The sequence below is a fragment of the Fusarium musae genome, chromosome 3 (assembly GCF_019915245.1).
Source record: "Fusarium musae strain F31 chromosome 3, whole genome shotgun sequence".
Classification (NCBI taxonomy): Eukaryota; Fungi; Ascomycota; class Sordariomycetes; order Hypocreales; family Nectriaceae; genus Fusarium; species Fusarium musae.
Genome location: NC_058389.1, coordinates 2610284 through 2852242, shown reverse-complemented (window position 1 = coordinate 2852242; position 241959 = coordinate 2610284). Strand labels below are relative to the sequence as shown.

Below are 241959 nucleotides of genomic sequence, written 5' to 3'. Positions count from 1 at the left end.
GCAGTATCACCATCACACGCTGCGCTTGTGATAGCATTGACGTTTTTCGGGCTTGAATGGGGATAAGAATCACACCAAGAAAGTGGAACCAATCAGCCACAAATGTAAGTAGCCGTACTAAGGACAGCAAGCAAGGTCGAGTATTGGGACAAAGGGTTGGAGGTTTCACTCGACGGTCAGCGACAAAAGGAAGTTGAACAGCTGATCCTGAAAAGCCTCAAAATCCAAGCGGGGTGATTCTCTGCGTACCTATTACCGCTCAACTCCATGGTTATTCCCGTACCTAACCCTTTGAACCCTTCCTTTGTGATTTACCTACGACGGGACGATATAACAATCACTTCTCCATAGTGGCATGCATAGGTAGAGCGATAAAGGGGGCTTGATGAGCATACAAAGTCTTGAAGAACAGAGAATCAAGGCGTCGCGACAGAGTGCAATGTAACATTGAGATCGAAGAAAACACGCTAAAGGTCAAAGTAAAGATCCTGAATTTAATTAAGCCCACTTGGGGAGGCTTCACTGAATACGATCCATATTTTGCACATGCTCCTGATCGACTGTCCTGTCGGTTTTAAATCCCCTTCGTTTCTCTGGGGCTGATGCGCGCGTACTTGCTCCGGAAAAGTGGAACCTGGAGCTCTGAGTATCTAAGGTAAGTTAGATGTGTCCGCCAGGCTACTGCTGCTGCATCATCCATCACCATATACGGTCGCCCAGCCCGCTTCTTAATCCTCCAACTCCTCCCACTTTAACTTTTGTCTTTGCATATATTACTTGATTCTGAAAGTATCCTCAGTTCCAGGTCGCCACGTCCTGCATATTGATTGCAAATATCGACGTCGACTTCAGAATCAGCTCAATGCCCACCACCTGTTCTTCGCCGCCCCGCCTTGCGATTCAATAAACGTCCCGCCTGAGCTGTTGCGCTGAGCCCAGCTAAGCTGAGCCGCCCGCTCTCGGCTGCCCGACGGTGTTCGAGTGAATCGCATCATTTATCGATCACTTCATTACTTACCCTCGCACCCATCTGCCCGTCATGGATGAGAACATTGGTCCTCGCCCCTCGGGTTCTCATGGTTCTATGCCGCCTACAACTGCATCTAACCTACTAGCAAACTTCCTCCCATACGAACCCATCTCACGATCCACGTCCCCGGGTATTCCTTACCTCAAGACCGATGAAGACGACAAGAAACGATATCGGCCTCGAACCTTTGCATACTTCTCGCAGCTCCCATTCGAAGTCGAAGAAGAAGCTCAACGCGATGCTGCTCTGCAGGGTATCCTTAAGCAACTATACATTGCCATTAAAGCCGAAGACTTCTCCCCCGGAGCTCTCCATTGGACGAAAGAACTCCAGGGATGGCTCAATCTCAAGTTTGAGATGACGAGAGAGCAGAGAGCAAAGCTAACTAAACTTTATTATTCCCTTGCATTGGCTCCCGGCTTAGATGCAACCGCCTCGGACCGCTTCTTGCGCATGGTCCTCACTCTGACGAGGTACGTGTGCTGACAACATTCCGATGACATCAATTCACATCTTGTAGGAAGAATCATTATTTGAAGCCAGGAGAAGATCTCGTTCTTGAATGGAGGCCATTGTGGAACGAAATCAAAGCATGGCTTCTTCCCTCGGAAGTAGCAGCGCACCAGAGCAACCGCAAGCGTTCCGCTAAACAGTTGATGAAGCTGTGCACACATGTCCACACGTATTTCGATCCTTCCGAACGCCGAGCGATGCTGGAAGAGTTCTTGCCATTCTTCAGTGTTAATGAGCTGCCGAACGCCTACATCGTAGTAGGAGTTCTGAACGCCTTGCTGCCAAGCCACCCCGCTCCCATCAACGAACCTCAGTCTCAACCAGCCGATGTCTTCCCCACGCTCTTCCACTTGTGGTCTATCATCAATCGGTCTAAGGCATTCGATATCTTTTTCGTTGACCTGCTGTCTCGAATTTCTCGAGACCATATAGCTTGCTCCTATGTCCCATTTGGAAGCCATGGCATCTTTTCAAAGGATCAATCCGACCTCATTTTCACAGCCATTCTCAGACTCACACAAATTCCTGTGGGTCAAGCCAATTCTCCGTATACTCCTCTAGACTATCTTTCAGGGGCAGGTATTTATGTTGAGAAAGACAAGAAGAAGTATCCAGTGGCCTATATGATATCCCGCTTGATCGTGAGCTCTTTGTCCCCGGCTTGCATGAAGGAAGATGATTCTATCATCTCACACTTGGAAGGCCTTATGGAGTCGATTGATACCTTCTTTCACCCGTCCAACCAAGGCTCATGGACCACCATGCTTGGTCAGTTGACCCTCTATCTCACTGAGGCGTTCGTCTCCCGATGGAATCGCGAGCAGAGCGGTGAGCTGGATCTCCCCGAAGATCGCAAAATCAACGATGCGTTGAAAAAGCGGTTTGTGATGGCACTCAAAGAAGTGACATTCATGGGTCTTTTCTCCAAAAGCAGCCGTGTGTCGTACTATTACTACAGCGCCTTGCAAGGGCTTGCATATCTCGAACCGGACCTGGTTCTGCCCGGTGCATTGCAGCGTTTCTACCCTAGTCTTCAAGGACTTGTGGAGGTACACAGAACCACCTCCAGTCTGAATGGATTACAGATGATTGCCAACATCATGTCCAAGCATAAGGGTTATAGATGTCACATCACCGCTCTTTTGGCTTTGGCTCTCCCCGGCATCGACGCCAATGATCTCAACAAGACCCAATACACGCTCAACTTCATTCAAAGTGTCGCGTATAGCATTCCTATGGTACCATTGGTCAAGGAAGGGGAAGGCCATATCCAACTAGCCATGGAGTGGGTCCAAGGCCAAATGGATCGCATGGAGCGCGAAGGCCAGAATGTGAAGTTTGACTATAAAAACGAGCTCAGCGACGAAGACGAGGCCAGTATTTTGAGATCGTCGACCACTGGCTTTGGCGAGTTCATCTTGACACTTCTTGGGAAAGTGTTCACTCTCCTTGAGAATTTGCCTGACGCAAACCAAGTTCGTGGCGGAACTCCGGAAGACAATGTTATCAACGCTCTACCAGCTGCGTTATCGCCCCTGTTTGCATCTTTGTCGCCAGAACTTTTCGACATGGCTCTGGAGAAGGTGGCAACGTTTGTTTCAAGCCACGTGGTCCATCAAGCACGAGATGCAATGGCATGGATCTTGAATGCGCTCTGCAAGGTCAACCCAGAGAAAACTCTCAAGGTCTTCATTCCCATGCTTGTTGTAAATATCCGCAACGAGATTGACTATAACAACGCCGCGTCCGATCGAAGTAGCGGAACGGATTATTTGCCTCGAGATCGAGCATTGGTGTGGTATGTCAGCATGCTTGCGATGGCGGTTGTTCATGTCGGAAGTGAGGTCTTAAAATACAAAGATGAGCTCCTGGGCATAGCGGAATACATGCAAGAGAAATGTCGTGGTCTGCCCACCATTCTGGTCTCCAATTACATCCATCATCTCTTGCTCAACTTGACGCACACCTATCCCATCGACCACGCTCTATATGAGCCCGAGGTTATCGAACGTGGTCTCGATGTCGATGATTGGGGAAAGACAACTGCCCCAGCCGATCTCAGTATTCGGTGGCACCAGCCATCTCCTGCCGAGATCGAATTCGCCGTTGAACTCTTTGCTTCTCAAACAAAGTCTGCAAAAGATCAGTTGGAATCACTCATGAGCGACAACCCACCAGTGAGTCGTACTGGCAAGAACAAGGAGTGGTCAGACGAGGTTTCTCGGCTCATGCAGCAAATCCGCCTGGTCACGTCAGGCATGGCCACCATGTTCGACCCTGAGCGTGCCGCGGGTATCATGACCGGAAATACAGAGGAAGACCACGACGTTGCGCGTGAAGATGATGACGAAATGATGATTGATGAAGACCCTCTTGCTGAGGTTGCCGAGGACGAGGAACTCCGACCTCAGTTCCGCTACAAGGCAGGCTATGCCCTCAAATCCAGTGACCCTGCTTATAGCAGAATCCACGATCTACGAGATGAGCTAGGTCATCTGCTGACCAAAACGCACTCTTTCCTGAACGAGAATCAGGAAGATGATGTGAATTCATTCACTGCCCTGTACGCCGCCTATCGTACCTGGATTACTGATGTTGGCATTGAGCGCTCCGCTCATCCCCTGGAGAGGCACGTTCGACTATACAAATCTGACATTGCCGCCTTCAAGATCAAGGGCTTGAGGAAGGTTTATCCTCGACCTCTTCTCATCAAGCGTGCTGAGGCGTATCAGCTTTTGCGACGAAAACATAACGCCTCATCGCGGCAGAAGAGCGAGCTTGACAAACAGCTGCTGCTTGATCTTGCTGAATCGAGTCTTTCGCTTTATGCTGATGTACGACGGGTTGCACAGAGCGCTCAGGACTCATCTTTGAAGTCACTTATTGGCGGTAAGCCGTTGGTGATTCCTGTTATTCTTGAGCGCCTCAGAAAAGCACTTGAAACGAACGACCATGACCGAATCAAGGGAGGCATGTACACTCTATTGTTCACGTCTCTTTTGAGAACTCTCCTCAGGGATTGGCGCTTCGCCCCTGAAGCTATGCGATTGTATATCGAGACTGCGGGTATTGACAAGCCTTCCATTCAAAACCTGGGCTCGTCAGCGTTATACACTCTAATTGACTTTGGCAAGCCCTTTGAGCGCATGATCATCGTCAATGATGAAATTGTGGATTCAATCAAACCTGCTGCTGATGTCGCTGCAGCTATTGATAGTCGCCATCAATTTATTCTGCAACGTAGAGAGAGAGTCGAGACGTCCAAGTCTTCACTGGGTTTGGAATTGACGGAGCGTGCCAAGGGCGCCCATTGGAAGATCGCAACTCGATGTGCAATCTTTGCCACGAACCTGTGTCTGCGATTCCACAGCTTAGCGCCCCCCGAGTTTATCGATCTCGTTGCTCAGGGTACCAATGACCCTCATCCCGGGCTTCGTGGCTACTATCTAAGCGCTTTTACATCGCTCTTCACAGCTGTCGATATGCGAGCCGTTTATGGCCATGACTACCGCAATTATCTCGTTGAGAAGGAAGTTGGGGACCGAAATCGCATCCAAGTTGCTGTCGAAAAAGGTGACGCTGAATTTACTCACAATTTCCTTGAGGCTTTCAAGCAGCCCGAAGGGGCTGAGTATATGGTGGACGCTGATCACCCTGGCTGGCTAGTATGGGGCAAGAAGTTTACAGCTTACCGAGCGAAGCCTCTCCCTTTCAATGCATACGATGATGTCGAAACTGCCGTGCGAGATCAGATGGGCCGCATCTTGAATCGCGAGTGGCTATCCCAATGCTTTGACTATCTGAAGCAAGAACCGCGAGATGCGTCGACCGATAGATTCCGCATGAGCAATGTCTACCTATTGATGCACGTTTTTGACCTGATGCACTATGGCAAAACATTAGTCACACTGGATGACGTCAAGGAGCTGGTAAAGGAGGTCTTTGGTGATGGCAACGACAAGCATCAGCATCGAGCGACCTCGGAAATCATGGGCGCTTTGCTCGCGGGCTCGAGTGATGACCCCCCAGAAATCCGAAATCGCGTTTGGGAGTATGCTGCGCCGTTCATGCTCAATATTTTTGCGGATGACCTGACACCTGACAACTTGCAATACTGGCTCACTTGCCTTCACCTCGTTCTTGACTCCAAAGACCCACGTCGATCGCACGAGATTGTAGATACTCTCAGAGCGTTCCGACTTGACATGACATCAAACGCCGCTTTCAAAGAATCATCCAAAGTTCAACTTCTGGAGTTCATTGTTGCGGACGGTGGTTGGCACTTCCGACATGACCAAGCAATTCTTGATGACTTCCTCGCCCACATCGATCACCCCTACAAGGCAGTACGTGAGGCTATGGGTCGCGTGTTATCAGTCATCTATAAGACTCGATACCACGAGTCATTCGAGAATGTCAGCAAGCTGTTAGAACAAAATAAGGCTGCCTCGCCAACAGGCATCAGGCCCTATCAACCAACGGAAGAGTTTTCAGCCACCATCAAAGACGTCTTCCAGCGACTCGAGAAATGGCGACACGAGAGAACACCCGGTCAGCAGACCCCGAGTTCTTATACCTCGGGCTCCAAAACCGTTCTTATGTGGCTCGATTGTACACTATCATCTCACGAGTGTACTCAGCTCGTGCCTTTCTTCCCCACCCCCTTTATGGAAGAACTACTACACATGATGGATGTCAAGGAAGACCCGGAGCTCATGAGGCTTGCCTATCACGTATACCGCCATTTGCCCAATATTCCTTTCCGGGATGGTGAGGACACAGAATTCATCGATGCACTCATCCGCATCGGAAAGACGTCGAGCAGCTGGCACCAGCGGCTTCGAGCCCTGGTCAACATGCAGGTCATCTACTTTAGACGTATTTTCCTCACGCGAGGCGCCCAAAGAGAAGCGCTTTTTACAGCTGTGTCTGACATGCTGTGCGATACACAGCTCGAGGTGCGTTCCTGTGCATCTACCACGCTAGCAGGCATGATACGCTGCTCCCCTCGCCGTATCCGTGACCCTACAATTGCACGTCTCAAGGCCCGCTTTGAAGATGAATTGGAACGCAACCCCATGCCGAAGCGAAACCGCCATCTTGCTGGAACAGATACCCCAGTTGATATCCACAAGCAAATCACCAGACGTCATGCTGCAATCCTTGGGCTGGGAGCATTAATCGAGGCGTTTCCTTATGCAACCCCTCCACCAGAATGGATGCCTGAAGTACTAGCAATGCTAGCACGCAAGGCTGCTGCTGACCCTGGAGTTGTCGGCAAAGCGACAAAGACAATTCTTAGCGAATTCAAGAAGACGCGACAGGATAGTTGGACAGTTGATCAAAAGGTAGACCCCCTTCTGATGATATAGAAGAAATTATTACTAACAACTGCCCAGTACTTCACTTCAGAACAATTAGAGGACCTTGAGGGAGTACTCTGGAAGAGCTACTTTGCCTGAGGGCACTATCTTCTTTATGGGATGAGACTGGGCTCAGACTCCACGGATGACGAAAGAAAAAGCTGAACAAGTACCAGCCCATGTGGGCTGCTGTGTACTTTTACTATGGCCGCAGGGGAGCGAGAAAACTTGAGACCCTCTAAGCTTGAGCTAGAGTTGCCTAGATATTTTCAGCACTTAGGATAGAGGTCCTAAGTTATCTTGCTTCCCTTACTATGGGTAGGAATTGAATGATAAAAGGCGAAATGGATAGAGCTTGTATATGATGCAACAGGTTCGGGAGTGCGGGAAAGACTTGCAAGCCCCTTGATTCAGGTATTGATACCATCTCTGGCATCGGCGATAGAAGATTCCCTTGACTGTAGGCCAGAGGATGTGCATCGAAACGGATACATCATACCAGAGTCTTTTAGCCGCAGTACCCTTCAAGGGGTTTTTGGCCTTGTTGCGAGAAAACAGTGAAAGATACAAACACTCTTGTAACAAATTGAAGTGTATAAATGACGTGGCTGAAGCAAAGGTGCAAAGTTATGCTCAAGTAAGACCTAACACCGTGCCATAGTACTGAGGCCCAGGACCCTGGGTGACACTGGTATCTCGTGCTATGATCTTTTCGTAGAAGCCCGATGAGGCGTTTCTGATCTTATTCATTGTTTTGGCCTAATAATTGAACAATACCTATATTGGGCTTGCCTTAAAAGGTGATGTGAGATGAAGGTGGACAGGGATCATTATTGAGGTTCCATTGGCTAAGCGCTTAGGCCTGTGACATGGAGCCGAAGTGAGACTAGCGCGTTTGCCAGTCGCTGCAGTCACTCAAATGCAGCGAACCAGCGCTTGCGCAGGCTGACTCTGTGCCTGATCTTCCCTTACTGCCTATAGCGAGTTCGGGGACTTTGGGGTCAGCCTTCATTCAGCCTTGATTTAGGCAAGGGCACTGCCCCCCCAGACTTTGTAACTTGTAACAAACAAGCAACAACAAATTTCATGTTGGTTGGTTGATCTATTACATGAAACTGCCGACTGTTGTTTCCAAGTAGCAGAAGTCTAAGCTGAGTGAGAGCTGAGCGTTTGTCTAGGAATATCTATCTACTTGATTCCCCGTCAACCAACAGCTCCCTCACGAGACAAAGACGGACGGACGCAAGCCATCCATCCATAGCACCTTGGCGAAACCACATTACTGACTGACACTGGCCATTGTCCCCGCCCACTGTTGGCTACCTAATGACCATCACCTGGCTCTGGCTTGTGAGCCGCGCTTTATCGAGTTTGGAGTCATTCACCGCAAACAGCCACGGCTCTCTTACTCTTAGACGAGCCGTGAATGACTGCGCCTCTGCTGCCTCTGGCGCTTCCTTTGTTACCTCCCAACTTGGCCAATCTTACAGGCTTTGGCTATTCGCTTCTCCAACATAAATGGGCGCGCTCTGCTCAAGAACAGAGCCGGTGGAAGGAGCTCAGGACGATTACGACCAGCACCATAGGAAACATCATTCACATACAGATTTTATGACTCGTCTGTCAAAACGCGCAAAGATTTCTCGGATGGGAGAGCCAGCCCTGGATGATGCCGCGGCTGCGCGGAATCACATCCAGGCCCATGATGCTGAGATCTTGGCACGAGGTGTTCTTATCGAAAAAACAGACGTCACTAATGCCGTGACGCAAGAGCCTGGAGTGGTTGGGGAGTACTTCAAGTTGCGACAACAGATGGTAGCGCGAGAGAAGGCTCTGGATTTTGACCATAGTTGTCGCATGCGCAGCACACCCGAAGAGAGGCGAGCAGAAGCCATCGTCCAGAGATTGAGGAGTGAGGATGAGGAAAATGTATATGCTCAGGCCGCCCCACGAACAGGCTATGGTGGCCAGCAGCACCCTCGTTTCCCCGGAGATCATTTTCTGTCGAACAAGCATCTCATCGATCAAACGTCCTTGTTCCGCGTAGCGCAACATATGCCCAAGGGCGGCCACTTGCACATTCATTTCAACGCCTGTCTTGCTCCCCAAGTCCTGCTCAATCTTGCAAAGGAGATGGACCGGATGTTTATCACCAGCGATATACCCCTTGTTTCGGACAATGATTTTATTAATTTCGATCGATGTGAAATCCAATTTTCTCTATTGAGCCCAGAGAAGGAAACACCTGGCGACTTGTTTTCAGAGACATATCAACCTCGGCAGACGATGCGGTTTAGAGATTTTCTTGACAGGTTCCCTGGATATTATGCAAAAGATTCCACCAATGTTGATGAGTGGCTATTCGAGAAACTCATGTTTCACGAAGAGGAGGCGCATAATCATTTGCAGACAGCATCTGGGTACGTTCACGATCGACAACTTTTGTATGCAGACACTAACGTAGCATAGGGCCTGGGAAAAGTTCAACGGGCGGACACGTATGATGAAGGGCCTCTTCAACTATGCGACAGCATACCGAAGTTACACTCGGTTATGTCTGGAGGATTTCATGAAGGACAAAATCAGCTACGCTGAAATTCGGCCCAACTTCATGACCAGCAACCAACTTTGGACCGATGACGGCACTCAACTCATCGACAATAAGGGCATCATGGAACTGATAATCGAAGAGGTCAAAAACTTCCAGACCGATATGAAAAAGCAAGGAAAGTTCTTTGGTGGTCTGAAAGTGATTTACTGTACACCTCGATCATTTGCGCCAGCGCAGATCGATGCCGCCCTCAAAGAGTGTCTGAAATTTAAACAGATGTGGCCCGAGTGGATTGCAGGTAAGAGAACGCATTTCCCACAAAGTTGTATCCTAACAACAAAGTAGGGTTCGACCTCGTCGGTGAAGAGTCCAAAGGGCGCCCCATCAAGGACTTCATCCCCGAGCTACTGAAGTTCCAGGAGGATTGCGATAGAGATGGCGTTGAAATTCCATTTCTGTTTCACTGTGGCGAGACATTAGATATGGGAACCGATACAGACGGCAACCTTGTTGACGCGCTCCTGTTGAAATCGAAGAGAATCGGGCATGGTTTTGCGCTGGCTAAGCACCCCTACGTGATGCAGCATATGAAGGAGCGCGGTGTTTGCCTCGAGTTGTGTCCCATATCAAATGAGATCTTGGGACTCACGCCTCGTGTCAGCGGTCACACGATGTATCAGCTTCTTGCCAACAATGTGCATTGCACGGTCAGCTCGGACAACGGCACACTATTTAGGTAACGTGCTTCCCACAGAACATGAAACGAATACTGCTAACGTAGCTCGACAGATCCTCCCTGTCTCATGATTTTTACCAAGTACTGGTTGGTAAGGCTGACATGGGCCTTTTTGGTTGGAAGCAATTGGCGTTGTGGAGTTTGGAGCACGCTTGTCTATCAGAGTCTGAATACAACCGCGTATTCAGCGACTGGGAGCAGAAGTGGAAAGAGTTCATCAAGTGGATGGTCGAAGAATATGACGAGGAGCCGAAGGCTGTGTGATGATACGGATCGACGGGGCAGTGTTTTGTTACGAAGCGAGTGAGCTACTGATGATTAACGTGGCGGTTGATTTGTTGACAAGTTCGGAGTTTGGTGAATGGCAAGAAGGCGACGGCCACTATGCTTTACTTACCTCCTGGAACGGCGTTTAGGATGGCTTTTTGAGATTACCGACGATAGATGATTGGTTTGGAGGACCATAGAGACAGCTTTGAGAGCCAGCAGAGGAGGATGAGGAAACGTTATGACCCTAATTATGTAATTCTTTTGCATAATTCGTCAGCCCTTTTCGATGTAGAGGTCGTACGGCACAGGACGCCTACGAGACATTGGTCAGTGCACCCCCTGGATGAACCGTAATCGCACAGCCCTGTTACACAGAGCTAGCTATTCGGCCTGAACTGCTGGTTGTTGGGACATTCTTGGCGGCGGCTGTAGGGTACTTGATGAGGCTCAGCACAGAAAGAATTGCTGAAAGTATGTCGGGAACCCAACCTACAAACGGAGCCAATCTGAGTTCAATCATAAATGATATTTATCCAAAATGTATACTGATTAAATGCGCACATTTATTATATGCTTGGTTCAGCTGAGACGTGGGGAGGGAAAGCTTGGGAGCGGGTGCAGCCGCCGTGGCGCAGCGGTTTAGAGATCGATCCACTCGTTAACCGTTTATGTCAAGAGGGCTGAAACTCCCTACCAAACCACATGTGATTTAACTGACAAGCCCCGAGTTTCAATTCTTATTTCTCTTCACTTTGCCATCATGTTGCTCTGAATTTTGTATCTCACGTTTTGTCCTCTTTTGGAGCTGTTCTCCCTTCATCGTCCCTCGATATCGTTTGTTATACGCACACCTCTTGATAGCTAAACCTCGATACCTCTCCTCCTCCCATATTGAAATACCGCCAGGATGGCTGAACCAGGCAGCCCAGGCTGGAAATGGTTTCCCAATGTCAAGGCCAATTGGTCACTTGATGTCGTGACGCTTCTTGCGGTCATTGGAGAATCTTCTATGGCTGAACAGACTCAGACTATCACGGCATCGTTGCTGTGTCTGCTACCTCGACTGATCCCAGCCCCTCAGGCTCTGCTCAAGCCTTCACGTCCAAGTCGAATGCCTGAGACACTGGCAAAGATGACGGGTGTGTATAGTGGAACCACGCTCGACTCCGTGGGCTTCTTTGCCACGATAATTACTCCTTTGGATGCCCTGCAACCTTTCAGCTTCCGCGTGCTTGAGATCACTCATACGGACCCTTCTTTTGGCGACGTCGATATGAATCCTCCTTCTGCCCAAGAAAGCTGGTCTACTCGAAGTCTGAACTGGGTCAGATCTCGTCGCTCAAGTTCTCACACCGCAGAGAAACTGCCAAATGAAAAAGAATCCCAAAGCAACAGAATCCCCCGAGCCCCTCATATAGAAGAGGGTGGGCTTCCTCTACCAAACACAGCGCGAACAACGATATTTCGTCCTCCCGGTGACTGTTCTCCAAGCAATGCGGATGCCCCCAAACCGCTCGCGCGCCGTCCTACGGCTAAGCAGAAAGTCCAAGATATGCTTGCCAACCCGACATTTGCCAACACGAAGAGACGCCCTGCGGTCCCAGCCAAGCTCTTCTCGCCTATCCACATTCTCTCAGTCTTTTCATGCCTTCTAAGCATAGCAATCATCACCTGTGCTGTAGTATGGCAAGATGGAAATGCCATCCTGGCTGTTTCCCTGATATCCTTTGCGTCGACTGTGGTGGGCTATGCTTCATTCTGGCATCCTATTCTCATGAATCGCAAACATACCAATGAGGTCCCTAGAGGCGATGTCATGATAAGAACACGAGAAGGCGCGTTTCTACTCATCAAGTGCACAGAAGAGGTTGCCCGAGAGTTGTACTCAGGGACCGAAGAGTGTCACTATCATGTTGGTGGCCGCACATATCGGCTTCTCATGGCTCTTGGAACTACTCTTCTGATGCTAAGCGTCGTGCTTCTCGGAAACTGCACATGGAACTCTCAGATATTCATTGGTGGGAGTTACATCGTTCTCAACGGACTATATTGGGGTTTAGGCATGATCCCTCGATCATATTTTTGGGATCTCTCGCGGTACCAATGGCAGGACGTAACCCCTGAAGATGCGAAGAATGCAAACGAGATCACAGACGTGAATGACCAACGAGAGGGTTACCCAAGCTTCACACGTACCTTGTGGTTCGCTATTCGCGAGACTCAACTTACTGGCTGGGTTGGCCGCAGTGGAGCGGCTCCAGGTACGAAACAATGGAACAAGTGGCTCAAGGAAGCACTACAGAATGCCAAGGATGGCAACAGGTCATGGGACTCAGTGGCCAGAAAGGATGCTATCATGAAGGAGAGCCTCAGTGCAGATGAGATTCCCGATGAAGCGGCGCAACATGCGCCTGCGGTCGAAGTTCAGAATTCTCCTACGGAAAAGGACCGCACGACATTTTAGTATCAAGATTGCAGCGAGTTTGTAGCTGGGAAATGAGTCAGACGAGGTTTTTGGAGTATCCATGTGATGGATATTAAAACCATTGGATTAATTACGTACGCTGGATATTGACGAGACGCGCCCTTCTTTGAGGCATGATGTATAACGACTCATTTGAGTGTAGACTGAAGTTGGACATATAGATACCCCGAAACTTTTGAAATTAAGCATGTCTTGGAATAAAAAGTCTAATAAACATGGATAGTGCCCCTAGGACTGCAGTAGAATGAATCTATGGATCTTTGGCGGTGACCATGTCACGTTCCAAACGCCGGCTATTCTAAACAAATGATACTTCATCCTGCCCCGATTTTGGCCTTGTCAAACAATAATTTTTCAAAAGCGGTATTTAATCATCGAAGTAGATGCCCTTCTTATCGTGGATGTCGATGGCACCACCGCGGTAGCTGCCCCTCTTCTTCTTGTTCTTCTCCTTTGTAAAGCCCTTGCCCTTGGTAACAATCAGATCCTCGTGAGCTTTTTGGGAATAGGCGATAGAGACGTATTCGTTGGAAGCGAACTTGGGGTCAACCTTGATGTTCTTGGGAATGCGGGAGAAGGGCTCATTCTGCTTCTTGCGTCCGTTACCGTTCATAACGGGGTCCGGGGGAAGAGGTGGGTAAGTAGAGTTTGACTGGAACTCGGGCGAAGTCTTGTCTAGCGTGACAGAAGAGTCGGAAGAGTCCTTAACTTCTTTCTCCTTCTTGATCTTCTTGTCCTTCTTAGTCTCCTTTGCATCAGACTCAGAGTCGCTGGAGTCGGAGTCGGAGTCCGAAGAGGAGCTGTCGGAGTCGGGAAGTGGCACCTTGGCAGCAGCCTCGTCGTCTGAGTCGCTGGAGTCGGAATCTGAACTCGAATCTGAGCTTGAATCGGAGCTAGAAGAGCCAGAGTCCGATTTGGCGCTCTCGTCGTCCGAGTCGCTGCTCGAATCACTGTCGCTAGAATCGGAGGAGTCGCTTGAGTCGGAAGATTCGCTGGACGAGGAAGAAGAGTCGCTGGAGGAGCTCGAGGAAGCAGCGCGCTTCTGCTTCTTGGCCTTGGGCTTATCCGATTCCGAATCTGAATCGGAGGAGCTCGAGTCAGAATCAGAGTCTGAAGATGAATCAGAGGAGCTGTCGTCGACGGGAGCTTTTCGCTTCAGAGTGTTAGAGGCCTTGGGCTTAGCAGCATCCTCGTCGCTGTCGCTATCGGAGCTGCTGTCGCTGTCGCTGTCGCTGTCCGAGGACGACTCGGCGTCCTTCATATCCACATCTTCTTCCTGGGCGTCGCTTGAACCAGAGCTAGAGTCGCTGCCAGCAGAGCTGCTGGAATCTTTCTTAGAGGACTTTTTCTTGCTAGATTTGCTACCATCATCGCCCTGGGTAGCCTCCCAAGTCTGGTAAACACTGACAAGGGAAGGATTACCCTCTTCGTCGGTGGCAGCAGCCGCCTTCCAGCCCTTCTTCTCTCTCTGCTTCTTGAAGGCATCGGCAGCGCCCTTGAAAGAATGGTCAGAGAGGAAATTCTCTACCAAGTCCATTAGCTGACCCGGGGGAGGCGTGGATGCGGCATCGTTCTTGGGCGCAGGGGCCTTTGTGCTCTTCTTGCCCATGGTGTCGGTCAAAGGTTTGATTGGATTCAGGGGGTTGTTGGAGAATAGCCACGAGGGAGGGCTTTGGTTGGAGCCAGACATACGCCAATGCAAAAAAGTGAAGCCTGGGCAATTGCAAACAGCAAGAAATTGTTTGAGTATCGGGGGCTGATACAAATATTTCTTGGACTTCGCGCTGAACAAAGACTGGCTACAGAAAAATTTCTGTGGACGGTGGATCGATGGTGGGGGGGCCTGTCCCGTTATTGACGTTCTAATTCTTATCGATAGGCTCCTGAATAAGGTAGGTAGGCAAAGACTACTAGCAAGTTGCATCTAGAGCCGCCGTTGACACAGAGGTAAACCCGTTAAGAACGACAGGGGTTGCTGTGGAAGCACACTACTATGGCCGCTCTCACCACTAACTCAGCTACTTTGATACACGCTAGCCAGGGGTAGGCTACTTGCCCTGCTGGTACCATAGCGACCAGAGGGAAGCTGCTGAAGCTACAACATCATCACCTCTTGTCGACTTGTTGTTGTAACAATACAAACCTTAACCAGAATTCCGTCTTTATTGAGCCAAATATACATGTAGACCGCGTTCTTCAGCCGAAACCCGTGGACCGAAACAAAGAGCCTTGCCACGTTCGCAATATGTCGACGAACGCAACGAAACGCAAATTCAATACCTTATTGCAGGGCTTAGGATCATCAAGCTCGAAAGCCGCCAACGACACATCGACGCACGAGACCGGCTCGCCATCAAATCGCTCAACTGCTTCTCCTGGCTCAGAAACTCGTCTATCCGGCGCAGATGCCGAATTACTTCAAAAGCGTCGAAGGCTAGGCTTTCCGGACTCAACGGCACCCAGAGCTGGCAAAAAAACAAACCTATCTGCGACCCTCTCTGCTATCGTTTCCCGACCTACACAAGCACAAGACTCGTCCAAGAGATCTACAGGGGGACCCGCGCGATATGCACCAACCGATCGAGGAGACCTTTTGAAAAGGCTCGGCACGTTCCAAGAAATAACAGACTGGACTCCAAAGCCGGATAAAGTGAACGAGATAGAATGGGCAAAGCGTGGATGGGTTTGTTATGGCAAGGAAACTGTTCGATGCCTTCTCTGCCATCGAGAATTGGTCGTCAAACTCAATCGCAAGGTTGTGGATGGAAAGGAGGTTCCTGTTCTTGTGGCATCTGAGATAGGTAGGCTCTCCTCCCTTGGCCTTTTATCATCGCGCTGACCTTCAGTAGAGGATGCATTGGTAGACAAGTATGCCGATCTCATTGTTACTTCACACCAGGACGATTGTCTCTGGCGTAAGCGGGGCTGTGATGGTAGGTTGTCCCGTCGGAAGCGCATATCGTCTTTGTTTTCTGACCTTGTTTGCAGATTCCCTTCTCCGGCTGTCCTTAACCAATGCAACTACGAGTCTTGCGGCTTTACGTGAGCGCTATGATGAGCTGCTAGCGCGAAAATCATTCTTGCCCTATGAGTTCAACCTTCGACTGCCAGAGGAGTTAAACTTGGACGACGTTCTTTCGCATCTACCGAACGACTTCTTCACCAAGCCCCCACCAGCAAAGGAGGTTGAGGCCCAGCCAAACCGGGTCGCACTATCGCTTGCCTTGATGGGATGGCAAGGCCTCAATAACGCTCGTATCGGTGCGGTGCCAAACTCGGCATCATGCCATACCTGTCTCAGGCGACTAGGATTGTGGATGTTTAAGAGCAAGGAAGTGGGTGGGAATAATGAGGTTCTGGTACCGGCCCCTATGGACTTCTTGGACCCAGCTCGAGAGCATCGCTTCTTCTGCCCGTGGGCGAACTCTGAGACCCAGAAGCAGGCACATTCCCAGAAGGCTTCTGGGCAGGTTTTGCCAGGCTGGAAGGTGCTGTTGCGAACCATCGCAAATGAAGCACATCTTCGCAGTGTTTATGAGGGACGTTCGCCTGCGAGACCGCGAACCGAACGATCAATGGGAGCACCATCTACACCTCAGAGGCCTGGAACGGCCGCATCCATCAACACACCAGTTCAGACCCCTGGTTCCGTTGGGGCAGGTCTTGACAATGTTGAAGAAGATGAGAAAGAGAGAGACGTAAAAGATAAGGAGAGATGGGCGAGGTTGAAGAGAGTCAAGAGTTTGTTTGATACGAAAGGGAGCAGGAAGCTGAGGCACTCGATAAGCAAGTCCATTAGTAGACCCGGAACTGCGACTTCGACAAAATCGGCCAAATCAAATGGAGGCCAGGCGGAATGATGAGTAGAGTCTCTGCATTTGTTTGTAATACTTTTGATGATACCAGAATTGTGATATTAGCATAGGTAGTGGCAAGACACAGACGGGTAACTACCCCCTTCAGGGCTGTATTAATACATTATTAAAGCCGGGGCTGGCTCTCGCACCAACTTGCTTCTTTACATATGAAGTATTTTGATCCTGTCGAACCAAATATTGCACAATGAGCAAGAGCAAGATATTACATATATGAGTCGACTGGGTTTTGACACCCAAGCTCATGTTCTCCAAACGATATTATCAAACGACACGACCTTCCCGGTATAAGCCTTTGTCTCGGCTTGCTTTTCTATCTTGTCCCCCAGAGAAAAGCCAGCCATCTCCAGTATCGCAAGTCTTACGCCCCCAATGCCACCTCCATCACCAAGCCGGCGGGATACGGACGCAATTTTGGAGGCTGTGGCATAAACATCCAGCACACGCCCAGACCCTTCCCTCCAAGAGGCAGCTGATTGGGCCTCTAGACCGTGCATGATGGCATCGATCTGAGTATGAAGCCTGTGACATGCATCTTGCCACTCCTTTCCAGGCTTATCCGCTTTGGTGATGACAACCAACGTTCGAGTGTTAGACTGAGCAAGTGTTCTGAGCATCCACCTATCTGTTTCCTGGAGCTTCTTGTCGGCCGGTATCAAGATAACAGCGCCACGAAGCATGTTCCTGACGTTGAGATACTTCAGGATAGTCTGTCCCCAGGCCTGTTGACTTCTATATCCGTAGCCTGGGGTGTCCATAAGCACCAGACTGTGTTTTGGCGGGGCATCGCCTTTGCGAATGAGCTCCTTGGCAATCTTGGGACGTGGCCCAACACCATACGCATTCATCGTCGTAGTCTTGCCTGGTTTGTGGCTCACCTTGGCTATTTCCCGATCACCAAGAAGAGCATTGAGGAAAGATGATTTTCCAGCATTGGAGGCACCCAGTACAACAATTTCCGGGATGTGGTCGTTTTGGGGGTGGTCATGAAGGTTTTCGGCAGAGTAGAGTATCTGATAGCGTTCTTCAAAGAACTTTCCTGCTGCTGCCAGAGCAGGCTTGTCTTCTTTCGGTACGTCTACTGGCAAAGTTGAGCCCTGTTTGAAGCAGATCGACTCACTCTCCATTAATACCTGCTGATGAGGCTTGATTCCCTTAGGCAATGGTCCTCTCGGTTTTGCCTTTCTTGGTTTCGAGGTACTCTCATGGAGAGAAAAGCCTGGCACGACAATCTCCTGAGCAGATGACTGGCTTCTTGGTTCCTCAGCCTTCACGTTGGAACTTAAGTTCGGCGTGACTGCAACTGGTGAAGTTGCCTGACTGTCTTGATGTGCTTGTTTGGAAATACGACTTGTAGCTCGGCGTAGTGGTCGTTGACGCAGGTTCATCTGACCTGACGTACTGAAGTGAGTTTTCTGCCCGGTAACCTTGGAGCATGATGATAAATAAGATAGCCGATTTGCTGAAAAGACTCGCAGTAGTGTCATGGTGACCTCTATTAAATGGGCAATGTATAGTGTGGGAGCTAGGTAGGTAACTTAGAAATGAGAATTTTCGTCAAACGGGTTTCTCGTCCCAGTTGAGCGCACTCAAAACAACAGGGTCATTTCCATAAGACAGCAGCGTAAAATGGTAGAGTACATAAAAAAACAAGAGAATCGAGAAGAAAATGTCAATAACTGCATACCAAAGAGAAATGTGAGGTTTGCGATGAGCTTGAAGATGTCACGTGCTTCTTCAAGTGGTCCACCAGATTTCTAGATCATGACTGTGAGAACAAGTAGAATACCCTCGACTCTGGAGCAGGCTAAGGAAAAGCCTAGGTACCTACAAGAGGCCCCAACCTCGTGAGTCTTTTCCAACGGAATCTATTCAAAGGGATGACGTACTAAAAGTCCAAGCTTTTAGTTTCCATCATCATCGTCAGAATGGTATCAGCAAATCTTACTGAGATCGACGCCCACGAGCAGCCATCTGATGAGATGCGCGCTGAGTGGAAGAGCTACATGCGTCAAGATCACAAAAGTCTGCTTAACGATCCTCGAATCGATGACCCTCGTGCTCCCTTAGAAGAGTCTGGTTTTCGTCAAGTTTCGAGTCTTTCGAAAGAGCAGGTTGCAAAAAGTTTCGCTCACCTCAACCCTGACTTTGCTTTACAGGTCGAGAAGGATGTTCCAGTTATACATCACCCATTGATACCAGGTACATAGAACTCCTTGTACTTGATATGTTAAAAACCTAACACAACTATAGGCCTGTTGATTCTTCCTTCACTTGTGCCCGAGAATGTGCAACAGGATCTACTGGATCGTCTGATCCATCGTGATCTCAGTGTCCAGAACCATCAGACCAATCTACATCTACACTACAACCTTCCATACCCAGAAGGGAAGGACGACGACGAACGGTCATTCTTCTCTATCAGTCCAGAAACACCGGCATCATTTCTCCCAAAGGACCCCAGCGTTCATAAGCCACTGTCAATCAAGCAGGTTATGCAGCGAAAACTGCACTGGGTAACGCTTGGAGGCCAGTACGACTGGACCAATCGTGTTTACCCCGAGGAATTACCTCCTCAGTTTCCAGATGATATCTCACACATGCTTGAGGAGCTGTTTCCCGAAACTGTCGCCCAAGCCGCCATTCTCAACTTCTACACGCCAGGCGATACAATGATGATGCACCGAGATGTCAGCGAGGAGACAGATAAAGGACTTATCAGTTTGAGTTTCGGTTGTGATGGACTCTTTATGATTGCACCGAATGACTTCAAACAAGGGTCTCAAAACGAAACACCAGGCGAGAAACAGTATCTGCTCTTGAGGCTCAGATCTGGGGATGCCATCTATATGACACAGGAGTCGAGATATGCCTGGCATGGAGTGCCTAAAGTGCTGAAGGATACATGCCCAAGTTATCTTGAAGATTGGCCAGCCCGTGGCGATGAGAAGTTTGCGGATTGGCGAGGATGGATGAATAATAAGAGAATCAACCTAAATGTTAGGCAAATGCGAGATTAGCAGACGAAGATCCATCTATTCGATGCTGTTGTTTAAAGCATACTGCTTCACATGGCAAGTTCTACTGCATTGCTTGAAACTGAGCATTATCATTAGACGCTTTCATATGCTATGTTGAAAGTCACTCATACTTTCTCTCCGCTTGCCTACTAAGCGTGCAGAACCAGGTCGCTACCAATGCAAAGCTTCACAGAACTGATTCCATACGCTACTCCATGAAAAACGCCTCATTAAGCAAAGCCAAACCCTTGAGCATTCTCAAGTGCCATCCCAAGCCGCTCTCTTAACACCTCTTTATCCCTATACTCTGGTAGAAGAAGTGTGCCATAACAGGTATATGCTGTTGGCAAGTGTCCACCCGCGCCATCTTCTTCACCATTCTTTTGTATTACAAATTGCAGATTCTTCATGCCGCCAACAGGAACGCGGTCGGACGATGTCACAAATTCCAGGAGGCGTTGTTTCATTCTCTCGTCGTACCTCTTGACGATGGACCAAAAGTCTTTAATGGTACGATGGGAAGCATCCCAGCCCACATAGCGCGCGTACCGCTTCAATTCGATGATGTCAATTTCTTGGACACCCTCAACGAGCGATTGCAAGGTGGATGGACTTAGGAGCGAGAGTGACTTTCTATCGAGGCAAGAGTTGAACCCTTGCTCGAAAGCGAGATACTGTCGTCGAATGGAAACATCCGTAAGGTGACGGATGTAATCGATGATATAGTCGTCCCGATTTTCGTTGGTAACAAGGGGAGCGTCATCTGGGTTATCCATGTGTGGTGGTGCAATATCACACGAACTTGAGGCTGCCTTGGGCCAGCCCGCTTGTTCGCTCATCCTCATATCTCGTGTCACAATGGTACCGAGAGACTCAACTGAAAATTCATACGTGCGGGCAAAAATGTCCTCGACGAGCCCATCTTTTTCGTCCCACTCCAGTAATGTTGTCAGCCCGCTTGCCAAATCTGGCCAACCATCGGCGATGTGGTGAAGCTCTTCAACCGGTTTGCCCAGCAGCTTCCGGTAAAGGGCCTTCGGAAAAGTGATAGGCAGCGTCAGGCCATTGTACAAGGCGAGCGACATCAAAAGGCCCACGAGTTCGTACTTCCAATCTTCGGTCAATGACCCAGGGGTGAACCAGGCCATGCGTGTCCGTTCGTCAATAGTGAAAGCACCATATTGGGGATCTAGGCACTCGGCGATTGCCAATCGGAAAAATTCTTGTTGGACACCTCCAGAATCAAAACCCTCTTCGCCACTGTTCTCCCCCAAGTGCACCTTCAGCGGGCGAAGAAGTTCCCGTTTCTCCCGTCTCCATAGCTGGTCGAAGGCATCTCGGGCGACATTACTCCTGCCGATTTCGAGGACTAGGTATTTCGATGAAGCTGTTCTCAAAAGATCTTGTAAAACCATCTTGTGGTGGGGGTTAGTAATGAGACTACCGGGATCGACAATAGCACTCATGCGAGTTTTTAATGAACTAGACTCTTCGAACATACGACTCATCCGGGCAAAATTGATGGAACGAAAGAAAGAAACAAGTGTGTCGGGGCTGAAGATGTAAGGATAGTCTAGGATATGTCGTCGCCAGCGTGTCGAATTGAACGTCAACCAGTCTACAGGCATCTCGATCGAATCTAAGCGCTCTGAAAGGTAATCGACCCGGAATTGGATATCCCCAAGAAGGAGAATATTTCGGTTGGCATCTTGGAGAAGTTAGCAAGGTCAAATTCCTATTGATTGGCTAACCGGAGCATGCACATACGTAGGGTCTCGATGAACGATAAAGCTCCCCCAAATGGTCCATCCATGGTAAAATCGGCTCGACCGTCCCATTCGTTGAGCAATATGGTGCGTGCCCAATCTAGGAGAACTGTTGGCACACGGGTCTCATGCAAGAGACGCTCTGATTGTGGGAACTCCAGAATCGTCGCTGAGCCTGTGCTGAGAAAATCGAGCTGGTCAACCAAAGGTTGCAAAATATCAACCTTGTTGTTTTCGATCTCATTCAAGGGGCCAGCAGTGTCCATCTTGTTAGAAAAGTGCCGTCTGGCTGTAATGGCGCAAAATAGCCTACGCGCAAGTCTGATAGCCAAGTCGTTTGAGAATGCATCATCATAATCTAAACATCGAGAGGAAGATTGCCGAGCCATGGCACTTCGGCCAGCGAGGGTCAAACCATTTGAGCGGATGCGGGACATCTCATATAGTGTTCTCGAGTCTTGGACAGCTGGAGCTGCGGCTACCAATGCATGCATGCAGATCGACATCAGATAGCCGGCGTCAACATCGGATAGAGACCCCTGGTGCTTCTGTAATCTTGAGTCATTGTCCTTGATGGAACTATGCGACCTCGAAACTTGAGGAGGAACGAACAAACGTCCGGCAGCCAGCCAGAGACTGTGAAATACAAGATTACATGCGACGCGGCTTAATCGGTGAAAACAGTACCATAGTGTCTGAGAATCGTAGAGTTTTCTGTCGTGAGTGAAGGATTGAACAACAACCTGCGGATCCATGAGAACGTTGAAAAGCGTCTGGTCATTGAAATGGTGCCAATGCTTTCTAGACCTAATTGTGCGCGACATAGATCGACGTTGTAGAGGCTTCCGCTGGTTCATGGGTCGTGGGTATGAATGGGTTGCGTCGGAGGCGGAGACTATAACAGACTGTGCTGTTCCGTCTTCTTCGTAAATGTCACAAATGAAGTCAATAAGATCGACATCGAGCTGTGAGAGAGCTTGAGGCAGGATATTTTCCAGACTATGGGATGAGATGTCCGGTAGTGTTTTGTCAAGGTTTCCCGTCTGTTGAGAGTTATTATTTCTGATATGGCCACAATTTGTATCGTCTTTGGACCTGATTTCGCCGAAAGGCTCGACATGTGCCAAAGCTGATGGGCTTGTAGGCGAAATTGGCTGCGCCGATGGTTTTGTAACATTTTCAAAAAATCCTGGTTTCAAAGGCATTTCTGGGATACCCCTTCCAGACAAACTCTTATTGTGTCTAGGTCGTACAGATTTCTCGTGCAATGTGCCGTTTACCTGAGATGGTTTGGCTGACTTTACTTTATCCCCGGACTTGGCGGTATTATTGGAGTTAGTAGAACGTCGCCTGTGCTTTGGCGCAGAATTCTTTCGTGGCTTTGACAGTGACCCGTTACTGGGTTTCGGCGGTTTTGGCATGAATGAAGTCTCATTCATATTAGTTGCATGTGGTTGTACAGCTACGGTCGTCGAAGCTGTTGTATCTGACTCGTCAGGAGCAGTACTTTGAACATCCGAACCTGCGGTGGTTCCGGCTGAATTAGCTGGGTCTTGAGTAGGGTCAAAATCCATCGCCGAATCGAGATTATTGATTTTGGTCGCCATTGCAGCGACACTTCGCGGTGTCAACCATTCGAGCATCTTAAAAGTGACAGTCCCAAAGAGATTCGCGGCAAATGAGCGGTGATCTTTACTCATGGGCGCCTCGATTACACGGATCTGAGAGACCAAATCGCGGTGTTTTGAGTGTGGTGTGCATGCTGCGGCTGGTCTACTTGCGTTCTGGATCGGAGAGACTGGGTCGCTTAGGTAGTTTGTTGGGGAAGCAACGCACTCTTGGGATGATGACGAGAGTGCTTGTGGTCTAGAGTTCCGTTCCTTGCGTGCACTTGGCGAGGTGGCAACGCTGGCTCTGTTATGGTCGGGATGGGAAGACGAGGATGACCGCGCGGAGAATATTAAGTTGCCAAAAGCCGCCGGCGGTTCGCGAGATTTACGGAGGAACGGACATAATCCTTTCTCCGGGTCGTCCTGACTTGCTAAATATATCGCCAATGTCCTGGCACTTGTCGTGTTGTATCTTCGGACAGGCGCTCGGCCTGCCAAGCGGCGCCTGCATGTGAAGCAACTGGGAGTTGCACAATTGACATTTTCACAACCTGATCGAAGTTGCAAGATGTATCTGCTTTGATAATCAGAACAAGAAGGATGGCAAGTGAATGGATTTAGCTATCGGACGAACCTCTCCACGAGAAGTTGAAAACCATGGCGGCGACTTGCTTGATGGATCGCATAGACTCGCGCTGGGTTCTCAACGTTCTGAACATAGGTCTTGAGGTCAGGGGGCGCGTCGGCCGGCAGACGTGCAAATGGCGCTTCTTGCCATAGCCCGGCGAGAAGATCTTGGTCTGCCGTGAGTTCGATGGAATTGTCCCGGGGACGAACGGCATCGGGCGTCATGACATGGGAGGATGGGGTCGCGCCTCGATGGGCACCTGGAGGAGACGTAAGAGGTGGGGGATTTGATAAAGAAATGTCAAGATTTAGAGAAGTATTGCATGAGGAGAGGTGTCGAAATAGTGTGTGCCGATATTCTACACAAAGTTGATGATACAAGTTGGTTCTATGAAGCTGAGTAGGTTCTGCCGGTCGTGGAAGATGCCGTCTAATCTGAGGGGAGTCTGCGCTCTCAGGAGCTGTTTGGTCAGCCTCACGAAAGAGGCGATGATGCGCCCCAAGCTAACTGTCCCTAACAGACGCCACATGTAGTCCGTACTGCCAGGTCCTCTTTGACACCACGCTGCTTGCCAGTCTGGGACTAGAGAGTGGGTTGGCTCCACCTCGTGGTGGCCAATGGCCCAGCCGTAATAGGTGGGCCAAGGCAGGCAAGAGAAATGGGGACGTCTGCTTAGGTGACAAAAATAACACATGAGGCTAAGTGGATAATTAGTAATGCTTCGACCGGTCATTTACTGCATATCGCCTCAAGGTCACTTGCACCGTGAGAACGGCGTTGAAGGGGCCCAGTACCCTTGCGTGGCGGGGTTTGGTGCAAAAAAAAAAGTCAGTCATCCAACTCACTGATAACCTTTTCTGTGTGACGTTATCTACAGAGCCCCGCCATATCCCACCAATTCGACTCCGAATTTCCTTCCCAAACACAACCGCCTTTCGAAGACCAGGGCACAACAAGCAACAAGAAAATAAGCCTCATAACTCGGATCTGGACACATAAACCGCATACTCTTCACTTCCTATCATGGCGAGTGCCCAGGCGTCCGGTGCAGCCTCGCACCCATACACCTGCAACACCTGCCAAGTTGCGTATCGCAACATCGATCTGCAGAAGGGGCACATGAAAAGTGATTGGCAGTAAGTACATTTGTTGGATCTTGAGTTAAAGCTGAGGCTAATTACTGCAAGTCGATACAATCTTAAACGCCGAGTTGCCTCGCTGCCTCCCATTTCTTCCGACGTCTTCACTGAGAAGGTTCTGCAGGCAAGGGCGGTGTCAAGCGCTGAAGCAGACAAAGCCTATTTCGAACGAGTATGTGACATCTGCGAAAAGACATACTACAGCGAGAATGCATTCCAGAACCACTTGTCAAGTCAGAAGCACAAGGCGAAGGAAGCCAGTAGTGGGCAAACTGTTTCTGGTCGAGCTGACGACGAAACGACCTCGATCGTCAGCTCTACGTTCTCCCTCGGCGAACCTATTGCACCCAGCCAAGCAGAGGTTGATTCCGACGCCGAGGAAGAATTCAGCCATGTTGTTGAAGGCCTCCAGAAGGCGAGCATCACTGAACAAAGGCCATCTCCTGTCAAGCGTCCCTCACACCCCCAGCCTTCCGTCCCAGACGCTGCACAAGGCGATAATGACGACAACAGGGCCTCCGACTCAGCCACGCCTGTTCCTGCTACCCAGGGTCCCAACTTGACACTGGAATCATGCTTGTTCTGCAACTATACCTCTCCAACCATTCCTCTCAACACCCATCATATGGAACGCTTTCATGGCATGTTCATCCCCGAGAAGAAGTATCTTGTTGATATCGACGGCTTGCTCAAGCAACTCCAAGATAAAATCCGAGAGCACCATCAGTGCCTGTACTGTGACAAGATCAAATCGTCCATGTTTGGAATTCAGACACATATGCGCGATACAGGCCACTGCAAGATCCCCTACGAGACTGAGCGTGACCAGCTTGACATTGGGGATTTCTATGATTTCAGGAGTACCTACTCTGACGATGGGGAGATGAGTGACGATGGCTCGGTTGCGAACGAGACAAGTGGAGGAGCGAAGCTAGGGGCACGACGTCCTTCCAAGCTCACTGGGGAGGATGGAGCTGAGGTTGAGGAGGGCGAAGGGGCAGACGGTTGGGAGACGGATAGTTCAGAGTCGTCTTTGGACTCAGCTGATCTTACTGCCGTACCGGCTGAAGGCCATATTCACCAGTTCGAGCGCCTCGAAAAGCACCCACATCACTCACGACAAGATCCAAGACAAAGACACCAAGCCGATGGCTGGCATTCTCACGCCCACAAACCTACCCGTGCCGTCTTTTATGACGATTACGAGCTTCACCTCCCTACCGGCAAGTCAGTTGGTCATCGTTCGTTGAACAAGTACTTCCGACAGAATTTGCACAACCACCCCTCGGCCGAGGAGAGAGCAGAGAGATTGGCTATCGAAAGCGCTGAGACCGAGCAACAGGGTTCGACTTCCGATGGCCAGCTCGTGGAGAGGGAGACGGGATCTGGATCCCGTGAAATGGTACCGCGCGGAATGGCAGGCATGATTGGCGCGCCTGAACAACAAAAGAGGCGAGCTCGCCGTGCAGAAGAACGAGGAAGAACCTTAGAACAAGTTCACACAAAGCAAAGGGACTTGGCCTACGGAAAGAAACACAATAACCATAAGAACTACTACTACCGTGAGATGGGTGGAGGTTGATTAGGTAGTTTAATTATAGTTAGAGTATTAAAGAAAGAATTATTAAAAGCAATTATTATTTTTTTTTAAAGAAAAAGATTTTACTAATTAATATAAATTAAAAGTTTTTTTTTTAAATTAATTATAGCTTTATTTCTTTAATTTAATTACTATTTTATTATTAATTTTACTTTATTTATTTAAATATAAAAGTAATTAATTATATATTTAAATATCTTAAGTATTTATTAGCTATATTTACTTTTAATTTATATTTCTTAAATTACTTTATATTACTTTATAATTTAATTTAATTTATTATTAATTTATTAAGCTAGCTTTAGCTTATTAATATTTATAGTTTTTCTTTTAATATTAAAACTTTTATTTTTTAATTTATTTTTTTACTTTTTTTTTTATTTTCTTTTTTTTATATTATAATAGCTTTTAATTTTTATAATATAATATTTATAATTATAATTTAATTATTATATTTATATATTTTAATTTTATAAACTATAGCTAATATTAACTATTACTATTACTTAATATAATATTATTAATAAAAGCTTATTATTACTTTAATAAGTATTAACTTTATTTTAAGTAATTTATTAAGTCTTTTAATATAAATATTTAATTTATAATATAATTATTAAAGGCTTTATTTTTAGCTTTATTTTTATTAATATTAAATAGTTATATTTAATAATTAAAAATTATAAGATTAATTTATTATATTATTAATAGTTTTTTTTTTTTTTTTTTTAATTACTATTAGCTTTATTTAAAGCTATTAAGCTTTTAGCTTTTTATATAATAACTTAAATAATAAAGCCTTTATAATAAGCTAGAATTATAGGAATTAATATTAATTAAGGTTTATTTACTTTAAATAATATAATTACTACTTTAATTAAGTAATATAAGAATTACTTACCTTTTAGTAATTATATTAACCTTTTTCCTTTACTTTTATTAAAAGAATACTAAGCTTAATATACTTATTATACTTTTAAAGTATATTTACTAACTTAAATACTTATTAATTATAATTACTAATATTAATTATAGCTATTAATAAAATACTTATATATAAAAGCCTAAAGCCTAATTAAGGCTATTATATAATTAACTATAACTTTATTACTATAATTAAATTAATATTAAGTTAAGCTAATAATAAAGATTACTATAAGCTTTATATAATAATTATAGCTATTAAAAAGAACTTTTTATTTAAAAGCCTATTTAGTTAAATTAAAATAGCTATTTTTAATTATACTTTAATTAACTTAATTAATTATATAAATCTAGCTTACTTAAGTTATTTTATTTATTTAATTTAGCTAGCTAAAGAGCTAGCTAGATTAAATAAATTAAAAAAAGCTATAAAAAAAAGCCTGCTTTTTAATATAAAAAAAATAGCTTTTTTTATTATATTAATAAGTTTAGCCTTATATAAAAAGTAACTTAAAAATATAATTATTAAGGCTAATTATCTATATTATATTCTTTTAATTATATAAAATTAAAGGTAAAGGCAGAGTAATAGCAGGGTTCTAGGACTAAAGGTTTAAAGGAAAAAGGTTAACTTTTATATAAGTTAGTTAGTAAAAGCTAAATTAACTTAAAGTTAATAATAACTAGCTTTATTAATTAAAAATATATATTTAAGTATATAACTAACTGCCCTTATATTTAAATAAATAAAGTAAAATTAATAATAAAATAATAATTAAACTAGGGATTATTAATAGTTTATTAATATATAATAAGTATTTTTTTATAATTTTATAATACTTTAAGAAAGATTAAAGAATTAATATAATATTAAGCTTAAAGCTATAGATTTTAATTAAAAGGCTAAATATATAAGTATTAATTACTTTAATTAAATAGTTATTTTTTTTTAATTATTATTAACTTTATTTAAGGCTATTAAGCTTTTAACTTTTTATATAATAGCTTAAATAATAAAGCCCTTATAATAAGCTGGAATTATAAAACTTAAAATTAATTAAAGTTTATTTACTTTAAGTAATATACTTATTACTTTAATTAAATAATATAAATATTAATTCTTAATAACTATATTATCTTTCTTTTTTTACTTTAATTAAAAAAATACTAGGCCTAGTATATTTATTATAAAGTATATTTATTAACTTAACTATTAATTATTAAAAAAAATAAAATATCTTTATAATAATATATAAAATATAGCTAATAAGGTCTTATAATAAAAATAATATAATATAATACTTATATTTTAATATATTATATATAAAGTATTATATCTTAAGTATTTATTAGTTATATTTACCTTTAATTTATATTCTTTATATTACTTTATATTATCTTATAACTTAATCTAATCTATTATTAACCTACTAAACTAGCTTTAGCCTGCTAATATTTATAGTTTTTTTTTTAATATTAAAACCTTTATTTCCTAATTTACCTTTTTACCTTTTTTTTTTTCTTTACTTTCTCTTTTTTATATTATAATAGCCTTTAATTCTTATAATATAATATTTATATCTATAATTTAATTACTATAACTATATATTTTAATTTTATAAATTATAACTAATATTAATTATTATTATTACTTAATATAATACTATTAATAAAAGCTTATTATTACTTTAATAAATATTAACTTTATTTTAAGTAATTTATTAAGTCCTTTAATATATATATTTAATCTATAATATAATTACTAAAGGCTTTATTTTTAGCTTTATTTCTATTAATATTAAGTAATTATACTTAATAATTAAAGATTATAAGATTAATTTACTATATTATTAATAGTTTATTAATATATAATAAGTATTTTTTTATAATTTTATAATACTTTAAGAAAAATTAAAAAATTAATATAATATTAAACTTAAAGCTATAGATTTTAATTAAAAGGCTAGATATATAAGTATTAATTACTTTAATTAAATAGTTATAACTATTATTAATATTAATTATATAATATTATATTTTATATTAGTTTTTATAATCTTTAACTTATTTAAAATTAGGCTTTTAAAGTTAAAGTTTTAATATTAATTACTTTAATTAAGTAATAATAAAAAAGGTATTTAATTTATTAAAGTTAAAAAAAATATCTTTTTATATTTATAAATTAAAGCTACTTATTTAATTAAATTATTTTTTTTTTTTTTTTAATTACTATTAGCCTTATTTAGGGCTATTAAGCTTTTAACTTTTTATATAATAGCTTAAATAATAAAGCCCCTATAGTAAGCTAAAATTATAAGAGTTAATATTAGTTAAGGTTTATTTACCTTAAGTAATATAATTATTACCTTAACTAAGTAATATAAGTACTACTTACAGGTCTTTTAGTAGCTATATTAACTTTCTTCTTTTACCTCTACTAAAAGATCTTTAATTAACCCTTATAACCAGGCCTAATATACCTATTATAAAGTATATTTACTAACCTGACTTTCCCTATACCTATTAGTTATAGTTACTAACATTAATTATAGCCACTAATAGGATACCTATATATAAGAGCCTAGAGCCTAATTAGGGCTATTATATAACTAACTATAACTTTATTACTATAATTAAATTAGTACTAGGCTAGGCTAATAATAAAGATTACTATAAGCTTTATATAATAGCTATAGCTATTAAAAAGAACTTCTTATCTAGAAGTTTATCTAGTTTAATTAAAATAGCTATTTTTAACTATACTTTAATTAACTTAATTAATTATATAAATCTAGCTTACCTAGGTTATCTTATTTATCTAGTTTAGCTAGCTAAAGAGCTAGCTAGATTAAATAAGCTAGAAAGGGCTATAAGAAAAGGCCTGCTTTTTAATATAAAGGAGGTAGCTTTCCTTACTATATTAATAGGTAACTTAGCTTTATATTAAAAGTAGCTTAAAAATATAATTATTAAGGCTAATTATTTATACTATATTTTCCTAATTATATAAAATTAAAGATAGTATATCTATAAATAGAGTTAAGTAAAGGTAGGGTAATAGTAAGGTTTAAAGGTTTAAAGGAAAAAGGTTAACTCTATTTATATAAGTTAGTTAATAAAAGCTAAATTAACTTCTATTAATTAAATATATATGCCTAGGCATATAACTAACTGCCCTTATATCTAAATAGATAAAGTAAAATTAATAATAAAATAGTAGTTAAACTAGGGATTAATTAAATTATAAAGTTAAAAGTAATAGTATTATATAACTTTAAAACTTACTTTTAAAGTTATTATATTTTTTTTAATATTATATATAATACCTTATATATAATATATTAAAAAATAAGTATTATATTATATTATTTTTATTATAAGACTTTATTAGCTATACTTTATATATTACTATAAAGATATTTTTACTTTTTAATAAAGTATTATATATAATATTAAAAAATATAATAATTTTAATTTAAGTATTTATTAATTATATTTTTTCTTAATTTATATTTCTTATATTACTTTATATTACTTTATAACTTAATTTAATTTATTACTAACTTATTAAGCTAGCTTTAGCTTATTAATATTTATAGTTTTTTCTTTAATATTAAAACTTTTATTTCTTAAATTACTTTTTTATTTTTTATTTCCTTTTTTTTATATTATAATAGCCTTTAATAATTATAATATAATATTTATATTTATAATTTAATTATTATTTTATAGCTTTAACTTAGTAATAACTATTAAATAGGACCTAGATATTCTAATAATAGCTATAAAAGTATTAATTATAAAGTCTTTAACTAAATTAAAATCTTAATAAACTTAATTAATAAGGTTACTTTTAGGCTATAGTATCTTAAGTAACTTTAATTAAAATAAATATATTACTTAACTAGCTAAAAAGCTATAAAAAAGCTTAATTAATAGGATCTATAACTCCCCTATAACCTTAACCTTTCTTAATCTATCTATTACTTAATAAAGTAATTATAATAATTATAAAATTATTAAAGAACTAACTAAGCCTAGGTTATTTATAAGTTCTTTACCTTAATTACTTTATTAAATTAATACTATTAACCTTAATTATAATTAAGATATTAAACTTAAATAGCCTATAACTTTAAACTATTAATTAATTAAGTATATAATCCTTACTTTTACCTAACTATAGCTAAAAGATTAGTAATAATAATATTATAAACTTTATTTAAAATATAACTTTAAAAGCTAGAATATAAGTATAAAAGCTAGTAAAAAAGGTATTTATAATTAGCTATAATAGTTAAATAGATAAGTAATTACTTAGCTTAATTAGATTTAAATATAAAATACTTTATTATTTAAACCTTAATTTTAATACTATTTAAAGTTAATACTAAAGTAAGATATTACTTTTAAGTATTAAGTAATAATATACTAATACTTTAAGTTTAATAATAAATTATTAAATTAATAAACTAAAGACTTATTATAACCTTTAGATTATAATAATTATTAATTTTATAAGTATAATTTTTATAAATTTAAAAGTATACTTTCTATAAGTAATATTTAAAGTTTATATATAATAAAATTGCCTAGAAAATTCTATTAAAGTTAATTATATAAAATAAAAAATTTAATATATAAAAAAGAGTTTTATCTAAAAGTTAAAAGAGCCCTTTAGTAGGTAAATAAAGCTATAATTAATTAAATAGAATTTACCTAACTAAGTATATTTACTCTATAAAATAATAATACTAAGGTAATAAATAATAGTATTAATAGTAATTTAATAAAGAATTTAATTATTATAACTATATATCTTAATTTTATAAACTATAGCTAATATTAACTATTATTATTACTTAATATAATACTATTAATAAAAGCTTGCTATTACTTTAATAAGTATTAATCCTATTTTAAGTAATTTATTAAGTCCTTTAATATATATATTTAATCTATAATATAATTACTAAAGGCTTTATTTTTAGCTTTATTTTCATTAATATTAAATAGTTATATTTAATAATTAAAGATTATAAGATTTATTTACTATATTATTAATAGTTTATTAATATATAATAAGTATTTTTTTTATAATTTTATAATATCTTAAAAAAAATTAAAAAATTAATATAATATTAAGCTTAAGGCTATAAATTTTAATTAAAAAGCTAAATATATAGATATTAACTATTTTACTTAAATAATTATAGCTATTATTAATATTAATTATATAATATTATATTTTATATTAATTTTTATAATTTTTAATTTATTTAAAATTAAGCTTTTAAAATTAAAGCTTTAATATTAATTACTTTAATTAGGTAATAATAAAAAAGGTATTTAGTTTACTAAAGTTAAAGGAAATATCTTTTTATATTTATAAATTAAAGTTACTTATTTAATTAAATTATAAAATTAAAGGTAATAATATTATATAACCTTAAAACTTACTTTTAAAGTTATTATATTTTTTAGTATTATATATAATACCTTATATATAATATATTAAAAAATAAGTATTATATTATATTATTTTTATTATAAGACCTTATTAGCTATATCTTATATATTACTATAAAGATATTTTAACTTTTTAATAATAACTTTAAAAGTAAATCTTAAAGTTATATAATACTACCTTTAACTTTATAATTTAATTAAATAAGTAGCTTTAATTTATAAATATAAAAAGATATTTTTTTTAACTTTAATAAGCTAAAGGCCTTTTTTATTATTATTTAATTAAAGTAATTAATACTAAAGCTTAATTTTAAAAGCTTAATTTTAAATAAATTAAAAACTATAAAAACTATTTAAAAATATTATATTATATAATTAATATTAATAGCTATAACTATTTTATTATAGTAATTAATATTTATATAAATAGTAATTTAATTAATATTAATAATTTTAATATTAATAATATTTTAAATTTATATATTTTCTTTTAATATTTAAATATTATAAATAAAAACCTATTATATATTAATAAATTAATATTAATATAATAAGTTAATCTTATAATCTTTAATTATATTATAAGGCTTTTAAATATATAAAATATATTTATTATTTTAACTATTATAAGTAAATTAAAAGCTTTAAAAAACCTAATTAATTACTTAAAATAAGATAAAGATTTATTAATAAAATAATAGGCTTTTATTATAGCTATTAAATTAAATAGTAATAATAGCTAATATTAAGTATAATTTATAAAGTTAAAATATATAATTAAAGTAATTAAATTAATAATATAAATATTATATTATAAAAATTAAAAGCTATTATAAAGTAAAAGAAAAGAAATAAAAAAAAAAAGAAAAGTAAAAAAGTAAATTATAAAATAAAGGTTTTAATATTAAGGAAAAAACTATAAATATTAAAAAGCTAAAGTTAGTTTAATAAGTTAGTAATAAATTAAATTAAGTTATAAGGTAATATAAAGTAATATAAGGAATATAAATTAAAAGTAAATATAGCTAATTAATACTTAAAAGCTAGCTTTTATAAAAACCTTTTAGTTATTTTTAATTACTTTATTATTATTTAATTTATATATTTTTAATATTAATTAATTTCTTTAATTAATTTTCTTTATAATCTTTTTTATATAATTACTTTTTTATAGCCTATTATTAATAAATTATTTAAAATACTTTTTATAAAAAGACTTTATAAGCTCTTTTAAGATATCTATAGTCTTTACTTATTAATTATATTTAAAACCCTATTTTTTTTAATATATAAAAAACCTTTTAAATAAAATAGTATTTTTTCTAAAGTATTATACTTATCTTTTAATAATAAAATTAACTTTATAAAAATTCTTATTAATAGACTTTTCTTTTACTAACTTAAGCTATTTATTAATAGAATTATTAATATATATTAAAAGAAAATACTACTAAAATAATTAAATAAATCTTTTATTAATTTAAAAGCTTTAATTTATAAGCTAGATTATTAATAACTTATTTAATATAAAAAAGGCTAATTTATTATTATAATTACTTTTTTAATAGCTTTTTTAAGAAATTATAGCTTTTATAAAGTTATAAATAGATATAATTACCTTCTTTTAATAAAATAAAATAATACTTTTTATTATATTAATATTTTCTTTTTATTATAGTAAAATCTATAGCTAGTTAAGTTTTTTTATAAATAACTTTTTAAAAATTAAAAAGATTTATAATATTTTTTATAAAAATAATAAAATTAAAAGTATTTTTTTTTTTAATTACTATTAGCCTTATTTAAGGCTATTAAGCTTTTAACTTTTTATATAATAGCTTAAATAATAAGGCCTTTATAATAGGCCAGAATTATAGAGCTTAAAATTAGTTAAGGTTTATTTACTTTAAGTAGTGTAATTACTACTTTAATTAAGTAATATAAGTACTGCCTATAGGTTTACCCCTTAGTAGCTATATTAACCTTTTTCCTTTACTTTAGTTAAAAGAATACTAGGCTTAATATACCTATTATAAAGTATATTCCCTAACTTAACTTTCCTTATATTTATTAATTACAGTTACTAATATTTATTATAGCTACTAATATAATACCTATATAAAATAGCCTATAGCTATATAATTAGGCTTACTATATAACTTACTATAACCTTAATATAGCTATTAGGCCTGCTATAAAGGTAGCTAATAAGAAAAAATATAAAGAGTTATATATAATAATAGCTACTATTAAGAAAAACTTTTTATTAAAGTACTAATTTAACTTTATTAAAATAGCTATTTTTAATTATAATTTAATTAAGTTAATTTATTATATAAGCCTTTTTAATTTAATTAATATAACTTAAGTTAATAATAAGCTATTAGCTCTTAAAGACTTAAAAAAAGACTTAAAGGAAGGTTATTTTTTTTAATTAAATTAGGTAGCTTTTTTTACTATTTTTATAAGTAACTTAAATATATATAAAAAGTGGCTTTTTAATATAGCTAAAAGGGTTATTATAGTAAAAGAGGAGCTGCTTCTAAATTAGTAAGGGTAGTATATCTATATATAGAGTTCTAGGATAAAGGCAGGGTAATAGTATAGTTAGATTAAAGGTTTAAAGGAATAAGGTTAACTTTTATATAAGTTAGTTAGTGAAAGTTAAATTAACTTCTATTAATTAAATATATATACCTAGGCATATGACTAACTGCCTTTATATCTAAACTGCAGATATAGTGAAATTAATAATAAAATAGTAGTTAAACTAGGGTTTTAATAGCTATATTAACCTTTTTCCTTTACTTTTATTAAAAGATTTTTAAATAACCCTTATATTATACTAGGCCTAGTATACTTATTATATTTTAATATATTTATTAACTTATTAATTATAGTTACTAATATTAATTATAGCTATTAATAAGATAGTATATAAAAGCCTAAAGCTTAATTAAAGCTATTATATAACTAACTATAACTTTATTATTATAATTAAATTAGTACTAGGTTAAGCTAATAATAAAGATTACTATATACTTTATATAATAGCTATAGCTATTAAAAAGAACTTTTTATTTAAAAGCCTATTTAGCTTAATTAAAATAGCTATTTTTAATTATACTTTAATTAACTTAATTAATTATATAAATCTAGCTTATTTAGGTTATTTTATTTATCTAGTTTAGCTAGCTAGGAAGCTAGCTAGATTAAATAAATTAAAAAAGGCTATAAAAAAAAGCCTACTTTTTAATATAAAAAAAGTAGCTTTCTTTACTATATTAATAAGTAACTTAGCTTTATATAAAAAGTAGCTTAAAAATATAATTATTAAAGCTAATTATTTATATTATATTTTCTTAATTATATAAAATTAAAGGTAAAAATAAAGTAATAGTAAGGTTTTATAAAGGTTTAAAGGAAAAAGGTTAACTCTATTACTTTATATAAGTTAGTTAATAAAAGCTAAATTAACTTAAAGTTAATAATAACTCTATTAATTAAATATATATACCTAGGTATATAATTAACTGCCTTTATATTTAAACTATAAATAAAGTAAAATTAATAATAAAATAGTAATTAAATTAGAAAAAAGTATTTATAGGCTTAAAATTATAAAGAAATTTATATATATTTATTTTTATTTTTATATTATATATTTTATTTAAATTTTATTAAAAGACTAAAAAAATATAAGATTAATTTATTAAAAGATTTTTAATATAATAAAAATATAAAGTAATTTTAATAATTTAGTTTTTTTTTTTAAATAAATTATTAGCTTTTAAATAGTATATTATAATTATAATAAGCTTATATTTAAATTTACTTTAATTTTTTTTTAAATTATTATTAGCCTTATTTAAGGCTATTAAGCTTTTAATTTTTTATATAATAGCTTAAATAATAAAGCCTTTATAGTAAGCTAGAATTATAAGAGTTAATATTAATTAAGGTTTATTTATTTTAAGTAATATAATTACTGCTTTAATTAAGTAATATAAGTATTACTTAGCTTTTAGTAGCTATATTAACCTAAGCTTAATATATTTATTATAAAGTATATTTACTAACTTAACTTTCTTTATATCTATTAATTATAGTTATTAATAATAATTATAGTTATTAATAAAATACTTATATATAAAAGCCTAAAGCCTAATTAAAGTTATTATATAATTAACTATAACTTTATTACTATAATTAAATTAACTCTAGTTTTTTTTTTTTTTTTAATTACTATTAGCCTTATTTAGGGCTATTAAGCTTTTAACTTTATATATAATAGCTTAAATAGTAAGGCCTCTATAGTAAGCCAGAATCACAAAGCTTAAAATCAGTTAAGGTTTATCTGCCTTAAGTAGCGCAATTGCTGCCTTAACTAAGCAGCATAAGTACCGCTTACTTAACTCTAGTTTAATTACTATTTTATTATTAATTTTACTTTATCTATTTAAATATAAAGGCAGTTAGTTATATACTTAAGTATATATATTTAATTAATAAAGTTATTATTAACTTTAAGTTAATTTAGCTTTTATTAACTAACTTATATTAAGTAATAAAGTTAACTTTTTTCTTTTAATTTTAACTTTTATAAAACCTTTAAACCCTACTATTACCCTACTTTTACCTTTAATTTTATATAATTAAAAGGATATAGTATAAATAATTAGCCTTAATAATTATATTTTTAAGCTACTTTTTATATAAAGCTAAATTACCTATTAATATAATAAAAAAAGCTATTTTTTTTATATTAAAAAGTAGGCCTTTTTTTATAGCCTTTTCTAGCTTATTTAATCTAGCTAGCTTTCTAGCTAGCTAAATTAAAAAAATAAAATAACTTAAGTAAACTAGATCTATATAATTAATTAAAAATAGCTATTTTAATTAAATTAAATAGGCTTTTAAATAAAAAGTTCTTTTTAATAGCTATAGCTATTATATAAAGCTTATAATAATCTTTACTATTAGCCTAACTTAATATTAATTTAATTATTTTTTTTTTTTTTTTTTTAGTTACTATTAGCCTTATTTAGGGCTATTAAGCTTTTAACTTTTTATATAATAGCTTAAATAGTAAGGCCCCTATAGTAAGCTAGAATTATAAAGCTTAAAATCAGTTAAAGTTTATCTACCTTAAGTAATATAACTATTACCTTAACTAAGTAATATAAGTACTGCCTATAGGTCCCTTAGCAGCTATATTAACCTTTTTCCTTTACCCTAGTTAAAAGATCTTTAATTAACCCTTATAATATACCAGGCCTAGTATACCTATTATACTTAAGTATATTCCTTAACCTAACTTTCCCTCTATTAGTTATAGTTATTAATATTTATTATAGCTACTAATATAATACTTACTATATAAAATAGCCTATAGCTATATAATTAGGCCTATTATATAACTTACTATAACCTTAATATAGCTATTAGGCCTACTATAAAGGTAGCTAATAAAAAGGAATATAAAAAATTATATATAATAATAGCTACTATTAAGAAAAACTTCTTATTAAAGTACTAATTTAACTTTATTAAAATAGCTATTTTTAATTATAGCTTAATTAAATTAATCTATTATATAGATCTTTATAGCCTAATTAATATAACTTAAGTTAATAATAAGCTATTAGCTTTTAAAGACTTAAAGAGATACTTAAAGAAAAGTCTTTTTTTTTAATTAGATTAAGTAGCTTTTTTTACTGCTTTTATAAGTAATTTAAATATATATAAAAAGTGGCTTCTTAATATAGCTAAAAGGGTTATTATAGTAAAGGGGGAGCTGCTTTTAAATTAGTAATAGGCTAGTTATAGTCTAAGACTATAATAGTAAAATAAAGGAATAAGGTTAACTCTGTTTATATAAGTTAGTTGGCGAAAGTTAAATTAACCTGAAGTTAATAACGATTCCATTAATTAAATGCATGTGCCTAGGCACGTGACTAACTGCCCTTACGTCTGAATAGATAAAGTGAAATTAATAATAAAACAGTAGTTAAACTGGGGCTAATTTAATTATAGTAATAAGGTTATAGTTAATTATATAATAGCCCTAATTAGGCTCTAGGCTCTTATATATAATAAGTATCTTATTAATAGCTATAATTAATATTAATAACTATAATTAATAGAATCTAATTAACCTTTAAGTAGAAGTGTAATAAGTATACTAGGCCTAGTTATAAGGGTTAATTAAAGATCTTTTAATAAAAGTAAAGGAAAAAGGTTAATATAGCTACTAAAAGGCAGTACTTATACTATTTAATTAAAGCAGTAATTATATTATTTAAGGTAAATAAACCTTAATTAATATTAACTTTTATAATTCTAGCTTATTATAAAGCTCTTATTATTTAAATTATTATATAAAAAGCTAAAAGCTTAATAGCCTTAAATAAGGCTAATAGTAATTAAAAAAAATAAAATAAAATAAAATAAAATAATTAAATTAATATTAAGTTAAGCTAATAGTAAAGATTATTATAAGCTTTATATAATAATTATAATTATTAAAAAGAACTTTTTATTTAAAAGCTTATTTAATTTAATCAAAATAGCTATTTTTAATTATACTTTAATTAACTTAATTAGTTATATAAATCTAGCTTATTTAAATTATTTTATTTACTTAGTTTAGCTAGTTAAGAAACTAGTTAAATTTAATAAGCTAGAAAAGGCTATAAAAAAAACCCTGCTTTTTAATATAAAAAAAGTAGCTTTTTTTATTATATTAATAGGTTTAGCTTTATATAAAGAGTAACTTAAAAATATAATTATTAAGGCTAATTATTTATATTATATCTTTTTAATTATATAAAATAAAAATAATATATCTATAAATAGAGTTTTAAAGTAAAAGTAAAGTAATAATAAGGTTTAAAGGTTTAAAGAAAAAAGGTTAACTTTATTTATATAAATTAGTTAGTAAAAGCTAAATTAACTTTAAGTTAATAATAACTAGCTTTATTAATTAACTATATATTTTTTTATAGCCTTAACCTAGTAATAACTAATAAATAGGACTTAAATATTTTAATAATAGCTATAAAAGTATTAATTATAAAATCTTTAGCTAAACTAAAATCTTAATAAACTTAATTAATAAGGTTACTTTTAAGCTATAGTATCTTAAGTAACTTTAATTAAAATAAATATATTACTTAATTAATTAAAAAGCTATAAAACTTAATTAATAAGGTTTATAACTCCCTTATAACTTTAATCTTTCTTAATCTATTTATTACTTAATAAAGTTATTATAATAATTATAAAATTATTAAAAAATTAATTAAACTTAAGTTATTTATAAATTCTTTATTTTAATTATTTTATTAAATTAATACTATTAACCTTAATTATAATTAAGATATTAAACTTAAATAACCTATAACCTTAAACTATTAATTAATTAAATATATAATCTTTACTTTTACTTAATTATAGCTAAAAGATTAATAATAATAATATTATAGATTTTATTTAAAATATAACCTTAAAAGCTAAAATATAAATATAAAAACTAGTAAAAAAAGTATTTATAATTAGCTATAATAATTAAATAGATAAGTAATTATTAAATTTAATTAAATTTAAGTATAAAATACTCTATTACTTAAACCCTAATTCTAATACTATTTAAAGTTAATACTAAAATAAGATATTACTTTTAAGTATTAAGTAATAATATATTAATACTTTAAGCTTAATAATAAATTATTAAATTAATATATTAAAAACTTATTATAGATTTTAAATTATAATAATTATTAATCTTATAAGTATAATCCTTATAAACTTAAAAATATACTTTTTATAAGTAATATTTCTAAGTATTAATTAGCTATATTTACCTTTAATTTATATTCCTTATACTGCTCTATATTACCTTATAGCCTAATCTAATTTATTACTAATTTACTAAACTAGCTTTAGCTTATTAATATTTATAGTTTTTCTTTTAATACTAAAACCTTTATTTCTTAATTTACCTTTTTACTTTTTATTTCCTTTTTTTTATATTATAATAGCTTTTAATTCCTATAATATAATATTTATATTTATAATTTAATTACTATAATTATATATTTTAACTCTATAAACTATAATTAATATTAACTATTATTATAACCTAATATAATACTATTAATAAAAGCTTATTATTACTTTAATAAGCATTAACTTTATTTTAGGTAATTTATTAAGTCCTTTAATATATATATTTAATCTATAATATAATTATTAAAGGCTTTATTTTTAGCTTTATTTCTATTAATATTAAATAATTATATTTAATAGCTAAAGATTATAAAATTAATTTATTATATTATTAATAGTTTATTAATATATAATAAGTATTTTCTTATAATTTTATAATACCTTAAAAAAGATTAAAAGATTAATATAATATTAAGCTTAAAGCTATAGATTTTAGTTAAAAGGCTAAATATATAAATATTAACTACTTTAATTAGATAGTTATAGTTATTATTAATATTAATTATATAATATTATATTTTATATTAGTTTTTATAATCTTTAGTTTATTTAAAATTAGGCTTTTAGGGTTAAAGTTTTAGTATTAATTACTTTAATTAAATAATAATAAAAAAAATATTTAATTTACTAAAGTTAAAGGAAATATCTTTTTATACTTATAAATTAAGGCTACTTATTTAATTAAATTATAAAATTAAAGGCAGTAGTGCTATATAACTTTAAAACTTGCTTTTAAAGTTATTATATTTTTTTAATATTATATATAATACCTTATATATAATATATTAAAAAATAAGTATTATATTATATTATTTTTATTATAAGACCTTATTAGCTATACCTTATATATTACTATAGAGATATTTTTACTTTTTAATAATTAAATTAATATTAAGTTAGGCTAATAGTAAAGATTATTATAAGCTTTATATAATAGCTATAACTATTAAGAAAAACTTCTTATCTAAAAGCCTATTTAATTTAATTAAAATAGCTATTTTTAATTATATTTTAATTAATTTAATTAGTTATATAAATTTAACTTATTTAAGTTATTTTATTTATTTAGTTTAGCTAGTTAAAAAGCTAGTTAAATTAAATAAGCTAAAAAAAGCTATAAAAAAAAGGCCTACTTTTAATATAAAAAAAGTAGCTTTTTTTATTATATTAATAGGTTTAGCTTTATATAAAGAATAATTTAAAAATATAATTATTAAAGCTAATTATTTATATTATATCTTTTTAATTATATAAAATTAATAAGCTAGTTATAGTTTAAGATTATATATATAAAGCTAGAGTAAAGGCAGGGTAATAGTAAGGTTAAACTAAAGGTTAAAAAAAAAATTAACTTTTATATAAGTTAATTAATAAAAGCTAAATTAACTTAAAATTAATAATAACTCTATTAAGTAAATATATATACCTAGGTATATAATTAACTACCTTTATATTTAAATAAATAAAGTAAAATTAATAATAAAATAGTAGTTAAATTAGAGTTAACTTCTTTATATTAATCTTAATTTTTTACTACTATTTATTCTTTATATAATTAACCTAGCTAAGCTTTAAAATAGAAGGCAATTATTATAATATTTTAGATAGTATTTTATTAATTAAGGCTTATTAACTTAATAAGTATAAAACTAGCTTAAATCTTAAAAATTAAAAAGTAAGGGTATTTAAGGATTTTTTAAATAAGTAAGTATTATATTTTTAATTCTTTAATTATTTTATAAATATAAACCTTTAGATCTTTAATTATCCTTTTTATAGCTTTTTTATTTTTATTTATTATTTTATAATAAGCTATATATAAAGTATCTTTAATAGCTATAGGCTTATTAATTATAACTATACTAGTAACTTAACTTAATATTAGGCTTAAGTAAACTATTAGCTTTTAGCTTTTTAATTATAAGCTTAGCTATATAATTAGCTTTAAAGTATATTTAATATTAGGTAATAAAAATAAAAAAAAAAGGATTAAAGCTTTAATACTTTAGCTAATTTATAAATAACTTAAAATTTATATAATTATTTAATTTTAATAGTAAAGTAAAGCTTATAAGTATTAATTACTTTATTAAAGTAACTTTAACTAATTATTAATTAATAATAAAGTTATTTAAAGTTTAAGGGTACTAAATAGGTTTTTTATTATCCTTATTAAAAGTAATTTAAAGATATTAAATAAGTTTTAGATTAACTTAAAGAGATAGGCTTATTATAGGGAATTATAAAGCTAGCTTTATAATTATTATATAGGCTAAGTAAATTTAAGCCTTTAAAAGTATAAGAGATTTTAAAAGTAAAAGAATTTTTAAAAGTAAAAAAGTTAAATATATTAGTTTTATTAAGCTATAGTCCTAGCTATAAATAGAAATTAATAATAACTTTTATAAAAAGGAGTTTAATTAATTAAATAAATTAATTACTTACTAAAGCCTAGATTAAAAGGGAATATTATTAAAATCTAATATATTTTTATAAATATTTACTTTAAGTTTTATAAGTCTAGTAATTTAAAGGCCTTTTATTTAAATTAACTTTATTATAGTAATAGGCTTATAAAACTCCTTTTCCCTTAAGTAAGTATATTATTATAAGACTTAAACTTGATTTATTAAAGTATATATTTACTTTAATTTAGCTTTATTTCTAGGCCTAGCCTTTTAATATAAATATAATTATCTTAAGTATTAATTAGCTATATTTACCTTTAATTTATATTCCTTATATTACTTTATATTACTTTATAACTTAATCTAATCTATTACTAACTTATTAAACTAGCTTTAGCTTACTAATATTTATAGTTTTTTCCTTAATACTAAAACCTTTATTTTATAATTTACTTTTTTATTTTTCTTTTTTCTTTTACTTTTTTTTTTTTATTTTATAATAGCCTTTAATTTTTATAATATAATATTTATATTATTAATTTAATTACTTTAATTATATATTTTAATTTTATAAATTATATTTAATATTAGCTATTACTATTATTTAATCTAATAGCTATAATAAAGGCTTATTATTTTATTAATAAATCTTAATCTTATTTTAAGTAATTAGCTAGGTTTTTTAAAGCTTTTAATTTACTTATTTTTTTTTTTTTAATTACTATTAGCCTTATTTAGGGCTATTAAGCTTTTAGCTTTTTATATAATAGCTTAAATAGTAAGGCCCCTATAGTAAGCTAGAATTATAGGAGTTAATATTAGTTAAGGTTTATTTACCTTAAATAATATAATTACTGCCTTAATTAAGTAGTATAAATACTACCTACAGGTCTACCTTTAGCAGCTATATTAACCTTTTTCCTTTACCCCTATCTTTAATTAACCCTTATAATATACCAGGCCTAGTATACCTATTATAAAGTATATTCACTGACCTAACTATTAATTACAGTTACTAATATTAATTATAGCTACTAGCAGGATACCTGCTATATATAAGAGCCTAAAGCCTAATTAAGGCTATTATATAACTAACTATAACCTTATTATTATAATTAAATTAGTACTAAGCTAGGCTAATAGTAAAAATTACTATAAACTCTATATAATAGTTATAGCTATTAAAAAGAACTTTTTATTTAAAAGCCTATCTAGCTTAATTAAAATAGCTATTTTTAACTATACTTTAATTAACTTAATTAGTTATATAGATCTAGCTTACTTAGGTTATCTTATCTATTTAGTTTAGCTAGCTAAGGAGCTAGCTAAATTAAATAAGCTAAAAAGGGCTATAAAAAAAAGCCTACCTCTTAATATAAAGAAAGTAGCTTTTTTTACTATATTAATAGGTAATTTAGCTTTATATAAAAAGTAGCTTAAAAATATAATTATTAAGGCTAATTATCTATACTATATCCTCCTAATTATATAAAATTAAGAGTAAAAGTAAGGTAATAGCAGGGTTCTAAGACTAAAGGTTTAAAGGAATAAGGTTAACTTTTAGGTAGGTTAGTTAGCGGAAGTTAAATTAACTTAAAGTTAATAATAACTAGCTCTATTAATTAAATATATATACCTAGGTATATAACTAACTGCCCTTATATTTAAATAGATAAAGTAAAATTAATAATAAAACAGTAGTTAAACTAGGGTTAATTTACTTATAATAGTTAATATAATAAATATATTTTATATATTTAAAAGCCTTATAATATAATTAAAGATTATAAAATTAACTTATTATATTAATATTAATTTATTAATATATAATAAGTTTTTATTTATAATATTTAAATACTAAAAGAAAATATATAAATTAAAAATATTATTAATATTAAGATTATTAATATTAATTAAATTATTAGTATTAATTATTATAATAAGATAGTTATAGCTATTAATATTAATTATATAATATAGTATTTTTAAATAGTTTTTTATAGTTTCTAGCTTATTTAGAATTAAGTTTTTAAAGTTAAAACTTTAATATTAATTACTTTAATTAAGTAATAATAAAAAAAGCCTTTAGCTTATTAAGGCTAAGGAAAATATCTTTTTATATTTATAAATTAAGGCTACTTATTTAATTAAATTATAAAGTTAAAGGTAATATTATATAACTTTAAGATTTACTTTTAAAGTTATTATATTTTTTAATATTATATATAATACTTTATATATAATATATTAAAAAATAAGTATTATATTATATTATTCTTATTATAAGACCTTATTAATTATACTTTATATATTACTATAAAGATATTTTATCTTTTTTTAATAAATATAATTATATTTTTTAAAGTAATTAAATAGCTATAATTTATTTAAGTTTTAAAAGATACTTTACTTTTATTTTAGTAATTTAGTTTACTTAAATATTTTTCTTTAAAGTATTTTTTTTTTTTAGTTATTATTAGCCTTATTTAAGGCTATTAAGCTTTTAACTTTTTATATAATAGCTTAAATAGTAAGGCCCTTATAATAAGCTAGAATTATAAAACTTAAGATTAGTTAAGGTTTATTTACCTTAAGTAATATAATTACTACTTTAATTAAATAATATAAGTACTGCCTATAGGTCCTTTAGTATCTATATTAACCTTCTTTTTTTACCCTAATTAAAAGACTAAGATAATACTAGGCCTAATATACCTATTATAAAGTATATTCCCTAACTTAACTTTCCTTATACTTATTAGTTATAGTTACTAATATTTATTAAAGCTATTAATATAATACTTACTATATAAAATAGCTTATAGCTATATAATTAAGCCTACTATATAACTAGCTATAACCTTAATATAGCTATTAGGCCTGCCTTATAAGCAGCTAATAAAAAAGATCTAAAAGATATTTATATAATAGTAGCTACTATTAAAAAGAACTTATTAAAGTATTAATAAATAGCTATCTTTAACTACAGGTTAATTAGGTTAATTAGTTATATAGATTATTTAGCCTATTTTAGTATAATTAACCTAGGCTAGGTCTATAATAAGCTTATAAGCCTTTTAAACCTAGAAAGGGTCTTAAAGGAAGGTTATTCCTTTTAATTAAACTAGGTAGCCTTCTTTACTGCTTTTATAAGCTTAAACTTAAATATATATAAAAAGTGGCTTTATAATATAGCTAAAAGGGTTATTATTATAGAGGGGATCCTATTATTAATATAAGGATAAAGGCAGGATAATAGCAGGGTTCTAGGATTAAAGATTTAAAGGAAGAAGGTTAATTCTATTTATATAAATTAATTAATAAAAGCTAAATTAGCCTAAAATTAATAATAACTCTATTAATTAAATATATATACCTAGGTATATAATTAACTACCTTTATATCTAAATAGATAAAGTAAAATTAATAATAAAATAGTAATTAAACTAGGCTTTTTTAAAATATAGCTTTAATTAGCTTATTATTTTTTCCTTTTTTTTAATAAAAATACTTTTTAAATATTACTTTAAGCTTTTTAAGAATTACTATTTAGGTTAAGGAGTATATTAAATCCTTTAATATATAATAAAACTAGGCTTTATAGTCTCTTAAAGGATTAGTATTTAATTTCTATATTATAAGTAAGTATTTTATTAAAAAGGCTTTCTTTTACTATTAATATTTAATATAGTAATTAATTTAAATTTTCTTATAATTATATACTTAAGACTAATATAAGATTATATTATTATATTAAGTAATTAAATAAATAGCAGTTTATAGCTATTAAAGTTAAGCTAATATATTAATAAAGGTATAAAATAATTAAAGTTATATAAAATACTATATATTACTAGCTATTCTTTTTAAGCTAAAACTATAGCCTTAATATAAGATATTTAGCTTACTTTATAGGTATTAAAGATATAAAGTTAGCCTTTTACTTAGTCTTATAAAATAAAAACTCTTTATTAAATTACTATTAATACTACTATTTATTACCTTAGTATTAGTTATTATTTTATAGGGTAAATATACTTAATTAAGTAAATTCTATTTAATTAACTATAGCTTTATTTGCTTACTAAAAGGCTCTTTTAACTTTTAAATAAAACTCTTTTTTATATATAAAATCTTTTTTATCTTATAAAATTAACTTTAATAGAATTTTCTAGGTAATTTTATTATATATAAACTCTAAATATTACTTATAAAAAGTATACCTCTAGGTTTATAAAGATTATAATTATAAGATTAATAATTATTATAATCTAAGGGCTATAATAGGCTTTTAATTTAATAATCTAAGTATTTATTAAGCTTAAAGTATTAATATATTATTATTTAATATTTAAAAATAGTATCTTATTTTAATACTAACTTTAAATAGTATTAGAATTAGGGTTTAAATAATAAAATATTTTATACTTAAATCTAATTAAATTAAGTAATTACTTATCTATTTAACTATTATAGCTAATTATAAATACCTTTTTTACTAGCTTTTATACTTATATTTTAGCTTTTAAAGTTATACTTTAAATAAAGTCTATAATATTATTATTATTAATCTTTTAATTATAGTTAGGTAAAGGTAAAAATTATATATTTAATTAATTAATAATTTAAAGTTATAGGTTATTTAAGTTTAATATCTTAACTATAATTAAGGTTAATAGTATTAATTTAATAAAATAATTAAAATAAAGAACTTATAAATAATTTAAGTTTAATTAGTTTTTTAATAATTTTATAATTATTATAATAACTTTATTAAGTAATAAATAGATTAAAAAAGGTTAAGGTTATAAGGAAGTTATAAACCTTATTAGTTAAGTTTTATAGCTTTTTAGCTAGTTAAGTAATATATTTATTTTAATTAAAGTTATTTAAGATACTATAGCTTAAAAGTAACTTTATTAATTAAATTTATTAAGATTTTAGTTTAATTAAAGACTTTATAGTTAATACTTTTATAGCTATTATTAAAATATTTAGGTCCTATTTATTAGTTATTACTAGGTTAAGGCTATAAAAAAATAAAATAAAAACTTAATATTTAATATTATTAAAGTAAATTATTAAGCTAATAAATCTCCTTTTAGTAACTATAAGTCTTTAATTAATAAAAAAAGTATAGAAGCTAAAGTCTATTTTAACTTTTAATACTTTATTTAAAAGCTTCTTTTTATAATATTATCTATTTAATTATTTAATATTAGTTAAGAAAAGTAAGTTAATAAAGCTTTTATTACTTTAAATAGTAAAAGCTTATTTATAAATATAATAGATATTAATTATTTTATATAAAGTTATTATTAAAAGCTATATTAAAGCCTTATTATTAATATATTAGCTTTATTTTATTTACTTTTTAATTATTTAATTATAAATTTAGCACTTTTAACTATTATTATACTATCTAGTTTACTATTTTATAGTATTTTAAGCTATTAATAAGTAATTTATAAAAGAAAACTAAAGGTTTAATTAATTTATAAATACTTAATAAGGTCTTTTAACTTATAAAAAAGAACTTACTTTAATAATACTATCTTTTCCTAGTAAAATAGCCTTAAAAAAGCTAAATTGAAAGTTATCCCCAGTTTAACTACTGTTTTATTATTAATTTCACTTTATCTATTTAAACGCAAGGGCAGTTAGTCATATGCCTAGGCATATATATTTAATTAATAGAGGTCAATTTAGCTTTCGCTAACTAACTTATATAAATAGAGTTAACCTTCTTCCTTTATAGAACCTTACTATTACCCTGCCTTTACCCTAGAACTCTATTTATAAATATACTATTTCCTTATACTTATAGTCTTAAACTATAATTAGCTTATTAATTTTATATAATTAGGAGGATAAAGTATAAATAATTAGCCTTAATAATTATATTTTTAAGCTACTTTTTATATAAAGCTAAACCTATTAATATAATAAAAAAAGCTACTTTTTTTATATTAAAAGGCAGGCCTTTTTTTATAGCCTTTTCTAGCTTATTTAATTTAGCTAGTTCTTTAACTAGCTAAACTAAATAAATAAAATAACTTAAATAAGCTAGATTTATATAATTAATTAAATTAATTAAAATATAATTAAAAATAGCTATTTTAATTAAATTAAATAGGCTTTTAAATAAAAAGTTCTTTTTAATAGCTATAGCTATTATATAAAGCTTATAATAGTCTTTACTATTAACTTAACTTAATACTAATTTAATTATAGTAATAAGGTTATAGTTAATTATATAATAGCCTTAATTAGACTCTAGGCTTTTATATATAGGTATCTTATTAATAGCTATAATTAATATTAGTAACTATAACTAAAAGTTAAGTTAGTAAATATACTTTAAAAATATAATAAGTATACTAGGCCTAGTATATTATAAGGGTTAACTAAAGATCTTTTAGTAAAGGTAAAGTAAGAAAGTTAATATAACTACTAAAAGGTAATAGACCTATAGGTAGTACTTATATTACTTAATTAAGGTAGTAATTATATTACTTAAAGTAAATAAACCTTAATTTATATTAATTCTTATAATTCTAGCCTATTATAAGGGCCTTATCATTTAAGCTATTATATAAAAAGTTAAAAGCTTAATAGCCTTAAATAAAACTAATAGTAATTAAAAAAAAAAAAAAAAAAAAAAGTTATTAGCTTAATAAATAAATAAAAAGTATTAATTATAATTAGCCTTTATATTTTAAATATAATTAAAATATTAATTACTTTAAAAACCTTTAATTAAAATATAATAATAAAAAAGCTAAAGGAAATATTTATTATTTTAATTAGTAATAAAAAGGTAAAAATTAATATAGTTTTAGTATATTTTAAGATTATAAAGGCTAAAAGAACTAATTAAAAAGGCTTTAAAGTAAGGCTTACTTTTTATAAACTTAAAAAAAAACTAGCCTTAATAATAAGTAAACTTAATTAAGATATATATAAGCTAAAGTAATTAATAATTATACTTAATAAACTATATAATAAAAGTAATATTACTTTAGCTAGTAAATATAAGTATTTTTTTTTTAAAAAGTAAAAGCTAATTTAATAATTAATATTAAAAAGTTAAAAAGAGGAAAATATAAAAGCTTAATATATAAGGGATATTATATATAATTAAGAGCTATATTAATATAAATCTAAATATTAAAGAAATTAAAAATATAAAGGATTAGTTAATATAAAAAGTAATATAAAAAGTAATAATATATATAAATATATAAAAAGTAAAGTTCTTAAAATTTTCTATATTAATTTAAATACTATTATATAACTACTAATAATAATTAATTTTATAAAAGAACTTAGATTTATAAATATAATAATTAGTAATTATAATAGGATTTAAAATAGCTTTTTTTCTTTTTTTTAAGAGGTTAAGGCTATTAAAAGCTTTAATAAATATAATAATAGATATTAGTATTAAAAAGTTAAAGTAATAGAAAAGATTAATTAAATAAGAAAAGTTAAAGTAAAAATTAAAGAAATAAAAGAAAAAGAAATAAAATAAAAGGTAATAAAAAAAGGAAAGAGCTTAAGTTTAAGATAAAAGCTTTAAATACTTATATATAATAGATTACTAATATAGCTATATAAAGGGTTTTTATAAATATAAAAAGCTCTTTTTCCTTTTTTTTAATTCCTTTTTCCTTTTTTTAATTAATATATTACTTACTTTTTACTTTATTAGCTAACTTATTTTCTTACTTTTATACTTTAAGGCTACTTAAAGCTATTCCTAATTTTTATTAATAATTACTTTTATTTCCTTCTTTTTATATTAACTTATACTCTTACTATTATAAATCTTATATTTATATATATATTTCTTTTATTATATTAAAATTAAAAGTATTTAATTAATTAGTTTTATACCCTTTAAGTCTTATAAAAGCCTTATTATATTAATAACTTACCTTACCTTTTAAATAATTACTACTTTTTACCTTTAATTACTTATAATAATATTTAATAATAGCTACTAGATTAGTAAGTCTTTATATATATATAGTAAAAAACCTAGCCCTTTTACTTAAAGAACTTAAACCTTTTTACCTTTACTTAAAGAAAATAATAAGTATTATCTCTTTTACTTTATTAATTAAATTATATAATATCTAATTATTTATAGTAAATACTATATTAAAAATAATAAAAAAGATTTTTATAATATTAAAAAATATAATAATATTAATAACTTTTACCTTAATATAGCTTTTATAATATAACTAGCTATAATTTACTTATAAAAAAACTAAAAGAACCTTAAATTATTTAATTTCTTAATATATAATATTATATATACTTTTAAATAATATAACTTAATTACTAAAAAAGTATTAGTATTAAATAGCTTTAAAAAATAGTTAAAAAATAATAAAGCTAATATAACCTAGCTTAGTTACTATTTCTTACTAATTTAATTACTTAAGTAAAAAATAAAATATCTTTAAGTAATAAAGATTAGGTCTTTAATATAGGATTTATAGAATTAGGTAATTAGTTAATATCCTAGCTTTTAAAAACTATATTCTTTTTATAATAGATCTTACTTTATTTAAATTCTTTAAAGTCTATATCTTAAAAATTTATAATTTTAGTACTATATTTAAGGAATTTAAGATATATTTAATACTTATTTAAAATATTAAAAGTATATTTTTAATATATCTTTTATATTATTTAAGTATTTAAGTAGTATTTAATTTAAATCTTAAGTTTTTAAGATATATTAAGGCTAATCTATTTTTCTTAAGTCTAGATTTTATATTTCTTATTTTAGTAAAATACTTACTATTTAAAGGCTTATCTTCTTTATATATTTAAGTAATTATTTACTTTTAGTCTTTTATTTATATTTCTTAAGGTATTTTTACTTAATATTTTCTTTTTATTTTAGCTAAATCTTATATTCTTCTTTTAAGCTTTTATAATTCTTTTTATAATAGTCTATAATCTATAATTCTACTCTCTCTCTCTTTTAATATAATTAAATAACTACTTATAGAGATTATAAGTCTTTATAAAAGTAATTATTTTTATCTTTTCTTTTTATATTATTACTTACTTTTTCCTTTTTTATTAAAAATATAATTAATATTAAATACTTTTAATATTATTACTTTTACTTTTTATATTTTAGCTATTATAAAGCTAAAGGATTTTAATCTTTATGCTTTTTAATTAATCTTAAGATTAATTAATTAATTTATAAGTATTTTTTTTAGCTTTTAAAAGCTTTTTTAATTATACTTTAAAATATATTAGTAGTCCTTTATATAGGTTTAGTATTAGGTTTAATATACTTAAATCCTCCTTTTTATTATTACTATTACTAGTTTTATTTTTAAAGTTAGAAATTACTTTAATTTATAGTTTTAATTAAATTACTTTTAATTTCAGCTAATTATTTAATTTAATACTTTTAGTATTAGGGATTAAGCCTTATAAAGATATTATACTTTTTACTTTCTTATCTAGCTTTAGGTCTTTTTTATAAGTTTATTACTTATTTTTATTTTTAATAAACTTTTAAAGCTAGTCTTTATAAACTAACTTACTTAAAAGTAATATTATATTTAGCTCTTAAAATATGTAAAAGTTAGCTTTTAAATAGTATTTAATAATATAAAATAAGCTATCTTATTTTTTAATTAACTTATATTTAATTAATATACTATTTACTTTTAATATTTAGTAACTTTTATTTTAGCTTTTTTTTATATTTAATCTTTTTATTTTTAGAATATAGATTTATACTTTAAGCCTTTTTTTTAATATATTAACTATATTTTAATTAATTAATTACTATATAAAATACTTAACTTTTAAAAGATATATAGGCTTTTAACTATATATAAAATAGAAAGGTAAAAATCTATATAATTTCTTTAAAGCTATTTATTTAATAAATAAAGTATATTTAAGATTATTTACTTAAGTATATTTTCTTTTATATTTATGCTTTTTTAATACTTTCTAAAATATATAATACTTATACTTATTTAAACCTAAGTATTTATTAGCTATATTTTTTCTTAATTTATATTCCTTATATTACTTTATATTACTTTATAACCTAATCTAATCTATTACTAACTTATTAAGCTAGCTTTAGCTTATTAATATTTATATTTTTTCCCTTAATATTAAAGCCTTTATTTTCTAATTTACTTTTTTACTTTTCTTTTTTTTTTTTCCTTTTTTTTATATTATAATAGCCTTTAATTTTTATAATATAATATTTATATTTATAATTTAATTACTATAATTATATATTTTAATTTTATAAACTATAGTTAATATTAATTATTACTATTACTTAATATAATACTATTAATAAAAGCCTCTTATTATTTTAATAAATATTAATTTTATTTTAGGTAATTTATTAAGTCTTTTAATATATATTAAAAAAGATAAAATGTCTCTATAGCAATATATAAAGTATAGCTAATAAGGTCTTATAATAAGAATAATATAATATAATACTTATTTTTTAATATATTATATATAAGGCATTATATATAATATTAAAAAATATAATAACTTTAAAAGTAAGTCTTAAAGTTATATAATACTGCCTTTAACCTTATAATCTAATTAAATAAGTAGCTTTAATCTATAAATATAAAAAGATATTTTCTTTAGCTTTAGTAAGCTAAAGGCTTTTTTTATTATTACTTAATTAAAGTAATTAATACTAAGGCTTTAACCTTAAAGGCTTAATTTTAAATAAGCTAGAAACTATAAAAACTATCTAAAGATATTATATTATATAATTAGCCCTAGTTTAACTACTATTTTATTATTAATTTCACTTTATTTATTTAAATATAAAGGCAGTTAATTATATACCTAAGTATATATATTTATAAGTATAAAAAGATATTTTCCTTAGCTTTAGCAGGCTAAAGGCCTTCTTTATTATTACCTAATTAAGGTAATTAATATTAAGGCTCTAACCTTAAAAGCCTAATTCTAAATAAACTAGAAACTATAAAAACTATCTAAAGATACTATATTATATAATTAATATTAATAGCTATAACTATCTTATTATAGTAATTAATACCTATATAAATAGTAATTTAATTAATATTAATAATCTTAATATTAATAATATCTTTAATTTATATACTTTCCTTTAATATTTAAATATTATAAATAAAGACTTACTATATATTAATAAATTAATACTAATATAATAAGTTAATTTTATAATCTTTAATTATATTATAAAGCTTTTAAATATATAAAATATATTTATTATATTAACTATTATAAGTAAATTAAAGGCTTTAAAAAACCTAGCTAATTACTTAAAGTAAGATTAAGATTTATTAATAGAGTAATAGGCTTTTATTATAGCTATTAAATTAAGTAGTAGTAATAGCTAATATTAGGTATAATTTATAGAGTTAAAATATATAATTAAAGTAATTAAATTAATAGTATAAATATTATATTATAGGAATTAAGGGCTATTATAAGGTAAAGGAAAGGAAGTAAAAGGGAAAAGAAAGGTAAAAAGGTAAATTATAAAATAAAGGTTTTAGTATTAGGGGAAAAACTGTAAATATTAATAGGCTAAAGCTAGCTTAGTAGGTTAGTAATAGATTAGATTAGGTTATAAGGTAATATAAAGTAGTATAAGGAATATAAATTAAGGGTAAATATAGCTAATTAATACTTAGGTTTTAATATATATATTTAATTTATAATATAATTATTAAAGGCTTTATTTTTAGCTTTATTTTTATTAATATTAAGTAATTATATTTAATAATTAAAAATTATAAAATTAACTTATTATATTATTAATAGCTTAAGTATTAATTAGCTATATTTACTTTTAATTTATATTCTTTATATTATTTTATATTACTTTATAATTTAATTTAATTTATTATTAACTTACTAAATAAGCTTTAATTTATTAATATTTATAGTTTTTTTTTAATATTAAAACCTTTATTTATAATTTACTTTTTTATTTCTTTTTTTTTTTTTACTTTTTTTTTTATTTTATAATAGCCTTTAATTCTTATAATATAATATTTATATTATTAATTTAATTAGTTTAATTATATATTTTAACTTTATAAACTATACTTAATATTAACTATTATTACTACTTAATTTAATAGCTATAATAAAGGCTTATTATTTTATTAATAAATCCTAATCTTATTTTAAGTAATTAATTAGGTTTTTTAAAGCCTTTAATTTACTTATAATAGTTAATATAATAAATATATTTTATATATTTAAAAGCCTTATAATATAAGTAAAGATTATAAGATTAACTTATTATATTAATATTAATTTATTAATATATAGTAAGTTTTTACTTATAATATTTAAATATTAAAGGAAAATATATAAATTAGGGATATTATTAATATTAAAATTATTAATATTAATTAAATTACTATTTATATAAGTATTAATTACTATAATAAAATAGTTATAGCTATTAATATTAATTATATTTTTTTTATAGCCTTAACCTAGTAATAACTAATAAATAGGACTTAAATATTCTAATAATAACTATAAAAGTATTAACTATAAAGTCTTTAGCTAGATTAAAATCTTAATAAACTTAATTAATAAGGTTACCTTTAGGCTATAGTATCTTAAGTAACTTTAATTAAAATAAATATATTACTTAATTAGCTAAAAAGCTATAAAAAAGCTTAATTAATAAAGTCTATAACTCCCTTATAACCTTAACCTTTCTTAATTTATTTATTATTTAATAAAGTTATTATAATAATTATAAAATTATTAAAGAATTAACTAAACTTAAGTTATTTATAAGTTTTTTATTTTAACTACTTTATTAAATTAATACTATTAACCTTAATTATAATTAAAGTATTAAATTTAAATAGCCTATAACTTTAAACTATTAATTAACTAAATATATAGTCTTTACTTTTACTTAACTATAGCTAAAAGATTAGTAATAATAATAATATTTTTTTTTTTAGTTACTATTAGCCTTATTTAAGGCTATTAAGCTTTTAACTTTCTATATAATAACTTAAATAATAAGGCCCTTATAGTAAGCTAGAATTATAAAGCTTAAAATTAGTTAAAGTTTATTTACTTTAAGTAATATAATTACTACCTTAATTAAGTAATATAAGTACTGCCTATAGGTTTACCCCTTAGTAGCTATACTAACCTTTTTCCTTTACTTTAGTTAAAAGAATACTAGGCTTAATATACTTATTATAAAGTATATTCCCTAACCTAACTTTCCTTATACCTATTAGTTATAGTTACTAATATTTATTAAAGCTACTAATATAATACTTATATAAAATAGCCTATAGCTATATAATTAAGCTTACTATATAACTAGCTATAACTTTAATATAGCTATTAGGCCTGCCTTATAAGTAGCTAATAAAAAAGATTTAAAAGATATTTATATAATAGTAACTACTATTAGGAAGAACTTCTTATTAAAGTACTAATTTAACCTTATTAAAATAGCTATCTTTAACTATAAGTTAATTAAGTTAATTAATTATATAGATTATTTAGCCTATTTTAGTATAATTAATTTAAGCTAGGTTTATAATAAGCTTATAAGCCTTTTAAACCTAAAGAGGGTTTTAAGAGAAGGTTATCCCTTTTAATTAGACTAGGTAGTTTTCCTTATTACCTTTATAAGCTTAAATATATATAAAAAGTAGCTTTATAATATAGCTAAAAGGGTTATTACTATAAAAAGGATTCTATTATTAATATAATAAGCTAGTTATAGTTTAAGATTATAATAATAAAAAGATAAAAGTAAGATAATAGTAAGGTTTAAAGGTTTAAAAGAAGAAAGTTAACTCTATTTATATAAGTTAGTTAATAAAAGCTAAATTAACCTAAAGTTAATAATAATTAGCTCTATTAATTAAATATATATACCTAGGTATATAACTAACACCCTTATATTTAAATAAATAAAGTAAAATTAATAATAAAATAGTAGTTAAACTAGGGATAATAATATTATAAACTTTATTTAAAGTATAATTTTAAAGGCTAAAATATAAAGATAAAAGCTAATAAAAAAAGTATTTATAATTAGCTATAATAATTAAACCCTAGTTTAATTACTATTTTATTATTAATTTTACTTTATCTATTTAAATAAAAGGGTAGTTAGTTATATACCTAGGTATATATATTTAATTAATAAAGCTAGTTATTATTAACTTTAGGTTAATTTAACTTTTATTAACTAACTTATATAAAAGTTAACCTTATTTCTTTAAACCTTTAGTCTAACTTTACTATTACCCTGCTTTTATCCTTTTATTATTATAGTTTTAGACTATAACTAGCCTATTACTAATTTAAAAGTAGCTTTTCTTTTACTATAATAACCCTTTTAGCTATATTAAGAAGCTACTTTTTATATATATTTAAGTTTAGGCCTATAAAAGTAATAAAGAAAGCTACCTAGTTTAATTAAAAGGAAAGACCTTTCTTTAAGTATCTTTTTAAGTCTTTAAAAGCTAATAACTTATTATTAACTTAAGTTATATTAATTAAGCTATAAAGATCTATATAATAAATTAACTTAATTAAGCTATAATTAAAAATAGCTATTTTAATAAAATTAAATTAGTACTTTAATAAAAAGTTCTTTTTAATAGTAGTTACTATTATATATAACTTTTTATATTTATTTCTATTAATTACCTTTATAGTAGGCCTAATAGCTATATTAAGGTTATAGTAAGTTATATAGTAAGCCTAATTATATAGCTATAGGCTATTTTATATAGTAGGTATTATATTAGTAGCTATAATAGATATTAGTAACTATAACTAATAGTTAAGTCAGGGAATATACTTAATAGAAGTATAATAAGTATACTAGGCCTAGTATTCTTTTAATTAAGGTAAAGGAAGAAGGTTAATATAGCTACTAAAGGGTAAGCAATACTTATATTACTTAATTAAGGTAGTAATTATATTACTTAAAGCAGATAAACTTTAACTAATTTTAAGCTTTATAATTCTAGCTTATTATAAGGGCCTTACTATTTAAGTTATTATATAAAAAGTTAAAAGCTTAATAGCCTTAAATAAGGCTAATAGTAACTAAAAAAAAAAAAGGAAAAAATAATAATTAAATAAATAAGTAATTACTTAATTTAATTAAATTTAAATATAAAATACTTTATTACTTAAATCTTAATTTTAATACTATTTAAAGTTAGTACTAAAATAAAATACTATTTTTAAATATTAAGTAGCAGTATACTAATATTTTAAGCCTAATAAATACTTAGATTATTAAATTAAGGGCTTATTATAGCCTTTAGATTATAATAATTATTAATTTTATAAGTATAATCTTTATAAACTTAAAAATATACTTTTTATAAGTAATATTTAAAGTTTATATATAATAGAATTACTTAGAAAATTCTATTAAAGTTAATTATATAAAATAAAAAATTTAATATATAAAAAAAGGTTTTATTTAAAAGTTAAAAAAGCCCTTTAATAGGTAAATAAAGCTATAGTTAATTAAATAGAATTTACTTAATTAAGTATATTTACCTTATAAAATAATAACTAATACTAAAGTAATAAATAGTAATATTAATAGTAATATTAATTATATAATATAGTATTTTTAAATAGTTTTTATAGTTTTTAATTTATTTAAAATTAGGCTTTTAAAGTTAAAGCCTTAATATTAATTACTTTAATTAAGTAATAATAAAAAAGGCTTTTAGCTTATTAAAGCTAAAGAAAATATCTTTTTATATTTATAAATTAAAGTTACTTATTTAATTAAATTATAAAATTAAAAGTAGTATTATATAATCTTAAGACTTACTTTTAAAGTTATTATATTTTTTAATATTATATATAATACTTTATATATAATATATTAAAAAATAAATATTATATTATAGTATTTTTATTATAAAACCTTATTAGCTATACTTTATTAAAAAGATAAAATATCTTTATAGTAATATATAAAGTATAGCTAATAAGGTCTTATAATAAGAATAATATAATATAATATTTATTTTTTAGTATATTATATATAAAGTATTATATATAATACTAAAAAATATAATAACTTTAAAAGTAAGTCTTAAGGTTATATAGTATTACCTTTAACTTTATAATCTAATTAAATAAGTAGCCTTAATCTATAAATATAAAAAGATATTTTCCTTAGCTTTAGTAAGCTAAAGGCCTTTTTTATTATTACTTAGTTAAAGTAATTAATACTAAAGCTTTAACTTTAAAAGCCTAATTCTAAATAAGCTAGAAACTATAAAAACTATTTAAAAATACTATATTATATAATTAATATTAATAACTATAACTATCTTATTATAGTAATTAATACTTATATAAATAATAATCTAATTAATATTAATAATCTTAATATTAATAATATCTTTAATTTATATACTTTCTTTTAATATTTAAATATTATAAATAAAGACTTATTATATATTAATAAATTAATATTAATATAATAAGTTAATCTTATAATCTTTAATTATATTATAAGGCTTCTAGATATATAGAATATATTTATTATATTAACTATTATAAGTAAATTAAAGGCTTTAAAAAACCTAGCTAATTACTTAAAGTAAGATTAGGACTTATTAATAAAGTAATAAGCCTTTATTATAGCTATTAAATTAGGTAATAGTAATAGCTAATATTAGGTATAATTTATAAAGTTAAAATATATAATTAAAGTAATTAAATTAATAATATAAATATTATATTATAGGAATTAAGAGCTATTATAAGGTAAAGGAAAGGAAGTAAAGGGGAAAAAAGAGGTAAAAAGGTAAATTATAAAATAAAGGTTTTAGTATTAAGAGAAAAACTATAAATATTAATAAGCTAAAGCTAGCTTAATAAGTTAGTAATAGATTAAATTAGGTTATAAGGTAATATAAAGTAATATAAGGAATATAAATTAAAGGTAAATATAGCTAATTAATACTTAAAAGCTATACTTTATATATTACTATAAAGATATTTTATCTTTTTAATATTATTAATAGTTTATTAATATATAATAAGTATTTTTTTATAATTTTATAATCTTAAGTATTAATTAGCTATATTTACCTTTAATATATATTCTTTATATTACTTTATATTACCTTATAACTTAATCTAATCTATTATTAACTTACTAAGCTAGCTTTAGTTTACTAATATTTATAGTTTTTCTTTTAATACTAAAACCTTTATTTTATAATTTACTTTTTTATTTCTTTTTTCCCTTTTATTTCCTTTCTTTTACCTTATAATAGCCTTTAATTCTTATAATATAATATTTATATTATTAATTTAATTACTTTAATTATATATTTTAATTCTATAAATTATATTTAGTATTAGCTATTACTATTACTTAATTTAATAGCTATAATAAAAGCTTATTACTTTATTAATAAGTCTTAATCTTACTTTAAGTAATTAGCTAGGTTTTTTAAGGCCTTTAATTTACTTATAATAATTAATATAATAAATATATTTATATATTTAAAAGCTTTATAATATAATTAAAAATTATAAGATTAACTTATTATATTAATATTAATTTATTAATATATAATAAGTCTTTACTTATAATCCCTAGTTTAACTACTATTTTATTATTAATTTTACTTTATCTATTTAAATATAAAGGTAGTTAGTTATATACCTAGGTATATATATTTAATTAATAGAGTTATTATTAACTTCAGGTTAATTTAGCTTTTACTAACTAACCTATATAAATAGAGTTAACCTTCTTTCTTTAATTTTAACTTTTATAAAACCTTTAAACCCTGCTATTACCCTGCCTTTACCTAACTTTATTTATAAATATACTATCCTTAATTTTATATAATTAGGAAAATATAATATAAATAATTAGCCTTAATAATTATATTTTTAAGCTACTTTTTATATAAAGTTAAGTTACTTATTAATATAATAAAGAAAGCTACTTCCCTTATATTAAGAAATAGGCCTTTTTTTATAGCTTTTTTTAATTTATTTAATCTAGCTAGCTTTTTAGCTAGCTAAACTAGATAAATAAAATAACTTAAATAAGCTAAATCTATATAATTAATTAAGTTAATTAAAGTATAGTTAAAAATAGCTATTTTAATTAAATTAGATAGGCTTTTAAATAAGAAGTTCTTCTTAATAGCTATAGCTATTATATAAAGCTTATAGTAATCTTTACTATTAGCCTAGCTTAGTATTAATTTAATTATAGTAATAAGGTTATAGTTAGTTATATAATAGCTTTAATTAGGCTTTAGGCTTTTATATAGTATTCTATTAATAGCTATAATTAATATTAGTAACTATAACTAATAGGGAAAGTTAAGTTAGTAAATATACTTTATAATAAGTATATTAAGCTTAGTATATTTTTAGTAGGGGTAAAGGAAAAAGGTTAATATAGCTATTAAAAGGCAGTACTTATATTACTTAATTAAGGCAGTAATTATATTACTTAAAGTAAATAAACTTTAATTAATATTAATTCTTATAATTCTAGCTTACTATAGAGGCCTTATTACTTAAGTTATTATATAAAAAGTTAAAAGCTTAATAGCCTTAAATAAGGCTAATAGTAATTAAAAAAAAAAAAAAATTACTTATAATATTTAAATACTATTTAAGCTATTATATAAAAAGTTAAAAGCTTAGTAGCCCTAAATAAGGCTAATAGTAATTAAAAAAAAAAAAAAAAAAAAAAATATTTAAATACTAAAAAAAAGTATATAAATTAAAGATATTATTAATATTAAGATTATTAATATTAGTTAAATTACTATTTATATAAGTATTAATTACTATAATAAAGTAGTTATAGCTATTAATACTAATTATATAATTTTTTTTTTTTTTTTTTTTAGTTAGTTATTATTAGCTTTATTTAAGGCTATTAAGCTTTTAACTTTTTATATAATAGCTTAAATAGTAAGGCCCTTATAATAAGCTAGAATTATAAAGCTTAAAATCAGTTAAGGTTTATCTGCCTTAAGTAATATAATTACTGCTTTAATTAAGTAATATAAGTACTGCCCCTTAGCAGCTATATTGACCTTCTTCCTTTACCCTAGTTAAAAGACTAAGATATCTTTAATTAACCTTTATAATATACTAGGCCTAGTATACTTATTATAAAGTATATTCCTTAACCTAACTTTCCCTATACCTATTAGTTATAGTTACTAATATCTATTATAGCTATTAATATAATACCTATATAAAATAGCCTGTAGCTATATAATTAGGCCTATTATATAACTTACTATAACCTTAATATAACTATTAGGCCTGCTATAAAGGTAGCTAATAAAAAAAAATATAAAAAGTTATATTTAATAGTAATTACTATTAAGAAGAACTTCTTATTAAAGTATTAATTTAACTTTATTAAAATAACTATTTTTAATTATAACTTAATTAAGTTAATCTATTATATAGATCTTTATAGCCTAATTAATATAACCTAGGTTAATAATAAGCTATTAGCTTTTAAAGACCTAGAGAGATACTTAAAAGAAAGTTTTTTTTTTAATTAAATTAAGTAGCTTTTTTTACTGCTTTTATAAGTTTATTAAATATATATAAAAAGTGGCTTCTTAATATAGCTAAAAGGGTTATTATAGTAAAGGGGGAGCTACTTTTAAATTAATAAGGGCAGTATATCTATATATAGAGTTCTAAAATAAAGGTAAGGTAATAGTAAGGTTTAAAGGTTTAAAGGAATAAGGTTAACTTTTATATAAGTTAGTTAGTAAAAGTTAAATTAACCTAAAGTTAATAATAACTAGTTTTATTAATTAAATATATATACTTAGGTATATAATTAACTGCCTTTATATTTAAATAAATAAAGTGAAATTAATAATAAAATAGTAGTTAAACTAGGGCTAATTATATAATATAATATCTTTAGATAGTTTTTATAGTTTCTAGCTTATTTAAAATTAAGCCTTTAAGGTTAAAGCCTTAGTATTAATTACTTTAATTAAGTAATAATAAAAAAAGCCTTTAGCTTACTAAAGCTAAAGAAAATATCTTTTTATATTTATAGATTAAAGCTACTTATTTAATTAGATTATAAGGTTAAAGGCAGTATTATATAACTTTAAGACTTACTTTTAAAGTTATTATATTTTTTAATATTATATATAATACTTTATATATAATATATTAAAAAATAAGTATTATATTATATTATTTTTATTATAAGACCTTATTAGCTATACTTTATATATTACTATAAAGATATTTTATTTTTTTAATAATTTTATAATATTTTAAAAAAGATTAAAAAATTAATATAATATTAAGCTTAAAGCTATAGATTTTAATTAAAAGACTAGATATATAAATATTAATTATTTTAATTAAATAATTATAGCTATTATTAATATTAATTATATAATATTATATTTTATATTAGTTTTTATAATTTTTAACTTATTTAAAATTAAGCTTTTAAAATTAAAGCTTTAATATTAATTATTTTAATTAAATAATAATTAAAAAGGTATTTAATTTACTAAAGCTAAAAGAAATATCTTTTTATATTTATAAATTAAGGCTACTTATTTAATTAAATTATAAAATTAAAAGTAATAATATTATATAACTTTAAGACTTATTTTTAAAGTTATTATATTTTTTTAATATTATATATAATACTTTATATATAATATATTAAATTAAATATTAATTAGCTATATTTACTTTTAATTTATATTTTTTATATTATTCTATATTACCTTATAACCTAATTTAATCTATTATTAACTTACTAAGCTAGCTTTAGCCTACTAATATTTATAGTTTTTCCCTTAATACTAAAACCTTTATTTTATAATTTACCTTTTTACCTCTCTTTTCCTTTTTACTTCCTTTCCTTTACCTTATAATAGCCTTTAATTCCTATAATATAATATTTATACTATTAATTTAATTACTTTAACTATATATTTTAATTTTATAAACTATACCTAATATTAGCTATTATTACTACCTAATCTAATAGCTATAATAAAAGCTTATTATTTTATTAATAAGTCTTAATCTTACTTTAAGTAATTAGCTAGGTCTTTTAAGGCCTTTAATTTACTTATAATAATTAATATAATAAATATATTTTATATATTTAAAAGCCTTATAATATAATTAAAGATTATAAGATTAATTTATTATATTAATATTAATTTATTAATATATAGTAAGTCTTTACTTATAATATTTAAATACTAAAGGAAAATATATAAATTAAAGATATTATTAATATTAAAATTATTAATATTAATTAAATTACTATTTATATAAGTATTAACTGCTATAATAGGATAATTATAGCTATTAATACTAATTATATAATATAATATCTTTAGATAGTTTTTATAGTTTCTAGCTTATTTAAAATTAGGCTTTTAAAGTTAAAGCTTTAGTATTAATTACTTTAATTAGGTAATAATAAAGAAGGCCTTTAATCTATTAAAGCTAAAAAAAATATCTTTTTATACTTATAAATTAAGGCTACTTATTTAATTAGATTATAAGGTTAAAGGTAGTACTATATAACCTTAAGACTTACTTTTAAAGTTATTATATTTTTTAATATTATATATAATACTTTATATATAATATACTAAAAAATAAGTATTATATTATATTATTCTTATTATAAGACCTTATTAGCTATACCTTATATATTACTATAGAGATATTTTATCTTTTTAATAATATATTAAAAAATAAATATTATATTATATTATTTTTATTATAAGACCTTATTAGCTATACTTTATATATTATTATAAAGATATTTTAACTTTTTAATATTTATTTAAATTATTAGCCTTAAGATTATATAGTAATATCTTAATAGTCTTTATATTATATTATTAAAATACTTTTAATAGTTTTTTTTTTATTTTAAGTCCTTTATTTACTATAGCTATTATAATTATTTTAAAGTATAAAATAAGGCTTTTAATAAATTATATTATTACTTTTATTAATAATACTTTTAGTACCTTAACTTTAATCTAGCTTATTAAACTATAATATACTTTAAATAAATACTTATATCTTTAATTATTTAGTATATATTAAGTATTAAAATAGATTTTAATAAAAGGATTATCTAGTATTATATATTAGATTTTTTCCTTTAAGTACTATAAGTAATATTTCTAATAGGTTTTATAAGACTTAATAATAGCTATTATATTTCTTTAGAGGTTCTTCTAGTAATACTTTCTTTTAATAAGGTTTATAATTATATTCTACTTTTTATAATTACTAGCTTTATAGTATTATTTAATTACTTATTTCTAGATTATTAAGTCCTTTTTAATTAATAAAGGCTACTTTTATTACCTTTATAGGCACTTTTAGAGTTAATAACTTTAAATAAAAAATGCTTTATTTTATTTTTAAAAGGTATAGTATTAAAAATCTATTATTTTTAGTAGCCTTTTTAATATTAATAAGTATTAAATTAAGTATTTTAACTTAAATATATAATTCCTATTTAAAATCTTAAAAGAAATATTAATTTTAATTATATTAAAATAAAAGTTAATAAAATCGTTTATATCTTTTTTAACTTTTATAATTAGTAAATTAAATAGTCTTACTAGCTTATATAATAGCCTATTAATAACTTTATTTTTTAAGCTTAATATATACCTTACTATAAAGCTAAAGAAAAGTAAATAACTAATCTATTAAAAAATAAAATACTTTAATATATTATTTATTTTATTATTTAATTAATATATTAAGACTTATATATTAGTTTTTAAAGTAAACTTAATATTATATATTATTCTTTTAAGTCTTTTAAATATATATAAAGCTACTTAATATTCTTTTTTTATTATATTATATATTAATTTAGCTTTATTCTATAACCTTAATTTAAAATATATTAAATAATATTTTCTTTTAATAACTTATATTAATATTACTCCTTAACTAATTAGGCTTATATTAACTATAAAGATAACTTCCTTTACTTTTTTAATATAATTAAAAGTAATTAAAAGAGAGAATTAAATTATTTTAGCTTTTAAGGTATTTATTATTTCTTATTTTAGTTAGCCTTAATAGAACTTAATATCCTTTTAAAGTAGCTTTATAAAAGGTTTAATAACTTAAGTAAAGTAATAAATCTATTATTTATAATATTTAATTATCTTAAAAAAGGATTATATCTTTTTAATATTAATATAACTTTTTTATTTTATAATTTTAATTACTTTAGTATTATTAAAGGCTTTTTTATATAAATTATAAAAATACCTTATTATTATTATTATCTTTTAGTATAATTAAGACTTTCTTTTAATAATAATATATTTTAATAACTTTATATTAAAAAATACTTTATTAATATTAATTAAGTACTTAAAGATATACCTTTTTACCTTTAAAGTAACTTATTTATTTTTATAAATAATAATTAGTCTTTTAATATAAATATTATTAAAAAAAGCCTTATAAACTTTTAAAATAAAGTCTTTAAAAATATAAATAATATTTCTTATAAACTATATTATTAAATTTATTACTTTTTAAAGTAAACTATATATTTTTAATAATCTTATTAATATATTAAATATAGTTATATCCTTACTTTTCTTATTTAAAAGGAATTAATTATATCTTAAAAAGAAATCTAGTAATAAGATAACCTTATATATAGTAAAATTAGCTAGAAACTTATTTATATATAGTAAAAATAAGCTATTTTTTATAGTTACTTTATTTATTAAAGTTATAAAATTCCTAGTTTAACTACTGTTTTATTATTAATTTCACTTTATTTACAGTTTAGATATAAGGGCAGTTAGTCATATGCCTAGGTATATATATTTAATTAATAGAGTTATTATTAACTTCAGGTCAATTTAACTTCTACTAACTAACCTACCTAAAAGTTAACCTTATTCCTTTAAACCCTGCCATTACCCTGCCTTTACTCTAGAACTCTATTTATAGATATACTATCCCTTTACTTTTATAATCTTAAACTATAACTAGCTTATTAATTTTATATAATTAGAAAGATATAGTATAAATAATTAGCTTTAATAATTATATTTTTAAATTACTTTTTATATAAAGTTAAGTTACTTTTTATATAAAGTTAAATTACTTATTAATATAATAAAAAAAGCTACTTCCTTTATATTAAAAGGTAGGCTTTTTCTTATAGCCCTTTCTAGCTTATTTAATCTAGCTAGCTCCTTAGCTAGCTAAACTAGATAAATAAAATAACCTAGATAAACTAGATCTATATAACTAATTAAGTTAATTAAAATATAATTAAAAATAGCTATTTTAACTAAACTAGATAGGCTTTTAGATAAGAAGTTTTTCTTAATAGCTATAGCTATTATATAAAGCTTATAGTAATCTTTACTATTAGCCTAGCTTAGTACTAATTTAATTATAATAATAAGGTTATAGTTAATTATATAATAGCCTTAATTAGGCTTTAGGCTTTTATATATAATAGGTATCCTGCTAGTAGCTATAATTAATATTAGTAACTATAACTAATAAGGAAAGTTAGGTTAGTAAATATACTTTATAATAGGTATACTAGGCCTAGTATTAGGGGTAAAAGAAGAAGGTTAATATAGCTGCTAAAGGGCAGTACTTATACTACTTAGTTAAGGTAGTAATTATATTACTTAAAGTAAATAAACCTTAACTAATATTAATTCCTATAATTCTAGCTTATTATAGGGGCCTTATTATTTAAGCTATTATATAAAAAGCTAAAAGCTTAATAGCCTTAAATAAGGCTAATAGTAATTAAAAAAAAAAAAAAAAATAATAAGTTTTTATTTATAATATTTAAATATTAAAAAAAAGTATATAAATTAAAAATATTATTAATATTAAAATTATTAATATTAATTAAATTACTATTTATATAATTATTAATTACTATAATAAAATAGTTATAGTTATTAATAATAATTATATAATAATATATTTTATAATAATATTAAAAAGATAAAATATCTTTATAGTAATATATAAGGTATAGCTAATAAGGTCTTATAATAAGAATAATATAATATAATACTTATTTTTTAATATATTATATATAAAGCATTATATATAATACTAAAAAATATAATAACTTTAAAAGTAAGTCTTAAGGTTATATAATACTACCTTTAACTTTATAATCTAATTAAATAAGTAGCCTTAATCTATAAGTATAAAAAGATATTTTCCCTAGCTTTAGTAAGCTAAAGGCCTTTTTTATTATTACCTAGTTAAAGTAATTAATATTAAAGCTCTAACCCTAAAGGCCTAATTCTAAATAAGCTAGAAACTATAAAGACTATCTAAAGATACTATACTATATAATTAGTATTAATAGCTATAACTATCCTATTATAGCAATTAATACCTATATAAATAGTAATTTAACTAATATTAATAATCTTAATATTAATAATATCCTTAATTTATATACTTTCTTTTAGTATTTAAATATTATAAGTAAAGACTTACTATATATTAATAAATTAATACTAATATAATAAGTTAATCTTATAATCTTTAATTATATTATAAGGCTTTTAGATATATAAAATATATCTATTATATTAACTATTATAAGTAAATTAAAGGCTTTAAAAGACCTAGCTAATTACTTAAAGTAAGATTAAGATTTATTAATAGAGTAATAAGCCTTTATTATAGCTATTAGATTAGGTAGTAATAATAGCTAATACTAGGTGTAGTTTATAGAGTTAAAATATATAGTTAAAGTAGTTAAATTAATAGTATAAATATTATATTATAGGAATTAAGGGCTATTATAAGGTAAAGAAAAGGAAGTAAGGGGGAAAAAAGGGGTAAAAAGGCAAATTATAAAATAAAGGTTTTAGTATTAGGGGAAAAACTGTAAATATTAGCAGGCTAAAGCTAGCTTAGGGTTAGTAATAGATTAGATTAGGTTATAAGGCAATGCAGAGCAGTATAAGGAATATAAATTAAAGGTAAATATAGTTAATAAATATTTAAGTTTATAATAATATATTTAGTTTTTAATTTATTTTAAAATAATTTATTTAAATTAAAGCCTTAATATTAATTACTTTAATTAAGTAATAATAAAAAAGGTATTTAATTTATTAAAGTTAAAAAAAATATCTTTTTATATTTATAAATTAAAGCTATTTATTTAATTAAATTATAAAGTTAAAGGCTATAATATTATATAATTTTAAAACTTATTTTTAAAGTTATTATTTTTTTAATATTATATATAATACTTTATATATAATATATTAAAAAATAAGTATTATATTATATTATTTTAATTATATAAGACCTAATTAGCTATATTTTATATATTATTATAAAGATATTTTAATATTTTAATAAATTATTATTATAGCCTTAACTTTAATTACCTTTAGCTTATAAGCTTTTATAATATTTTTATTAAAGTTATTAAGCTTAATTATAATCTTTAGTAATTCTTACTTTTATATTAGTAATTTATTTTTACTTTAAAAGTAAGTATTTATATTAAGGTTATTAATTACTATATCTTTTAGATCTTTATTATAAAAAGCTATTATATTTTAATAAGTAATCTTATTTCTTTTTTATAAATTAATTAACTAAAGTATTATATATTAATTTATAATTTAAATAATTATTCTTATTTTATAAAAAGTGCTTTTATTTTTTATAATTATATACTTTCCTTTTTTTAATTTAAGCTTTTTATAATTCTAAATATATTTATTTAATTAATTAGTTATATCTTTACTATTAATTTTAAATTAAATAATATAAATCTTAATTATTATATTTATTTACTTTTAGTAATTATTACTATAATCCTGCTTAGTAAACTAGATTATATCTATAAAGGTTAAATTATATTAATTAAATTATATACCTTTAATTATTTAATATAAGATTTTAGTAATACTATTTATTATATTTTTAAGTTTTTTTATAACCTTTTTACTAAGCTAAAGCTTAAGTATTATTATATTTTAAATAATTATATTAATCTTTTTAATATATAGATCTATTTTAATTTTATTATAAATTTAAAGTTAATAAGATTTAAGATTATTTAATCCTTTAAGTCTTTTTCTTTACTTTAAAAGGCTAAGACTCTTTAAGTCTTTTACTATTATTTTTTATTTTAAGATGTTAGTAGCTTTAATTTCTTTTTTATTATTAATATATACCTATTTCTTTATATTTATATTAATATTTATATTAAAGATTTATACTTTAAAAAGTAATAAAGGCTTTTAATATTTTAAATTTATATTTAAGTTATTATTAAATATAATAAAATTTATTTATATTAACTTTAAAGCTTTAAGTTAAGTTTTATTATATTAAAAAGATAAAATATCTCTATAGTAATATATAAAGTATAGCTAATAAGGTCTTATAATAAGAATAATATAATATAATACTTATTTTTTAATATATTATATATAAAGTATTATATATAATACTTAAAGATATAATAACTTTAAATATAAATCTTAAGGTTATATAATATTACTTTTAATTTTATAATTTAATTAAATAAGTAGCCTTACTTTATAAATATAAAAAGATATTTTCTTTAGTTTTAGTAAATTAAAGGCTTTTTTTATTATTACCTAATTAAAATAATTAATATTAAAGCTTTAACTTTAAAAGCCTAATTTTAAATAAGCTAGAAACTATAAAGATTATCTAAAAATACTATATTATATAATTAATATTAATAGTTATAACTATCTTATTATAATAATTAATACTTATATAAATAATAATCTAATTAATATTAATAATTTTAATATTAATAATATCTTTAATTTATATACCTTTTTTTAATATTTAAATATTATAAATAAAAACTTATTATATATTAATAAATTAATATTAATATAATAAATTACTTAAGTATTTATTAGCTATATTTACTTTTAATTTATATTTTTTATATTATTTTATATTATTTTATAATTTAATTTAATCTATTACTAACTTATTAAGCTAGTTTTAGCTTATTAATATTTATAGTTTTTATTTTAATATTAAAACCTTTATTTTTTAATTTATTTTTTTATTTTTTTTTCTTTTTAATTTCTTCTTTTTTATATTATAATAGCCTTTAATTTTTATAATATAATATTTATATTTTTTTTTTTTTAATTACTATTAGCTATTTAAGGCTATTAAGCTTTTAACTTTTTATATAATAGCTTAAATAATAAGGCCCCTATAGTAAGCTAGAATTATAGGAATTAATATTAGTTAAGGTTTATTTACCTTAAGTAATATAATTACTACTTTAACTAAGTAATATAAATACTGCCTTTTAGTAGTTATATTAACTTTCTTCTTTTACCCCTATTAAAAGATCTTTAATTAACCCTTATAATATACTAGGCCTAATATACTTATTATACTTAAATATATTTACTAACTTAACTTTCTTTTTATTAGTTATAGTTATTAATATTAATTATAGCTATTAATAAAATACTATATAAGAGCCTAAAGCTTTATTAAAGTTATTATATAATTAATTATAATTTTATTACTATAATTAAATTAGTATTAAATTAAGCTAATAGTAAAGACTACTATAAGCTTTATATAATAGCTATAACTATTAAAAAGAACTTCTTATTTAAAAGCCTATCTAATTTAATTAAAATAGCTATTTTTAATTATACTTTAATTAACTTAATTAGTTATATAAATCTAGCTTACTTAAGTTATTTTATTTATTTAATTTAGCTAGCTAAGAGACTAGCTAGATTAAATAAGCTAGAAAAGGCTATAAATAAAGGCTTACTTTTTAATATAAAAAAAGTAGCTTTTTTTATTATATTAATAAGTAATTTAGCTTTATATAAAAAGTAGTTTAAAAATATAATTATTAAAGCTAATTATTTATATTATATCCTCTTAATTAAATAAAATTAAAGGTAAAGGTAGGGTAATAGTAGGGTTCTAGGACTAAAGGTTCTATAAAAGTTAGAATTAAAAGAAGAAGGTTAACTCTATTTATATAAGTTAGTTAATAAAAGTTAAATTAACTTTTATTAATTAAATATATATACCTAGGTATATAATTAATTACCTTTATATTTAAACTGTAAATAAAGTAAAATTAATAATTAAATAGTAATTAAATTAAGGATTTATATTTATAATTTAATTACTATAATTATATATTTTAACTTTATAAATTATAGCTAATATTAACTATTATTATTATTTAATCCCTAATTTAAACTACTATTTTATTATTAATTTTATATTATCTGTTCTTAGATATAAAGGCGATTGGTCACGTGCCTAGGCACGTGTAATTAATTAATAGAGGTTAATTTAACTTCTGCTAACTAACTTATATAAATAGAGTTAACCTTTTTCCTTTAATTCTGACTTTTATAGAACCTTTAGTTTAACCCTGCTATTACCTTGCCTTTATCCTAGAACTCTATTTATAGATATGCTATCTTAGCTTTATACTTATAGTCTTAGATTATAACTAGCCTAGTCTATATATTAATTTTATATAATTAGGAGGATATAGTATAGATAATTAGCCTTAATAATTACATTCTTAAGCTACTCTTTATATAAGGCTAAACCTATTAATATAGTAAGGAAAGCTACTTTTTCTATATTAAGAGGTAGGCTTTTTTTTATAGCTTTTTCTAGTTTATTTAATCTAGCTAGCTCCTTAACTAGCTAAACTAGATAAATAAAATAACTTAGGTAAGCTAGATCTATATAATTAATTAAGTTAATTAAAGTATAGTTAAAAATAGCTATTTTAACTAAACTAAATAGGCTTTTAAATAAGAAGTTCTTTTTAATAGCTATAGCTATTATATAGAGCTTATAGTAATCTTTACTATTAGCCTAGCTTAGTACTAATTTAATTATAGTAATAAGGTTATAATTAGTTATATAATAGCCTTAATTAAGCTCTAGGCTTTTATATATAGGTATCTTACTAGTAGCTATAATTAATATTAGTAACTGTAACTAATAGAGGGAAAGTTAGGTTAGTAAATGTACTTTATAATAGGTATACTAGGCCTAGTATATTATAAGGGTTAATTAAAGATAGGGGTAAAAGAAGAAGGTTAATATAGCTGCTAAAGGACCTATAGGCAGTACTTATATTACTTAGTTAAGGCAGTAATTATACTACTTAAGGCAGATAAACTTTAACTAATATTAATTCCTATAATTCTAGCCTACTATAGGGGCCTTATTATTTAAGTTATTATATAAAAAGCTAAAAGCTTAATAGCCCTAAATAAGGCTAATAGTAATTAAAAAAAAAAAAAAAAAAAATTATTATTTAATATAATATTATTAATAAAAGTATATTATTATTTTAATAAGTATTAACTTTATTTTAAGTAATTTATTAAATTTTTTAATATATATATTTAATTTATAATATAATTACTAAAAGCTTTATTTTTAGCTTTATTTTTATTAATATTAAATAATTATATTTAATAATTAAAGATTATAAAATTAATTTATTATATTATTAATAATTTATTAATATATAATAAGTTTTTTTTTATAATTTTATAATACTTTAAAAAAAATTAAAAGATTAATATAATATTAAACTTAAACTTATAAATTTTAATTAAAAAGCTAAATATATAAGTATTAATTACTTTAATTAAATAGTTATAGTTATTATTAATATTAATTATATAATATATCTCTAGTTTAAATTACTATTTTATTATTAATTTTATATTATCTGTTCTTAAATATAAGGGTAATTAATTATATGCCTAGGTATATATAATTAATTAATAGAAGTTAATTTAACTTCTACTAACTAATTTATATAAATAGAGTTAACCTTTTTCTTTTAAATCTTTAAACCTTACTATTACTTTACCTCTATCCTTTTACTATTATAATTTTAAACTATAACTAGCTTATTATATTAATAATAAGACCCTTTTAATAATAATAACCCTTTTAATTATATAATAAAGTTACTTTTTATATATATTTAAACTTATAAAGGTAATAAAGAAAGCTACTTAATTTAATTAAAAGAAATAACTTTCTTTTAAAACCCTTTTTAAATTTAAAAGGCTTATAAGCTTATTATTAACCTAACTTAAGTTAATTATATTAAAATAAGCTAAATAATCTATATAATTAATTAACCTTATTAACTTATAGTTAAAGATAGCTATTTTAATAAAGTTAAATTAATACCTTAATAAGAAGTTCTTCTTAATAGTAGCTATTATTATATAAATATCTTCTAGATCTTCTTTATTAGCTACTTATAAGATAGGCCTAATAGCTATATTAAGGTTATAGCTAGTTATATAGTAGGCCTAATTATATAGCTATAAGCTATTTTATATAGTAAGTATTATACTAGTAGCTATAATTAATATTAATAACTATAATTAATAAAAAGAAAGTTAAGTTAAGGAATATACTTAAGTATAATAGGTATACTAGGCCTGTTTTTTAGCTAAGGTAAAGGAAAAAGGTTAATAGCTTTAAGTAAGGCTAATAATAATTTAAAAAAAAAAAAAAAATATAATATTATATTTTATATTAGTTTTTATAATCTTTAATTTATTTAAAATTAACCTTTAAAAGTTAAAGATTTAATATTAATTACTTTAATTAAGTGATAATAAAAAAGTATTTAACTTATTAAAATTAAAAAAAATATCTTTTTATATTTATAAATTAAGACTATTTATTTAATTAAATTATAAAGTTAAAAGTAATAATATTATATAATTTTAAAACTTATTTTTAAAGTTATTATATTTTTCTTAATATTATATATAATACTTTATATATAATATATTAAAAAATAAGTATTATATTATATTATTTTTATTATAAGACTTTATTAGCTATATTTTATATATTATTATAAAGATATTTTAACTTTTTAATATACTAAATTAATCTTATAATATTTAATTATATTATAAGGCTTTTAACTCTAGTTTAACTACTATTTTATTATTAATTTTACTTTATTTATTTAGATATAAAGGCAGTTAGTTATATGCCTAGGCATATATATTTAATTAATAGAAGTTAATTTAACTTTTACTAACTAACTTATATAAAAGTTAACCTTATTCCTTTATAGAACCCTGCTATTACTTTGATTTTATTTAACTCTATATATAAATATACTGCTTTTTTATTATTATAATCTTAAACTATAACTAGCCTATTACTAATTTAAAAGTAGCTCCCCTTTTACTATAATAACCCTTTTAGCTATATTAAAAAGCTACTTTTTATATATATTTAAGCCTATAAAGGTAATAAAGAAAACTACTTAATTTAATTAAAAAAGAAAACCTTTTTTTAAATATTTCTTTAAGTCTTTAAAAGCTAATAGCTTATTATTAACTTAAATTATATTAATTAGGCTATAAAGATTTATATAATAAATTAACTTAATTAAGTTATAATTAAAAATAGCTATTTTAATAAAATTAAATTAATACTTTAATAAGAAGTTTTTTTTAATAATAGCTACTATTATATATAACTTTTTATATTTTTTCTTATTAGCTACCCTTATAGTAAGCCTAATAGCTATATTAAGGTTATAGTAAGTTATATAGTAAGCTTAATTATATAGCTATAAGCTATTTTATATAGGTATTATATTAATAGCTATAATAAATATTAATAACTATAATTAATAGTTAAGTTAAGGAATATACTTTATAATAAGTATATTAAGCCTAGTATATTATAAAAGTTAATTTAAGATCTTTTAATTAAAGTAAAGGAAAAAGGTTAGTATAGCTATTAAAGGGTAAGTAATACTTATATTACTTAATTAAAGTAGTAATTATATTACTTAAGGTAAATAAACCTTAACTAATTTTAAGCTTTATAATTCTAGCTTACTATAAGGGCCTTACTATTTAAGCTATTATATAAAAAGTTAAAAGCTTAATAGCTTTATATAAAGCTAATAATAACTAAAAAAAAAAAAAAAAATAAGGCTTTTAAATATATAAAATATATTTATTATTTTAACTATTATAATTAAATTAAAGGCCTTAAAAAGCCTAATTAATTACTTAAAGTAAAATTAAAACTTATTAATAAAATAATAAGCCTTTATTATAGCTATTAAATTAAGTAATAGTAATAGCTAATACTAAATATAGTTTATAAAAATAAGATATATAATTAAAGTAATTAAATTAATAGTATAAATATTATATTATAAGAATTAAAAGCTATTATAAAGTAAAAAAATAAAAATAAAAAAAAAAAAAGATAAAAAGATAATTTATAAAATAAAAGTTTTAATATTTAAAAAAAAACTATAAATATTAATAAATTAAAGCTAGCTTAATAAACTAATAATAAATTAAGTTAAGTTATAAGATAATATAAAATAATATAAAGAATATAAATTAAAAAACAATATAGCTAATAAATTTTTTTTTTTTTTTTTAATTACTATTAGCCTTATTTAAGGCTATTAAGCTTTTAGCTTTTTATATAATAGCTTAAATAGTAAGGCCCCTATAGTAAGCTAAAATTATAGAAATTAATATTAATTAAAGTTTATCTGCTTTAAGTAATATAATTACTACTTTAACTAAGTAATATAAGTACTGCCCTTTAATAGCTATATTAACCTTTTTTTTTTACTTTTATTAAAAGAATACTAAGCTTAATATACCTATTATAAAATATATTTACTAACTTAATTTTCCTTATTAGTTATAGTTACTAATATTAATTATAACTATTAATAAAATACTTACTATATATAAAAGCCTAAAGCCTAATTAAAGCTATTATATAACTAACTATAACCTTATTATTATAATTAAATTAATACTAAGCTAGGTTAATAATAAAGATTATTATAAGCTTTATATAATAACTATAGCTATTAAAAAGAACTTCTTATTTAAAAGCCTATTTAATTTAATTAATATAGCTATTTTTAACTATACTTTAATTAACTTAATTAATTATATAGATCTAGCTTACTTAAGTTATTTTATTTATTTAATTTAGTATTAAGGCTTAAATAAAATAGCTAATAAATTTACTATAAGTAGTAGGATATACTATAGTAACTAATAAGGAGGTTAAGGAGGAATTAAGTAAATAAAAGGTTATAACTACTAAATAATAAGGTATAAGGTAGGATTTATAAAATAAAAGTAAGTCTATTAAATAGAATAAATTTTTCTGAATTTAATAATATATATTATATAATAGAAAAGTTAATTAATTTATATAAAAAAAAGAGTTTTTAAAATAGGAAATCTAAAGTCTTATATAAACTTTATAAAAAAGCAGGTATTATAATTCTTAAAAAGGGATAGCTTTAATAATAATAAAAAGACTATTATAAAAACTGCTAAAATTTAAAGAAAAATATAATATACTTTTTACTTAATTTAAAAGGTATTAAGCTTAAATAGATTTATAAAGCTAAAATAAAAAAGTAAGGTTTCTTATAATATATTATAAATTATTAACTAAAAAGTAAAAATTTAATATATATAATCCTTATTTCTATAATTATTATATAACTTAAGTTATATAACTTTCTAATTTATATTTCTTTAGTAAGAAATATTTAAAGTTTATAAAAAAACTTTAATATATAAAACTTACTTAATTTTCTATATTTTACTTAAGTAAGTATATTAATTAAAAGCCTTAAATTTTCTTATTATTTTAGTATATAATATATCTTAATTAGTTATTAAGATTATAATATATTCCTTAATTATATAATAAGACCTTTATATAAAGTTAGGTCTTAATAGCCTCCCTTAAAGAAATAACCTTAATTATTTCTTAAAGTTATAATAAAGGATATAGTTATATCTTTATTTAAAAGAAAAAATAACTTTTATTATTTTTATTATAATTATTTTTATTTAAAGAATTTTAATTTTTTTATATTAAAAGAAAAATAACTCTTTTTATATATATATATAAGAGAAAATATATTATAATTTAAAAACTCTTATTATTATAAATATAAAAACTTCTTAAAAAGATAGTATTTATAATAAGAAAAAAATATCTTTTATATAAAGAGAAAAGCTTAATATTTATTAAATTAAAAAACTCTTTTATATAGGATTTTAAGCTAAAGATAGCTAGTTTTTAATTTTATTAAATTTTATATTATTTAGGCTTTTAGTAAAAAAGTTTACTATATTATCTTCCCTTTTTATAAAAAATATTTTAATATTTTCTTTTTTAATTTTATCTCTAGTAAAATAATAAGCTATATCTATATACTTAAATCTCTTATAATTACTAGAATTTTCAGCTAACTATTTAGTAACTAAGTTATTTATTAAAATAGGGGGTATAGACTTATTATAAGCTATAGATAAATTATTTAATAAATATTTATATAAATAATTTAAAGATTTAGCTTTTTTAATAGCCTCCTTTAAGGCTATATACTCTACTTTATAGGTACTAACTGCTATATAGGTTTATTTATTAGTTTTTTAATTAATTAAATTATTATATAAATAGAAGTAAAATCTACTATTAGATTTTCTATTTCTTATATTACTAGCCTAATTAGTATTAGTATAGCCTTTAATAACTAAATTTAAACTATTAAAGTCTATATTATAGTTATATTTTATTTTTAAATTAGGATATTTATTTAAATATTTCTAAATATTATTTAAGGTATTAAAATAGCTTTTATTAGGCTTATTAGTAAGTCTAGAGCTAATATTAACTATAAAAGCTATATTAGGCCTAGTTTTTATAGCTAGATATAATAAAAAGCCTATTTCTTTTTAAAATTATAATATATCTTCTTTTAATATAAGTTTAGTAGATTTTACTAATTTTTTTATATTTTTTATAGGTATTTTAGAAAATCTTATATTATCTTTATTATATTCTTTTATTTTATTATAAATATATTTAATTTAAAATAAATATATTTCTTTATTCTCTTTATTTATAGTTATATATATACTTAAAAAGTCTTTAACTTTTTTTAAAGCCTAAATAGCTATATCTTTAAAGAGTTTTTTAGCTATATTATTTATATTTTTTATACTTAGGCCTATAAAAATTAGGTTATCTATATAGTATAAAATAGCTATTTTAGCTAATTTATTTATAAATACCTTACTATTAAAGGGTAATACTTTAAAACTTAAATTTTTAAATAATTTAAAAAGTAATAAATACTAAAGTCTAGGACTTTATTTTAGACTATATAAAGCTTTATTTAATTTTAAAGCTATTTTATTTATATCTAGATTTTTATTAAAATATAACTTTTTATAATTCTTTATAAAGTCTTTAAGAATATAATTTTTAAAGCCTATAAGAATAGTTATATATATTTCTTTATCTATTTTTTTTTTTAATTATTATTAGCCTTATTTAAGGCTATTAAGCTTTTAACTTTTTATATAATAGCTTAAATAGTAAGGCCCCTATAGTAAGCTAGAATTATAAAGCTTAAAATTAGTTAAGGTTTATCTACTTTAAGTAATATAATTATTACCTTAACTAAGTAATATAAATACTGCTTACCCCTTAATAACTATACTAACCTTTTTCCTTTACTTTAGTTAAAAGATCTTTAATTAACCTTTATAATATACTAGGCCTAGTATACTTATTATATTTCTATTAAGTATATTCCCTAACCTAAATACCTATTAATTACAGTTACTAATATCTATTATAGCTATTAATATAATACTTATATAAAATAGCCTATAGCTATATAATTAGGCTTATTATATAACTTACTATAACCTTAATATAGCTATTAGGCTTACTATAAAGGTAATTAATAAAAAAGAATATAAAGAATTATATATAATAATAGCTACTATTAAAAAGAACTTTTTATTAAAGTATTAATTTAATTTTATTAAGATAGCTATTTTTAATTATAGCTTAATTAAGTTAATTTATTATATAAATCTTTATAACTTAATTAATATAACTTAAGTTAATAATAAGCTATTAGCTTTTAAAGACTTAAAGAAATACTTAAAGGAAGGTCTTTTTTTTTAATTAAATTAAATAGCTTTCTTTATTACCTTTATAGGCCTAAACTTAAATATATATAAAAAGTAGCTTCTTAATATAACTAAAAGGGTTATTATAGTAAAGGGGAAGCTGCTTTTAAATTAATAATAAGCTAGTTATAGTCTAAAACTATAATAGTAAAAGGGCAGTATATCTATATATAGAGTTAGATAAAGGCAGGGTAATAGCAGGGTTTAAAGGTTTAAAGGAATAAGGTTAACTCTATTTATATAAGTTAGTTAGTAAAAGTTAAATTAACTTTTATTAATTAAATATATATACCTAGGCATATAACTAACTACTTTTATATTTAAATAAATAAAGTAAAATTAATAATAAAATAGTAGTTTAACTAGGGGTTTTTTTATTTATATTAGCATTAGTAAAAGCATTTTTTATATTATATTACTATAAATAATAGTTATTAGCTATAGCTATTATAAATAAAATTCTTATAGTTTTAGGCCTAGCTATTATAATATAGGTTTTAGTATAATTTAATAAATATATTTAATTAAATCCCTAAACTATATATCTAGATTTATATTTTATAATATTATTATTATTATCTGTTTTTATTTTATATACCTAGTAGCTTTTTATAGGTATTCTTCTTTCTAGAAAAAATACTATATTTTAGGTTTTTTACTTAATTAATTTTAATATTTCTATTTTTATAAATTTAACCTATTTATTAACTAAAGTACAGCTTATAGCTTCTTTATAATTATTAAGTTTTATTATATTATTATTTTTTACTATATTTAATATAATAGGGAATTTTATATAGTCTTTATAAAAATCAGTAGGCTTTTTAAGTATTTTTACTATTATTTTAGGCTTATCTTTATATATTATATTAAGTTAAATTTCCTTATTTATAGGTTTATTAATTTAAGGTAGATTATTAAAAGTTATTTTATTATTAATATTCTTTTCTAGAAAACTATTTTCTATAATAGTTATATCTCTAGATATAATAACCTTTTTTTTATTAAAATCCTAAATTTTATAACTATTAAGTAAATAACTTATAATAACTCCTTTATAAGCTTTAGTATTTAATTTAAATATAAAGTTATTATTTTTATAATATACTATAAAGCTAAAAGTCTTAATATTATATAAATCTTTTAAATTTAATATAATATTATTTTTAGCTTTTAAGGGACTTAAATTATTTTTTAAAGTAAAATATAGGCTTTTACTATATATATATATAGCAGCTTTTAGAGCTTCTCCTTATAAATAATTAAGTAAATTAGCTATAAATAATAAAGCCCTAATTATAGCTAATATAGTCTTATTTATTCTTTTTATAGTACTATTAAGTTCTTTAATATAAAGAGAACTTATATTATAAATAATTCCTTTATAAATATAATAAGGCTTTATTTTATATATATATTCTTTAATATTATTAAAGAAAAATTCCTTTATAATTATATTATAAGGATTATTTTCTATTTTTACTTTAAAAATCTTAAATTTATTTAAAATCTTAGATTTATTTTTTATTAAATAAACTTTTAAATATCTAGTTACCTTATCTATAAAGGTAATAAAATAGGTATAGTTATTATAAATTAGTACTTTAGAAGGTCCCTATATATTACTAACTATTTTATTTAAATATTTATATTTAGTCTTATTAAATAGTTTATTTATTTTATTAATAGCTTTAGCTTTAAAGTATATTTTATATTCTTCTATTTTCTTTATATCTTTAGTCTTATAATAATATTTATAATTATTATTATTATTATTATTTTTATAAATAATCTTTTTTAAAGTCTTAAGATAGAAATGTCCTAGTTTTAAGTATAATATATATATACTTATATAAATATTACTTTTATTTATTAATAAAGTAATAGGTATTTTATTATTATAGTTATTATTTTTATATATTTTTAAAGGTATATTATATAGCTTATCTTTTAAATATCCTATAGCTAGAAGATTATTATCTTTTAAAAGATATAAATTATTATCTTTAATAATAGAAGTTATTTTATATAAAAAAGAGTAACTAATAATATTTACTCCTATTTTAGGTATATAATAGCAGTTTTATAAAATAAATTTATTATTATTATTATTAAAATTTATTAATAAATCTCCTTTTCTTTTAATTACTATAAAAGTAGCTTTTTTTTAATTAACCCTTATATTTATATTTTTATAATTTATAAGGAAATTCTTATTAAATATAATATACTTAAAAGCACCTATATCCTAGATAAAATTAGTAATATTTTTATTATAATTATAAATAGGACTTTTTACCTTATATCTTAATAGACTTTCTTTTAAATTTTTAAATAAAGAATTTATTAAAGTTTCTATTTTATTATTATTAGTATTTTACTTTTTTAGAAATAATATAAGATTATATACCTTTAAAGAGCTATTTTTAAAAGGATATTTAATATTTAAATTAATATTAGATAAATCTTCTTTTCTTTTTCCTTTTTTTTTTTAGCTATTTTAGCTATAAGGAGTTTTTTTTTTTTTTTTCTTATTTCCCTTTTAGGCTTAGAATTTTTAAGATTTTTATTAGTTTTTATAACTTTATTAAAATCCTTAATTTTAAAATTCTTAAAAGCCTTATTAAGATATAAAAAATAACAGTCTTTATTTAAATATCTTATAATTTTATAATAAAAGCATTTATTAGCTATTTTCTTCTTTTTTTAGGGTTTTTTACCTTTATAAGTATTTTTATTAAATAAATATACTTTAGAATCTCTACTATATAGCCTTTTAGACTTATCTATAAGGCTAAAAGAAAGATTTTCTATAGTATAAGAATTAAAGTCTTTTCTTAAAGCTTAAAAGATATTAGTTATATAAAAAGAGTAATCATTATCTAGATTATTTAAAATCTAGGTTATAATTACTTTTCTAGGTATAATAATATCTCTAGATTTTAATTTATTTATTACTTCTTTTACTTTATTTAAATATTCTTCTATAGAAATAAAATTATTTAAATTAAAGTTAAAAAATTCTTTTATAATTAAAAATTTAAAAGTAAATCTAGAAGAATTATATAGATTTTTTAAAGAATCCTAAGCCTCTTTAGTAATAATATAGTATTTTATCTATAATAAAAGGCTATCTTTTAAATATAATCTTATATTAGCTAAAGCTTTTTTACTTTTATTAGCAGGAATATTATTTAATAAAATAGTATTAAATAGTTTTTCTTTAGCTAAAAAAGCTTAAAGTTTTAAAACTTAAGTTATATAATTTTTACTCTTTTTTAAAAGAAATATATTATATTTAGTTATTTTTCTAAATATATATTAGCTTTTTAAGAAATATAAAATATATAAAGAAAGAGAAAATATAATACTTAAAGATTTAACTTATATATTTATTTATTTCTTTTTTAAACTAATTAACTCTTTACTTTTTAAAGTATTAGTTAAAGTTTTTATAAGAAAAGGGGTTTATATAAAATACCTCTTTTTAAAGTATATATAAATATATAATATCTTAAAGTAATTCTAAAATTTAATCTAGAATATTATTAATTATAAGTTATAAATAAAGATATTTTTAAATACCTTTAGAAAAAGAAAACTCTTTAATTTTAATAAAAGATTTTTTAGACTATTTAGCCTTATAATATATATTCTAGATAGTAAAAAAACTTATAAAAATAGGTTCTTTTATATCTAGATTTAAAAAAAGTAGCTTATTTTCTAAATAGAAGTTATAAAGAATTAAAGCTATATTTTCTTTTTTTTTTAAAATAGGTCTAACTTTAATAAGTATAGTAATAGAAGTATAAGATATAATAGGAATATATAAAAAAATAAAAAAAGATTCTTTATTTTCTATTTTTTCCTTTATAATAGTAAGAATACTGCTAAGCTTATAACTTATTAAGGCTTAAATAAAATAGCTAATAAATTTACTATAAGTAATAAGATATACTATAATAACTAATAGAAAGGTTAAAAAGGAATTAAGTAAATAAAAGGTTATAATTATTAAATAATAAAGTATAAGGTAAAATTTATAAAATAAAAGTAAGTATATTAAATAAAATAAATTTTTTTAAATTTAATAATATATATTATATAATAAAAAAGTTAATTAATCTATAAAAAAGAAGGAGTTTTTAAAATAAGAAATCTAAAGTTTTATATAGATTTTATAAAAAAGTAAGTATTATAATTCCTAAAAAGAGGTAGCTTTAATAATAATAAAAAGACTATTATAAAAACTATTAAAATTTAAAGAAAAATATAATATACTTTTTACTTAATTTAAAAGGTATTAGGCTTAAATAGACTTATAAAGCTAAAATAAGAAAGTAAGGTTTCTTATAGTATATTATAAATTATTAACTAAAAGGTAAAAATTTAATATATATAATCCTTATTATATAATTATTATATAACCTAAATTATATAACTTTCTAACTTATATTTCTTTAGTAAGAAATATTTAAAGTTTATAGAAAAACTTTAATATATAGAACTTACTTAATTCTTTATATTTTACTTAAGTAAGTATATTAATTAAAAGCCCTGAATTTTCTTATTATTTTAATATATAATATACTTTAATTAGTTATTAGGATTATAATATATTTCTTAATTATATAATAAGACCTTTATATAAAGTCAGGTCTTAATATTTAGTTAGTTAAAAAGCTAGCTAGATTAAATAAGTTAAAAAAAGCTATAAAAAAAAGCCTGCCTTTTAATATAAAAAAGGTAGCTATCTTTATTATATTAATAAGTAATTTAACTTTATATAAAAAGTAACTTAAAAATATAATTATTAAAGCTAATTATCTATATTATATTCTTTTAATTATATAAAATTAAAATATATCTATAAATAAAGTTTTAAGGTAAAGGCAAGGTAATAGTAAAGTTCTATAAAAAAAGAAAGTTAACTTTTATATAAGTTAGTTAATAAAAGCTAAATTAACTTCTATTAATTAAATATATATACCTAGGTATATAACTAATTGCCCTTATATTTAAATTATAAATAAAGTAAAATTAATAATTAAATAGTAATTAAACTAAAGATTACTTTTAATTTAATATATAAAAGATCTATTACTTTTTATTACTTTTATAAATAAATTAGTATTATTATTATTATTATAGTTTTTATTTTTTATTTTCTTATTTTAATACCTTTTTCTTTTAATAAAGTTTATAACTTTAAGTAATATAAAAGTACTTTCCTTTTTAATTAATTAATTAATTTTAAAATCCTTTTAGCTAGTAATTATTAATAAATTAAATTATTTAAGTTTTAAAGATTAATTTAAAAGTAAAAAATAATAATAAAGAAAAAGACTATAAAAAATAATAATTCTTAATAGATCTTTAATTATAAGCTTTATATAACTAGCTATAAAGGTTTAATTAAAATAAGGTCTTTATTATTAAATAAAGAATTAAGTAATTAGTTTAATAATATTAAATATAAAGATAAAATATATAAAATTAAGTCTAAAAAAGCATAAAGAAGCTAAAATCCTCCTTAAGGCCCTATCTTTTTTTATTTATTAAAATAGATAGTCTTCTATTTTTATTAATAAGGCTAGACCTCTTACCTTAAGCTATATACCTTAACTGTTATAGTATTATAAATCTTTAGTAATTATTACTATTTAATATTAAATTATAAGTTTATATATATATAAAAGTATTTAAAAAAGTTATATAAGTTAATTTTAAAAGTAAGCCTTAGTATTATAAGATAAATATTAAGACCTAGATTAACTATAACTTGCTATTTAAAAGGGCTATAATTATTATATATTAGTATTATATATAATACTTTATATATAATATATTAAAAAATAAATAATATATTATTTTATAGCCTTAACTTAATAGTAATTAATAAATAAGACTTAGATATTTTAATAATAGCTATAAAAGTATTAGCTATAAAGTCTCTAGCTAGATTAAAATCTTAATAAACTTAATTAATAAAATTACTTTTAAGCTATAGTATTTTAAGTAACTTTAATTAAAATAAATATATTACTTAATTAATTAAAAAGCTATAAAAAGCTTAATTAATAAAGTCTATAACTCTCTTATAACTTTAACCTTTTTTAATTTATTTATTATTTAATAAAATTATTATAATAATTATAAAATTATTAAAGAATTAATTAAACTTAAGTTATTTATAAGTTTTTTATTTTAAATACTTTATTAAATAAATATTACTAACTTTAATAATAATTAAAATATTTAATTTAAATAGCTTATAACTTTAAACTATTAATTAATTAAATATATAATCTTTATTTATACTTAATTATAATTAAAAGATTAGTAATAATAATATTATAAACTTTATTTAAAGTATAACCTTAAAAGCTAAAATATAAATATAAAAGTTAGTAAAAAAAGTATTTATAATTAACTATAATAATTAAATAAATAAATAGTTATTTAGCTTAATTAGATTTAAATATAATATATTTTATTACTTAAACTTTAATTTTAATATTATTTAAAATTAATATTAAAATAAAATACTATTTTTAAATATTAAGTAATAATATATTAATACTTTAAGCTTAATAGATCTTTAAATTATTAAATTAAAGGCCTATTATAGCCTTTAGATTATAATAATTATTAATCTTATAATTATAATCTTTATAAACCTAGAAATATACTTTTTATAAATAGTATTTAAAGTTTATATATAATAAAATTACTTCTAGTTTAATTACTATTTTATTATTAATTTTACTTTATTTATTTAAATATAAAAGTAATTAGTTATATACTTTAGTATATATATTTAATTAATAAAGTTATTATTAACTTTAAGTTAATTTAGCTTTTATTAACTAATTTATATAAAAGTTAACTTTATTCCTTTAAACTTTTAAACCTTACTATTACCTTGCCTTTATTTAACTCTATATATAGATATATTACCTAGCTATTTTAATAGTTTTACTATTATAGTCTTAAACTATAACTAGCCTAGTCTTTATTAATTTAAAAGTAGCTTTTCCTTTACTATAATAACCCTTTTAGCTATATTAAAAAGCTACTTTCTATATATATTTAAGCTTATAAAGGTAATAAAAAAAGCTATTTAATTTAATTAAAAAAAAAACCTTCTTTTAAGTATTTCTTTAAGTCTTTAAAAGCTAATAGCTTTTTATTAACTTAAATTATATTAATTAAGTTATTTTTTTTTTTAATAATTATTAGCCTTATTTAAGGCTATTAAGCTTTTAACTTTTTATATAATAGCTTAAATAGTAAGGCCCTTATAATAAGCTAGAATTATAAAGCTTAAAATTAGTTAAGGTTTATTTACTTTAAGTAATATAATTACTGCTTTAATTAAGTAATATAAGTACTGCCTGCAAGTCCTTTAATAGCTATATTAACCTTTTTCTTTTACTTTAATTAAAAGATCTTTAATTAACCTTTATAATATACTAAGCTTAATATACTTATTATAAAGTATATTTCTTAACTTAACTTTCTTTTTATTAATTATAGTTACTAATATCTATTAAAGCTATTAATATAATATTATAAAATAGCTTATAGCTATATAATTAAGCCTATTATATAACTAGCTATAACTTTAATATAGCTAGCTATTAAGCCTGCCTTATAAGCAGTTAATAAAAAAGATCTAGAAAATATTTATATAATAATAGCTATTATTAAAAAGAACTTTTTATTAAAGTATTAATTTAACTTTATTAAAATAGCTATTTTTAATTATAATTTAATTAAGTTAATTTATTATATAAGCCTTTTTAACTTAATTAATATAATTTAAATTAATAATAAGCTATTAGCTTTTAAAGACTTAAAAAGAGACTTAAAAAAAAGTTATTTCTTTTAGTTAAATTAAGTAGTTTTCTTTATTACTTTTATAAGCTTAAATATATATAAAAAGTAGCTTTTTAATATAGCTAAAAAGGTTATTATAGTAAAAAAAAAGCTATTTTTAAATTAATAAAAGCAATATATCTATATATAGAGTTATAAAATAAAGGCAGGGTAATAGCAGGGTTCTTTAAAGGAATAAGGTTAACTTTTATATAAGTTAGTTAGTAAAAGCTAAATTAACTTAAAGTAATAATAACTAGCTTTATTAATTAAATATATATACTTAAGTATATAACTAACTGCTTTTATATTTAAATAGATAAAGTAAAATTAATAATAAAATAGTAATTAAACTAAGGATAAAACCTTTATAAAAGTTAATTAAAGATCTTTTAATTAAAGTAAAAGAAAAAGGTTAATATAGCTATTAAAAGGTAAGCCTATAAGCAGTATTTATATTACTTAATTAAGGCAGTAATTATATTACTTAAAGTAAATAAACTTTTATTAATTTTAAGCTTTATAATTCTAGCTTATTATAAAAGCCTTATTATTTAAGTTATTATATAAAAAGTTAAAAGCTTAATAGCCTTAAATAAAGCTAATAGTAATTAAAAAAAAAAATAATAATATATAATTAATTAAAATTAATTTCTTTTATTTATTTTTTATTTTTTATTTATAAGTAAGTTTTTCTTCTAGTTAAAACTATAAGTAATTATAGTTACTAATATTAATTAATAATCCTCTTATAGCTTTGAAAATACACCCTTACAAGCACCCTTACCAAGTTGTACCAGTGTGCTCTTTGTCCTCATATAGGCAGCTATGCCCTCATGACCATTTTCCAGTCCTATGCCACTCATTTTCCAGCCGCCTACAGGCATCTCGGCTGGCGACTCACCCCATGTGTTGATCCAAGTGATTCCAGCGTCAAGCTTTTGCACAACTTCATGTGCCAGCCCCATATCAGATGATACAACCCCGGCAGCAAGACCCATGGGGGTATCGTTGGCCCGGGCAATAAGCTCTGACACCCATTCTTGTAGAGGGCGTCCTTGGGTGCTATATGGCATGATGCACATGACGGGGCCGAAGATCTCTTCCTTGACAACGCGCATATTGTCAGTGCAATTTGTGAATACGACAGGGTGAACCCAGAAACCGTCAGAAGTTGGCTGCATCATGCTAGGCTCCTCTGAGCCGTCGAAAAGAACTTTCGCCTTATCAACTGTGCGTCCGTGTTGGATGTACATCTTGACCTTCTCTTGCTGCGCGGCGCTGACCATGGGTCCGAAGTTGGTATTCCTGTTCTGAGGTAAACCCATGCGGATTCCCTCGCGACATCGCTGGACAATGGCTTGCTCAACCTGGCTCAACAAAGTGTCAGGGACAAAGACGCGGGTGCCATTGGTACACACCTGTCCGGTGGAAAAGAAGTTGGCTACCATGGCAGTGTCGGCTGCTTCCTCGACGTCGGCGCCAGGGAGAATAACAAGCGGACTCTTACCACCCAGTTCCATGGTGACACCCTTCATGTCTTTGACAGCTTGGCTGGCAACTTTACTGCCTGTGCTAACTTGACCAGTGAAGCTGACCTTGGCGATATCGGTGTGTGCGACAAGAGGGGCTCCAACGGCGATACCGTCACCATAGACAACATTGAAGACACCAGGAGGGACACCAGCCTCAATATAGATCTGAGCGAGTGTCTGGGCATGCAGAGGGGTGACTTCACTTGGCTTGTACACCATACAATTGCCAGCAGCCAAACATGGAGCCGACTTCCACAGAGCAATCTGGATGGGATAGTTCCATGCACCAATGCCAGCACAAACGCCCAAGGGCTCATGAGTAGTAAGTACGAAAGCGTCAGAACGAAGACGAGTATTTTGACCAGGGAAGCTGCCGGCAGCGATATGTGCGTAATACTCGAGAACGTCAGCTCCAGTTGCAACGTCAACGGTTGATGTTTCCGACCAAGGCTTGCCAGTATCAAGGGTCTCGGTCAGCGCGAGTTCGTCATTGCGCTCGCGAAGTATAGCGGCTGCCTTTAGGAGAATGGCAGCTCGGCGAGGTGCTGGGGTTTGTGACCATGTTGGAAAGGCAGCCTTGGCCGCCGCAATGGTAGAGTTGAGCTGTTCTGGGGTGGTAGTGTAGATAGTAGCAAGCGGCTTTGCATTGCTTGGATCAACGGAAACAAAGGTGTTGGTCTTTGAGGAGGACTCAGGCTGTGGGCGACCCGAGTGGAAAGTGTGAATCTCAGATGAGAAAGTCATTGTAACTTGGTTGTTATGAGCGGAGAAGAAGAAGCATGCGACAGGGTATGGAGAGGGAGATTGAACAAAGCAAAGTGCAACCCGAAAGGCAGATAGATAGTAGGTAGGTAGGTAGGTAGGTAGGTAGGTAGGTAGGTAGGTATTCAGAATGATCTGAGAGAAGATGTTCTGTTGGTTACATGTGGGGAGCTGGCTGTAAGTAAGGTATCCTACCTTAAATGTAAAGCTTGGTGAGGATCAGTACCTACCTATGAACTAGACTGACTACCTATGAAGTACCGTCAAGACGGGATGGCAATTGCCCCACAATTGACTGATGCCGGGTACCTTCCTCTTCTAGCAAGATACAATGACGTGGGGCCAAGCTTTACTGTGCCGTCACAGTGCAATCGACCAACCAGTGAGAGCCCAGCCGAAGTATCAACCATGCAGCCATTCAATGGCAAGCAACACGAGCAAGAACTCAATTTACCAAGCTATGGTCATTCGGAGACAAGTCTCAAACGGAACTGATAGCGATTTTCGGCTGTGAAGCCCTAGCTACCTAGTCTGTGTCTCTGTGACGTGGTGAGATCAGCAGACCTGGGGAAGGATTACACCTATCATGACTCGAGCAGATCTGAAGAGATACGGGTAGTCAGTTGTGAGAACAGGTCGACGGCCATTCATTGTGAGAGTGTGTCTTGAACGCCTCAGGGTTGTATTAACGCGGAGAGTAGCGTCTCTGCAGTATCAGAATAAAGCCGCACATCATCAGACCACTTTCACCTAACGAAAGATGAACCTGAGGAAGAAGGGGTTCCATTTGCATGCAAATTGATAAGTTGTCCAACCAATGGATGCGTGAATCTGGCATTGTACGTACGTACGTACCTACGGTGCTCTGCGGGCTGATGAATAACAGAACAGCTCGGAAGGCTTGGAAGACTCGGCCCACCAGCCCCGCCTCACTTCGACAAAAATGCTGCAGACAATCTGGTGCAAGTCACTGCAGAAAAGTCCTGTTTTCTCATTATCTACTGTACCTATGTACTCCATAGGCAGCCTTGCATCGTGCCCAGTCCTCAGCCCAGCTACAGAATCCCAGTCTTGACAATGCCGAAAGAACGCCAAGCTTGAGTGGCTGGTCGAGAGGAAGCACAAGAGTGGGCACGTCAACGTCATTGCTGAGCTTTGAGCTGTCCATCCACTTGACACCCCTAGAGCTCTGCGTCTAGCCCGAGGCTCTGAACCGTTGAACTGCGAAGAAAGCAAGGCGATTGAATGTTGTTTCATATCGATGGATAGTAGATAGAAATGCCATCCACGGCGAGCTAAATTCAATTACCAGTCCAGCTATGTACACACGATTGTTCTGCCAATAATTCGAGCGGGTTTCAACGGCAGAAAAGTATCGTTAAAAAAATGGAATCAAGAAAAGCAAAAAGAAGAAGGGATTGTCCAATTCGGTGGAGACGCACTATCCAATTACCACACCCCAAAAAATCGATCTTGGAGATTATCGATCTGACGGCCAGGTACCCCAACCACGCTTTACCTGATTAGTATGCTAAGCAACATTTCAAACTTGGCATCCTCCACGGCACATGGCAATATGTACTCCGTAGAAGTTCAAGACACTGTCCCTGCAGATTATCCAATGTGGTCTGGATGAAGCGAGATAGCACAGCACGCGAATCCCGAACAGGTATTTCCTGTACATCAGGAATCCTATAATCACACACATCAACTCAGCACTCGACACATCCTCTGCGGAGAGCGGCGAACCTGCACCGTGTTACCGTGTTTCAAGCCTCGTAATCAAACAGCGACATGGCCGGTTAACCGGTCCAGTCCAGCCAGTTCGCGATATCATATCAGTGGCCTTCGTCTGGCAGTCCATAGGCCGTCTGTAAATTCCAGACATGGAGTTGCGAATAGTTATCTTATTTATTAATCACCATATAGGAGTCGATTCACCGTATTGCCCAATCAGGAATCAATCTTGAGTACAATATTTCCTTCGGAGGCTTCGTGGAACCGGATCCGGCCAGCGGAGTTCCTTCAACTCCATCTTTTCGCCGTCAGACGGCCCCACAACCACCGTTAAACACCGAACAGGTATCAAACAGTCGCCGCGTCAACCAACGTTCTTCGTGCGGTTGCAGCGGCCAGGGCAAACCAAGCAATGGCACATGTCTTTGCATGTGGTTAGCAACTGGCGTGATAAGGAGTGAAGCAGGGACATCACGGACATCCCAAGAATCGAGCCTTTTCACATGGTGAGTCCTAGTCTAACTCTCAGCTACCCGCCTGCCACTTCCATTATCTACAAAGATATCGACCAACTGACTGATAACGAAGCTGTCAACGTCATGCAAGCTCGGAACGCTGGCTTGAGATATTCAAACCTTCGGTAACACCGAATAAAAGATTCCCGGAGTCGGTGAAGAGCTTTTTGCCGTTCAAACCCCCGCCAAGGCCCCGCTCTTGCTAGGTTCGTGGCTTGCTCGATGCTTCAACCAGTTCTCTCCCTGGCTAGCCTGGTTAGCTTTCGCCGCCGCCGCCCGCCAGTCTTAGAGTCTCGATCCACCCACCAGCCTTGCTGGATGTTGGCAGCTCTGACCAATCAGAACTCTTTACCAACCACTAAAGGGTACTTGGAGCAGTCAGAACACTACATCGAGTCGAGGCTGGAGGCCAGTAGCGAGAATTCATCCGCACTGTGCGATACTTCCAAGGACCCTTCCATGATCCAGGACCCCACTTTGAGCTGATGTCCGTCCATTTCAAAAAGATCTTGACTGTCTCGATGCTCGAGTACAAGAGCTCTCACTCTCCTGGACTTCAAGTCGCTTTCCTTCCTCACTTCTACCTCAACACCATTCATTGATACCCCCGGAGCCAAAACGACTGAGACACGTGCAAGGTCTTTACCCCTCTCCCCATTGAATCTTTTTGTTCAACTTTACCCTCGCTCAACTCCTCCAACATGACTACTGAGTATCTTCCCGCTTCTGCCAGCTCCGCCTACGACTATATCATCGTAGGTGGTGGCACGGCTGGATGTGTTCTGGCTTCCCGCCTATCCTCCTACCTTCCTGAGCGTAAGGTTCTTATGATTGAGGCTGGCCCTTCAGACTTCGGTCTCAACAATGTCCTGAACCTTCGCGAGTGGCTGTCTCTCCTTGGTGGTGATCTCGACTACGATTATCCCACAACTGAGCAGCCCAATGGCAACAGCCACATCCGACACTCACGTGCAAAGGTCCTCGGTGGATGCTCCTCTCACAACACTCTCATCTCTTTCCGTCCTTTCCGCCACGACATGGATCGTTGGGTCGCCAAAGGCTGCAAGGGCTGGGACTTCGAGACCGTTATGCGCAACGTTGACAACTTGCGCAACCAGCTGAACCCTGTTCATCCCCGTCACCGTAACCAGCTCACCAAGGACTGGGTCAAGGCCTGCTCCGAGGCCATGGGCATTCCCATCATCCACGACTTCAATCACGAGATTTCCGAGAAGGGACAGTTGACCCAGGGTGCTGGTTTCTTCTCTGTCTCTTACAACCCTGACACCGGCCACCGCAGCAGTGCTTCCGTCGCCTATATCCACCCTATCCTTCGTGGCGATGAGCGACGACCCAACTTGACTGTCCTCACTGAGGCCCATGTCTCAAAGGTCATCGTCGAAAATGACGTTGCCACTGGCATCAATGTCACTCTCAAGTCAGGCGAGAAGCATACTCTGAACGCCCGCAAGGAGATCATCTTGTCTGCTGGTGCTGTCGATACCCCCAGGCTTCTCCTCCACTCTGGTATTGGACCCAAGGGCCAGCTTGAAGACCTGAAGATTCCTGTTGTCAAGGATATTCCAGGTGTCGGCGAGAACCTCCTGGACCACCCCGAGACCATTATTATGTGGGAGCTCAACAAGCCCGTTCCTGCTAATCAGACCACCATGGATTCCGATGCTGGTATTTTCCTGCGACGAGAGCCCAAGAACGCTGCTGGTAACGATGGCGATGCTGCTGATGTCATGATGCACTGCTACCAGATTCCCTTCCACCTCAACACAGAGCGTCTAGGGTATCCTATCATCAAGGACGGTTATGCCTTCTGCATGACACCCAACATTCCCCGCCCTCGCTCCCGTGGCCGCATCTACTTGACCTCAGCCGACCCTACTGTCAAGCCTGCTCTTGATTTCCGTTACTTCACAGACCCTGAGGGTTACGACGCTGCCACCCTGGTCCATGGCATCAAGGCTGCCCGAAAGATTGCGCAGCAGAGCCCCTTCAAGGACTGGCTCAAGGAAGAAGTTGCCCCTGGTCCCAAGATCCAAACGGATGAGGAGATTAGCGAATATGCTCGCCGAGTTGCCCACACAGTGTACCACCCTGCCGGTACCACTAAGATGGGTGACGTTGAGCGCGATGAGATGGCGGTTGTTGACCCCGAGCTCAAGGTTCGTGGAATCAGCAAGCTCCGCATTGTTGATGCTGGTATCTTCCCCGAGATGCCAACAATCAACCCTATGGTGACTGTGCTTGCTGTTGGTGAGCGTGCAGCCGAGCTTATTGCTCAAGAGGAGGGCTGGAAGCCGAAGCACTCCCGATTGTAAGGATCATTCGGGCAATTTTCCAAATATCTGCTCGTGGGGGTAAACGGGGGGAGATCACTGTTTTTGGACATCTGTATGATTAAATGATTAGCGTATGATTGCATTATCGCAGCGAGTATGACATACCTTGGGTAGTTAGGAAAATTTGAAGTTCGTTTACCAAATAAGACTCTCGGGGGCTTGTGGCCCGATTTGCCGTTGTTCTTCCAATCGCTTGTGCCGGTGTCGGGTCGTATTTCCCCGATGAGGCCCTTGGCCCAGCTTCTTGACCAATTCATTTTGCCGCGACGGGTCAGTAAACAGGCACAGCGGGCCGGCGACTTTCCACCACTAAACCACCGGATCGCTCAGTTTAATGTGTCTTGCAAGGCCGGGAATGCTCGATATTTCTCCGTGATGAAACGAAAGTTCAATATGCGCCGATGTTCCAGAACCAATCGGGGCATCCGAAGCGCGATGCAGGACATTCAATCTTGGATGCGTTCTCGGCGGCTGAGATAAGGTGATAATAAGCTGTGGCAAGATGCCGCAGGATCGATATAGCATTGCGCGTTATTACTATGCATATTGTGTCTTGTTGGGTTTCGGGTGACCAGCTGATAACCATTCCCACAACTCACTTTGTTACCTGACTTTTCTCAGCGGATGCACTGTCATTTAGACGGCTTATGGCCCGTGAAGCCGTGCATCCATCAGCTGCTCCAAAAGGAAAAGTGTGGGGTATGTCCGGGGTTTCGGGACGGAGCGTTGAGCGTGGAGTGGGTGGTTCGACGGATGACAGGGCCGAAACGTGTCTGTGAGATCCATCCACGTCGGCCGTTGCGCCGTTGTGCAGGGTCCCTCGGTCGAGGACCCTCTACTCCTCCATGGGGATATCAGAGAGTATCTTCCGGAACGACAGGTGAGATGGCCTTAGCAGAGCTCCGGTCCGGCCAGCCGCCTGCTAAAGAGGTCTCGATCGGTAGAGGCCATACCTTCGTTTTGAGTGAGGTTTATAGAAGACGCAGTGCAAGCTGAATAGCTGCAGATGCATTTGTTGATTTCGCTCTGTTCTCGAATCTTTGCAATTTGATGCATGAAACCATCTGACGGATTGCTGTGTCCCTATGGCTGAGATATTCAGGTTGCAGAAGGGTTTTTATTGTGTTTTTAAAGCATTAACAAGCAGACGCGATACATAACCGATCCCAAGAGCCGTCAATTGGCTGTCAGCGGCTGCACCCCGAAATCCCCAACTTCAAAACGCGATTCGAGGTTAGAAAAATGGCTACACCAACAATCGACTTACCACCAACAACGTGTGAAGAAGAGGTCACCACGCCCATATTGGATAACGCTCAAGGACTAGCCTCTGCAATAGGAGCAGCAGCAGTGGCGGCTGTAGCTGTCGGGGACGGTCTTACACACGGACTTGGAAGAGTCGCATATGGAAAGCCATACGATGGTCACATCTCAGAAGAAGATGGCCAGTTCCACGATGTAGATCACAAAGGCGCACGTGAGGCGAAACAACAGAAAAGCCTTAGGGAGGCCCAAGAGAAGTGGGATGCTGCAACCATGGGACCGGTAACAAGGGTCGAAACAGTTATAGCGGCGGAGGGTGGAGGAGGAGATGGGAGAGGAGAGCGGGAAGTATGGGAGGGAGGAGGAGGAGGAGGAGGGCCAGAAGCGGTGCAGTTGCCGCCTAGAAAAGGCGCTGATGTGGCAGGTCAACAGGTCAGAGCTGCTCTTTCCCGCTCCCGCCTTGGTCGTTCAAACCCCTCCAGCACAAGCTCCAGCTCAGGCTCACTATCAGGCGCATCCCCTTACAACGCTACCAATACTACTGTCGCTGCTACAGCTGCTGCTTCCAACAACAGTCCCAATAACCTCAACTTCATACAAACCGGTCGCGTCACCAAGTCTCGTCATCGCTCTTCTCTTTCCGCACCAATCGCAGCGTCGCTTGTAAACGCTGCTGCTACGGAGAGTGCAAGATTATCCTACGAGGCAAAGCTTACGGCGGCACTAGCTGCTAACATCGCCGGTACAATGGCGGGTAGCCAGTCAACCACGACGACGACAGCTCTCCCCTCGCTAAAATCGAACGGCCTCTCCTCGCTGTCACAAAAGGCCAAAACAAATGGAACGACACCGACCCTTAGCACCGCCTCTTCTATGGACAAAGATGCTCCCGTGATTTCCTTTTGGGGCCCAGAGCCAATTGCTCTGCCCTCCCGCTTCGCCCGCATCAAGCGCAACCTCATCAGTGGTCACGAAGCTGAGCTCGAAGCTAGTTGGGCCCGCCTCATTACTGCACTTCGCAAAGAGGTCAGTCATATAGAGGACCTTGGGGCCCACCTCATTCCTTCAATTGAGTTTGGCGACCTAGATGACTCTGTTCAGACTGCGCGCTTTGGACATGATCTAAGGCGCTACGGTGTCGGCGTCGTCCGCAAGGTCGTACCAAGAGCAGACACAGATACTGCAGTCCGCGAAACGGTCGACTATCTCGATAGCAAACGCCACATCAAGGCACTCCAGCAGCATGATCCAGCCTGTTTCGACTTCTTTTGGACACCAGCTCAAGTCCGCTCGAGAGCGCACCCCAATGTCCTCAGCGCCCAACGATTTATGATGAGCCTATGGGAGACCAACCCAGATGATCAGCTTGTCACAAGACTCCCTATCACATATGTCGATCGCATACGCGTGCACGGAAATGGAGAGAACCAGTCTAACAGTCTAAATGTGCCGCCGCTCGAACCTCCACAATCCGCCGACGATTGGATCCAGGCATTACAATCATCTGCGGGTATCACAGCACAAGTTGACAACGGGTCCCTGGAGCGCTGGGAGCCCGACGGCTATCAACGCGCCGGCACCTATAATCATATCTTTCATGGTCAATGGGAAGACTACGATCCTTGGAAATGTACCAGTCGTACTTCTGTAACGACTGATCTTTACAATGGCTACGGTGCCTGCACTATCTTCCGCATGTTTCAGGGCATTTTGGCACTTTCCACTGTCGAACCGGGCATGGTTCGCCTCTTGCCTTCTCCCAAGCTTGCAACAGCTTACTACCTCCTCCGACCCTTTTTTACAACCAAGAATCCTCCACCAGAGAATCGCACTGGGCCTGAATGGGAGGCATATCTTGCTCCCGAGAATTGGAAGCTGCAAACTGAGCCTGATTCCATCATTCACGGAGCCGTCCCGGGACACGCACAAAGAATTACCGAAACATGGCACCCCCATTTGCATCTACGAAATAGCATGATTACTTTGCCAACTCTGCAGCCTGGAGACTACATATTCTGGCATCCTGACCTTCCATACTACCTCTCCAGTAACAACTATGGTCTGAAAACACCTAGTGGAAGCAAGAGTGAAGTCAGCATGCTCGTGTACATTCCGGCAGCCCCGCTCACGCAAACAAATGCACTCTATCTCGCGCGTCAAAGGAAGGCATTCCAAAGGGGCCATCCCGGCCCGGACTTTGATTCCACGGGAAGAGGGATTGTTGAAGAAGATGCCGAAACACGGCCTGGTGAAAAGGAAATTGCCGAAGTCGGAGGCCCCTCTTCATTACAGGCTATGGGTCTTGCGCCGTGGGAAGTTGCAGGCACTCGCTCCGGATCACCACCCTCGGAAAAGTCCAAGTCTAAGGCCGATGAGGATGTTGAGATGGAGGGAGACGGAGATGTCAAGAGTCTCACAAGCACATCATCGATTTCTCGCGCGGAGGCTGAGGTCGTGCGCTTAGCCAATATCATCCTCTTTCCAGATCGCTCAATGCTGGGGTACTCGGTTTGAAAGAAGCATAAATTTGCTAGCCGGGACTCTGTCTTTCGTCCCCTAGTTAGTTGGACATCACACTTACATTGCCCTTTTTGGACTCTTTGTGATATTTCATACTGATATGTGGCCCAATGGTATACAGGAGATTGATTAGATGCATCATGAAGGAGTCAGGCGTTTACCTAAGGATTGAAACTAGACAGAAACTTTTGTTATTTTATTTACATAAACGAAGAAATACATCTCATGTGCTCAAAACATGCTGTGCAGCTCTAGATCCCGAAACGTCAGTCTAAACAGGATGGATTTCCATTCTTTCCGCCACCATGATCATTCAGCGACATGTCTCAAAGTGTCGGTGATACTAGAAACCACAAGTACAGCTTCTTCTCGAGAGATCTGCTGCTGTGAGCCGAAAATACCAATTGCAAGACGTCCCTTATCGACGGACGCCTCAACATCAACAGCCAGCTGTGACAGTAGGGTTAGTAGCCATTTTGAGCTTGAAGATCAGTAACTTACCGGAATGCCATTCACCGAAAAGCTTTCCTGACGAGCCGCCTCAAATTGAGCTGGCACGTGATGGCGGTATGAGTTGTCAGTTACTTCTTGTTGCAAAATTGTGATCGAGTTCTCTACTGAGCCTGTATCGTCGGAGAGGCTCAGGAAGTTGACAAATGATTCTACTTGTACACCAGTCCATTGATATATCTCCCAGAGACCGACGTCTGATCGTCCATCAGATGTAATCTGGTGAATGTCTCTCTGAATATTCTTTGCAATAGAAGACAAAGGGAGTTCTATGGGCGAGTCAACCCTCAAAGGAACAAGGTTCAGAGTCGGATAGACCTGAGGGAGCCTATCGCTGGCAGCAGCTCGGTTGGCGAGATACATGCCAAACACCACTGACCCATTGTCTGGTTTGTTGTTTCGTGTGGCGATGACTTTGGCATAAGCTGCAAGGAACCAAGACTGGAGTGAGACGCCAGACTGAGTAGAAATGGATTGTATCTGACTGGCATCTGGTATCGCTGATTCGTTTAAGTAAGAAGTTCGGTTCTTTACGTCTCCTTGCGATTCGGCAGCAATCGGAGTGGAAGAGGTGCCGTGTAAGTAAGCTTTCCAGAAAGCTCGTCTATTCTTATGGGCTGCTTCACTAGCCTGACGGACTGCAAAGTTCTTCCACTGAGTAAGCCCATTGTTCTGGACGGCAATAGAGCCATGTAGTAGTTGAGATAATCGTCGCAATAGGGCTGGAAGGCTGACTCCGTCGTACAGAGCGTGGTGGATCTGAAGTCTGAGTAACCAGATGCAGTCTTCCTGGAGCGTGATGTGCGCTCTAACAAGTGGCTGGGCAGCCCGAGTTGACTGCTCTTTAGGGGGGTCCAGAGTCAAGGAAAGCTTGTGAGATTTGAGCACAACCTGCAAAACCGGGATAGTTGGAGATTGGGTTGGAATGAAAAATGTGCGTAAGAGAGGTACTTCAGACACAAGTTTATCCCAGGCAGCCTGTATGCCGTTTAGATCAACTGAAGTCTTAATTTGACATGGGAACTCGGGAAAGAATACAGTGCCCTCTGCTCTTTGCCATGCACCGAGCATGTAGACTTGCATTGGCAATGCAGGAAGTACTTCAGCATCTTCTTTTCCTATTCCATGGGCATGAAGTAGAACTTCAAGATTGATATCGTCGGGCGGGACCCATTCTTCGGTCAATCCCAGAGTCTCTGACGATATAGCTTGGGCTTGCGTGACGCGTTGAGCCATTTCTGCAATATTTGAGGATTTAACAAGATCTTGAGGGCGGAGGTTTATTCCAATCTTTCGTAGGAGGGAAGACACTTTGATGGCACTAATTGAATCGAGGCCAAGGTGGTAAAGGTTATCGGATATCCTGATTGAGGCAAGGGGAACACCCGAGACCTGGTGAAGAATGTTTCGGATTTCGGCTTCATTTTGGGAAAACCCTCGATCCTCTTCTGACGGTAGATCTGTAGAATCAACTGGCACGGAACTGCTTCCATCGCCCAGTATTACAGGAGCCATACCGCAGATGGACACGCCATGCTCTTCGAAAGATAGTATCTCCTGGGAGCCAGGCCGTATCAGGAAATCCATGACAGCATCTAAAGTCTCCAAAATAGTTTCCGGTCCTCCATCCCAGACATACTGGGGCTGAAGAGCAAGTCGCCATAAGAGAGTGTCAGACATGGCTTCAGCTTCCACGCAAAGGGGATACTCGGTGGCCGAAGACGCTTCAATGGATGTTAATAGGGGGCGGTCTGATGATTCAGCGACCGGAGACTTTTGAAGGATGAACAAGGTGTTGAACAAATCTTGTCCATTGAGCTTCGTTGCTGATTGGGCTTTTCGCAGTGGATATTGCTGGGAGTCTCTGATATCGATCATATTCTCCTCAAGATACCGAAGGAACTCGGACACTGAACCGTGCAAGATACATCGCAGAGCGATTGTATTCATTGTTGGGAACACAAGCTTGTCTGCCCCATCAAAATCCCGACCCGACAAGACTGTGCCAAAGATGACATCGAGCTTCTTGATTTGGCGTGCTAGTGTGATGGCCCAACAAGCTTGGCAGAGTGCCTGCAAGCTTACAGAAAGCCTTTTGCAGGCGGTTTCGATTTCGGGGAGGCCAATCTTCGAAGCGGACTCCAACCGTTGCAGGGTGTTCTCAGTTGGGCTGGGCCACATTTCACGCGAAGGAATGATCGATGGCGAAGCATCTTCCAGATACTGCGTCCAAAAGTCCTTCGCCTCCTGGTTCGTGGACTCCAGTACTTTTATAAGGAATGGTTCCACTGGAGAACGGGTAATCAGCCTTCGTTCTAACAGTGCCTGGAGATCCTGGAAGAGCAAACTCAGGGACCATCCATCGTAAAGAGCGTGTGCCATGGAAAGGACCATGTATCGATGAGAGCCCATATTCGCCAATTTCAACTGAACCAGATGCCTTGCTCCTGCTCCTTCCCTGGCTTTTGCAGTTGCTGCTGCGGTGAGTTGACGTAACTCATCCAAGTTTTGCACTGTCGTAACTTCAATGTCGTCGTCACAAGATTCTGCAATGACCTGGCAATATGTCATATCCAGGTTCTGCTGGGCGACTTGTATAAACCCTGTCCGTAGGATAGGTGTAAGCTGAATTAATTCCTTCCAAGCGTCGATTAGTCTCGTAGTGTCGACATGATCGGACACTTGAAGAATATCGTGATTGAAGTAGGATTCAAAATCAGACTGGACCATCCCAGCCACCATTGACTCCTGAAGATGGGTGGGTGGAAGAACAGATTCGACGTGGCTCAGGTCCGCACCGACACCCTCAAGATATTCGCGTAACCTAGCCTTGACCTGCAGCAGTGAAGCATCATCCGCAGAAGTTGACGTTTTGAGAGAAAGATCACTCGACTCAGCCAGTATATTGACAATCGTCTTGTGGCGCATGATATGTGAAGGGGACAGGTGGATTCCCTTCTTCTTGAGTGTGGTAGAAAGCTTGATCACATCTATGCTGTCAAGGCCAAGTTCTAAGATCGATACGTTTTCATGGAGTTCAGAGGGGGCGGCATCAGCCAAGAAAGCTACTTCGTCACGAACAATTTGAGCTTCTTGGCTCCATTCAAAATTGCTCGATTCCTGCGTTTGGATGCGTTCATTGTTGGTGTCCAGGTTGCAGTTTTGCTCGATGTCGGGGATGGGCACCTCGCTCTCTGGTGAGCTTGCAGCAAGGCTTGCAAAGCGCTCAATGTCATCAAGTATGCTATCCAGCACTGGTGAGGACGCCAGATGTCCTTGTGCGACAAGAGTCAGTCGAAGATTGCCCGAACGACCGTGGACGACTTCGAGCGCAAGAGGGTAGTCAGGCGTTGCTGGACTATCCCCAATATCAAAAATGAGGCTGCTCTCATTGGCGACGGTGGCCTCCTCGATCTGGAAGGTGAAGAGACTATCAAACAAAGCTTTGCCCTTGGAGCACCACTTCTGGATGTCCTTCAAAGGGACATGTTGGAAATCGAGAACTGATGCATTGAAATCATGACATCGCCGGAGAAGGGACTGCCAGCTTTCGTGATGAATCGCTCGACAATAGAAAGGTACGGTGTTGAAGAGAGGGCCGATGGTGTTCTCGATCCCAGGGAGGTCGATGGCTCGCCCAGATACAACGACACCAACGGTAGGCTGCTGCTGGGTGAACTTCTGCAGAACAGAGGTCCATAACGCCATGACTACAGCCTGAAGCGTGACATTCTGAGAAGAACGAATCGCCTCAAGACTCGCAGTCGGCATTTCCCGCTCAGCGACGGCTACAGCATCTGGTTCGCCATCTCCATGCGCCTGGATTGAAACAGAAGTCCAACCTTCTAGCTGTTTCTCCCAGAAACCTCTGCAGTTATCATGCTTTGCCAAAGGACCATAACTAAGAGCTTCAAGAAATGAAGGTGCGTCAGGTGCGTCAACACCTGAATAATTCGCCGCGGCCCGCTTCATCATGAGATCAAAACTGTTACCATCATAAAGTGCATGGAAAATATGAATCGTAAGTAGTCTAGATGTCGGTGTCTCAACATAGATGAATAGCAAAGGCTGTGTGATAGAGGAATCGTTCCGCTGGATCCAATACTTCTTCTGCTCCGCAAGATATGCATGAATCGAATCATCCGATTGTACAATGTGTGTTTCCCAGGCCAAGGTAGATTTTCGCACGGCAGCTTGCAAGAAACCATCCGGGGTGGGTACAAAGACAGTTCTTAGAATGCTCTCTGTTAGTACCAAATCGTCCCATGCCTTTTTCAACTTGCTTATGGAAGTAGACTCATGGAGCTTCAACTCAAAAGTATTGAAGTAAGCGCCGGGCTCGTTGTTGGTCAATGACCGAGATATGATGCCTTCTTGTAATGGTGAGCATGGGGCAACATATTCGACATCAGCTGGCTCGATATTAAGGAGGCGGCATACCATGCCACGGTGTCGATGGCCATATGCTTGGATGGACTGCTTAACCTCTCCCACAAGTTTCTCTTGTCGATTTGAGGTGTTCTTGGCCAAAGAGTTGGCAAGGTCGCCGATGATGGGGTTTTTAAGCAGCAAAGCAGGGGATACTGCTTTGAGGCCGCGGGATTTGAGGAGGGAGGAAAGTCTGAGGGCTGTGATTGAGTCCACGCCAACGTCAAAGATGCTTGTCGATGACGATAGGTCATTTTTGCTCATGTTGCTGAACTGCGCAATACTCTCAAGCAATTGGTCAACTATCTTCTGGGCCCCCTGTGAAACAGGTGCTGTTGTGGCATGAGAAAGCTCCAAGAGCTTCTCTGGTGCAAGTTCGCTGAAAAGTCTTTTCAGGTCCTTGATTTCTGCCTTGTTGTTTGAGGAAAGGGGTATGTATGGAAGTGACAGGATATATGTTGGTACCATGTACCCTGGAAGTTTGGCACGGCAGGCTTCTTTTGCTTGCGCAGCCAGGCCCTCCTGATCCATCAGGATCTCAAGGGGACCTCTTTGAGACTTCTGGCCAACGATGAATGTTACCAGAACGTCCTTGCCACTACTTCCATGGCGAGCCACAATAGTTGCAGCGTCGTGAATATCGACAACATCGGTACGGATGATATGATTGATCTCGGCAATTTCAAGTCGCTGGCCGCGAAGCTTGACTTGATCGTCAGCCCGACCGAGGAAGTCAAAGCACCCATCATGGAGCACGCGGACAAGATCGCCGGTCCTGTATACTCTCTCATTGAATTCTTCAAGTGTAGGGAACCGCTCTGTTGTGAGTTCGGGTCTGTTGAGATAACCCTTGCCCACTAATTTCCCTGACACGCAAAGCTCTCCAACGCCACCGCGGAAGACTGGCGTATTGGTGTTTTGTTTGAACACAAATGAACCAACATTGGAGAACTGCTTTCCGATGTTGCTAGGGCGTCCATTTTTGGGCACACGCTGAAACATAGTGACACCGATAGTGGCTTCGGTAGGGCCGTATGCGTTATAAATGACAGCTTGCGGTCCCCAAACATCAAGAATCTCCTGTTTAAGCTGTTCGCCGCCTGTAATGAACACACCACGGCAGAGACTGGGAACTTCATCGGGATGTGTGAGTCGCGCAAGACTTGGAGTTAGGTCAATGTGTGTGATGCCGAGCCTATTGATGGCTGCTGTCAAGTCATCGAGTATGAGGTCTTTGGGTGCAGCAACGACGGCCATTCCCACGGACCAGCTCCAATACTGCTCAAGGACGGAAACATCAAAGTGGAGAGCAGCGAATTGAAGCCAACGTGAGTCCTCATCCCAGTGGCCTTTAAAAAGTTCCTGGAACGCCATCATTGCCTGGACAGCGTTCTCGTGAGTGATCTCGCAGCCCTTTGGCGTTCCTGTTGTCCCAGATGTATAGAGACAATAACAAGTATCTGATGGAGATATGTTGGGGTGTAAAACGACATGCTCCTCGGTCACGTCGTTCAAAGCCTGGGTTTCTATTTCCATGACCGTGGTTTTGGCTTCGAAATCAAGATCCTTAGAGCACCTTGTTAGCAAGCAAGGTGCTTTGGAATCTTCGATAATGAACTCTTTTCTCGCCCTTGGTGCAGACGGATCCAGTGCGACAAACGAGCACCCAGCTTTTAGAATGCCCAGGATTGAGAAATATGCCTCGGGGCATTTATCAAAGTGTACCGCAACAATGCCACCAGGGGAGACCGTATTTTGAAGCATGTTGGCTACTTTGTTACCCAGGCTGTCAAGTTGATGATAGTTCCATTGTTGCTTGACACATGCATCTCCCTCGAACTCTGACACAAACTCGAGGGCAATTTTTCCCGGATGAGAAACTGCTCCCTTCTCGACAAATTGGTGTAAGAGCTGAACGGGGGTGTCCATTACAGGGACTGATGCAGGAAGTATTGAATACAGTGATAAAGAATTTCTCATCACTTCGTCCTCAAAACCAGTAGCATTACAGGCGATGTGGGTTAGTGAAGCATCGAACTGCTTCATCAACAGCTGCGCTTGTTCCCGGGGAAGAATGTCGCTGTAGTACGTTATGCTTAAGCGAATTTGATCATCGCCCGTGGGTTCAATCTCCAATGAGACTGAGTACTCGACTTTGGCTTCTTCGTTGACCAGTTTCCACGGTACAACCGAAGTGCTCTGATCTGGCATTTTCTGGTACGCAATGAGAGTGTCGAATATGGGGCCTGCGGGGTGACCTAGCCATTTCTGCACTTGACTGAGCGGCGAGAATTGGTATTTGTGAAGGTGTTGGTTATAGCTCATCATGTAGCTGATCAGGTCGGCATTAGACAGAACGTTGCTTGCCACAACAGGCACTGTGTTGAGGCATGGGAACGCGACATCCTTGGTCTCGTCAACGGTTCTTCCAGACAGCGCGACACCAAAGACAACCGAGTCCTCTCCCAAATAAGATGCCAGTACTCGCGTCCAAGCGGCTTGGATGGCCGCTTGGATTGTGGTATTTGAGGCTTGAGTCGCTTCCCTGAGTTTTGTGTATGACAGAGAACTAAATGTTGAGTCAACTAGTACTTGTCGTTCTTCAACTCGTAAGGGTGTCATTATTGGAAACTTGTTAACAACGATCTTGCTGGCTTTGGTCTTCCAGAATTCCTTCTCTGTAGATTTGTCATTCAGTGCCATTCCCATAATGGCTGATACTGCAGGCTCGATGGTCGTAGGTCGGGGTAGTTGATTGCCCTTGACTAGTTGTGAAAGTTCATCAAGCATCAAGTGGAGTGCGGGAGCATCGTAGAGAGCATGGTGAATGATGAGGCTCATGGTATTGATTTGGGATGTTTGAGCCAGAATCACACTCCAAGGTGGGTGGTGCAGCGAAGAAAGCATCGATTTGCTGGCATCAGTCTTCATCTGTATGAGGTCGGCCTCTTCGTCTTCAACCAAGTACAGACGGTTCATAGTCGTCTCTATTGATCCTGCTTCATACCTCACCATAGCAAAAGAGGATTCTGCGTGTTGCACGGGCACAAAGCCAGTTCTCAGCATAGGATGTCGTTGTTGAAGCTGCTGCCAAGCCATTTCGAGGTTCGCTACCTGGACATCTTCCGTCACTTCATACCTCACTGCGTTGAGGTAGTTGTCACCTCCAGACTGAATGAAGGATGCCAGCATGGCAGACTGGACAGGCGTGCATGGTAGGACTGCCTCGACTTTGAGTGATTTGGGTAGTTGATAAACAACCTCTGTGAGGACTTGTCGTGAAAATCTGTCAAGATCGTACTTCAATGCATACCCAGCATCTGCTCTCGATGAATTCTCCAGTAGCTTTGCAGCTATCTTAGAGCAACTTGGACATTCAATCACATCAGAGGCCGATACAACGAAACCGCGCTGGCGTAGAACCGAAGCCACCTGCACAGCGTTGATGCTGTCGAGGCCCAACTGGAAAATGGTTGTGCGGCGTTGTATATTCTGATCGCTCACCCCTGAAAGGGTGGCCAGGACATGTCTAACTTGTAACTCAAGCTCACTCCATTCTTCTTTTTCGTTCGAAAGTATCACCGCTGTATTGTCTTTTTCGTTTCGAGGTACGAGTTGGTCTATTATTGACCTGAGGGTGTCGGGAAGATCTTTCTTGTTCAATGAACTCGCATGAGGAGCTGTCAGAATGGCTCGCAATGTAAGTTTGAAAACATCAGCCATAGCCGTGGCAACTTCCTCAGTGACAATACTCATGTCCCTGTGAATATTGACAACCAGTGAGTTCAACCCAGGGCAAGGGACGATTTCGCACACCAAGGGGATATCCATATCACCAGAATCTCCTTCGAGTGTCCAGACGTTCTTGTCGATGTCTTGTAATGGCTTTTGCAGCAGTAGAAGCGTATCAAATATATGCTTCCCAGTGCGATTGATGCTACGCTGAATCAGCCTCAGAGGAGTGAATTGGTACGCAATAAGCTCTGTGTTCATCTTTTGAAGGTGCTTGAGCAGATCAAGATTACTTGATGCTTCTGGAAAGTCGACGCGCACAGGGATGGTATTAAAACAGGGTGCAACGAGTCTTTCTAGACCTTCGATGTCAAGAGTACGGCCACTGACAACATTTCCAAAACACACGTCTGTACGTCCGTATGCGGCTGCAAGGACAGTGGCCCAGCTTGCTTGGCAAACCGAAAGTAGGGTTGACCCGAGATCTCGAATACGCAACTGCAAATCGCTGAGAGGGATATCCATAGATGTGGTGCAGGTGCTCTGGTCAACTTCACTCGTAGTTGTCTGGGGAAAGACTGCAGATGGTTTGTAGTTCTCAAAGTGCCGTTGCCAAAACTGTTCTGCATCATCGGGCAAGCGAGTGGACAGTTTCAGAAACTGACTATAGGGGACAGTCGGCGGTAGTTCCTCGCCAACAGCCAATGCTTCCACCTCCTTGAGAAGTCGTTCCATTGCCACACCATCGTAAAGTGCGTGATGGCAGATGAATGACAGAAACTCGGATCCACGGTACCTCAGTAGCGCTAGAGATATCGGTGGTGTCCTTGAATCTACTGGATCGGGGAGAGACTTGAGATGTTGCTCAATCGCCCCATCGAAAGACAATTCACTCACATCGAACGTCTTCCACGGTATTTCCCATCTCTCGAGGACGATCTGAGCAATGGCACGTCGGGAATCTGTTGTCGCCGCAAAGCAGGTCCGAAGAATATCATGCCTATACGACATGGTTTTCCAGTATGACCTCATGGCTCCAGAGGTAGTTGTCAGGCGTAGGAGGACCTTGTTATAGTAACCCCTTTGGCCGCGAGAAAGCATCGCCTCCTGTAAAGGAGTACATGGCAAGATCTCCCTTATGGTCTTTGCCTCTTTGGCAAACTCTTTTTTCATTGAGTCAACGAAGGTGGCGGCGAAAAAGTCTTCAAGACTATCGACTGGGGCTTCCCTCTTTTGTGATGTCTTTCCATCCAGATATCTCGCCAACTGCGCAACAGTTGGGTTGCGAAGAATCTCAGTCACAGCAACTCGAGAACCAAGTTTTGAGCTGAGATTGCGTGCTAAGTCGATAGCAGACATAGAGTCTATTCCGAGAAGAGCAAACGGTGTCCATCTGCCGAAATCATTCCTGAATACATTCGCAGACTCGAGAAGGGTATCTGCAATTTTCGATTCTGACTGGCTCCAATCTCCCTCGTCCTGAGTTTCCAAGGACATTCTAGAGGCTTCTTCGAGGTAGTCCGTGCCCAAGCTGTTAAAGCAGTCACGAAGTCGGCGCTTATCTATCTTTCCACTCGAAGTCATGGGTATTGATGAGATTGGGATGAGGTAAGTGGGGACCATGTAGCTTGGCAATCGCGATTTGAGGTGTGCGAGCAGGGACTGATGGGTTTCGCTGTTGATTTCCAACACATGAAAGCTGGAAGGGTCATGGTTCGGAATGAAGAAGAGAGATAGTTGCTGGGGGGAAGTCTCTCCGCGCTGCACCAATACCGTAGCAGCTGAGGATGCCAGACCACTCAAGGTCACCGTGCTGTTGATCTCACCAACTTCGATTCGCTGGCCTCTTAGTTTTACTTGATCATCGATGCGACCAAGTATCAGCAAGGAACCGTCAGGAAGCATGCGACCCATATCTCCAGACCTGTAAAGCCTTCCGTACTGGGGATGTTGAATGAACTTTTGAGATGTGAGCTTTGGCATGTTGAGGTAACCTTGAGCGACCTGGGCACCTCCAAAACAGAACTCGCCGACCCAATTAAGGGGAACTACGTCAGAACTTTCTGGGTAGAGTACCACAACAGAGGTATTAGGAAACACGTGCCCTAAGTGCTCAATATGGTCATCTGCTGTCATTTTCTTCACTGTGCAGATATTTGTGGTTTCCGATGGTCCGTACCCCTGCCACAACTGGCGTTGCCATTTCTCATAGACAGACTGTGTCATGGGTTCTCCGGCAGACACAAGAAACTCCACGCCGGGGACATTAGCAGGGTTAACGATATTGGCAACTGTTGGTGTCATGCTGAGGTGGGTGATACTAAGTTCACGTATTGATCGCTCAATGTCTTCCAAGATTGTGTCATTTGTCCCTGAACACAGACACATCCCTGTGCACCATGTATAAAATATCTCGAATACTGACACATCGAATGCTTGAGAGCATGCTTGTAGAAGACGGCCCTGTGAATTGAGACACTTGGGATACAGTGCCTCGAGATGCTCAATGTTTGCAGCAATACTATGTTGCTGAATTGCAACACCCTTTGGGGTTCCTGTCGTTCCCGACGTGTAAATCACGTACGCTAGTCGAGTCCCATCAACTTCAACGTCCAGGTTGTCCGTGGATATGTCATGGAGCGAGTTGGTATCGACAGTTATCGTAGAAAGCTCGGACAGATATGGGTATTGGTCACGAGACACGTTATCGACGACGCAATGCTCGGTCTGGGCCTGCTGTAGGATCTCACTAATGCGAGCACGAGGGGTTGAAGGAAGAATTGGGAGATATCCACAACCACACTTGATGATGCCCAGGATTGATGCGTACAACGTTGGTGACTTTTCCATCACAATAGCCACTACTTCGCCAACCCTGACACCGCTACAATGGAGATATCTCGCGATGCGATTTGCCATTGCGTTGAGCTCTTGAAATGTCCATTTCGTCTGGTATCCGCCGTCCAAAAAGTGAGCAAATAGTAGAGCATCAGAGTCCGGAGTTTGAAGCACAACTTCTTCAAAAAGTCGTGCTAAATCAGGGGTTTTCTGTGGTATGGTAGGCCAGATGTTGTTGATGGACGGACTACAGCTGATCTCCTTCAGTGCCGCTTTGACCTTGGTGGTAGGATTCTCCAGCATGGAGATAATCAATGACTCAAGCTGATTCACCATATGTTCTGCTGTTTCAGCTGACACGAAGTCCTCTTGATATGTAACTTGAAGCTCAAATCCATCTTCTCTTGGCTCAACCTCAAACACAATCGGTGTTTCTAGTCGGTCCAAATGACTTGTCTCTCTCACAACGTTGTGTGTCCGCTCCGAGCTGGCGAGAGATTCCTGGTATACAAAAAGCACATCGTAGAGGCTTTCGCCGGGCTGTAATGAAACCAGCTTCTTGAGCTCTGACAATGAAAGCGTGCAATGTTGCATAATTCCTCTGTTACTTGAGTGGATGCTATTGAGCAGGTCGAGACATACAGATACGTTGTCTAGATCGACTCGAACAGGGAGGGAGGCAATGCATGGTCCAATTACTTGCTCAATGCCTGCTAAAGGAATCGTCCTCCCAGAAGTTACTAAGCCAATCGTGATATCACGCATTCCTGTGATCCCTGACCACAGCAGAGCTAGTGAGGCCTGGAATATCACTTGAGGACTGCAGCGAAGCTTCTGCATTCCTGTATTAACCCTACTCCGAGAGAGGGATAATCGCCTCCTGATTGATAGGCTTCGGTTTGAGCGCATCACCTTACTGCGTAGCTTGGGCAATGGCGATCGTTTCCATCCTGCGAGATGTTCCGTCCAGAATACTCGGGTGGCATCGCCTGTTTGCAGATCATGATAAAATCTGGCAACTTCCCAGAATGGAGGACGCTGAGATACTTGTTGTCGCAGGAGTAGTTTGGACCAATCAGAAAGAAGAATATCCATAGACCATCCATCATATAGAGAATGATGCAGTTGTAAGAGAACACGGACGCTATCTTCTTCTGGGCTTCGCTGGATCTGGAGTATCAAGGGAGATATGAAGTCCTGTGGTGAGGAGAGGCACAGTCGTTTTTGAAACTGGTCGACAACGCAGATCTGTTCGGGTCGGAGTTCCCGCTGGAAAATCATAACGAAGTTGCCCTTCGCAGCTGCAAACCCTGCACGCAGAATTGCATTCTGCTGTGAAAGTTCTCTGAAAGTCTCCAATATATGATTGATGCCATAACCCAGCGGAATACTAAGCTCAAGCTCGTTGCAATAAGTTGTTGGGTTCCGTGCAGTCTCGGCTAGCATTGCTGCTTGAAGAGGCGTGCATGGTATAACGTCCTCGACTGAGCCACGAATTCGAGCCAAGCTGGCGTCTTGTTGTACAATACCCTCAAAGTCTAATGAAAGATCTTTTGACGCTTGTTGAAGGTGGTCTATATCGGGCTGCGGTTGCCTTCGGATGGCAGAAATAATTTCAGACGCAGTTTTCATTGTGAGAATAGCAGTTGAGTCTATCCCAAACCCAGAAGTGCGAAGAGCAGAGGCTAACTTGATTGCTTTGAGAGAATCCATTCCAATCAAGGCGAGAGGCGTCGACTTATCGACTTTGAAATTCAAACTCTGAGACACAACTGCCAGAAGCTCTGATTCCACTGTGTCAACCGGCGCGGAGTCCAAGATGCTCTCTGATATGTCAGCTTTGCGTTGTTCGTACTCTGCTTTGAGCCTCTTCCGGTCAACCTTGCCACTGGGTAATCTTGGAAATTCTGACATCAGGACAACTTCTCCAGGGACCATATACTGCGGCAGCCAATCTTTGCAATGCTTCAAAATAGAAAACTCAGTCACTCCTTCGTCGACGGCACAGAACACTATCAGGATAGATTGTACTATCGCTGCCACGGCGCTGTGACATCCTGAGGTTCGAAGAACAGCCTGCTCTACTTCCCCCAACTCCAAACGTTGTCCTCTCAGCTTCACTTGGCCATCTGATAATCGACCGAAGCATTCAAGTTTTCCATTTGGTAGTAAGCGAGCTTTGTCTCCCGTACGATAGATGCGCCCAAATGGTGAATCAAGGAAGACTGAATTTGTTTGCTCCGGTCTGTTGATGTAGCCAGCAGCTAACTGGTAGCCACCCACAGCCAATTCTCCAACCTCTCCCTGCGGAAGAATTTTAATTTCAAATTCGTGGCTATCTGACTCTGGAATCTCGATAATGAAGCACGACACTGTATCGAGGGGTACGCCAATATTGCCCGTCGAGGAATCAGACGAGAACGCAGTTTGAAGAGTACTAGCATTTTGTTAGAGTTAGGTGTTTGCTAAGAAATAGTTGAGAATCTTACCAGTGGATTGTGGCTTCAGTTGGGCCATACATTGCCCAGAGCATGCTCGGCCTCTCATTGTCCCCTCCAAATTCCTCAACTACTGGGGCGTTGAGCATTTCTCCAATTGTCAAAAGCAACTTGAGGTCTGGCGCATTTTCTCTTCGGCGCAACAGGCTTCCAGCGACTGTTGGTGTGAGTTCGCAGGCATCCACTCTCATAACGCGAAGCACGCCAGGAAGGTCATCTAACATCTCAGTTCGCCGAATACTCACGAGAGTAGCACCTCGAAAGAATGGGAAGAATATTTCAAAGACTGAGACATCAAATGTCGGTGCTGCAAACTGTAGAAAGCGGGAGAATGGTGGGATATGTCTATCATGGGCAATAAGAGCTTGCGATGCAGCATCGTGCGAAATTCCCACACCTTTGGGAGTTCCTGTTGATCCTGATGTATACATGACATAGGCTAGATCTTCTGGCTGAGGCACTCTGTGTTTGACCTCGGCTCTTGGAGATCGAGAAGGGATTTGATATTCTTCATACTCATCAACGATGATTATAGTTGCGCCGGTATCGTAGGGTAGTTCAGATGCCAGGTCTTTCGTGGTCAAAACCACTGTTGCTGAGACATCGTCAAGGATGAATTTTACGCGTTCCGGCGGTGCATCGATATTGAGAGGACAGAAAGCCCCTCCGGACTTCAAGATGGCCAAGAGTGAGATATATAGAAGAGGGGATTGGTGGATGAGCACAGGAACAACAAACTGTCCAGTGACATTGCCTGATGCTATTGTTATGCGAGTCGCAATGGACGCTGCAGCTTCATGAAGCTCGCTGTAGGTCAACGTGGATTGCCGGCCGTTGCCCATATAATCCAGGGCTACGTGTTGGCCCGGCTCCTTCACCAGTTGGTGTAGGAGCTTTGGTCCAGGCAGCCTGGAAGGCCGGGCATTAAGGATAGACAGTCCTGTCAAGTCCATAGTGCTCCAATTACACCTCTGGTGGTTTGGTGGCCTGAGAGTGTGTTAGTCAGAACGATGGCGTAGCCGGGCAATCAGTGCAATGGATAGTGATAATGAGGAGGGTGGTCTCGATGGGGATACGGCGCCGGTAACATTCAGAGCCGGCGACAATACCGGTGACGTTGAAGGTGTGCACTCGGAGCAGAAGATATGGCCCTTTTAGGGAACGCACTGGTCCGCCAAAAGCCTCATCCTGGGGCATTAATTACAGGCCAACTTGCTATTAGCTAAAACTGTGTGGACTAACATCAGACTGCTTGGATCGCTTCACGACCATGCGGAACCAAGTCTCGGAGGATGTACACGCCAGCCGGGGTCCAAAACACGGGAGCTGCGAATTGGAATGGCGGCAAAGCAAACGGACGCATGCCGTATTAGAATCGGCGGCGCAATGATTCGTCAAAGGCAAGCTTGAGGCGTGGACAGTCGTACAAAGTGGTTCACCTGGTCCAAGGGGGGCGTGTGGAAGCAGCTGTATTCCAGCCTGTCAGCGTCGAGTAATTACTCATCGACTCATGAAGATGACAGGGACAAGTAAGATCCGGCGTGAGTGCTGTCGGTGGGTGGGTAGCAGACAGCTATTATTTGAAAGGGTGGGCTGGCAAGACATGCCCCCGGGCAGATTAAAACCGCGACCCATGATGAATGATGTGGTGCAGTCAGGGTTGAAGTGCAATGGTGTGAGCCGAGATACCTGGATTGCCGTTTTGGGCACATCTATGGTGGACCTCTGGCCGTGGCTGGCGTGGGGAGCAAGACAACCTCGTTGGTCTTATGCCAAAACCGCACCAGGATATGGCGCATGTGCGTGGGATAGTGGTGCTTTTATTCAAACGGCGTGATGTCTCACAGGATACCTGAGTTTCGGCGTCAAATGAGCAGTGGAGCGAGCAGCCGCTCAAAATAGATTGCGTCACGACTCGGTTTATGTGAACTTGATCTTGTTATCATGACAAAGTCCACTCGAACACCAACAATAGACCTGTCCAGCCTCTTGGTTCAACAAGAGCATAGCCTCTGTGTAACTTCAAGCGAGGATGAATTTCTTGCCAAGGGATAGTTCTCATGGGCATTGGATTACAAAATCCATTCGTCCATATTGGGTAACTTGATTGATCATAACTGCGAATCAGATCGGCAAGCCAGACCCCAAAAGGAAAGGCCAATTTCTCTTGGCACCTGAGGAGGCTCGACGTAAGGTTCAACGGCCCCAGGGTGCCTAGCAAATGATTACGTGAAGGCTTATGGCGGTTATAAGGTAAAACAAATCGCTGCATGTGAGACGCTGCACTAGAGGAAATCTCGAAGCTAGGCATAACGTTGAGATCGTGGCTGATGATAGCAACCCGAAAGACGGCATGCGTATTGAGGGTAGAGGGTCGTCGACATCGGTGTTGCTTTTTGGTTATGCGGACAAGGGATCCTCGGCGGGTCGACCCGCGATAAAAGGGGGACCCCAACTTGACCAGTGACTTTCGGCTCTACTAACCAGTGTCTAGGCGCGTTGTCTAAGTCACATAATAGACTCGTCTGGGACAATGGCATGGGAGCTTGAACGCGTGCTGTCCAGGTATCCGTCTTCCCGTAAGCTATCGCACACAACGAATCTTGTAAAACCCATGGTAACTAAATAGACTCATGCCGGTTGAGTCACGGGGTGATGAGATCAGGCAGGGTCGAAGCCAGCATATAGAGGGCATTTCCAATATCCAAGGGCAATGGCGGGAGAGAGTTATAAACGTGGGGTGACGTTGATCACGACACCATGATAGTGAAACGATATTAGTCAACGTGGGAGGTTTCCAGAAATGTTGATGTTTCCTAGTGTAAGAGGGGGAGTAGAACAAGCGAGAGGGGTTTTGAAGGGCATGGCATGTGCATTGATCGGGGTTAGGAGAACGTTGTATGCCATTTTACCTTGTCTACGATATGGGATGTGGGTTAGATTGGGTTGGTCAGGATGATGGAACCATCAACACAGCGTGATTGTGCCACGCAGCGCATTGGGTGAGGGAAAGGCTGTGACGACTGGCCGGAGGAAGCAATGGATTAAGGTTGGGACAACTAGGTGGAAGCAGCTATGCCTCTGGACCAGACGAAGCAGTGGTGAGCGAAGTTGGAATCGGAAGCAGGAAAAGAGGCACTCCATGAGGGCAAACCCCAAAGTGACTGGATGGGAAAACGCATATTCGGTCGGCGCAGGCTCGGATTCCCGAGGGAATAACGGTTTGGGAGAAGAGTGAAGCTAACGACAGCGGCAGCACGGCGCTGAAACGAATAAAGCGGAAAAGAGCAGTGCGGACACCGAGCCGAGATTATGGAGAAATGCCAGACCCGTCAGGTTAATAACACCTGCTAGGTTGTTGCTGTGGTTGTGACAGACTGGTTGACGGCTACCTCCGAGAGCACAGCACGAACGAGACGACAGGCTTTCTGCCGAGTCAGAATCGCCACAGGCGGAGTGGTCGATCCCGTTGCGGCTTTAATGAAGCAAACGGGCTAGATGGGCAATGTTGAGGGTGATGATGCGATGCCCAATGAAGCGGACGGCGGTGATAATGGTGGATTTTCTGACCCTGGTGTTTGATGATGCAAGGTGCAGGTGGAGAAATGGAGGGGAGGGTGTGAGCTATGACCAACCACTACAGTACTGCTCCTCGGAATTGGTCAATGCACTCACTCATCGTTCATCGAAGCCCAGAGCTTGCTACCCTGAATGAATATTCTCAAAGATCATATCTCAATGTCAATTCTGTTCTGGTGTTGAGATATTCTGATCTTGGATGGGACGATATCGTTGCTACCTCTTTTCTCTGCTATGTAACTGCATATTGATCAATTCCCTATTCATGCTCGTCGAAAATATCCAAGTACCTCGACTGCAACCTGCATTCGTTTATTAATAAGTATTGAGTGCTAAAAACTCGCCGATCTTTTGATCCCGAATCTAATCAGATAATCTAATGTACACGTAAATGAAAATGATGTACTCTCCCCCTGGCCTCCCATGTACCTACCTGTTCAATGGCTCTCGCTTCGAAAACTTCCGGTCGATGCCAGGATTTTACAGATACCTGACGTTGAAACCGTGCTCATGCCCACCCAATGAATATGTGATTTCTATGTAATTCAGGAAGTCAAGAAAGTCCTGTTAATATACTTCGTCAATTACAAGATCTTTTAAACTACTTGACCACCTGTAAGTTGAGAAAAGGCGCCCTCCCTTAAACATTATCAAACAATGGTCGCCGCTAGAAACTTTTCGAGCAGCCTGTGACGTAGCTTCTGGCCAAGTCTAGGGGTGGCCAAGATGAGATGGTGTCAACCAAACCTGTAAGCTTAACACGCTCATTGTGCGGAAAGTCAACATTCGAATTTGATCGAACCTCGTATGCTACATGTGCATTCATTCCCATGTTCAAATTCCAGCTAGAGCATGCATTGTCATGGTATCACTGTAGTCTGATCTCGGCAAGGCAAAGCGGCTTCTCTTACTGTGCTGAATAGCGAGCGCTTTTGCCCGTAAATTTCTGCTTTTTCTCATGAAGAAGCTTTGCCTCTCACGTGCATGGTGACAGAAGCGCTTAAGGTGTCTGGTTATGGCATGGGTTTCAACTGACGATTGCTGGGATAATTTGACGACATGAGGGAGGCTACTGTAGGTACTACTTGGACCCTCGGACATGGGATCGCAAACGGGTACGAGATCCTCTGATGTACGAACCAACCGTGAGGCCAGGTACTGCCGGAGCGTTGGCTTGGTGTTCTAGATCACAGCACGGCAAAGTGTCACGAAAACAGGGGTCCAACGGGGCGAAGAAAAAGCAACATCGTCACCCGCAATTGGCATCATCTTACGGTTTTGCCGATCGTATCGAGCCATACTACGGGTATTTCCAGAGTCGTGTCGTCCCATGGTTGCATATCTGCTCTCCATGATTTCTGTCATTGCAACATCGATGCTGGCCTATCCCAGCTGTATGGATTATGCATATCGGAAAGCACCGTTATCGGTCTGAGATGGCTTCTCCAGCGCATTTGCATCTAATCAATCAGTTAATCCATGGACCTCTGCAAAATTATTACCCGCTAGCCCGATTATCTCCCACAGGCGTAGGACCCTGTTGCAAATGCAGCTCTAGACAGCTCATCAACCGATGGAAATTCAACGCCAAGTGCTTGCGCTTGTAGGTCAAGAAGCCTGTGCCATGGTCTAACAGGGATAAGCTTCTGTTCACCAGAGAAGAAAATTTTTCTTCCATTCACAATTGCCCTCCGCTTGCTCGCGCTCATTCGGTCGGTACCTGTCCCCAAGAAGAAAAAACACAGCATAATTGTTGCAGGGGTTAGGTTGCGAGCAGGAGCACCACCTCACTGCACCAGGGGCCATCTGGTGCTAAAAGACCCCTGGGCCGCTCGGAGGTCGGTAACCAGTCAACTTGAGTTTGGTGCGCGACGCTACTGTAAGCTGGCTAATTAGATCTTATCAGATCCGGTTTATCAGATCATCAGATAATTCCCTCATCTCCACAATGGAGCCCAAGGTATTCGCCGCCCATCAACACTCCAATCATCAGCATTTTGCCAACCACCTTCCATCTTCTCTGCGGGACTGCCCCTCCTTCTCGTCGAACGACATTGCGAGACTCGAGTGATCGGCTCTTCTGGCGTGGGCGCCGTCAAACCAAAGCCGTTCTTCGCCGCACGCTGGCGGCTGTGCGTTCCTGTCCTGTGCCTGTGCTGGTCAGGTTTTTCTCTGCCCCCAACCCATGGCATTGACGTCGTGTCTGAACGGTGTGAAAGAGCTTGGGTGACGGGGCTGCAGAAAGCCGTCATCGGCCCAGGCGAGACTGGACGTTTCGAACCCATGCCTCGATCCCACGGAACAAAAATGCGTAGCGTCTTCAAGGGTCTGCATCGACCCAGTTAGCAGGTAATGAACTGGACTTTGAACTGCGGCTGCTTCCACCTTTTGTGACGCCAGCTGGGATGGCAAGCATATTTCCAGTAGTAAGGCCGTCTGATCCTTGCTCAGCGGCGTCAACGTTTGCAGAGTTCACCAAGCTTGCACGCTGTTTTGCCATGTCTATCTTATCTGATCTTTTACCAAAGATCATCGCCGACGTCGCATCATATTCGTCCATACTTACGCTTCTTTACTGGGTATCCTTGGTTAGTTTGCCCGTAATCCAGGAACCTCCACTTCCTCCTGCCACCGTCTTGAGACGCAAGTGGCCATAAACACCCCGGCTGTAGAGATGAAGCTGAAGAAAAACACCGGGTAGAAGGTGGTAGAAGTCGAGGGTTTGTAAGAGAACATGGGTCAAGGAGTAGTTCGAGTTTGCAGACTCTCGATAAGGTCGAATTAGGGGACTTCTCAAGCCCAGGAATTGGCATACACACTGAATCACACTCTCGATTTAAAGATGTCAACATACATCGATCGTCATTCGCGAAAGGCCTAAGCTTTTACGTTACGGCATTCGTCCATATAGGTAGGTTCCAAGACTGATCATCATCGTCCGTCAATAAACTAAAAACAAACTTTGCTTGAACTTCACCCACGAGTATGGGTATCCTGTTGACATGCTTCAACCCTTGCTCATGGTCTTTTGCTCTGCCCATTTTATGCTCATCGTTTCCTCATTCAACCTCGAGTGCCGGACTCAACCCACTGCCGCCACGCATCCCTGGAGGGTCCCTCCACGCTTGGGGGCTTGCGACGGGTTGGCTAGTTGAGAAGCTTTGGTTAGACCCGCAAGCCAGTGTGATTCTGCTCGGAAATGATGAATGGGCAGTGGCGCCTCGAAGCTCACTCAAGCGCTACGGAACTTCACGGCGTTGATGAAGTCCCACGAGGAGGGTCCACGAGGCACGCCGCGGCCATGGATGTGGAGGATGAGGCCGCAGAGCCATTGACTGCGCGACATTTTCCATCCATTTTCCATCCCTTGCAGACCGATGACTGGCCTAGCCTGTCGTCTTATTGTATCGTGTCGCCCATCCTGCAGCGGCTGACAGAGCCTTTGAAGTTTTGACACAACCATTAGAACCCAGCCCAGACGGGTCCTGCATGAGGCAATCCTGTAACCATGCTGTGCCTATGTCTTTAGAACACTCTTTTATGATGATTGCTGCTTCAGTTGATCGAGTGTCGACATGAGCCCTGAGAAGTATGATGAGAGCATCGCAGGTTATGTATATGAGTGCTATGCTCTCTCTCCCACTTCACGAGGTCCAACACAGGACAAAGCTTCAACAGAGAAACTGAAACAGTCACGAAAACAAAAACAAAATAGAAGCCCGAAATGGCTTACAGGACCCCTCCGAGCTAAAGCTTGAAAAGGTTGGTGTTTTCTATGCAGCAGGGCAATTAGCCCACCCCCCACCATTTCCCGATCCCACCCTCTCTCTAGAGGGCCTAGGCTTGGGCTTAGTCCTGGTCTTATTCACTACCTACTAACCAGAGTCACGTTGACTGACGTTAACAGCAATGGATTCCGTCACCACTCTCATTCTCATTTCACGTTCTGAAGAATTTCTGGCCTGACCCGGCTTCCATTCTGCCGCTCGCTATGCTTTTTGCACGCTTGCTTGGCACCGGCGGCTCCACGCCTTGGCTTGGCCGCCGCCGTGCTCGGCCCAGCCCAGCCCATAGTAAAGGCCCAGTCTCCAGTGGGCTAGCTAGTTGTCTTCTTCCCGGCTCAGTGTAGTAGTGTCTCCATCGTAGATGGTTTTTTTATGTATCATGGCTCCATCGCAAATGTACCTCCCCAAGTATGTACGTACGAGCTTGACGAGGTTGTATTAGCCATGGAGAAGCTCCATGTACTCGTATCCGCCTCCTCCATGTACATACCTAGAGAGGCGTGTCCAGCGCCAGCAGGCGTCTCGTCATGTAATGCAGTGTACCTCGCTCGACTACAGCTTCGCCGTGAGCTTGTATGTACTTTCTTGCTTGCTTCTTTTGAGGGTCTGTAGCTTAGTTTGACTCCGAATAAGAATATGGCACGCAATATGGGACCAAGGAAATAGCTTGTAGATCCCATCCCCGTCTGAACTACAAAATGCCATATCTCCCCCATCTCTCGGAACTACTCCGTTCTTCTGTTCTTTCTATCTTCATTGACGAAGCTTCTCCAAAGCCTCGGCGGTACTACCTAAAGCTCTTTTAACATCTCTATTCAAAGTTAGACCCTGATAGTGTCACTTTTGCCCCTACCACAATCCGGACATTGGAAACTTGATTCGACCGTTTATCCATTATATGAAGCTCATCTGCATCAATTCTCCAATCTGTGCACCATATTGATCAGATTGGGTGATATCTGGTTCTCGAGAAGGAACAAGAGCTTCTGCAAACCGGATTTATTCCTCATAGTCTCCCATTCACTTGGTGGACCTCTTCCTGGTTTCTCACACGTCACGACTTTGAATTCGCCAAATCTCATAGACACAAAGTTTGTGCTATAAAATTTGGTCTGCATTTAAAGATTCTATTACAATTCTAGACCTATCTATACCCCTCTTCACCAGCAATCAGTCATCATGTCACCCCACAGCGAGGTTTCATTCAACGGCTCCGAGGCCCCGGTCTCCAACGGTACCACCAACGGTACTACCAACGGTCACAGCGGCACAAATGGCACAAATGGCACAAATGGCACCAACGGTATTACTAACGGCCACAACGGTCATGTCAACGGCACCAGCACCAGCAACGGAAACGGAGCTGCCCCTGCTGCCCGCCATGGACCCCGAGTTCACAAGGAGAGATCTCCTTATCTCGAGTCCGCTCCCGCGGATTCTGAGTTTGACCTCATCTGCGCTGGCTTCGGCCCCGCATCTTTGGCCGTAGCCGTCGCTATTCACGATGCCATCGCCGAGGGCAAGAAGCTTCGCCCTGATGGCGCAGCTCCCAAGGTTCTATTCCTGGAAAAGCAGACCAAGTTCGCTTGGCACGCCGGTATGCTGCTCCCTGGAGCCAAGATGCAAATCTCCTTTATCAAGGATCTAGCCACTCTTCGCAACCCCCGATCTGAGTTTACTTTCCTTAACTACCTCCACCGTCAGGGTCGTCTTGTTGACTTTACCAACTTGAGCACTTTCCTCCCTGCCCGCACTGAATACGAGGACTACCTTCGCTGGTGCTCTTCTTGGTTTGACCATGTTGTTAGCTACAACAACGAGGTTCTCTCTATCTCCCCCGAGAGCAAGGAGGCCGGTGCCGTCAAGACTTTCACCGTTCAGGCTCGCAATGGCAAGTCTGGCCAGGTCCAGTCTTTCCGCAGCCGTCACGTTCTTGTTGCTGCTGGTGGCCAGCCTTCGCTCCCCAAGAGCCTCCCTGCTAAGCACCCTCGTGTCCTGCACTCTTCCCAATTCGCCAACTACGCCCCTCAGATCCTAGCCAAGCAGAACGCTCCTTACCGCGTTGCTGTCATCGGTGCTGGCCAGAGTGCCGCCGAGATCTTCAACAACGTCCAGAGCCTGTACCCCAACTCCAAAACATACCTCATCATGCGCCAGGAATTCCTGCGCCCCAGTGATGACTCTCCATTGTAAGTTGTGCACAGTTGTCCGTTATAGGAACCTCTGCTGACCATGACCTACAGCGTCAACTCCATCTTCAACCCCGAGTACATTGACAACCTGTGGCCACGATCTGTCAAGGCTCGTGAGACTCTTTTGACTGAGGCTCGCGCCACCAACTACGGTGTTGTTCGTCTGGAGCTCATTGAGCACCTCTTCGAGAAGATGTATGACCAGAAGCGTGAGATCAGCGACGACGAGACACAGTGGCCCCACAGAATTCTCGCTGGCCGTGAGATTGCCAGCGTCGACACCAAGGGCGACGCTCTCGAGATCAAGGTCCAACGCGTTAACGATGGCCCTCTCGATGGCTTCGTCGACCAGGAGACTTTTGAAGTTGATCTGATTGTTGCCGCCACCGGTTACAAGCGAAGCGCTCACGTCGACATGCTCAAGGACGCATGGACAATGCTCCCCAAGACCGTATCGGGACGCAACGAGTCCCCTAAGGGCGTCAACGGCTGGAACGTCGAGACACAAGATGGCGAGCGCAAGCTGGCCGTCGGAAGGGATTACCGAGTCAAGTTCTCCCCTGGCACTGTTGCCGACGACTCTGGCGTCTGGCTGCAGGGCTGCTGCGAGGGTACTCACGGGGTAAGTGATCCACCGTGAATTGATCATGTTCATTCGATAGACACTAACATTGTCTCTAGCTGAGCGACACCCTCCTCTCCGTCCTGGGCACTCGCTCAGGCGAGATTGTTCAATCTATCTTCAAGCAATAAATGTTATGACAGCACGAATGAATGGATACCTACGTTTGTAATGGGTTTGCAAGGGCAGCGAAAATAGCTGACTGGACTGAAAAGAGCAGTCCTGCCGCTTAAGTCATTTTTTATTTATTTACTATATCCTCTGTTATTTGTTATTTTCTATCGCCATTATCGTTTACAGTACATACTGCGAATTAGGAGACAAAAGTTGGATTTTATTTATTCCTTTTGATGTTCTGTAGATTTTGTTAGAGCCCCACCACGGCATTGAAAAAAGTTATTTACAACCTCCAATTTCCATTCTCTGTGTGCCATGCATCCATTGTCACATCTCAGCATCGATGCTGCTCTTGACAGGAGCTTGCAACTCTCCATTTTTGGTATGTCTCCTTAAGCTTATTCCAGTTGCCACATTTCCAACGCACTGTTACTGGCCGCTCCTCAGGTGATATAAGTCGGCATCACGCTGCATGTCTGTCGCCCATTTCACGAATGCCAGTCTACCGACTGCCCGTTTTGTTCTTTCTGATTTCCAGTGATACCCCCTCGTGGGCTAGTTGCCGTAAGATTCAGTACTCGGGATGACTTCATAAGTCTTGGCCAGCACTGCACCAAGTGTTGTTATTGACCGTTAAACGTAGTATCTCCGTTACACCAAACGGAGTGAGCCTCTGCAATTGGCAATAACGATGGGAATCGCCCGGCCGGCAATGTTATCTTTTAGGCAGAGCTATCAGGACTATATGGAAGCGCATGACCTGCTTGTGCTTGAACGGGCCTCTGACAATTTGCTCCCACAGCGAGGCCCCCCATGCTTTCACTTGAGATTGACAAATTGACTCGCTGGTGTTGAGTCATTATTTCATATCTCGGAAAGACCGTTGCAAAAGTTTCACGCTGTCGAGATGCCATGCAGAGGCGGGCCGGTCATCCCAGCATTTGGCTGCACACCCACTTGCTGAGAAACATACCTAGGTATTCTCTTCCGTTCTGGTCTACGACGTCGTATAGTTGTCCACAGATGCAAGGCGGACTAGCAAATTAAAGAAACCTGCAAAGAATATATGCCAAGATCTTTCACAACAAGGGTCGTCGTCGTCGTTGTCGTTTTTTTTTTTTTTTGCATGCATAAAGAAAGAGGTCAAAGCATGGATGTTAGGAATGCGTCAAAGGCAGAGCCCAACAACATCACTGCTAGCTACATACTGACACTCAACGAGTTCCCCTATTGAGTTTTGTGCAGGAGGTAAAGAGTTTTGCTTGTGTAAGCAATCAACGGTCGAGTCTCAAGATGAAGCTGACAAGGTTGCAAGCCCTTGTCAAAGCGACGTTGTTCCGTCTTATTCCATGCAGGTTAAGTAGTGCTAACTAACTACCTCGGCTTAGCGTTGGAGTTATTCAAACAGAGATCAACCATGTGTCAGCATGCGCATTGATATGCCTACCTACCTACATACATACACACACGCAGCGGACATACCAATCGACAGGTCTGAGAGTGTCTTTCTTTGCAGGGAAAAGCCGTGAATAGAACGAAGTTGAAATCAGAGTCGAGTCTGTGCAGGCCTTGTTGCTCGGGCCATTGCCGCAGGCAGAGCAGAGCGGAGCGCGACAGTCGGAATAGTCTGCAGGGTTCAACGAACCGTGCCGCAAGCGAGGCGATCCAGGTCGAGGTGATATTTCTGGCGATATGAACTCTCCATAATTGATTGACTGATTCCGGCTTCCCTCCCAAATTTCCGCACCAACAGCGGTTGAACATTATGAGAATCCTTTCGGGTGGGGGACATCGACATCGACATCCAATGCAATCCGATCTTTTCTGAGCGACGGCCCCTAAAGTGGTACTGTCACCTGTACTAACCTGGCACTGGTAGCAGCACTCTTGCTTGGTCCCTAGCTTCTTAGCAGGCAGGGGCTGACTGGTTCTCAGTTCTCTGAGAGTAACTAAACGACGAGTGTTCTCCTCTTGGAAACGGAAACTCACGAACGACTAAGCCATGAAGCATCCCGACGACTCTGGCCCAACTGCAACTGGACCACAATCGGCTCGACCTCGGGCTTCCCTCTCTGTTTCTGCCTCTGCCTCCCATAATCCACGACGGCTTCCTGTCAATCCCCGCCGGCACAAGGTTGCTCCCGAGCATCGCAAGCGTGTCGCTACAGCGTAAGTTGATTAGTTTCCATGTGTCTACCCATCTACAGTACCACACTACTGTAGCTGTCTATTCAATCAGTATATCCTGCAATCGGTTTGTTTGTATCAATCTTCTTTTATGTAACATCTATCGATGTATCAATTTCACTTCAATTATACTCAATTATTCCTGCGTTTCGGCAGACGTACGTCAAGCTTGACTGAGGTTTTCCCCTCATGTCACTGACTTACAGTCATATCATCATCATAAGAGAAGCTCACGTCTTTATCTAACACACGTCTCGCTGAAAAGGTGCAATGCTTGCAATGTGAGAAGAGTCAGGTGCTCTGGTGAGCACCCGTGTCGCCAATGCCAATCCTCTTCGCGCGACTGCATATACCCTCTGCCTGTTGAGAAGGTGAGCATCACGCGCTCAGAGCTCGAGGATTTGAAACACAAGGTCGAGCTCTATGAACGTGTTCTTCGAGACACTGTCCCAGCAGCTGTATCAAACGCCGTCCCGGATTCTGCAAGCCGCCAAGAACTTTCAGATTTGCTTGGTTGGACCGCCTCTAACCATGAAATTGGATCATCGGCTGTTAGTCTAGCGGCACAGACAACGCCAACGATAGATGCAACAACGCATATCGGGCGAGTGCCTCCTGAGCTTCCTCAGCTTCAGTATCCCAGTATACATCGACAATTCCAGCAACAGCCGCCTCATCTTCATCTTCAACCTCAGCTATCAGATACTCGAATACAGGAACCCAGCTATGGATTATCTCGAACACATTCTATCCAGCTTTCACATCCCGGGGCGACGCCTCAAAATCGGCAGGATGACGAGGAGAACTTGGTATCAACCGAGGGTCGCCTTTTGCATGACCCTGACGGCTATGCTCGTTTCCTAGGTGAGACCAGCGGCGCAACTTTCCTCGACTACTTGAAGGAATTCATGACTACAGTTCTGCCTCTCGCGTATCAAAATCTGCGTCCAGGTTCTGATGGAAGTGCGTTTTTATCAAGTCTCGGTCGTTACCAGACCTACGACTCGCGACCTTTGCATGATCGAGACGTTGACCCGACATGGTTTCCTACACCCTCAGAGATGGACTCAATGTTATCCGAGCTTCGTTACTTCATCCAAGACGGTAACTGCCAATGGCCAAGCGGAGGAATCTACTGGTGGGGGGATCTCTCTTCGACACCGACAATACCATCCATGGAACGAGACTCGGTAAACTTACGTCTCGCTAAGTGCCGTCATTTGGCTTTCTATCAGACTGCATTTGCTGTGGTATCTCAAGCCATGATCATGCCGCCTCAGGATATCTCTATAGACCCTCATCTCAGTGAGAACTACTTCAGTCGGGCCCGTATGCTCCTCGGGAACCCGCTTGACATTACACGCTTTACGCCCAACGAAGTATCGGTGTTGACATTAATGGGGTTCTACCTGATAGAGATGAACCGCCGTGATGCCGCATATATTTGCGTGAGTAACGCTATGCACATCAGCATCATGCACGGCGCACATAGGGGCTGGCTTGACGAGAGTGGCAAACGCGTATTCTGGACGCTGTATGTACTGGATCGCTATTTAAGCTGCCTCATGGGGAGACCCCCGACCATCATGGACGACGCAATCCGGTTGCCCCTTCCTTGCGATGCTCCGTAGGTATCCCCGTTTGTCTGCCCCCTCGCTCTGGCTAACTTCATTCGATAGGTCTATGCCTCCAGCAGAGGGTCTCAAAGCTCATGTTGAGCTTTCAAGGATATCATGCCATATCGTGTGCAATACGTATCGCATTTCCCCTTCAGAAGACGCCGTAAGACCTGTGAGAAGCCTCGAAGGGGAGATCAGTATGCTCGACGGGTGGTGTCTAAAACTCCCACCTACGGTGCAGCTCGCAAGTAACGGGTTGAGCGATGACCCAGCCACTTGCTTGCTGCACATGCACTACAACCAGGCAATTTCTCCATTTCCCAATGTCTTTCGAGGCTAGACTAACATGTCCCTTAGTTAATAATCTTGACTGTCCGCCCCGTTTTCTTCGCCTTGGTTAAAAAGTCATTCGCGGAAAAGCTGGTCTCGCGACAGTGTTCCTTGAGTTCACATCCGCAACTACCTCTACTGAAGCGATGCATATCATCAGCAGAACACAACATTCAGCTCGCTCGACAGATCCTACTTGTCAATCATCCTCGAAAGCTGCTCCAAGCCGGTCTTCACTTCATTTTTAACGCTGCCATAGTATTGATGTTACAGCAGCTGGTAGAGGATCTGTGCCCGTCTTCTCGGAGTGAGAAGGTTCGTTCACTTGACCTCGACTTTGTGATTGGGAGGTTCGAGGATGAGAGTCGAGTTGGTAGCAACTACGGCCGGGACTGTGCTACGGTGCTTCGGGATCTTCGCGTTCTTGTGCAGCGTCTTCCTATCCCTGTTGACATGAGCACTGCAACACGTTCCGTCAACATGACACAGACTACGACCACCTACGATCCGATCGCAAATCGATCGCATGTTGACATGGGACAGCAATGGTCAGATAAGCTGACATCAGAGGCACTTCAGCAGCCTATTCTTGTTGATCAAGGCCACATATTATATAATGAGTTGGTTTCGTGGATTGATGTCGATTGGCAATCTAATAATGGGTATCTCATTTGAGTTGGAGTTGGGCGCCCCGTGAGCAACAAAAGTTGGCGACTGATATTGGGTTTTTTTTACTTACAGAACAAAAGTTGATGCTTTTGAGGTTTAATTCTAATGGGTATTTGAGAGACTATCCTAGGGGCATCTGAATGTAGGATACGCAGTCACGATGATTTAGGTGTTGATGACGGACAATTAAATGTCCTCTAATGGTAAATGGCCAACGACCTATCGGCCCAAGCGTGGTTCAAATTGGGATTCTCCACGAACATGATCGGGTTCAAACATGGAAATAAGACAGACAAGGGTATTCCTGGTAACTGAATTCATGAGTGTCGCTTCTGTCTTGATGTAATTGAGAAGAGTGACGTGTGACAGTCATGTGATGAAGCATGTGGTAAGGTATTCGCAATCTTCCTTCCTCCCTTCCATTGGGTTCCCACGCGTAAGGTAGCAATTGTCTCACCCACGAAAATCCTACTCGGCATCCTAACGTCTCATCTTTTCGCTTGTCAACCGACCCACGGCATGCACTTGATCTCCCGTTGTCATCTTTGACCGTCCAAGATCTGCAGTCTTTTGTCACGAATGGCACCTCTCAAGCACAGAGAGGTCGCGACGAGCTTCATCTTCAGATTCCCCGCTGACGGTGAGGCCAAGAAACCCCAGGTTGCTCTCTTCCGCCGGAGCAGTCACGTAAACACATATCAGTAAGCAAAGTGTATTACCTTATCAGTGAACCCGTGCTTACATACTAAGGCACAAATATGCAGGCATTTCTGGAAGTGTAGATGACACTGACGCGGATCCTCTTGCCACAGCCTGGAGGGAACTTGCTGAGGAAACAACTCTTGCGCATGACTCTTTACGCCTTTTTCGGAAGGGCAAACCCTTCTCGTTCGCTGATGAGTCTATTGGAAGAGAGTGGACTGTCAACCCTTTCGGTTTTCTCCTCAAATCCGAGAGCGACGGTGGCCGCGGTGAGGCTGGCATCAAAATTGACTGGGAGCATGAGGGGTACGAATGGTTCGATCCAGATGCAATCAACGACTCAGATGACTTTGAAGGTGTTCCGCGCATCCTAGAGAGTCTTAGAAGGGTATGGTTCAACGTTGACTTGGGCCAAGAGGCAGGCAACACTCTTAGCCGGGGCTTGGTCGCTCTGCAGGAAGATCACGAAAGCGGAGCGCGCCAGCTAGCCACCAAGGCTCTCGATACATACATCGATGTCATGAAGCAAGTCGATTTCACTGACCAAGTTCAGTGGTGGAACAATATCAGGTTTGCGGGATGGCACCTCTGGAAGAACGGGCGAGAAAGTATGGGCGCATCTATCTTGAACGTTGTTCTATCAGCTTTGGACATAGTTCAAGACGGAATCCCACCCCGCGGCCCACCAGATAAGAGCTCGATCGATAATATCGTCAGAGCCTTGGGGGATTACGCCCGCGACCGACAGAATACCACTTCAAGAACGGGCGCGGTGTTCCAGACTTTCATAGAGCAGCATCTGTCGGGAGACGGGCCACTCAAGATCCTTACCTTCTCCTCTAGCTCAACTATCACCTCGGCCATTACTCACATTATGGGAAATACTTCGCGACCTGTGGAGGTTCATGTGCTCGAATCCCGACCACTCTTCGAAGGTGTCAAGATGGCACAGTCAATTGCTTCATGTGCCAACAATTCCAAGGCCAAGACCCGCTTGATAATCCACACTGATGCAAGTGTTGGCATCGCAGCAAAGGACATAGATATTGTGCTCATCGGGGCGGATCTGATCGACAGAACAGCCGCGGTTAGCAACAAAGTCGGTTCTCTGCCTGCTGTTCTGACAGCCAAGTACGTGTCTCAAAAAGCCAAGATTATCGTTTTGTCAGAGAAAGAGAAGGTGCTCCCTTTTGCACCGCCAGGTCAGGAGGAAAACGATGCATGCGAGGTTATGCAAGCTTGGGGAGACTTCAGCTCAGCTGTGAGGGAGGTTCCCCACTCTCTGGTCACTGTCAAAAACGTGTACTTCGAGTGGGTGTCACCCGATTTGATCGATCACTACATCACTGAGGACGGCGTCACCGGTCGTGCGGGAATATCGAGCTATGCCCAGGAAGTTGAGAAAAAAGCTGACCAATATTTTACCAATCTCTGATGCCAAAATCCGAGTGAGACGATCTGTAGCATGGTCCTTAAACCCGACAATCTGGAGAGTTATATTACCTCTTACACGGCACAACCAATAGCAATAGTATATGGCACCTTGGTGCCTCTGGATGCCTTGGAACGTCTGACAGAGACTCGGATTCACAATATCGAAATATGACCGAATCAGTATAGCTGTGGGGGTTGTCTTACATCGCCTGCCCAGTTGGAGGCTTTAATTCCTTATGCAATCTCTCCTGCCTGGTGTATCTGCCATTGGAGAGGTTTCTCAATCGCCATTAATGGGGATGGTGGATGTGCACCTTACCACTCACTTAGAGTGCCTGTTCAGGCGTTGGAAACTTTACTTCAGCTCACCAGAGGGACCAACGTTCGACATGAGAATATTGTAACCCCTTTTGCTCGAGGCGTTATTCTAGAACGTTCATTCAAGCCACCCATAAGCCCTTGTTGCAGTCAAGGCGTATCGACAGAGCGCCAAGTGTGGAACAATACGTTCTCAGTAAGCAGCGCGAAGGATCCTGGATTCTGGGGTATATGTCAGCCTTACAGCCCTAACGACACAGCCCAAGACTTGACGAAGTTGATCATCAGCAACATGATTTGCTCATCGCGGCAAACTTGGAATTCCATCCCTGGTTTGCACATAATTGTGGAGGCACTTGTCGATTCGTTCTACGAGTACCCGCTCCTTGGTAATGAGTCAATATGGGCCTCCTTAGCTCAATTCCCGCTACTTTTCGACCCCAATACAGCCATCCACCACGTTTAACGTGCTTTCCACGGGCTAAAGATGCGGTCAGTTTGTGTCCCGACGCTCTAGCAACCTTGATCGAGGGTACAGTAGTGGCGTTGAGCATCTGCCTATTCGAGGCACTTCCTGTCAGCCTCAATCCCGAGCATCTGGTCTGCTGTCAGATTCTTACTTCATGATAGGCCAGCAGTAAACCTTGATTTATATACGACCGTGACAAACAGAATGACGTCCGGATCGGGCCTGCACATGGATCACGCTTACCAGATTCTTGGGACAACGGCTGGAAGTCGGATCATTGGTCCGACCCCCAATTAATCCCTGGGTCTTAGGAATAGATGCGGAGATATCATCAAGAGCCTCCAGGTGTGTATGTTTGGGATACCTGTGCAAGCGATAGTTGCCTGCCAAACGCGTGCCTATATGAACCCAGCAACGACGCCAATATACTGCTCGTAGCATCTACAGTATATCACAAGGAATTTGCCTGTCTTCTCCTTTTTCAGGAGAAAAACAAACTACTTACATCTATATCTGAATCAGAAGCAGCCATGTCCGACCGGGAAGCCCTCCAGCCGAACAAGTCGAGCAAGACTCCATCGAACCATCCCGCTGCCTACTCAGTCGAGCAGAACAAAGAGAGAAGTCGGGCGCTCAATCAGAAGCTCGATTTTGCGTTGCTTCCGCTTCTTTCACTTCTATATCTATTCAATGGTCTAGATCGTGGCAACGTCGGTAATGCCGAAACACAAGGTAAACAACGTCCTAGTCCCCCACCTCTTGTACGTGCTCGATCGGTTATTGACAGCTTGTTATCAGGTTTTACCACAGACATAGGGGCTGAGCCTGATGATTTGAATGAAGCGGTCTCTCTATTCTTCGTCACTTTTGTTGTCTTGCAGCCCGTTTCTGCCGCAGCTGGCCGTTATATTGGTGCTAAGCATTGGATCCCTTTTTTAATGGTAATTAGGCCGTGCCGCGACTAAGAGCAGGAAGTTACTGACACATTCTTCAGTTTGGCTGGGGTGCAGTAACAATTGGTCAAGCATTCATCAAAGGACGTGGTCTGTAGTCCTTCCGTTCGCTCCCAAATCTAGTCAACCCTCTTCTGACCTTACTCTAGGGGCGCTCATCGCCACACGCTTGCTCATTGGTGCTTTTGAAGCGGGCTTCTATCCCACAGCCGTAGCGTATTTGTCATTCTTCTATCCCCGTTACGACTTTTGTGTTAGACTCGCTCTATTCTACGGACAGTATGCCATCGCTGGAGCCTTCTCAGGTTCGATCTGTAAGTTCTAGTTGTAACAATCTTTCAAGATAATTACTTACTCCTTCAAGCATACGGCATTTTCCATCTCCGTGGTGGTGGTCTTAAGAACTGGCAATATCTCTTCCTCATCGAGGGAGCACTGACATGCTTCTTTGCCATCGTTGCTTGGCTATGGCTACCTAAAGGCCCTGGCTCTGCATGGTTTCTTCGTCCAGATGAACGAGAGTTTGCTGTCGAACGCATGAAGCAAGACAACGCCGAGTTCGTACAGCATGAGTACAGCGAAGATGGTATTGAAGAGAACCGCTTGAGCAAGAGAGATTTTGTGGAAACGATGAAAGACTGGAAGCTGTGGACTGTCCTTCTGCTCAACATCTGCGCCAGTGTCCCCAGCGGTGCATTCTCGGTTTTCCTGCCCCTTGTTGTTCAGGGGCTGGGTTATGAGTCTATCCTTGCCAACCTGGTGTGTTTTATTTCCTCTTCTCCCCAACTGGGCTTGACTGACTGCGAGTGATCTAGATGACAGTTCCGCCCTTCGTCTGTGGTGCTCTCGGCCTGTATGCCTTTGCGCTAAGTTCGGATCACTTCAAGGAACGGGGATACCACATCTTGGGCGGCCTGGTTATTGGTATCATTGGCTTGATCTTTACTGTTACAATCTCCTCGAGTACCGGGCAGTACGTTTCACTTTGTGTGCTCCTATCTGGTGTATACATTTCGGCTCCTCTCACCATGGCATGGCTCAGTGGCAACACGCCTGAGCCTGGCAAGCGAGCTCTTGTGCTTGGCGTCAATGGTTTCGGTAATCTCGGAGGCGTGATCGGGGCGCAGTTGTACCGACAACGATATAAGCCCCATTACAAATTTCCATTTTACGTCACCCTGGGTTTCCTTGCCATTGCTTTGGTCGGATATTTGTCTTATCGATTCATGCTTGCAGCGGTCAACAAACGCAAGCAGACGATATTGAGCACCATGTCACCAGAGGAGATCGAGAGTGAGAGACTCAACGACCGCCGATACGCAGACAAGAAGTTGACTTTCATGTATGGGCTATGATCGTGTCTATATAAACACGAACCGAGCACAGCTGGTCGCTAGAATTAGAATAGTAGATAGATGCGTATGCAGATACAAGATCTGTTTTTCCCCGATATCATGGTTCCTTTTCTGCAACCTTCATGCTGGCCAACTGGCTCTGCAATCCTTGCTTTCCTATCTTCATGGCCATCTCCAACTCCCTTTCTTCATCTCTCAACCGGGCTTTACTAGCCGCCACCTCTCGATCGCGCTTCTTTTTCTGTTCCTCCACCACACGGTTTCTCTCCTCCAGTGCCTTCTCACGCTTCTCGCGTGACTCGCGCTGCTTTCGTTTCTCTTCGTTGTCCCTGGCTGCATCTAGGTCCTCTGGTGGGGGAGGCAGATTGCTCACGTAAGCCTCGATCAAAGGATCGCGGATCTTGGGCTCGAGGGATATGAAGCGAATGTCGGTGAGGACCGGGTCGGGTAAGCCGGTAGATAGCGACTTGTTGTTTAGTAAGTGCACCGGCTGGGCCTTAAGCAGGGCAGTAAGATCGGACTTGAGTTTGGATTGGGGCATTTTGAGGCGACCAATGTGTTCTCGGTATGCCTTCTCGCGATCCTTGTCGGTGATCTTGTGATCTTTCATGACGTCCTCTTTCTTGTATTTCCTCTTGAACTCGGGCCAGTACAACTTCGGTGTCGCCTTTTCTTGCAGGAATGCCATGTAAGCAATACGAGGATCCCGCTTTTCCTGCCTGGCTCGTTGCTCCTTCAACTCTGCGATCTTCTCACGCGTCCACTCGTCCCAACAATCCCGGCGTGCTTTCGTGGTGCTGAGTGCTGTATATCGCAGGTCATCGATGATTTTGCCTTCCTCCAGGAGTTTCTCCCACGGACTGTATGGGTTGATGTTGAAGTCGTTCAAGAGATCCTTGAACAAATATTTCGCGTCGTCTACGGATAGAGGCACTCCCTCGGCACCTTCAGGCCATTCTTCAGCGTTTCCGTCGTCGTAGTCGCCCGGTTCAAGGCCGTAATCGTCTCCCATGGCCTGTAACTGAGCTGCAAAATCAGCTTCTGTGAATTCCATAGGGGCATCTTCGTCTGCATCAGGATCTGCAGTCCGTTGCCTTTTGGAGGGGTGTTCTCCATCGCCTTCGCCTTCGTCGTCCGTCACCTCGACCTCTTCATATTCGCTATCGTCGTCCAATCCAGCCACCGGGGTGTCCTTCTTTTGCGGTGTTGCTTGTTCTTGCTGCTTTTCATCTTGTTTATGCTCCTTTCCTTGATTCCCTCCTGTTGCTTTCTGCCTTAGCCGTGCCTTGTCAAGCTCCAAAATGGCTGGCATCAACTTCTCCGGTATGCGCCAGTAGCTGGCATTCTTGACAGGGTTGTATACGAAGCGCCTCGAGTACTTGGTATATACGAGAATCCATGGTTCACAACCTGGAATCGGCTCCTTTCTCCTCGGCTTGTCAACAGGCTGTGGGCGCGGTCGACCTTCGAAGCCTCCACGACCTCCTCCATGCCCACCTCGTGAACTATTATTATACCTTTGCCCATTATTGCCTTGGTTGAATTGTGCCATGTAAGCATTAGCAACGTTGGGATCGGCTAAGTGTGGTATTGAGCCATAACCAGGATATGCGGGAGCTGGTGGTTGCGCTGGCTGTGGAGGCGGCTGGGCTCCTGGACGCTTGTATGTTGATTCCTTTGTTTCAGCGTTGTAATAGTATGTATGCCCAGTCGGTGCGATATGCTCGCTCCATCCTGGCGGGAGCGGTGCCAGAGCGGCTGCCGATGGTGTGTGTGTCGACTTGAGCATCTCGCTTCGTCGCGTCGCAAACTATGACATCAGGTTGTACATTCAGGAGCTGTTCCTAAAACGATGCTTTATAGGCAAGATGTTCACGCAGGTAGAGGTTCTAGATTTCCGATTGTCGGTGTTCCATCGGTAGGAGTTGTCTTGGTGAAAAGTTGTTATGGCTGAGGGAAAGTAACGAAGTTTCCTGGTTGCCAGTCGTTACAGAAGAAATCCAACAGAGCTTGGGCCTGAAATACCTTAGTGGATGGTGATTTGACCCTACCTACCCTGTAGCTGGGCAGCTCCATCTGAAATTGGTACATCGACTTATTTTCACTCCAAAGTTGGATAAGGGAATTCAAGTTTAAAGCATTGCTTGGCATTATTGTCTTGGATGCAAAAATGAATAGATATTGTTCTGTTATGCCCCTCAATACCGTTTCTGCGTCCAAGGTGCTACTGATTTGGAGGTACATCTTGCAAATTGTAGGTAGAGAAAACAACAGCGATCATGCCGGGGTTGAGTTTAGAAGGGTTGATAGTTCATTATAGCCACTTGGTCCTGGCTTTTGGTTTCTTGAGGACTAATAATGAACGTCGGCAGTATACTTTTGGTGTACATCAGTTACTCTTTAAGGTATCTGCATTCTTTCATTGATACGGTATGGGCCCAGAAAACCGACGGAAGATCAGGGGTCCTCATTCCCGCATTTGGTAACATGTCCAACCTCAGCAGGACCTCTTACGTCTTCTCAACAGCACTGAACTTATGAGCCGCGCCTCTTTAACATGACTCGGTAACAAAGACAAACGCCCTCTCATTTGCCGATACAGAAACACTGCATTTTCCAATTGTTGCGACACTGCAGTCTGCCTACCTATGTTCCGTCACCTCCGCCCGTCAAACCTGATTTCAACCATCGACGTCAATCATGGCTCCAGCTCATAGCTATGGCTCCTCCGGCGGACCAATCTCATTTTTGAGGAGATATTGGAAGGTATGGCGGTTCTTAAAATCGGTATTTGGTGTTATACTCATGACATACAACAGACAACTCACGCGCCTGATTATGTCGGCTTCCTGTTTCTCTTAACAGGCTGGATCTTGGTCTGTACTATATCGCCAGTGGGAACTGAGAACAATGGTTGACAGGTTCACAGACGGTCCTCTTCGTCAACCCATTTCATCGCATGTTCTTCATAAACGACCTGCAGATCTCGTATCCCTTTGCGGTCCATGAGCGTGTCCCTGTCTGTACGTCTCCAACATCAACCTCAGCTTCTGTGACTGGACTTAACAAAGACTACCAGTTATGAACTTCGTATACGCCCTTTTCATACCGCTGGGAGTTTTAATCGCTTACAACATAATCGCAAGGTCGTCAGCAGCCAAGCATGAAGTCACTTACCTCTCGTTCCTTATCTCTATTGTACTCACATCCTTCATCACTGACATCATCAAGAACGCTGTGGGTAGACCTCGTCCTGATCTGCTAGACCGTTGCAAGCCCGCAATCGGCACAAAGGCCAACACCCTTGTTACCATCGATGTCTGCACGGCAGAAGATGGCCACATACTACAAGAGGGCTGGCGATCATTCCCTTCTGGCCACTCATCCTTCTCATTCGCTGGCCTTGGTTTTCTCAGCCTCTTCCTCGCCGGCCAACTCCATGTGTTCCGTTACTCGGCTGGCGGTCGTGATCTAAGCCGCGCGTTGGTCTGCCTACTGCCGCTCATCGGCGCTGGTCTAGTCGCTATATCGAGATGCGAGGATTATCGCCACGACGTCTACGATGTCTGCGTAGGCTCAGCTCTGGGCATGAGCATTGCGTATTGGAGCTACAGACGGCACTTTCCTCGCCTCTCAAGTACGAAATGCGACGAGCCTTATCCACGACCAGGAGTTGATACTCAGCCGGGATGGCAACGAATCACCGATGATGAGGAGGCAGCAAGAGGGACAGATGTAGGATTCGAGATGGAAAACTTGAGAGGTTCGCGACGCTGATATTGGGGACTAGGAATAGTTTGAATTCTTGTCCGAGATGCTCTGGCTTAGACTGCATTGCATTACTCTTCCACCGAAGCATCATGTGTTCGACAACACTTTTAGACTTGGTCAAGCCAGGCGTTGGATAAGTCTTGTTTTGTGGTCATTTCGTGATATTATTGTACAGGGGCAGATAAGAGTGGCCCCGCATTCCTCCCCCCATCTATCAAGAATCTATAGCCTGTTACTTACTTTTCCTCTGTCTCCTCGTTCTTTGCCAGGTCATGCTCCTTCAACAACGCCGTAATCTCATCGGCACTCCACAGGCGGTGGTAAATCTTGCCGTCCTCGGTCTGTCCTACTGTCGCGAATTCAACTGGGAATGACGTTAGCAAGAGTTATGGTAGATATTATAGACACGACGTACTCTTCTCGCTGCTCAGCTTGGTAGAATCCATCGTCTTGCTGAGAACCTTGACCGCCATGCCGCAAGCTTCCTTCAGAGTGCAGTCTTCCTTGTAATCCTGCTTGAGGAGACTCTGTGCGCTTGCGTTGTTGGCACCCGCACTTGTAGCCTTCCAGCCACCATAGTTGCCAGAGGGGTTGCTGAGATAGAGCTGGAATTGTCTACGAGGATCCCAACCGGCGTAGATGAAAGACACACCGAAGGGTCGTAGGCCACCGTGTTGGGTGTATCCCTGCTTAAGATCGCAAAGTCGACGCACAAGCTGTTCGCAAGGAATGTCTTCGTTATAAGTGAGGAGGTATCGCTGAGCGGCTTGTCGGGCGTAGTTGATAAGAATGTTGGCATCGGCGGTCATGCCAGCGACGGCGCAAATCATGTTGCTAAACGAAAATATTGTTAATAAACAACCTTCAACCTAGCGAGGTAGACAAAGGAGGGTTTGCGCACTCGTTCAAGATGTAGAGCTTCTCGGCGGAGGTGTCTTGCTCCAAAAGCTTCGAGGTGACCTTTCGCTCGGCAGCTAAGACGATACCATCCTTTGCCAGGATGCCAATGGCTGTACCTGCGTGTGAGATGGCTTCTAGAGCATATTCGACCTGGTACAGACGTCCCTCTGGTGAAAAGATGGTTGTCTATAGAAGCCGGTTAGCTTGGTGGGAGAGCTTCGAGGCACTGGAGCTTCAAGGGCCAACGTACTCGGGAATCGTAACGGCGAGACATGATGGATTCGTTGTGATTACGAGATAAGAGAGATGGAGAATGTAGTAAGCCTCTCTGAAACAACTAAAAACAAGGTCGAAAGTAACAAAGAGCCGTCGTGATGGTGACAGTCTGGCTGAGATGGTGTTGAGGCTGTGGATTCGTCTACGTCGTTACCTGTAACGGAGCTCTAGGCCGCCGCGCCGCGTTAGCTTTCTGCTGGTGAGCTGCTTGACACTAAGGCTGAAGAGTGTTGCCTCAGGTTGTATAATGGGGGGTAAAGTCTAGCCAATCGACTTAGCCCCAAACTGCAAGGCTGAGCTACCTCATGACTAATCCCATGTTTTATGCCTTACAGTCACAGGAAGAAAGGTACAAAGTAGTGGGCTTGTTAACCAGGCAAACATATTGCCACAATCAGGCATCCAATAACTGATTTGCTCTCCATTGTCACGCAAAGCAATCGCATTGTCACAGGCGTGGGCTCCTGAACAGGCTAGGGGAGGAAAGAAAACTCAGGGCCTTAGCCTTAGGTAATGAAAATACTTAGGCAAACTTGGCCTCAATTTAGGTGACTCCTTGCTATGTTTATTTTGACACCCTGTATCAAGGTTCAGTGTTTTCTTGCCCCCATGAAGCCTGGTTAGTTCCTGCCACCTGCCACCACAATTGAGCTACAGGGCATGGGCGACCCGGGCGAAACCTACTAGTTTTTCTACCTCCGCAATAGCTCCCTTCCCCTCCAGTTTCGGGATCGTAACTCTTCTCTTCTACATCATCATCCTTTCATCCAGCACCATCCGCCCCAACCACCTCCGAGAGACTACGGCTGCTTGCATTTATTTCGCGGGACATCTCAAAACACTCCCCTGACATTGATTCTCAAGTGCGCGCGCCATTCCAACCACGGCACGCGACCTATCGCATTCTACTGATACTGGATCTCCACTATCGCAAAATCGTCGCGCACCTCTCACGCGGTTCGTGAGGTCGCTTCAAGGCATTGCCGTTTTTATCGCATTCACCACTCTCGAATTACAGAGAAACCTATCCTTATCCTTCAGGCGCAGGCCACATTCTACCTGAGTGCCTGTGCTAGTGAAGACACCTCTTTGCGCCAATACGGTTAGAGATTTGAAGACAAGCATCTGCGCGTGGATCAGCTGGGAAGAGCCTGAATCTGTTCTTGACATAGTCGTGACTCTCAATTATTTCCCACGTAATTACCTCAATGCCTGTCTAAGGGCGCACATCAACCTGCGCTTCGTTGCAACAGTAGAAATATCCCCCAACACCTGCCACGCCACCAAACGCCGCATCACATCGGCACGCGTCGCTTCATCCAAAACACCACATCGCAGCCATTCGCACGTTCTTAATAATGTCCGGTAAGCGACAAAGATTCGCAAAGTCCCCGAAGCAATCCCAGCTCGTTCAAGACACAGCACCCGCAAAGCGCGGCCGACACCGCGACACTACTCATTCTGCAGCACAAACTAACAGCAACATCTCAGGCGAAGCGGAACCTCGACGATCGGTACGCGCCACTAAAGGCCAGCATACGAAATCGTTCGACGAACTTGAACCTGCGACCGTGCCCAAAAAGCGACAGACTAAGAAGACCAAGAAAGCCAAAGAGCAGGAACAAGAACAGGAACAGGAACAGCAGCAAGGACAAGAGGAAGAGGAGGAAGAGGAAATTATCCGCTGTGTATGCGGCGCTACCGAACAAGATGAAGATTCTGGTGAAGCCTGGATCGCTTGCGAAACCTGTGGCGCATGGCAGCACAACGTATGTGTTGGGGTAAGCTCATACGATGATGAGATACCTGAACATTACTGGTGCGAGGAATGCAGACCGGACGATCACAAGGAGCTTCTCGATGGCATAGCCAAAGGAGAGAAACCTTGGGAAGCTCGGCGCAAAGCGCATGAGGAGGAGTCCAAGAAGAAGAAGCGTGGCGGACGAAAAGGCAAAGGCAAACGTCACAGCGAGACGAAGGAGGAAGATAAGACCAAAGCCAAGTCTTCTCCTGTACCTGTTCCGGACACGACCAAAGATAAGAAAGAAACAAAAACGGGGAAGCGAAAAGCCCCCGAAGAGTCTCACGACGCCGATGGCAAGGTACGATTTACACACTCCCCTTTCCCCAAATGCTTATGCTAATACAATGTGCAGTCTGCCAAAGTTCGCCGCATATCAGAGAACGGTGCAACTCCTGTTCCTGTCTCCTATACACCACCTGATGACCTCGCCAAATCGATATCAGATCTGCCTGGTCCTCGGACTGGCCCAGCTAAAGCCATGAGCAAGTCTATCAGCCATGTTTTGACATTGATGCAAAAGCAGGGCGAACTGGATCTGGAAGAGGGCAACACAGTTGAGTCTATGACTGAGACTTTCTCGCTCCAGATTGAGCGCGCTGTGTATGATTCCTACCCTGTGACCAAGGGACAGAAAGAATACAACCAGCAAATTAAGTCACTAAGCTTCAACCTGAAGAACAACCCAGAGTTGTGTCATGGACTTGTCCATAAGACTCTGTCGCCCGCAACTCTGGCTACTATGACATCAGAGCAGCTTGCCTCGTCGGAAATGAAGAAGCAGACAGCCGAGATGAAAGCAAAGGCCGAGAAACAGTCTATACTTTATACTTCTGAGATGGGACCTCGCGTCCGACGAACACATAAGGGCGAAGAGGTCGTTGACGACGAAACATTTGTCAACGACTCTGCTGTGCCCCTCCCACCAGGACCTCCTCGCCGGCCAGATCCTCAGGCCGTTAAAAAGGAACCTACAGGAGGCGACAAGGCGGACCTGGCTTCGCACCCACAGCAGCAGGACGATAAGCAGCGATCGCCAAGCCATCCTGAATTCGACATCAACGAAGTATTCTCCAGCGTCAAGTCTCCCACTACAACTCAGAATAGGCGGCCTTCGGCTCTGGTAACTGGAGCCAATGGCCCGGGCGTGGATCCCGATGTAGATCGCATGCTCCAAGATGAGAACGAGTCACCTCCTTATTCGCCCACAGAGGAGACTCAGGACCCCGATGTTATCTGGCAGGGTTCTCTTGCCATGAGCTCGATTGCTGACTTCCCTGCCACAGCCAAATATATCGGTGGTGCCAACTTTGCTTCAGTTGGACCGTGGTCTAAGCTGATCCCAAAAAGGATGACAGTAGCCGGACGAATCCCCGAACAAAATGCTATCGAGTACTTATGTAGTCTTCGCTACAGCAAAAGCACTGATGTCATTGTCGTTTCAGTTTCACCGGTCTCGCCCTTTTCTGACACTGAGTTTCACAATCTTCTCAACTACTTCATTAACAAGAAGCGGTATGGCGTAATTGGGGACAAGACAATCGGCAATGTACGAGATACATATCTGGTACCAGTTCCTGCAGGGGAAGACAACTATCCTGAGTTTATGCTCAACCTGGTCGATAATAAGATCCCGAGGGTCCGAACAGAACCAATGTTGCTTGCAGTGTTTGTTTACCATAACGAGCCTGACCACCTCAAACACCTGAAGGATGGGACTGCCAATCAACAAGATGCCAAAACCCTGGGAACACCAGTGCCTGCAGCACATGCTCAGAGAAGCAACTCGACAGCGTCCGCGGGCCCGGCATTCTCTCCCGCGACCCCCCAGGCCCCTCAGGGAGGGTTTCAAGGAGGCTTTCCTCAGCAATCATCACCAGGCCAATGGCAGTCTACAACTCCTGTGCCAATTCCCCAGCCACCGTACACTCGGCCACCAGTGCCACCACAAGCTCCAACCCCGGCACCTGCAGCCGCGCCAGCACAGATGACAGAAGCACAAAGGCACCAGGCTCAGCAGGCAGGCGTGGCCATGGCACAAGAGCTCCTAGGACAGTGGATAACAGCCCCAACCGTGCAATTTATCTTGCCCCAAGCATTCCAGATGGCTCGCAAGGAGTGGGAAGTCGTAAGGAAGATTCTGGAGCGTGACCCGAAAGCTAGAGACGACCTGCAGCATCTTGGTAATCTTCTAGAGAAAGAGAGCGCCACAGAAAAGACAGGAGGAGCTGGTGCATAATGATGTTATGGAACAAAAAGAGTGACACACAAGAATATATGAAATACCAGCAAGGGGCGTGCAGGAGTAGAACAACGGAGGCTTCCACAAGGCGGTTTTGCTTTTTCCTTAATATGGGCTAGGCGGCATGTATATGCTTTCGCAGAGTATGATTAGGGATGCTCTATTGGAAATGATGATACTCTCGAGAAGCGAAAGTCGCGGATTAGTGTTCCTGTATATACCTTACCATACCTGTACCGTAGTCATGACTTTCTCTTCCTATGTGTTCTATTATTCGTCCTCGATTTGCCAATCAATTGTGAATGTTTCAAGGCCCTCAGCCATATTTGGCAGTTTTGGATAATTAGTTACATGCAGGTATCCTACAGGCGATCTTACGGAGCCTGCGAGATCTCAAGTACCTAAAACCGGGAGAACATCTTTATATTGCAATACAGGTTTCCCATATTCTCAAATTACACGTCACCTGTCCTCACTACCTTTGTATCTAAATCGAGCCCTGAAGATGTAAATCAAGTACCTAGGTAGTATTGAGTAATTGCTATTAGTTACTAACAACTGAAATGTTGACTTAATAGGCGATGGCTTAATCATAAATGACTAAATATGTTTAATCGTCTGCTTGGTCAATGTCTCGCTGCATGTCATAGGAACGCAGCCGACGTCGGCTGTCTGACAGTTCGGTAATGTGGACACCTCCGATCCGTTCTTGCAGACCCGTTCCCGGGTGCCGTTACACAGCCGTAGCCCGCGCTCCCCATTTGTCTTTGTTTCAGCTTAGGGGCTTGGTACACTTCTTTCCTTGTTAAAATAGCTTTTAGAGTAACAGTTCTCCAACTTCGTGCCTACAGAACCAAGCTCCCTCAGCCTCAGGAGCGTGCCGTACTCCCGTTCATAGCATTCATAGCAGAGATGTCAGCAACGTCAAGCATCATCCCTCGAGTCAAGTACATCGGGGTCGGTCTGGCCAGGTTCAGTGCGAAATATGTATGTAGAGTGTAGACATCTTAAGTTGCTTACAAACTCGAAGGCACAGAATAGTTGATGCCTTATACAGAAAATGCAATGCAGGACTCGATAATGCCTTATACAGACAGACCTTATCATCTGGACTGCCTATACTCGAGTTGTCTTGGCTGAGAACTGGCCTTGCGTGACCGCGATGGAGATGGAGGGGTAGGTATGGTGCAAGCACCCCCCCGCCATAATCACGTGGCTATTCACTTATTGAACCTCGTCACTTTGTCCTGATCACGCCTTTATTCTTTCTCTATAGACACTACGACGGCACCTACGGCAGTCAGATTTGATTTTGTACAACATGCCCATAACTGTCATTCTCGGAGCCCAATGGGGTATGTTTCTCTCCCTACCTGTTCTGGAACATGTCCTTCCTCCGTATCCAGCCGATATCGGTTCGATGCCATTATACTGACCAGGACTTCCATAGGTGACGAAGGTGTAAGTACTTAGGGAGGGCCCAACACAACAAGTTGAAACCCAGGCACTAAACATACTCCAGAAGGGCAAATTGGTTGATGGACAGTGCCAGGAGGCTCAGCTCTGTGCCCGAGCCGCGGTAAGCACAATCCACGCAGAACTGAATACTTGCTAATCAACGCCAAGGGTGGGCATAACGCTGGGCATCTCGTGCGGTTCGTTAAACTCTTTCTATCGATCGACGTGTTCATATGTATTGTGTTGCTAATATGTACCAAGTGTAAACGGAGTTTCCTATAGGTGAGAAACAGCACATGCGGAGGGACTGGATAATTGCTAACGTAGAGGCAGCTTTCACCTCTTGCCCTCTGGGCTGATCAACCCAAGATGGTTTGTCGAAAATAATGATCGTTCAGGCTGGCAACAGAGTGGTTGACAGGTACCACAGCATGAACTTCATTGGTTCGGGCGTAGTTTTCCACGTGTAAGCCTTTATATAGCCCTACACTCCTAAATCGACTACCACATCAGCACCTTGTTGGCATCTGGCCTGGCTCACGCTTTCAACCGAGCATGCCGAAAAGATACTAACTCTGCTGTCTTCTAGCCCAAGTTTCTTTAGCGAGCTCAAGGAGCTTGAGAAAGACCTCACTGCGGTCCATGATCGGATCTTTGTTTCTGATAGGGTCAACATTCTCTTGGACCTGCACATCGCAGTGGACGGTCTCGAGGAGGAGGAACTTGGAGGTTCGTCCACGTTTCTGACATTGTCCCTGAGAACTAAAAGCTAATGTCTACACTAGACGCAGCTATCGGAACAACAAGACGCGGTATGCTCACCCCGGGACTCCATGACGGATTATTCTTTTCTGTTTTCATCATGTCATCGCAAACATTACCAAATCTTAATGGCGTGGAAGTTCCCAGCCAATGTCTTGCCAGCGACCCTATATAAGTAACGAAGTCTAACTTGCGTCATAGGCATTGGTCCCTGCTATCAGACAAGTAGAGCGGTAAGAGATAGTCATTATAATGGAACGGGCTGTGTGTTGACTTGCCCAGCGAACTGGCATCAAAATGAGTGACGTCTTCAACCCTGAAGTTTTTGAGCAGAAGTTGAGGCGCTTGGCCGACGGCTTTCAAAAGCGCTTCGGAGAACTGCTCAAATATGACATCGAGGCCGAGCTTACTCGTTTCGATGAGTATAGGCAAACGCTCAGCAAGTACGTCGTGGACGGCGTGGCTTTTATGAAATCCGCACAGGAGAGCAACATGAAAATCGTGGTCGAAGGCGCAAACGTAAGGCTCCCATCCTGTGACTAAACTAGTAGTACTGACGCATTGGCGGAACGAGCACCGCGCCCATGGTCTCACAGTCCTCTCTCCTAATCTCGCAGGATTCTTAGCTCGGGGCAAGACATATTGTTCATTTAAGCATTCACTTTGCTAGCGGTACCCAACAAGCGGCATGCGCCGTACCAAGCTGTGTATATATTCACGCCTCGGCAGAATTCGTGAGTCATACAGAGACTTGACTTCTACTGGTCTACTTGACTGTCAAACGTGGTCAGTGGAGTCAATGATGGTTTCATGTGAGAAATGTGTGCCTAGGATCAGCTTGGAGCAGACCCGGGCATGACGTCTCGAGGTTAGAGTCCCAAACTGGGCTCAGAAAGTCTGTCTCGAGATGAGTCCAGGGCTTCATGTCAAACTTGTGCGCCACGTGACATGCAGGTAGATCAGTGTCAGTCAAGTCTCATGTGAAGGAAAGGGGTTCTGAAGACCTGGCGCTTGTACTTGTTCCCAAACGAACAGGCACTGATGCTAGATGTTGATTATGGTTCTTATCCAGTAAGTTTCCGCCAACTCGCCTTTCGGTTTGCACTAGTACTTATGATTAACTACAGTTTGTCACTTCCTCAAGTACTACACTTGCCGGTATTATTGGCGGACTTGCACTGAACCCAAAGAATATCACGGAGACGGTTGGAGTCGTTAAAGCCTGTATGTCGATTACTTGACGGCCACAATCTACTGCTGACTAGCAACAGATACCACCCGTGTCGGGGCTGGAGCCTTCAAGACCGAAGATACCGAAGAGTGCGTCTTGGCTACCATCTTGAGGTTATTCTGAAGCTGAATGATAAACTTAGGATCGGCACCAAGCTCCAGGAGATTGGACGCGAATGGGTGAGACCACAAGCGCCCCGGAGGTTTCGAGCTTCTATAGCTGACAAGATTTACCTAGGGAACGTCGACTGGCCGCAGACGCCGATGTGGATGGTCAGTTTTCACGATGGCTCTTTGCTGCTGATAAACTTACTGACCGTTTTCAGGCTTGGTAGACACAACCTTGAAACCTTGAGTAGTAGGGAACACAGCTGACAAGCACACACAGACCTTGTTGTGGTCAAATACAGTAACTCGATCAATTACTACGACAGTCTGAATCTTACAAAGGTAAAAAATAAAAAAAAAAATTAAAAAAAAAGCCCGTAGCACGCGTCAAAGCTTTCTAACACTCTGCAGCTCGACGTTTTGGATACTTTCGAAACGATCAAGATCGCCATTGCCTACAAGATTGATGGAGAGGTCAGGGATGCCGAAAACATGATGATAGATGGTGTAAACTGACCATTTGGCCAGGAACTGGATTCTTACCCTGCGGATCTTGACATCTTGAACCGAGCTGAGGTGGTTTACCACGAGATGCCAGGCTGGCAAAAGCCGACCACCAACGCGAGGACATACTACGACCTTCCCAGGGCAGCCCGCGAGTATGTCGAGGTGAGCATATTTACCTGGGTTAGCATAACGAATAGTGGCACTAACCACCAGCAGTACATCGAGAAGTTTGTTGGAGTAAAGGTAGGTGGACGCGCATACTGACCTCCACCGCAATTGCTAAAGTTGTGCAGATCAAGTACATCGGCACTGGTCCTGACCGAGAGGCCATGATCCAGCGTGCCTAAGTATGCGAGATAGAGGACGGTACCCGATGCTTGACTTGGATCGTAAGTCAGGAGTGTTGGCTGTCAAAGTCATTCAGTGGCCGAAGAATGTGCGCACTTGGAAAATAAACTTGGACTTTCTCACAGGTAGGCCATGCGCTAGACTTCAAACTCCGCATGGTCAGTCTGAGTTCTGGTATCGTATAGATCGACGCCACTGGTTTCAATCAAGGTCTTTTAGAGACCATAATTGGACCAACGCTGATGCCTCGACTGAGATAAGTCTTTACTACTGCAGGACTGCTAGAACTCTATCGCTGTTAAGTAAATCTCGTAGCAAAAAAGGGTATATTGATAAACCTATGACCTACACGTGAGGCTGTGTAACATTGCGACCTGCCTGGTTACCTCCCCTTCTTTGCACGATACCTGTCTTGCCGCCACCAACGGACCGGGGGCGTATATATCCCTCCTATATTGACAGGAATTACAACGAATATGTCTATGAGATATGATGACTGCCCAGTGACTTAGAATGAGACAGTTTAGTTAATTGTGTCTACCCTCGAATACAGCCTAAGCCATCGATTACGCTTTCGAGCTTCCTCAGGACTTCCCAAATGCGTTGGAATTCCATCTTGGGTCATTGCTCTCCTGAACTGGTGCCCTTCCAAGCTGAATCTGCACCAACGTCAGCCCCGGCCCTTTGCCAGTGACAAGGAAGTGGACTCATCTGCATAGTCTTTTGATCCCAGTCCATGGTGAAACTTCTGATTTTCCCATCCTCGACTTCAAAGATCGCGGCAGCGCTCCACTAAGCATGTCTCCCTGTCTCGGATACACCCTTATACGGCTCTCCACAATGACTTCCCTGGGCCGTGTATCTTAACGGAACATGTCCATCTTTGGCCCAGGGCTGGTCGAAGCGGATGATTTCGAGGTCTACAACGCTGGCCATGACAGTGGAAGAGTAAGCTATTCGCATGTATTCTTTGCAGAGGTCTATATTGCTCTGTCATTGAACTTATTAGTATCAGTTGCGGATTGCTCCGTCTGACAAGGCGAAATAAACACCTGGAGGCTGCATGCTTGCGTAGATTACTGAGTTCTTTTCAAGCGTTATATAATAGTTCAAGATTCTCGTATATGTTAAGGCTTTTATAGGGGCATATGCTATCTATGTCTAAAAAGAAGAAGAAAAGTCGAAAGTGTATGCTGTCAGAGCATCGTCACCTTATTGCGTATGACATCAATCTCAGCAACAAGCACAGAGACAGCATTACATTACTGAAACCCGACTTTACAAGCTCGACGCCTTTTATATCTTGGAAGGTATCCTATTTCGTCTTCCTCAACACGAAGAGCTCTGCAATAGGCAGTGCTCATGCCTGCTCTTGGATGTTGAAGAAAACAAGTCTTCCATCTGGCACGCACAGGCAAGCATATCAAGCACTAGCTTTGCTATGAGGCATCTCTAACTTTGAGAGCCTTATTGTCGGTTAGGTATTACTTTGACCACATCTTGATGCCGTGCTTCTTCGGGCAACCCAGCTTGATTGATATGCCATGACATGAGTTCTGGCCATCTTGATATTCGACGGCATTGTTCATCTCCGAAAACAGAGGCAGGTTGATGACCTCGGTAGCGTACTAGGAATATATTCTCTCCCAAAGCTTCATCATTGTAGTGGCTCAATAGAGGCTGAGCTTGGGGAGATTGCCAAGAGGGAGGGATCAAATCCAGGGTCTACACGTTGAATCACAATCCACCCCCACCCACACTTTAGCCCAATTGGTGACGCAATCATGTTACAGCTGTAGCCCAAAATAGGTCGACATGGTCCAAGCTACAGCCCAAGCTTGAAATTCAATTCCAACTCCTGCTGCTGCTGCTGCTGCTGCTGCTACTTGAAACCTGCAACTTCATTCTTCTACCCCTAAATCTCACTGACTTCGTTATCGCACCGGTAAGTCAAAACAAATATGCGCCTCTTCTTCTCTGTTCCTGGGCATCAACTCATCCAAGTCCAAGATGAAGATGAACGGCAGCTAACCCAGCAAAACTGCAGATCCCTCTAAGCTCTCCTGTATCAATTCCAAACAACTTCCAAAATGGCTTGCGGTTCCTCCAAATGTCTCTACGACCGCAACGGTCCCGGTAGCGCCGCCACTTCGATCGCCGAGTCCATCATTAAGCCCTCCGAGGCCACGGGCACCAAAACCAAGTGTATCGAATGTGGCGACTACGAATGCTGCTGTATCCCCTGCACCATCCTGTAAGGGGGGGTCGAACAACAACATGTGTTGCGAGGCAACAATGCCGGGTGTTTGTTGTTTGAGAACTGAGCTTTTATAGTCCTTTGTGTGTTGCGTCGCGATGCTGCTGGGAAACATAGAGCAGCTGAAGTGTGTATATTGAATCAACGACTCAGACGAAGTTTATGACCGCCTTTTGACAACCCGAGGCTTGGCTTTATGCATTTCCACTTGCGTGTGCGTAGATGTTGAGGTTCGCTCCATGTCGCAAACATCGCGACCTTCGTTGTGTAAATTCCTCTTTTTTTTTTTTTTTTTTTCGTAAACCCTCTAAAAAAAAAGAAGTCCATTATACAAGGTTGTGCAATAAAATTCGCCCCGCTCCAAGACTCCAGCTGCGGTCATCCTTCGGGACTAAAGGGTGAGAATATGATGTGCGAAATGGCTGCCCAATGTGGGATGACTGTCTGTCTCGTTTGTTGGGAAGTTGATCTTTGCAACTCCCTTGATAATAATGTGACGGTATGGACAATATCTGATGCTTGTGCCAATACCCGGCCTCAAGTAAATAAGGCATCTGTAGCAACCCACACGTCTGCTTCTCTTTGTTTCGCCAACGCCTCCAGATCATCCTCCTCGGTGTTCTGTCCTAAAGCCTTGGGCACATCGGGTACGCTTAGGCTGCCCAAGCCATCGAGCACGCGGCGTGCCTTGTCCACCTGTATCCGTATGGCCATGGTCTCAGCTCGCGTGCGGTCTAGGTGCTCTTGCATCAGCGCAATGACTGATTCGCGTGCTTGATGTGGCCGGTACTCGTTGAGGATGTGATGAAAGTTGATGAAGAGTGTGCGCAAGTCCTGCACTTTTGCTTCGGCGTGCGATGGGTTATGCGATAACGTTCCAGAGAGCTCGAGAAAATTTAACAAGAGCGATTTAGCTAGCCGTTTGAGCTCAAAGGCGCGATCAAAGCGCTTAGCATCCTTGGATTCCGGCTGTGATGATGAGGGAAGATTGGTAATCCCCTGGTCTTCGAGAGTTGGAAGCTTGTCGTCCAGCTAAACATGAACTTAGCCAACAATCTTGTAGAAATAGTTGCAATTGCTTATCCTACCATGTACTGATCGCCAAATACACGCCAGCGTCCATCGGCTGGCTCGGCTGGAGGTTGCAGATTGACGAGATCTTCGGGAATACCAGGCACGCGGACTGTCGAAGGATCGCCACCATGTTCCGCGATGTATGAAGTCCTTAGTTCTTGAATTCGAGAAATCTTGTCTGTTGTAAAGTCTTGCCAAAAGGGAGGCGGATTAGGGAACATGGATGAGAGCGAATGGCCCTCTTGCTGTTGTTCGGCCATCCTCAGCTCTTGCAGGAGGATCGCCTCATAAAGCAATCTTATGGGTAGTTGTAGGAGCAGAGAATAAGACGGTACGTCAAGAAGGCGGCTCAAAAGACAGAGCAAGACAAGGTTTCCTGGTGGGGGAGTGAGACTCTGCTGGAATGGTTGGAATCCACGTGGATGCAACTGCGGTCAAAGCTTTCGGGAGCTTGGCTGCCTAAATAGGGATTTATTAATGCAGCAAGTCTCAATGATTTGAGAAAGTAGATATCACTTAGTATCGTTTAGTGTCGTGCTGTGTGACCGTCGAAGATGATACCGCAAACAGTTAATGACAAGATTAGATAAAAGCAGGCCCATCCGTTTGCGCCGGTTAATCGTCGGCGGTTGCTCACCTCACACCTCTTTGCTACCCTTTGACAACCTTGAATCTCTGTCCGTACCATCCAACGTCATAAGCGCTACGCAATTCTTTCTTTTCTTTTCTGACATTCCTCTTCTTTCTCTAATCCTATTCTTTATGAGGCAGCTTCTCTTGATCTCCTGACCCCAATTGATATCGCGAATTTTAACCAGCTTCATATACTTGAACACCTTGCTTTACCTGTGGTATTCTTCAGCTACCACATTCCTTCAACGTCACGAATTACAGCTCCTCATCTTCATCTACTTCCATGTCCGACGTACGCTCTCTTTTGCGGCAACAGCGCGCTGCTCGCCGTATCGAACACCCATATGCCGCCTATTCTGATGCAGGCAAACTTCTATGCACCCTCTGCCACGAGCAAATCAAGGCCGAATCGTTATGGGACTCACATGTCCGAGGAGAGGCACACAAAACTCGCTTAATAAAAGCTCAAACGACGGCGTCTTCCAACGCTCGGGCTTCACAACAGACTTCACAAAAACGAAAACACGACGATAACGAGGAGGCTATCGACGATAAAGACGGAGATGTCGAAATGGACGATGGCAGGCGGAAACGAAATAAGACGGATGGAGTGGATGGAGGCGAAGATAGGGATAACAAGGATCAGGCTTTGACACCACCTCGATTGACTAGGAGGACGTCGACTACACCGTCACAAGGGGTTGAGATCCAAATCCCATCGAGACCAGCAACACCAGCCCATCGAGATGGCTCTTCCGCTTCCACCCCTGGAGGTCAGCTTAATAACCTGACCTCACAATCTGCCACTGCATCGCTTCCGTCACGCCAGGCCAGTAGTCTGACTGCAGACGAGCGCCTTACATCTGCGGCAGCAATAGCGGTTGATGAGGCAGAATGGGCAGCATTCGAGGCCGACATTGCTGCTACAACAGCCACATACGATGAAGACGCGACTATATCAGCCCCAGCCATGACGGCGGAGGAAGCTGCCGCCGCCGATGCCCAGAAGGAGGAGGAGGCCGAGAAGCGACGCGCTCAAGCTGATGTCGATCTCGAAGACGAAAAGGAGGAAGCAACACGTGCGCTCGAAGAGGAATTTGAAGAAATGGAAGAGCTCGAAGCTCGCGTGAAGCGGTTAAAGGACAAGAGGGAAGCCCTACGGAAACGTAGTGAAAGCTTCAGCCAAGAAAATGGCACTGGAAAACCTCCAAGCTTGGGCAAAGAGAATCTGGACACGCCAGCCATTGAAGAGAAGGAAGAGGACGACGATGAGGAGGACGACGAAGAAGATGATGATTGGGATGGTTTCAGGTTTCGTACAGCCTGAGCAAAAGGGACTTTGTGCATAACCATGCATGATAGAAAGATACCACTCGTGAGGGGTTCGCCGATCGCCTTCACATGGCCCGGTACACATAACGGAGTTCGTCGATTTTGTAACATCACCACATCGTACATAATGTATCATACAAGTAATCCTGCCGACAGGACGAAAGCCACTACTACCGCTGACGTCTCCCTGTCAGAACTGTGACCAATACAGAACCGAACTATAGTGGTCCTTCATGCATGATTGCAAACGCGACCTTACAACGATTCACCTCATAGAAGTTGATATCACTGACTTACCAAGCACTGTCTCGCTCCTCGCCACGACTAACTCTTTCCCAAAACTTACGGAGGCGCCACACGCGTCCTATGCCACGGCTCTCCTCCCATTTTCTTACGCCATCTTGGCGCTCTTTGACTTCACGCTTCCATCTCGACGCGATCCACTGTCGCAATCCGTCCTTAACTCTCTCTTTCTCGATTGCCTTCTTCTTGGCGACAATTGCTGGCGCCACATGCACTGACGTCATACCAGGCACGCACTCCTTGGGTAAAACAGAACGCTCAACCAAGGCTGCGGCCGAGGGTCTGGCTGCCAAGCGGCGAGACAATCGGATTGATACCAAGGATCGGGCTAACTTTCGAGAAACTATGGAAGTATGTGTCATGAAGATTGAACGAGCAATGAGATCAGCCAGCGTTGGACGTGATGGTGACGATAGGCGTGATGGAAGGTTAATTCGGGCTCGCTGAAGCCGATAATGGTGTAAAATAGGGGCTTGAGAGATATCGCGGAGGAGATGGCTCGTCTAAATCTGTATCAGTCTGTGTTCCCAAGGTCTCGGGCTGTCGGAACCAATTCAAGGTCTCATGAATGATCCCGGCATGTCAATAGGAAGGTAAACTTTATTCTTGCTAACGGTAGGTAGTCGATACTTACTCTCGACGTTGACAGAAGGTCGTTGACGTCCAGGAAACCCATAATGTGAAACAAAACCTCGTTTGGCAGGTCCTCGAGGGAGGGCGAAAGAAGGGCACTTCGCAGTCTGATACAACTGACAGCGCTTGTCCTAAGCGATGAGCCTGGGCAAACGTCACCAGTCGCAAAGTTCAGGCAGGCTACCTCTTGAGGGTTGCTGGGGGCGATTGGGCTGGCTGCAGATCGGGCATCAGTGGTCACGAACATCGCAGGGTAGGATCTGTTGACATCCTCGCCCGGAGCTAAACAGCCAGCGTTCTCGAGACGGGGTGAAGCGAACGACAGCCGATGTACCTGTGAGGTGAGCTGTTCAGGCGATGTGGCAACAGGCTTCATGACGATCTAAGTAATAACCCTCGGCGCTATTTGCAACAAAGGGTACTGCGAAAGGGTGTGAGGATGGGGGTATTGGTATAATATGTCAACCCAGCAGGCCCGAAGTCCGCGAAGGTCCGGCAAGACGGCTGAACGCAACCAAGAGGCGAGAGAACATATGTGTCAGGCAAGTGTCGAGTGATCGTCACATGTACAGCTGGGTTGAGGCTCCAAAGACCTAGCAGTGTTGCTGCGCGTGATTCCGACAGACAATGTTGTGTGGGTGATGGACTCCCGCACAAACAAGAAGAATACGGAGAACCCGGTGGATAATACAGAGTGGCGATGAGGGAATACACGACGAGGCATAAACACGGCGCGTAAGAAGTGCGGTCGCTGACACGGCCGGTCTGGTCAGTCGGTTGTAACCACAATATCGAGAAAGGAAACAGCAATTCAGGGAGAAATTGTGGCGGGGCCAGCAAGAATTTGTTGTCGTCGAAGCTTTTGACCACCGGAGATGGAGTGGCTCGATGTGTTGGAGCGACTCCGTCCGTCGAAGGCGACGGTTTGAATGTTGAGGCTAGAGTATTGACTGATGACGCGTAGGGCGCTAAGAAAGGTGAATAGGTATTTCAGCCGGTAGGCGAGCCTCAAGCTGTAAACCCTGATAGTCCTGCGCCTAAATTGAAATACTTATTGCGCTATATCGCGGATAGTAGGTATGCAGCTGTCACTTTAAGAGGGTATGATAGATGATGTGAGTATTTGGTTCGTGAGACAACATGAAGTTCGACATGAAACTTGGAGTTGAGGGGAAGGGCATTAAAGTGGAGCAGTGGAGGACGTATTGGGTTAGCTGGTATGGAGGTTAAGCGCAAGCGTTAAGGTATCGAACTACACTAATGGCGGGAGCCTAATAAAAGGCATGGTGACGACACCCTCTATTGGTCAACCTCTTCACAAACTCTTGTTCGAAAACAGATCAGTTGCAGGGCTGCAACTTGAATATGGCTCCGAATTGCTTAAGATACATTATACCTTAGGCAAGGAACAAGATAAATTGGTTCTCAATAGGTACTGACTGCATCGAAGCTTTGTAAGCAGTGTCATTTACCTAGGTAAGTATTATTGCAGGTATTAACGCCATAAAGTAATCCGAAGTTCTTAAGAACCATGAACTTAAAAACACTCAAAAGACACCCGAGGAAACGAGCACTTCTCGATGAGATAGAGGAAATTCAAACTGCACAAATTATACACATAAACAGGCTCTACTCGTCAGAAAACGTTTACTTACACTTACCTACTATAGATAATCCATTCAAGTCGTCGATGGGTCTTTCGGGTTTGATTTGCCTAACCTGTAGCCTCCATACTAGCAGTGGCTCTCGGCCGTTCACGTTTCCCCCCCTTTCTCTGTCCGTACCTACTCACTTACTTTCATGGATCGTTAGTACCTGCCGCCTCCTCTCGTGCGTTCCCACCTGGCCACTTTCGGGACCAACTTGGCCTCCCTTTATTGGCCTATGTCTTATCTTCACCGCTCTCATTTTCAGAAGACGAAGAAGAAAAAGTATAACACGACGGCCCAACATTAAGATCACCATCCGCCTGACAATAACAATAACAAAACACAATGTCGAGTTATCCACCTGCAAGCTACCGCAGGCACACCGGCTGGTGGAACCCACTTATTTACACCCGCATACAGCACATCATACGTATCACATCACATCACATCACATATCCGCATTCGCATGCATATGCTCATCACAGCCACCCGAAAGATCTACTCCATCTACCTTCGTTGATGAACGATTGAAGTCCGGCCCTGGGGCCTGACCCTAATCCGCGCCATGCGTCGATCCGAGTCTCTGTTGTGGTGTTTGCGGCACATTTCCTCCGCCTCGAACAGCTAAGTTAGCTGCCACCCATCAATAGCGATGAGCTGGCCAAGATCAACGAGATATCCCCTTACTCAGTTCGTGCGGGATGAACGTGCAATGTTCATGCAGCCTGCAGCTCTCGCCACCTATGTACTTACCCTTCCTTCCATCAGCTCAAGCTGGCGTATGTAGTTATGCACGTGGCACCTTATTCCTCCCTCTGACCACAAAGTATCAAGTGTTTTACATGCATTCCAGAACTCCCATGCGTGGGACTGCACAAGTCATTTCAAACCATTGCTGAACCAGGCAAATCTTGGGGGATGAGAGAGAAAAAAAGAAAAGAAAAGAAAAGAAAAGAGAAACCATCATCACTATGTCAATGGTGCTCATCAAATCTACCCTCACACCCGCGCGCTTCCTCGCCGTCGTGACGTGTTTACAAACCCACCCGAGTCTGCGACCGAATTCTAGACCCTTGACAGACAGAGAGTAGCAGGGGCTTCAATTCTAGACCCCAGTGTCGTTCAACAGGCGTACTTACGGTAGGCGTGTCAATTGGGTCCGTCGAATCACAAAGCGCTAAATTGCAGACTCAGGTCCAATTCATTGCCGCATGATGTCTCGGACATCGCCTTTGTTGTGCCCTGAATAGGGATTGTCGCGTTTTGCGCGCTCGTTTCCTTCTATGGATACCACACTTGGCCTTTCTCTAAACATTTCCGCAATTATGCACCTTTGCGAGCCAGCCGAGAGCCTCATCAAGATGATATTCAAAAGAATCGTTGTCTCCAGATTGTCAATACCACAGTACACCTCGCTCCACACTGCCGCGACGCTGTCTTAAGGTTGTGGAACAACCAAGACCTCAGCCCACACTTTAATTTGTGTTTCCTTGAGAACAAACCACATTACGGACGATGACGGAGGGGCCTGCTCGATTTGTGCCTTCCCCTGGTCATTCAGACTCAGCCTCATTACAATCGTTGAAAGCCTAGCATGGCAAGCCTGTAAGCATCTGTCGTTGGTATCTTGTGCCCTTATAAGATCTTGGCTCTCTGGGATGGCCATGGTTTAGATCTTGCTTCCGGCCAATCATTGCTTCCTGTAGGCATCCATGCGGCGACAATGGAAACATGTCTGCCGTACAGGAAGACCCATCCGAAACCGCTGATCCCTGACTGCCCCCCTGCTTGTCAATTCTCTCCCCACATGGCTACAACGCTAGCCTTGGACATCCCCTCTAAGCTGCTCTTTCAACCAAGGGCACTGCCGGAATGCAGAAGGCCCAGATGACACAAAGACAGAAAACCGATCTGATGTGCCAGAAACTATCCCGTATCGCATGCTTGAACATTGGTCCATGCGAAATGTTCCAGGTCGAAGTCGGTATCGAGCCTGGCAAAATGCTGAGATGTACCGTACCTTGTTGTGGGCTCGTGAGATCTTTTTTTTTTTTTTTTTCCTCAATTGGCTCCAGGTACGATCGGACACGTTTCGTCCCCGTTACTTGTGAAGGGGCTCCATGCAGCGCTCTTCAGACACATGATTTGCAGCAACCCAGGTGACTGGTTCAAACTCAAACTCGCCAGATCTGGTTGTGGCTTTCCAGGCTCGCTGCTCATTGGGCGGTTCAGAGTCATAGAGCTGCTTTGCCTCTAACTATGGTTCTACCGTCAAATTCCATATTCAGCGCCGTAATGACCTGCCGAAGCTTCGTCCTGTACTGTTCTGTCCTTGTTCAACCTGTATGGTGATTAGATACCACCTGGCTGTATATTTGCAACTGACCATTGCTGCTCTACTGCGGAAACCCCGCGATTAAGGTCTTTTCAGAAACTTTCGAAATCTGTTGAGCCTTCGAAAAGGATTGGCCTTGGCGTTAACGGTTTAGCAAACAAGCTCGATTCGAAGACTCGAAATATTGGAATGGAAATCCAAAGCGGGCCGGGCCGGCCGCTAAACCGGGCCGTTGTGATCACCAGGCTCAGCAAGCAGGGAATACAGTTCACCAAAAGATCTGAGGCCTACGGATGGTCTGTGTATTTATCCCCTCGACACATGGTTTGTTACGACAACCAGTCTCAGGCCTACAAGTCGGTCATTATTGACTACTTTTCGTCTGGATTACGAGCAGTGGTGAACACCCGGGAGCCTCGAGCTTACAGCTTGTGTCTCGCTTGGTGCATCCACCCACCGAAACAGATGCGAGTACACGCACAGAGTCACCGACACCCAATATACCTGCGTAAGGGTATATTCTTTGACACTCCCCAGCCACAGAGATCGGGAGTCCGACCTGCATCCCTGCTGAGCCCAACTATGCCCAATGTTAAGGCCTAGTATCAAGCTCCTTTGACTTGGCTCCCTGTCTCCTCACACTCCTGGTTCCATGCGGGCTGTGAAGTCATCACAGACGAGTCAGTTGTCCGAGACGCAGGCCATTCCCGAAGCAGAAGGCCAGCTCAGCAGTATTCGGATGTCTCGTCATGTTTCCCCGTGAAGAATCCTTTGTCACCGCCATATCCCTTGCTGGGGGTGGCAGAAATGCTTGTCGATGGCTGTCCTAGATGCCACTTCTGCTCATGACTGGGCAGGGGCTTCCACATGCTGTTGGTGGGAGAGAACAAAGAGCTTATCTTCGTGACATTGTGTGTCTTACTCTTCGCTCAATGTGCATACATGCATGATTGAATGAGATCAAGGCGAGCCACTTCAACTTCTTCAGTCTTGTGGTCTTAATATGGGCCTCGAAGTTCTGGAAGTTAGCGTTGATATAAAGCGATAGTATGGACACTCTATCTTCTGGACTGCTTCACGAAAGGTGTTGTAGCCTATGTCAAGGCAATCATCGCCATAGAGTAATATCGACAGGTTCTTACAACTGATACATATCAACTCACACGCCCCCCAGAATAGATATTGCAGCTTGCCGAAAGATCTGATGTGATAGCGAGTTAGGTTTGCATGGTCACTCAAGCTCCAAAGTTTTTCAAAGCGAGGCGTGCAAATCATGCAAGACGTGATACACCATTAAGCCAGCACAGATGAGGCGGCAAAGGGATGACTGGGTGTCCAAAGGCGATAATATACAATGGTATCTTTTCATGTCGACAGGCATTCAATTCTCTCTTCCCCCTTCGGAGTCGATGGAATGCAATGGCTAGGCTGCAGTCTTGGCCAGAGGGATGCTGCCACGTTGTGCCTATACATGTCTTGTGCGCATCAGCATGGTTCTGAAATGACTTCTGAACAGTCGATTATGGTGTTTGACAAAGAAGTTCTTCAATGGCAGGCCAACGTTCTAGTGGAAGGGCGGAACTTTAATCATTCATGTGAGCCGGCAGCCATGCACGAAAAGCATGCAAACTCCCCTTATTCTTATATGTTACTACCGAGGCGAGTACTTGCAGCAATTTACAATTACGAGCTAACTAACTCAATTCAGCTTGACCTGAATCCTTTGCGGATGCCTGCTCAGTATCCCAGAAAGTATTATGGGGAGAATAGAGGCTGAGGCCCCAGTGTGAGACCTTGTAGGAAGGGAACAAGGAGGATTGTACTTTGTCTAGAACAAGTGAAAAAGAAACAGTGGATGATCTTCGCATATGGGAAGAGGCCGCATAAATAACTCTCTTCAAGGCCCTTTGGACCAGAATCTGCCCTGATATGTGGGTTGGAAGATGCAAAACCATTGCGCAACAAAAACAACAACAACAACAACAACAGAAGCAACCGGCCGAGACATACCACGAGGTTCTGTTGAACAAAAACGGCCAACAGGCATGACTTGGGGAACACACGCAACATGGTTGTAGCGGCTTACCAAGTCGATTGGCATGTTCCACGGTGGCGATATTTGCAGGCATCTCTCCTTCAGAGCTTGATTCACAGTCATGGGCATCATGCACAACTCTTTTGGCCCAAAAAGAAGTCTCACATTGGAAGGGGGAAGCCGGCAGACATCCAATGCAAGCTTTCCTGTAGAAGTAGGACGATACGATGTCGTAAAGAGCACTCGATGCCGTAGACCATGGGAGGAAGTCCAATGACGGATCCCTGAGCTGCATCCCTTCTTCCAATGGGCCGGCGGTGCCATCGAGCTCGAGTCCGCAACGCAAGGGCTTGACGCACGGAGGAGGAGAAAAGCAGCGAATGAGATCCCTTGCCTTCACCGAATTCGTCGAGATTGCAAGCATTCAGAATCCCCTTGTTTCCTGACACTTGTCCGCCCTCGGGACGAACCATGAAGCCCCACAGCGGCCGCAGATCAAGACACCACCTTATGTTCACTCGCGCACTCGACTAGGACAAGATTTCAAGAGGACGCGACCGAGACCTGGCCCGCAGCGGGAAGGGCACAGGACTTGTAGCAATAACATGGCCGTTAAATGTGGCCCGGTTGCCTCACGGTTCTGTGATCAAGGACGCGCCATGGAATGCATATAGAATGCCGAAAGAACGATCCCGACAAGTGAAGCATGTCAATGGCCGACAAGAACTGACCAGCGACGAAAAGTGGGCGATGAACGAAGAGAGTCCAAGACTAAGGTCTCTGTTTTGGGCCTTTGGGGCTTGTAAAATAGACGTAGCCAAGCTATATTTGCTCGTCAGGTACGTTGTGCATTAGGACAACAACGAAGGCTGAAAGGCAATTTGAATCACACCAAGGGCATATGCAGCCATGCACATACTCATACACATCCCCGCGGGTTTGTCCAAGTTATTTGGTCCTTCGTCAGCCCTGCTTTTGCTACTTCCACCGCAGCTACAACATCACGGTGAAGTGCTGTACACACCAGACACAGAATACTGCAGTAGTATCTTGTGGTGTGGGGATGCCCCGTACTTCAACCCTGGTTCTCGCTGTAGTTGCTGATATTGCGAGGGGGGGCGTGTATCGATTGTTAGGTCTTGATCAACGTGGCAAGCGGCCATCGGGCTTTTGTCCTATGCTATCAAACATGGCTCTTGGGCTCTGCTATCAGAGGCTTGTCGAGTCTGGACTGACAGCGATTGTTATTGATGAGATTCGAAGCAGTCAGCTAAGAAGACGAATTCTTGGAGATGTGCCACGATTGATGATTGGACGGAGACAAGCCTTGAGGTAAAGTCAATTTGGTTCTTATGGCAGTAGTAAATACATGCTGTTGGGTGGCTCCAATCATTGATAGATAGGCTGCAGGGTCTATGAGAAACGGATAGGCGCAGATTGGCTACTCTGGCATCACATCAAGACCCAGGAACCAAGTTGTTCAAAGTTAAAGCCAATTGATAGTCGGGGTACGTCGTGTGGCAGCGGCAGAGAAAATCTATGGAGTACCATGGGTATCAGAGAGGAGGAGGAGGAGGAGGAGGAGGGGTGCGTTTATGGCATCTTTGCTGGTGGAGGATGGTGATGCGATGAGAAGAAAAGACCTTATGGGGCTTTAGGTAAGGATACCCAATCGACACATACAATCAAGCCTCTTTGTCCCGCAGGAACAAAAAGCAGAAGCGAATGCAAATGCAGACGCAGGCGCAAATGCACAAGCAAAAGCAGAAGTTCAAGCTCATAATGGGCGGCCATTAATCTGGCCCGAATTGAGGAGAGCAAGGGGTCCAAGGAACGAATGCGATTGCTTGTTGGTTGTGCCGGAGTCCCACATGTGGATGTGGGATGCCATATACAGATACAGCACGAAGATCGAATACGCAGAAGGTCTTTGGATCAAACAAGTATAAGTTGCCTTCGACATCCACTCGGTGTGGACTACATCTCATCTTCATCATTCTGTTGCCCTCGAACAGTCTACACATCACGCTAGCCCTTCAGTTGACCAGTTTCTTAATCACACATTGTTCTACCAGGTCAACTTGGACTTCATACCTTGTAGAAGAGAAGCTACAGACCCATATCCCGGCTCCAGGACGCTGGCGCTCTTGAGATATCGACCACCCAGCATAGCAAAGCAGTCGATTGCACCGGCAGCCAAGACTGAGGACTACGAGTTTGAAGTAAATAAGTCTCACTCGGTTAGCATCAATATCAACGAGGGAATTCGAAAACTAGCAGATTCCAAATCTTTGCTAGGTCCCATACAGCTCCTGTGTTTACTCTTTGGCCTGGCTGTACAGTCCATCTCACAAGAGCTACATATCAAGTAAGTTTGACATATATCTTAGTCTCTCAAATCAATCAAGTGCATCACCGATACCGAGGTGTGTTTTCTTTCCCCCCTGTTGCACTGCTCTGGTTATGTATTATCTGTCGAGACACCACGCGGCAGGAATACGTATGACCGGTTATGAGGGGTTGGCAGACGATGACCATGTTGAGATAATGCCATGTCTACAAGCGAGTGATAAAAACAGCCAGTGGTATGGCCATTAACAAGTGGGAGTTGTTTGCAATGGGTAGAAACAAAATTACCTGCCCAACGCGAAGGGGAGGCACAGAAGACATAGAGACAATAGAAGAGACCCAGTGACTAACCTGTGTATCCCAGGATTCTTCTCGACTCGAATAAACCGAACCTTTACATTGTTTATAACGTTCCGCCTCAGCGACCGTTGAATTGCCCGAGGGTGGCTGACTTTCATCGCTTCGACACGACTCGACAAGTGTTGACTTGAACTTCGGGTTCGGCTCGAATCGACCACGAGTTCGCCTCTGGAACTCCGCTCTCCGCCCTCGGTGTTCCCGCTTCTTCTCCTCTTCTGTCGAATTAGTTAGAGATACCCTGATTTTCTCGCCTCGACTATTCGCCACTAAGTCTCTCGTCAACACTCGAAACCATTGAGCCATGTGCTACTTTGACCAAACCCGCTGGGCATGCGGCTACTGGCGCTGGGGACACTTCCGTCAGCAGTGCAACAAAGAATACCGCATGGGCGAAACTTGCGGCCTGAAGCTTGTCTACGAAACCAGGACCGAAAGAGACGTTTGCAAGCTCTGCCACGACACAGAGAAAAAGCAGCGCAGGTATGACAAGATGTACCGTGACGTTCAGCGCTGGCAGAGGGAGGGCAACCGAAATGCCACCATCGAGCGAACGTGTGCTGAGATGCAAGAAGTCCTCGGTCAGATTTATCGTATGAGAGAAGAGCATGATCACAGGCTACAATCCCTTGGCCAGGTGAGTTTGAAGCATAATGTTCCTTTCCCTTTCCTCTATTTCTATTCGCATTGAGTGAAGAGTCCGAGCCCGAACAAGAAAGACGGACGAAAAAGGGCTGGAGGCATAACTGAGCCGAGGGCACATAGAAGAAAAAGTCCCAAAGAAAAGGAAAAAGAGGGACGGGAAGCCCAAAAGGGGGTGTGAGGGGCGTGTGCTTGGCCAGTGATGGTGGTGCTGTGCTTTTTGCATATGCCGTGGTCTGTGGGTGTCGGGGGGCACAGGCATGGACATGGGGACGAACATTGTGTGTGGTGAGAAGAGAGAGAGAATATGAGTGGCTAACCCATTACTGCAGTGAAGTGACGAGATGCCAAGAACGATATATCCAACGACGACAATGGACGAGCCGACATACACAATGGCCAAGGGACAGTATGGCTGAAGTATTAGCTTCATACAAAATTGCGGAAACCGACCAGGGATACCAGTGCATCTATAATGACGATTATGACAACCTTGTTTTATGTTTGGACGGACGAGAAACGAAAAATGTTGCGGTCGATGCCGAAAGAAGGAGCTCGGCCAAGAAGGGATGAGGAAGAGGGGCAGAGAAGAAGAGGAGACAGGGAGGTGAAAACAAACTCTCTTGTGAACATGGCTTTGCGGTGGAATATTTTCTCCTTTATCCTTACCTTTCTACACTTCATTCGTCTGTAAGAACAGACAAATAGCTCTTTTTTCTCTCTTCCAACAGTTTCAGTATATTGGTGGATTATCATGGGACCTGTGTGAGGGAGAGGGGCAAGGCAGAGACAGGATGAGAGGACCCAAAACGAACAAGTCCTCAGGGCCACAGCTGGGGCATGCAGAAGGCATCTGTGGGACGGACCCAGACGCTGCCAGGTCCTTGTTTATATCTTTCTTTATGCCCACAGGTGCGAACCATGTGGACAATAGGTCAATGTAACATGTGTTATCTTGAAAAAAGCCAGACTCTTTCTATGTTGCAGGTCAGCACTCAAAGAGGCGTGAAGCCCTTCAACAAGAAGGCATAGCAGCATCTATTGCCCTGACCTTTATGGCACGGCATGCAGTAGAAATTGCAAAAGGGGGAGGGTGGCAGTGCCATCATCATGCATGGGCAGACGGAGCTTGGGGTGTGGGCCATGAACAAGCACTGAGAGTTCAGTTCCTTGTTACATGTTGGTCGGAGACGCCGCTTCTATAGCTCGTGTGATGACGACAGTTGGAGGCTAGAAACGATTGGGGAGACTGGCTTCGACATCAAGATCCATGTTGACGGGTCAGAGAGAGGATAATGGATAACATGAGGAGACGAGAGATATCGATTGAGGAAACACAACAGGTAAGCGCAACCGCAAAAGACGCACTCGGCTGCAAGAGGCGTCTATGCGCATCGACTAGGAGAATAGCAATAAACTAACGACCGCCACTGGAGCAGTGTAGCGTCAATGAGAAGCTGTTGTGTTATTTCTCTCAGGCGCCGATAAATACCTGTGCTGTGTGAGGGATCTAGCCTATCAGTGTCGACTACATACCTATGCAGCGGAAACCATTCGAAAAAGGCATATACCCTTGCTTATCGGGGTTTTCAGGGCATATGTATTTGATAACCCCAAGCCCTTGGTCGGCGAATAGGGATGAGGGTATGCAGAAGCAGGTGCTAGAGCACAACACCAGAGGTATCGGGGCTCCAGCCTCCAGGTCCCTCAATGTCTCAGATCATCTGGGCTGTTTTTCCGCCCCCAACTGTTCATTCCCAGGTGGCAGTCCGTTTGGTCGGCGCTACGGACATAGAGTAGAGTAGAGCGTATGCTTATAAAAGTTCCGTTATGGGTAATCGGCCGATAGGAGTTGATGGGAAGGTATTGTAATCATGGCGGAAATTGGACTGGAGCTTGCGGGCGGCATCGTGGAGTCTGGCGGTGACGAAATGAGATACGGGGATGAATATCGACGTTGCAAAATCTAGAGCTGATCGTGACAGAGTTGCCAATCAAGAATGATATAGCGGTCTTTAGCAAGTTTTTGCGGTTAATACCATCGTCAGAGTCGCTTTCGAGGTAGCAGCATGGGGGCCTCAAAACTCAGCGAGTATTAAGCAATTATGCAGTACCAGGCATGTATGACATTGAGCAGGATATGTTAAAGCGATTAGGTGCAAAGACGCAGTCCTGTGAACGAAAGCGAAAGGTGGAGACATGATAGTTTTCAGGGCTCAGACTCAATTGGCAAGCCAGTTAGTTAGATATGCCATGCCATAATTGCAGGCATTCGGCTCGTGAATGCGGTCTGCAGATTTGAACAGGGTTGCCCACCACCAAAAGGTTCGAGAAGAGGCTACGGTGAGCAGCAGCAGCATGTGACTAATTCGTAATGCGAGCTTTGCTTGTCCAACCTGCACAAGACCTACCAACGACATGAGGAAAAGCCGATGCGATTTAAACCCATGAACACATCCCCTATCGTATCTGACTGGTCGAGTTCAAGGCTGTCCGCCTTTCTGGTCACCTTGGCCGTAATGAGACCCTTGTTCGCCCCAAACTGACCTGTGGCGCCCATAACGTCTGTCAAGTTCCTCGTACGCAGACAAAGACAGTTTTAACCCTTCCAAAGTGGACTATGGACAGAGTACGTAGCCTTCTTCCTCAGAAACCCTTAGCATGAACGGTCCCCTGTTTAACAGAAACCTGAGCCCTGTCTTAGAACGGGCCCAGCCTCCCGTCAACGGGGTTCAGGGGCCTAACGTCTCCTGAAGCCGATGGCTATGAAGTGCTGCTTCCCGACAATCTGGCTTTCCTCACCCGAGGGGGCGGATAAATTCCGGGGGTCCCTCTCATTTGTCTTCTTTTTTCAGCGTACAGATCGCTCTAAGAGCGGCTCCCCATTCCATGTCTCCATGGTGTCGTGGTGGCGGGCTGGGCCATGACAGACATTTTCTCAAACAAATCCCGAAGGCTTGGGACGTGGGCGGGATCTTGTTCAGGTTGACGAAAGAGATCCATCGAAACCTCCCCAGTGGATGGGGACCCATGCAAGCCGCCCATCAACGGTGCGAGCCGAAGCCGGAGAAAACCAGACTAAATCAAGGGCCGACGGCAAGCTAAAGGAATGGCCACCATCCTCTTCGAATCTTTGGCCCTTCTCCCCTGGTCTAGCGTCTATTGCCACCCCACTGACTGCCGGGCCACCTCGAATTCGGTGTGAGCCAGCGTGAGGGGAACGCACGTGTCTGATGCTTAATGGGTGTTCTCGGTTCTCGACAAGTCACGCTTGCGTTGTGGACTGATGGGTTTTGACTCTAGCTCATCGCTTGTGCTTCTTGTGCGCGGCAGGCTGCGAGAGAACGACTGATGGTACGAACTGATGACGAGACGAGGGTCTTGAAACTAGACTGTCTAGGGTTTCGTTCCAGGACCCAGCTCAATAAGACGAGGGGGAAATTTCTGTAAAATTCGATTGGGTGTGTCTGCTTGTACAAAGTCCACTTCCTGCCCACAACAATCAAAGAAGTCTGCACAAAAGACGGACGGCAAAAACTAAAAACCAAAAAAAGATATGAAGAGATGAAATAGAGGTGCAGGTCTGCACCGAGTGTTAAGTGCTTATCAGACTCTATGCAACGACAACCCCGTCTACCGAAGGGTTCCACTGCTTCAACAAAATGAGCAGAAACCGGAATATTGGTCACAAAGACCGTATTAGTCGAGGTTAGTATTAAGGAAATGGGTCGGCAAATAAGCGATACTTTTTTCGCTCATTCTTGTCCTAGCCACTTCACCGACATGGCCAGCGAGGGTCAGACCGGGATGAACCTCATCCAATTTGAGCCACCAGGGGGTGATGATTCAGATCGGGGCAATCGCAGCGGTCTTGAACACCAAACGTACTGTGTGTATCGTCATCAGTCGTGTATCGCGAAAATTGCATTTTTCATGTCGCAATTGCTGACTCCCCACTCTGGGGGCTTTCAGCTTTATCTTCCGCATTGTAAACGAAGGGAGCTTCCTCTGTTCAAAGACCGTCATTACTGCATTGCCGCCGCAGCGTCTGCAAAGGTCCCCACAAGAGGCCCCTCATCGCTCTCGAGAGTCTTGATGCTAGCTGGACCATTCTTTTGCATCTCTATGGTCTCGTCTTCCGGAAGCCAGTCGACTTTGACACCGCTCGCAGTGTTGTTGTCGCCCTGGTTGCTAAGTTTTGATACGAGATGCTGGTATCGTGCAAGGCGTGCACCTTGACCAGCGTAGGCGAAAGGTGTCGTTGCTCCACGGTTTGTGTTCTCTTGCGGAGCGATATCAAAGATGTCCACCATATTGCTATCGCTCTAGGTTAGCATCCTTCAAGGCCCCTTGATCTCACGAACGTACTCTGATGTCTTGGCTATCACTCGTTGAAGTGCCTCGTTCTCTCGCTGAGCTTCGAGTGTATCGTTCTCTCCGTTTATAGCTTGGTCCCCGAAGCTACCGTATTGCATACCGTTCGCATCATCATAGAGAAGGCGGCTCTCTTCCTCCTAACAGGCAAAGCATTAGCAAAGGGTCCCTGCTGATATTGATGCGACAACTGTGATCGCAAGCTCGCTTGATAACACACCTCATCGTAGTTATTACCATCACCCCTTCCCAAACATGATGCGCAAGCTCCCATTATTGCGTCGGTAATCGGAAGTCTCAGATACACATATCAGATCGTAAGGCGGACTAGATGTGGCGTACTGTCGCAAAGCGTCGGTTATTATCTCAAGAACATGGCCCGGAAGCGAAGAAAAGAAGTGTTAAGGAGCGTGGAAGGTTGTAGCAGCTTGGTCGTACAGCCTCGTGACTTCGTGATTGCTTTCTTCGTGAGGCGCGCCTGCTTCACGACGTACGTTACTCGCTCAGTGGGTCCTTCTTCAGGAACCCGAGGCTGCATCGGGTAAACAACGGCCCGCTCGCCACCATATCCATGTTGCTGGGACCAACAGCAACGAACAATGGACTTCACTCAACAATGAACAAAGACAGAAACAGGTATTCATCTAATGCTGAGGACGCAGCCAGGGTGATGCACGAAGCGAGAATGGCAGTAAGGTATATTGCGAAGGACCACAATTGCAGCCTTGCCCAACACCTATTCGTACTCGTCTCTGACGCTCCCTTGGTACTCCCTTGACATTGGATAGTACCCTGGGTAAGGGAGCATCAATATATAGTTGTCTCATTTTCTCTCAATGCTTTCACTTAAGGGTATTAAGACTAGCGTCTGCCAATTCATTGTTGACTCTGCCCTGGCCAACCCCACTGTATAATTTGCGTGCTGACAACAGTGAGCTCGTCTTCCAGTGTGTATCCCTTCTCTTCACATCTTGGCCTTTCAGTAAAGCCTTGTCTGAACAAACCCTGGCCCGCTTCATCCAAGGGATTGGCTGCACCAATGTCTGTTGTATTGCCAATGTCTCTCTATCATGGATTGGCTTCACTCGAAGATATCCTTCGATCGCAGCTATTGCCTACGTCCTTAGCAATAGTTCTTGCCAATGTTGCCCCTTGAGGTGATATCCTCGTCGCCCTAGGTTTAGGTTAAGATGCACGCAGAAAATGATAACTATAAGGATGAGTCTCTGGCATCAACTGAAGACATTCTGATCATCATAAACACTTCCATTCTGATAACCGACACGTTCTTCGTCGTCTTCCTCCTCCCTCACTCTCAGTCAAACTTTGCTCACGCATTAGCCCCTTGGCCTTGATTCCTCTTCATCTTTATTTCTCTGTCTCATAATGGTCCGGTTTACCCCTCTGGCAGCACTGGCCTTGGTGCCCCTAGCTCAGGCACGCTTCGACTGGTTGTATTCGCGAGACACCATTGCTCAATGCCCTCCATGCTCACTCGATAGCGAGTCCAAGGATTGTTCTCACACAGTGACCGTCACTAAGTCCTCTGAGCCATACGAGACTGTCACTGTCTCAGATCCCAACGGTTCTTATCACACTGTTACTGTTACAGAACAAGATGGTCCCGGAAAGACTGTTACTATCACCCAGAACTACCAAAACCCTCAAACCAAGGTTGTGTACATCAGCCAGGGCGAGACGGTTGAGCCAGTCATTGAGACTATTACCATCACCCGCCCAGGAAAGACTGTAACTGTGACTGCGACGGAAACAGAGACCAGTGAGCACATCGTCACCAAGAAGATTGATAGCTATCCCGGCCCCAAAACAGTTACCATCGGCAACGGCTACCCTGCGCCTAGTGCTGGCTCTCCTGGCTACAATGGTGGAGTTTTCACTAAGGTTGTTGGTGGCGATGGTGGCTATGAGAAGGATCCCGACAACATTCACACGGTTACTGTGGTCAAGGATGGTCAAATCCAGACTCTGACATACACGGATGGCAACTACAACACTATCATCAAGACGATCACCCAAGACAACGGCCACGAAGAGGTAGTGACCGTTACCGGCAAAGATCAGTATGAGGTTACCAAGACTGTGACTGAGAACGGTAACAAGGTTGTCGAGACCATCACAGCTGAGAACACCAACAACTACGTTGTCACCAAGACCATCCAGCAAGGTGGCAAGTACTATACCGTCATCGTCAAGCCTGAGCCGACCGTCAGCACTATCACGAAAGAGAACGGCGACTGTATTACTACGGTTGTCGAGGTTGATCAGACCTACACATTGACTGCTCCGGCCAAGTATGGAACCGCTACTGTAACAGATGACGACTGCGAGACCTACACCAGGACTGCCACCTACACTGGTAAGGTTGAGGTTGAGGTCATTGTTTATGACCCGGAGACTGGCGACTCAACCTGCACAAAAGAGGACGGAAAGCCCTGCAACCCTGGCTACGACAATGGTGGTAGTGGTAGCAAGGACCAGTATGAAAATCCTACCAACACAAAGGGCCAGGATGGAAGTGGCAACTACAACAGCAACGTCCCTGTGTACACCAAGATCCGCACTTACGGCAACGGTGATGTCTACACCGAGGTCCATGGCGCTGAACCAACTGGATGCGAATCAGCTGCAGTCTCCACGAGCATCGCTACTGTTTATAACACCGTGGTTGTGACAGTAGATGCGTCGCCGTCAACGGCCCCTACTGTCGAGCGCCGAACAGCAAACAAAGTTCGGTCACCCCTGTCTGTTCGATGGTGATGAATCGATTGAACAGAGCGTATACCTTTCCTTGAGTTCAAAATTGGTGGAGTATCTATTTTGGGATTAAGTTCAGCATATGGTAGGAGTGTTATAATGCGGACATGTAATCAGTATTTAATGTAGTTATTAAATTTTAGTCTTTTTATATCGATACTTTTTTTTGAAGTGCTCAGTGCCGTGTGAATTTCATTTTGCTGTGCTAAACAAACAAAGTAGCACTACTTCTGCACAAACACTTCTGAAAGCCGTCAGGCACTCCCTAGACCTAGATGTAACCAAGGAATATATATTGCTAAGAGATAAGGCATCTGTGTACCAGCAGGCATATCGCCGGATGCCATCAATGAGCACATAAATAATAATCTGCGGAAGCATATCTTCAGGACATACCCTATAGGAGCCCAGCAATGGCCAGGTCCGAGTTCTTGATGTCGTACTAATTGATGTACATGAATGGATGCAAAATACTAGATACGGTGCATAAGGTACGGATACATACCCTGATTGGAAAAGAAAGTTCTGTTTGCTAACGGTGGATATTCCAGAGATGATATTAGCTTCGAACACACAATGCTTTTGTGCTGGGTGATGTACTGTGTGTGCACAGTACAGTATAAGTGTTTTTGGTCGAAGATGTGGGTGAGTACACACGTACAGTGCATACCATGATCGCCATGCCCTGGCACAGTACAGTCAACATGACTGGAATGTAAATCCAATCAACTAAAACCTTCCAACCTCATTCTTCACCACAAGCAATATTTGAGAGGAGCCGTACCGAAAGCCACGTGCGTGCAATAGAGAAGAAGGCCTGAACCAGCAAGCGACTGGAATGATGGCTTCATATTCACGTTCCAGCGGCAACTACCTACAACCAGCCCTCATTTAGCGGCTTTCCAGCTTCACCAGCCTACCAGCCTACAGTACCAGCCTAGAACTTCGGCAGGTCCAAGACTCTGAATCAACGTTTAAGACCAAGGCCCGGACCATGGAACACAAAGTATCTTTCGGCACTTCTTGATCAATTATGGGGCTACGAGAAGCTTATGCCTATTAGACTGATAGGAGCACAGTCTAGACTGAATACCAAGTTCTCTGTTTCCCAACTGGCATATCGAACAATGCACCCCGGGACTAAATGCTACCAGCAAATCCATTCGTCTTGACCTGGAACGGCTGGAGGATCAAATTGAAAATCGTTCAGATTTACGAAAATGGAACTGTCAATAAGGACAATGACATTGCATGGACTGAACAGGAATGCGATCATCGCCAAAACGTCAACACCAACAATCTTCACTGTGAGTTACAGAAGTGGCTGAAGATGCCGACTTCCAAAAGACCCTGAATGATCGCTGCCATCTATTGCATCATATCCGAAGCTTTGGACCCTGGAAACACCATGGTACGAGATACGACGATGTATCCGCGGCAGCCAACAGATGCTCTTTCTCGTAACGCGTGCCCTCAAGTCCGGATACCGTATCCGTCCTATCAATCAAAAAAGCCCCGCCTCGCCGTCACCAATATCGTATAGCCTGTCTGATAAACTAGGTAAAATGTCTCGGATTTTACGAGCATGCGTAACTAGCCACAAGTGTCTATTTACTGAATGTCTCAAGGATTTGTTTCCTTGCCACTCATCGTGTGATGTTGAGACTACACCAATAGAGCATGATATGACAGACGACCTACCTGGATTTACATACCTGTAGGGACCTGGAAGAGATGATTGCCAAGTCTTTTCGACTCATTTACTATTTGAGGCTCAAATGCATGATGCAGCATGGAACTATCACTCCGGGTAGAGCTAATGCAATTGGCTGTCTGATTGGAGGGGCAAGATGCGAGGAGGGATATGGAGTAGTGTCTGAGTGCCAACTTGTTTGGCAGGAAGTTTCTCTGACTAGCCCAATCTTGCTATCCCCTGGTCTACAGGCATTCTAGGCATTGCCTGGTCTGTAAGTCTGTCCGACCTTAGGGTCAACCTTCACAACTCTTGTTACCCACATTGCCATATCCGGCCTACGAGGATCGACGGCCATACCGATACCAGGCGCCCGATACTCCTTGCTGTTGTTCCTGAACGCCAAGAGGCCAATCATCATGAGGCGTATGGCCTTCACCACGGTTGCATACACCGAGCGAGGTCTTTACCACCCAGGCTGTGCCGGTGGGCCGTGTATCGTAGAGCAACCAGCCTCATTGGGTCAACCGTATTATCCAAATTCGATCATTGTCACCAAAGGCGTCACACCTGGCTCTGGACCCCTGATAAGCCTTTTGGGACTCGACTGTCGTGGAACCTATTGTCGACTGTTCCTTAAACGACAGGAATCCCAGAGTCGGGACCGCTGAACCTAGTTCTTGCTCGTGGTTCTCGAATCTCTGTCTCTTAGGCACACGATACCTTGCCTGACTACTTAGATATCAAGCTTCCCGCACACAATAATTCACTTACACTGAGTTGTCTTATCCGGTAAAACCAACTCACAAGATGAAGTCATCAGACTTACCGACTTCATACTCCAGGGCTGCTGCCCGGGCGCTGAACTGTACACGAGGTCACGTCGGTTTATGTGCCATCCTACTAATGTTGATGATGTCGACCATGGTATGGAGACAGACGGATTTAGTCGCCGTCAAACTCCCTGTCATGGAGCAACGACCACCTACGACCCTCGATTCCAAAGCACCAACAATTGCCGGCATAAACGGAACCCTCGATCGATTCTGGTCATCAAATGGAGAAAGTGTACAAGATCTAGTACATTGGTCGAAGCCCAAAGGAGTTGATAAGATTATGGGTCTTGTATTTTATGGAAGACGACAGTCGGTGTCAATTCTTGATTGCTATCTCAAGGTACAATTTGTCCACGCCGACTTAGTGACATCGGACTAACATCAACAGCGCAATCTTGCTAAGAATGGTGGATTGCTTGATGGTGTCATCTTTGTGGAACGAACCAAAGACCCCCACGACCTTGCACTCTTGAAGAAACTCTTGGAAAGCGAGAGTTTGTACGAGAAGTGGTCCGTTGAGATGTCGGCCGATGATAACTTTTCAAGTGGCTTTGGAAACTCCTACGACCGGGTTGAGGATCATGTCATGTATGTCAAGATTGACGACGATATCGTAAGTCTCACCGCTCGTGTTTGGTTCCTGTGAAACCAAGACTAATAATGTGTAGGTTTTCATGGAGGATACTGTCATTCCATCGATTGTCAAAAAGAGACTCGACCATCCCGAGTACTACATCGTCTCAGCCAATGTCGTCAACCAACCCCTTCTCAGCTGGGTTCATTGGAACTTGGGTGCCATCAGGCCCTATCTCCCCGAGGTCGACAGCGAAGGAAAGGCCATACCCTCGAAACAATCTGACCAGAAGCCACTGGACTGGAACCCCTCCAACCTACCCCCATGGAACGGCCCCGAGGGCTTCTCTCTCGAGAACTGGGAGCACAATGACACTACTCATCGCTGGCTCCCTCTCGACAAGGGCGGTAAAGATCATATTCTCGACACAACTCCAATCGAAGCGACAGAGTATCACCCAATGGGCCGCGGCTGGACTCAGTGGACGATTGGCGCACAAGAACACTTCAGCTTCTTCGAAAACCTATGGAAGAAGAAGCTGTCCGCCTACAAGTTCGAAACATGGGACTTTCAATACGAGCGAATGGGCATCCAGTTCGTTGCCTTATTAGGAAGGGACATCAACCGAGCCAAGCCGATCGAGGCCGATGATGAGAACCACTTCTCATGTACCATGCCCCGTGCGCTAGGACGACGTAAGTAAAACACTTGAATTTTACGGCCGAGGGTTTTGTTAACAGACTTTACAGATGCCGTTTCCGATGGACGAGGTGTTGCCGCTCACTACAGCTTCGGAAGCCAACGCGCGGGCATGGACCGAACCGATATTATTGATCGCTATAGGTCGTTCGCACGTAACAACATCTGTACTGGACCCATGCTGTGGGCTCCCGGGGACGACTAGTTATGAAAGCCGTATGGAAGCGACCGATCAGTTTGCCCTTGATTTTGCGATCGACGTTGTTGGTATGTTTCAATGGCTGCGACTTTATGCATAGACGCATCCAATAAACATTCACTTGGAGCCTAGCCATGGAGTTCAGGAGTTGCTAGAAATTGGATGTAGACTTATACATATATATGTTTGGGGTATATTAGAGCGTGATACTGACGTATATGATCAGAAACACAATATACATAATCTTTTGTCACAAGGTCCATTGAAGTTCTGAGACCCAATTTGTATAGTGTTTCATTCTTATTCTATCGACAGCACTGGCTGATTGCTTGGAGTCTACCTGATCACAGAACTTGCAATAATTTGGCACAAGATTTGAGAAGAAGAGTGATATAAACTTTAAAGAACCTAGCAACGACGACCGGAAAGTATAATTTGTTCGTTTTCTGCTTTTCAGTTCGTTAAGATACCGTCCATCCTATTACATCAGAACACGCTTGCTGGAAAAACTTCCGTCAAAGGTCGCAGAGGCCGTCTCAGTACAACTATTTTGTATGAGCATAGCCAGAGTCGTACGGGAAAGTACATAGCATTGCTTCAAGCAAGTGACTTGGGAGGTGGGTAGTCCTCGAAAGTGTTGGACTCGTGTCGAGTGAGGTTAGTTTCCTTCTCGACCTGGGCCAGATCGATGTGAGCAACAGCATCGTCACCGTCAAAGATACGGGCGATCTCCTCGAGGGTGGGTCCCTTGGTCTCGACGTAGAAGTACCAGACGAAGACGAGTTCACAAAAGTCCCAGAGGGTATAGAAAAGCATAAAGTTCCAGTGGTTGGGCATGTTGTTCCACGCAAGCTTGTTGGTTTGACTGTTGTTTTTTAGTTACTAAGTTTATATCGTTGGGGGATTGGGACATGACCTACTTTCCAATAGCAAGGATGGCCTGAACAGTAATGTTCATGATCATCATACCCTTGGCACGGAGGTGAAAGGGAAGAACCTCAAGAGCGTAGGCAACGAGCAGACCGGAGAAACCGATATCGTAGAAGATACCGAAGAGCCAAACGAAAGCAATCTGGGCATAGCCAGCACCAGTGTTGGAGTAAGCGACACCACCATCAGGCTGCTCTTCGGTGGGAGGGGTCTTATATTGGGAGTTCTCGTAAATGCCACCGGTGAGGGTCCAGAGGACGAAAGCGAAGACCATACCAGAGATGGCAGTAAGGAAAAGAGGACGACGTCCGACCTTGTCGACAGTGAAGGCAGCACCAATGGAGATGGACAGATCGAGAATGGTCTTTCCCGCAGAGAGCTACAAGGAGAGGAGGGTTAGTAAGGTGAATACTTGAACCGTACCACGAATGAGACTTACAGCAAGCTTCTTGTTCTGCTCCTTGATTCCAGCACCCTCGTAAATGACATCCATGTAGTTGGAGAAGAGAGCGTTACCAGAGTACTGAGAAATGATACCGAGGGAGATGATGATGGCAAGACGCCAACGGTTACCGCTTGTCTTGAAGAAATCGATGTATCGGGTAGATGCGACAGACTTGTCGGCCTGGATAGTCTCCTTGATTTCACGGTACTGGAACTGAACTGTGGCGTTATTCACATCACCACCAGCATGGTGCTTGGCAAGAACCTGGAGAGCCTCCTCTGATCTATCCTTATTGATGAGGAAACGGGGTGACTCAGGAACCCACCAGATACCACAAAGCTGAATGATGGAAGGGACAGCCTGGATGAAGGTGATGGATCGCCACGACCAGTGACCGTTGATGGAAGCAGTGCCCCAACCGACAACGGAAACGACTGGAGATGGTCAGAGAGAATGCAAACTTTGGGGAGTTTCGGTACTTACTGAGGGAACCCAAGTTCCACAGACAGTTGTAGACAGCTGTAAGAGGACCACGGTGCTGGGGATGGCAGATTTCGGTGAGAAGCATAGGCGAGGACATTTGCGCCAGAGAGTTGCCGAAACCAAGAACAAATCGACCACCCATGTACACTGAAGGAATTAATTAAAATACTTGAAAGAATAATTCGAAAGGGTACCTACTGCCATAGCCATTGCAGAATGCGGAGACGAAAGAGCCAATGATCATGATAACACAGCCAAGCATGATAGTAGGCTTTCGGCCCCAATTATCGGCAAGGTAAGGGACAATGAAGAAGGAGACAATGGAACCAATATTGTACATGTTGATAAGGATTCCGAGCTTGCTTTCGTTCTTCTCCTCGGGGAAATACTCCTTCCACTTGTCCATCTGTTGAGAGGTGTTGACCATCATACCATCGTATCCAGTGGTAGCCGAGGCGATCAACAGGAAGACAATGAGGAAGTAAAGCTTACGCAAGTGAGGCTCCTTGTACCAGATGACTTTCTCGAACCTGGGAGCCTCAGCTTGGGCTATATCGAGAGGTACCCGATCGCTATGGGCTGGGACCTTGGAGCCGATAGGCTGGAGGAACTTTGGCAGAGCCATTGTGAGCTTGAAACGATTGATCAACAATGTGCTGAGTTGATTCTAAACGGGCCCAATGTATGGGGTAGTGATGCTTCTCGTGAGGAGAGATGGCCGAGTAAAAGAAGTTCAGGGTTCCCCGGGTTTACACTGCTTCTTATAGAGATAACATCTTGAGTAGCAACGACTCGAGCCACCCCAGTCATGTCAACCCCATGCATTGTCACCGTCGAGCTCCAGAGACCAGGATAGTGTTGTCAAGTTCCCATGAACAATAACTCGTGCATTGGGGCCGGAGCATGCACCAGGCATAGCGAGGTGGAGTTATGAGCCGGAGATGGTGTGTTTGGGATCACCCGGGACGGAAAGACGGCTATGGAGGCTTGGATAACTCGTTTGGGTATTGAGTAGCTTGAATGCTACTCTGTCTGGGGGTGAGCTTAACTTAGGAATACAAAATTGCACCAGTGAGTAGGTACGGTAGATCAACGCTGAGACGAGCTCATCTGGGGACCGGGGGAGTCTACTCAACAGGAGCAGATTGACCGGGGAGGAGTGCTGGATGAAGGGCTAAGCCGCCAATCAGGCTTGATTGAGCGCTTGTTCGAGTAATCTCGACCTTTAATTATGGCTGAAGTCCATGATGCTGGGCCGCAAGGAGACCATTATCCCCGTACGTGCCACTCTTCTCGACCGTTTGGATCAGCAAGCGCGATAGTGGTCTGGTGGACAAGAAACCCAAGTGATTTTTCGGTCATTTCCCAAATTCTTCAGGGCTGTTTCCGCAAAGCAAGTATACGCCGCTGCTTCGACGGCCGCGGGGTTGAAACATGGTCGCATTTCTCGAGATTGGACCCGCATGACGGGTTTAACATAGAGGAACTAAACACCCGCCACTCCTGAAACGTTCCTCACCCTTTGCTTATTTGAACGACCTACTTGCAATCACATAGTCGTACAAGCATCGGGATCTTGCGATAATACGGTGCTGATGCCTTTCGTCGAACTTAATACCCCTGATGTATCCCACTCTGGGCAACTAGTTAGAGTTAAAAGTCTAGAATGATCGATGTAACCCTTACCGCTTGGTCAAATTCGTGTGAGTGCTGTTCATCCCTGTAGCCCACAGGGATATTGTAACCGGGAAAATAGACTTGGTATTCATCACCTATTGTTGCTCTTCTCTGCCAACACCAAAACGTGGAGGAGTGTGCAGATTCCGGGGCTATAGACTGGGGAAAGGGGACCGGGGTAAGCGGGTCTGGGGTCAAAGAACCGGAGTTTGACCTCGGGAGTCGTTGCCTGCTAGACAATACTCTGTATTGAAGAGAAATGGCTTGATGTAGCCTACCAGTAGGTAAAAAGCAAAGGCCGTGGTGTGACTCCCAGGCTGGTTTCATCCTTCACACTTGTCATCATCCAAGGGTTTCAGGGTCTAGCCAATGAGGGTCACCCGACAACTGCTTGTTCGGGTTATAGGCAGGATTGGGTAGGATTGTGCTTCGCACGAGGGGGCTAGAAACGCCTCTTATCGGATACCAGGGCCGCAAAATGAACCACGCGTCTGTCGCTTGTCTTTCACGGTTCTGACCATCAAAGTGGACTTGATATTGAGTAAACTACACGATCTTCGGTTGCTCCCGGGCCTTGGAATGCTGAGAACCCGAATATTCGGTAAACCTGGAGAAGATGCCCTGGCGCCCCAGAAGAATTGAGTGAATTAGGTCTCGGTAACGTTCTTCAATGGGGCCGAGCGTGTCCTCACTTGGCAGACCCGTCGATCAGCACGCCGAGGAGCGAGGTGGTTTTCGGTTATCGGCATGCGGGCCAAGAATGAATCAAGCTTAAAGTGTATCATCAGACCGGCGCCAGATGCATTGTCAATCGCCGGGTAATTGAGAGAGCATGATATTGTTTGTCGGCTGAGGTTTGTCTGCATTGTTGGTGCAATTGGGGGCTAGCAGGATCGTGCAACACGAAAATTGACCCTTGACACGGTTGGGATGGTGTACGGAGACGCGGGAGAGCTGCCGATAAGGACCATGAAGGAGGGTCATATTCGGCGATTATTTGCTGACAGTATGGCCCTCCATCGGCGCCGCACAAAGTATCGTATCTTAGTTGCTCGTTTAAGGAGGCACACCGTTGTAACCTTAATCTAAACTCGTGAAATGAAGCCACACCATCTTCAAGATGCGATGCGAAATAACCGGAGTGGAGGTTAGAGCCGAAGAATTTGTTGGTAAGAGGTTTGAAGAATCCGAGTCTACAATGAAACAGGCTAAAATGGAGAAGGCGAGCTGAAAAGATCTCGAGGTCACACTCCAACACTTGAGGTAAGATCCGACCCTCAGGTAAGGTTCTTTCCTGAGGTCCCATCAATGAAGGATTGACTGATCCCCTCCTTCCTGTAGTCCCCGCGTTCTTGCCACGAGGTTAATAAGTGGCACCTGCGTTAGCTTGGGTGCCCCGAACCTTCCCTTCTCTGTTGGACGACACTATCCAGTCATCGTTAATTACTGGTAGTCGGTTCAACGGCTGTGGCTGGCCACTTTCATATTAGCTTCACAGGGCTACAATGGAATCGCCCTGCTAGCGAGAGTACCAACGGTATCCCTATTTTCATTCCCATTTCTATTGAGCCGTACATATGAATTTAGCCTGCACCTGTCACTTCCCGGATATTGATAGATTGCTTTCGACTTCGTATCTCGGTTTGAGGTTCTAGATTCTCCAAGTCACCTTAATTTTGCCGTGTGATGCAGCTTGATCCTCTATACTCGGGAACGGGACAGTCTTGCACTCCACCTCTGAATGCAATTGCCATTTGCTACTACTTGACTCTTTCGATGATATACACAACAAATGACCAGATGAGCTAGAACTATAGGGTTTCCCGCGAGGCCTCCCTTACCGACGTGGTTGATTGACAGACCATTTCCATTACCCGCACACGTAAGAACCTAAGCAGCTTCCCTCACACACGTCTTCGAGTTTCTGTCGACTCGTGATCAATACTTTTCCTTGCCCCAGCAAACATTGTAACAAAGGGAATAAACAGCAGTCCAGTTACACGCCAATAAACCATCTCAATGCAAATCTTTCTCCAACAGCTGCTGATGATCAACTGTAGTAAATGTGACAAGTACCACATCGGTGTCAAAACAGCTTATGTGATGGTAAAACAATTCAAATCTCCTCGGCGGGAAGTGCACCGCTCATGAGGGGGGCATCGTCCATGTCGTCGTCATCGTTTTCTTCCTCTGAAAGGGTGCTACTGCCAGCCCCACGCTCCAGTTCCTCGATGCTGTCAAGAGCCCGCACAAACTTCTCGCGCTCTCCCCTGAGTGTTCCCCGCCTGGCTGCGGTGTCAGAATCCTCCTCCATGAGTCTCTCGTAAACACTCTTGGCATCGGCTCCAGCAATGCCTAGCTTTCGGTCGAGATGGAAGGGCAAATTTCGTTGGATATGCGGTATCATGCCGTTTGTAATATGCAGCGCCACGGCATCCGCGAACCTCAGCGCTGCAAGGCGGTAGTAGCCTCTAACATAAGCTACCACTTCCAGCTCCCGCTCGAAGGAGTCCGGCCCGAGTTTTGTCAACTCGTTTTCACGTCGCTTTTCGTCGAGAACACGCTTCTCCTCCGTAAGACTTTCCCACGGAACGGGAGCACGACCATCCCCATACCCTGCAGCCTGCATACGCATTTGGTGGCGATAACGCGTTAAGAGAATCTGTTCATCCTTTTGATATCTGCGGAAGGCCTCCTGGTTGACAGTGAACAGGCCGTAGGTTTCGAGACGGTACACGAGGTCAAGCGCTCCAGCTGTTTCTCTGCGACGGTCGTTGAGATACTCTGTCAAAATCTTCCTGCACTCCCGGAAAATCAACCGTTTATTGAGGCTTGCAAACGACTTGGCCAGTGCCTGATCAAGCATATCATCCAGCAGGCTCATAACATGATCTAGAAATGCTTTCATGGGCCCTGACCATGGTTCAATGGCTTCTCGGCACATATCGTTATAGACTTCTTCAGTGATGATGTCAGGCACCCCAGCTCTAGTCTTAGACTTAATCTCATCACGAACTTGTCGAAGAGTCCTGAAGCCTCGCCCAACTCCACTAAAGGGAGTAAATGGGGCTGGGAAGAGTTGCCGACGGGGAGCAGGGGAGCCGGCCACGCTAGCCCTACTATCTTCAGGCTGCAGCGATCGCGAGGGAGTCCCTGCCGGGGTTTGCTCCATGCGAACTCGTTTAGAAGGAGTAATAGGCGGCGCCATAGCCCGTCGTTTACTAGGCGTATGTGGGTTGACGGCTGGCGCCACGGAACCTGCATCTGACTCATCATCAGAGATATCTACAACAGGAATGTCACTGCTATCTCGGAGGGTAAATTTTGGCTTCATGTCTAGCAGACAGTCGCGAAAGTTATCCGGAAGCGGAACAAAATGCTTTGAGAACTCGGAAGGCTTGAGTTGTGTCCGGGTTAGTTCACCAAACTCCATAACACTGGTCTGAACCTCAAGTTCAACATTGTCAGGGAGTTCTGGTAGCCTTTCGAGTTGCTCAACGATGTCATTGAGGCGCTGTCTTAGCTTCTGCTTGATATGGGGTAGACTGGTTAAAAAAATGTTAGCCTTGTTCCTAATATCGTGTGGGATAGACTCCTTTGGTTACCTTTTCGCAAATTCTTGCCCAAGCTTTTCCGACAGGAAATCCTTCAACTTTTCCACACCGCATCGCTCCGAAAACTCATAAAATGTCGCAGGCCATCGTTCGAGAGAATGATCCACAAAAACTAGCTCTTCCCATTTCTTGAGCTCATCAAGGTCTTTGCCCTGTGGCCGCGAAGTGATGAAATACCCCAGACCAGCAATATGAGCTTGTCCTCTCATGATAGCAAGCCATTGCTCATGATTGCCATTCTCTGGTATCAGATCAGCCTTGGTCAAAACGCCGATTGTCCTGTTAAGAGCGCCTAGTCTACGTATAAGACCAAAAGTTGAAGAATTCTCCGCATCGCTGTTCATTGGCATAGAACACATGATGATAGCAGACGGGTGCTGGATATACTCCTTCGACAGATTCCTTACGACACTAACAAGATAGTCGTCGCTTGCGTCGGCAGGGTTCTGGAAAATGCCAGGCATATCGTAGAAAGAAAGGTCGGGAAGGTTTGGACCTTTGATCTCGAGTGCAACAATATTCGGTGAAAACTTTGCAGCCACTGCTTCAGCGGCTCTGTCGATGGGGATTTTGACAGCCAGTGCACCCGAGCCAGGGATAAATAGCTCGTGACTCTTGTCATCATTGAGAATAGCGATTTGGGCCCATCTCAAAACATCTTCAATCTCACTGTGTTCGATCATGGTCTTGAACTCATGAGTCGCACTGGATGGTAGTTTGCGCCAGGGGAAGAAAGGATCTCTGTCAGTGACATCCCCCTCTGAAATGCGGCCACTAGGCGGAGGCTGATAGGAGTATGCTTTGCGTAGCGATACACGGCAAGAGGAATCGTGACTTCGTGATACCCTGATATGGAGCGGGCATCGTGTACATGTGCCTTCACTGCGAGGTAGGTCGAGATTTGCGAGACCTGACATCAAACTAGATTTTCCTGCAGACTGATCGCCAACAAGCACAAGCTCGGGAAGCGGGACATCGTGATCAACACCGAGCTGCTGGAGCTCACCCAGGGTGTCGTTGCACGCCTTGAGCTTCTTTCCGATGTCCTGGAAGGAGGTTTGAAAGAAGCTCCCATCCGTGGGAACGTTAGTTGGGCTTTCGGCTGCTGCGTTAGGACGCATCCTGAGTTCCCTTAGGAGAGGCTCAGGTTCAGTGATGCGTTCACTTGGTGTTGCTTAGGAAATCTTGTCAGTGTATGCGTTTGAGAGAGAAGATGAAAGTGGGCACTCACGGGCATCCGATCTATGATGATAGAAGGCCTGATCGGGCGGGATATAGCTGGTACTGCCACCGTAACTAGAGGGAGCAGGAGGAGCAGTGCGAATGTTGAAGTTGACAGTTCCAGAATCTGGCATAGAAGTATTATCCTCAGGATCTGGTTTGACACGAGGCCCGCGGCGTCTTGATGAGTGTGACATTCTTGTGGATGAGAGACTGTGGCTGGCGCGCGAAGACATTATTATTGCTGCAGTGGCAGCGGCACTGGCAAGGTCCGGCAAACAAATTGAATGAGTGATGCCTTAGTTAGAGCTCATGAAATTGGCCTATTGTTTTTCTGCTTCAGAGTAGACTGCAAAGCTGGAGCCTGGTTGGCCCGTGAGCACGCAAAACTGGCTGGAAAGAAAAAACGGGTGTATCGAAAAGCAGTTATAAGTGAAAGAGAATTGAATATGAAAGGATTGAGTGAAATTCACTGAAAAGTGTAGTATGGTATTAGACTAGACGTGTATATACTCCGTACGAGGTACAGAATAGGAGATGTTGAGCTGAAGTTTCATGAGACGTAGGTCGCAGATTGGCGGTTGGCAGCCTGGACTCCAATGCTTGCTTCTTTCTAGTGGCACTACCGTTGCTCTGGGGCAACACGCTGCCCCGATAATTCACGATAGAGCGTGACGGTTCTCAGAGTAATTGAAAGAGCGCAACCTTTCCGAGTGCATCTAAAAATCTTTTACGGTCATTTAGCAGAGTTTAGTGCAAGTTTCTGACATTTTTTGTACCAGTTGGTCTCTACTGAGAAGCCGGTGCTGCGAATATCATCCCCTGTCTTAACAGCAGTTATTGCTGCACGGAGTAGATGAGTTGTAGTCAGGAACAGCAGATAAAAAAGGAGGCTGGGACAGGGCTGCAGGTGATAACCCAAAGATAACGCGGTAGCGCGTCAGTGTTCCTCCCCTGAGCGGCAGTTGAATGAAGCCTTCTCCGCACTTGGACGTACCTTATCGTCGTGGTCAGTGCGCTCCAATCAAACCATTTTATTGTCTTCCGGCGGTTAGGTTGCTTATTGACTTTGTCTTGCTACGTAAGATGCCTTGAAGCGATAGAGCCTCCAGTGGATGAACAGTTCCCTAGAAGCGGGTAGTGGGTCTGTCACACAACGTCCCGTCCCCACATTCAGCCATCCATCTTATTCCCGTCCCCCGGAACTTCACTCCGACATTCATGCAAATGACTTCTATTGTTCAAAACTCGAGCAAATGGACAATTTGCGATCGACTCGAGCCCGAGCTCGCAAGCGCGAAAAGATATCCAATGCGTCAGTTCATAGCTTGTTCTATACCTTGTTAATTTAATTGACGCTGAGTAGCTGTATCGCCTGCCGCAACGGCAAGACTCGCTGTTCAGGGCTCCATCCTTGTGAAAGATGCATTAGACGTAAGGAAACCTGCGTCTTTGAAGAGAAGGAAAAGAAAGTAGCAGTATCTGTAGAGTATGTGAGCGGTCCAGGCAGATGAATCTTGCTAAGACTGACGGACTTAGTTACCTCGACCAATTACACGCCCGTATCGAGTCACTTGAGGCTCAATCACGCTCCGTCCAAGGTCTAGAGTCGAATACCGAAGCCCTCTCATCTGAATCAGTGCAGCTTAATGCACGGCATTCATCGAGAAATCCTCCACAAAGCCCCTTAGGCGAAAATAGGACGTCGTCGGTATGTATCACACTGTGAATGTTTCCTGTTCCTTGACTAAGTCTTGAGAAGAGATCGGAGCCCAATTCCCTAACAAATACTCTTGTCACTTCCGAGCCACAGATCAAGGTCCATCGCTATGGGCACGCTGGTGAGTCCGCCATTTCCTACCTTAAAGTAATTGACTCGCTTACCGTATTAGCCTACCTTGGGCACAGCTCAACTCTCAGCTTCAGTCGCAATGTCCGCAACCTTCTTCAACAGTCGTCCCCAATCGCAGATCCTGGGAGCGTATCTATGGAACGACAGGACATATCTTATACACGAACACTGCCGCCCATAGCTCTCGATCTGTCAAGCATCCCCTTCCCGAAGCTCTCGTATGCTGAATACTTGACCAACACGGTGATTGTGCACATCGGTTCTCTCTACTCCATATTTGATGCAGATGTCTTTCTTCAAAGAATGAGGAGATTTTACGATGACCGTGACAAAGCTTCGGAGAGTGGTGCAAGCCTATGGCACATTCAGATGCTACTTATACTGGCCTTTGGCAAGTCCATACAGTCCAGAGAACACTCAGAGATGGGCCCCTCCGGAATGAACTACTTCATACTCGCCATTGAAGCTATGCCGGATATTAGAAGGCTGTACGAGGATCCTTTGTTGTCAATTGAGGTTCTCTGTTTGGCTGCTTTGTTCATGCATGCGACCGATCTTCTACAGGAGGCCTATGTCACGGTTGGTCTGTGCAGCTTCAGTGTTCCTCCAACTAACTGGTCCTTAGATTGGCCAAGCCCTGCGAATTTCTGTCACCAAAGTTCTGAACAAAACATTTCCAGAAGCTTTGAGATCCTCAAACTTCGAGTACCAAAGGCGTCTCTGGTGGACAGTCTACTGCATAGACAGGAAGTGCGCGGCCATGCTAGGCAGTCCATCTGTCATGAGAGACGACGACATCTCAATTCCTTTCCCAGAAATAAAGCCGGGAGATGAGTCGAAAAATGCATTCGCTATCCATGCGATCCTTTCTTCTCACCTCGGCAAGATCCTTGATGGTGAGCTTCATGACCTATCCTGTGTGAATGTTAGCTCATCTAGAGGATCACAGCCATTTATGGAGTACACGATCAGCAGCGGAATTTCCTTCTTGAAGTGAAGTCAATCCTTTCTCGTGTTGCAGAAACCTACGTTATCCTACGTCAACATCTGCCGCTAGATGTGCAGCAACCAAGCCAACCAATTTCTCGCGAGTCTGCCACACTCCATCTTCTGCTCCACCAGGTATATTCCCCATTAAGACTATTCGGATCCGAACTAATTAGGTTCCAGTGTGTGATTTTGACTGTTAGGCCTGTTCTTTTCTCACTTCTCAAGCCTCTTCTGACATCAAATCCTGTAATGCCCGATGCTCGCCACTCTTCGTCGCCATTTGAGTCAATGCTGAAGATGTGCATCGAGTCTGCTGTCCAAATCCTCAAGATCATGTCAATTCTGAAGCAACAGATGATGTGTGGTGGGTTTGACAGCTCCTTCTGTGACTGTATATTATTGACTTGAGTCTAGATATCTTCTTGCCATATGATATCGATGCACTCTTTTCAGCGGCTTTCGCCTTGATTCTAATCGATATCATCCGGCCGGCAAATGAGCTGCTTTGGGACTTGCCCCAGGTTATGAACCTCCTTGGCGAGTTTGTATCACGGCGTGTAGCTCCAGCGCAAGCCTACAGATCCGATCTCGTGCAGATTCTAGAGCTACATACTAAATTACGAGGGAGCAATAGTCGCCAGCATCAGGACACTGGGAACATGTTTAATATGAACCTTGTTCCTGGCCTGGACGAATATGCTATAACCCAACCAGGGCAGTTAGGTATATCGCCTGACCCATTGTGGTCAAATATACGAGATGGAAATGTAGTTGGAGATCCCGCACACCCCGACACAATCCTTTCAGTAATTGACGATTTAAATGTAGAAGGTTTTGAGATATCAGACACTGATATGCTTGATAATGCGTGGATGTGGGATATGGACGACATGTCGACAAACATCTGAACTAAATACTCAATACTATGGTAGTCATGCATTCTGTCGAAATAACTCAATACAGCTACATCATCAGAAATTTTTTACAGCTTGTGATAGTCGTAATATTGGCTCCGATTTACACCGGAATCCTGTTCCGTAGATAAGTACGTATAGTGCGGAGCGGGATTCCGAGGCTTATTCTCGAGCAATATTTAAAAAATAAAAAATAAAAAGACTTCTTATAAGGGCAAGCACAAATTTCAACATCTTCTTTATCAACATCATGGCGCTTGCTTCCCGTTGTATTGCTCCAGTCCTGTCCATCCTACGGCCAGCAGCGCATGTACCCCAAATCAACATACACCCAAGAACTATCAATCACGGACATGGTCGCGCATTCTCAGCCTCGATTCGATCCTATGCAGCTATGGAGCACGTATTCTCTTCCAAGGCAGTCGCGCGTTCGTGTTATTTTTCACTATGTCTTTAAACCAAATGTTGACCAGCAGTGCCAGCTATTGGGCCATACACCCAAGCTATCAAAGCCAACGGCATGATCTTCCTGTCAGGCCAGATCCCCGCCGACTCACAGGCTAGGCTTATAGAAGGAACAATTGCTGAGAAGACGCATAAGATGTGTCAGAACGCAAAGGCTGTTCTAGAGGAAGCAGGTTCCAGTCTCGATAAGGCTGTTCGGATAACGGTGTGTTGCACATTTGATATTTCCAAGTCGTTTGCTGATGATGATGCAGGTTTACTTTCAGAATATGGATGACATGAAGGACATGAACGAGATATATGCCGAGTATTTTCCACACAGGCCTGCTAGAAGTGCATGCGAGTCCCCGAGACTTCCTGCTGGTGCAAGCATGGAGATGGATATCATTGCGTTGCAATAGACTTTCCGATACCCAATAGTATTGGATATTTCCAAACTGGCTAAGATGAACTCCTGACTAGTCCTCATAAAGTTGTCAAAATGGACATTTGCTATTGCTCTGCTTGATCATCACCTTCTTGAGTCTCACAAACCATTTCTGATGCTACATAGCTGATAAGCTCGGCCAGGTTCTTCGATTGCATCTACTATTAGTAATTAACATCGATTCACGCTAGGGCCACTATGTCAGATCTGACACAAGTCACACGCAACGAGCCGAGACAAATCATAATTCTAGTTCAACCGCCTATCTTATTTATGTCACCATCCATCTTGAAGGATGCGCTTAGCGGCGTGGCGAGTGAGATGAGTAGGGCCTCGGACCCTGTAATAAGTTGCAACAGTGTTGTTAGTGCTGACCGGACGCCAGGATGTTTCGTCTTTCGATCAGGCCTTGTGTCTGCAGATCATTCAATGATCCAGTATTTAACGATTGAGCCTCCGCCTTGAACCATTTGTCACAAGGCTGAAGGTAATTACCAACCCAAAAACAATATTGGCGATGGCTTCAAACACGCCCAAGACGCCATCTTCTGGCGCCTCACCTGGGAGCCTTCATCAGCCTGCTAACCCCGCAACTACCGGGCGGCAAGTAGGCCACGCAACAATTCCCCACGACCGACCCGTGGCCCTCATGACTTCAGGCGCTCCTTTGCTGAATCCACGTAGTTGCGTTACTTGTCGGAGGCGCAGAGTCCGATGTGACAAGACGATGCCCTGCAGCAACTGTCGGCGGGCTCAATGCGACTGCATCTACCCTGCTCCGGGCCGCGCACCACGTCAGACGCGGCTTGCGCCTACAGGTCCTGTCACTGGGCAGAGTGAGCGTGAGATGGATCTCTTGGATCGATTGCGGAAACTCGAGGGGCTTGTCCACGAGATGAGTGGTCAAGGTACAGCTAGTGAGAACGACACGGAAGTGCGCAATGGAGAATCACCACTCGCTTCAGAAAAGAGCAAGGGGGCAAAAGATGTTGTTCAAGCTGCCACTGAGAAGGTCAAGAGAGAGTCTGAGAGCACCGATTTCTCAAATGTCAACAAACAGCTTGGCCGCTTAGTACTCCATGATGGAGACTCCACACCGCGATACGTCAATAGTGGCTTCTTCGTGAAGCTCAACGATGAGGTACGATCTCCTTGACAATAGTGGGCATCACCTGACATGGACAGCTCGCTGAAATTCGCAACGAGATGGAGACTATGAACGAAGAAGAAGCCGAGTTTGAAGAGGATACGACTCCCGAGCAGTCCCCTCCACAGAACTTGGGTATTGAGCATGATCACCACAGCTTCCTTTTCGGCTACAGCTCTGCCGATGTTGATCTTACAGGCCTTCATCCATTGCCCGCGCAAGGCTCTTTCCTCTGGCAGATCTATCTCGAGAATATTGAACCTCTTGTCAAGGTGTTGCACATCCCCACCATGAGCAGACTCATGGCTCAAGTGAGACGCGGAGAGCATGATCTGCGTCCTGGAGATGAAGCGCTTGTGTTTGCCATTTATTATTCAGCTGTGACTTCGATGGAGACACAAGAGGTGAGCTCTCACTCACTCACACAAGATATGGACGCCGTCTCACACAATCTAGGTCGAAGCAAATCTCGGCGCTACTCAATCTCATTTCGTCTCTCAATTTCGTTTCGCTCTTGAACAAGCTCTAGCCAAGTCTAATCTTCTCAACACCACCAGCATGGCTATGCTGCAAGCATTTGTTATCTATCTTACCGTAGTCAAGTGTCACGATGATAGCAAGTTCGCTTGGACCCTTACCAGTCTCTGTGTCCGAATGGCTCAAGCCCTTGGTCTCTACCGTGATGGTCAGCAGCTTGGCCTCTCACCATTTGAGGTTGAGATGCGCCGTCGTCTTTGGTGGGCCATTGTGTCTCTTGACGTCCGTTCTGCTGAGGAAATGGGGTCCGATCTGATCATAGGCGACAAGACCTTTGACACTCAACTGCCATCAAACATAAACGACACCGATATCGACCCATCGTTCACCGAGACACCAACCCCTCGTCAGGGCCGCACTGACTCTGCCATTTGCCTCTCTCGTTATGAGATCACCGCCCTATCTCGAGGTTTATTCGCGGCCATAGCGCAAATGCGTCCTGTTGATCCTGAAGAGGTCGAAAAGAGTCTCGAAGAGCGCGAGCGCATGCTCATTGAAGTCTACGAACGCATGGAGGATAAGTTCCTGAAACATCTTATGAGGGAGGATGATCCCATCTTCTGGGTTGCTTCTCTCATTTCTAGAATCATGATGGCAAAGGTTGGCCTCATCATATATCAGCCCGTGCTCTTCCCCGGGATGGGTCCGCAGGTATCATACGAGATCCGAAGCCGGTTATGGCAGTCTTGTATTGAGATCGTCGAGTACAGCCACATTCTAAATATTGACCCCAGCTGCAGGCAATGGCGTTGGCTGTTCAAATCCTACCGGCAATGGCACGCAATCGCATGCATGCTTCTGGAACTCTCGAAACGGCCTTGGGGTGTCACCTCGGAGCGAGCCTGGGAAGCTGCCCAAATTCTCGACTATGATCACCCAATCGATGGCAGCAACAACACAAATCATACGGCTGCATGGATGCCTATTAAAAGGCTATTTACAAAGGCTAAACGACATCGTGAATCGGAGCTTGTACGATTACGCGCTGATCCCGAGGCAGCGAGACGTCTCGATCGTGAGGAGAGAATCAAACCTGTACTGGAACGTATTGGTCCTGCGCCAGGAATGGAGACCCGTATGTCAGAACTCCGAGCCCGATGGCGAAAGATATTTCGGCCGGGAGACTTCTCCGATGATACCGAGTACCAGAGCATTTTACCCAGCGCAGATCAACCTGGGCATCTTTCACAAGCCCAGCAACAGGCCCAGCAGTCACTCGACCAAATGAGTGTTTTTGACCCTAATACCTGGCAAAATCTTCACTTTGACAATCCAAACATCGCTATATACTACGATGGGGTTGATTCTGGAGCGCAGAGCATGGGTGGCCTACCAGGAGATAGTAGCCTTGGAAGTCTTTCAAGCATTGCATCGCCCGCCATATCAGGGACTGCATCTACAAATAGAAACGACAACGACCCTCAAGCACATGGAGGTGCTCGCATATCACCATGGCCAAGTTCAGATATGTTTCAGCACACTCATGATCCAGGTGCTCTGGCTGATATCGATGAGCTTTTCCAAAACAGAACCGGGCCCAATCCTGGTCTCGACTTAAACATGGACCCTGGCGAAGTTGATGATATTGATTGGCGGACCTGGGATGAGACTTTAAGGACATTGAGTAGGCCTGCAATGGATCAAATGGGTGCCGGCGCCGGCAGTTGGGGTGGCATGTGAGCGTAGTGAGCTGATAACGTTGCTCTCAGACTTATTAAACTCTGATCCCATGTAGTATAGTCTGCCAGGCTTCCACGATGACTGTGTTATGAGCCATGCTTCCTTTGACAACTAGCTACTCAAGATAAACTTTTGATTGCAGAACTATATCTATAGCACTTTGCCACTTTTGGCTTGCAACGAATCGTGGCTCCTCCTGTGTCCGTCTCTGGTAGAAGAAACTTCCAAATCATGAGGTTTGTTTCCAGTATTAACTCGTTTCTTTTGATAATTTCTTGATAAGACCATGCTAGAGTTAGTCTGATGAAAAACACTTCATGCCCAAGGCTAGCAACCCTTTTTTGATTTTGCATACTCTTGTGATGAGACTTTATCTATTTTCCTTGTAGTCTTTGAAAACTCAAGAGCTATATAAAACCCACGAAGGTTATATGCACATTTTGAAATCAATACCATTTCATGTTCTTCATCTGGTGTTGGTCGACTTCGATCAAACTTCGACGGCGATGCACTATAAGTCACATTATTTCTGTGACTGAGTGTACCTATGGTCTTTGAGGAACTGTTAGTCCATAACTTCGTGTTCACTTTGAACTCAATTGCGTGCATTTCACAAGACTATCTTTCATATATAGGCAAGTCCCTTTCGAGAAACCTTAATAAACAGCAATATTGTGGCTTATGAGAACGAAGCATTGTATGGGAAATTTTCAAAGTTACAAGAACGAAAAGCTTAACAGGACCTTCTTCCATACTTAAGGGCCATTGCATCCCATCTTCGATCTTTATACACTTTCTACTTCTTTATTCTTCCAGAGCATCTCTCTCCCTCCATTCCAAGAAAAAAAAACACATCTTTGATCTCAACATGAGCCACTTCAATGTGAAGGGCTCCAAGCTATGCTTGAAGAGCTATGATAACAACGGTGTTGTCAATAATATCTTCTTCATACAAAAGGATGTGCCATGCCCAAACCTGCTGGGAAAGCTGCAACATCTTGGGGTCGTTGAGGCGATAACTCCCGAAATGGCCGAGATGCAAATCTCCAGTTACTTCTTGCACATGTTCTTGTTAGTTCTTCTCAACTACTTCATTATCAGAAAGCAGCTCAACCCGAAGTCGAACGGCGATGCCAAGAACCAGAGGTCTGGCGATTCTACCACCAAGTTCAAGCCGCTGGCATGGATTCAGCGCAGTGCAAGGAACCGAGCTCATGCCGTCATGTTTTCGAGCTGGATGGTGATCCTTCAGTTCAGCCTCACCCACGATGCCTGCAGACTAGCGAGTTTTCTGACCTACCAAGCATATTTGGCGGATTTGGAATGGGAAAAGCCCTACGTCTTGAGCTTAATCATTGCCGCCATCCGCATTCTGCTTTTCACATTTGGTACACTTGGTAGCCTATGCCCAATGTACTATGCCATGAAGGCACAAAAGCAGTACATACTTGCTCTCATAAACCTTGAACTTTCACCCGAGCAGAAAATCAAGGACAAGAGTTTGGTGCCTCAAGAACTTCCAGCCCCTGCTCCTCCAACCTCTGTCCCTCAAGCATCTACTCCTCCAGCCTCTGCTCCTCGCCAGACTGCCCCTTACCTAGAGATAACCCGGGAGAGCCCCTACGAACGTGAGAAGCGTGCCATAGAGACTCCTCCTAAAAGGCGTACCCCAACTCCTGCCCTTCCTCCCCCCCTCCCTCCCAGAATCAACAACATCCACTCAATGACAACTGCTCAATATCCCACCTCTGCAGCTAGTCAGCAGGGTCCCAAAACACCAGATCTTCAACCGTTAAGTCCCTCGGTAGGACACGCGCCGCCGTCCTATACCGATTCAACCACGAACGGCGCAAACGACGATACCAACCAAGCCGCTTTTGATTTCATTAGACGGCTAAATGATCCCGCTATATCTCATCAACGCCAACGAGTCCTCAACAGGAGGCATGCTTCCAGCTCCACAGGAAGGGTACGAGTAGGACAAGTAGTGGAGGAAAATGCGACAAAGTCCTCAGATTCTCCAGGTCAACCTGAAGACTGGGAATATGTCCACCACGAAGAAGGAAAGTGAAGTCCCTAGAAGGGAAGCATAGGAATGGTTCGAAAATTTATGTGCCTAGGTAGACAGGCAGATAGGTGAAAACAAAAAAATTCAATATTCTACTCTAACTACCTATCTATCATATACTGTCATACAGACTCGAGCATCATCGAAGCAATCCTCCAGGACTGTGTCTGTCGCTAGACAAGCCCCGTTGGCTCAGTGGTAAAGCGTATCACTAGTAATGATAAGATCACTGGTTCGATTCCAGTACGGGGCAAGCGTGTAATCTTTTGTTGGTCCTTCTTTTTGTTACGCGTCTAAGCGTCTTCAATATTAATGTATGTGACTTCTTTGTGATACTTGTTTGGTGTCGAGGTGAAATTTTCCTTTTTGGGCGCAATGTTCAACGGGAGGTAAAACTTAAGTTGAGCAAGAGCTTTAGTGACCCTTCTTTACCTCCATGACGATCCATTTTTGCATGTGACAGAGCTCATCCTTCCAATTGGTAACCTACCTACCTAAGGTAGCTATTAATCGTTTCTCTCGCATCTACTCACGTAACTAGACGGGCTAGAAGCTTGGTATGGTATTGCGAAGGTTATTTGAATGCATTTTATGTATAATGCTAGGATCATCAAAGGTTGGAGGGCGCCACTCAGAACTGTAGGTTCAAATAAAGCAATGCGAAGCAGTAATGAGTGGGATTTATATATGTGTGTGCATGGTGCAAATAAAAGTGCTATTATGCATAATGTTGGCCCAAGGTAATCACCAATAAAACATTCCACCATTCAAGGTGTAATTTTGCAGGCGGAAGCTCTCTCTGCCCCCAAAGGCTCTCCCTATCTACATACCCTTGTTGCCATCGCCATCGCCGTCGCCATCATGTCTTTTCACCAGTGTCGTTTTCTCGATTGAACTTCCAGACTATTCTCGTAATATTTGTCGTATTTACTTGGTAGGTGCCTTGGGCTCACCAGACGCGTCGAGGACGGGCTTACCCCCTCGGTAGAACCACCAGAACCCACCGCCAATAGCGAGGGCACCGGCGACAAGAATTTTGTTACTGATAGTGAGTTATTAGCCCAGCTCATGCTTATCTCAATTCGTGTATCCATACTGGTTCTGGTCCTGTTTGGGCGGCTTCGCCTGGTACGGCTCGGAATCACGGAGGATGCTCGAAGTGCGGAGTCCTCGTTGGGCTGCAGGGAGAGGTCGAAGAACGACAGCAGAGCGAGCGACACGAGCGACGAGAGGAGACATTTTGACAGTCAATGAGTATATAATCAGCAATTGGCAAGATTGATAGTCGGTAATAAATCCGCAGATCTGGAGGAGGTGTTAACAACGGAGCTACCTAAGCTAAGGTAAGTATTAAGGAGGAAAACGCCTCCACTCGCGTCGGGAACTCGTCTCTCTTAAAAGAGGAGGAGGTGAATCGTTACTTGCGGGGAATTTCTTGCCGTCATTGATGAGTGACGAGACGCGCATGTCTGATATTATCCAGGTCTTTAGCAAGGTCACATCATGGTATTTGGAGAAGCTGTTTGGGGGCATGTAAGCCGCGCTGCGAGCCGCCACAGTACAGACGAGGGACTTGTCGAGTACACAAAGGAACCCCGGATTTTCCCCAGACGGCAGTCCGGTAGGTAGCATCTCCAGGGATGGGTACCCCTGGCTTGCGCGTCTTTGGCTTTTGACTGGATCAAGGTAGCCGTTGTGTCCTGAGATGGCGGGCAAGTGCGGAGAGGGAGGCTTGGAATCGGCTGATGAGTGTTGCATTGGCTTATTGATGGAGGGGCTTTTGCATGTTGTCTTAATTGGCCTGTTCACCGCCTCAGCCGCCCTCTTGTTTGGTGGATGGCTGTTTTCGCATTGATTCTCAAAGTTATATATCCTCAACATTGATTCTATTCATACATACAGTTCCCAAGAGGTTGAGAATGGGTCCATTTCTATTCTGATCCATCAATACCCACTGTCTAGCAGGGGTCCATCTTCGGCAGCTAAAACTTGACCCACTCGATTTGAAGATCTCAAGATGAGGTTTAAAATGTTGTTGGTTCACGATGCAAAGATTGTCACAATTGAAAAGGTTGAGGAGAACATTATCAATCGAGCCTTGTGTACTATCAATCTAGTAGTAATTAGCCACATCAAATATTTAAATACTACTTGTCGAGGGGCTATCGATTCCACACAATCAAAAACAGGAAACGGAACGGTTCGTTCCATTCCCGCTTCTTGGCAACCTGCAGACCACTACACATTTGCAAACTTTCAACCACTCGAATTTCAAATATCCTAGGCATTTTCTCTCTACTTTGAAAGGAATATCTCACAATGATTATGTTACAATGGAACTGCTTGATACGAAAGGGGAACCGAATACCTGTGCTTGTTATTGTGGTGACTAACATCCATCTGAAGCTGTGAATTGGTTTCTGGCGTACCCAAGGTACATATTACATGAATCATCCATGAATTTTAGTAGCTCATAGAGTTAGACAAGACGGTTCACTTGATGATTGATCGTAAAGAATAATAATAGCAAGTATTATTCGTATCTATCATGCTCTTGAATCTGTCACAAATCACCTAGTTCGACGAAATCTACAGCTTACCAACAACACTCAAGACTAATAGCCCTGGAGCTACAACCACCATCATCGCGTATTTGTACATACAATGGAGAGACCTGGCTGTGGAATGTCAATAATTTCAATCTTCTTTTCTTGTCTGGTTGCATCCAACATCGCTTATTCAGGTTGCAACGATCCGATCAGATGTATGACCTTTTGATCGCATTTGCAATCGCGTAAACTTCGGGTTCTGAAACAATTGAGTAAAGGACACCAAGCCGTTTTACCAAACGTCACCAAACCATATCTCAAGCCTCCGTCTAGTCAAAGTCGTTTCTCATCTCTCCCTAGGTATCTAATACAGGGTAAGCCCCTGACTCAGCTGAACCCCTATATTCCCACGTGCATACCCACCCCCACCTAACCTCACCGTTCCCGCCCATCAACAGTTTCCCCTTTCGGTCACCGCCTTCAATTCTCCAAAGTGTCCCCTCCACTCACTCCCCTCCCAGCAAAACACAGAGATCAAGCTCAACTTTACCTCCCCCTACGAGCTTCTTCTCCCTCTCTTCTCCCCAATTCCCACTCTTCATCACACCACAGCAATCATGTCCCTCCACGTCCCCATGGCCCATCGCACCAAGGACCAGGGCGCCACAAAGGCCGTCATCCTGGTATAGCTTCACCCTCTCCACCCCTCTATAAACTTGCTCTTCTAACAGAGTAATTGTTCTAGGTCGGTGGTCCTTCTCGCGGCACTCGTTTCCGTCCTCTCTCTCTCGACGTGCCCAAGCCTCTATTCGAAGTCGCTGGCCATCCCATCATCTGGCACTGCCTCTCCTCCATCGCTCGCGTCCCCAACAAGCAGATCCAGGAGGTCTACATCATTGGCTACTACGACGAATCTGTCTTCCGCGACTTCATCAAGGACTCCGCCAAGGAGTTCCCCGCCATCACTATCAAGTACCTCCGCGAGTATGAGGCTCTTGGAACCGCTGGCGGTCTCTACCACTTCCGTGATGCTATCCTCAAGGGTCGCCCCGAGCGTCTCTTTGTTCTCAACGCCGATGTTTGCTGTTCGTTCCCTCTTGACGAGATGCTCAAGCTTTTCAACGATAAGGATGCTGAGGCTGTCATCCTCGGAACACGTGTGAGCGACGAGGCGGCGACAAACTTCGGTTGCATTGTCTCCGATTCTCACACCCGCCGTGTTCTGCATTACGTCGAGAAGCCCGAGTCGCGAATCAGCAACCTGATCAACTGTGGTGTCTACCTTTTCTCCACCGAGGCAATCTTCCCCTCTATCCGCTCCGCAATCAAGCGCCGCCTCGACCGGCCCTCTCGTCTCGTCTCCTACCCCTCTTCCGATAACCTCGAAAACAGCTTCGTCCTTCCCGATGACGACGATGACGACGAAGAAAAGAAGAGCGAGGTTATTCGCCTGGAGCAGGATATCCTCTCTGATATGGCCGACAACAAGCAGTTCTACGTTTACGAGACCAAGGACTTCTGGCGCCAGATCAAGACTGCTGGCTCTGCTGTTCCTGCCAACGCTCTCTACCTCCAGAAGGCTGCGCAATCCGACCACAGCGAAGAGCTTGCCACTCCTAGCGCAAACATCGTCCCTCCCGTCTTCATTCACCCTACAGCCGAAGTGCACCCCACTGCTAAGCTCGGCCCCAATGTAAGCATTGGCCCCCGTGCTCACATTGGCGCTGGCGCCCGTGTCAAGGAGAGTATCGTGCTCGAGGACTGCGAGATCAAGCACGACGCTTGCGTTCTCTACTCCATCATTGGCTGGGGTAGCCGCGTTGGTGCCTGGGCTCGAGTTGAGGGTACCCCTACCCCTGTTGGCAGCCACTCGACCAGCATCATCAAGAATGGTGTCAAGGTCCAGAGCATTACCATCCTTGGCAAGGACTGTGGTGTCGGCGATGAGGTCCGCGTGCAGAACTGTGTCTGCTTGCCCTACAAGGAGTTGAAGAGGGTAAGTTCCCAACTCGAATTATTCGATGATCAGCCCGCTAATAGAGTTACAGGATGTCACCAACGAAGTCATTATGTAAACGAAGCTCGTTTCTACAATCTAGACTAGTGCAAAAAGTTTGCGTTTGATCTTCTTTGAAAGAGGCGCCATATATCCTTAAAAGTTGAGGCCATCAAAGCGTAATGGAGGGTGTATATAGGAGTGATATCTGAGGAGCAAAACTGCTTCCCATCAGCTCACATCAAGAGGAATGACTATTCAGTAAAGCAAGTAAACAGCGATAATGGACTTGTATTCTTGTCCAAGCCTCTCCACTATATTTTCAACGTGGAAGTTGTGATTTCCGGTAAACAACATTTCCGTCCTCTCTGGTCTTGATCTAAGATTCACGTTTCTATAATCAGGGGTATACTGCATACCACACCTCCTCAGAAGTGGGCATTTTTCCTATCGCCAACCATACCTACCGGGGTACGCAGAAAGTGATAACCACTCAGACCGGCTATGCAAGCTCTTCTATCTATCCAAGAAATGTACCAATGAGATCCTGGCTATATGTAATGTTACTGCAAGGATGCGTGATTCATGTCTTCGTTCGACTTCATAATAATGAAATCCCGAATACGAAATTTTGTATTCGAGTGTATAAGGTGGTTTGAATGATATATATATCGAAAAGATCAATCGTCTCTCTTAAAGTTTGATCGAGATGGCGTTCTGGGCAGTAGTGGTGTGCTTGGTCGACTCGTGGTCAAACCCATAGGGCTATCCATGGGATTGACAGTCAGTCGGTTCGCCAAATTACGAGGGGTTTGTAAACTCTCAATAGCCGGTTTCTCGAAGCTATGAATCTGGATTGGTGGAGGACGACGGATAGCCCTATCTGAACCATTGTAGATCCAAGTAGAGAGGAGAACCAGGAATGTGCCAATGACAAACTGCAGGCTGTGTTAATATCCATGCGATAGGTCACGATAAGGGAACTTACTGTTGCCGACACCTCGAACTGGAATAACATCATGCTGATCAAGAAGCTAATGACAATGCTGATACTCGTCGCAAAGTTCTTGACAATATTGTCCGTATCCCGAATTACAACACTCGCCAACATGCCACCGGCAGCTTGGAGCACAACGGCACTCCACACAACCCAATTGTAGCCCTCAAAAAAGCCGTGTTCGCTGATTCCCTCACCGTCCTGCCAAATTACACCACCGAGGCCGGCAGCAAAGATGGAGTAAAAGCTTAGCTGAACGTTTCGGATCCAAACACTGGCTTGAGTGGGACTCTCTTTGAGTAACTTTTCGAAGTAGACACCAGTCAAGCCGGATACGGTAGCAGCGACAAGGACAGAGACCAAGCCAACCGAGTAATTCATAAGAGGATCCAGTGGCGGCAAATCATGGTCAATGCCTTGATAGGTAGCAGAGCGTTTGGCTAGATGTCCAGCCTGGCTGTTATCCGTGGGTACGTGTCCAAGCTCATGCAGCGAGCGAGGGAAGAAATGGTCCGTCATGTGGCGGAGAGGAATGCTGGATGAGCTCGAAGATGAGCCGGCTTGAGGGAGTGACACAACACATACGCCCAGCGTCAAGATGATGAGGGCAAGCCAGCGCTTGGGTCCCAAGTGCCGTCGCAGCAGTACAACACTGAACAATGCTGTGATGAGAATCTTTGGGGGGGAAAAGTCAGAACGTACTCTAACAGGGCTTGCTTTGCCAAGACCAATATGACTGGGTGGTGAGACATACCTTGAGCTGATACAGCACCTGAAAGTGCACCGCATCCAAGTTACCCACAGCGACATACTGCAGCATATTCTGCAAGGTATAGAAAGCAGCTGTCAATGCAAGTTTCCACCCATCACCTGCAAAAACAGAATTATAGATTTGCTCGAAAAGGACTGTTGCGGGTGTCGTAGGAGCCAAGGTCTTTGAGGTATCGTAGATGGCCAAGGATAGCGAAACGGCGAGCTTGATGATCTCGTTCAGGAAGACGGCGGTCGAAGTAAAGTAGCGGTGATCGCCACTCGGAGGCATAACGCGAGAGTAGTGCATAATCTGAAGGCAATATTAGCTGAGCCTAGGATGATGCGCTGCGACAAAAACCTACCAAGATAAGGGCTGAGTTTTGAAAAGTCAACTGGAATAGCACGTCAGTACCAGAGTCATGGAATCTGTGTATTACCAAACAGCATAGTAAGAAACCAGGTGTGAAGTTCGTACCGTTGTTAAAGCCCACTGCTTCTTGTTCAGACCAAGGAAGCCACCCTGGCTAGCAGGCGGCGCCTTGGGGAAGGCCTCCAGTATCGCCATTGTGAAGTGGAAAGAAGAGCTGAGTTCGTCGATATGATGTAAAGGAGTGTGATATAAAGAGAATTGGCCAGTAGTAAGAGAGCAATGCGCCCTGAAACCGCGATGGGGGCTTTGCGACACTGGCTGGGAAGACGATGCGACAATGGGCGAAATTCGAATTCTTTACGATGGCTCGGGCGCCAACCAACCACGTCCACCGATTTTTTGGGTTCTTTTTCGTTTGTTAAAGTAGAATGATACAATATCGAGTATTCGGATCGCGTGTCAATCTTGTAAATGTTTCTGTTGCAGATCCAAGGGCCCCTCCGCGATCGCAATCGTGCACTGCCAAGGCTCGGGAGCCAATGCCTTGCAATATCGTCACTGCCAGTCGACGTCGGATATCCGTGCTCGTTATTCGTACTTCTCGAAGTGGCAGAAGATAATCTTAAAGAGCTTCTACACATAGAAGAAATGAAGGAGAAAAAGGACAAAAGGGGAAGAAAGAGGCGGGGAGCACCTTCAAAAAAAAGGAAGTCTCCGTTCTTTACAGAATAGGATAAGGCAGGTAGGTAGGCAGGAAGGATACAGTGACCCTGGGGTAGTGCAAGGAAGGAAGCACCACAGCCGTCCAGCCTACTACAATGGAAGGAACTGTGAACCTGAACCTGAACCCCTTGCCTTACTTCCTGTTGGTTTTTGTCATAAAAATAGGACCCAGACCTAGGTATGTCCAGCCAGGTAAGGCAGGAAGGCATGTGGCAGTTGGTGCATCTTCCTCCCCACTGGCCAAGCTACCTAGGTACCTAGGTAGACCGTAGATGTATGGGTGGGCGGGGATCTGACAGAGCAGGAATCAGGGGCAGATGCATCTTTGGAAGTGTTTTCAGCAGGGCAGGGAATGAGAACTTCATGTTTGAGAGACGGGATTGGTTGAGTTCTCAATGCACTTTACTTAGCAATAAGAGCAGTAATTAGATAATTTTCAATAAATCGTTAATAAACCTTTACAATTTTCAACGTTGCAGTCATTAACTCTAATAACCCCTGTTTAAGTTGCCCCGGCCCCTTTATTATCCCTGCCCCCGTGCCTTTTTATTCATGCCAGGAACCAAGAGGGGAAAAAAGCTTTGCAACAGGCGGATACCGGTAGATTTAACCGAAAATCTTGTCTGAGACTCTGTCTCTTGCTCTCATTTTATAGCAAGCGACAAATCTATCCACAGGCGGTGGAAGACCAAGTCGCATCCCTGTTCGCTTCATAGCATGACCAGAGAGTATCAAAACCGTGAATCATCAGTATGAAAAGGCCGAGGTTGTAATAAGCTACTCAACCTCTAGTACAGCTACTAAACGAGGCTATACGGAGTATGTATGCTCAAATACGATGTGGTCAATCACCTTCCAATTTCAACATAAATCTCTCCAAGCCAAATCAATCTCACTTCGGATCTTGAACTAAATTCGTCGTTCCCCTCCCCGGCTCCGATCCCACCGGCGCCGATCGTCATCCAAACCCCACAAACTCCGCAGCTCTTCTCATCAAACATGTCCAAGCACAAAAAACCCAACCTGCTATGTTTTGTTTCGTACCTCATTTGCTTCCAGGGAATTACATCCTTTACTAACATGATATGTTTCGACGTCGACAATCCCCAGCTTCACACATGCTGTATTTCTTAATGGCGTCATTTATCTGACTACCTAGGTAGACTTGCCTGCTTCTGCACTGCTTAGTGACGTACATTGTGCGTCTTCCAGATATCATATATGCAGAACCACCAGCCACGTAGGAAGGACATCCGTCCGTCCATCCATGACTTTTTACGTCAAAACCGCACCTCAGACGCTCTACGACTGTCCCCATGTGTGTGGCATCTGCCGCCGCCCGACGCAGGCGCCTTTTTCCTGGGTCCAGCCAAAACGTCTTGTCTCAGCTGTGCCCAAAGGCCCCCTCCCGTAATACATTATACAACATTTACATTCACCGCTCTGATGGTGTGGTTTCTCACTCACTAATGCGCATACAATCTCATCTGAAAAGCAAACCTCATCTTTTCTTTGTACTGCCTCGGCCCGCGAGGCGGTGAGCCCAATTGTCTGTACATGTTGTACCCTGATCCTAAGTTGTCCCTTCAATCATTTTGCAAACAACTAAAATCTGTTTCCCACCCATATCCTGCAAATCCTGGAAATCCAACTATCATTTGTCCCCAAAACCAAAAAAAGCTACATCCTTCAGCCTCATCCGCCACGTCCTTTCCCATCCACGTGTTGCCTGATATCAAGTGCGGGTTCTCGGACTGTTCGCTCACGTCTGGCGTCATTGACTCCCAATTTTCGTGAAACGATTTATTTTCCTCTTCAGCATCACTCTCGTGCTTGACACTGTTGCCTGAGTCAGTGATTTCATAGCCCGCGATGCTTTGATCACCATCTGGAATAGCTCCGACTCCGGTTGGCTGGATGGTAAGCTGAGTGCGAAGTTGCATATTCTTAGTGCCAAAGTTCCAGACACTCTCCCGAGGCAGGAACATACTCGCGCTCAAGCTGTGCACCGGGACGGCGTCGATCCGGCGATACTGAAAGTCGCCCGCGCTGTCGAGATGGTGGAAGAAGGCTGCGTGATGAGGGCTGCGGAAGAAAGCTAGGGATCCAATGTCAAATGTTGGATAAAGACTGCTGCCGTAAACTTCACTTAGCCAAGTCGCAAAGGACCCACCAATCCGAGATGCTCCCTCTCCTTCATTCTTGGTATTTCTGTCGTGGGCCGTCTCATCCTGTGACCTATTAGTGTCCGAGCTGTGTTGACCACCAGGGCGGCTCTCCTAAATGATCCGCGACCTCAGTTTGTCACTGCCCTCGTCTACCGATCCTTCACAGCTGTCATACGATGAGCTTGACTGAATAGCGAGACCTGCGCCGTTTTCAATAAGCCATGTGATATCAGCCTCTTCATGAAGGAGCTCTGGGTGCTTGTCAATGAAAGACTTGACGCGAGAGAGTTGATACAAGTTGGCTTGGCCAAGGACAGCTCGGTTGAAACCATAGGCAATACCGTTGTCTCGCATGTAACGGAAGACATCGAAAGGAATGTCTTGGCTCAAAGAAGCCTGCTTGTGTCAGCTCCTGATCAATTTTCGATGCATCACTGTGACTGTCTCGGGAACCACTTACGCCTGGATCGACTCTCCAGAACCATTCATAGTTGTGGAGACGTCTCTCGTTAGCAAAGGGAGCCGAGCTCCATCGTTTCATCTGGCGGATGTCGGCGATGGGCTTATAGGTCTTCGGGTTGCCGTCAGGGTCGACTCCGTGGGAGTCCGAAAGTCGAGAGTGATCAGTCCAGTCGGGCATATTCCAGTTCTCCTCAGGAATAACTTCGAAGAAACAAGTAGCATTTGTAGCGCTGGAAGTGAGCTCCTTGAACCTATTAGGAAGATCTTGGATGCTAAAGAAAACCCAGTCGTACAAGTGGCGGTTATTGAACCTGTCCTCGATCTGTTGAATACTGTAGAGTATAGCACTCATATCGTCTTCTTGGACGAGGGTCACCAAGGCTGCCTTGATGGGGGCATCGGCAGAAGAGGGCAGGGCTGAGCCACACACGAACAGGGTGAAGTGAAGAAGGGTTAGGGCCCCTGCCCACCAAGGAGTGAAGCGGCGGGCTTTTGCCATGATAAAGGTGGAGAAAAGGTTCAACGTTCAGGGGAAGAATTGACAAATGCCTTGAACGAAGAAAGGACCGGAAGGGTTAAAGGCCGTAAAGATGAAGGCTATTGAGTACCTTAGGTAGATGAAGTGCAGGGTGGAGAGGAAGAGGTTTTGAGAAAGGAGTATGAGAAAGAAAGGAGTGTAAAGGCACCTTAGGTGCTGAGCACGGAAGACGTTCTAGACGTGCTAAAGAGAAGAGATTGTGTTTGTGCTTGTGATTGCTTTCGATTCCAGGTTCGAAGTAGAATAACGAATCAAAGGATGAAGAATAAGAAGAATGAAGTAAGAGAAGAGAGAAGACAAACCGGGGGGCATTTGTACCTACTGATAATCCTCCACCTTGCGATTGTTGTATCCTCAGGCGAAAAGAACCAAGGAGATGCAGGTTGGCAGGTGATTCAATGTGGAGGCGGACATGGACGTGGCAGCTGCGAGCAGGTGCAGTATCTTACACACTAAACACCAGCTTGACAAGAAGAGAAGTTGCTGCCCAGAGGCTCTGGAGTGACCGGAAGAAAAGATCCGGACCGGGGAAGCCCAGGAACAACAACAGACCGGTGTTGGCGATGCACCCATTTGCCCACTCACGATAACATCATCATCTTGTTTCCTCACCTCCACCCAACGCCACTCCTCACCAAACATGGCATGTGATCATGAGCCGCAGCAATCTCAGTCGGTTGTGTTACAGAGGGAACGATGAAAGATAACGGTGTGTCGAGAATCACTTTGCTCACCCACATTAGCCATTTGTCATGAACTTCACCAATCAATACACTCTCAGGATGGTACTGCATGATAGTGTTTGCATGCCCTCATTAACCAGGCGTTCTTTCGTATCAACGAGCACCAACAGTAGTCTATCCCCTGCCTGTACCCCAAGTCCGCACCGCTGGACCATCAGATCCCCAGCAGATAAGCCTCAACGCCATATTTGCCTGTTAAACAAAAAAATAGTGCCCGCCGTCGCCTCTGTCACCTCATAGGAACGACGGGTATTACGATAATGATACAACCTTAAAACCATGCCTTTTGTTTAAGCCTCCACATCCATTTGTTCAACATCCACTGAGCCATCCTCTAAACTTATGTCAAGAATTCTTGCGTATTGAAGCGTCAATCGCTGGAGCTCACGGTATTTTCCTGTTTGCTGTTAGTTTATAAAAATTTTGCCATAGTGACATCAATAAGAACAACTTACCAAGAATCATAACTACACCTGTGAGCAGCTCCTTTCGATCCCATCCACAGATGTCGCCTTCTTTGCTGAACCACCCATGGCCGTCCTCTTCCTCATCTTCTTCTTTGTCTTCAAGTATGCCACCAAGCAGACTGTTGAGGAGCTCTTCAACCTTGACCCTTGCCCCCTCGGCGCCCAAGCGCTTCGCATACATGAAGAGATATAGTCGAAATTCTTCCCGTGCCTCAAGTTGCAGAGCACCAGCAATTCTTGTTTCCAAATGGGCAATGCTGACACTGCTTTCAAGATTTTCAGACTCCTTCCGCTGGACAACCATCTTAATAATGCGCTGTAAGGAATATGATCTACCTTTCAACAAAAATTCGTTCGTTGTATGTCGCTCGAGGAAAGGTATGATGCCTGACGACACACTGGCTTTGGAAGACTTGCTATCTTGTCTGTCCTTAGAATCAGGACCAACAGCCGTAGATTGCAAAGCAGAAATAGAAGAATCGTTCGAGTTCCAATACTGTGAGCCCACTGCCCACCAAGCTTCACTTAGGCGTTGCCATGTATACATATCGCGAGCATAGCAGTAGCCATCACCATTGGTCAGTGTCACAATGATGTGGCCAGTACTGTTCAGATGGGCAGAAGTAATACCAGGGCCAGGCGTCGCGCTGTGTTGGTTAAGCGATGTCGTGGCAATATCCAGAATTGGTCCAAGTGACACCGGAGGATTGGGAGCAGATTGGGTTTTCATGTCCCAAACATGGGCAAGGCCGACAGCTGTAATGCACAGCAACCAGTGATCGCGAGCTTCTAGGATAACAGGCTGCGACTCGAGTATGATAGGGGTAAGAAGTCTTCTTCCAGCAGAAGTCCAAGTATGCACAGATCCATCCTCGCAAGCCACGGCCCAAAAGTGTTTCGTCGCTGTCACTAGAATGACATCTCTGGGAAGCCACTCTTCCCAGATAAGGGCACCCCTTTTGCTGACTATGACATGCGAAGGATGGCCATGGGTGGTATCATTCTTCGCTTCCAGAATTATGTTTTCTGGGGTCTTTGTTGCTTCTTCTAAGGAGCTTTCACCCTGTAAAACTCCTCTGTCCAGCGGCCGAAGGATATGTGACCGGATCTTCGGTACAGCTAATCTGACCTGAGCGAAGGACATAGACACATTCATGACTGCGGGCCTGAGGAACTCCGGTGTGGGAACAACGCCATTCGGAACAGGTACGAGAGTTGCTGGCTCGACTCCATTAGGGCCATCAGTGACAATAGGTGTAGGACCTGTTGCAACACGCTTGGCAACCGGCTCCTCTTCATCTTCGTCATCACCCAGGTTGATTTGCCTCTTGTTACCAAGCAACATGGCGGCAATGCCTCCCTTGGGCAGACCGTCATAGGGCTTGCTCATGTCAACTATTGTCTGCGGCGTATCATTCTGCGTGTTCTTGTTGGTGCTCGTTGTTCCAACCAACTGAGTTTGAGGCAATGAAGATGTACCTGTCCCTGATGATGACACCAACAAAGGTGCAACTCGCTTCTTGCCATCTTTGCCGACAGTGACCCGCGATTTCAATTCCTTGACACGTTCGGCTGTCTTGTCAGCTGCCTCTTCTGGCTGCTTCTCTGGTTCGTTTTCTGGCTCAGCTTGGCCATTTGTCGATGGTTTTGCCGAAATGCCATTGGGTTTAGGGCCATTAGCGATAGGTGTTGACTCCTTAGTTGACTCAGAAAAGTCTCCCATGAGTGCACCCATCCTCGACTCTACAGCCCGCGACTCTCCCTCTTTACTCTGATTTTCCAAAATGAGGCCATCGACGTCCTCGGCTATACCCATTCCTTTCCGAGACGCGCCATATTTCTGAAGTGCCTTAACGTTCTCCTCTGGTTGCGCTACCCAGCCGAGCTCTCCCTCCTCGAAATTTACAACCACAATGCTACCGTCTAGACTTGACGCAAAAATGGTCTGTCCATCTGGAGTCCACGCTAGATCAGATATTGACTTGCCTGACAAGTCTTGACACACGACCACAGGCCTGGATGTGTTTGTGTTCCATATACTCAAAGTCTTGTCCTGGCCAGCTGATGCTATCACTGTCACGAGCGACGTCGCAGCCCCATCGGCTGCGCTCGCATCTGGCTTTGACGTGTGAAACAGACGAGGGGAGAACATGCACACTTCCGTTGGGGCTTCATGGCCGATAAGATTGATTTCACTATCCCATCTCGTCCGCTCGATGATAGCAACTGAACTCACGGGGCCGTTTACAGCATTGGCAGCTGCGATGTGATTACCATCAGGGGACCACGAACATCTTCGAAAGTAGGTAGTTAGGGGCGAACTCTTGAATGGTGAGCTAATGGTCGTTTCGAGAACAAAGTTGTTGACCATGTCGTGCTGTGTCGCATTAGGCGCAGGCGAAGTGAATCGAAAGATTTTGATCGTTCGGTCGTCGCTTGCGGTTGCAAAGAATTTGTTCGCAGGATCGAAGGTGATACCCTTGACATGACTTTGGTGTGCAGGCAGAGTCTTCAGCTTCTCGAACGTATGACCAGACCAGACGACGACCTTCGAATCGAGGCCAACAGAAACCAATATCGAAGAATCGTACGACCAGGCGAGATCCTGAACATCATTATCGTGCCCAATTAAACGCTTGTATGTCTTCCAGTTCTCGACAGGAGGAGGCTCGTTGGTGCCAAAGGTAGCAGCTGGCGGTCCTTTATCCAGATGGTATACGCAAATGATTTTGTCGTCCGCTCCACTGGCAAGATAGCGCCCATTAGGCGAGAAGCGAACTGAGTGGATTGTTCCAAGATGATGGCTCATGTGGCAGAGCTGGCGCGGCTTGCTGTACTTTGGTGTGTCGGCATTGTAGATACTTTCGGTCGACCATACGCGGACGTGTCCATCGCCGCCAGCAGTCGCAAGTCGTTTTCCATCCGGGGAGACATGACAGCTGTAAACCTCGAAATCCTTTTGCTCGCCGCTATGGCTTAGCCATGAAGGCTTGATCATACGCATTATGGAAAGTCGAGTGGCATGCCCGGGGAGGAATCGCGTTTGAGTCGAGGGCTACGCTGTGAACAAACTAAAAGTTAAATATACTCGTCGCGATGAATTCGAATCCGATGTGATCAATTCAAGCGGTGGAAATAATTGACGTTGTTTGAAGATGGTGATGAGGATGGAGTTTGGCTTAAATTGGAGTTAACGCGATGTCGCGTTTTTTGGGCCAGTCAATCAATCAAAGATGCAGGGACAGCTATTCCTCGCCCGTTACAATTGCACCCCAGGAGGCAGTGGACAAAATTAGGGGATTTCGTCACAGGGCATTCTTCTTTTTGGGTAAGGTTCCTAGTAAATGCCGTGCAGTTTAATGATTGGTCGTTGCGGAGTAACTTTGATGCGCCGACTCTCCCTGCACTTCCTCCTCGTGTAAGTCAACTATTCCTCACCGAGTGCTCTTTGTTCAACACATTTTGATGGCACAATGCTACGATAAGACCAATCAGTCAATCATGTTCTTACTTCCAAAACAGGCTGAAATGTGGCTTACCAACATGTTGGACCTACCACCACATCCAAAATCACGAGACTCTCGAGTGTTTCTCCGCGACTCACAAGCTTCTGGATGTTGAGGTGTAGATCTCACCCAATCTTCACCCCTGGCATTATGTCAAAAGATTGGATGCAAGGATCGCCCTACCACTCCCGCTACCTCTAAATCACACGTTCTGGACCGGTCAGACATCTTTTGAGAGACAAGTGTCACTCTGTTCATTGCCCAGTCGGAGTCAAGGATTTTTGAATGGCTTTGTGTTGTCACCATGATTGAGTTTGCCGAATGGTTAGTTTACGAATAGAACCATGATCACCTTATCGTGCTTGTTAAGGGCTGGGCTGGGCTGTCCTAACTACTCGGCAACAGAGTTTCATACACAGAAGCTTGTTCGGCGGAAGACCATTCAACAGGCACATGTAAAAAGATAGTTCGTTCACAGCCTCAAATTCCTAAACCTTGACCCGCCCTTCGGTGAGCGAGTCAAGATTACTTTTCTGCCCTGTCCCTTCTCCTTACATGACCAACGCACTGACTTTCTTTGCGGCCATGTTCTTTGACTCACAAATATATAAGAGTGAACACCACGAATTGTTCTTGCTTCCTCAACTCACCGCATATTGTTCATTATGGAGCTGTCTGCTATAAATCGCAACCCATTAGGGGCTCCGGCCTCTTCTGGCTGCTCAACAGCCTCTCTGCTCTCATCCCTGAGAAACTATCATCACATCCAGGTCAATAAGCATTTTCACCGTCGAGAAAAGACCCCTGCGATCCCTGCATCACTCGAGCCCATCATGTCGATACCGCAGTCCATATGTATCGGTATCGAGTTGGAATTTATGGTTGCACTGCAGATTCCAAACTCCGACGCTGTGACTGGTGAGACTCGATGGACCTGTCCTACAACACCGGAGGCTTTTCTGGGCCTCGTGATGGGAGACTACAAAGACATCGAACCGTCTTGTATTCACAAGGTATGCGAATTGATCGCCAGCAGTGGGGTCTCCGTCTCGTGTAGCTTCATACCTCCTTCGCCATCCAGCCCTGCCCAGATCCCTGGCACTACAATTCTTCCGCTCACAGATAATAGCGGAGATGTTCGAACTTGGAATAATGTGTCTGTTGGCGGATCAGTGTCTAAGTCTGATTTTTGGCATATTGTTCCGGAGCGTCATATCACCAGAGACTGCGTCAGTAAGTCCGGAATGACACCGTCAAATAAGTACGACTGGTATGGAACTGAACTCAACAGTCCTATCCTCACTCGTCCTGCAGAGTTCAGTCAGGGGCTACCTACCCTCAGGAAGTGCCTTGCGGCAGTGCAGGGCGACATGGTAGTTGGGCTTAATTCTGGTTGTGGACTACACCTTCACGTCAACGAAGCCGGCAGCATGCAGCTAGCGACTGCGCTGCGCCTTTCATCTTTAGTCTGGCTGCTGGAAGATTCTCTGCTGTACCCTCTGTGCCATCCTTTCCGCTCAACGTCTCCTTACTCTGCGCGCATCAGCGTCGAATCTCGAATCGCCATGGAAAGGGGTGAACCAACAGTGTATGGCGAGGGTGCAGCTCTTGTTGAAGCACTTGGAGAGGTCATGCGACAGCTGCACTGGCGCAAGAAAGTTGACAGAGGTCTGCTGGGAGCTATGAAACGCCTGTGGTCGGAAAACAGCCTGGTTAGCTTGGGCGTCGCACTCCGAAAATTCGATGAGGGATCCCTTCATACAACTACCCGGTGTGCGCTGGTTGTCTCTAAGTACGACACTATCGAGTTCCGGTATCCCGAGTCCACGTTTGACGTTGACTTTATCGCCGGCTGGGCTGACTTGGTGCGACACTTGTACGCGGTTGCGATGAGGCCTCAGGTGGAATTTCATCGAATCCTCTGTCGTGTATATGAACTTGTGACCCGTGACCAAATGCCTGGATGGTCAGCCATGTTGGGGGTGATTGGTTTTCAGGGCGATGTCAGTCGCTGGCAGCAACATATCAACGAGTACGGCGATACTCTGAGCAACCTTGACAAGCAGGGTATCCTCCCGAATGTTGAGCAGTAAATGAGGCGCTTTTAAAAGAGTATTCTTGTATAAACGGAGCATTATGGTCTTTGGGTACATGGTAATTGGATGTTGGGATAGACTGGTTGATTTGATCGCGACTTGGCTAAGGGGAAAAGGCAAAGTCCTACACCGGCTTGGTCAAAAGGGCGGAGCATGGAGTCGGGAGTCTGGACTGGGGAAAAGGAAAACATGTAGATTTGGCTATTTGGGTAAATCGATTGAAATTTGCTTTATATAAAATGACCTTGCTTGCTTGTAATGGCCCCTGCATTGTTGACTTATCTTGTATTCTTACGTATTTGTTGGTGAAGTGTCGTCTTGTAACTCACCACGCCCTCCCCCTTCAGGCTCCAGCTTCCTCTGAACCTCCATCAACGCCCTAGTCTCATCTGTGCCGTTCTTCTCGACATAGCCCATCAACTCAGCATCCATGTCTGTCACAGCATCAGCCATGGCTTTCCAGCCATGCCAGTCGACGACGTTGCGAGCAGCCATGTTCCAGGCGCTCGCAGCGGCGCAGACAATGTTCATCTCGTACTCGAGGATGCGTCGATAAAGCATTAAAAGAGTTTGATGGACTTGCGGCTGTTGACGTTGGAACTCTGGTGGTGATGTCCAGGATGATGGATGGAGGGCGCGATGGAGGGTCATGTAGTGAGGAATGGTGTGTGCAATATGCACAAACCCTTGGCGAATATCTTCATGTCGGAGAAGGGGTTCTAGTAGAAGCTATTGATGATGTTAGTCTCGTTGTTCAATGGGTTGGGTCAGTCGGAGCTTACTGGTGTTAGTGAGCAGAAGCCCGCCCAAGCGACAGCGGCGCTGGGCTGGTCATCGAGTAATGAAGCTATAGTCGACCTTGTGTGAATCAGATTTTCTCTTGCTTCAACATCTCCCGAGTCTGTTTGTGATGTCTCCTTAACTTCGCGGTTTAGACCAGATTTTGCGATCATCATCATAAGTTCCGCTCTCCTCTCACTTTCTGTCGGCAGCCCATTCCCATTCCCGTTGTGTCCCGGCCTCAAAGTATCAGGAAGTGCATGGGAAATAATGCTCTCATAGGCGAGCACAAGACCCGAAGACGTGCCATCTCTCTTGAGGACATCGTATGCTGCGTTCCAGAGTTCAAGGTCGTGCGCGCGCTCCTCCTCATCTGAGGCTGATCCGCGGCGGCTCTGGCGTTGACTATGTTTGCCGATATGTGGAATAGGACATGATGAGGATTCGCGAGATGGATTTGCGGATGATGAGGGAGATGCTGAGGAAGCTTCGGGAGTTGGGGGATGTGAATGGCGGCGAATTTTGCCGACGAGCCGCTTTACTTTGCTTGTTGCATTATGGGGAGCTGAAGGTGGTGAAGCGGTTTTCATGATGACGGTGATGGCTGAGTACCTTACTTATGATATGAAGAGAAGAACAATGAAGAGAAGATTGGGCGATGGAGTTTACAATGGATAGGAATTACACAACATGGAGAATGATCAAGGTGCCTCACGGTATTTTCTTCTTCCAGCTGGCCTGACAATGCCAGTTAATACCAATCGATTGATAGGCCATGACGATGATATCAGGAACTGGCAATGATCCCAAAACTGGGGGCCGATAATACCCCTAGCTAGGACTAGACGGGACAAGAACAGTTCATCGGAGCTCGGGAATCGAGTCAAGCAACGAGCTGAGAGTTACATCGAGTAAGAAAAAAAGAAAGAAAGTAAAAGAAAGGGTCTCACTCACCCTCAGCCGAGTTCCGACGATCATCAGAGCCATTCCATCATCGTGGTAACGGCTCTTTTTCTTGGAGGGGTCACCTGAACCGAGCAGTCCATGATACAGGTTTTTGGGGTGATCATTTTGACGTGGAGCCAAGACGGAGCCAAGATGATGACCCCAGGAGTTGATAGGGGATGAGATGGGTAGTGGCGGGCTTAATAAAGAGGGTCAATTCGATGAACGAGCAACAGTCTGAAGAACCGTCATATTTGAGTATTGTATCGGCCGAGACAGTGACGTCTGGGAATAACGACGGGAGGTCTTTTCCAACTTACAGCACATTAGGCAGCGCAGGTAATCAACCCTTATGCCGTGGGAATTGGTGACCACGAATCAAGACCAAGAATACCAACCAACCTGGCCAAGACTTTTTCATGGCTGCCTTGAGACAGAGATCCACGACATATGAAGTCATATTGAGAGTACAAACATCACCCAACAGACAAACCAACGAATTGCTCTGTCACTGGCCAATGCCCCTCGCGTCATCATCTCCAAGACCGGGGTTGATGAACCGCCGGGAGTGGGGGGTCTCAATCCACTGGAGCGTCACTCTTCTCCACTGTCGGCCCGGGGGGGTTACTGAGAGACAAGAAACTCGATGGTTTCTATCACGAGATATTGCAAGCAAGGAAGGGTATTTAAGTTTGCAAGGAGATAAATCCTACTGTAACGGTATAAGGAAGTGTATATATATTCAAGTTTGACAGCAGTTGTCGCCAGTTTTTTTTTATCGTGTGAAATTGCTATTGATCAACGACCCTTGATCTTGAGGTTGGTGACTGAGAGTGCTGATCTAGAGTCGATGCGAGGCTGGAAATTATGCGAATAGGAGAAAGCCAAGGCACACAAGATAGAGCGTTTCAAAGAAATAGACAACTGCTAGTTTGTTTCGAGGACTTCAAGAGAGACATAGCGATAGTCAAAGCGTATCCAATATCGCTGTGGTCCTGCGCTCAGTCAGTCTTGTTGGTAGCGAATTAAACTCCAAGAATACAAGATCATATGGTTTGATCATCACATAGAATTCCTTATATATATAGACGCTCGTTTCACTCCCCCTAATTGCTTTCCAATCACACGTTTTCCTGTGCCTATATATACGCGTTGATCTCGGCATGAATATGGCACTTTGCTCGAAACATCGTCCCCATCAAAAAAACGGAAACACAAACACCAAATCCTCCGGTATGGTTATCGCAATTAAACAAACACAGCCCGTCACCCTGTTTCACTCGTAACGACTCAATATATCTAAAAGCAAAACAGCACTAATTTTTCCGAGTCTAATCAATCTGTTCCCAAGATGTCGCTCAAAATAAACCATCCTCTCTGCATATTGTGATCCTTGTTTCATTCTCATCCACTCTACTTGAAACACTCCCATCTCCGTCTGTGATCGCATCTAAACATCCCACTTTCCCACCTGGGTTGGGTATAATTCTTTTCCTCTTCCCCGTCAACTAACTGCTGCTGAACGTCTCTCCCAACCTCCTCGTTGCAGTGCAGCGCAGCGTTTCCCTTTCTCAGTCACTCGTTAGCATAGGTGTTGATCACCTGTTGATCCGTTACTCTTCACCACGATCCGTTCTTTTTCTCAACAATCTTCTCAATTTTCTTTCCGCCCGCTAAAATAACTATCGAGATGCATTTCATCAACGTTGTCGCCGTCTTCGTCGGCCTTGCAGCTGCAGCGCCCACGGCCACTCCCACCAAAGACAACATGATCGCCGTCTCAACCACAGCACCCAGCGCCTACGAAGATCCATACACCTATTGGGCTGCTGGAAACCACTCCTTCAGTACATGCGACAAGAAGACTTACCGCGCGCACCAGGCCCCCGAGAGCACCAAGCGGGCCGACTACAGAGACTGTGCAGCGCTTCTCTCAACCTTCGGTACTCGTAACGGCACTTTCAGCATCCCCGCCGCTTCCGACGACAAGCGCGAGTACGATGTGGGAGATGGGCTTGTCGACATCGTCAAATCAGGATCGTGCGCCTTTGCTGTGCGTGCTGACAAGGGATTAAAGGTCGGCGATGATGATGTGGTTTGGATTATGCAGAAGGCTGTTCTGGAGTACTCTTCTGGAACGGACATGGCAGCTCGTGGATCCGTCAAGTGTGCTGCTGATGAGGTTGGGAAGAAAGGGGGTCTCTACTGGCAGGTTCATGGTATTGAGTCTGCTGGTTATTAGCTGGCGCCTCGGTGGTCTTGATGATCATCTGTTCGATCTATGGATATGGGGGAGTTTTTTAAAACTGAAGGATTTATTGGAGGATCGGTTCTGGAACTGTCCTGACGACGAGATGCGATTTTTATGTGCGATACCCAGGTGTTCACAGAGGATTTGGCACGTAAAGATATAGCCACAATGAGTACATATTTCTTCTCCTCGCGTCTCTAAACGGACGCATCATTCATTAATGATACATGCCAAGATCAAGCAAGGGCAATACCATGGTGCCATTATCCACGTTCACTGAGTCGCATGATCTATGGCATCACATCCTACCTCAACAGCTTTGGCAGTTCCCGTAGCCTCACATCTTGAAGATGAGTAGTTGATAGAGTACCACCGAGAAGTATCTACCACAGTGGCCGATTTGAAGCCATTAGAAACCGGTCTCGGTGGCTGAGGATAACGTCGTCATCTTCATTGAGGATCGCATATGTCGTTTGCATGGCTTACATCAAAGCCAGTAGTTACAGGACTTCCAGCATACACCTTACTGATAGATTCGAAATGTCTCTTGCACTACTTCCTTTGTTTAGGTAGTTTCATCGGAACATGTTCTGGCTCTAGGTCCGGCTTCTGTCCCTTTGTCCTATCGCTACCGTACATGGCTCACCGACCTATTTCACTCGCGCGTCAACAACGCCAGCTCCAATAGGCCGGATTTTCCGGCTCCTCAGATTTATAAAGGCCACCAATGCACCTCAAGAAGCAGTCACTCATCTCTCTCTCAATCTCATCCCCAGCGCTTCTATTGATACAAGATGAATGTATTGGACAACGTCTTCTACTCATCGTGAGCCACCTATCATAACCAGAGTAACTTGAGAGAAAGAGCTCTTATACGTAGGCGACCTGGATGATATAGATAAGCGAGCTACTGTCGCGGCAGGCCTTTTCACAATGATTAGCATCATAGATGATTCGAAACAAAGATCACTTTGGGAGCATAAGAATAAATATTATGGCATTCATCATCGCATCCATTCCTCAATCATCAACTCTGACCACTATGCTTGACGTTAACCCAAGATATCATGTTCCCGACTTCGTAGTCAATCATGCAAGTGTCTGTAATATGTGTAGCAAACCAAAGGGTATAATCCCGAACTCCAAAATCTCAATCTGCAAGTGCTCTCCGTGGTGTATATGTATACAATAGCACTCTGCTAATCGTTTAGTCGATAAAGATGAGTCAAAACTCGGAGGTAATCAATCATAGTACTCTTCAAAGATTGGAATCTTATACCTAGCCAGAGTTCGATCCATACGACGTAGCTTCTTTGCTTGAGCGTCCAGTTCTATTTGGCGATCAACACAAAAGGCTGTAATCTCTTTAGAGGTCTCAGTTGCCGCGTCTACGCTCTTGAAGGCGAGATCAGCACGCCTTTTGCAGTCTTCGACTTCTACACGAATTGCGCGGGAAGCGGCATCTCCTGCGTGGGCAATCAGGCGATCGATCTGTTTCAGCATGTCTTCAGTCCAGGGTTTGTACTTATAGACACGCCCTGAGACGTTGTTAATCTCACGTTCGTAATCATTAATGACTTGTCCAATGCGGTCTCTCTCAGCAAGAGATGCGTTTCGCCGTTGTGTCCGGGGCGACAATGTTATGGCGGGTGAGGCGTCTGGAAGGGGCTTGACGCTGCCTTTGTCTCTGAAAGTGTTAAGCAGCGTGTTCATCTTGGTGACATCGTCCATAATGTTTCGAAGCATTCGGTCGACAGCATCCATCTTGGAATAAATCCACGCGGTCTTTGTAATAACAGTAGGAGAGGGGGAATCATCTTTATAATGGTCAGGGCTGTTTGATATTATGCCTTTCTTCCTCTCGATTTCCCTAACCCTCCGAAAGTGCGCCTTCGCATCAGCGCGGCTGAAGTTGGTAGGGCGTTTTACTGCGAAATGTTCGAGATAAGAGTAGTCAGCAACTCTGGTGGGTTCTGGGACGAAGACTCCTTCGCCATGAAGCTTTTGTATGGCTTTGGGAGATACGTTGACGTATGCAGCGCCAGGGGGTTTGTTTGATGGTCGGGGTCGAAGTTGAGGTGAAGTATGCCCAGGTGATGATCGGCAGGAAGAAGTGGAGGACCCAGTAGAAGGTGTAGGTACTCGAAAGCAGCGACCTGGTCTGTCGGGAGTAGAAAGAACTTCTTTCTCGGGGGAGTGGTAGGAGACCTGTTCAGGGACTTCCTGAGGACTGTACACGAAAAAGTAATAGTGTAGCTGCCACATAGCAACAGCGCCGAGCAGGGTGAGGCAGACGGCAAATGAGTACGTCGACATGTTGAAGAGGAATACAGTCCAAAAGCAGACGAAGTCGAAGGTGGTAATCAGGATGAAAAAGATGGTGCGGACAAGAAAGAACTGCGAGGATACCCCGAGATCCCAGATCTCGTAAAGAGCCCACAGAGGGTCGTCATAGGCATCAATAATCACCTCGCAAACAGCTTTTCCAATACGGTACATGAAGTGAGAGGACCAGGCAGTGATGAAGGCTCCCCAGAGCATGTGAGAAACAGTAGGGCTTGCCTCGTAGTGGCCGAGGATCCAATCGTTGTGCTTGGAGTACTGAAGAGGACTGCGAAGAATCATACAGAACCACTCCAAAATGATACTGAAGATAGAAATCTGAAATCTGATTGTGAATGCAATGAAGTGAAATGGATTCGGGCACTCCTTGATGAGGCGCTCGAAACCGGTTTCGGGGTAGGGGCGATAGTTGGGGAATTGCTTCGGGTCATAAGTGAGACGGGGGCGACGCCAGAACATCGTGACTGAATTTTGTTGATATCAGTGATTACTCGAGAGTTTTGCGGTAGAAATGGTGAAGTTGGTGAAGGGATGCAGTTGATAAAGTGCAGTGGTTCATTAAAGACTGTTGTGAAGTGAAGCGAAAGATGAGCAACGATGGGGAACCGGAGCAGAAGAATTTGAAGAAATGAAAATGAAATGAATCTCTCTTTGTTTTTGAAGTGTTGGTGTATATTCACTGCCTAGCAACCGCCTAGTGGCAAGTGCTCTGACAGCTGCACAGCAGTGCCAGCCAAGCTGCCACTGCCAGGAAGTGAGGGTATTCACAGTTAACAGTGCCAACAAATCTAGCAGTTTCAACATCATAAGTGACTGCCTTCAGACAAATAATGTGGTGAGTGAATACTATATCAGGGAGTGTACAAAAGCGGTTTCATGAAAATCACTGCAAATGGACTCGAGTCTATTCATCTCAAAGTAGTTGCTGGCTTGTGCCAGGAAAGCATGAGATACTCATATATTCCGCCTCCAGGCTCCAAGCATTATAATCAGACCACTCATTCACAGTTGCGGTTGTTTGTACACTTGATCTTGGGTTTTGTTGTTTGGGCATGGCTACCTAGATAGGTACTTGAGAACTTTGCAAACATTCATCACTGTGTCACTCAAATCCTCCCATGTACTGCTATTCCTTCAAAGACAATACTACAATGTTTGAGTCAGATACCTCGATATTCAAAAGACCCGAACTTGGACATTCTCTGATCATCCAGAGACTCTACATCGCGACAGTGTTGAATATGTTGTATTATACATCAGTTCATGTCTGTAGTCTAGCCATCTCGACTCCCAAGTTGACTTCTCGAGCAGAAAGAAACCACCAAACCCCTTACATCAACTCCATGTGAATATTCCTTCATGTAGTAAGTTGTTGCTCAGAGAAGCTCCTCGGAGATCCAGTCCTGAGTGATCAGGAGGCTTTGGGGTAGTCAAGCCTTTTTTTTTTGTTACCGTCAGCCTTGTTCAGGGCTATCAAGCTTTGAACTTTTTAAACAGAGGCTTAAACAGTAAGGCCCCTATAGTAGGTAGGCCAGAATTACAGAAGTCAAGATCAGTTATCTGCCTTAAGTGGCGCAATTGCTACCTTGACTACCTAAGCAGTATAAGTACCGCCCTTCGGCAGCTGTGTCAACCTTCTTCCGTTACCCCAGCCAAAAGACGGGCCTGGTGCACCCATCGCACTTAAGTGCGTTCCTCGACCTGACTGTTGGTTACAGTTGCTGGCATCAATCATAGCCACCGACAGGATGCCTGCTGTACGCAAGAGTAGTCAAGCCATATGATGATTTCCTCGATGTGACTTACGCGAGATGAGAAGAATGATATAGAATTATTGCCAAGAGCCAAGATCTCCATTCAAGGGACCTGTGCCTGATTTATGCTGTTGGTCATAGTCCATCCAAGCTTTATCTGATCTTAATCGGCTCTCAGGGACAACATCGAAAGAGCGAGACCAGTCTCGAAAGAGACGACAATAGAGTCGATTGCCTTTTGGTCGGCATTGTTCTGATCGCCAAGAACTTTTCCATTCCACGAGCAGACCCCCTCAATGTATTTTGTTTACTGATCTTAAGTGAGAGTTTGTCCAGGGCGAAAGAGACTTCAGCCACAATCCTTATACTCGTTCAGTGGTCGAAAAAAAACATCTCTGAATCGACGTCACACTCGCAGTCTAATTCTCAAGCCTCGTTGCTGAATTTCATGACAGCTTCGACGACTGCTTAATCTTGACTAGGAGCCTCACCTATCCGCTGCCGCACTTGTCACCCTCGGACTGGGGGATTTACGAGTTACCCGAGAGGCGATTCTCCTTCGGGATAGAGGCTGGGCGGATGATCATGGTTGGAATGTACCCGCGCCTTTTAACTTCGACAGAACATACAGAGAACGTGGTACGTACGCAAAGCCCAGGCAGAGTTTCCTTCTGGACGTTTCTTCCTTCTCGGCGGAAGCGCACTTAAGGTATATGCCGTCAGATGAGGCATGCAAAAAGAATGAATCTGGGGAGACCGAAGAAAGAGAGAAGGTTTGATGGAATGTCAATGTTTCGAGCAACGGGTATCTCAGGGACTTCCGTCACCGGAGGATTGCGTGGAACCGCGGAGCCGTCATGTAAGTTAGCCTCCGGTCCCCATCACGGACCGAAGTGGAGGGTTTGACTACCTACGGACAGAGTCCGGGCGAAAAGTCCTGGTAGTTCGTAGTGGAAGGCCATTCGACACTGTGATGTCGTTTTGTGGGATACGAACAAGCCTCGATCGAATACGCCTGTAAAAAACCAGTAATCGGTACTTCAGTGGGATAAGAAAAGCGGTGGACTCGTAAACACAGACGCCTCGTGCTATGGACTTCAACAGTCTTGTTGGTTGAGGTTTTGTTAGTGCAACTGATCTGATCTGATATCAAGATAGAAGCTATGACTGGCGTGAAAGAATAGCTAGGGATAGCCTCAAAGGCTAGGGGAGGAAAGAAAACACAGGACCTTGACTCTAGATGACAAAAAGACTTAGGTAATATAGCCTAAGCTTAGGATAGCTTTTACTGAGTTTATTTTGACACCCTATATTGAGGTTCGCTGTTTTCTTGCCCCCGAGGGAAAGGGTCGGGTCTAGTCTGGGAGTCCAGACGCGGTACGAGCTGGGGATGTGCAGATCGCATTCTGGTTTGAGCAAAGCGGGAGTGCCCAGAAGTGGTGAGTGGATTCTGAATGGGCACTTGAAAGCCTCAACGCGAGTTTGACGAGTCAAGTGCCACATGGTCGATGGTGTACTTATTGAGGACAAAGTTGCGCCTCGATGGCTTTAGCCGTGGTAGAGCGAGGCTACAGTTTCAAAGCCTTGGCGTTGGCGGTTCAGTGATTGATTGCGTGGACACTGAAAGTTACATCCCCGACAGGATAGGGCCTAGTTTGCGATGTCGGGAAAAAGGCAGGTTGTCGTTCTCGTTCCGGGTTCCTGGGACACGGGGAATGTTACCAATTGTTGGCGTTTCAGCGCTCCCTCTCCTCTCTTCTCTCTCTCCTGGCTCAGGCTCCTTACAAAGTACTTGTCACTTGCTTTTGGGGTCTCGCCTCGTCTCGTCTCTTCCCCTGCCTTGTCCCATTTATGCCTCCGGAACAGAAGCCGACCTATCATGAGCAATCCCAAGGGTGCCCCAACCGTGCGAGGTGCCTAGGGTGCAGTAGTATTGGCTGGCCGCTGGCGTGACCTGTCCATCTGTGTCCGTGCCTCCTTTTGACGGGCCGACCAGGTACATCCATCCATCTAAATCATCCTCAGGCCAGGACTGCTCGTTCGCACGGGCGGGATCGTACTGCAGCGGAGACTAGGAACTGGCGGGTACAGACACTAATGACGGGACGGAGTCGGAATCACGGAACACTCACAATAATCCTGATGTTGCTGCACCTAACAGAAATAGCGCCTTATTGTCTCTGCTCGCGATAACCAATTAGGCTTCCAAGACCGTAATGGCTGCAGCAAACAGTGGTTTCAAACAGAACAGTATCCGTTCGGTCACTCGGCTTCCGCGGAGAATTGGGCAAAAATTCATGACGAGCAGCAACGCCTCGCGTTTTACAATGGAAAGCTTCACAATCGAAAGGCGAGACAGACCAGACAATACAAGACAAGAGAGCGGTGATTCGAGCGAGTACCGCATTCCTCTGGCAAAGAGCTAATAACCCGTAACCCGGCAAAACGAGACATTGCCGGGCTCGTGATGTTAGTTGGGTTAGGGTTCGGCGAACTCACATGCCGATCAGGGACCGTCTGACAACCACGTCAATTCAAATGAACAAATGTTGACAAGCCCTCAGGGAACAAGAGACCTTCCGACGTTTACTCAAGGTGTCAAAATAATCTAGTCCAGAGTCATAAGAAAGCATACAAAACTTACCTAGGTCTTTTTGTCACTTAGTTAAGAGGTCTTAGGTTCTTTGTTGCCTCCGCTTGACAAGACAACTCATTTCAAACAGTTCAAGGGCTGAGCGGGAGCTGGGGAAAAGCAAATAGCCTCTATTCCGGATTTACTTACTGTACGGTTTGGCTTTGACGCCCCTCCAGCCGGCTAATGTTGAACCGTCTGTTCGTAACCGTACTGTATCGTCTCGAAACCAATAGAGTTGTCGACTGATCATCACGAAGCATCCTCGTGAACAACCCCCAAACTCGGGGTGAGACAAACCACAATGAAAGACAAAACGGAACAAGGATCAAAACTCGCTACCGTACCTAAGTTCAGGTAAACCCGCTGATGCCTCACTCTGTCTGGTGACTGGTGCGCCTTACTCGCTTCTCTTCTTGGCAGGCCAGACTTTTGGGAAAGGCAAGGGGAAAATCAGTGGGTGATCATTTTACAATAGCAGAACTCAGTCGGTACTGGGCTCTGGGCCGCCTCGGACCTACACTGCTCCATACAATACAGTACAGTACACGACAGTGAGTAGCGTACTAAGGTAACCTACTCACCCACCTACACCGACACCGTTGCGACTAAATTAGCCATCGCAAGCCCAGGCTGGGCGCCTCCAGGCCATGTCTCCAGCAGCTTCTCAATGATGACACGGATCCGCTCTGGCGTTTTTGGTAAATGGAATTATTACGGACCTGCACTAGAGGAGGTACCTACCTACAGGCTACAGCTGATGGCTTAGGCGGCTGCAGTAGGCCAGCCCAGCCCAGCCCAGCCTAAAACAGCACGTTCAACCTGAAAGGAGTAGATTTTACGAGCCAAGGGGTCGGAAGAGAAAAAGCAAGCAGCCAGAAACAATGAATATTAAAAGCATCATCTATTCCCCCGTTTCTCAGACGAGCTGATCTCTCTCTTCCACGATCACCAACCAATCCGCGAAGTTCCGAAACCGAGAATACAATTACCACCTCGGGCTTTGGGCTACCTCACTTCTGCCACCAAAATAGCCGCGGATCCTCATCACATTTACCTACACCCCCCGGTCCCCGGCTAGTCAGCGCAACACAACAAAAGACAAACAAAAAGGACCAGGAACAAGGCCCAGGGTGTCATTCATTTCGATCCAATCCAATTCTTCATATATCCATCTGCCAGCACCCCTACCACTTCAGCTTTTCCCATCTTGCTCTTCCCTTCAAGACATTCTGCTTTCCAGCTGCATCTCCCAAGAGCAGTACTGGTACTAAATCCAAAAGCTTCGACGAGCTGGTCTCTTGAAACGTCTAACAAGCTTGGGTCGTGTTTGTGCTCTCACCTTGCATACACGCATGCATAAACATCCTTTAATAGCAACAACCTGACACGCATATTGTCTTGTTTGCTTCCCCGTCGACCAACAACCCATTCCTACCCCTCCAGCTCATCATCCGACCTGGCTCAGCCATATATACCAATACGGCACCTCGACAACGTTTACTATACCTCCCTACATTAGCCAACACCAACTTACAACACCGCAACGATGCCCCGAGGAACCACTTCCAACGTCCCCAAGGTCCCACTCTTTGGTGTACCAAAGAGACGCAAGCAGAGGCAGCAACAAGAGCAAGAGCAAAAGGACAAAGAGGAGAAGCTCCGCCTACAAGCTCTCGAGGAAGCTGAATTCGCAACCAAGGCCGAAACCTCAGACTTCCTCCTTTACTACCTTGAGCGATCCCCCTTCAAGGACCAATCCGATCAGATCTCCATTGCCTGGGAGAACCTACCCAGCCTAGGCGAGCTTGAGTCTTTTGCCAGGCTCGACAAAACTGCTGGCACACAAGCCTGCCGTCGTTTATTCAAGGCCGTCGTCATCTGGGACGATCTTGGTCTTGATCTCTGGGAGACCCTTAACAGTACCTTCCACCCTGAAAGCGACGAGGAGGACAGCGATGATGATCTCCTTGACGAAATCTCAGAAGAGCCCATTGGCTGGGATCACGCAAGCCCTCGAAGATCCCGATCTCGCGCCAGTTCCAGGACTTCTTCCTCTGAGACACACAACTCTGAACGCTCTCGCCAAATCTCCTCAGAGCGACAAAATCAGCGTGAGCATAGCCGCGATTCGCGCAAGACAGCTTCCGCACGAGACCAGAGTGTCAACGGAAGATTACCTCCCTGGAGGCCTATGGGCCTTCAGGGCGGTATGATCAGCGAGTACTACGACAGCCCCTCGCGGTATCGTGTTCCCAAGATTGTACGCGTCCTATAAGCGCTTACACATTACCACTCTACGACTATTTCTTTTTGTCTTTGATATTACACTGCTTTTTTTTTTTTTTTTTTTTTTTTTAAGCGGGAGTTGGACACTAGCTAAGTTCACAGCAACCGCCATACTAGCCACATAATGGTTTCTTATGTTTTCTGAGTATTAGCAAGGCGTTATGGACATGTATGCAATGGCACCGGACATTACGGATTACGGGATACCACCAATATCACAGCTGAGGGATAACAGCTACCATATTATTACTATAGTACAGCAACGAACAATCTACCAAATAATTTTGATACATACTTTCCATGGCCATGCAATTCTTGAGTGATCGGCATGAAAATTTGGATGGCTCCTCTTGATGCAACCTTCAAAGTTTGGAGGTCTACAACAAGAACAAAACACTACCAAGGAAAACACCTTGTCTTGAAGCTAGATCGTCGCTATTCTGACATCACCCAAGATCCGTCGTTGCAACATCGAGATATGATCGGATTGAAGGGAAAAGTCGACGTCATGGTGGAGGGAAAATTAACTGCCGCGGTCTTAAGAGCCGGAGAACCTGGAAAGTTACATACCCAGCCAACAAGACGAGACCTGGCCAGACTCATGTTCGGGTAACTCTATCGACACTGCGAAACAAGCTCTTTATCAAATCAGTTGATCGCCTTCTATTCCATCACCTGCTCGTCAAATGATCACCATACTCGCAGTATGCGCTGTCGTGTCGCCTGCTCTCGTTGCTGACTCGTCTCATGTCGTGAATGATTCCCAATCCTTGGCATTGTCTTAGTTACTGAGCCTGGAGGTCATTTCAGGAGAGCCAATGGTTCGAGGTGCGCTTCAGTCACTATCCGTGTGGCGCGGGGGCTAGCTCAATCAGGAGTATGCATCCACCGGCTGGGATTGGATGGCTGGATGGGTAAAGTCCTTATTCCCAATTCAGGTACCGCTTTGACCTCCACTGAGACCAGTTGAGACGAACGATGCTTTTGGTCATCGAAACACCCTTTGGAAATAGCATGTGAGACCTGAATCAGCTATCCATATGAAACATTGAGATCTTGATTAAAGGATAATTCCATCTCCATCCAGTTTTGGTTTCAGTATATAAATTGGTGAGACTCAACCGCTCTATTCAAGGGAAATTAAATCGTTTGTCTGTTGCTCTGGTCGAACAAACAGCATGCAGCCCAGGGGCGCTAAGAAAAAGCCCCACGTCGTCTTGTGATGGTTGAGTCGACCTCTTCTGCACGCACCCTCAACTATGAAACACTTCGTCTGTAAACTCTCAGCAGCTGTCTCACCCGAGTAGTTTTCTCTTTAAGCATGAGATAACTCTATTCTTGGCTGAGATGCAGGACCTGACTCACTGTGCTCTCGGGTGGTGGGATGAAATGCAACTGATGGTGTGCTGTACAAGCTAGACAAGTTATCTCAGCTAACCTCAGGGGTCCTGGCCCAATTTGTATCTAGACTCGAGAGGCGTTGTTTGAGGCTTCACGCCAGGAGAATAGGGAATTTTGCAGGATAGTCTTGCTGCTGACAAGATGAAGGGCTCCTTTTCGAGACGGAATGTTCCGGCTGTATTGTGCGCAGCTGAATGTGAGGATCTTTGTTCGGTTGTTTTCTGTGCTTTTTGGTGTTTTTGTTATAGTGTTGGTCTATACTCCGTACAATGAAGCACTTACACGGCCTCTCGTGGATCGGCCTGTTGGGCTTGGCTGTCCTAACTACCGCAAAAGACGTCTCTTACGTTACTGACCTCGAGATCTTTACCTACTTGGTACGGCACTTGAGAAGAGCATCAGCGCAATACTGACTGTTTAGGCACCATGTGTTTCCAGCGCAATCTCATACAATGTCGGCATGCAGACATACTCGACCATGTGCGGCGACTCAGAAACCGAATTGCAGAAATGCATCTGCTCGACTCGAATGGACGAAGTTGCCTCATCGATCTCGACCGATATAGAATACAGCTGCGGTTCCAGCGCAACAGAGGATCTATCAAGTGCGTCTAAGCTGATGAAGAAGTATTGCAACCAGGAGGAACATATCACTTTCTTTTCGCCAACTAAGAACATCGTGGAGGCATATATAACAGATCTTCCGGAGTTGGCATATCTCCCGCCTTGCGCGCAGTCGGGATTATCCTACGCTGTGGTCAATATTGTATGAAACCTTTCAAACTCCAGTGATGGGGGCTTGGTCTGATTAACATGAATATAGGGGTCGTCAAGGTGCTTTGAAGCTGCCGAATTGAACGCGCCGTGTGTCTGTAGCAAGAAAGATGTTGTTCAAGATATTACTTCAACACTCAAGAGTGCCGTGAAATACTCATGTTCCAACAACGGAGACGTCACTTCGGCCCAAAACTTCTACAGCGAATTCTGTCAGATGAACGACGGCACAACGTCTTTTGCACCCCCGAAAGGGCCTCCTGGAGATAGTGAGTCTCAAATCATATCTCATGGAAGCATTCTAATGTTGATACTGCCAGTGTCATACTACATCACAGCCATGCCGCATTTCAAGTCTCTCGACAAATGTGCCCAGTCCGGGATAGCTTCTGCAGTTATGGAGGTGAGTCCCAATATTTCGATATGCCATCATGTCTCTGATAACAGTGTAGCAAAGCTCCTGGCTATGTGGAGACGGTCCTCAAGAGTTGGCTTCATGCATCTGCATAAAATCAGGAATGTCAAAGATGATCTCTAGCAGTTTGACTGAGCGAGTCAAGGACTACTGCGATAGCACTCACATTGCCAACGTTACATCCGCCATCGACGTCTTTCGGTACTATTGCAGCGCCGCTGAGAGTTTGGTTGTTGCTACCGTCAGCCAATCAATCTTTCAGTCTTATCCAACTGCTAGTTCAGGTGCTGGCCCAGGGAGAACAGTTCCAGGAATGACTGGTTCAGCTAGCGCAACTGTAATTTCTAGTTCTAGCACTGCGAAAGAGTCTGAGCCTGGCCATGAGAATAAGGAGGATGATGAATCGAATACGAGTATCGCACCGATCGCAGGAGGAGTTGCTGGCGCTGTCGTGGTGGCCGCCCTTGGCGCCGGACTATTCCTCTGTATTCGAAGAAAGCGTCAACGTCAAGCCAAAGGCGAAGAACTATCCAACAATGCCGACGGGCCTCCAGAATATAATGGACATCCAGAGCTCATGGGTAATAGTGCTTATATCAAGGGTCACACTGCACCACCTATTATTTCCGAATTGTCATCGACCACTTCTTTCAAGCCAGAACTAGGTGGAGGACAAGGCATTTCAGAGCTCCCTCCTAACCATGCACCCACAGCTGAGCTTCAAGCTCACCTTGCCAAGTCTAACTGGGGGCATTCACCGGCACAATCAGACTATGTGTCGCCGGTGAGTCCTGCGCCAGCATATTCTGGCTTTCATGGAATGGGATTTCAGTCAGGGCCTGTGGAGGCTTATGAGCTGGATTCTAATATACGAAGCCGATAGAAGGATATTGGTCTCCTCTATTCTTGCAATGGCTTTAAAAACTGGCGTTATGGTTGCTTCTTGGTAATACGAGTAATTCAATCACGGGTTGTTAATGGATACCACACAGATTTGTAGTTTTAATGCTGTTAAGAACCTTTTAATTGTATCTGATCGAGCAGACTCTCCATTCTCTTCGTATGATTGGTTGCACAAATTGCAGTACAGATCTTCCTGTGTTTCTGTTTTTTCAGTAGAAGAGGTGGACGAGACTCTAGATTATAACGTCATCGGTCGTAGGTGCATTGGATCAATCAACACAATGCGGTTTCACTTTACAAGGTTAATTCACGGTTTTCTTTATAAAGTGCCTACTAATTAGAGCAGAGATGCATCAGTAAGTGACTTACCTACACTGCCTCATGTTTACAATATTAAAGCTTGAGGCTCGAAGTGTAGGGTAAGCAGGCAGTGACCGGAAAAACTGGGCGCCGTACTAACGCAGCTTCCACCTGCAGCTGGCCCGTGCACGTTGCTTCCCCGGTAGCAAACGTTGGCGTGTTGCATCTCAGCTTTGGAGCTCCAAATTTCCTAGTCTCTCCAACAACAAAGGCTCCATTTCCTTTGTCGGAGAATTTCATCAACGTCTCACCCTCATTTGTTGATCTGATAGACACATATCGAAGCGACAACCGACGTGGACTTGGGTTTCTTTTTTAATCTGGCTTTCATCCTCGAGCGCGTAGCTGCGGTAATGACGAGTATCGCGCTATTGACCTGATCCGACCTCGACCATGGCGGCCGCAGACGTGGACATTGGCTACGTCGCAGGCCACCTCGGCCTCGACCAGCCCGTTATCGCGTCTCTGACGACAGAACCGACCATTGAGCTCGTCAACATTGTCCTGCAGGCTGTTGCAGCCAAAGCGCACGAGTTTGATACCCTCTATGCTGAAAAGCTCCAGACCGACATTGAACTGGAGAACGCGGTGCGCAGCTCTGAAACGCGATCGCAAACTTTCAAAGCTACTGCGGACAAGGCCCTCAAAGATGTTGAAGAGGCTAGACAACAGCTCAAGGACGAAGGTATGTTTTAACAGACTGTGCGAAACTAAGTCAGATGGTTATTGACATCCGCTTGCCCCACAGAAACGAAGCGACAATCTCTCGAGAACGAACTTCAAGTTTTCAAATCTAAGAAATCGGATTATGATGCCGAGATCAAGGCCCTCAATGACAAGATTGAGACCCTTCAGTCTTCGAACCGAACCAACTTGAGCATTATTGAATCCAACAACAAGCGCGATCAGACTATCACTGAAGAACTCACGAAGCAGCACCAGCGCAATGTCGAGCTTTCTCGCGAGATCACTGCACTGCAGCAATCAGAGCAGAACGCACGGGGCCAACTCAATAGCGCCAAGTACCGAGAAGAATCCTTACAACAACAGCTCGATCTTGCCCGAAAGAACAGCGAATGGCTAGAGAATGAACTCAAGACAAAGAGCGAGGAGGGCCTCAAGTACCGAAAGGAAAAGGGCTCCCGTATTGCCGAGCTCCAGCGACAAAATGAAGACATTCAGTCTCAGGTCGACTCTCTCAAGAGAACAGAGCAACAGCTCCGCGATCGACTCGATGCCATGCAAGCCAAGGCGGATGAAGCTTTGGTGAAGGTCCAGAACCAGGAGGGAACATTTGCGCAGACAATCGAGAGTTATAAGCATGAGCTTGAAGCCCAGAAACGTTTGGTTGAGATGTCTAACCAGCTGAGCAAGAAACACCAAGAACGAGTGCAAGATCTTGAACGCGAAAAGGAGCGACTTCGCGATAACTATGAGGACGAGCTCCGACGCGTTCGAACCGAGCTTGAGCAAGAGCGCCAGACTACGAGTGAAATGGAGGAACGCATTAACCAACTTCAGTCCGAAATTGACGAGCTTCAGGCTCGTATGGAGCAGCACGCACCGCCACCCGAGTCTGCACCAGAAACTCCTCGTGCCAACGGCTCCTTGATGCGACCTTCCTCCCCATTCACACCCTCTATGCGAGCCAAGGGTGCGATAACCACCACACAGGCCCTTGACCAGCTGTACCAAGTTAAGGGTCAACTTGCTACTGAAAAGCGTCGCAACGCTCAGCTCTCCGAGGAGCTCGACAATATGATGACTGCTCTAGAAGCAAAGGCCCCCGAGATCCAAGATCTTCAAACTGAAGCTGAACAGCTTCGTGAAGAGATTACTCGAATGTCAGAGTTGTCTCAAAACAGCTTTGAGGAACGAGACAAGGCAAAACGAGCAGCAAGGAAAGCAGAGAGCGCACTCGCAACCTCGCAGTCTGAAACAAATATTCTGCGCACTCAACTTCGAGATCTTGGTACCCAAATAAACATGTTGTTATTCCAGATCCACGCCATGGAGAAGGGTACGGACCAACTCACCGATGAAGAGACTTTCCGACTTCAACAACTACAGAAAGGAGAGATTTCAGAGGAGGCGCTGTCAGATATGTCCGACACCCACCAATTCATTACACAGAAGCTGGTGGTGTTCAAGGATATTGATTCTCTGCGGACCAAGAACGAAGACCTTCTTCGCATTACTCGGGAGCTTGCTAATCAACTCGAAAGCGAGGAAGCACTCGCAGAGAAGCACCAGGCCAAGCAAGACCACGACATGGTTGAGAAGCTTCAGCAGGAACTTAGCCACATGACCGATGAGGCAAGATCTATCAAGAAGACGATGGAGAGCTTCAAGACAGAGCGTGACATGTTCCGAAGGCTTTTGCAGCAACGGGGTGTTCACGGTGATGAAGCATCTATGATGCGTAATTCCATTGCTGGTGGCGAGCGATTGCCCTTGGCCAGCATTGAGGCAACTGAGCAAACGGAGGCTCTCAACGAGGCACTGCGCAAGCTTCAGTCTGAATACGACAGCTACCGCGAGGCTCAGGACGGAGTTCGTAAGGATTTGCGCGATCAGATAGATGCTCTCTCAGCCGAACGGAACAGCCTACAGACCGACAAGGTTAAACTTCACGCCGAAGCCCGCCTTGAATCTGAGAGGCGTGAAATGTTACACACCAACTTCGTGGCACTCCAAAGTGAGAACCATGAACTTCAAAAGCGAGCGCAGACCTTGTCTGAGACTGCTGCTAAGCAAGATATTCGGACGCAACAGGTTGCCGAAGAACTCATCGAAGCCAGAGGTTTGCTTGATAGCGTTCGTAATGAGACTGCGAACCTGAAGGCAGAGAAGAAGCTTTGGAAGGACATTCAGGATAGACTAAGCAAGGACAACGAGAACCTTATCGAGGAGAAGAATCGACTCAATAATCTGTTAGCAACTCAGCAATCGATCGAGAATGAGCGCAACATGGCTGATTCGGAAGCCCGACGCAAAGCGCAAGCCAAGATTGAAAGCCTCGAGCAGGAACTGAGCGACGCCCAGAGAAAGCTCACTTACGAAGCAGAGGAAACCAAAAAGTTGCAACTTAGGAAGGAGTTCGAGTCAAAGGAGTCACAAAAGCGAATTGACGAACTCATGGCAAGCCTGAGCCAGATTCGTGAGGAGCATGTCGCTGTTAAGACCAGCAGAGATCACCTTCAGGCTCGCGTTGATGAGCTGACGGTTGAGCTACGAAACGCCGAGGAACGAGCTGGAAGACTCCAACCCCGACCTACGCCCCGACCTGGAACTATTGAGGTTAGCGAGCAACAACAGCAACTCGAAAATGAGATCCAGGATCTCAACGTCGAGATCTCCGACCTGAAGCGAAATTTGGACATGGCTAATACCCATCTCGAGAACGCGAAGACCCAGGCTGAGCAGTTCAAAGAGCTCAGCCAGGCCAACGAAGAAGCGCTTGAGGATCTACGGGGATCACAAGAACAATACAGACAAGAGATGGAGGCCATCATTGAGGAGAAAGATGCCAAAATCAAGGAGCTTAGCCAGCGTGCAGAGGACTTATCGGCGGAGTTGTCTCGCTCTAACACCGAGCTCTCTAGCCTACGTGACTCCCAGGGTGAGGTTGCACGACGATATGAGGATGAGAAGTCCATATTACAAGAGGAGGTGAACCGACTGAAAGAGGAGAGCGCAAGGCACCTGGAGGCAACTCGCTTCCATCAGCAAGACCTACGCGCTCAGGCTGAAATTGCCTCCAAGGCCCAGCAAGACTACGAGCAGGAACTAGTGAAGCATGCTGAGGCTGCTAAGCTTGTTCAGCAACTACGGACTGAATACAATACACTCAAGAGCGAGGCCGCATCGCTCAAGTCAGAAGCGGACTCTGCTAAGGTTACCCTTGCTCAAAGCGAAAGCTCTTGGGAGGAACGTAGACAGCAGCTGGAGCAGGAGATGGCAGAGCTCAAGACTCGAAGAGAAGATGTCAACTCCCAGAACAAGATTCTGCACCAACAACTAGAAGCCCTGTCTACACAAGTTGCCGCTCTTCAACAGAAGCGAAGCGGCGGAGAAGAGGAGGACGAAAGAATGTCGCCAGTTCCCCTGGGAGACGCCAGTGAAGGTCTCCGGGAACTCAACACTTACCTCCGAAGAGAGAAGGAGATTCTCGAGGTTCAGTATGATCTCAAGGCTCAAGAGGCCAAGCGGCTCCAGCAACAACTTGAGTATACCCAGTCACAGTTAGATGAGGCACGTCTCAAGCTTGATCAAGAACGCACACAGGCTGCCCAGAGTGGTCGTACTTCAATGACACATCAGGACCTCATGGAGAAGCTCAATGAGCTCAATATCTATCGCGAAAGCAGTATGACATTGCGCAACGAGAATCAGCAACTCAAGGACCAGATCGGCGAGAAGAACAAGAAGATTGAAGAGATGGAGGCCCGTATTCAACCCCTGGAGGCTGAAATCGACACGCTCAAGACTCAGAAGTCTTTCCTCGAGGACGAAATCAAGCAAATCCAGGATGATCGCGACCGATGGCAGAAGCGTACTGAGGGCATTCTGACCAAGTATGGACGAGTTGACCCCGCTGAGATGGAGCAGCTTAAGGAGAAGATCACCGAGTTGGAAACTGAACGTGATGCTTTGAAGCAAGGTGAGGAGCCCCTGAAGGCCAAGATCACCGAACTCGAAACATCTATGGAAAGTGAGCGAAACAACTGGAGTACCACGCGCGCCAAGATTGTTGAGCAGGCCAAGGAACGATCAAGGAAACTTACCGGAGAGAAGAACGAGGCCATCCAGCGTGCCAACCAACTACAAGAGAGCTTGGACAAAGCTACAAGTGAGCTCGAAGGTACCAAGAAGGAGGCGGAGGAATCGAGAAACCAGAAGTCTGAGCTTGAACAACAAATACAAAACTTCCAGAAGGAGGTCGAGCAGTTACGACAACAGGCTCAGACTGCAAACTCTACTCCTACTCCCGCCCAACCTGCCCAACCTGCTGAAGCTTCCGTATCTTCCGATATTGTTGCTCAGCTTGAGCAACAGCTCGCCGATGCTCGCAAGGAGCTAGAGGCCATCAATGGGCAGAAGCAAGGTGCAGAACAACAGCTCGAATCTCTACGCAATGAGTTGCAGACTGCTATTTCTGAGCGTGATGAGGCAACAAAGAAACTCCAAGAGGTCACTGCCAATGCTTCTGCTCAAACTACCGAGCAGACCCCTGCGGAGCCCGTAGCTTCCGATTCCACAGAACAGCCTGCTTCAAGTATCTCCGACGAAGAGAAGAAGGCTTTGGAAGAGAGAGTTGCAGCTGCCGAGGCTAAGGCTGCAGAATTTGAACAGAAGGCTAATGAGGTTGAGACAAGGATTCAAACGACTATCAAAGAACGTTCAGACAGGATGCGGGATACTCTGAACGCAAAGCTGAGGGAGAGTCGAAGCAAGATGGAAGAGGAATACAAGAAGAAGGATGAGGATCTCAAGCTCAAGTTCGAGCAAGAAAAGCAGATCTGGCTTGCCGAAAACCCCACAGCCAGAAACACTGATGTCACCAAGACTGAGCCAGCAGATCAACCCCCTGCAACACCAGCCAAAACAGAAGCCCCTGCTGTGCCTGCAACGCCTTCATCTGTTGGACAAACTGATCTGTCTCAGCTCGACGATACTGGCATTCGACAATTCTTGGCGACTAACCCTACAGTTAAGAACATTGTTGCTGCCAACATCAAGAAGAAGCTTGAGATAGAAAGCTCCAAACTCAAAGCGGAGCTGGAATCAGCACTCAAAACCGAGTATGAACCCAAGATTGCCGCAGCTAGGGATCAAGCCCAGCTCATGGAGTCCAAGAAGTCAACTCTACGCATCAACATGGCCGAGAACAAGCTGAGAGCAGCCAATGCCAAGATTGGTGTAGTCGAGAAGGCTGTTTCCGAAACTCCTCAGAAGCCTGTGGTTGAGGTTTGGGAAGTGGCCAAGGTTGCTGTGGCTCCCCCGGCAACTCCGGCTGTAGCAAAGCCTACCCCGGCCAGGCAGGGTTCGATTGCGGGCGTGCCTCCATCACCATCCCCTGCAACACCTGCAGCTGGTGCTAAGGCTGCTCAGGGGACACCAGCTGCAACTCCAGCGGGACAAAAACAAACAGGCTCAGACTCTAAGCCAGCGCAGGCGGCAGCGGCAGCCCCAGCTACCACTGGAATTCCCGGCCCCAAGACGAGTAATCCGTTTTCTGTTCCAGCTGACGCTGCAACAGCGGCTGCACCAAATCCATTTGCTACTAAGAATGAAAATGGTGTAACGCCCGCTGCTAAGCCCGGCCAGCAACAGACGCAGGCACCCCAGCAGCAGGGACAGCAGCAGGGCCAACAACAAGGCCAACAGCCAGTCCGATCTGGCATCCCTATGCCTCGTGGCGGCGGACGCGGAAGGGGTGGAGCTTATGTGCCTCCTGGCCAACGTGCAGCCAGTGGACCTCAAGAGGGTGGACATGGCAACGCTGGCCGTGGAGGGCGAGGAGGCCGCGGTGGTGGACGCGGTGGTATGAACCCCGGTGCCAACGATTTCCAGCCTGGCAACAAGCGGCCACGAGGAGATTCGGAAGTTGGTGGAGGAGCCAAGCGAGCACGCGGAGCGCATTAGTAGAGCACGGGAGTTGGGATAATTGAAATGTACAACACGAAAAAGGCATGTAATTATTGTGTTTTGGTCACTGAAGGGGATGAGAGAATGGATGACGGTTCATTTGGGAGTGGTACAACAGCATTATTATGTCTCGCATACTTATTGGATTCCTAAATGGAAAAAGAAATACATTTCCTTAGTTTACAATCTTAAGTCCGTTGCCATCTAACGTTGTAATATAGGTGATAGATTGACTGCAATGATAATTCTTAAGAATGGCTTTTAGTGATGACTTTGTTCAAAGCATGCTTAGAGTGAGATTAGAGCATCGTCGTGGTATAAGGCCGACCTCGTGTCGTAAGATGGTATAGAAAACCCGCTTATCTCATCTCAATGTTGCAACCGTCGAGTCGAAGTCAAGTTATATAAGTATCACTTCAGAGAACCAAAGAAATTTCCAGCAGCTGATGTCCTGTTGTTGGTGGGGGTGTCGGTGGATCGGCACCAGCTTTGCCGAGAACGATAAGCTAAGAAAAAGTTCGGAGGAAAACAAAAAATTGGGGACCATCCTACAGACTTGGAGATCAAACTCGACAACAGAAACCTTGTTCAGCTGATTCACCAACGGAAAGAAACAGCGAAAAGCGAAACGAATATCGCCTTGAGAAGAGGCGACTCAAACTTATTCAATGGTCCCCTCTTCGAAGAAGCGCAAGCTTCCGACTGCGACCGGTCCCGCCTCGAAACGATCAAAGAACATCTCCAAGAAGAAATCCAGCGGAAAAGAATCGCGCCGAGCCGTCGACGCTACAGCCCTCGCTTGGTCATCGGTGGGCGAGGACTTTGGAGGACTAGAGGTTATCGAGGGCGTGGACGTGGTCAAGGATGGTAGCAAAGTCCAATTCCTCGTGGCCGGCGACAAGAGCAACATAATCGATCCTCAACAAGAAGTTCTCGATGGGGACGAATCTTTTGAAGGGTTTGGCGACGACCCTGTGGAGGTCGGGGATATCAATCCCGGCGAAGCTGGCAGTGGTCAAGGTGGCTTGGAGAGCGAGAAGCCTCAAGGGAAGAATAAGGGCAAGGCTGGGCAAGGGAAAGCAGAACAAGAAAAGACCAAGAAGAACAAACACAAAAACAAATTGGATGGGAAGAACAGTGGCGCCGAAAAAGAAGACGAGCAGTTGGACAAGGCCTCGAAAGTCGTACAAAAGTCCTCTGCATGCGGGGGCAACACGTTCGGCGCGTTGGCCAATGCAAACGACTACGCAGACCAAGAAGACGTCGACATGGCGGCCTGGGTTCCTCTGAACCTATCACCTCAGATCCTCTCAGCCATCGCGAAACTCAAGTTTACCAAGCCGACTTTGATTCAGGAGAAGACGATTCCCGAGATTCTGGCTGGCGATGACGTTATTGGCAAGGCACAGACAGGTTCAGGAAAGACATTAGCTTTCGGTATTCCCATGGTTGAGCGCTGGCTGGAGCTGCAAGATCAGGGTGTCAAGAGAACTGGTCCTATGGCTGTGGTGCTTTCTCCTACGCGAGAATTGGCTAAGCAATTGGGTGATCATCTCAAGGCACTCTGTGACGGTCTTCCCAGCGCGCCGTACGTGTGTGTTGTGACAGGTGGCCTCAGTATCCAGAAGCAGCAGCGACAGTTGGAGAAGGCTGATATTGTTATCGGCACACCGGGTCGCTTATGGGAGGTTCTCAGCGGCGATAGGGCTTTGCAAAGCAAATTCGCCAAGATCAAGTTCCTTGTTGTCGACGAAGCCGATCGGCTCTTTAAAGTTGGCCAGTTCAAGGAGGCTGAGGATATCATTGGTGCTCTAGATGGAAAAAGCCCGGGCGACGATGCAGAGAGCTCAGATGAGGACGAGGAGGAAGATGAAGAGGATGAGAGTAGTGCACGACAGACATTGGTCTTCTCAGCAACTTTCGACAAGGACCTTCAGACCAAATTGGCTGGAAAGGGAAAATCTACAGGAACCGATGAGGAGAAGATGGCTTATCTGATGAAGTGCTTGAAATTCAGGGGTGAGCCTAAATTCATCGATGTCAACCCCGTAAGCCAGATGGCTCAAGGGTTGAAGGAAGGACTTATTGAGTGTGGTGCTATGGAAAAGGTGAGTTTTCAGAATAAGCCAGACAGACTCATCTTGCTAATCTTGTACAGGATCTTTATCTATACACCGTTCTCCTCCTCAACCCTGGTCGCCGTACTCTCGTCTTCACTAACTCTATCTCTGCTGTTCGCCGCCTAACACCCCTTCTCTCGAATCTTAACCTCACAGCGCTGCCCCTGCACTCCCAAATGGCACAAAAGGCGCGCCTTCGTTCACTTGAGCGTTTCACTGCTGCTCGCAATTCTATTCTCATTGCTACTGATGTTGCCGCTCGTGGTCTGGATATTAAGCAGGTTGACCAAGTTCTGCACTACCATGTCCCCCGATCTGCGGATACTTACATCCACCGGTCTGGTCGTACAGCTCGTGGCGAGTCTAGTGGCGTGAGTGTGATCCTGTGCTCACCTGACGAAGTCCTTCCTACACGCCGCCTTGCAAGCAAAGTTCACACTGAGCGTAGCTCGGGTGCAAAGAGAGAGCACTTTATTCAGACTCTCCTTATTGATCGGAAGATGGCATCGCGTCTCAAACCCCGCGTGGACCTGGCTAAGAAGATCGCCGATACTGTACTAGCCAAGGAGAAGGCTCACAGCGACGATACATGGCTGCGAAATGCAGCTGATGAACTTGGAGTAGAATACGACTCTGAAGATCTCGAGGCTGTCAACGCAAGCGGTGGCAAGGGTGGTCGAGGTGGTGGACGAAGGAGAAAGGAGCAGGCAGCCAAGAGCCTGTCTAAGGCCGAAATGGGCGCTTTGAAGGCTCAACTGAGAGAGGAGTTGAGCAGACGAGTGAACCTGGGTGTTAGTGAGAGATATATCACAGGCGGAAGAGTGGATGTTGGTGCTCTTTTGAGAGAAGGGAAGAACGGGGGTATTTTCCTTGGAAACACAGATGGATTGGGGTTTGACTTGTAGTTATAGAGAGCGTGTTTGAGCCTGAGCCTATGAAAGGCAACAATGGCTAAGTTATAATGCATCTATCGAGTAACAAAGGATTTGTTCACACTATTGAGCTGTCTGACATGTTTCAGCCAGCATTATCCCTAGACCCAAGAAGACAAGCTGTTAGTACGCATCTGAGAAGTTGATCAATGCTTGTCTTGTCTTTCGGGAGTAGATTGTAGAGTAAACACTGCTCACAGAATTGGTCGCCCTCGTTGAGCCGCGCAACCGCGGAAAACTTTGAGTTGCCCGCGGATTTCGACTGTGGGGATACCAGGTGATAGACAGACTGCCATGCATACGAAGTACATGCCCGAACAAGTCACAAAAGTGAGGAGTAGATAAAACAGAATGGATATTAGACTTGGCATTTATTATCTTATATGAGAGGGAATACTTTTGTAAGACTGGATGTGGTAATGATCTATGACATCCTCGTGGGTGATCAAGTACACCTGTGAATACAGTTTCATGGGGGGATTGTAAGTCAGGGTATCTATAGTCCAGTGTACTCTCAGGAGAATTTGAGTAGATCCCGAACTACGTCCAGATAGTCGAGGTCCACAACATCCTCTACGACCCCGTTTCGCAGTTGGGACTGACACATCCCCGCGGGAAACTTCAGATCAACACTCACCACAGAGATAACGAATGCAGAGCAGCCAGACATAGATTCCCCTCATGATATGTGGGGTACCAAAGACATATAAATTACATAAAGATAAAAAGATCCTGATAGTCCACTGAAAGTACTCTCCTACCTCACTCACCATCAAACACAGCGTCACAAGCTCAAAATGCCTTCCCTAACGAGCCCCGAATCCCCATTCACCCCAAAAGTCCAAGCCAAGTTGCTTGCCAGCCGGGAGAAAGCCTCTCGTGACTTCCGCTCAGATGTCGTTACCGTCCCCGTCGAAGAGATGATGACATCTATTCTCGAGGCTTCGGTAAACGACGATATCTATGATCCGGAAGGCGACCCTTCTGTCAAGGCTCTCGAGGCTCGACTTGTCGAATTGACGGGCATGGAGGCTGCTCTATGGGCTGTTTCTGGTACTCAGGGGAACCAAATTTGTTTGAGAACGCATCTTACCCAGCCGCCGCATAGTGTGCTGTTGGATCGCAGGGCGCATGTGCATTGTTGGGAGAGTGGTGCTCTGCCGGTGATTTCGCAGGCGAGTGTCACGACGGTTCAGGCAAAGAACGGAGTGCATCTGACGTTGGAGGATGTTAAGAAGAACATTATCGCTGATGGGAATAGTATGTTGATTTGTCTTAAAGTATGATGCGTAACTAACTTGATAGTTCACTTCCCACCTACGAGGGTCGTATCTCTTGAGAATACACTCTCCGGCACTATTCTACCCCTAGCTGATGCTCAAGCCATCTCTGACTACGTCCGTTCGTTCCCTGTACCGGAAGGCCAGAAGCCCATTGCCATGCATCTCGACGGAGCTCGTGTCTTTGACGGCGTCATCGGAGAAGGCGTTGATCTCAAGGCCTACGCAGCCTGCTTTGACAGTATATCCATCTGTCTAGCTAAAGGCATCGGTGCTCCAATGGGCAGCGTCATTCTCGGCAAGAAGCCTTTTATTGAGCGGGCAAAGTGGTTCAGAAAAATGCTAGGGGGAGGCACTCGACAGCCGGGCATGATGGCCGCGGCAGCTCTATCTGCGCTCGAGTACAGCATCCCGAGGTTTCCGTCTGTGCACGCCATGACGAAGGATGCTGCTGCGAGACTCGAAGCAGTGGGATACATGTTCACACTTCCTGTTCAGACCAACATGATTCTGCTGGACTTGGAAGCAGCAGAGATTCCACCCGCGGCATTCGTTGAGTATTGCGCAAAGGAGGATATTTCGGTCTTCCCCATGGCCAGACTCGTGTTTCATCATCAGACGTCTGAGGGGGCTGTTGATAAGTTGGTGACGGCGCTGACGAGGTTGATGGAGGACAAGCGCAACGGGGTGACTCTGAATGACGGGGAGGCCCACGGAGGGTACAGCTAGATTTTGAAATAGCTGAATTAATCATGTTGATTTCTTTCGTCGAATTTCGATGCACGCGTCCAGGGGAGGAATGATAGTGGCGCCCATCCATTGGGGCTTTGGTCGCTTCTCGAGTGCCTTGATGTCGTAGTTGAGAAGGAATGCAGCCATGATGAGCTTGAGCTCATGAGCAACAAAGAACCTACCAGGACTTCGCAATGTTAGCATCAAGGTTCTCATATATGTCCATGAGACTTACCAGGCATGTCGACCGTGCCCAAACGCCAAGTGAGCATCACTAGTTGTCACCATTCCTAATCCTCTGATCTTCTTAGCCTCGTCCTCCCTTTCTTGCTTCTCCTCAGCCGGCTTTGCTTCCCATTCTTCACGGACGCGTGAGTATCGCCAGGGATCATAACTCATGGCGTCCTCATAAATTTCATCATCGTGGTGCGTTCCCTGCAAGTTGACCGTTACGAATGCCCCGCGCGGCAAAGTCCACCCGTAGTCAGGGTGATGTAGACCTTCTGGTGCAATAACTTGTCGCTCGATGAGGTTGGCGGCAAAGTTACTTAGACGCTGGGATTCGCGGATGGATGAGTCGACGCGTACGAGAGAAGAAAGGGCCTGCTTCGTCCAGTGGCCTACAGAAGGCTTGTGTTCGAGGATCTCGTTGCGCAGTGTTTCAAGAACAGATGGTGGAGACGACAGAAAATCCAGCATCCAAGACTGGCCTGTCAAGACTGTTGTGTGGATAGCAGCAAAGTTGATTGGCAAGAGCCGCTTGGAAATTACGATGGGATTGAGCTCAAAGGGCTTCTTCTCCGCCATCGCAAGACGAATATCCCAAGTTATAAAGTCCTCTGGGGGTGTGTAGTTCTTCATCTCAGGATCGCCAGCCTCCTGGCGCTGCATATCTTTCAAGCGCTGTTCAATGATTGGCAGTAAGACACGAGATGCTTTGCGCCAATGAAGATAGTTTGGAATAGTGATCAAACGGCCAATAATCGGGTGGAGAACTTGAGGGAAGCCATGTAGCAAGAAGCTGTTCATTACAACGTTGTCAGTGAAGCTCACCATCGGCTTTAAGATGTCAGGGTTTTGACATGCCGGGTTGCCAACGAGAAGACGGTTTGTGACGCGCGGGACGATCGCAAGCCAAAGGTCCCAGAGATTGACCTTTGTATAGCCTTCACTGTCAACATTTTTGGGGTCTTTCTCAGCAGCTGCTTTCATCATGGTCTCAAGCGCATGCTCAACAGCACCGTTGACTTCGTCCTCGACCGCTGGTATCGCTGATGACAAGTTACGGGCGAGATACTTGTGCATGACGCGATTCGCAAAGGGCTCCGCGGCGAGATCTTTTCCGAGGAAGTTATACTCCGTGTAGAGGATCTTGTCGTGGGCGTGGGATGCTGAGAGGATTCGATCGGGTTGGTCCATCATCCAGGCGATTTGTGAACGGGGAAGGATGACGTCTGGAGGTCGCGATATGGGCGCTGGAGCAATGAATGGAAGGCCATTCTTGCCATACTATTCCTCTTAGAAAATGGGCAGTGGTAGCGTGGGTTGGAGGCGTTACCTTTTCGTAGCCTTCGCCAATCCAGGCTTGGTGTTGGGTGAAGTAGGCGAGACTATTCCTGATTCTAGAGAACCATTTCTCTGAACTGTGACCAAGAACGGGGATCTCAGAAGGATAACGCGGTTGAGTGAGCAGATCGACAATGAATGATACGAGCAAGAAGAGAGAGCCGAAGAGCAAGACGCGAGTGAAGGTGACTTCGGTGAATATGTCGCCCAGGACAGTCATGATGATGCTTCTCCAGAGAAGATCAGATCAATTGATAGGAATATTCACACAAGAACAACAGGAAGAGAACAAAGAGGCACAGCCAGGCTAGACTAAGGTACCTAGATAAACCCATCTCTCCTTAGCCAAGCGCCACTTCTTATCAACTCAGCTGAAGAGCTAACAGTAATGCTATCATGTTGATAAGTCAATTGTCATCCCGAGGTACTTCCCCATGAAGCTACTGCAGCAGTTGGGTCCGTGTTTTTTCCTCTTGGAATGCATCATGTTAGTTTGAGACATGTCTTGTCCGTCTCAGGCTCAGGCCCTAGGATGATGGATGACGCGAGGAACTGGGTGATTGGTTGGTATATGCGCTAAGCTTTCGATTTACAGGGGGGAGGTTCCAGCCGCGGGGGGCACTAGGTATTCTATTTTAGCATCAGAATCTCATGATCCAATCCAATCCAATGGATGCTACAGCAAAGCAAATCTCTTATCCTTAACTCAAACACGATGTTCAGACGATAGACTCTCCATGGTATCGAGTCTCTTTCTCCCCGATCCTCGCATCTTGACCAGCTCAAGTCCATTCGTGATGCTTCTCTCTCCCCTGATCAGGAGTCCGATCTCGCCAGGATGGAACCAATTCATCCATACCAACACCAGCAGCATCAGCATACCGTCAAACACAAATACCCAAACCTCGCTGCGCATCAAGTGCCCATCATTTCCTTCGATGAACTCAACCACCCTGAACAAACTCCTGACCCAGATCAGAATTCCTGTGACGTAGAGTGTCGTGAGATATGTCTGCCACCTTACGCGAGATTCTAAGGATCTTGGGGTGGGGTCTCGATGCATTCGAATGTGGAATACCGCGCTGACGAGGATGAAACAACCAAAGAAGAAGAGCTGAACGAAAAGGCCCCCAACGATGATCTTTTCACCCATTTTGCTGAGATCTGCAATGGCCATGAGACCGCCACCTGAAAAGTCAGCATTTCTATCCATCCTTCACACAAAGACAGTTAACTGATGACTCATACCTGATGATTGAAGCATAAACGACGCAACATCTCCAAATACAAAGATCTTGGTGAGCCACTTCCGTCTGATCAACGAGTGGTGTTCACCCTCCGTCAAGAGGATGATTCTTCCCAAGATCATGTAAATCGACGCTGCAAAGAGCGCAGGCGCAATGAGAATCAAGACGCTCTGCATGATGTAGGGTCCCATCGTCCAGCATCCCGGCTCTTCATTGGTGTTTAAAACCCTCCCGATATATCCGATAACCTCGCCTGGGTACCCTTGGTTAGTTCGGCGCCCCTGTTCCAATTGAAATGCGGGCAAAACGTACAGACTCCGCCCAAAACCAATGGGATTAAATACCACGTTTTTGTTCGCCAGAGTTGGAAGACATGGAGGAGCGTCGTTATAGCGAAGAGAACTACAAACACAATGTTTGCCTCTTTTGACGGCACAAATCGATAGAATGCCCAAACGGCATCCTTGTAGTTGGGGTTGCAGTCCATCTTAACCACTCGACTAGTGTTTCCGATGCACAGTCAAAGCTTAGATAAAGTTTGAAAAAAGATAAAATAAGAAGGGCTAGGAAAGGACAGGAAAAAGAACAGGTATGTAGGTAGGTAGGTATTTAACACAAAGAAACAAACCTGACGAGAACGACTCAGCCGCTGAACAATGGTTATTTTTCGTACCGTCAAAGGAAACAGGACGTCTTCTTTATAACATATGTTTTTACAGAGTACCATCTAATTTACTCCCTTCGCACAGCCTTGGCCATCCTCGTACATCTGATAAACTTCCGAACACTTTGCGAGTACTCGCGAATATCCCATTCTTGTCCCAATGAAGCTCGAGTCTCATCATGCTTTGCTTCACATTGGTCAATCTGCCACTAACGGGAGCCTCAACGTCCCGATGACAGGGATGCCGACATAACTCTCCTCTCCTAAAACAACCCTAGCGGCTCCGAGTACGCGTATAGAAGGCTGTTTCCGCGTACTCGTCATTTGCCTCGCTCTATATTCTCCCGAGTCCATGTGAAAAGAGTGTCTCTAAGCTGGTCTTCTCCTGTCTCTCATTTTTCTCTTCGCTTGACGTTTGTTCGTGATACGAACCCG

At 40.7% G+C, this 241959-nt stretch overlaps 54 protein-coding genes and 1 non-coding gene across 55 annotated transcripts; 34 read left to right on the top strand and 21 right to left on the bottom strand.

Annotated features, from left to right (window-relative positions):
- Window positions 1-1039: 1039 nt before the first annotated feature.
- On the top strand, window positions 1040-6915 carry J7337_004310 (uncharacterized protein; the record flags this gene model as incomplete). The annotated part of the gene is made up of 2 exons (XM_044822005.1): window positions 1040-1503; window positions 1551-6915. The coding sequence occupies 2 exons, from the start codon at window positions 1040-1042 to the stop codon at window positions 6913-6915; spliced, it is 5829 nt and encodes a 1942-aa protein (XP_044683338.1).
- Window positions 6916-8424: 1509 nt separating this feature from the next.
- Window positions 8425-10457, top strand: J7337_004309 (uncharacterized protein; the record flags this gene model as incomplete). The annotated part of the gene is made up of 4 exons (XM_044822004.1): window positions 8425-9326; window positions 9376-9755; window positions 9803-10193; window positions 10247-10457. 4 exons carry the CDS (start codon window positions 8425-8427, stop codon window positions 10455-10457), a joined length of 1884 nt encoding a protein of 627 aa, XP_044683337.1.
- Window positions 10458-11370: 913 nt separating this feature from the next.
- J7337_004308 (uncharacterized protein) lies at window positions 11371-12927 on the top strand (the record flags this gene model as incomplete). The annotated part of the gene is made up of 1 exon (XM_044822003.1): window positions 11371-12927. One exon carries the CDS (start codon window positions 11371-11373, stop codon window positions 12925-12927), a length of 1557 nt encoding a protein of 518 aa, XP_044683336.1.
- A 388-nt stretch (window positions 12928-13315) lies between these two features.
- J7337_004307 (uncharacterized protein) lies at window positions 13316-14557 on the bottom strand (the record flags this gene model as incomplete). Its single annotated transcript, XM_044822002.1, has 1 exon — window positions 13316-14557. The coding sequence occupies one exon, from the start codon at window positions 14555-14557 to the stop codon at window positions 13316-13318; it is 1242 nt and encodes a 413-aa protein (XP_044683335.1).
- A 636-nt stretch (window positions 14558-15193) lies between these two features.
- Window positions 15194-16808, top strand: J7337_004306 (uncharacterized protein; the record flags this gene model as incomplete). The annotated part of the gene is made up of 3 exons (XM_044822001.1): window positions 15194-15749; window positions 15795-15881; window positions 15937-16808. The coding sequence occupies 3 exons, from the start codon at window positions 15194-15196 to the stop codon at window positions 16806-16808; spliced, it is 1515 nt and encodes a 504-aa protein (XP_044683334.1).
- Window positions 16809-17065: 257 nt separating this feature from the next.
- On the bottom strand, window positions 17066-17950 carry J7337_004305 (uncharacterized protein; the record flags this gene model as incomplete). The annotated part of the gene is made up of 1 exon (XM_044822000.1): window positions 17066-17950. The coding sequence occupies one exon, from the start codon at window positions 17948-17950 to the stop codon at window positions 17066-17068; it is 885 nt and encodes a 294-aa protein (XP_044683333.1).
- Window positions 17951-18751: 801 nt separating this feature from the next.
- J7337_004304 (uncharacterized protein) lies at window positions 18752-19843 on the top strand (the record flags this gene model as incomplete). The annotated part of the gene is made up of 2 exons (XM_044821999.1): window positions 18752-19025; window positions 19077-19843. 2 exons carry the CDS (start codon window positions 18752-18754, stop codon window positions 19841-19843), a joined length of 1041 nt encoding a protein of 346 aa, XP_044683332.1.
- Window positions 19844-20073: 230 nt separating this feature from the next.
- J7337_004303 (uncharacterized protein) lies at window positions 20074-24071 on the bottom strand (the record flags this gene model as incomplete). The annotated part of the gene is made up of 4 exons (XM_044821998.1): window positions 20074-21551; window positions 21611-22652; window positions 23076-23415; window positions 23854-24071. 4 exons carry the CDS (start codon window positions 24069-24071, stop codon window positions 20074-20076), a joined length of 3078 nt encoding a protein of 1025 aa, XP_044683331.1.
- A 799-nt stretch (window positions 24072-24870) lies between these two features.
- On the top strand, window positions 24871-26568 carry J7337_004302 (uncharacterized protein; the record flags this gene model as incomplete). Its single annotated transcript, XM_044821997.1, has 2 exons — window positions 24871-24983; window positions 25035-26568. 2 exons carry the CDS (start codon window positions 24871-24873, stop codon window positions 26566-26568), a joined length of 1647 nt encoding a protein of 548 aa, XP_044683330.1.
- Window positions 26569-89241: 62673 nt separating this feature from the next.
- Window positions 89242-90771, bottom strand: J7337_004301 (uncharacterized protein; the record flags this gene model as incomplete). Its single annotated transcript, XM_044821996.1, has 1 exon — window positions 89242-90771. One exon carries the CDS (start codon window positions 90769-90771, stop codon window positions 89242-89244), a length of 1530 nt encoding a protein of 509 aa, XP_044683329.1.
- A 2971-nt stretch (window positions 90772-93742) lies between these two features.
- J7337_004300 (uncharacterized protein) lies at window positions 93743-95374 on the top strand (the record flags this gene model as incomplete). Its single annotated transcript, XM_044821995.1, has 1 exon — window positions 93743-95374. One exon carries the CDS (start codon window positions 93743-93745, stop codon window positions 95372-95374), a length of 1632 nt encoding a protein of 543 aa, XP_044683328.1.
- A 1263-nt stretch (window positions 95375-96637) lies between these two features.
- Window positions 96638-99172, top strand: J7337_004299 (uncharacterized protein; the record flags this gene model as incomplete). The annotated part of the gene is made up of 1 exon (XM_044821994.1): window positions 96638-99172. The coding sequence occupies one exon, from the start codon at window positions 96638-96640 to the stop codon at window positions 99170-99172; it is 2535 nt and encodes an 844-aa protein (XP_044683327.1).
- Window positions 99173-99487: 315 nt separating this feature from the next.
- Window positions 99488-114137, bottom strand: NPS2 (non-ribosomal peptide synthetase nps2; the record flags this gene model as incomplete). Its single annotated transcript, XM_044821993.1, has 3 exons — window positions 99488-99628; window positions 99680-113123; window positions 113176-114137. 3 exons carry the CDS (start codon window positions 114135-114137, stop codon window positions 99488-99490), a joined length of 14547 nt encoding a protein of 4848 aa, XP_044683326.1.
- Window positions 114138-121727: 7590 nt separating this feature from the next.
- On the top strand, window positions 121728-123493 carry SID1 (PAK- GC kinase Sid1; the record flags this gene model as incomplete). The annotated part of the gene is made up of 3 exons (XM_044821992.1): window positions 121728-122737; window positions 122792-123362; window positions 123422-123493. The coding sequence occupies 3 exons, from the start codon at window positions 121728-121730 to the stop codon at window positions 123491-123493; spliced, it is 1653 nt and encodes a 550-aa protein (XP_044683325.1).
- A 1988-nt stretch (window positions 123494-125481) lies between these two features.
- Window positions 125482-127297, top strand: J7337_004296 (uncharacterized protein; the record flags this gene model as incomplete). The annotated part of the gene is made up of 2 exons (XM_044821991.1): window positions 125482-125648; window positions 125962-127297. 2 exons carry the CDS (start codon window positions 125482-125484, stop codon window positions 127295-127297), a joined length of 1503 nt encoding a protein of 500 aa, XP_044683324.1.
- A 334-nt stretch (window positions 127298-127631) lies between these two features.
- J7337_004295 (uncharacterized protein) lies at window positions 127632-128290 on the top strand (the record flags this gene model as incomplete). The annotated part of the gene is made up of 2 exons (XM_044821990.1): window positions 127632-127641; window positions 127779-128290. The coding sequence occupies 2 exons, from the start codon at window positions 127632-127634 to the stop codon at window positions 128288-128290; spliced, it is 522 nt and encodes a 173-aa protein (XP_044683323.1).
- Window positions 128291-128863: 573 nt separating this feature from the next.
- On the top strand, window positions 128864-130421 carry J7337_004294 (uncharacterized protein; the record flags this gene model as incomplete). Its single annotated transcript, XM_044821989.1, has 2 exons — window positions 128864-128985; window positions 129035-130421. 2 exons carry the CDS (start codon window positions 128864-128866, stop codon window positions 130419-130421), a joined length of 1509 nt encoding a protein of 502 aa, XP_044683322.1.
- A 1316-nt stretch (window positions 130422-131737) lies between these two features.
- Window positions 131738-133515, top strand: J7337_004293 (uncharacterized protein; the record flags this gene model as incomplete). Its single annotated transcript, XM_044821988.1, has 6 exons — window positions 131738-131939; window positions 132006-132148; window positions 132202-132250; window positions 132310-132474; window positions 132525-132919; window positions 132976-133515. The coding sequence occupies 6 exons, from the start codon at window positions 131738-131740 to the stop codon at window positions 133513-133515; spliced, it is 1494 nt and encodes a 497-aa protein (XP_044683321.1).
- Window positions 133516-133612: 97 nt separating this feature from the next.
- J7337_004292 (uncharacterized protein) lies at window positions 133613-135304 on the bottom strand (the record flags this gene model as incomplete). The annotated part of the gene is made up of 1 exon (XM_044821987.1): window positions 133613-135304. One exon carries the CDS (start codon window positions 135302-135304, stop codon window positions 133613-133615), a length of 1692 nt encoding a protein of 563 aa, XP_044683320.1.
- A 1292-nt stretch (window positions 135305-136596) lies between these two features.
- J7337_004291 (uncharacterized protein) lies at window positions 136597-137292 on the top strand (the record flags this gene model as incomplete). The annotated part of the gene is made up of 1 exon (XM_044821986.1): window positions 136597-137292. The coding sequence occupies one exon, from the start codon at window positions 136597-136599 to the stop codon at window positions 137290-137292; it is 696 nt and encodes a 231-aa protein (XP_044683319.1).
- A 230-nt stretch (window positions 137293-137522) lies between these two features.
- Window positions 137523-138116, bottom strand: J7337_004290 (uncharacterized protein; the record flags this gene model as incomplete). The annotated part of the gene is made up of 2 exons (XM_044821985.1): window positions 137523-137650; window positions 137702-138116. The coding sequence occupies 2 exons, from the start codon at window positions 138114-138116 to the stop codon at window positions 137523-137525; spliced, it is 543 nt and encodes a 180-aa protein (XP_044683318.1).
- A 34-nt stretch (window positions 138117-138150) lies between these two features.
- PRE9 (Proteasome subunit alpha type-3) lies at window positions 138151-138460 on the bottom strand (the record flags this gene model as incomplete). Its single annotated transcript, XM_044821984.1, has 2 exons — window positions 138151-138372; window positions 138437-138460. The coding sequence occupies 2 exons, from the start codon at window positions 138458-138460 to the stop codon at window positions 138151-138153; spliced, it is 246 nt and encodes an 81-aa protein (XP_044683317.1).
- A 1360-nt stretch (window positions 138461-139820) lies between these two features.
- J7337_004288 (uncharacterized protein) lies at window positions 139821-142502 on the top strand (the record flags this gene model as incomplete). The annotated part of the gene is made up of 2 exons (XM_044821983.1): window positions 139821-140564; window positions 140619-142502. The coding sequence occupies 2 exons, from the start codon at window positions 139821-139823 to the stop codon at window positions 142500-142502; spliced, it is 2628 nt and encodes an 875-aa protein (XP_044683316.1).
- A 1324-nt stretch (window positions 142503-143826) lies between these two features.
- J7337_004287 (uncharacterized protein) lies at window positions 143827-144900 on the top strand (the record flags this gene model as incomplete). Its single annotated transcript, XM_044821982.1, has 6 exons — window positions 143827-143860; window positions 143956-143966; window positions 144028-144084; window positions 144132-144160; window positions 144553-144692; window positions 144755-144900. The coding sequence occupies 6 exons, from the start codon at window positions 143827-143829 to the stop codon at window positions 144898-144900; spliced, it is 417 nt and encodes a 138-aa protein (XP_044683315.1).
- A 122-nt stretch (window positions 144901-145022) lies between these two features.
- On the top strand, window positions 145023-146917 carry J7337_004286 (uncharacterized protein; the record flags this gene model as incomplete). The annotated part of the gene is made up of 9 exons (XM_044821981.1): window positions 145023-145244; window positions 145761-145796; window positions 145853-145949; window positions 145997-146045; window positions 146099-146135; window positions 146475-146570; window positions 146592-146732; window positions 146787-146813; window positions 146864-146917. 9 exons carry the CDS (start codon window positions 145023-145025, stop codon window positions 146915-146917), a joined length of 759 nt encoding a protein of 252 aa, XP_044683314.1.
- Window positions 146918-149712: 2795 nt separating this feature from the next.
- J7337_004285 (uncharacterized protein) lies at window positions 149713-150509 on the bottom strand (the record flags this gene model as incomplete). The annotated part of the gene is made up of 2 exons (XM_044821980.1): window positions 149713-150207; window positions 150264-150509. The coding sequence occupies 2 exons, from the start codon at window positions 150507-150509 to the stop codon at window positions 149713-149715; spliced, it is 741 nt and encodes a 246-aa protein (XP_044683313.1).
- Window positions 150510-151165: 656 nt separating this feature from the next.
- Window positions 151166-152209, top strand: J7337_004284 (uncharacterized protein; the record flags this gene model as incomplete). Its single annotated transcript, XM_044821979.1, has 1 exon — window positions 151166-152209. One exon carries the CDS (start codon window positions 151166-151168, stop codon window positions 152207-152209), a length of 1044 nt encoding a protein of 347 aa, XP_044683312.1.
- A 298-nt stretch (window positions 152210-152507) lies between these two features.
- J7337_004283 (uncharacterized protein) lies at window positions 152508-153526 on the bottom strand (the record flags this gene model as incomplete). The annotated part of the gene is made up of 2 exons (XM_044821978.1): window positions 152508-152960; window positions 153152-153526. The coding sequence occupies 2 exons, from the start codon at window positions 153524-153526 to the stop codon at window positions 152508-152510; spliced, it is 828 nt and encodes a 275-aa protein (XP_044683311.1).
- An 8653-nt stretch (window positions 153527-162179) lies between these two features.
- On the top strand, window positions 162180-162566 carry J7337_004282 (uncharacterized protein; the record flags this gene model as incomplete). The annotated part of the gene is made up of 2 exons (XM_044821977.1): window positions 162180-162449; window positions 162513-162566. 2 exons carry the CDS (start codon window positions 162180-162182, stop codon window positions 162564-162566), a joined length of 324 nt encoding a protein of 107 aa, XP_044683310.1.
- A 3976-nt stretch (window positions 162567-166542) lies between these two features.
- On the bottom strand, window positions 166543-167165 carry J7337_004281 (uncharacterized protein; the record flags this gene model as incomplete). Its single annotated transcript, XM_044821976.1, has 3 exons — window positions 166543-166834; window positions 166886-167031; window positions 167112-167165. 3 exons carry the CDS (start codon window positions 167163-167165, stop codon window positions 166543-166545), a joined length of 492 nt encoding a protein of 163 aa, XP_044683309.1.
- Window positions 167166-168277: 1112 nt separating this feature from the next.
- J7337_004280 (uncharacterized protein) lies at window positions 168278-169669 on the top strand (the record flags this gene model as incomplete). The annotated part of the gene is made up of 1 exon (XM_044821975.1): window positions 168278-169669. One exon carries the CDS (start codon window positions 168278-168280, stop codon window positions 169667-169669), a length of 1392 nt encoding a protein of 463 aa, XP_044683308.1.
- Window positions 169670-172274: 2605 nt separating this feature from the next.
- On the top strand, window positions 172275-173673 carry J7337_004279 (uncharacterized protein; the record flags this gene model as incomplete). The annotated part of the gene is made up of 4 exons (XM_044821974.1): window positions 172275-172535; window positions 172584-172808; window positions 172864-173464; window positions 173519-173673. 4 exons carry the CDS (start codon window positions 172275-172277, stop codon window positions 173671-173673), a joined length of 1242 nt encoding a protein of 413 aa, XP_044683307.1.
- A 591-nt stretch (window positions 173674-174264) lies between these two features.
- Window positions 174265-176150, bottom strand: J7337_004278 (uncharacterized protein; the record flags this gene model as incomplete). Its single annotated transcript, XM_044821973.1, has 5 exons — window positions 174265-174532; window positions 174588-174976; window positions 175037-175476; window positions 175526-175672; window positions 175724-176150. 5 exons carry the CDS (start codon window positions 176148-176150, stop codon window positions 174265-174267), a joined length of 1671 nt encoding a protein of 556 aa, XP_044683306.1.
- Window positions 176151-179318: 3168 nt separating this feature from the next.
- J7337_004277 (uncharacterized protein) lies at window positions 179319-182234 on the bottom strand (the record flags this gene model as incomplete). Its single annotated transcript, XM_044821972.1, has 3 exons — window positions 179319-180747; window positions 180808-181990; window positions 182048-182234. The coding sequence occupies 3 exons, from the start codon at window positions 182232-182234 to the stop codon at window positions 179319-179321; spliced, it is 2799 nt and encodes a 932-aa protein (XP_044683305.1).
- Window positions 182235-183866: 1632 nt separating this feature from the next.
- J7337_004276 (uncharacterized protein) lies at window positions 183867-184578 on the top strand (the record flags this gene model as incomplete). The annotated part of the gene is made up of 3 exons (XM_044821971.1): window positions 183867-183878; window positions 183992-184468; window positions 184570-184578. 3 exons carry the CDS (start codon window positions 183867-183869, stop codon window positions 184576-184578), a joined length of 498 nt encoding a protein of 165 aa, XP_044683304.1.
- A 1735-nt stretch (window positions 184579-186313) lies between these two features.
- Window positions 186314-186659, top strand: J7337_004275 (uncharacterized protein; the record flags this gene model as incomplete). The annotated part of the gene is made up of 2 exons (XM_044821970.1): window positions 186314-186463; window positions 186513-186659. 2 exons carry the CDS (start codon window positions 186314-186316, stop codon window positions 186657-186659), a joined length of 297 nt encoding a protein of 98 aa, XP_044683303.1.
- A 753-nt stretch (window positions 186660-187412) lies between these two features.
- J7337_004274 (uncharacterized protein) lies at window positions 187413-190049 on the top strand (the record flags this gene model as incomplete). Its single annotated transcript, XM_044821969.1, has 3 exons — window positions 187413-187826; window positions 187871-188236; window positions 188289-190049. 3 exons carry the CDS (start codon window positions 187413-187415, stop codon window positions 190047-190049), a joined length of 2541 nt encoding a protein of 846 aa, XP_044683302.1.
- An 868-nt stretch (window positions 190050-190917) lies between these two features.
- J7337_004273 (uncharacterized protein) lies at window positions 190918-192120 on the top strand (the record flags this gene model as incomplete). The annotated part of the gene is made up of 1 exon (XM_044821968.1): window positions 190918-192120. One exon carries the CDS (start codon window positions 190918-190920, stop codon window positions 192118-192120), a length of 1203 nt encoding a protein of 400 aa, XP_044683301.1.
- A 178-nt stretch (window positions 192121-192298) lies between these two features.
- On the top strand, window positions 192299-192370 carry J7337_004272. The gene has a single exon. It is a non-coding gene; the product is annotated as a tRNA-Thr (tRNA).
- A 674-nt stretch (window positions 192371-193044) lies between these two features.
- Window positions 193045-193356, bottom strand: J7337_004271 (uncharacterized protein; the record flags this gene model as incomplete). The annotated part of the gene is made up of 2 exons (XM_044821967.1): window positions 193045-193159; window positions 193214-193356. 2 exons carry the CDS (start codon window positions 193354-193356, stop codon window positions 193045-193047), a joined length of 258 nt encoding a protein of 85 aa, XP_044683300.1.
- A 1927-nt stretch (window positions 193357-195283) lies between these two features.
- J7337_004270 (uncharacterized protein) lies at window positions 195284-196741 on the top strand (the record flags this gene model as incomplete). Its single annotated transcript, XM_044821966.1, has 3 exons — window positions 195284-195349; window positions 195412-196662; window positions 196715-196741. 3 exons carry the CDS (start codon window positions 195284-195286, stop codon window positions 196739-196741), a joined length of 1344 nt encoding a protein of 447 aa, XP_044683299.1.
- Window positions 196742-197342: 601 nt separating this feature from the next.
- Window positions 197343-198977, bottom strand: J7337_004269 (uncharacterized protein; the record flags this gene model as incomplete). Its single annotated transcript, XM_044821965.1, has 4 exons — window positions 197343-197600; window positions 197651-198334; window positions 198414-198722; window positions 198888-198977. 4 exons carry the CDS (start codon window positions 198975-198977, stop codon window positions 197343-197345), a joined length of 1341 nt encoding a protein of 446 aa, XP_044683298.1.
- Window positions 198978-201784: 2807 nt separating this feature from the next.
- Window positions 201785-202634, bottom strand: J7337_004268 (uncharacterized protein; the record flags this gene model as incomplete). The annotated part of the gene is made up of 2 exons (XM_044821964.1): window positions 201785-202069; window positions 202134-202634. 2 exons carry the CDS (start codon window positions 202632-202634, stop codon window positions 201785-201787), a joined length of 786 nt encoding a protein of 261 aa, XP_044683297.1.
- Window positions 202635-203706: 1072 nt separating this feature from the next.
- HIR1 (HIR complex subunit) lies at window positions 203707-206887 on the bottom strand (the record flags this gene model as incomplete). The annotated part of the gene is made up of 2 exons (XM_044821963.1): window positions 203707-203813; window positions 203872-206887. The coding sequence occupies 2 exons, from the start codon at window positions 206885-206887 to the stop codon at window positions 203707-203709; spliced, it is 3123 nt and encodes a 1040-aa protein (XP_044683296.1).
- Window positions 206888-208222: 1335 nt separating this feature from the next.
- On the top strand, window positions 208223-209482 carry J7337_004266 (uncharacterized protein; the record flags this gene model as incomplete). Its single annotated transcript, XM_044821962.1, has 1 exon — window positions 208223-209482. The coding sequence occupies one exon, from the start codon at window positions 208223-208225 to the stop codon at window positions 209480-209482; it is 1260 nt and encodes a 419-aa protein (XP_044683295.1).
- A 294-nt stretch (window positions 209483-209776) lies between these two features.
- J7337_004265 (uncharacterized protein) lies at window positions 209777-210855 on the bottom strand (the record flags this gene model as incomplete). Its single annotated transcript, XM_044821961.1, has 2 exons — window positions 209777-210214; window positions 210268-210855. The coding sequence occupies 2 exons, from the start codon at window positions 210853-210855 to the stop codon at window positions 209777-209779; spliced, it is 1026 nt and encodes a 341-aa protein (XP_044683294.1).
- Window positions 210856-212900: 2045 nt separating this feature from the next.
- Window positions 212901-213452, top strand: J7337_004264 (uncharacterized protein; the record flags this gene model as incomplete). The annotated part of the gene is made up of 1 exon (XM_044821960.1): window positions 212901-213452. One exon carries the CDS (start codon window positions 212901-212903, stop codon window positions 213450-213452), a length of 552 nt encoding a protein of 183 aa, XP_044683293.1.
- Window positions 213453-214703: 1251 nt separating this feature from the next.
- J7337_004263 (uncharacterized protein) lies at window positions 214704-216263 on the bottom strand (the record flags this gene model as incomplete). Its single annotated transcript, XM_044821959.1, has 1 exon — window positions 214704-216263. One exon carries the CDS (start codon window positions 216261-216263, stop codon window positions 214704-214706), a length of 1560 nt encoding a protein of 519 aa, XP_044683292.1.
- A 5476-nt stretch (window positions 216264-221739) lies between these two features.
- On the top strand, window positions 221740-222468 carry J7337_004262 (uncharacterized protein; the record flags this gene model as incomplete). The annotated part of the gene is made up of 1 exon (XM_044821958.1): window positions 221740-222468. The coding sequence occupies one exon, from the start codon at window positions 221740-221742 to the stop codon at window positions 222466-222468; it is 729 nt and encodes a 242-aa protein (XP_044683291.1).
- A 2526-nt stretch (window positions 222469-224994) lies between these two features.
- Window positions 224995-225952, top strand: J7337_004261 (uncharacterized protein; the record flags this gene model as incomplete). Its single annotated transcript, XM_044821957.1, has 2 exons — window positions 224995-225057; window positions 225107-225952. The coding sequence occupies 2 exons, from the start codon at window positions 224995-224997 to the stop codon at window positions 225950-225952; spliced, it is 909 nt and encodes a 302-aa protein (XP_044683290.1).
- A 773-nt stretch (window positions 225953-226725) lies between these two features.
- Window positions 226726-232980, top strand: J7337_004260 (uncharacterized protein; the record flags this gene model as incomplete). Its single annotated transcript, XM_044821956.1, has 2 exons — window positions 226726-227017; window positions 227081-232980. 2 exons carry the CDS (start codon window positions 226726-226728, stop codon window positions 232978-232980), a joined length of 6192 nt encoding a protein of 2063 aa, XP_044683289.1.
- Window positions 232981-233651: 671 nt separating this feature from the next.
- Window positions 233652-236008, top strand: MAK5 (ATP-dependent RNA helicase; the record flags this gene model as incomplete). The annotated part of the gene is made up of 2 exons (XM_044821955.1): window positions 233652-235091; window positions 235142-236008. The coding sequence occupies 2 exons, from the start codon at window positions 233652-233654 to the stop codon at window positions 236006-236008; spliced, it is 2307 nt and encodes a 768-aa protein (XP_044683288.1).
- An 824-nt stretch (window positions 236009-236832) lies between these two features.
- On the top strand, window positions 236833-238044 carry J7337_004258 (uncharacterized protein; the record flags this gene model as incomplete). Its single annotated transcript, XM_044821954.1, has 2 exons — window positions 236833-237295; window positions 237341-238044. The coding sequence occupies 2 exons, from the start codon at window positions 236833-236835 to the stop codon at window positions 238042-238044; spliced, it is 1167 nt and encodes a 388-aa protein (XP_044683287.1).
- Window positions 238045-238065: 21 nt separating this feature from the next.
- Window positions 238066-239833, bottom strand: J7337_004257 (uncharacterized protein; the record flags this gene model as incomplete). Its single annotated transcript, XM_044821953.1, has 3 exons — window positions 238066-238234; window positions 238283-239556; window positions 239606-239833. The coding sequence occupies 3 exons, from the start codon at window positions 239831-239833 to the stop codon at window positions 238066-238068; spliced, it is 1671 nt and encodes a 556-aa protein (XP_044683286.1).
- A 486-nt stretch (window positions 239834-240319) lies between these two features.
- On the bottom strand, window positions 240320-241036 carry J7337_004256 (uncharacterized protein; the record flags this gene model as incomplete). The annotated part of the gene is made up of 2 exons (XM_044821952.1): window positions 240320-240801; window positions 240862-241036. 2 exons carry the CDS (start codon window positions 241034-241036, stop codon window positions 240320-240322), a joined length of 657 nt encoding a protein of 218 aa, XP_044683285.1.
- Between the last annotated feature and the right edge of the window lie 923 nt (window positions 241037-241959).